At 31.0% G+C, this 216,951-nt stretch overlaps 3 protein-coding genes across 3 annotated transcripts; 1 reads left to right on the forward strand and 2 right to left on the reverse strand.

Moving 5' to 3' along the window:
* Positions 1-8,943: 8,943 nt before the first annotated feature.
* Positions 8,944-174,579, forward strand: LOC148285139 (uncharacterized). The gene is made up of 6 exons (XM_088229722.1): positions 8,944-9,854; positions 24,554-24,674; positions 42,642-43,235; positions 159,944-160,093; positions 171,323-171,531; positions 173,382-174,579. The coding sequence occupies exons 1-6, from the start codon at positions 9,331-9,333 to the stop codon at positions 173,524-173,526; spliced, it is 1,743 nt and encodes a 580-aa protein (XP_088085848.1). The 5' UTR covers positions 8,944-9,330; the 3' UTR covers positions 173,527-174,579.
* Positions 174,580-177,460: 2,881 nt separating this feature from the next.
* Positions 177,461-186,949, reverse strand: Cluap1 (clusterin associated protein 1). The gene is made up of 10 exons (XM_088229701.1): positions 186,853-186,949; positions 186,440-186,636; positions 185,465-185,644; positions 185,283-185,378; positions 184,597-184,814; positions 184,259-184,391; positions 183,586-183,670; positions 182,287-182,385; positions 181,290-181,433; positions 177,461-179,110 (listed from the first exon to the last, which is right to left on the reverse strand). The coding sequence occupies exons 1-10, from the start codon at positions 186,872-186,874 to the stop codon at positions 178,914-178,916; spliced, it is 1,371 nt and encodes a 456-aa protein (XP_088085827.1). The 5' UTR covers positions 186,875-186,949; the 3' UTR covers positions 177,461-178,913.
* Positions 186,950-188,019: 1,070 nt separating this feature from the next.
* Positions 188,020-193,215, reverse strand: LOC148285141 (large ribosomal subunit protein mL62). Its single transcript, XM_088229712.1, has 4 exons — positions 192,851-193,215; positions 192,574-192,762; positions 189,299-189,468; positions 188,020-188,371 (listed from the first exon to the last, which is right to left on the reverse strand). The coding sequence occupies exons 1-4, from the start codon at positions 193,004-193,006 to the stop codon at positions 188,278-188,280; spliced, it is 609 nt and encodes a 202-aa protein (XP_088085838.1). The 5' UTR covers positions 193,007-193,215; the 3' UTR covers positions 188,020-188,277.
* Between the last annotated feature and the right edge of the window lie 23,736 nt (positions 193,216-216,951).

Raw genomic sequence — 216,951 nt, forward strand, 5'->3', positions numbered from 1 at the left:
AATGCAGGTGGACGTGAGATTTATTAAATTATATAAATCTTAATTTAGATGACAACGTCATAAAACATTTCGTTCTACAAGGTTCTGTATTCGAGTTATTGTAAATACAATAGTCAGAGTGTTGCAATTTTAAATCTCCGAAGGTTCGATTTACAATTGCATTACAATGCAGTAATTATTTATAACTTTTAATATAAATAATAATAACATGAAAATGTCGCAATAGGGTATTTTCATAAATTGGGAAGTACGTTGAAAATAGGTGACTTGATACGGGGGAGGCTTGATACGTTAATGTTTTCATTCTTACCAGCTGAAGTAGACGCTCTATATTTCTCAGAGCTCAAAAGCTTAGAGTCATACTAAAAAGGCGCTGCTGTCACTAATAAGTCAATTTCTACATTTGTGTGACACTTTCAACATACTGTGTCGAAATTTCTTTGATCTGGGATAATCAAAAGAATTGTAACTTTTTTGGGTGTCTGCGATTTAATTAAGTTGTCTATTGACCACTTTTTTTATTTTCTTATTTATTTAATACACAATTATTATTTTTATGTCCCTCTTTGTTAGAAGATTCCGTGTTAAGTCGGCACTCTTCTATGCTAAAATCAATACATGTATAAATAATATGACACATCAATATACAAAAAACGTAATGAAAATCTATGCATGTCAAAAAATATAGTACAGATAAGTTATTTAATAATGCATGGTGTAGCACGATTGGGATTATGTATCTCAAATTTCATAATTCAATTCAGTAATAATTTTGATTATTAAAATAAAAATTAAGTAATTTAATAGAATAGTATTAGTAATACATTTGTAAAGTACAATATCTAATTTAGTAAACGGATTAATAAATAATTTTATTTTTTAATTAGCAATACTTAAAATCGATATTTACAAATTATTAAGCATCGATATTAAGTTTATTCAAAATACCAGATTATCTTTAGCAGAATATTTTATTTTTTCTTTCTTATGTTTAACAAAAATATTATAACTTTTACTAAATATATATCTAAAGATACCTACATAAAATAAAAATAACCTACCTAATTAATTAAAACTAACAGCTGTTTTTTAATTGGGAGATAAGGCTTGCACATATTAACTTTTTTTAAAAGTACATTATGCTAAACATATTAAATGATAACGAGTGTGGAATCGGATTATGAGTTTGGAAGGAGAGAAAAAGAGGAACCAAGGAAAGAAAAAGGGATGAAAAAATTATTTTTTTTAAAAACAGGAATAATTCAGGGAGTTAAGGATTCTGGGGATATTATATTATAATGCTTCGGGCGTTTCTTGAAGGTGCCTAGTAAAGGTGCATTTATTATATTAAGAGGTAGCTCATCCCAAAGTCTAGCAGCTTGAACGGAAAAGGAATAGCTGAAAAATGATGTGCCATGTCGAGGAATAGAAAGTGTTCTCTCCTGAGAAGAGCGAAGCGAAAGGCCATGATCAGAAAGGTAAATGAAATTCTCAGCAAGATATTTTGGAGCGCAAGGGCTGTGAAGAATATTATAAAGAGGGGAGGGGGATTGAAAGTTTATGCGCTGATTAAAATGAAGCCACTCGAGTTGGCAGCGAAAGGATGATACATGGTCGTACTTTTTGAGATTGCATGCATCCTTTCTCTCATTCTTGCTAGGACGGGACGGGTAAAAGTAATCATTCCATGTCAGCTCCCTAGTTGGAGCATATGGTGTTTACGAAGATTCTCCAGGTGTATCTGTCGGCTGCCAGCTCCTGTGCATCCTCCTCTGCCAGGTTCGCGTCCCATAGTTCTGACTTGAACCGCCGACGAACAGTCAGCAGTGGACTTCCAGGACGTCAAGAAACTGATGCACCGTAAAGTAGGCAAGCGTTGTTAAGGCTCTCAAGCGGCTTCCGCACGACATGGCCAAGCCAACCGTATCGCCTCTGCTTGGTACAGTTTGTTGTCGCCGAAGTTATCTGAGAGAGCTCTTCCAACCTCTATCACAACACGGACTATCTCTTCGTTCTAGTGACGAGAGAACCCTTTTAATACGCTTTCATAGCTCTAATTTTCTTGCCTCTTCTTTCACAGTAGCAGCTGATCGATTGTGGAATAATCTACCCACTAATGTTAGAGACGCCCCCTTCTTTATTTACATTTAAGATTGAAATATCACTATCTAAATATTTAAGTTGTTTCTAAAGAATAATCCTTCTTCTTTCCTTCCCATCCCTTCTCTTCTTTTTATAGTATAGTGTTATTTTTTATGTATTTTTATTTTCTTAATCTTTGTTTTTAATTTTTGTATAAAATTGTAACATTCAATATATCCATGTACTTGTAATTTTCTCAAACTGAACGGTTTGGGTAGGTATGAAGAAATTACCTTAAGGCAATTTGCCCGCCCTTTTACGTATATAAATTGTATACGTATATAAAGTGACAAAAAATTAAAAGTTTGTCCCGTCCATTCTCTTATTACTTTATTCCTTACAAAGTCAAACCACTGCTAACAAAGGTTAGTTATCTTTTAATAAGTCAATATACCTGCTGGTCTATCCTCTCTCTATACCACCAATCATCTTATCATATCCAGTGCAACTTTCTCCAGTGAGGTGGTGAGAGATGAAACGCATGATTATCACAAATTCGATGATGCTTCGTCATATCAGTAATTATTTTCACTTGGAAACAATGCGATTTCGTGTGAAAATTAACCCACTTACCGGACGTGTGCCAACAGCTTCCTATGTTTTATGTACAGAGTGTTACTTTTTTTTTCATTTTATTTATTTAACTTTTCTGCATATATTCATTAAGTTAAAACACTTTGAGCACCGGCCGAATACACATAGAATTTACCCTGTGCCCGGCCCATTTTTGTCAAATTTCATGCTTGGTGAAGGGTTTCTTAAACGTGTCATAATTATGAAAATACTGGGTTAAACCGATTCTAATTTCTTGTATTTATTTGAAACAATTTAATGATGCATTTTTGCATGATAGCTTTGCCAACACTGGCCTTTATGGAGAGCCACATTGCAATGTTCGCTCATATACTTACAGCGTCTCACTTCTTTTTTTGTGCTTTGTATCCCGGAGCCGTGTAAACACGTAATTATTATAACCACGCGTTGTGTTTCGGTCCCGTGTTTTCACGTAGTTTACCAGCAGCGAAAAAATACTAATAAGAGTCACTAAAAGTCAATAAAATGCACTTTTTTGAACAGCTGGTAAATCACGTGAAAACACGGGACCGGAACGCAACGCGTGGTTATACAATCACGTGTTAACACGGCTCCGGGATACAAAGTGTTAATATACACAGAGAAATAACAGAATATTTAGACAGTTTTAAACTCTATGTATTTATGTATACATTTAATTTATGTATACCTATATTATTTATACTATAAAATGCACAATTAAAGGTAAAAAACATAACATAAACTACACATTTGTGGAGCAGATGATTTGATATTGGTTTGGGCGAATGAGTTTGGACGAATTTTAGTCGGCCTCATGGTGTAATAATCAGCGCTTTTGCATACCATGTAAGATATCTCGGGTTCGATTCCTGACATGGTTGATATGAAATATGAATTTAATATGGTGTTTTCACACTAGAGTATTTCATTGTCCCTGGACTGGTACCTGAAATGTAAGACTACTCGTATAACATTCATGTAACAAAAATGATCAAGTTACGCTGCAATTGGTATACCAATGAAGTGCTCTATGCTCCATTAGGTGCGAAAAGGGAATGATGATGATGAATAAGACAATCCATTTTACTTCTATCTAGCTCCACTATCCTTTTTTTATAGCCTTTTTGAACATTTTCTCTTTACTAATTGTTCTCATGGACAGTGGAAGTAGATTATAGATTTTAATTGGAAAATACTCAAAATCCCTTTGTCCGAAAGTGGTATTAGTTTGAATTTGTTTAAGTTTTCTTTGTGTTGAGAATATAGTGATTATATTATTTGTTTTTGTTGGAATGTTGCTTGTATACACCGGAACCACATTGTAAATGGATTCGAAATAACCCAAAATAAAAATGAAGCAAATAAAAAAAAAACTAAATGATATTCTTTATAGTGAGATAATCTCTGCGTCATTATTTTACTTACAAGGCGTATAATAAATAGGCTAAAGTGATAATGAATCATATTTGTTAGGATTTTTTATGTATTTTGTTAAAGAATTATCATTACGTTATATATGTAAATAAAATTAAGGTACAATACGTCGTAAAGATTTTTTTTAAATTTAAGGTAACCATAATATACACCATTGTCCCTTTTCACTTTACCGTTTTTTACACGATACTGTATGAAACGTATCTCTCGCGTAAAAAATGTTTAGTGCCAAATTTCTTCCGACGACCATTAAAATAAAAGGTGTCATTTATATCATTTATGTTTCAAAATGTATGCGTGAAAAAAAAAACAGGCACTGAAATAAAACTAGCAATATGCGTATACCTATACATGAATTAATATCGATACTAGTCTTCACTGGAAAACGGAAATAAAGAGAGAAAAAGAGGAGAAATCAAGGAAGAGATAAGATATGTTTCTTCAGATGCGGTTAATGCATATATTATTTTTCCATTAGTAAATTTAATGAATTTATAGTTTTTGTTCAAAATAAATATTAAAGATTTTACATTTTTCTTATTTTACCTTTTTTATAGATAAGTTAGTTTTTTATTAACAAAATTATGACGTATTGATGTGTTGAGATATTTATATATAAAATTGGTATTGATGTTTGAGTTAAGTTGATTGAATTATGTCTTTTTTTTGATAAATTGTTTATAATAGGAATGAGGACCACCCAAAAACTTTTAAAAGCACCCAGTTTTATCTTTGGATGTACAGTATAGAAATAAAATAACCATTTTTAAAAAAACGCAAAAGATATAGACACAGAAAATTTCATTCTGAACTTTTTCTTTAAAAAACAACTAAATCGGTTCAGTTTTGGGTGCAGAAAACGGAACAGTGAAAGGTAAATTTTTGCTAGGCATAATCAGTCCAACGTGACGTGCAGTTGTGTTTTTCGCACAGTATCGAGTAGGCATTTTCAAGAGAGTGGCAGAAAAATATTGCTCAAATATCTAATCGTCAAAATTCTCAACCACCGCGTTTCCCCTTAACACAAATATTGAACAACCTGTATTTTTCCTAACATGTTGGTGTAAGTTACCGAGCACCCAGTATTACGTAGGTATTCTCGACTCTTTACATTCGTATTATACGTTAATCTATTCGTTCACTTATACGTTCATTATCACAAATAGTACGCTACTGACGCTTTGTTATTCTTTATTCATTTTACCTACCTTCACACGCTGTCTTCACGGGTAAACCTATTTCTTTGGAATTATCTTTCAATTGATTATTGTTTTCGCTTAGCCATTCACAACCACTTCTACGGTTTGCATCTGATGTGGCACCTATAATTATCATATTAAAATGTAACAAATTTTGAAATATTTCGGAGGTAAAATCATAGCTAAAACATAGATTTAAATAATTAGATTAGACTTTCTGATTATGATTATGAGTTCAACAGGACGAGACATTTTCGTTAACGATAATAAAATCGAAGTGGTTGATGAATACATTTATCTAGGACACAAAGTCAAACTTGGTAAAGATAACCAGATAGCGGAGTTAACAAGAAGAATAGGGCTAAAATGAGCTGCTTTCGGCAAACTTAAATATATTTTTGAAAATAAACAAGTCCCTATATGCTTGAAAAGACAAGTATATGAATTGTGCATATTGCCGGTGACAACATTCGGACTAGAAACCATGTCTATAACACAAAAAAGTAGGCAGAAATTAAAATGCACGCAACGACCCATGGAAAGACAGATGCTCGGTGTATGTCTAAGAGACAGAATAAGAAATGAAAAAATAAGGCACCGAACCGGAGTCGTGGATATCATGGATCGTGCAGTGAAATTAAAATGGAAGTGGGCAGGACACTTGGCAAGACAAAATGATGGCAGGTGGACACCCTAAATAATAAAGTGGAGACCGTGGGCAAACAAAAGAAGTGTTGGAAGGCCACAGAAAAGATGGGTCGACGACATTGCCTCTATTGTCGGTAAAACGTGGATGATGAAAGCGGGTGATAGGAAGGAATAGAGACGTTTGGAAGAGGCCTTTATCCAGCAGTGGAGAGAATAAGGCTGCAAAAGAAGAAGAAGAAGAAGACTTTCTGAAAAAAGTAAGCAATATTTTGTGATCCTTTAAGTTTCGCGGAGCGATAACTTATTCTCAGATAGTCGGACTTTGAGGTGTGTGAAGGGTCTGACGGAATTCAATTATACAAAGAAGATTTTGAATACTATATTTTCACATAATGTGATGCATCATTTTTACATATTATATATTGTTGAAGAGTGGACGAGGTGTGAAGAATACCTCGTCCTAGGAGGAAAATTTAGTAAGTATATTGTTAGGGACAGAAGGTTGCGCAACTCCACCAACCTGCTGATGGACAAGGCGTGACGAGTGCCGGTGAAGCTGGCGGTCGGAAGACGCTGTCACAGCTTGTCTGGATGGATCTGGCGGTCTAAAATGACGCAGGCACAGCTCGCTTGTGGAAATATTAGTAAAGCACTTCACCCGTCAATGTTAGATTTTGTACTGATAGTAAAATGTTCGTTCCGGCACTTACACGTAGAATTATTGTTACATGGAGTGCGCTAGAAAATAGGAAGGACAGATGGGTAGGTATATATAAGGTTGAGCGTTGGTCCGAACACATATATTTATATATGATGTTTATCTTGCTTACCGTGTCCCCTCCAGGCCAACCAGACTCTCTGATATTTTCTATATTCGTAAAATTAAAACTAATCATCGGAAACATTCTACGATCCCTCGTTTATGTGAAGCATTTAACAAAAATTTTAAGTCTTAATATATTTAAGACTCCATGCAATATGTACAGAAGAGAATTAATAGGCTTGATTCATGCTCTTCATTCAAAATTCATTAAATCATTAAATCAAATGCAATTTTCCACTCTTACTTTCTTTTAATCATCCTTTACCACTCCTTATCAATTTTCTTCTTTCCCTTTCCACTATCTCCTAGTTTTGTCCATATTTATCTTATTTTAATATATAGTATATTTATTATTTGTATTGTTTAAACTTTAAACCGTCGTCGCTTTATTACCATATCATTTAGTGAATACATACAATTGGATGGCAGACCCTACTATGTATACATTTTAAATACTTTTTTGAAATATGAATTTAACGTGTACATCTGTGTGTATTCGAAATAAATAAAATAAAAATAAACAAAATAAGTAAGAGTTAAACTAGTTGTTCAAATTTATATTTTTTTGAACAAGTATTTAAAATAAATACATTACATTTCATATACCGTTTGACTAACTTGCAAAGCTCCAATTTTCAAAAAAAAAAATTTTACAGGAGGGTGAAAAAACAGTAAAATTTGATAAAATTTGATGAAATTATACTGTTTTTTCACCCTCCTGTAAAAATTTTATTTTTGGAGATTGGAGTTTTGCAAGTTAGTCAGACGACATGTACAGTGCATACCTTGCGCGCCCATCCATAGATTGGATGGAACCAATGCTTCCCTCAAAAATTGACTTCTAAACAATCAGATATTTTTTTATGATAAAATCACCTACCAGTTAACTTACATTTTTAGTAACTACAACAAATATTTTTTAATTAGATCATTGTCAATCGTATCGATCCGAGATGGGTTTGATGCTCATACATTAATAACTTCTAAAAAATTGCGACAAGGTCACCAACCTTTCGCCTGCGCAGTTATGAACAAATTTAAGTATAATTCACTGTGCTCCGTCTAATTCTGAAAAAAGAAACTGTGTAAGACTATTGATTCCTATGTACTGAATACTGTACTGAGTAGCGCTGTGGAAGCAGTTCTAACAAACCAATCCATGTTATATGTTGTGACTGTTTTAAAACAAATTTAGCACTTAAAGCAGTTGACGCGATGGTATTATAATATTAAACTTTATAATATAACTCTTGTTTGCTGATATTATGGAATTAAATTGCTTTTTAGTTTATTTTAAAGCACTTAATTAGAATTGGTGTTTTAGTAGAAGGCACATATTTCAGCTTTATACCTAATACCAAGTGACTGCTTCCCTAATCTAAAACTTTGGTACATATATTATATGCAAAAAAATGTTTAAAAAAAATCTGTATTATTTAAAAATAAAATATATATGTTATCTCGAATTAAAAATATGTTCTAGTGATTACTTAATACACACGTTGGTTAATAATTGATTTACAAAATAATTTAATGCTGAAACGATAAAAATAATACATATTCGTAAATTGCACGTATATGCTCGTACATCTTTTATTATATATAAATTTAATATTTTAAATTGATATTTTTTCGTTACCAAATCAAATGAATTCGATTTCAATTGAATAGTCGATAATTTGGTGTTGTCAAACACTGTAATTTAGAGAAAGTAAATTAATGCTATTAATATTTTAATATGGATAGTAACTAACAATCAGTTTGATTGATTATTATTGAATGCATAATGTGTGATTGCTTATTCATCCGTCCCGTAACAATAATTTGCTCGAGACAATTATGTGAAAATTCTTGCGCAAAAGACAGTGAACTCGCTTCGTGAAAATTGGTGTGAATGAAACCGGAAATTTACGTATTGGAAATGTTGTCTCAAGCCATAAGTGTAATTGGCGGGAAAAGTTTCATCCGGTCATCTTGGCCATAGATTGTAATTATTGATTGTAGATGTGTGGTCATCGCCAATGTCAAGAATCTAGTATGCCACCGGGAGGAGTAGTTACCGGCGCGGCACCTACCCCGGTACAGCTTTCACCTGTTTATGCGTGAACATCTATCTCCCACCATGAGAGATATGTCAGTCTCAGACAACAATAATACCTGCGCAGTCAGCTAGCAACCGGTGAGAGAGTTTGACGTTTCTACGTTCCGTAAATTTGCCGCGCGTTTTGCGATTCGTGTGTGCGCGCGTTCTATTTTCAAAACATTGTGTTTATCTTTTCACAGCCGTAATAAAAGGATTCTTAAAACTAAACTTGTCTGTGTCGGTTTATTTCTATGTGGAAGTCGCGGAGAAATTGGAACATGTAATTTCCTAACGATTTGCAATCTCCCGCAAATTAGTGTTATAATGTGAGAGTTTGTATTGGTATTAAATAAGTGTTTTTTTTGCTGTGGATTGATCGAGTGTGTAGGCACAGTTTGGGAATATTTTAATTGAGAGTGATGGACATGAAAGCGTGAATTTTTAAAATGGTTATCGAAACGCGTACAATGGCTGAAGATAACGCTGTATCTTCCGGTACCGAGTCGGAGAATGACCGTCCATCTTCGGAAAATACTACGGCGATAGCCGAAACTTTAAGTGACGTGCCATCCACAACTCTTTCGTCTGTCAAGTCCGAGAATTCGACGGAGCAATTAATAGGAAAGCAGAATAATAACAAAAAGGGAAAAGACGAAGAAAGAATAGCGGAGAAATCGAGACGCAGTCCCGATACTTGCTCGAAATCAATATTGACTTCTCTGCACAGTGATATTTCCATCAGGGATCAGTCGGAGAGAAGGCAGTCCAAGCTTATTTTGTTCCTCGGCATCGGGCAGTTGCTGGTGGGAATCGGCATGGTGATTACCGGGGGGCTAGTGATGGTGCACGGCGGGGCTCTCGGTAGATCCGGTGCCGGGTTTTGGTCAGGGTGCCTGGCCATCATCACAGGAGTGATGGGGGTTCTAGGAGGAATCAATGACTGCTACGGGCTCTATGAACGCCAGACGAGGTAAATAATTTTTTTATCAGACATCTCTCCACCGCTGGATATAGGTTTCTTCTAATGATTTCAACTTTTTTTGTTTTGGGATTTATTTGCCCCTTTTATTCCAGCGACAGAGATTATATCATCAGCCCATCTTTTCTAGAGTCGTTCTATTGCTCTTTTTTTTATCCTACGGTCGCTTTAGAACTCGGGGTTCTCATCTCCCTAATCCCTGTATCGCAACATGACCTGCCCATTACCACTTCAATTTATAATATAGGATATATATATAAACGAGAAATTAGATATCAATATTTTTGTTTGTGTATTTTTCGTATTTGGTTATTTTTGGCACAGAAACAGGCCAGGAGGCCCAATTACAGTGGTGAATTACAACACAGTACACCCAGGCGTGAAAAAAATCTAATTTAACTTTTTGTGTTCTCACCGGGAATCGAACCTGAAATCTTTCGTGCATGAGTCAATCGTCTTAACCATTACAACACGGATGCCGCCCTTAGCGGTTAAATGATATAAAACGCCCTTAGGGGTAATATTACGCATGCGTTTTCTTATTAGTTATATATTTGATTTTTAAAAATCCGTACATGTGAATTATTTTGATAATCTATAAATGAACAAACAAATAATCGAAGCAGCACGCTGTTTCCCCGTGGGGGTAGGCAGAGAGGATAGAACGCCATATCACTCTCGTTTTTGCATATAGACGTCGCTTCCTCTACATTCATACATCTTCTTATTTGAAATGTCCATCTTCAAGTGTTTGTTGAATTAGTTCGTGGCACGTCATTCTAGGTCTTCTTCGTTTTCTGCATCCATCAACATTTTAGCCGATCTTTCGCCGTCCATTCATTCCACATGTCCTAACCAACGCAGCACTGTTTTCTTGATTTTGACAATTTGTCTCAGCCTCCCATAGGTAATGCGCGAATCTCGACATCACATTCGTCTGAGAGATCGCATTTCGACAGCAGAAGCCTACTTTCAACCTTGTTTTTCCAATCCCATGCCTCACTCCAGTGCGCATTAGTTTTATTAAACTATATACGGCCTAGCTTTATTTATATGTGTAAATAGCATGAGTAAAAAAAGTTAAACACACAAAAATTTACTCTTTTTTTGGGTTGGTACCTTTATTTACTTTTGCCATTTCCAGATACAAAATACATCAAAATATTTAAATACGTTTGAAGAGTACACGGAGAAAACGGGCCCATATACAAATGACGAATTTTACAGGAGAGCAAAAAGAAGAATAAAAACCCTTTTAAAAATGCATACTTCATTTGTTGTAAAACAAGTACCTACATAATTAGGTTCATTTTATAAAAAATCCCAACGCGATCCAAAAAGACCATGAAATTGGCAATTGCAGTTCATTGGCTTGAAAATTAAAACAATTAACTTAAAAAAAATGTAGGTTTACTATATTTTATCGTGGCCAGCAGCTAATGAACGTATAGGAACATGCACCGCTTTCGTAAACAATTATGTAACCTATTAAGTAACATATTATGATAATTTGGGAAGGTAAATCATTTCACTCGTTAAATTTAAGTTTTTATCGAAAAAACTTCAAATGTACAGTTTTCGTACAAAAAATTACATAATGACTTTTTAAGTTTTCTTGCTATAAATTTTTAACACCTAAGAACTTTGCCGCCTTAAATAAAAGTGAAGCAGAGTTGTATTTTTTATACTCATTAATGGATTGAACGGATAATGAAGTGGATAATTACATGCAGAGTTGACAGTAATATTAACAGCTTGGTAGATAGAATATTGTAAAACATCAGATGAAATGGCTGATGGTAGTTGAATTAGGAAAATCTTAATTACCTTCTTCATCATCTTGTTAAATGCCGAGCGTCGTAGCATGATGAAATGTCAGGCACTGGGTGTAATTGTCTCCATTCCTTCCAACCTCTAATACTATCAGTTTTGGAGACCTTTCTTGCGCTTTCTCGCAATAAGTCAGCAATAGAACAAAATCATTTTTCTGCATTCCGCGAAGAGTCTTTCGGTTATTGATAATTCCTTGTGAATGGATATTTAATATTTCTCATCATTATAGGCGCACAAACTTTGAGATCCGTATATTATGTAAGGTTAAGATAAGAATTATCAACAAAATAAAAAAAGGAGTTCCGCATTGGTTTAGACATTTAGGGCGAATGGACAGCGAAAAGACGATAAAAAATATTAACCATGAAAATATTGATGGATGTAAGAATCGAGGAAGACCGAAAAAAATATGACTAAATACAACATATACTTGAAGGTGGATACGTCAGAAGTCGTAATAATCAGCGCGTGTGCTTGAAAGATGCATGAACGTAGAGGAAGTAAAGTCTGTATCCAAATACAGAGTGATATGGCGTTTTATCTTCTCTGCCTACACCCCTAAGAGAAAACTGTACCTGAACCCCATAAGGCCGGCCTACTTAAGGTTTGTGACGATTATAGAACAAAGATTTTGAGATAAATTACAGTTTCAAAGGAATAGACATTTGTGTAAGTAAAAACATCAATTTTAAAATGTATTTTGATGTAGTTATAGAAACACTGCAAAATTAAAGAAAAGTGTACTTTGGCCACTTTGCGCAATATGGCCTGCAACATTAATTTAAGAACACATTGGGCAAATGAAGATATCTTTGTCGCTCTTTGTCAAACCAACATATTCCTCGACCTTATAGATTGCACGTACATGTTTGATTCTAACTAATGTCTCGTTAGCACAATTATTACACTACCATTGATAAATTTTGTATATTTTATAACTTATATGAATATTTTTTCATGTATTGTAATTGACACTAAACTTTCTTTTACAATTCATATTGAACATGTTATCAATAAATATTTAAAACTCCTTGGATTTATTAACCAAAGCACAACTGACTTCAAAAATATCAATACTCTTAAAACTCTCTTCTGTTCCCTAGTTCGCCCGCACCTAGAGTATTTTTCTGTTATCTGGTCTCCATATTATAATGTTCACATAAAAAATATTGAATCAGTTCAACATAAATTTTAAACTTGGGCTTATCCAGAGACCAATATACGTATAATGAGTTAGAAACTAGCTTAAATATATCTTCTTTCAAGACCGTCGAAATAAATCCGACCTTCTTGTCCTATTTAAAGTTCTCAACTCACTATTTGATGCGCCTGAACTACTGAGCTTAATAAAATTAAATATCCCATCTAGAAACCTTAGACAAAACTTACTCTTTCATACTTATAACCATAGAACTAACTATGGTTTTCATTCCCCTATGCCCAGAATTCTTAGGTCTGCCAAAAAACATACCAGTCTTGATTTCTTTGATAACAAGTTGTCTTCTTTCATACAATCACTGAATCAAATTAAATTATAAACACCTCTCTCCCGCTTCCACTCCCACTGAGTCTACTATATACTATTGTGTCTTTCTAATTTACTTTATAATAATTTTCCATGTAAAAATATGTCCTTAAAAACGCCTATTTGGCGTATATATAAATATAAATAAATAAATAACCTACAGAATTTTCTTGACCGGAGTGGTGGCAAATCAGAAAATGAGAATTGCTTTGAGTGGAATTGCCATCAAAGGATAAAATTTCTTTCTCAGAATCCATTGACGATCAATACTCATATTTGACATTTGTCAGATTTTCATGATCGTTCCCTTCCGCACCTAATGGTGCATAGGGCACTGCATTGGTACACCAATCGTAGCGTTTTTTGATCATTTTTGTTACATGAAAGTAAGGTGATCAGTCTTACGCTTCAGTCCAGGGACTATGAAATATTCTAGTGTGAAAAAACCCTTTTTAAATAAATGTTTCATATCAACCATGTCAGGAATCGAACCCGAAACCTCTTACATGACAGGCTAACGCGCTGACCTTTACACTACAAGGCCGACAAGTTGTCAAATTGTCAGATTTTAGGTAGCTTCTATACTACTATAGTCCTACGAGGAATACGAAAGCGCGCTTTTGCTTTATAATCTGACAATTCTTTCTTCTTACTTGCTTACAAAGCACTTTGAAGATCTTTCAGGGGTAGTATTCTGAATCTTTTCTACCCCAGAAAGTGATTAATTTACGGATTTTTATTTTTTGCATGCGTTTACATTTTTCTTCATATCTGGCCACACTGATTATTAAACGTCAAATAAATATGAACACGTAAAATAAAACATGATGATTTTCTTTAAGAACATTATTGCGACCTTAAGCATTACTCAAAACACTAAAATAGGTTAAATTGATCAAACCGCATTAGTTTTTTTCCGTTTTTTTTAAATAGTTTTATGTATCATTTGACTGAGGCTATCATGTGAAGCAAAATGTCGGCGTCCGTTTTTGCAGGAATTCAAAATTACAAATTTTAAATAATTTTTTATGATGCTAATAAATAGGAAAAAAAACTCTACAGTATTTATAGGCCCATATTTATTTTTAAATGTTTTAAAAAAACATACTATTTTCCTATTATTATTACACAAATTTAGGTATACTGAATGCAAATCCATAAATTAATTAACGAGTTTATACTAATTTTGTATAGATGCTCTGATTTGATTAGCTCCGTTGAAAGCGTCCGTTTAAAAAATCAATTGTAAGCACGTAAAAAAAGGTGAACATGAACCAAATGCGGAACAATTATTTTCACTTTTTGGTGGATAGATAGATAGTGAATTAACGAATATGCAACATGCGGAAACATTTTACAAGCAGAGAAGATTCCTTAGGCAACGTTTTATTAGAAAGATATATGAAGCAATATACTTCACGACTATTGAAGGTAGCTACCAACATTTAGCCATTACTTCGTGTTTACCTTTCCACAGCACCGAGAAAGGGTAATCATGTTTTATAGAGAAACATGGGCAAAAATCTTAGCACGTTCAATTTGTTACTGTTTGCATAATAGTGCAAGTTAAAATGAAATAATATTTAATACTTAGAAATAAATTATGGTGGGTGCTATGGTAATTGGACATTCTAAACCTAATGGTCAAAAAAAAAATCATGTTATGCGTTCATTTGAAGAAAAAACACACAAAAACGGTCTATGGTGGAGATAAATTGAGTTGCACAATAAGTTTTTCTGGGTTATTATGCCGTGTGTCGTTCGTACTCTCTACCGACGTTCCACATCAACCCTGATGATGGACGCTGTAACGCGATCCGAAACGTCGGTAGAGAGTACGAACGACACACGGCATAATAACCCAGAAAAACTTATTGTGCATCTTAACGGCCGTGAAAATCTAAGAAGTTTAATAAATTGAGTTGGTAAATATCAAACGCCAGTATGTGCACCCAAATTATTTTTTGACATATGTTCTACAAAATTTAATGAAAAAAAACATGATTTTTTCGGTACTATTAAAATTAAAACATGTCCTCATTATTACAATGAAAACACTGTCGAAAAACTATGTTTCTATTCAGAAGCTAGTATGTCCACTTGGACATTGTGTAAATTGTTGTGAACATACTGGCGTTTGATATTTATCAACTCAATTATTTCTCATGTTCAGAGCATGAACTTTGTATACAAACATTTTAATTATTGTTAGTAAATATTATTATTTAACCACTTACTGAAATTTTATGTCTACCGGTTTTGAGATGTACCCGTCTCTTCGTCAGGACACTCATTACATCAACATGCAAATTTTAAAATACGTTTTCACATTTACCATCACAGAAGCATTTATTTATTTTTTATAAATACGGCCTAAGCTATTTACAACAGTTACACGAAGAAACATGTATGCTAAAAACTGAACAAAAAGAACATAAAACTATGAAGCAAAGACAAGCGAGGGCTAAAAAATAATGGTGTACATATATTCATAAACACGATAAACATATAATACACCATGCTAATCCATCTTCATCCCACGCTGTTTTAGTGACGAAGAGATCTACAAAAAGCCGGAAGATCCATCCCAAAAGAATTTCAATTTATGTGACGAATTGACTAATGCACACATTCTGAATATTGGGGCATAAATACAACAGTTGCTCTTAAAAGATTTAATAAATAGCAGGTGTTGACTTCTGGTGACATGGTTGGAACGTAAAAAGTAATTAATTGCAACAGAGATGGGACATCACTTATAGCATTAAGTATTTTGAAAATGCACATAAGGCCCATCTCTGTTCTACGTTTCTCCAATGAAGACAGATTAAGAGATTGCTCTATTTCAAAATACTAATAATGACCCCTTTGCAATCCGAGCAACAATGGCACTTTCTTAGAAAACAGTTTTGGACAGACTCGATATGGTCAATATTCTATGGTAGTATACATAGAATTAATGAAAAAATACGTAAATTCGATACATTAAAGGGGATGCAAACACCACCGTGTCTGAACATGCTCGAAGAGACGGGTATGTCTCGAAACAAGTACACAGTAAAAAGTCGGTTATATTTATTAACATTAATAAATTAATACGATTACTTCTTTTTTGAAAGGATTAGCCAGCTTTTGTCAACAGGTGAGAAAGAGGGGATATGCAACGAGGTTATGACAAATACACCACAACACCCAGACCAATTGAGAAAAATAGGGTCAAAGCACCAGTAAATGACCACCCCCCAGTAAATGACCATTGGTTAATAAAACACAATATAGTAAGAATTGCTACATGTGTCCAGTCAAAAAACTTTTTACACCAGAAACTATGACAAAAGCAGTAGGCGGACACATCTTTTGGTAAGAAACAAATCTATCAGTTTTGAACTGTGAGTTGTCAAAAGGTAATAGTGCGTCTTCCCGTTATTGTTCTGAGATCGATAGTGTTTTTATAAGGAAAGGTGTGGTAAGTGTTTTATTTGATGCTATTTATTATCAATTCTTTGAATATATCTTTATTCTAATGTGTTAGGGTGTTTTATAATGTTATGATGTAACTAAATCTGAGTATTACTTTTACTGGGGTAGTAGTGGTCATTAACAGGTGATTCTGATATTTTTTTAGAGTAATATTAATTATAATTGTAATATTCGTATTTCAATAAAAAAAGTAAAAGTACTTAAAAAAATAATGTGTTTTTTATTGTTTTATTTTATTGTGTACGCTTAAATGATGAAATTTATACCTTTAATATGGATTTCACTACAAGCTGAACCTTAAACGGTCATTCATCGGTGCTTTGACCCTATCTTCCTTGAAGTTTTTGTCGATTTTAGATCAAAATGTACAAAATCATCAAACACTTTTTAAAAGAAATGCAATTCAACACGTGATGTAAACGACACGTCAAATGATAGTTAAGGCTAAAAATGACAGATTAAAACTGCAGTGTTGTTAACTTTGGAAACGTGTTTCGAATTAATTGCTATGCGTATTCTTTGGTAGTGCGCACTCTTTGCTTGATTTACTCCATAGTGGAATTAGCGTGTAAGTGTTATGAGTGTACTTACAAAGAGGCGGAACGTCTCAAAACCGGTAGATATAGAAAAATCTAGCATAAAAAAGTAAAAATTATTTGTTAACATTTATTGAAACCTAATTTAGTGTAGATAGCTAATCACCATTAGGATAAATGGTCAGACACGAACACTCCCAATGTTATGCGTACAAAAAAGGACAAGTTCCAAAAATTAAGTTATGCTAAAGAGTTTTTTGTACCCATAAGAAGCAGTTAGAAATCGCCATTTACAGTAAAATGTAGTCTTACGGTTCTATAGAGGTATGTAGCGTAATGGTTATATCATTATTATTCTATTTTAGTGAACCTAAACGTTACGTTGTTATTATTTTTTGTGGTGCTTGATCAAGATTTGATAATCGCTGCGAACGCAATGTACGCGCAGGTAGGTAGAAACCTATTTTCCGAACTGTGAAATAACAATATCATTTGAAGAATCATTTTTTGCATTCCCAGTAGTACCGAGTTTGATTTAGAAAAACGATATGTTAGAAGTACTTTTACATCGGGGTTAAATAATTACGAGTTTACGAGATGGGTTTATCAACAATGTTTTGAGTTTACCCAAATCCTTGTAGACGATGACTGTATTGAACCCCATACGGAGCTGTTAATATAAACATATTAGATAAAATAAGAGATATGACCTATTATACAGGTTATAAGCCTTTTAGATGCCTCGAATTCTATTTTCCCATCTCTAAAACGTTCTTCATTACTGTTATTATATGTTCATATTTTATTTGTTTTTAACAATAATTTGTTAATAATAAGTATATGTAAATGTATATATTTTTTTTGTTTAAATTCTTTACAAGTTATTAACAATTTGCTTTTTAATTCAATTACTTTTCTTATAGCCATACATTTTTATTTTTTTTCTACTATGTAAAGTTTAACTTTTTATTTTGCATAGCAGTATGCTTTTTATTGTTTCTACATGTATACAAAGAAGCGTTGTTTATCTTTTAAATTTTTGCTTACTATGTTTGTACTTACCTGTATATTTTTTTTTGTAAATGCCCCTTGGGCGTATTGTAAAATTAAATAAATAAATAAAAAAATATATAAATTTACAGTTCTTTAGAGAGTTGAATCCAGATGTTGTCTTAAAAGATTTGGAAAAACTCAAAACATTATTGGTTGCATCTACTCTGTTCAAAAGATTGTTTAATAAATAAGTCAATTTGTGGGTACATTCTACAGTTTGTTCCCAATTTTTTCAAAATAAATTTGTTTTTATTTACATTCTGCCGTATATTGCTTGCCTTAATGTTCATATATCTTAATATTATTAATTGAATCGGCATTCACTTCGTAACACTTCATTATAAATTATTATGAAAATTAAACTTTGTTATTACTGTTTCACAGTTTTATTCTTTTACAAGAACACTACTACATTTTCGGGATAGCATTTCTCAGAAGTACTTACTTTTAACATATTACAACAGACATGAAGATCATTTCACAGCAGGGAATATAGAAGTCTGGGCTTATGACCTGTCATTGGCTGGTTTAAGTGGCCACTTTCTGCCTGTATTTGAACATCTACATTCCTTCGGCTCTTCTATCTGTTGACGTTTGTGAAGTCAAAGAGCTAAAACCTTTATTGTTGAGCACGAGGGCCGCGATTACACATTTTCGTACATACTCGTAAATATCGATGTTACTTTATACTGTCTCGATATGTACCGATGCAGATCGCGTTTATAATCGTGGCACTCGTGCTCAATCACAGATGTTTATCACGTCGAATAAAAGTCGTTAACCACCACTTATCCGTAACAATGTTTATCACCTCGGTAATTACCGCTAAGTGCGGCCATTGTGATTGAGCTGTCGGACAAATGTTGACTACTCGATGGCTGCTCTCAGGTAAAAATCCTGAATAAGGAAATCGAGTGAAAATAAGTCCGCCTCGCAAATTAGTATCTGGTGAGTTCGCCTACCATTCTATAGATCCTAGGTTCGATTCCTGGCAGGGTGAATATGAAATATGTATTTTAAGGGAAACTGCAACATTTCATTGTTCTGGGATGGTGCCTGAAGCGTAAGACTGATCACCTTACTTGAATGTAACAAATGTGTAATACACTGCATTTCGTTTATCAATATAGTGGTGCATAGGATATTTATAACTGGGTGTGAAGAGGGTAATGATGATAATGTTCATGTCATGTTTTATTATTATTTTAGATGGGTATTTCAGGCTTTAATTTGATGATTTTTCATGTAAGGCTATTTGGCTTGTTATTTTGTAAGATTTAAAGTATTTTTTTAATACTTTACTAGAATATATTATGTCATTTATTCACAATGTATTCCGTACAAGGAAAACCCGTGCCGAAGATTTTTGTATTTGGAATTCATTTATTAACCCTTATGGATTAAATACATATTTTATTAAGTTTTGTCAGGTAGTTTATTGTATAATTTCAGTCCCTGGTTTATTAGTCTCGACTGTCCTTTTCTCGTCTTAGAAACTTGTAAATGATATTGTTCTGATATTCTCGTATTGTGTCTATGTGTGCAATTTTTTTTTTAGGTTGTAGTTATTCGTCTACAATTACATCAGTGGCTAATTTAAGAACAAATTTTAAGGATTGTGGTTGAAAGAGTTCAGTTACATTGTTTTTATTTTTTAAATAATTTTTATTATTGTATTCATTATTTAGTTTTGTTAGATTGTAAAAAATTTCTAGTGGCAATAAGTCCGCCATTTAACTTTATATACCTTTGTTGTTATTTTTTTATGTATGGCATTGTATATAAGGTTAATAAAGATTTATTATTATTATTGTTTAGTTTGTTAAAAGAGCTTAGGAGAGAGTTAAGGAACTGGCAGAGGAAGGATGAAAGCCGAGTGAACGCGGTTGAAATGCGATCTCTTAGACGAATGTGTGGGAAATCAATGTATGACAGGGTTACGAATGATGAAATCAGGCAAGAGTCTAAATCTGAGACAAGTATAATTGATAAGATTAAGAAAGGGTCTCTGAGATGGTTTGGTCACGTAGAACGAATGGACGACGAGAGAATAGTTATACAAGTATATATGGCAAAAATGAACGGCAACGTTAGACGAAGACGACCAAGGAAGACGTCACATGATCAGATAAACCAAAATCTTAAGTCTGGTCATGTCAAAAGCAGACAGAACCGAAGGGCATGTGTGACAAGATGTATGAATGTGGAAGAGGCAAGGATTGTATGCCAGGAAAGACGTGTGTGGCGGTCCATTCTCTTTGCCTACCCCTACGGGGAAATGGCGTGATGGTAGTAGTAGTTAAAAGAGCTCTTTAGTTGTTGTTATATAAGGGAACTCATATACGAGTACTAGCTTTAATATTTTATTTTGCTGTATCTGTTGTCTGTTTATGTCATTATGATTTCCTGTACCCCATAGCAGTTGCAATAGGCTTCATAAATTCGACCTTTTTCTGTTTTTAGAACAAAGTTTTTGATTTGAAAAAAATATGCATTTTACAATGTTATTAAAGTTTGATTGATAATTTTTTTACACAAAGAATAGTTTTATATTAGACATTTTACATATATAGTAAATAATCTTTCTATAAATATATTGTTACAAATCTTGTCTTAGTGCAGGTACCTTGAAATTGACCATAAGTTTTAAGCCTTAACAAGTGAACACTTATGTTCTGTAACCATTCGGCACATTAAATTTGTTTTAGTGATTTAACACTACCTTAATAAGTAGTTATATTATTAATCTATAACTTTTGATGTTTGAATTTTTTTTCCACTTTTTTTTATTATGTATAAGTATTATGTTTTTTTTAAATGTAATGAAGGCCGGTTGTTATAGTAAAAGAGCATTAATTCCTTAGGCAAAAGAAATAGCAGACTTATTCTGTCACAATTTCGTTTCGTAAGTTCGTTCGTTCGTCATATATCCGTCTCAATCTAACTGGATCGTTTTTCCCTACCGAATTCTTTCATACGATACAAATGAATTTACGAATGGAGTAAGTTGCAGAATAAGGCCACAGTTGACTCCTCCCGCCTTCAACTTGATATTTCTAGACGAATCGAATGTCAAAAACGTCGATTCGTTATTTCGTTAATGTTCTCAGCGTGTTTTCACGTACAAAGCTACCAAACCGCAAGCCGATTGCGCCGGTTCAATGAAATAATATTTCTTTTGGTAAATTTCCTAATTCAGTTAGTCATTGTTTCAAATTATAGTTACGCGCAACTTGTGCGCGCTCCCGCAATTATCTTGCATTGCGCATGCGCGTGTAAGGAATTCAAGCACAACTCTGAAAATGGGAGCATTTTTTGGCGAAGATTTGCGTAAATCAACGACATTTTTCATTGAATTGCCTACTTTTCGATCATAATCGACAATACAAGTTTCATTCGTGAAATCTGTGTTTATAAGTAACCTACCTCTTCGTATGTACATATCTACGCACAGTCACACAGTCAACCTCCATTATAATCGTGAGAATCTTTTAAAAGTATCGCATATAATATTTTTGATTACTCAATTATTCATGTTTTTTTTCTTGTGTTTCTTATCCGTTCTTTAAGGAAGACCGCTCCCTTAACCTTTTAGTGCCACAAGCGAGATTTCTCGCACATGGTACCTACAGTGAAACATAATCATTTAAATGTTATCTCTTTCAGCCGGGGGTCATTCAAATACGTATTCAAATAGCATTTTTTTTTCTTTCTATATTTCGGTTATCAGTATTACACAGAAAAGTTCGCTTTTATCTTTGACAGCTTCGGGTTCGTTTTTTTGTTTTGGAGCGAATTTCTGTCGACCTTGTAAATGATATTTAAGGCAGAGTTTGAAACATATTTCGGTGAAATAAATTAATTTGATTGAATAAACATATATTGTAAGATAAAAGAGATAAAAAAATGAAAGTTAAATAATTTCTACTGTAGTAAAAGATAAATAAACTTTTAAAATACCAAATTTTTCAAAAAATTACACAGTAAAAAAAATGTATTTTCTGTCCACGGGAAGGATTAATATCTAGAATGTGATTTACCGCCAATTTACCTCATTGATTATAGTAAATAGAAAAACCATTCCATTTTTGAAGCCGCATAGTACCTAAAACAAAACCTGTCCTAAGTGACAGAATTTTTTCTTTATCAAAAGCATTCCAAAATCAATTGAATTAGTTTAATTTTGTAATAATCTTTGTAGGTTAACTTTCACCCATAATTTTTGCGTCTTTTCCAGCTCATATAATACGATGCGGCTCGACTGTGGATGTGGAATCATCTCCCATCCGCTTCCAAATATGTTTCTTCTACACTTTGTTTAAATTACTTTAAACTAAAAATACATTCTTTTCTCTTCCTTAAACTCTCTTTTTTAAAACTTTTATTCTCATTTTATGAATCTTCACAGTTTTTTTTTAGTACCTTATTTTAAAATTCGAGGCAGACATTTTTTCGACTTTTTTGGATTTCTTTTTTAGGATTTTTACCTGAAAGCAGTGAGTGAAGAAACGTTGCCCTCGTAGTGTATTTGATTAGAATGTTTGCCTACCATAGTCCTGGGTTCGATTTCTGGGAGGGTTGACTTGAATTATTTGTTTTAAAATGTAGCACCTGAAGCATAAAACTGATCACCTTACCTTCCTGTATCAGATGATCGGTACGCTTCATTTGATTTAAAAATGTAGTGCTCTATGCACCATCCGCATCGGATACCGATTTGATGATGAAGATTCCAAAAACAAATAATATGGCTAGAATTAACGTAGGACAAAGACGACCAAGGAAGATGTGGCAAGCTTTACACCAAAATGTGCAGATTCTATTTCGAGCTATTAATATGTCACAATTTGGAATATTGGTGTGATTATTGTGGAATGATTAATTACTATTACTTTATCAACTATCTATATTTTGTCTAATAATAATAAGAAATCTATTGAAATATTACAGTGAATTATCAACCTATGAATCGTCATACGACATCATTTTACTTTCTTCAAAGTATGACCTAATTATTGAGGAATGCTTTTCTTGGCGTTCAAAGTTCAGCTCGTGAGAACTATTCTGCACAAAGAAATTTACATTTCACAATAGTAATTACTAATAACGCGAAATATGAGTGTCTTCCGCAGAAAAATTAAGCTAAAACCTTATTAAATAAAATGAAAATACTAATTTAATCATTTCCGTTGAAAAACGTTAAATATATAATATAATTTTCTTTCCATTAGGTTTTTTTTTTGCCTGTTTTTTTTCCTAATTTAAAAATGAGCACGAAAAGTAAAATAATATTTCATTCGAATGAAAATTTTCTGCTCTACAAGGTATTGTGTTTGCTTTAACGTTACGTTTATAATTTTATTTGATTACAAGCCTTCAAAATGGAATATAAAGTAGACGAAAAAATTCATTAACATTTTCTTGTATAACCACGAACAGGCCATGCCTTTGTGGGATTTTTTTGTTCACTATTTTTACTATTAATATGTATTTCATTGCTATGTAATTATGCTTTATTTTTTGAAAACTCTGTTTTACATTTTATGCTTATTGTAAATAATAGATTTTTTCTAATGTTATTATTATTCTTTGAATTTATTAAGCATCATTTAATGATATTAAAAATATTAAAAAAACACATGAAAAAAATAAGGTCCTTCCTAAACACAGGAATTTCCTAGCTAGTCGGGACCTGAAACAAATAAACTCTGTACATTTTAAAACTGTGAAATACATAAAATAATAATATAAATAAATAAATAAATTTCAAATTTAGACTAAACTTAGGTATCTGGGATCTCAATAAAGACTAAGTATTGAGCTAAAATTGCTTAGCACAATTTGAAGATAGTAAATTCAACATGAAAGTGGCAGAAGTAAAAATTAAATTTTTTGTTTTTGAAAAAAAATACGAACATTTTAAATCACATACATTTTCCTTTATTTCTACGTAAAATTATGCACTCGGTAATACTAAAAAAAAAGTTATTGAAATATTTTAGTTAAAACCTTTGTTTATAGAATTTTTTTTTTTTTTTAAAGAAGATAATTCAGGTTGTAATATTCAATTTCTAACAATGTGTAATTCACGTTTTTATATCCTTCATGCCTGCTCTTATCGGTACCGGTATAATACGTTATTTTTTATATTTCTTGTATTATTTAGTACTTTATTCGTCCCAACTCAACAAAGGGCTTAGGTTCCATAGAGGTTGTGTAAAAGATCAACATTTTTCTTTAATATGCATATGTCTTTTTTCCAGTCGAATGGGTCATCTGTTTCTTACTCTGTTCCTGGCACTCAGCCTGGTCTCCCTCGCTGCAGGGAACCTGGCGGCCGTGCTATCTGGAACAGGGCTTCTGCGGGACGTCAGAAGAAATAAGGTTATTCTCCTTCACTTTTTATTGATTTATTTACTAGCTTTTTCACGCGGCTTTGCTTGCACGGTATTAGAGAAAAATAAGTTTTAATACATTACAACAGAGATAGAAAACATTTTATAGAAGAAAAAATAGGTAAGGTATTTACAGGGCTTAAAACTTGTCATTGGCTGATCAAAGTAGCCAATTTTCCCACGTATTACAATAAGAAGTAAATATTTTTTGTAAGAAAAATAGATTTTTTCTCTAAACGTGTTCAATATTCAGTGACCGATGAAGATACTTTAAGTTTTCATTTAAAACATATTTTCGTACAAATATATTGATATTATTGTTTTAAAATCTCAATTTTGGCTAAAAAAAATCATAGTATCCGTATTTTGGGACCGAAGGGAAATTTTTATTAATTTTTTGACTCAAGGAATGACGATCATTGCAGCACGATACTGTGAGACCCTAAAAAAGCTCAAAAGAGCAATTCAAAACAAACGGAGGGGAATGTTGACAATGTTAGTGTGTTTGCTGCACGACAACGCCTACCCGCACACGGCTAACGCCACCAAGGCGCGTTTGAACTCGTTTGGTTGGGACATTTCGAACCACCCTCCATACTCCCTGACTAGGCTTCCTTTCAACTGGAGACTCACATGGGTGGAAAAAAAATCTAACCGATGAGGAGATGGAACAAGAGGTCTTGAAGTGAACGAAGAAGATGGCGGAAGAGTTCTATGAGAAGGCATCAAGAAGTTTGTGCTACGACTTACAACCTACGAACCTAGAATGGGAAAGCGACTACGTAAAAAAAAAAGTAAATTACAAGTATATGTAATCAATAATAATAATAATAATAATAATCATAGTTTATTAACAAAATAACAATCACTTTATCCACTACATACACACTTAGGTAATAGATTTCTCTGGATCATGTCTAGTCTGCCCAACTAGGTACAACCTGTTTTAAAGCATTTTTATGCAAAAATAAACAATAACATTACTACCTACTAGTTTATTTACTATACAGTAATACAATATAAATTTATACCATTTATTATTTTAAAATGTATTTCGAGTAGATTTTCCTATTTTTCTCGACCTAAACCCAGTAACCAATTTTTTACAATTTTTTAAAATTGCATCCGGGTCATAGTTTCACAACGTTCGGGTAACAAATTAAATATTTTGGGGTTCAGAAACCTAAAATTTCTTTGCCCGAATGCAGAGTTTGTGATAGACCTCATGACCCATACTCTAGTTTGACTTCTGGTAGTGTGGGAGTGTTCCTTTTGGGATTTGGTAGAATAATTTGCTTTCACAAACATTATTATTCTAAAAATATATAATTGCCTTATATCTAATGCACTGTTATTTTAATTTAATTATATGTATTTTTTTAAATACAAAAATTGATTACTCTTACTTTCTGGATATGCCTCGTATACAATTTCGATATGTACCTATAAAGATAGCGTTCGTAATCACTGCCCTGATATATTCGGCGATTGATTAAATCTAGAAAGACTCACAGTAAAAAATTCATATTCTGTCACGATTTTACAATGCGACACAATCGGAAACTGAATATGAATAAAAAATATAAAGTCAATGTTATTTCTACGTTTTTCCAGACTTGAGATTTTTAACGTCAATTCCGTATCTCCTAGTGTATCTTCATATAATAATCACGTATAACATATAATTTATCGCGTGCAATTAATTCACAACCTACGATTATAGATTTCCGATTTACACGAGAAAAACAGAGGTTTTTGTTTTGTTAGACAATATTAACACTCGTAAATTAGTATCCAGCTTCTTGCGTAATTAAAAATAATATATTGGTCGTAATGACGGCTATCTAATTACGTTTTGTAAGTAGATACCGCCAGAGTGAGTCTCGCATGTCACGACTCACCGTATTATAGTTCTGCACCCTTTAATTAATTTTATTATTAGCGAGCAATTATTTATTACTATTAGACGATAGGATAACAGACAGCGAGATACTGGTGGAGTCAGCAAACTTTTATTCAAAGGGCCGACTCTTGCAAACATAAAGCTAAATGGGCAAAAAAAAAACTTTAGGCATTGACTGGGCAAATGACTTGCATTGGCTCGTTTAAGTGGCCATTTTACATACCGTGAAACATTTTGTATATGTTGTACATCTGCGTTCCGTCAATTCTTTCATCAGTTGGTTTTTGTGAAGTTAAAGAGCTGTGACATTTATTGATGTGAATAAATTTCATATGAATGAATTTTTTCACCTACTTACTACATGAAGCCGGACAATATTTTCCAAATTTTATGCCTCTTAGACTAGGTGATTTTATTTACAATTTTATTCCATTATTATATATGATAGTAAAAAACTTCAGCCCTATGGTAAATTAGATACAATAAATGTAAAAAATGGGGCATGAAATTGTACAACAAACTTTCCTGAAAATGTCCAAAAAAATATTTAAAAAAATATTTTAATAAAAACGAACTACTTTGAATGACGTCAGTGGTTCATATGAATCAACCAATGATAAGAGAGTTATATAAGATTTCTGATTTGCTTACCGTCAACGGACCAATGGGCAGAACTGATCGAGAATGTGGAAGGGAACCACTGACATTATTTTAAAAATAAAAAACTTAAAAAAATCATAGCGTTGATAATACGATACGTTAAATTTGTAAAAAAAAAATGCCTTAGTTTATTAGTGTATTAACGAATAAAAAAACCCCTGAACTTCCTCATTATCATCACTACGTTGGAGACAAATTTGAATTTAACCCGGAAGAGAAAATGATGACTACACTTACCAGACGATTGGCTAGTTAGCCGGATAAAGAGGCAGCGGGCTGGAGTCGACTCTTGGGACATTTTTGTCGACCCCTGGATTGAGGAATGGACACAATTTAATAGACGGTGACCGATGACGCCACAACCTGCGGCCATATTCTTTCGTTCAAAATCTCCAACTGCCCGCGGCTTTGTGAAAGTACTTTGCTAGGATTAAAATAAGCCAAGACGTATTATACTTAACAAACAATCTTTTTAAGGTACCGTACAATGCGTTAACAGCAACTCATGAAGTAGGTAGTCATTGTATTTCAAATTATTACGCTGAATATTAAGGGCGTATTAATTAATTTTCGAGATTAGATTTGAATTCACCATGTTTTAAAAAAATTGAGTCAATTTTTATTTTTGTTTCAATTTGTTGCAACAGAGAGGGAAAACATTTTCAATTGAAGTCGAGGCATTTACAGGGCTTATGACCTGTCATTGGCTGGTTTAAGTGGCACTTCTTATACAAATTGGAAAATTGTTTTCAGGCGTTGCCCAGTAGGCGAATTGGTTCAACCGGATGAATCTCACCCACATGATAAAGGTTTCTGCTCTTTTACTTCACAAAAATCAACAGATGGACATACTAAAACGTTGCTGAATTTTTATTTTGTTTATGTTATTTGTAAAATTTTCGAGTGTTACATAAAATAAATAGAGTACAGAGATAATAATGCATTTATACAATTAAATCATTGAAATAGCAGTACCCCTTCCATATCTTCCATATAGAAAAAAAATCAATAACGTTTATTTTTATTTAAAATACAAAATAAAAATTAATAAACAATAGAGAAAAATAATATTTTCTAAGTTATTTTTTTTCAATTCAATATCTTTAAATCATAAGATTTTTTTTGACATAATGACTTTGTTTTTATAATATGAGAATCAATATATCAAAACTTTAGTCTAATTTTCAAAAGGCGTAATCTGCCTGCCGGAAAGTAATTATAATATAATTATGTATCATAAATTCCTTTCTGCACCTAATGGTGCATAGGACACTGCATCGGTACACCGATCGTAACGTTTCTCGATCATTTCTGTTACATGGAGAGAAGATGATATGTCTTCAGGTGCCAGTCCTGGAACTATGAAATATTTTAGTCCTAAAAACACCTTTATAAATAAATATTTCATGTCAACCATATCGGGAATTGAACCCGAGACCTCTTGCATGGTAGGCAAACGCGCTGATCACTACACCACGAAGCCGACGTAGTTGGGAAATATCACTTACTACGAATACCGATAAAAATATATGAAATGGATTTAGAAAAATTAATTGTATTTACAAAATCAATATGGATATTGTGGAGAAATGTTTTCACACATAAATGTAAAAAAGAAATTTAATAAAAATACGTTGCAAGAAAAACGCGACGCGTTCGGCCTCGGTTGTTGTGACGTCAAGATTCGTGATAATGTTCCAAACAAATTTCAATGGCAAGGAACAAATAAACACGAATCGTGACGTAAGGGCGTGCTCAATTACCGTTTTTGCGGGAATTCAAAATTACAAATTTAAAAATAATTTTTATACAACTAATGGTAAGCAAAATTTTTTTTTTACTAGTCAGTATTTCATAGACCTTTATTACTTTAAAAATGTAAAAAAAGTGATATTTCCCTATTTTTTCCCATATTTCCCTATCACAAATACGTAATAAAATTATTGTTCCTAATGGAATGGAATGTTCCTTAGGGAGGAAATCCAGCCCGTCTACAAACATTTGGACATTCTGAAAATACTTTACTGTTGCGATTTATTAATAAGACATTATAATGTATTCTTTTGATGCTTTTTGTTTGCTTTTCGGTAAATAAGTAAGATAATTTAATATGGCTAAAAATACAACAAATTAAAGTGCAAAAAGTCTTGACCATTGGCACTACTGAAGTGGACTTAACAATTCAACTACTTAGTTAAAACTTTGGCAGAGTAAATATGTCAGTTTTGATTGCATAAGAATTACGTTTGACTGCTGACTGATTGACGTGAAGCGTTTTGGTATTGTCCTAAATCATAATATTTTTTTTTATGGAAAGTCAATACTCATTAAATTAATTATCGAAATTTCGCAACCTCAATTCCTATTGAAAATAATAATACACGGCAAAATAATTATTAGGTTAATGTTTTATCGAAGTGCATTAGGTCCATTATAATTTGTTCATGGTATTTATGTAAATTGATAAGTATTATATTTTGGTTCAACATTTTGCAATGTTTTTTTTATTTTATTAAAGTTGTATACCTAGATGATAAAAATATGTTTATTGAAAATGGATATTTGAAAAAAATTTTGAAATAGAAAAATATCTGTTGTCCCTAGATTATAAACTTTTATCTCAAATAAACATGACTATTTTTAATAATAATAATATATGAGTTTCCTTATATTTATTTATTAGGTTTTTAAATAATGAAAAATAGCAATAAAACAGAAGTGAGGTGTGCAAAGAACTTAGGAAAAAATCCTCGCGGCTCGTAGCATTATTTATTTTCTACTCAGTATCTTCGGGAGTAGTCTTTTCTGGAGGTAATGTTTGCCCGATTTTTCTCGGGTGTGAGAATTTTTGCACATAATAGCTGTCCGAATATAAGCGCTTAATTCAAAAGCTCGTGTTTACATTTTCATTGTGTTTTTTTTTACAAAAACATTTTTCAAACGAACTTTTTTTCAACAATGTTTGAGTATCTCCAAATGCTTGCAGACTGGCTGGATTTCCTCCCTGGCCTAAATGCCTAGACTTCCATATTCCCTTCTCAAAAATGTTTTCCCTGTGTTAAAATAAATTTAAACTTTTTTTAGTTATTTTAATTAATTAATTAATTAATTAATTTATTTATTTATTTATTAACAGACATTGTCCTGAAATTAAACATGTTAAATACTTAGGACTAACAATAGACAGACAATTAACATGGACAATTCATATCAACAATTTAATTAGCAAAGTGGCGACATTATCGAGTCTTTTTTTAAAAATCAAAAATTTTATTCCAAAAATGGAAAAAATTCTAATGTATGAAGCCTATGTAAAAACTAAAATTTGTCATACGCAACTATTATGGGGAGCAGGATATCAAAATGACATAAACAGACTACAAAGACAACAAAATAAAATATTAAAGTTAGTATATGACCTTCCCTATTTAACTGCAACTAGAGAACTTTTTAAACAAACTAAGCAATTAAATATAACTGAACTCTTTCAACTAGAATCATTAAAATTTATCCATAAATTAGCCACTAATGTAATTGTAGACGAAGAACTAAAACTAGTAAAAAATTGTAGTCAACATGGACATAATACGAGAATATCAGACAAATACCATATACAACTATCTAAAACAAGACAAGGACAATCAAAACTAATGAACCAGGGACTGAAATTATACAATAAACTACCAGACAAAACTAAACAAAAGACTAAGACAAACTTTTCAAAAGATGTAAAAAATATTATTTTGAACAACGGAGTATAAATGAAAAATGTAAATATTATTTTATGTAATATGAATGTAATAATCCGTAAGGGTTTATAAATAAAATAATAAAAAAAATTAAAAAAAAAATTATAAGGTTCAAATATTACAATGAAAGAATAGTTTAAAACATTTAAAAAAAAAGAAGCATTGACAAACATAAGGGACATCGAGACAAGATCTGGACTATTTATTTAGTGCTCGTTTAAATGGTTGTAAACTTAAACCAAAAAGTCCAGATCTTGTCTTGAGTTAACAATAAGACAAAGGCGGGTCATTGGAGAATTTAGGCCATAGTTTGTTCTATGCTGATCGATGAACAGTACTTCATTGTTTCTCAATCTACGAGTCGGAATATTGAATTTTACTTGTCAATTTTATTTAATGTTAATAACATACTTATGTACGAGTATGTGAGAGAGGAAATTAGAAAAATAATAATTGAAAAGATTTTTGGTTGTCCGTTCGTTGATGTCTCTCCGTAACAAAAACGATTTCAACTTAGCTTTCGTTGATGTCTCTATAAATGACGTAAAACGCTTTGGCCCATTTCATACGTCCCTATCGTCCGAATCCACACGACACCGTATACGTGCAAACTTACATATTATAATTAAACCTACAATGCCCAATGTAGACGATCTGCTACATACCGATAATCGGTGTATAAAAGTGATTTAAAACATGTTTATCACTCGGCGACTAGTTTATTATATTTTATGCATACTAGCCATTTTAATTTATTTTAAAAATCGCCATCAGGGTAAAAACTTTTCGATAAAATTTGAAACAAAAAGCTGGTCAAAGGTGTAATGTAGCTAAAGTTCAAATGGTGATTTCATAGTTTTTTTTTTTAAGATTAGAAGTTATAATTGTTTCCGCAACTTTCATTATTACCCATATAAAAAGATATGCGTAAGAATCGTTATTTCTTGTTTTCCTTATATTCTTGTATTTTTTAACGGACAAGTCAAGTGTAAAGGACAGTCGAGACTAATATTTATTTAACTTTTTGTACGTAATGTTATTTGTACATTGGCGGGCTTATTGCCAAATGGCAATTTCTTCCAACCAACCTATAAAATAAAAGTTTTATTTTTATAATTCAAGTTACAGAACATATTCAATAGAAAAAAAATATTAAAAAGCTAAAGATATATAAAAATAGAAATAAACGTAATAAATTACCTTAAATCAAAACTATTACTCAATGGAAAAAAGGAAAAAAGAGGAAAGGAGGAGAGATAAACCATGGACTTAAATTATACATTAAACTACCAGACAAAACTAAGCAAAAGACTCAGACAACCTTTACAAAAGATGTTAAAGATATTATCATTAAAAATAGAATGTGAATTTTAAAAGTAAAAATATTTTGTTAAATGTATGTAACCCGTAAGGGTTTATCAATGAAATTTAAAAAAAAAAAAACCATTTAATGCCCGATGTAGCAGATTATCCACATACTAAAATAATAAAATTAAAACTGAAAAAAAAATTCCAAGTATGTGCATCAAAAAACATACATTCAAAAATATTTTCAGTTAGAATTAGAAATATTGAGCATTGAAGAGTTAAGTATCTCCATATTACTTATCAATGTTTACTTTAAAAAAAGTGTTTTTCGCAAGAGTATTTCATTGTCCCCGGACAGGCAACCAAAGCAAAAATCTGATAATCTTACTTCCATGTTGCAAAAATGATCAATATACGCTGCGGTTAATATTTTGTTGCAGTGCCCTGTACACTATTAGGTGCAGAAAGGAAAAACAAATAGAATTTTTAATTAAAAAAATCAAATCCATTAGCGTAAGTTAAGTTAATTTATGGATTCTATTACATTTCAAAACTGTTGAAATTATTTTGAATAACCATAACGGCATAATTTTAATTATGTGCTGGTAAGTTCGACGTTTCGGTAGAACAGAATTGGCTTCTTCAAGCCGTGAACACACGCGACCATTAGCGTCGGATAGATCACTCAATCGCGACCGATCTCCCTGTTTCCGTGAACTTAAGGGCACTAATTAATTACACCAGGAAGTATATTCAGGTGCAATACGGAATGCACGATTAATCGGATGTATCTACGCAGAACGAATAGCGTAGAAAAAATAAGTATGTCTAGAACGGCTACTGCGTTACTATTTTGTTTAATATATCGTCGACGGCAATTCATCGTCGCGATTGTAATATCACCACCATTCGGAGGTAAATATATTCAAACATTACTAGTAAAAAGAAAAAGAAAACATTTTTTGTAGTTGTTATCATCATCACCATTCCCTTTCCACGCCTGATGGTGCATAGGAAACTGCATTGGTACATAAATCGCAGCGTATCTTGATATTTTTTTGTTACAAGAAGGCAAGATTATCAGTTACCAGTCCAGGGACTATGAAATATTCTAGTGTAAAAACACCTTTTTAAATTAATATTTCATGCCAACCATATCGGGAGTCGCACCCGAGACCATTACACCATGAGGCCAACTTTCATAAATGAAAAGTATGATCTAAATGTTAAAAAATAAAAAGCCATAATTTTTTTCAGGACATAAAAAAAAACCTCTCTCCTTTGATGTCAAATTTGATCAACACTGTTTTGAATATGTTCAAATGTTTGGAGACAGGCAAGATTTCCTCCCTAGGAAGTTATTTAGATCTAAATTTGTTGCAACAGAGAGGGAAAACATTTTTGAGGAGCGAATTTGGAAATCTAGGCATTTACAAGGCTTATGACTTGTCATTGGCTAGTTTAATGGTCACTTTACGCACTTTGTAATATTCATCATTCTGCCCATGTTACTACCCTCTATTCATAGTGTAGTGTAGATTTTTAGTTTATTTTAGTTCCTATTAAAAAAAAAGCTAATTTATATATATATGTTATGCTGTATAATTACATTATATGAATCTATATTATAATAGGTCCATATAATTATTATTTTCTAAAACTGAACGTTTTAGGTAGGTAGCAAGAAATTCCTTTAAAGCAATATGCCCGCCCTTATATGTATATAAAATGTATGAAAGTGTTTTATAAATAAATGGATTTATTTATTGGTTTGACTTTAATATTTAAAAATGTCCTAATAATTGCATACAAATACTGGATCTTACCCTTCAGAGAGTTTATCAAGATTAAAATATGTTTTTTTTTTAATAACTTTATTTATTTATAATTTAAATAGTACAGATATTGGGTGTTTTTTTAAGAATAATACAACTTTACTTAAATTGTTTGGTCATAAGGTAACCGCATAGGAAATAATCCAATCGCGTCAAATAAAAGGATAGTGAATAGCTCTATATTTTAAATACGTATTTATTCTACTCTTTTTCTCATTATTATAATTAAGATAAAATTTGCTTATTGAACCGTTATTTCATTTTTAATTTATTTTTTTTAATTAAAAAAAAACTATTCGGTATTAAACTTTAGATAAGTTTTCGAATGAATGCCTTTAAAAACCATAGTAAAATGATCAGTTTAATGTTCGGTAGAAATCTAAACATGTTTAAAATATTTCATTTAATTAAAAAAATTAATATTATTCTATTTTGTTTTTCTCTTTAAAAAATCTTTATAAACCGCATAAATCAGTTTCGATCCAATAATTTTTTTGTACGTACTTAATTGCGTTGACAAAAAAGTGTACCTACACACAGTGTATAGACTTATGGAGAAGCATAAACAAGGAAGTACCTACTTTGTTTATTTCGAAACACAATATCAGAAATTCATTTTAAAGCCCTTCAAAAGAAAATTGTGAAATGGCTTTCACTGCCGTACAATAAGCAAAATAATCATTAATCACGTTCTTATTTTACAAGTAGTACTTACGGAATTCCACAAGGTATTTTACCTATTTAAATTAAGATGAGGAAGTGTTATTTTCTTTAAGCTGTATTACAAATAGATTCCAATTTTGGTAAATGTTTTTATATTGTTGTTATTTTGATGCCAATATGATTTAAAACGATTTACTATTTTTTTAAGATGGTTTTAATAGTGCATATTTTGAATTACCTGAAAACGAGACATTTTGCGTCCCATGGGACAAACGGCACGTATTACTCTACCGCAACTGTATGTGAAGTTTGTTAGAAGCTCACTCGGCGGACATGACATATGACGTGAAAGTGACGTGACCAACTTCAAGCCTTTAGACAATAGACCGTTGGAGACAATAAAAACTTCAAGCTTCGGTGTTTTTGTATGAAGCTTTAGAGGATTTTTTAAAACACTTTTTTGAGCTTCTTTTTACTTGCGTTGTATTTCAAGGAATATAGGCGCATTTTCTTTGAGTTAGGCGTTGTTCGAAAAATCTGTTTTTGTCGTTCAAATGACAGAGATAGATGCTATTTTATCTAGTAAAAAATATTCAGTCATAATCTCAAGTACAGGTAAAAAAGACGTATTGGAGCATTAAACTTCCTTGTTCATTTTTTTCTTATCGGAAGACTCAATTTTCAATTAGAAAGCATGCGAATCACGGTGTTAGTTCCGTTTGTCATGTTTTTTCACTCATATGTTTATGCAAATGAATCATCGAACTCGTATTAATACATTGTTAGCCTTAATCATTGTTGGCGTAATAGATGTGTTTATTTAATACCTATTATTTGTCATCTCAATAAAACATTTTCCGATGCATTTGTAAGTACGAAATTCCTCCATCGTTTTCTAGAACAATCGATTCTCACGACTAGGCGACTGTTAAATAGTTCCGTGATCATGCCTGATTGTTTTATAAAAAGGTCCCTATTAATTGTTTGTCTTTATGTTCAATTGGTTTTGAAAAAAGTATCAGGTTTTCACGTGCAGCCATTGTGTTGCTAATTTGAGCTAGGAATGAGGTACGTATTTGGCTACTGCGCGTACAAAAAATGCAATTAAGAAAAGTAAGCAAAAACATTCATTTGTTTGTGTTTCCCCATTAGACGTTTTCTTATCCTTGTTATGTATAAACCCAATGAAATGAACAAGCCGTGTTGCGGTCACTGACTTAAAATAGGAAATGGAAAATCAATGAATAGTCAGACTTCATAATTATTCATCATGTTTCTTTTACTGTTGGAAATATTAACACTTCGTTTTTTCCACAATTAAAACTTCGTTTAGCAACAATTATTGTTACCGTGTACGCTTCAATTTGTTGATTTTTAAAACCGAAGCTTAATATAAAACATCAACGCTCTTCTTGAAGATTTTAATATTTAAAATGTAAGGGTATTAGAAGCAAACTTTGAAATCTCCACCAAAAATCGGAAAATTAGTCATTGATGCCAAAATAAACTATACATAAAAACCTACCTACCTAAATAATAGCGTAATTCTAAACCATCTCTAAATCATACAAAAACAGATTACAATTAAACTATTTGACACCGAAAACTTAGCATTCTCCATTGAGTTAGTGAAGCATATACACCTCACAATCCTTTTTTCAAAGTGTTCCGCAAATATTTAAGTAACTCCTTCAGTGGAGATTTCTAAGTTTGCTTTTTATACCATATTACTGATTTTCATTTTTTTTTTTTGCAAATAAATAAATTTATTTTTTCCTTACTTACATTTAAGATTGTTTTAAATCAAATTTTACTCCAATAGTTCATAAATACCGTAATTTCATTTCTTTTTCTTTTTTAAGAGAATTAATAATAAATATTTGCCTTCTTATGTATACATGACACAAATATTTAAATTTTGAGACCATTTCCCGTTTGTCGTTAGTAATCGTGTTGAAAATGGAATACAAGTTGTGGTAGAGCGGGCTTCGAAATTCAGACCTTCTGATCCTGAGTCCACGACACTCCCATGGGACAACATCTCGTCTCTTGCTTCAATATGTTCATTCAACAGTGTAATATAGGGTATTTTACTGGTTTTAGCTTAAAAGATTTTGTAAACCACTTTATTGCTGAAAAGGACTACTAATTGTAGCTGTTGACTTGGAGAGAGACTATTGCGTAGAGAGCTTACTTAAAAACAGTAAACCAATACACAAGCATGTATGATTTTTTGAATACCCGCATATACGATTCATTCATTAGGTTAATTTATTACACCTGAAAGGTGAATGAAAACATTAAATAATCTTTTATATTACAATAAATTTTATTACAAAAATAAAATAAAAAAAAACGCTTTATATTTTTCATTTCTTTTATTGCGGTAACTAATTATGTCATATTTTTACAGTTGTATGTTTGTTTTTTGTATTATCCACGTTGCCTTATTCCAAAGAATTTAAAAGGTTTAGATTTCCCCTCCAATAATTGTATTTATTGTTTGATATAATTTGGAAAGGCACGTGTAATCAAAAATAGTTTGCTTAAAAATAATATTTATTTATACATCAACGGTTCAATTACAAAAAATAATAATTTACAGAAATAATCACAGCAGTGCACAATAAATATTTAGTACATAGTATGAAATAATAAAATAAGTAAAAGTAAAAAATTTAGTGAAGATACATTACAAAAAACAAATAGTAAAAAAGAAACAAAACATCTGTAAATAAAATATAACAAAACAATGAGAAAATCTTATGTTCTAAATATATGTGTACAGTAAAGTTGAGAATAACTAGATAATAATAATGAAAAAAATAATGCAACATTAATATTTTTTTAAAATATAAGTTTTTTAAGCAATAAAATAAAAAAAAATATATATTTACTAAATAATACCTTTATTTAGTGAAATCATCATCATCAGTTGGTTAGAAGAAGTTGCCATTTCGCAATAAATCCACTAATGTACAATTTAAATTATGTCTAACATGTTAAATAAAGAAATGAAAAATCACATTTTCCAGGAAGCAAAGTTAAATTAATATTATATTTTAAAATGAATCCATTATTTTTCTAATAAATTACGAGTGAGAATTCGTTTTAATTCATGAACAGAATTTGTATTGAAAATATCAAATATTTTTTCTAATTCATTTCCATACCTATGTCCCCTAGATATAGGTGAGTGCATAAAGGATAAGCATGACATAAAATCGATAAATAGTCTTATAATAAGAATAATATTTTTACTTGATTGGGTGGATTATACAAATATTAAACAAGCCACAACCCATATGCACAATAGCATAGGTTCAGTAAGAAAAAATGAAATCATTGATTTATAATTTTTGTTTTTTTATATTTTTTCCAAACATTATTTTCAATTTACTTTCTATGAAATCTACACAGTTTTAAATTATAACTTGGTTTATTGTATTTAGGTACCTATAAAATTTACGCATTTTTATTCCAAACCGCAGCAAAATATTCACGTGATGATATTAACTAGTGATAATTTTATGATTATTGTACGAAATACGTGACTTTTGGGAGCATTAATTCAATCAATAAAACCGAAAGTTGACTAATGTTCAAGCGTATACATACGTAGTATGTCAATATTTTTTCCATATTTTATATAAAGGCGTATTAATGAGGAAGTTCTGTGTTTTTATAACCTTTTTACTGGACTAAGCCTTTTTTATAAATCATGTATTTCCGTGTCCAGCGGATGAAGCATACTGTTCTGTGTTTGAAATAGAACCAGAACCCTGCACGAGCGTTTTCAACTCGATGGCTACTCTCAGGTAAAAAACCTGAAAAAGGAAATCGAGTGGAGATAAGTAGACCTCGTAGTGGAATGATTGGCGCGTTTGCTAACCACACTTGAGATCTGAGGTTCGATTGCTGTCAGAGTCAGTAAACGTGAAATATTTATTTTAAAGGTGTTTTAGTGCAACATTTCACTATCCCTAGACTGGAACTTAAAGTGTAGGATTTATCATAATATCTTCATGTATGAGATGACCAAAGTACGCCGCATTGCATGTGTACTGATGCAGTATCTTATGCACCACTGGGTTTAGAAAAGGAAACGATGATTTTTACAATTTGTCTTTTTAATTATTACTTAAGATGTCTATCTTTCCTCCTCGCTGTTTTTCTTTTATCAATCGGGCGTTTATGATTATCGAATCAATTAGTGAATTCAATTATATGGCATCGATATGAATTTGAAATGTTTTTAAATTTTTAAAATTTTTGCATTTTTTTTAATATTATAAGAAATTTAGCCTCACGATTGAATGTTTCAAATGTTGTAAAAAACGTCTTTTTAATACTATAATTAGCTAAAAAAGTAGCACTGAACATTTTTATTACTTAAACCATTATTAGTTTCATGACAAGTTTACAAATGCGTTTGGCCAGCAGTATTTTTTTAATGTTTAAAATGTTTATTACTGCTACCGAGATATTTTAATATGAGCATATTATTCATAGCTTGTTCTCTATATTATCCCAGAAGGAAATAACTTTTCCTTTAATAAATTAACCACGCAGGAGCGTAAAACATCCACTTTTATAGCACAAAAATGCAATAAGGATATATAGAAGTTAGTTTACAGTGATTAAGATAAACGGATTCTTAAAACCTCATTAATTTTATTAAAAACCCAAGATCCAATCAACGGAGAAGTGATTTATTTTCGCTTCTTCTTAAACCTCTATTATCTTCTATTATTTATCAGATTAACTTTAGTTTTAATACTGTATGTCTGCTTAAAGGATATAAAATACAATTCACGACTCTCTTTGATTGGCTACCATTCATAAGGTCCCGAGTTTGATTTTTTACAAGGTAACTCGAAGTATTTATTTACAAGCTTCTTATTTACATTTAAGTTCACTTCGTATTTCATATATCACTTTATTTATTAAAACAAAAAAATCCCATATAGGCCTGACCTGTGCGTGGGTATTCTAAATCTAGAATGATCATCATCATCGTTCCATGTCCGCTCCCTAGTTAGAGCAAATGGTGTCCACAAAGAGCCCCCATGCATCTTTATCGGCTGCCTGCGCGTCCTTCTATGTCAGGTTTGCGTCCCGTAGTTCTGACATAAGCTGCCGACTAACAGTCAGCAGCTTGATGCCTTGCAAACTAGGCAAGCGTGGTTAAGGCTCTCAGAAGGCATCCGCAGTATATTGCCCAGCCAACCGTATCGCCTCCGCTTGATGACATTTGTCACTGGAGTTTGCTGCGTCCGTCCTCTTATTACTTCATTCCTCACAAAGTCAAACCACCGCACGACCAAGATTCTTCTAAGACTCAATTCTCAAACTCAAACTCAAAACTCAGTGTTTTGCTGTTTTGGCTGTGCCACGATTCGCATCCGTAGAGAAGATTAGCTGTTATGCAAGCGTCATATAGGCGGCATTTGGTCTTCACTGAGTCAGATCTCCAGACATCCTTTATACTGTTGAATGTGGCTCCTTCTACTCCTAGATGCACTCCCAGCTCTTTTTTAAAGCTGTCATTTTTTCACAAATCTAGAATACACCATGAAATCTCTGGAAAGTCAGCCTCGTGGGGTAATGATCAGCGCATTTGCCTACCATACAAGAGGTCTCGGGTTCGATTCCCGACATGGTTCATATGAAATATTATTTTAAAAAGGGTGTTTTTACACAAGATTATTTCATTATCCTTAGACTGACGCCTGAAGCGTAAGACTAATCACCTTACATTTTTTTTAAGATACGCTGCAATTGGTGTACCAATGCAGTGCACCATTAAGTGTAGAAAGGGAATGATTATGATGATTTTTCTCCTATCTAGAATATATCTTAAAAATCTATAGAATAGATGTATAAATAAATATTAAAAATAGAGACATCAAATAAAAACGGAAAGTCATTGATTTGAAAATGTATTTTTTAAAGTTATAAATGAATTATTTAAATACAAAGGTGAATTTTCTTGCAAATAAACATTTACGTGAGAACCGAAACTATTGTGTAATCTTTAATTTGCATGCATATATTATATGCATTCACATCAATGTAAATAAACAAAACATGGGTATGCTTATACGCACAAATAGCATATTTTAAATATCTGCATAAAATGACATCACGCATTATATGTATATACAAATCAACAAATGGAAGAATTTAAGAAATATGGATGTTCAAACATCGGTAAAACGATGAATGTTACACAGTGTGTAAAGTGGCCACTTAAACCAGCCAATGACAGGTCATAAGCCCTGTAAACGCCTAGACTTCCATATTCCCTTCTTAAAGGTGTTCTCCAGCCCTTTTGTAATTTTTTAATCTTAATGACTCCCGAGGGGGTGAAATCCAGTCTTTTGTCTGCAAACATTTGGAAAAACTCAAATATTTTAATAAAACCAACTGGTCCAAGAAGAAGTTTAAAAATTGGAAAACTGTTTTCAGGCGTTGCCTAGGATATGAAATAATTAAGTCAGATGAATCTCTTCACAACAATAAAGGTTTCAGCTCTCTAACTTTACTAAAATCAACAAATGGAAGAATTAAAAACATATGGATGTTCAAACACAGGCAAAATGGTGAAAGTTACACAGTGTGTAAAGTGGCTACTTAAACCAGCTAATGACAGGTTATAAGCCCTGTAAATGCCTAGAATTCCATATTCCCTTCTTGAAGGTATTCTCCATCCCTGTTGTAATTTTTTAATAAATACAAATACGTTTTTTTGTCTTGCAAGATTTAAATATTTAAAGTTTTCCATGCTCTAAGGCAAATAAATAATTTATTTAGTATATTTTGTACGTATGAATTGATTATATTAAAAAACATTTTACTATGGACTATTTTATAAATTTTTTAATGTTTTTATTAATTATTCTAGTACAATTCTTATTTGCTTTAAATTGCTGATGTTATTGTTTGTTATTATTTTTATGCTATCTCTTTATGTATCATTTGAAGTTAGTTTTGCTAATGATATATATTACGTATGTAACTTTTTTTGTTTTAAACTAGTACTGAAAAAAATGCTTCACCATTTTTGGTCGCAAATATTATTGGTAATTTTATTTATTTTTGATTCCCTTTTCACCATTATAGTCTTATCTTGTATTAAAAAACTATTGGTATTTTAAAATTAATATATAATACTGTTTTCATTTATTATTGTGAAATTTAATGTTTCGTTTATGGTTTATTAATAGTATTCAAATACAATTTTATATATAATTACCTTTTGTTTTTTAGTTTTCCGTTATTGTTGTTATTAATATTTGTTAATATTTATCTTTTGTTGATTGTATTAATTTATTTAAACGATATATTTTGTTTTTCTTTTGTAAATTAATAAGTTTGTTTTGTAGATTAAGCTATACTTTAAACATATATTAATTAATTGTATTGTAAGCCAAATTGTCTGAGCAAATTAAGTATTAGATCATGTTTAAATTTTGTAAAACATTTCAGCTCAACACAGGTTTTTACCTAAAGAGCTGAAAAATATACAACTAAATGTAACTCAATTTCTGTATTTGAAAATAAATAATTCCAGAAAAAAGTAGGGAGTGGAATACTTCGCTTTCCATGAGCATTTTCATACGACTGTTGTATAACAGATATTCTACAGGGGGTCTTAACAAGTGTAACCATTTCAAATTAATTGACGAATTAACTCATGGTTAGACTCCAGAATCCAGAAGTCCATGGATTTTAGGATAGAACCAAAAGAAGCAGCCTTACCTTTTTGAAAAAAAAAAGAAAAGTATCGTTACAATGTATTTATATGTCTAATATAGCTTTTCTAATTCTTTCAGGAAGAAGAAGAGGTTGAAAATTTCTGGCCCCCGATACTATCTAACGCTGGGCTTCTTCTGACGTCAGTCATCCACTGCTTAATAGCTTTATTCAGTGTCTATCACACAGCCAAGAGAGTATGTTCTTGCTTTAAACCCAGAGAGCCTTTTAACCACAATCAATTTGATCCATCGTATTCAAACATGAAAACACATTTCTCGGTCGTCAGCGTATCAGAGAAAAACAAAAATGCGAAGTTCAGACCTGATTCCGGCACAAAGATAGCGGATAATAGAAAAGAGTTGAGTAAAATTCTCGAAGGCAAACTGGCGAATTCTGGGTCAGATACAGACGTCACTGACGGAGTAAACCATGGGCATCGAAATGATGGTAAAACTTCGGGAAATAGAAGGGTTTCTAACGAAGCCATGCACGATGCTCACGTTGGCTCTTATTTTGGAAGTGCAAACAGTAAGGATAAGCTGGTCTGTAGCTGGCTTGGTGGACAGACAGCTATTCCTATGAGGATCCAGAAAATTCCGAAGAGTGGTGTGAGGAAGAATAAAATGAAGGCTGGACCGGTTCTGCTGGTTCCAGCTAATGCGGGGAATACTGTAAGTTAATTTTATTTATTATTATTTTATTCAAGTGACTTAACTTTAACTCTGCGAAAATCTATGTATGTATTTCGTAAACAAAGTTCTCCTTAAATTTTAATTAGTTAAATAAATTTTTAATAATAAATTTATTTTTATTCTACTACATTGTATCCGAACAACGTGTTTTAAATTATTTTATAAACAAAAGCGCGGGTTGTTTAGCTTTAATAATTTTTATTCCAGTTTAACTAGCAACTGGGTTGGATATTTATAAGTACCCGACGCGTTATCTGTTCGGGATATTTTGGAATCCACCCGAAGCTGCTTTGTTAATTGCAGACGTGTCGGATGGAGATACCTAATGCATTACCCACCCTAATAATTTAAACAAACCAAACTTTTTGACAAGACATTTATGGCGAGGCTGAAATATAACGTTAAAAACGAGAATGTTTATATTAGGTGACGTTAGCAGGCGCTAATCAGGGGCGATTCTGTGCAATTTCGAAATTAAACAGTACTAATTAATAACGAGCACCTGAGTGATTCCACCTCATTCTGAACGGGAGACGTATTTTTTAGAGATACCACGTCCACGATCATCCCAAAAGGTAATGCGTTGGGTAGTATCGAATATGCGGATTTCGACGTTACCGATGCTGACGCACAAAGGTTAAAAAAACTATATTTAGATTTTTGCAATACATTTCTCGAAAAATTATACTCTGATGATGTTTTTCTGGGTTATTATGTTTAGTTTTCGTCTATCTTGTTGACGTTTCGAAATGGGTTGCTGCCATCATTATTATAACCCAGAAAATCAAAATTATCCAGAACGCTGTGTAAATCTTAAAATTATTAATTAATTTACTATATAAGGTCGAATTTATTTATCTGCAATTCAAGACAAGACTAATTACTAATGATATGAAAGTTGGCAGGTTTATTTATAGATGTGTCTGAGTCAGTTTTTGGGAAAAAATATTGTAATATTTATCGAGTCCATTTAATTAATTAATTTATTTATATATGATATGAGAATCTCCGTTTTGTATTACGTTAAATAAATAAAATTCCACTGCATGTCAAAAGTTAAACCTTTTAAATTAAAATATTTTATCATGAATTTAGTACAAGCATTTCCATCAAAAGAATGTAGGTAATCTTTGATCACACAATTTTGCATGTTTCGTTACTTCACCGTATTAAAATTTCTCTCATTTATGAATTATCTTGAATTTTTCTAATCACGTATAAAAAATAATTGTCTTAATTAAAATCTTTTGGCACCGATTTGAAAATTTCCGTGAGTCATGTTTATTCTAGGTTATGAAATCAATATTGATAATATAATTGTTCATTATTGTCAAATCATCATGATTATTAACAATTAAGTAAGTCAAATATAATTAATCCAAAATCATCAAATACGTTTAAATTATCCTAATCAATTGAGTGATTTCATAAAAATCATAAATGAAATGATAGAGATGTACTTTTAATTAATTTATTTCAATACGAATTTCCAAAAATAATTAAGGCAAAACCAATATTTTTTTACTCTCGTAAAAAGGGTGAATAGTGCAGAGTATATATATATATATATATGGCTTATTCGATTAACCCTTTCAGACCTTGGTAATTGTTTTTTTAAATCTTTTATAAATAAGAAATTATTTAACTTTATTTTTTTATAAACAGTGTGTCTCAAACTAAAAATCAACCGATAAAATCAATGTAAAATGTGTTATTTATAACCTTGCAATATGTGTTAATTATATCAAATTAATTTTACTTTGCTGATATGTGAATTGAACTTTACATACATATCAATTATAAGGACGTCAGGAATTCGTCCTAAAACAAACACACCGACCAGAAGCCAGATGTCAAAGTTGAATCGAACTTTACTGTGTAACGCCGATTACCGACGAATACAAAAGAAAGACGTACCTAGGGGTTTCAGTAATTAAAAATATGTTCGTTGCTATTGAATTTCGATAGATGCGAGCGTAAAAAATCTTAAATTTTGTGTTTATTCGAATAAACATTTGGGATGAAAGGGTAGAATGGAGTCTTAACTAAATGGTTAGGAATATAGAATACACCGTAAAAGAATAATGTAATATGCTAAAAAAAATACATAATTTTAGTTACAAAATAGAACAGAAATGAAGAAGATTTTAGAAAAGGGAATATAGAAGTCTAGGTATCCACAGGGCTTATGACCTGTCATTGGCAGGTTTAAGTGGCCACTTTACACACTGTGTAACATTCACCATTCTTCCTATATTTGCACATCTTTATTCCTTCGATTCTTCCTTATCTAAAATATTATTCATATCTGTTGTATTATGTTAATATTAACAGCTCTCTAGTCTAGTTGAATCCAGTTCTTGTCTACAAAAATTTGGACAAACTCAAACATTGTACATAATTTTAGCTTCACGATATATCCGCTTGATAGCTGAACAGTACACACAAACATTTATTTTAACACAAACCGTGTCATATTTTAATTGTTTTTAAATGCATTTTTACTTTCTATATTACTTACATTTGTGCTATATACGACACATCGGCATTACTTTACAGGGTGAAAATAAAAACAAAAAACGAAATATAAAATGCAAGGCTTTAAGATAATGATTGTTTGTGTGTATGCTTGTTTAGTTATTAGGCTCTCCCGGAAATTCTGCTAATTTGGGTTATAACTATTTTATCGGATGTGCGATGTGTGTGTGCACCTACGTACCTAAATATTTTGTGGTTTTACTTATAACTGTCTTGCCACTGTAGAGTGTACACTATGTCTGTACGTCTGTTATAGAACCTATTCTCTCACACGGAAGATTTTATCCACGTGGCGAACTATACCAATCCATACTAGAATTAAAAGTATCGAAATAAGTACTAAAAGAGAAAGGGATTTTTGTTACACGCGTCGTTTTTCCTCTTTTGTAAAAGCCTATTTATGTAATATTATTAAAAGATGCACGAATCAGTTTAAGTAGAATGCAACGGTCTATGCAAATCTTAACCTTAAATTAAGCAACCATAAACATTAAAGCGGTTCGTTCAGCCAATTTAGTATATGGGCAAACAGCATGCGATGCCAGAGTTATTAAATTATTTTTATTAACTGCGCGTGAACGTGCGTTCAAACAAAACTTATTACTGAACGAACAACAGAACGAACATGGTTTTGTTTGAAAATAAATATAAGAGTATACTTAGGTACCACAAAACAAAAAAGAAAAAAAAATGTACTAAGATGCGTGTATATTTTGTTTTATCATTCAAACCGCACAAAAATATATTTTTTAACGATTTGAAATCTTGTTTTTTAGAAAAGAAATATTTGTGATCTCATGATTTACCCAAATATTTACATTTTATGGCCATTTTCAACCAGTTGTAAATTACTTCATATTCGAAAATGCAAATCAAGTTGAGGTAGAGTGGGATTCGAACCTTAAACCTTTGATCCGTGAGTCCGCAACACTAGCCACGGGACCACAACCCGATTTAAAATCATTTCATCTATTTAATCTAACGCACAAATTTACATAATGTATATAAATGTGTATTAATTAAAACACTGAATACTAATTTAATACTCCTATCACTTATAATTTGATAAATAATTTTGCCTGCATTGAATTTTCGGGTTCAATCTCTAAAAATTTTTAACGTAAAAAAATAACACGGAAGAAACGCAGTATTCAAAACAAATCATAATAAATTATCAATCTTGAAAAACTCAAAAGATACGATAAATGTCTCAAAAAACAACGGTTTTTACAAATTAGAAAGTACAAAAAAATGTATAATTTAATAAAATAAAAAAATATAATAAATATATTTTTTTTAAATGTAACGATTGTAGTACAATTTACGTAGGACAGACTGGATGTTTATTTTAACACATTAAATCCTGTAAAAAATAAAACGAATTTCAATTTTCCAATCCCATGATCGAAAGCAAACATAAAATTTATATTTCTTACAAACTAAGTTCGTTACATATCGAAAGCAAAGGGCGTGAACTAAACTTACTAAATCAATAAATATAAAAGTCAAGGCATCTACTGGGCTTATGACTTGTCAGGAGCTGGTTTAAGTGGCCACTTTTTTACAATCACCATTCTGCCTATATTTGAACATCTACATTCCTTCGGCTCTTATATCTGTTGACGTTTGTGAGGTTAAAGAGCTGAAACCGTTATTGTTGCGGGAGAGATTCATTTGATTGAATTATTTCACCTAAATACTAGGCAACGCCTGAAAATATTTTTCAATTGTTATACTTCTTCTTGAACCAGGTGGATTCTTCATCAATATTTTGAGTTTGGCCAAATTTTGTAGCGTCACTTTATAACTTCTCAAATGTCAACATGTAAAAGAGCCGAAGGAATGTATATGTTCAAATATATTTATTTATTTATTTATTTTATTTATTTAATTTTACAATACGCCCAAGGGGCATTTACAAAAAATATACAGTTAAGTACAAACATAGTGCGTAAAAATTTAAAAGATAAACAATGCTTTTTTGTATACATTTAGAAACAATAAGAAGCATACTGCTATGCAAAATAAAAAGTGAAACTTTACATAGTAAAAAAGAAAAAAAATATTTTAGATGGATATAATAAAAGTAATTGAAATAAAAATCAAATTGTAAATAACTTCTAAAGAATTCAAACAAAAAATATATACATTTTCATATACTTATAAGTATAAAAAAAAATGGTATCAACAAATTTTTGTTAAAAACAAATAATGAAAATTAGTTAACATAAGTATATATGTGAAAATAATATAATATACGGTACACAAAAATATTTGATAAATTAATATCAGAAAGAGATAAGATAATAATAATACACATATAGGCAGAATAATGAATGTTACACATTGTGTAAAGTGGCAACTTAAACCAGCCAATGACAGATCATAAGCCCCGTGGATGCCTAGACTTCTATATTCCCTCCATCCACTATGAAAAGACATCCACTTGGCTAAGAGGGTGTTAACAGCCACGGGTCCATGTCCACGGAGGTGGCAAGAGGAGAGGGGGGGGGTCCAGTATCACAATACAACGGGAACATTGTCAATAAAGGCGAGGTGTGATTAAATGTGTGATTACAAATTAAATTGTTGTGAGAATTAAAATTTTTGTGAATTTCTATAATTCCGATTCAATTAATAAAGTTAAAAATAAACAGGTACGGAAGTTTTCACGGTCACTTATCAATTTATTTCTTTTTTGGGTGATACCGTGTGTATTGGGTTTGTGTGAAAATATTATCATCTGTGTCTAGTATACGAGATTTGGGTATTATACTCGACACTAAACTTTCTTTTACAATTCATATTGAACATGTTATCAATAAATCTTTAAAACTTCTTGGATTTATTAACAGAAGCACAGCTGATTTCAAAAATATCAATACCCTCAAAATTCTCTTCTGTTCCCTAGTTCGCCCTAGACCTAGAATATTCCGCTGTTATTTGGTCTCCATATTATGATGTTCACATCAAGAATATTGAATCAGTTCAACATTGATTTTTAAGAAAGATAGGCTGGAAGTTGGGCTTATCTAGAGACCTATATACGTATAATGAGTTAGAAACTACCTTGAATATATCTTCTCTTCAAGACCGTCGTAATAAATCCGACCTTATAGTCCTATTTAAAATTCTCAACTCACTCTTTGATGCGTCTGAACTACTGAGCTCAATAAAATTAAATATCCCAACTAGAAACCTCAGACAAAACTAACTCTTTCATACTGATAACCATAGAACTAACTATGGTTTTTATTCCCCTATGCCCAGAATTCTTAGGTCTGCCAAAAAACATACCAGTCTTGATTTCTTTGATAACAAGTTCTCTTCTTTCAAACGATCACTGAATTAAATTCAATTATAAACACCTCTCTCCCGCTTCCACTCCCACAAAATTTACTATAAACCATTGAGTCTTTCTTATTTTGTTATAATAATTTTCTATGTATAAATGTGTCCATAAAAATGCCCATTGGGCGTATATATAAATAAATAAATTTGTTCCGACGACTTTTCGGGTGATACTTCGTGTGTTGGAACAAATCCAGCACACACAAAAAAGAAACAAATTTTGAAAATAAACCTTATCATTTTTAGATTTTTCACATTTCTCAACAATGAAACAAACATAGTTACTAATCAAAAGCGCACTATGCGAACGTTATACATAGGTACAATCCTGAATATGGCGACCTGAAGAAAATGATATCAATTTTGACATTTTATTTTGGCATTGGGCTTCTCCGTATGGTAAAGTGCAATGAAGTTTTTGCTCTCAAGGTTCTTATTGTGCAAACACGAATCATCTCTGACAAAGAGTTTTAGAATTAGGTAGAGCGAAATTAATGGTAATAATAATTAATGATTGTAAATCTTCTACACGCGATCTAAAACAAGTTCCTATAGCGGGAATAATTTAGATGTTCGTAACATACAGGGAAACACCAGACTTGTTAATATAATTTTAATGCAGTATTCTATACTTTTCGGTAATGTATAATACTATAATACAAAAGGTCATGCGAAGCTCTAATAGTAATGTATCACGATGCTGGCATGCAAAATAAATCGATTATTGAACGACAGAAAAAAAAACGTAAAATGAATTGTGCAAGGAGATGTTGTATTTACATTGAATAATATCATACATATGCCGTTCAGTATTTATTTATTTATTCATTTTTCTTTCCACATAATAAACAATGATTAACAATAAAAATAATGTGACCTCACTGGGGTTACCCGTGTCGAGGACACTTAACAATATGTTTTTTTTCTTAAATATTTTTACATGTGAGAATATATAAAGAAAACTTTATATATAGAAATAATTTTTAAAATATTCAGTCAGTTTTATACACTGCTTATTTATGTTTATATTTCATTTCTGTATACTTAAATTATTTATATTAAAAAACGCACAATGAAATAATAAAAATATAACATAAACTATACATTTGTAGAACAGTTAATTCAATATTGGTTTGAGCGAATGAGACAATTTATTTTACTTCCACCCAGATTCACTATTCATTTTTTTTATAACCTTTTTGAATATTTTCTCGTTGTTAATTGTAGGAGGTAGTGTAGTTAATGGACAGTGGAAGTAGGACAAATATTATTTTTTTATTAATATATTTCTTAAATAGTACATGTTCTTTTTATTCTACACAAATCTACTTTTATTCATCTAGTAAATGTTATAACTGTAATTCTCAAAATAAAGAGACTAACTTTGGTGCTTGGAGAGTGACTTACACTGTTGTCGTTGTTTATTTATTAAAATTTATATAATTTTGAATATACGCGTACATGAGAAAAAATAAAAACTTATTGGATATATAAAGAAAAAGAGAAAATAATAATACATTCATACTAATTAATATTGAATGCGGTTTTTTAACTTGTTCAAAAGGTTTTTAATGTTTACTTTGAATTTATTTATCGATTCATTAGTTTTAATAGTTTTTAGTTCATTGGGGAGATTATTGTAATTTTTGACACCTTTAAAGACAAAGCTATTTTGGAATTTAAGAATTTTAATATTATTTTGGTATCTGATTGACATATTCATCTCAAATTCTTTTATTTTTTCTTCTTTATAAATTTGTATAGTGGAATTTATTTTATAAAGAGTGTCTACTGTATGAACTTTAAATATTTTATATAGACTTTCTGTATTGAATGTTAAGGGTTTCTTTAAAATGACTTTAATTGCATAATACTCAAAATCCCTTTGTCCGAAAATGGTATTAGTTTGAGTTGTCTTTGTTTTGAGGATCTAGTGATTATATTATTTGTATGTGTTGTATTGTTTGGGTTACGTCTTTCGTTTGAGTGAGAATGGTTTTTGAATCTGTAAGCGAGTATTGTTTTAGGGTATAATTGCTTTGGTGTCATAAGTTGTGATTTGTGGAATATTTCTTCAGTAGATGTCTGTCTTGGGAGAGTTATTTTGAGGATTGTGTTCTTATTTATTTTAGTACGTAATCCTCCGAAATTTTTGCAAAATATCTAGTTTAAAAAGGTAAACTAGATAATATATTATTTTATCCTTAACAATTAAGTTATTGAATTTACAAAACGTTCTTGATCATGATGAAATTCTTTCATGAGACGGTATAATAACTTTTTTTTGCACCACAACAGGCCAGGAGGCCCAAGTGGTGAATACTTAGACTTGAAAAAAACATTTCATTTTTGTGTTCTCACTGGAAATTGAACCCGGAACCTTCCGTGCTTAAGTCATGTGTCTTAACCATTATACCACGGAAGCCACTTTTTTTTCTTCCCGCCATTATAATCGAGAAAATGTCTAAACTTTAAAAATACATTTTTTAAAAAAGAAAATGCTCCAAAATTAAAATAAAGGTACGGATTCTGCATCTACTAAAGTAAAATGTTAGTGGAGGATTTGGTCTCTCGGGGCGCTGGATACTCGCGTAGAAAAAATAGTGAAATTCCTGCCTTGATACAGGCGCTTCTAGATATACAGAGAACAAAAAAACTTAATTTGTTTTTAATTTCAAGTGTCTATTGAATGAACTCAAAGCTAATCTGCACCATTAATGCAAACAGAAATGATCGTTCAGCTTCGTCGGCTGTTTTAGGATTTCCGCTACGACACGAGTGGATCTCACCTTTGAATTAAATGTTTACAGTCCTAAAAACATGGGAACTAATCGTCCGGCAGAAAGTTACCTAAAGCGGACCGAGCAATCAGCATTATTATTAGCCGATTTGTGGGTGAACGACACTTTATGAACTTGAGAAAAGAAATTAGCGTTTTTGTTGTTCATGCTTATATAACTAACATCTGTTATATATGATACAATATTATTAAATATACTTCGATGATTACTTCCTAATCCTCTATTTTATACTATTTTGTGTGTACCAAATCTTAATGTCTTTTTATCCATTTTATGACGCAATGATAATACATATATTTAACTCCTGCACAATGTTCTAACCTCATATTATTTTTTTCTTTTTCTACAAATCGAACTGAGGTCAATGGTAATCTTGTGTGTTTTGGAACAGAGTTCCGATGTCCGAAGTTTGCTCCCTGCACTGCCACAATATAATTCCAATAACTTCTGCATCCTTTTTTTATAATTTTTTTTTATTGTTTTTTGAGAAACCTGTTAAAGTTCATATTATTAAAAAAATATTGTAAACAGTTTCGTGTGATTTCAGAGAGGTTTTGAAATGTGTCTTACTTCAGTCTTAAATTTGTGCATTCGGTCATTGTACATTAATTTATTTACGAGTAATTGTCAATCAATGTCAATTATCATTTCAATTACGTTTTTTAATGATTTTCTATTGATTTCAATAATTCTATTATTTGCTTATATATGTGACTAATTTTTTATATATTTGTTGTATTTTTTTTTTTTTTTTTTTTATTATTGTGGCTAACACTGGTCAGCCTAAAAAGCCTTAATAAGTTCATGAATCTGTAAACGAGGGTCATTTGGAATAAATAAATAAATAAATTCAATATGGTCACAAAAGTGTTAATATTTAGTAGCACAAATGCATTAATGCTTCATTATTACAAAATAAAAAACACAAGCCTCGATTATGAATAGAAAAAAGATTTATCGATTTGTTCACCTCGAAATTTACACCAGAAAATTTTAATCTTTAAATAACATCATTATTTTTTTATTGTTACGTATTCTTAAGGTTCCGAAATAATTATATTATGGCCATGAGGCCAAATCGCAAAAAAATATCGATTTTTTGCAATATTTTGACCTCACATTTTCCGTTCATTTTGCAAACTAAAATATACATTTTATGTGTTAAAATATGAATCAGAACTGTCTATTTGAGACTCAAAAGATGCGTATTCTACCACTATGCCTATGCGTAACTTTATCGCATGTTTATTAGTAAGACCCGTAGTTTTCAATACCATTTGGCATTAATTTGTAGATAAATAACGATTTACTAAGAAGTAACTGTTTTGTTTTTTTAATACTTCAGTAAAAATAATTTGGTTCCTTTCATATATTTATTATAAATTAGTTATTAACACTTCTTCTTGTTCTTCAGCTTCGTTAACTCCACTACTGGATAAAGTCGTCTTCCAAATATTTCCACTACTTTCTGTTCCCCGTTATTACTAGTAACTGATTTTTATGCTTTTTATTTTTTTTTGTTTTGCTTCTTAATTATAGGGGAAGGGTGTACAAAATGACATAGATTTTTTGTAAAATGAAAAAAAAAATCATTGCTAACATGTTTAGTAAAAAATCTTTTTGGTTCAAAATGTACACTATTTTTTTAACATCTTAGCCCTGTTGTTGTAGGAAAAAATAAAAATCTATTAAATAAAAATACAAAAATAAAAACATACTGCAAAAATCCGTTTTGCCCCACCGGGTGTACAAAATGACATACGATATATACTTAGATGGGATGATTATTCAACACTTTTTAAAAACAGAATTGATAAGTTTTTTTTATGAATATTAAAGAACTAAAATATTAAATGCACACTTCACAAACAAAAATCGTGTTTTTTTTATTTAAACCAGCACATTTTGCATGAACCCAGTTTCCACACTTTATGCATTTTAACCATGTTTTACCTGGCTTTGATCTCGTATATAACTCATTACAATAAATGCATGAGCAGTCATCTTCGTCGTCTGTAAGTAGAAGGTCTTCAGTGTCTGAATCAATAATAATTTTTATAGATATACCTTGTTTACACTTTTCCAATATATGTTTTTTGGAACCATTAGCTTTAGCCTCTGATATATTTGGAGTTGTATTCAAATGTCATGTTTTACGCACATAATTGCAAAGCATTATTATTCTTCTAAAGAAGTAAAAGTATTAGGTGGGGGGAAATGACATGGTTTGTCATTTTACCCTACCGGTACATATGTCGTTTTGCCTCACTACGTGAGTTTTTATAAACATTAAAAAATATCACATTGCACTTAGTAAATTTTAACAAAATTATAGTTTTTCATAAAGATTAACAATGACACAACATATCCTTTCAGTGTGTGTTGTAGAATAATACAAATAAAATAATAATAATACCTTCGGTGTCCGCGCAACAAAAATATTGTTTTATTTCAAAAAGTAACCCGCAACACGTCCTTCTCGGGCGGTCGCCATAAGCGTCCTAAATATTGGTGAGTATTTATGTGTCGTACCAGTGCTCATTCTTGTGCAGGTTCAAATATGACCAAGAGTTTGGTTTCTGAGATATGATTACTATGTCATTTTACCTGTTTTTGTCATTTTGTACACCCTTCCCCTACCTTTTTTTAAAACCAAAGTTTTTTTCTTCTTTGTAACTGTCATTTCATTTAATTTAGATAAGTATTTTATTTTTTCGAAATGTGTTGTTTCTTTTATTGTTACTTTCGACTAGTGAAATTTTTTTTGTTTTAAATTTTTTTTATTTACAATGTTTTTTTTTGTTGAGATATTTTTACTGCTGTTATTATAATTTTGTAAAAATGTCATAAAACCGTAAATATATAAATAAATATAATGCAGCTTATCTAAATTTATCATATTTATTTTGGTAAAACGTGCAGCAGCTAAACAAAAATGCAAGTTGAATATTTTCCCATGGCGTCTGTTAAAATAATTATTATGCTTCGTGAACTGTTCTGTGGAAACACATTCACATGTACTCGTAATAACTGCTTCAATTTATCGTAAATATTACACGTAACAAGATCATTACAAGATGGACAAGATCTCTGGATTATTTTTTCAATATGTTTCATCCGCACGCCATATTGGATGCATCGGGGTTTATCAAGTCACGTTCACAACTCGTATCTTCGTTATTATGGTACCTTGTTTTATGTATAAAACTAAACGAAGCTTAGGTTTTCGAACTATTCAGTACGAGATTATCTACTTCTTGAATGTACTAAAAATAAAAAATCCAGCCCTGTAACTCTAAAAATTCTTTAGTACCTACCTCAGACTGACGAAAATATGTAACGAAGCGATTTGACGAAATTTATTTGTGGATTTTTAAGTAGGAACCCATTAAACGCAATTGCCTACCATACTTGGAGTCTCGGGTTAAATTCCCGAAGATGGACATAAAACATGGATTTATTTTAATTTTAATTATTATTTTATTTATTTATTTATTAAGGAAAAACAACAGTTGTTATATAAGAATACAAAATATTAAAAATAGTACATACATCCAGTTAAAGTTTTTCACAAATTTAATGAGAGGACATGTTATACAGTAAAGAGAAAAATAATATATTATACAAGATATGAGAAAAAAAAGAGCTCGTAAGAAAGTTAAGGGATGAGGAAATAGAATGGAAGAGAGGGATTTTCATAATATAGTTGACCAATTCAAAATTTTGATATTATAATAAAATAAACATAAATAAAGGAACATAAACTTATTACGCACTGACAAATGTTTCATTATACAGTGTTTCAAAAAGTTTTTTTTTGAAGTCACAAAATTTTGTATTAAAAATATCTAAATGGGGACAAAGTTAATTAAATTAGGAGCAGCTGCGATAAATAAACTAGTTTTGAACATATTTTTTTTTGGGCAATGAATTATAAAAAAAACGAACTTGTCGTGTTGACTTTACGGGACAATTGATTGAAATACGCTCCAAAAGATACGGACTATCGATAAAATTGTTTAAAATTTTGAAGAGGAAAGACAGATCAGAAATGCTGTTACATTTAGTAAGGGAAGTTAAACTATGAAAGGAAGAAGAGTCTTCATGCGAGGTATGAAGACTCTTTATTTAAAAGGTATTTTGACACTGCAATATTTCATTGCTCCTAGACTGGAACATGAAACGTAATTTTGATCACCTTACCTTCATGTAAATGATGATAAATATTTATTGCATTTGGTGTACCAATGTAGAACCCTATGCACCACAGGGTATGATTAGGGACATGGTGATGGTGAATATATTTTTTTAAACCTTCGAAATTGGAATTATACCAATATTTTTGGTAGAAATGTTATCGATTTTTTAAAGATCTATAAGTGTAAGCTGCGGTCTTTCCAGGTAACAAATTTTGGGTTCTTATTTAGAATATACTTCCCTAAGAGTACGATCCTGCAAAATTTCGAAACGAATTCATATTTCATCATCATCATCATCGTTCCCTTTCCGCGCCTAATGGTGCATAGGGCACTGCATTGGTACACCAATCGCAGCGTATCTTGATCATTTTTGTTACATGAAGGTAAGATGATCAGGCTTACGCTTCAGGTACAGTCCAGGGACTATGAAATATTTTAGTTTGAAAACACCTATTTAAATCAATATTTCCCATCAACCATGTCGGGAATCGAACCCAAGACGACAAATAATATTTATTTCATTACAAATTATTATTCAGTACAAAAAATACAAAGTTGTTTTTACACACACAATATTTACACTGTACATTAAGCGTTTCTAATTCTTTAATGAAGAAAGATGCTCGTGTTTAGAGTGGGAGTTCGTTTTACAATGTTTATTACAATATATTTTGAGTAATTTACTTAATTAGAAGTTACATTTTTACTACGAAAATCGATGAATACAGCATGGAAGTAAGGATGGAGTAGGTTTCCTGTGTTTCTTAAGTTTCGTTTTGAATAGTTTTATATTTTCAATACTTTGACTTAATCAGGTAATTTATAAAAAAAAAATTCATATGAACAAATAATAATATTGTATGGCACTTGTGTATCTATCTATGCACACTTAAATTAAAACGGACATCTCAATTCACAGATTTTTTTTTTCAAAAAATATATTTTTCTCTTTAAAAACTTGTATTATTTATGTATTTTCTAATTATTCTGCTGTATTCATCTAAAATTCTTTAAATACTTTATTAGATGAGTGCTTTCCAATTGTTTTATTTATAATCTTAATTGTGTTTTTTATGTGAAACTTTTATTATTCTTTGTGAAAAGTATCTAATTACCGGACTATTACTCGAAATAATAAACTAACTTACAAGAATGTGTTATTTTTTTTTAAAAGTACTGAAAATCTGAAAATGTTGAAAAGAGTATGATTTTAGTGAAGACAATTTTTACTTCCTTTAAAAAGTCTTCTTTTAAAATAATATTTATCTTAAACTTTATTAAAAAAGATGACGCAATGCCATTACGTGATAAGAACCCATGATCATCTCTCCATGGCATAGGTGTGTACACACCTTTCCAATCTAATCTTCAAGGTTCCCTCGTTTTATGACGCTATCGAACAAACACAAGATCGTGCAAAGTATAATTTAAAGAACTGAATAATTTCAGCATCCTTCAATTCGTTGATATAATGCTTTTAAAACAATATTTGCATCCTGTTTTCTTTATTATGGGTCTGTTTCCTTTCACTAGGAAGCCAAACAATAAAAAATTCATACTTGTATTTGATTTAGTGTTTGGACCTATATTTTACAACGATATTTCCTACTGATTGTTAAACGAAATTATTTTCATTGGAAAATTTTAATGTCTGTATGAAATTTAATCAGTAACGAATTGGCAGCCGATTATATTAGAAATAATACTTCAACTTTTAAATTTTTACTTGTTTATTCAAATCCATTAAATGAACTTAAAAATATAAAGTCAAAGTTATTTCAACGTTTTTGTGGGCTTGAGATTTTCAACATTGCCTCCATATCTCCGTAAGTGTAGCCTCCCCTCTCGAGGCCAACCATCTATGTTACGTTCTTTAGCAGACGATGTTGTTCCAACGAGGAAGTTCAACCCTACGGGAAATTGGATAAATAAATGTATTCTAACGCGCGGTAAAAATTAAAGCATTAAATTGAACGGCGAAGTTTCTTGAAAATGTAAAAAAATATATATTGATAAAAACGAATTACTTTGCATGACGTCACTAGTTCTTCCGAACTAACCAATGATAAGAGAATTGCGATAGATTTTTGGTTTTCGGTAAGTCAACGGACGAATCAACAGAACTCATCAAGAAGAAGGGAAAGACAGCTTGAGACGTCATACGCGAAATTATTTAAAAAATTAAAAACTTTAAAAATTCATAATCCTGATATTACGATATTTAAACTATTTTTAAAAAAATTGGCTTAGTTTAATATTTCATTAACTAAGAATAAAAAACCACTGAACTTCTTCATTCAATATAATTTATCAAAGCTACATAGAAGGGAGATTAAACTACTAAGGCTTGTTCTAAAAGAGAATGAACTTCGAACAGGTGAGCAGTAGAGTGTTTTAATTATAGATATTAGTAAAATCATTTGATACTCTACTAAAAAAGCCTAGGAGTTTTAAAAACTTAATTGTTTCACAAAAAAACTCATTCATAAGGCTTAAATTATTACGGTATGTTAGTATTTTAAGGAAATAGGTAAATATTCAGTCATTTTGTTAATACATTACATCTTTGGTTAATACATTGCAAAATATATCAATGAACCTACGAATATGCGAAATTTTAGCTTAACATTGTTTCATTTCTATTTTGGTAGTCTGAAACTATTACTTACTTTTATTACTTAGTAGCAATAAACTTGCATGTAAACTTTCATTGCACAAAAAATTGGATTAAAATAAATGCTCATATTACTTTTTTCAGTATATACGCCTTCGGGTCATTCCGGGCTGATATTACGGATTTACGAACTCTCACAGCGAATTACTCAGTTAATTGAATAAAAAGCTATGAATTCGTAACTAATTTGTTTCTGATCTAATCATGTTTATGCTCTAAGCTGCTTTTTGTTTTTAAATTTCAACTGAATGAGTGTTTGGTTTTTTGTTGTTTTGTCTATGTAAAAAGCGATCTAGTTTTCCAGCGGTTTGGTGAAATGTGTCTTTTTAGTTTCTCTGTTCGAGAACGTTCGATACTTACACAGTTCAATCTAGAGGAACTGTTTTTCGTGCATCTGTAAGTATGTCAATTCGACAACTGTCGAGTGAGATTTTGCATTGATTAGCCTTTGGTATGGTTGGCATCTGTGCTCTCCGCTACTTCTGTATATCGCTGGCTGAGATTTCACTTTTTAGGAGAAAATTCACTTCTTTTTGATGTAGAAGCGGAGAATTTCTATTGTCAAATGCTGTCAGTCAATTTTTAATTATAGAAAGTTAGATACGCGCGTTAGATATACAACAGAAAGGGACCACTATCGGAGCCCAAAATAATTATTGATGTTTATAATTATTTAGATTACTACCTTTTCTACAACTTATGCTGTAAAATACATTTATCCGAATCATACAAAGTAAGAATACACAACACATGGTCTCGATGATATATAGATTTATTCATATAGAATTTTCCATAGCAAAATTATAATATTTTGTTGGCATTTAGGTGTTCTTCGTTTTAAATATTAAATCGATCTTACTAAGCCTACTATGACAGATGTTTAATTTAATTGGCTATATAAAATTGGATCGCAGAGGAGTAGAGGGCGTCGTCAGCATGACACAGGAGACGAGGAGTGGACGACGTCATTGATTGTTTGATTTGCGAATTCGAAAAAAATATTATATATTAGATTTAAGTGTACACAAAAATTACAATTTTAATTAAAACACTAGGTTAAAGGTTCTACATGTTCTTAGAAATGTATAAAGCGATTAATTATACCAAAAAAAAGTAATAAAATAAACAATATTTCCAATAGTCCGCTCCTATTGACTTTGCTGAGAACAAGTGCAAATGATAAAAACTCAACCCCCTACCCCTTATTTCACGATTTTATTTATTTATTTATTAGGGATAAATTTTATAGTACCGTTTTTGTGGAAAGTCACCTCAAGGGCGCTGTACAATAAACATCCCAATACGCTTTGTAGCTACAGAGCGTATAGGCGGTGGCATTTTAATTCCCTGTTTTAAATAGATTATTTAAAATTTAATAATATACAGGAGCTAGATAAAAACATGTCTTGCAACTACAGAGCGCACGGATGGTTACAATCTAGCCCCCATTTAAATTTTACAAAAAATACTAAGAAGTGTTTTTAATAAAAAATTTTAAATGTAAAAAAACGTTAACAGACAAAATCTAGATTACAACATATTCTGCAGCTATAGAGCACATGGACAATTAAAAATCCAGACCCTATTTACAGGTGAAGAATAGGTTAGAAATAGTTTTATAATAAATTTAATTTACGCAATATTAAAGCTTATATTATCAAACATCTTGCAGTTACAAAGCGCATAGACAAATGGGATTCTAGTTACATAAAAATGATTTCAAAAATATCATCCACAAACACAAAATACAGCTTGACATAAAGACTTGATTACCTATTAGATTTACATCGACACTGTTTGAATTATGAAAGAGTATTATATTCACTTCTAAATTGAAGACCTTGGCTGAAAAACAACAAATGTCACATACATAAAACTTTACAGGAGAGCAATAAAACTTCTCTTTTTCTAATGACACGGGATTTTCTTTGCTGTTGATATTGTAAAATGTAGGTAATACAATGAAAACATACAAAACGTTTCATCTTTGTCAATATGTCTTTTTGAATTTAAAATACATAAGACAATAATAGTGTGACATTTGATGTTTTTCCGAAAATTAGGCACATTGGTTGTTTTTCCACCAAATTTGGTGGATAAAAAATGCACTATTCTTGTTAAAAAATGAGGAAAATTCTTAATTTACTTTTCAAGAAGAAGAAAGAAAGGAATAAAACATTGATTTATTTTACATGGACTTACGCCTTCACTATCCACTTCAATGTCGTCTTGCACATTATCATCACTTATTAAATTTTCATAAAATATTTTATTTTCAGGATTTTGTTAATATTTTGTCAAATTTTATCAAATCGTTTTTTTTTGGCGGCGTACCAAGCCAGTGTATGCTGGCTTTAATGTTATTTGTCTGTAAATTTTTTTTTTTCGGACTAAAAATGAGTCCCATCGACCCATAAAGTTTTGCTAGGCAAGAATTTCGCCCACTCTATCTTTGTCTATTTTGTATTTTCTGATTTTTCTTAACTCAAAGTTTTTTCCAAACGACGGCTTAAAAAATTGTTTCAAGGAATCTTTCATATTACAAAAATCCGATGATTCTGGCTTGACTAATATGCTATGAGTCAATCCTTTTAATTTGCGAGTCTTAATTTTTCTTTTTTGCACTCATTAACAACTCTCTTTTTAGGTCTCTGAGATACTTGCACACTTCTTCTTCGTTTTTTCATGGCCTTTTCACATCTCAAATTCGGATGTTCTGGCCAGTGTCGAGTATTTACTTGCACACTCGAAACATCCATTTTTAATAAAACAATTCCGCTTTAGTACATAATAGCCTTAACTTGAACGTTCACTTTCAAACTGCACACTAAAAATAACAGTTAAAATGAAAAATACTGTTTTTAAACAAATCGTGAAGGACATTTGTTATTTTTCCACAAACACGACATTTTTATCTAGTGATTTAGTGGGTATTGGTTGTTTTGACCTAATTTATAAACTAGTATCGGAAAGAGGGTGAGCATTAGATAATATTATGGCAATAAAACAGTTGAATAAAATTTTAGACATTTGTTGTTTTTCTGCCAAGGTCCTTAATTATTTGAATGCGTGTAAATCAGATAACCGGTCAGTAATTGAATAAATAGTAAGTGGATTTATTTTTATTTTGAACAAAAAGTGGTTCAATTAAATTAATCTTTCTTAAGTTTTTATAAAGTTCCCTAAAAAATGTGTTATTATGAATAAAGCCGACCTTTAAAGCTTTATTAGACGCCTTGTACAGTATAAAGTAGACAGCGAAAATAGAGACATCGGAATTTACAAGTTAACTACGTGTTCTAAAAGTTTACAGTGCAATAATTTTAGTAACATCCGGCAACTTAAGGTAGTTGTTCCCACTGTTCACATGACTTGCCAAGTAACTAATAACAAATAACCAATCTTTAATCTTTATTATAATATCACGCGATGTTCCTGGACACTTAATAAAGACACGAAATAATTTTGTTTCACTCGCGGTTCTTGTTATAAAGTTTATTTATGCATTAGTTTCCAATAAAAACCAATATTAAATTTTCACATTAGTTTGAAAATGCCCTAACAAAACGAAACAATTTTTACAAAAATTTTGTTTTTATATTTGTAAAAATAAAATAGTGTTCAGTAGACTCAAATCAGTGTTTGATTTCTTACATTAAAAGTTAAAATATGGAGTTCTACAAAATAAACACCAAATCAATTAATTATTTATCAATATATTAATCAGATTTCACTATAATGTTTATTATTTATTTAATCTTAATAAAAATTCTTCTTCTTAATCTATTTAGAATGTGTTCGCAATATATTAATTAACAATTAGTTTACAAATTGGTGGTAATATACTGTGTCAAATATTTGTATCATCGATCTATGTATGCAAATTTAATGTCAATAACCAGTTACTATATTCGTAAACTGTTTTTTTTCTTCTAATGTCATTAACTTGTTGACGTAAAACTCTGTAAGTCTTGTCATTTCACACGTATCAATTATTAAACGGTTTTAAGAGGGAAGTCTACCTAAAAGTTAGCCCACACGCGTACGCTTTCTAATTATTACAAATTTAATTATTAGGGAAATCAACAGTAATACAAGAATAATTTTTTAAATTAGCTTCCAAAAACACGTACATAATTTAGAGACGTATTGTGGTTTCGTAGGTAATGTCACGGATTTTGTTTTTTTAAATTTTTTTGTTATTGTTTTTTTTTTCCCAGCTTGCAATATGATTCTGTTCTAAGCTAGGCAATCACATTTCAATATTAATTTGTTGACATATAAATTTATTTATATAATAATAAATAAAATAAGAAAAATTTAATTTAAAAAAAAATTGAGTCCAAATTGAGTTTTAATAACTCCTGGAAATATAGTGCTTTATATTTAATTATTTACTTAATGGGTTTAATTCAGATAAATGAAATATTCTTCAGTTAAATTATTCATTTAAAAATTCGATTGATTTTTTATCATATATCGTTTGCCGTGATTATACTCGTATATAGTATAAAATTCATACCTTTTTTTTGAAAAAAAGGTTTTCATCTTCGTGATTTATTAAAGATCATTATTATATTGTATTGTCTTTAATTTAATTGAGACGGGGTTTAGTTAAATGATAGTTTCTAGACTGTGAATCAGGGCCACGATTTCAAACGTCATCTTCATTAGTACATATCGCGAATGTAAAACGTAAAAACGATATTTATGTACGAAAATGTGTATATTTGTTTGAAAGTGTCTTTATCGGTAGCCTGTCAATTTAACAAGGTCAGAAACAAAATGTATGCCCATTATTTTTTTCATACACAAAACTTAATTTTACGTTGTTGATAAAATTGATGAAAAATAGTCGTTTCAGTTCGTTTTTTTTTTCTACAGACTAAAACACAAACCTGCAGAAAAGGAGCTTTAAAGTTTAAAAAAATAATGATCATAACATGGTTTATTTTTTTTTATTTTAATTTTACAAATAAAAGTTTTCTCAGAACTTCTGTACACTTAAATCAATTTCGTTGAAAATGGTCTGTTGGACAAAAACGAACTCAAGTGACAAAATTTTAACTTCTCATTGCAGTACAAGCCCGGAATTTCTGAGATTCAAACTCAAACCCCAAGCACTACAGCTTGTTTTTTATTTTCTTACACGGTTATTTACGACTTCTACTAAAAAGGACCCCTAAATCTTTATATGTAAATAAATGAAAAGAACGTAATCTAAAGCATTGTTATATTCCGAAAGAACGAAAGTATTGGGACATTTAGTAAATCCACAGTGGGACAGCCTAAACAAAACCTTCAATTAAAAATATGCTCTAAAATACTTGAATCAGTACACCATATAAATATTTGGGAATAATTATTGATAAATATTTTAAATGGACAGAACAAATACAATATATAACACAAAAAATTAGAAAACTTTCCCATATCTTCAAGTCGATACGTAACATCTTATCACTAACTAAACTCAAACAATTATCCTATATTTTATGTAACTTAATTATAACTTATGGCATAAAAGGATGGGGAGGCACGTATAAATCAATATTAAAACCTCTCGAATCTGCTCAAAAATCTATTATTAAAATAATTTTTAAATAGCCGTTCAGGTACCCCAGCGTCAAGTTGTTCGAAGAATTCGATATATAAGATATAAGGCAATTATAAATATATCTAGAATAATTATGTTTGTGTAGGAAAATTATTCTTCCAAATCCTAAAAGAAACACTCCCACACTAACAGAAGTCAAACTTAAGAATGGGTCATGGGGTCTACCACAAATTCTTTAGAATCTTCAAACGGGCAAAGATTTTTCAGGTTTCTCGTCCCCAAAATATTTATATAAGTTACCCGAACATTACAAAACCATGACCCGAATTCTATTAAACAAATTTGTAATAAAATGGTTACTGGATTTAGGTAGAGAAAAGTCGGAAAACTTACTAAAAAACATTCGAAAATAATAAATGGTATACATATTGTATAACTTTATAATAAATTTACTAGAAGGTAGTCATGTGATTGTTTATTTTTGTATATAAATGTCTGCCTTAAAACATGTTGTACCTAGTTAGGCAGACTTAATCCAGAGAAATCTATTACCTAAGTATGAATGTAGTAGATTAAGAAATTGCAATTTTTGTTAATCAGCCATTGTTATTATTATTATTTAAATTTAAAAAATAGTCCTGTGATTTTTTGTTAGTATTTGGTATTGCTATACTCACCCCTTAACGCTAAAGGAAAACTGAGATAATATGTGTAAATATTTATGTTGTTGGCTTTAGAACAAGTCTAGAAATGTGAAAGCGAATGCTTGTGATAATTTGTGTAGAAAATGTCCGAAGGTAGAGGTTTTATAATTGCGTGGAATAGTTTGACTTCAGTGACCTGCCAGGTATAATGGGAGGAGGTATGAAGTGCTAACATTGGTCCTGTGTTTCTGGTTTACGACACAGACCAACATGTACGTTAAATGTCACATTAAGTGTAGATAAACTCGAAGAAACAAGAATAGGACAAAGTAAAAAAAGATAGAAAAATTCAAACAAATTAGTTGGTACAATTATCATACTCAATGATTTATTTTCAATAATGAACATTCATGGAGTAATGGCTAACATACAGCATACAGCATTTGATTCCCGGAGAGAATACAAAAAATAAATGTCACTTTTCTCGAGCTTCTGCTGTTATTTACCACAGTAACTCCTTCTACGAATACCGATAAAATTATATAAACTGAATTTAGAATAAATAATTGTATTTTCAAAATCAATATTGTGGAGAAATGTTTTCATACATAAATGAAGAAAAAAAATCAATAAAAAAAAGAGAAAAACGCAACGTGTTTGGCCTTGGTTGTTGTGACGTCAAGATTCGTGATATTTTTCTACGCAAAGTTCAATGGCAAGGAACAAATACGCATGGATCGTGACTTTTTAGGGGCGTGTCAATGAAATTACCATTTTTGCGGGAATTCAAAATTAAAAAGTATATTTTATGTTACTAATAATTAATAATTAGCAAACAAAATAATTAGTAAAAATGTTAAAAAAAACCTGACACTCGTATTTCCCTACTGTGCCTCTTAGCCTTAGTCTAGCTTGTAAGTTTTTTTATTTCATTTTAAGTTTCTAGAACTCCACTCGTCCAAGCACTTTGTAGCTGCACGACGATTGGTTTCCATATGTAAATGTTATCAATTATAAAATACCTGAATTTTGTACATGGGGTGTTGAATTCCAACCGTCCTTCCGCTTAGTAGCTGCAAGACGTATTGTAATCTTACTCCTTAATTTTATTATTTTTTATTTTTTTTAAATTCTAATAATACACTGAATTTCATTGTCAATTTAAAAAAATGTAAATATGGGCTAGATTTCTTACCATCCATGCGCTCCGTAGCTCCAAAACGTGATGTAATCAAACTCCTATATGTTATAATTAAAATAGATATAAATTGGAAACGAGGAACTAGAATCCAAACCATCCATGCACTCTGTAGTACAGCTCTTTATGGCTTGGCGCTGTAAAAATTATCCAACAATAATAATAATAAAACAAGCCAATGTTTTTTTATAAAATATAATAACTCGTTTATAGTAGCTACTAATTATGAATATTTGACAAGTACCTACAGTTAGATTTATCGGCATGAATAATTAATTCAGTCTAATTAATCAAAAAAGGCAATTGATTGACATATGACTGAAATGAATACTAGAAACATTGAGCAAAAATAAGATTAGAAAGTGATTTTTATTATTCATTCATTAGAATCGATAAATCAATCGTTTCGACACCCAACGCATAACTTAAACTACAGATAAATAATCTTTCAAACTCCATTCAATGAAACGTGAAGAAAATATAATAAAGCTTCTTTTTATGGATTTTCGTGTGTTTTAATACATGATAAATAATATGTTTTAATATATACAGTGATGTCCCATTTCTGTTGCAATCAATTCCTTTTCATGATCCCGACCATGTCACCAAAAGTCAAAATCTGCGATTTATTTTGCAACTTTTGTTTTTATGCCCCAATATCCAGAATGTGTAGATTAGTCAATTCGTCGCACAACTTGATTTTTTTATGATAGAACTTTCGACTTTTTGTAGATCCCTACGCCACTAAAACATTGAGAAGTGAAGATGGATTGGCATGGTTTATTTCGTAGTCTTATATGTTGGTCGTGTTCATGAATATATTGTATAACATTATTTTATTGCCCTTGATTGTCTTTGCTACACAGTTTTATGTTCTTTTTGTTCAGTTTCTTGTACGTATGTTCCTTAACATTACTATTGTAATCGCCATGGGCCGTATTAAAATAAATAAATAACAATAATAAATTGTGTTTAGTGTTATAATTAAAAAATATTTTTTATTAGTCTATCAAACTAAGCCAAAAATATTTTTTTGTATCGTTTTATCATCGCTGTGATTTTTTTAAAGTTTTGTAATTTTAAAATGACTCTTCCGAGTTGTGCTTACATTTAAAAGTAGAACCCCGTCGCTGTCAAAATACACTAAACGTTGAAAAAAGTTACTACGTAAAAACCGGAAATCTAGCACAACACATAACAACGCTATAATTGATTGATTATTGTTCACAAGAAAAAACCTGTGTCGTCTTAAAGTAGTTAATTTTTATTAAAACCATTTTTATTATTTTTTTCATACGTTTTTGAGAAGTTTCGCCGTACAGTTAAATGTTTTAATTTTTACCACGTGTAACAAAACATTTTTATCTCCTATTTCCTCATTGGTCGTTCTTTGGTAAGGTGGTTTACGATGATCACGTTCGACACTGGTTCAATGCCCGGGTAGGATGAATAACAAGTGAAGGGGATATGTACACGCGAATACCTACATCTTTTTATATTTGACTTGCTTTCCTCTTGATAAAATGTCCGCAGAGGAAACTGTGAGAAATCGGCCGTAACTTAAAGAATATTTAATAATAATTTTTAATTACAGCCATTTTATATAATGAATTTACATCCAAAAAAATTTTTTTTACGCAAACAAAAGGTCTCGGTTAAATTTCCGCAATACGTTTAGTTGATTTTTTTATGACTTATTTACGATACCTCGGACTGGCCTCCTCTTCGTTTACATTCTCAAAGCTTTCTCATAATTCCCATTCATAAAAGTGTATTTTGACAAATCGGAAATAATGTCGAAAACATAGAATATTTAGAGTGAATTTTTGCAATTCTATTTTTAAAAATTATTTACGTATAAAAAACAAGTTTTCATTTATAATTTTTGGGTTTAAAAACGAGCACATATGCAACAGCTCGCAGCTTGCGTCACGTCATTTTAACGTCACACGTCTTGCTCGCCGAGTGCGTACATGTATGGCGCGGTAACGTCATACTTGCCGTTTGTCCCATACGGCGCGAAACGCCTCGTTTTTAGGTAATTAAATAATTTAACATTTTTTTTTCTTTTTCTTTACAACTCGTGTACTTTACTGAATAATCCTATCAACAATCTAATATGTTTCCACGGCAACTTTATTTAAATCATCTCTAAATTTTTTTTTCCTATTTCTTCTTTAAACTCCTACCTTTTTTCCCAGTTTCTCATTGAAGACATGTATCGATATTAATGTAATGATAAATGCATTTATTGAAACTGTTAAATTAATAAAACCTTTTATTTTACTGGCTGGTTAGAAGATATTTTTATTCAGTTATAAGTCCGCTAATATGTAAATAGATACATTGAAAAAATCTTTTTTTAATTAAAAAAAATGGTTCCTGCAATGGAGGCCGATGCGTAGGAACATTGTTTTTTTTTATGTTAAAGATTTTCGTTAAGGAGTCGTAATTAACGCAACGATAATGCATACATAATTTTTATTTTATTTGTTTATAAATCATATGACACAAAGTATTTTACAAGTATAATACGTTAAATTACATTCTTAGGAGTTACAACAACTCAATTTGGGACAAAAATAATATTAACGTTTAAAAAATAACACATTTTGAGAACAACAAAGAAACATAGCAAGTTTAGCACCTTTATAACTAAATGTAGCACAACAATATATACGCCAAAAACCTTTTCTTACACAAGCAGAATAAATATATTTAAAAAAAAAACGCTTTTAATAATAAAAAAAGTAGTAAATCTACTAAGGGAGATAAGGTCATTAACATCACATGCCATGCAGATGATCCAGCCATAGTGATGATGAGAACATATCCATCTCAGTACGAAAACATCTGGATGCCTAAGAAATGTCGTATAGTACAATGAACACATGATTATTGGAAACAAAATTCGGATATACAAAACTTGTGTCAGACCGATCGTGGTGTATACAATAGAGGCGAGGATAGATAGAAAAACTAAATAGAAAACCAAATAACTGCTCAGAACGTCAGAGATGAAAGTAGTAAAGGCAATCGCAGGGAAACCCCAAATATATATTTTAATATTAAAATATGAATTTATTTAAAATACTCGTAAGCTAAAGGATTTTTACTAGCTCAAATGCTCTAATTTGATAATTCAAATATTTCTAACCTCTTTAGCGCACTACCGTTAATAACTTAGAATTGCTAAGCTCTGCGCATTCTATTACCCCAGTTACATAGAAAATGACTTGAAATATTGGCATTTTCTCCGCGAATTAGAATAAACTTATCTTGTAAACTGTGCACATACAAAGAATGACTAACGAAAGTCCCTCGAGTGGGTACTGGGTATGGGTACAAAGCCAACTTAAGGCAATCCATATATCTTGGAGGAAGCTCAATTCTCTGTTCTTTTAGAGTGATCTGCTGAATAATGTATCTCCAACAGTGGCGGATCTTGTTTCAATATTCCTGTATCTTTAAACTTCTCTTCAATTTAATATCTTACAAAAAACATTTCCCGGAATTAATTATTTTAGATTGTTTCAGATATAGTATACATTATTATTACGTGGTTTAAGGCTGTAGTCTGAAAAAAAGTAAGGAAATCGTACGATTTTGCCATTTCAAAAAGGCAATTTTATTTTACTTATTAAAACTTTTCAGTTTATTTTTTATAAGAATCACTTTGGAAAATTGTCTTTTTTTTAAAATAACGCTATTGAAAAAAAACGGCGTTTTAAAATGACTAGATCGTGTGGTTTTATCAGACCGTAATGTGTATGTGTGCTAGCTTATTTATGTAAATTAATAATTAAATTAAAATGGGGTTATTTATTACAAAGTTAATATTTACAAGAATTATTTTTTTTAAAGTACGAAACAAAATATTATTGAGATTGAAACAGGGTGGTATTTCAAGTTTATATGTTTAAATTTAAACAGTCGAAATCGGAATTATTATTTTTTAAACAATGCAATCAGTTACTTTCTTTATTCTTTTAATGCAAGTTAATTATCGGCCTCGTGGTGTAATGGTCAGCCCGTTTGCCTACCATGCAAGAGGTCTCGTGATCGATTCCCGACATGGTTGACATGAATTTAAAAAAATAAAATGTTTTCACACCAGAATATTTCATAGTCCCTGGACTGGTACCTGAAGCGTATGACTGATCATCTTACCTTCATGTCATATGTACTAATGCAGTGTCTAATGCACCATTAGATGCGGAAAGGGAATGATGACGATGATGAAGTTAATTAAGTGACTTAAAACTAATGTTGTTAATTTTGAAATCTTTTTAATAAATATTTCATATCAACCATGCCGGGAATTGAACCCGAAGACCATTACACCACCAGGTCGACAATTTGTTTTTAATTTAGGTTTTATAATAAGTAGACCAAACGAAACAGTTCTCTCACGGGCAATTTAACTGTGTTTATATGTGTAGGTGTTTTTTTTCGTGAAAGAACTTTCGATTGATATTACTGTCCATTGTAAAATTAATGACGATAGTTTTTTTTACATCTGTGCTGTGTTAATATTTAAGATAATAATGGATCCCCCTACATTCGAGCAACACTTGCACATTGTGGTAATTTACTTTAGAAATCAGTGTTCAGTTCGCCAAATGAATAGGCTTCTTCGTGAAACCATTCATTAATTAACTGCGGGACAAGTTTGGCGACAACATTATTTCCAGAAATGGTCCTGTTATTAGGCCCAACTGAGCGAAGTAAAAATGGTTAACTTCAGTCAACTGCTATTGAGAAATGCCTATTCATAAAAATAAAAATATTTGCCTAAATCATAGAATTAAGAATAGTCCAGAAGGAGCGTAGAATCATATTTAAATACATCAATAATTCCCCTACTTAGACACACTTTCGCCGCGCGCATACTTGAAGTCACCGAGTAGTATTGTCAGATCGCAAAGAATTAACCATAACACAAATGTAGGGTAAAAAAAAGCAATTTGTTAATTTTTCTAAAATTTTATTGTGCACTCGAAAACATTGATTGACACAACAGAGTAGATAAGTAAAGGGTCATTTAATAAGAGTAATTGAATTTATGAACTTAAAGAACTTAAAATATAAAACAAATTTTATTTTACATAAAACGGATATTTTTATATCATGTTAAATAATATTTTATGTTTTAAAAATAATGTCGGCCAAATTTCCACCAAGGCGTTGTTTAATCCGAGGTTTAATTTGACTTATTTCTCTTATTATATGAGCAAAGAAGGGTATTTTTTTTTAGTACCCTGGCAACACCAACGAAATTTCCATTTTGTTTCTTCGACAATCTGACAGATGGAAAAATAATTCAATTTTTAAGTAATGCATTTGTGACATATACATTAATTTGATAATTACACATAAAATGTGATTGCATCCTGTTTCTTTAAGATCCTAGCAGTATTTCCACACTTTAAAAGAACACAACACGGCATGGTTAAATTCCAATAAGGAGTTGCGTACTGAGCGACGTCTACAAAGAAACTAATGGGTCAAAACGTAAACCTACTCATTTACGATTAGTTGAGTCGCCTTCTGTTTGATGTGCGTATGCGGTTTCTGGACTATTCTTAATTATATGGCCTAAATAATAAGATCATTTCTGTAGTGAAAATTTGTCTCTGGATTTTTGCTTCCTCGCTTAATTTTTTTATATTATTTTTTTAATGTGAAAACAGAAGCGTTTCTTTCACTTTCACTATCGTCTGATAATCTGCTCGTGGTTTCATTCCATTTATGGGTAAATTCTCTGTTTCAAACCGGATGATGGACATCGAAACTCGTTTCGAATCGTCAGCGAGATAAGCCATCGACACGATAGATATCCGGCCATGTAAGGCTAAAGTCATTCTGACTCTGGAATTGTTTGTTTTATCACCTTTAAATACATCTATAAAGTTTGTAACGTAACAATAAACGCATAATACCTGGTAGGTGCCCTAGAAGTGAGGATTTTTTTTTTAGTAACAATTCACCAACAAACTAAATGCATTGCACGAAATGCACTCACCTATACCCAGGATACGCTATGGAAATGAATTATAACAAATATTCGAAATTTTCAATACAAATTCTGATTATGAATTAAAACGTATTCTCACTCATAATTTTTTAGAAAAGTAATGGATTTATTTTGAAATATATTATTTAATTTAACTTTGTTTCCTGGAATACGTGATTTTTTATTTCTTTGTTTTAACATGTTAGACATAATTTAAATTGTACATAGGTGGATTTATTGCCAAACTTCTTCCAACCAACGGATGATGATGATTTCACTAAATAACGGTATTAATCAGTTAATTTCAGTTTTTTAATTTTTTGTTCAAAAAACTTATATTTTTTTAAGTACTAATGTTGTATTATTTTTTTAAACTATTATTATCTAGTTATTATCAATTTTATTGTGTTATATTTATATTTAGAACATAAGATTTTCTCATGGCTATTTTCATCTTTTATTTAGAGATGTTATGTTTCTATTTTACTTTTTTCTTTTTTATATTATATGTTCACTAATTTTTTTACTTTTAATTATTCTATTATTTCATACTATGGACTACATGATTATTGTGCACTGCTGTGATTATTTCGGGAAATTATTATTTTTTTCTAAAAAGTTCCTTGAACCGTTGATGTATAAAAATAAAAATAAAAAAAATAATAATATAAAATAATAAAAACTGCTATGTAACATTTACCATTCTGCATTTGTTTGAACATCCAGGTTTTTTTGTGAAGGAATTAGAGTTTAAACTTTTATTCATGTTGGCAGTGTGCTAACACATTTTTTTTATGGAAAATGAAATATTTGCGCTCTTATTATTTACCCAAATATTTCGGTTTTTGGGCCATTTTCAATGACTTGTAAATAACTCACTATTAGAAAATGGATATCAAATTGGGGTAGAGTGGGGTTCGAGCCTCGGACCTCTGATCCGTGAGTCCGCAACGCTAGTCACGGGACCGCAACTCAATTTAGTGTAATATTTTTGTGATATTTAATGTCATTGAATTATTTTGAAAATATTAAGTAATATTCTGAATAAAAAATATTTTGATAATATTGATTGAGACAATTTGGTCCTATGGTATATTGTGGACTCTAGATCAAGATGTCCAAAGATCGAATCTCGTTCTACTCTAGTTTATATCCCATTTCCTAACACAAATGATAAAAAATGGTCCAAAAATGTATTTAATAAGATTAGGATAAATTATAATAAAAACCCATTTTTTTATTAATATATTTGTAAAAATAAATCATTGTCGTCACTTAACCCTTATCTTCACGCAATGTTGCTTAGGGTACTGTATTGGTAAAGTTAGTATTTCGGTTTAGAGTACAGTCCATGAACAAATAAGTATTGCTGCATAAAATCATCTTTTAAACAAATATTTATAGTCAATGTACATTTACATATATTGTATAGAACTTGATAGTTAATTCAATATTTCTAAGTAGTTGTTTAAGTAAATATTTAGCATATGGCAATCGAGACACAAGCTAAAGAAAATCGTTAGTTAAGTACCCATGGCTCGTTTAACTTTCTCTTAAATGTTAAAAATACTCTCCCAAAGGAAAACCCATCAATAAATTGATTCAATCACCACTTGAAATTGATTTACAAGTGATTTTAATGCCTGTTATTTGACGAGTAACATGCTAAGCTAGAGAGTTCGTCGGGTTCAGATTGTGTGAGATTATAAATGGTGTATTTTAGCGATTGGTCAAGGCGAGATTCTTTCTAAAGAGGCTTGTAAGAGGGAAAAGGTAACGCAAACGGTTAACTCGTAAGTCTAGCAATAGGCGCTTACCTATGAAATTGTCGTTTTGTATACCTTGTGTGGCTATGATGTCACATGAGTCTAATGTTTGTTATTTTTTATATACCAATTTGTAAAGAAAATTATACGACGAATTCATTCATTAGACGTACCTGTAGAAATTATAATGGACTCAGTATTGGTGTAGACATTTTTAACTGCACGTTGCATTTGTACAGAAAATTTCTTCATGGAGTTGATTATTTGGGATAGTTGCTGAATGTACATCTTGAGTGGTTTGTGCTTTGTATATGTGCCGCATGTAATGTAAATGTTTGTGTATGTTTTATATGTGCGTTCATGTGTGTGTGCGTGGATGACTCGGGGTGTCCATTCGGTATTTTTATTAGTTTCCAATGATAACCTCCGTGGAAAACGCAAATATTAACAATTATTATTTTCTCACTTAAATTTCTTATTTATTTATTTTTTTGTCACATTTATTGTCCTTTGTTTAATATATGAAAACATAATTGTTCTTTTTATGTTAGAAAATCGTTGTTTTTAATACTTTTTATGGATGACTATGTTTTCTGAATAAAATAAAATAAAAAAGTTAAAAATATTTCTAGCAATTTGAAATAAAAAAACCAAACAAACATTTGTGTGATATCAGACAAAGAATGGTATACTTAATAATTAAATATTAAAAAAAAAAATATAATTCAATAAATATCAATCTAACCTATGTTTATTTTACCATGCCGTGTGGATTTTTGGCATGGCGTGAAATAGCCCAATCGCGTTATACCAGACAGTGGGGTCACGGTTCGCACATGATTTACACGAGTACATCGGTCCAGTCTCGGTGAATGTACTATAAAGAATTATACATGACTTGATATAATATCTCTTATTTTTTTATAACGAAGTCTTATTTTGCTCTAGCAGGCTAAAATTATTTTATTATTTTTATAAAAATGGAATATTAAACAGTATATTTATGTTTTTTTTTGTTTTCAGATATCTGTATTTAAAAAAAAACTCGTCTTTTGCTTAATGACGTGTACTGTTCGCTTATGACTTTTAGCAGTCTTTTAAAAGGTACAGAAGTTTGTTTTGTCACTTGCGTTAAAAATCGTTGTTTTAGTTAGACTTCTTTTACTATCGCATTCAATTCCTCATCTTCAACCTTAGTCTCCGGTCTTCCACAGTGTTCATTATTAAGGTTGAAATTTCTCAAACAGGAACGATCAAATCCAACAATACTCAGATAAAGATAGCCGGGAAACAAAACCCGCTTATGAAATATAAATCTTGTGCATCAAAATCAAGGTTTATAATACCGTAAATCCAATATTTTTTTTTAAAAACCCACCAAAAATGTGCAGTGCCTTCGTTTGGTGTGCTTAGTCTGACACATCATTGATGTTGCGTGCCACAGAACTCGTATTAAAAAATAATGCAAATTTTCATTTTATCTATCATTAAATGAATTATAATATCAGAGGTTATGCTTTTCTTCGCAGTTTCAATCCTGGGGATTTGTTTGCAGCAAAGTCCCGCATTTTGTTCTTCATTGGTCTCTTTTTTCTGCAGCCTTCTTCAGCTCGACATATGAGGTGCAATTTAAATCTTCGCACACTTGCTCCAAATATTCGCGTCGGGGGCGCCCTCTATAATTTGTCCCTAAGCCATTCCCTCTATGATGTCGTGCAGGAGACCCTCATGGCTTATGTTATGCTATACAACTTGATAATATCTGACCAACAACAAACGACAAACACCAAGTGACTTACTGATTCATGGCTTTTAAGCAAAAAAAAATTTAATTCGGAATTCTTTCGCAAACGAAAGTTAACCATAGATCAGTTTGTAAAAATGGCAATTTCACAGGTAAGCACCTAATATATACGAACGTCATACATACGGTTGACTTATCTAAATATTTTATTTAGTATTCTATACCCGTACACAATATTCTTCGTCACTCGCCTGAGAAAGAAAAGCTCGTTAAGGTTGTAGTTTGGCAAGAAGGATACATTTTTTTAAATTTTAAAACGCCGTAAGTAAATAAACATCAAATAAAAACTATAATTTCAAGTATACTACAAAGTTTTACATGACTAAAATGTACATAATTACTTTTCGACCGGCAGATTACGTCTCTTGAAACTTAGACTGAACACATATTAATACAAAGTATTTAAGTAAAATTTGTTCCAATAATTTAAAGATAATAAATGAAACAGGAAAGTTATAAAATTAAAAAAAACTGGAATTTCACTTTTTGAAAAGAAATAAAAGCATTTCAAATTATACAAATTTTATGGCATTTTTTTTAAATACTAGGTTAAATTATGCCTTCAATGATCGTTTAAACAAAAAAAATAAAAATAATAATAGTTCAAACACCTTTTTATGGAATTTCGTTTATTCACTATTTAATAATATTTAATTTGTTCAGTAAGTTTTTAGCAAATTTTTAATGCCGTCAAATGGCCGGTATGAATGTTGAAATTTTGCCAAAAACATGGTGTAGAAATTAAATTTTAACAAGCGAAAGATTCTTAAAAAGAAAACTTATTATGTTTAAAATGTTATTAAATACGAGTACATAAATATCATCAAAATTTAGTAATTTTTTCGGATTACAAGTTAAGTCCATATTTCACTCTCAAACTCTGTATTATCATTTCGTGTATTAACTATATGTATGTATACATACAATACATATTATATAAAGTACCTGCATATTAAAATAATGTATCTGCTTATTGATCTTGGCGCCATACAAGTCTCCGAGAAGAGATCTCCGCCGCTTTCAATATTCCCTCGAGTCAAGCAACGGGTATCGTCCAAGAACTAAAGTGAAAGAAAGAATCATTAAATTTCAATGGACTATTAATTTTGTTTTGTTCAGTCCAGAGACATTATTGAAAAAACGTACGCTGTTTCTTAATGAATGGTATTTATCGCGAATTCAAATCTTGTAATGAATCTTTTTAAATTATTGATCATTAATAACACTATAATGAAAACGAGGTTCTAAAAAAGTAGTGCTAACCTAAAAACATAAATGATATTAACCTATTTTTTAAAGTGTATATTATGCCTTTTCGTATTGTGTAAATTAATTTACGTAATTTTCATTATTAGTGATTTGTTTTTATAGTTTCGTTAACCAATCTGCATTGAGAAGATGATATCGATTAAATAATTTTATATTCTAACAAAGGTATTAAAAAATCTTACAATGATCAGCAGAATTGCGAAAGTTGTTTAGGTTCTAGAAAAACTTATTCTAATAAAATGATTATGTAATAAAAAACGTAACAAATGTAAACTAGAAAAATAAGGTATTTTCCATGGTATATAAAAAATAATTATGTTTATATCCACATCGATAGGGACGAGGTTTTCAATTTTATTTAAAGTTCGAGATTAGCATTTAGCAAAAATTTACAAATCTGCTTTCCTTCCATACTTTTAGTTTTATTTGCTTTTTATATATCTTGATATTTTAATGTTTTTTCATTATGTATTTTTGTATAATTTAATTTAGTACGTACTATTATTTGGCATATGATTTATTGCTCCTATTTCTTACTATGGTATTGAGTGAGTTTTTAGAAAACATATCTCAATTATCATTTCAATTATGTTTTTATATAAATATTCTTTTTCTGTTGATTTCGATGAAAGCCTTTTTTAGTTTTTTTTAATACTACTATATTTTACTATTATTTTGTTGATTTTAACTAAACCGTTATTTTGTATATTTGATTATATGTGATTCTTAATTTGTATAATTTAAATTTTAAAAATTATTTCTGATTATCTTTTTTGCATTGTATTCTTTGGAATTTTATTATTTATTACATTTACCTATTTTTTCTACATTGTTATTCTATGTCATTATAATTTGATCTAATTAATTTTACTATGTATTTTCATTGATATTTATTGTGGCTTGAAACGGGCATAGCCTAAAAAGCCTAAATAAGTTCATTGATATTTAAACTAGTGTAATTTTTAATGAATAAATAAATAACTTGATAAAAATGGTAAGGCAGTTTTGTTGACGCACCAGCAAAAAACAAAATGTATTTAACTATGCTTACTACGCATTAAACCTATTGTATATATGTACATATATAAAACAAAATGTAAATTGCTGTAATAAATGTGCGTATAATTAATAAATAATATAATTTAGGTATGTTATTTCAAAATACGACTTCATTATTCAAAAAAATAAGATAAGTATTTTAATGTAATGTATTATTTAAAAATAAGTCTTAAATTATGTTGGTTTACTCAGATTTGACATCATAGCCACACAATAGATAAGCTTTAAAAAATATCGCGAATTTTTACCTACATAGTTAATAATATAATATAAGTTGTTTATTCTATAAATTTATATTTTTATGTGGTTCTGTGTGATACAACAACTCTCATCTATGAAATCAATTAAACCGACGTAACAAAGTGATATATTACATTATGTAGCTATATTATCCATTACTTTAATACATAACTTATGTAAAAGTTTATAATAAATAGCACAGTGAATTCTGTGGGTATTGGGTATTCCCATTGCGATCGAAATGTCAACTGGCCGATTTGTTCTAGAAATGAATAATGCCAAAAAAAAACCGCGTCGAGTGCCACATGTCCTGCGATATGTCCCATAAAAGTAATTATGGTCATATGTCAACTGTATCATCTCAAAGAAAAATAGCCCTTAAGAAATTATGTTCCAAATACTGTTTTCCAAATCGAGAATCTTTAAATTGTTTGTGTAATCTGCAAGCTTTCTTTGGGAGAAAAAAACCGCCACTGTGTTAAAGATGTTCAAAATATAATATTGTATGAAGAAATAAACTGGAATAATCGGCTAGTTTCTTGACTAATTGCTGGCGCTGGGCGCAAGTATTTGAAGAAAAACACTAACGGTGGCAATGATTTATTAAAAATATTTAAAGTTGCCGTAAAACATTTTTATGAATAGTCAAATATAATGATAAACTGAGCATAATCGCCCATATACACGATTCTCTCAGGATAGATATAAGATGTAGAACTGTTGGATTTTTAATAAAATAAAATCATTTTCCCTTCCCGAAATGTTAATTTACTAATTGAAGCAATTTTAGTGTCAAATAATGAAAAATCAAAGTTTGCCAACCGTCGGCAATTGAGTTCTTAAATTGATAAATATCATGTCAAGATACTTTTCAAATTATTTTAATGGTTTACCAAACATTTCAATAATTTATATGAAAAAACAGCAGGTGATTATTATGTCTAAACAGCCTTGATTTCGATCACGAATATTTTGAATACGTCTGTCGTGTTCTCAATATTAATAATGGTATAGTAATATTATGAATAAAAATGTTATCTTATTTTCTTTGGAAAAAATAATTAGATTTTCAAGGATATTCTAGCCGTAAACCAATTCAAATAACATGACTTTTAAAATACATCAATTTGTTTTTGCGAATCAAAAAATAATGTCTTTTAGATAAAGAAAACGTAATTTTTGATAAAGCCGTAATTTTTTTTTTTGCACTTATTTGTTTATAAATTTGTATAAACCACTTTAATTTTTTTATCACACTTCGACCGGTTTCGAGGTTTCTACCTCATCGTCAGGAATTTAACTAACTTATAATTACACGCGTTGATATTTATTTAATAAAATATTGTATAAAAGAGACAGAAGTCTATCTCTTTCATAGTAATAATATTGTATGAAAGAGACAGACTTCTGTCTCTTTCATACAGTATTTTATTACATAAATATCAACGCGTGTAATTATAAGTTAGTTAAATTCCTGACGATGAGGTAGTAACCTCGAAACCGGTCAGAGTGTAATAAATTTTTTTTAAGTGGTTTATACAAATTTATAAACAAATAAGTGTAAAATTTCAAACCACAAAGTGAAAAATGTTTTTGATAACTATAATATATTTTTTTTGTTTCTTTATTTTATATATTTGAGATATCAATGTACAAACGGAAAAAACGTAAAATGAAACCAATAACGGATTTCCACAAAAATACATTATACATAAATGAGTAGGTATAGAATAAGAGTTTGTGCGTGTGTGAGAGAGAGAGAGAGATAGATAGGGTGGGGGTGGGTCTGTGTATGTGTATATGTATGAGGGTATGTTTTATTATACTATAGCATGTACATTAATCATAATTGAGGTAATAAGATTATTTTTATTTTCTACTTAAGTACCTTGAATTATATAAGTATATAAAGACATTTAATCCAAATAATCTACACATTCGTTTGAAAATGCCCTAATAAGGCGAAACAATTGTCACGAAGTTTCATTTTTATATGTTTATATTTGTAAAAATAAAATAAAGTGTTCAGTAGACTCAAATCAGTGTTTGATTTCTAATTATAAGTTTTAATGTAAAAGAGTACAGTCATAATTTTGTACACGTATAAAATGAACATAGGTTATTTTTATCTAACTTTGTTGCAACAGAGAGGGAAAACATTTTTGAGAAAGGAATATGGAAGTCTAGGCATTTACAGGGCTTATGACCTGTCATTGGCTGGTTTAAGGGGCCACTTTACACACCGTGTAATATTCACTATTCTGCCCATGTTTAAACATACACATTTCCCCAACTCTTCTATCTGTTGACTTTTGTGAAGTAAAAGAGCTGAAACCTTTATAATATGTGTGAAATTCATCTGGCTGAACCAATTTATCTACTAGGCAAGGCCTGAAAACAATTTTTAAATTTGTTTTAGATGAACAATGTTTTGAGTTTGTTCAAATTTTTGTAGACAAGGACTGGATTCAACTCCCTGGGGAGCTGTTTACATAAACATATTTCAACAGAGATGAATAACATTTAAGAGAAGGTAATATAGAAGTCCAGGCATCTACAGGGCTTATGACCTGTCAATGGCTGGTTTAAGTGGCCACTTCACACACTGTGTAACATTCACCATTCTGCCTATATTTGAACATCTATATTCCTTCAATTCTTTCATCTGTTGATGTGAAGTTAAAGAGCTGAAACCTTTATTTATGCGGGTGGTAGCCACTTAAACCAGCCATTGACAGGTCATAAGCCCTGTAGTTGTCTGGACTTCTATATTACGTTCTCTTAAATGTTCTTCATCTATGTTGTAATATGTTGTTTCAGATGCTTTAGTATTAAGAAGAAAGTATTAAAAGAGAAGTAGTCTTCATTATTTGAAAAATTGACTTGTTAGTATAAAAACGTTAAAAAGTCCGCAAATAAAATATGGTTATCAAAATTATTTTCCAATAAAAATATGTTTGCCTGAAAGAAAGAGAGAATAGGCTGGATATCCTGCTTTCCGGCTATCCGGCTATCCGGCGTAGGGGCTCGCCGAATATACGGTATCCGGCCAAAACACTACCCGTTTCATCGCTACAACATATGCACGGTGACGATTAGCGCATGCGTGAGATGACAATATAATTGAAATACACAGACACCCAAACAACATAAACAAAGATGACGGGCTTAAATTAAACTCAACATTGTTCCCAGTACTACTTACTACAAAAATGAATAGAAATGTGCCTACTGCCGGACTGCGACAAGGTACAAATTACTAGTACTTAAACACACTTTTTTTTATACAAAACGCTCGGTTCCCCCTGAAGATGGCTCCTGCAATGGTAGCCGAAACGTCGGAACAAATCCAACAGACACGGTATCACCCAAAAAAATAAACACATTGATAAAATATTGATCCATTTGATTGTAAAAAATAACATTTAAAATGCGCGTCTTAAAACATAATTTTTTGTCTTATACTTAGTTTCAATAATAAAGTCTTATTTTATCTTATCTTATTTTATTTTATTATATTTTATCTCTAATTCTTAATATTTTTAATATATTTGTATTTTCGACACTTGACACTTGTGCAATATTTACACACATGTCCACTCTCATTCCAATTTAACACCCACTCACCCACCCTCTCACTCACTTACACTCACACAAACACACTAGTATGTATTGTACGTGTATTTAATGTATTTAATGTATTTCTGTGGATATCTGTCATTGGTTTTATTCTCTGTATATTTTATTTGTTGTATTTTTGTTACATATATTACTGTTGATATCCCCAATAAATAAACGCACCGATTCGCTGTTTCTTTGGATTACATATTTTTACAGCCAATGATTTATTTTACACACATGCACTAAGAGACCTTCTTTGATAAATTATAAGAACGCAAACATTTTTTATAAACATAATAATGTCTAATAAATCATTTGTGTCTATTAGGCATACGATCTACTCGCTCTATAAATCTGGTTCCGGATTCATCGTTCATCCAAATTTATAAATACGTGAATCCACTCATGTTTGGCTTTAATTACTTTAAAGATAAATAGATTTTTGATGTGGTAATTGGCCAAAGGTGAGATGAACAGGTCTCCGTACTCGCCAGATATAAAGTATGTAAAGGAAAGTGATCTGAGGGCCGCATCAGGCAGGTAATAATTACTTTCGATTTTATCGAATGCCCACGGCTGATTGCATCCGATGGGTACTCCGAAGGTACAATGTCTTCGAATGTTTAATAATCCTGATTTGAGTCTACTGAACACTTTATTTTATTTTTAAAATGTAAAAACAAAAATTCTGTAACAATTGTTTCGCCTTTTTAGGGCACTTTCAAACGAATGTCTATGAATATTCAAATGAATGACATTCGTTGAAAATACCCTAACAAGGCGAAACAGTTACAGATTTTTTTAAATATATTTAAACAATAAAATAAAGTTTAATAATTATTTGTAAAACGGATGTCAAAATAAAAATCTAAGGAACTTTTGCTAGCTTTTTCAAAACAGGTTATACATAGAAGCAAGCAACCTTATTTACATTTTTGAGAATGGAATATGTAAGTCTAGGCATTTACGGGGCTTATGACCTGTCATTGGCTAGTATGGCCACTTCACACACTGTGTAACGTTTACCACTCTGCCTATATTGTAACATCCACATTACGCAAACACTGGAAAATTGTATTCAGGCGTTGCCTAGTAGGTGAATTGGTTAAGCCGGATAAATCTCACCCACATGATAACGGTTTCAGGTATTTTACTTTACAAATGTCAACTCAAAAAGTTGAGAAAATTTGGATGTTTAAACTGTGTTTGGATGTTTTAATTTGGATGTTCCGTACACACCCCCTCACCCTCGCACCCTTACGTGCTCTCACCTTTACAAATTATACAAACATGCATTTGCACATTCACCCATTTAAAATGTACAATAATTGGCATGTTATATTACTTTAAAAGTAATGCTTCATGAAATGTAATAGAAACACCTTTTGTACATAATTTTATTATAGTATTTTGTAGTAGTTGCATGAATTTTAAAATGTGTTTTTATGGGAAAATTTAAAAACAAAATTAACCAACACATATTGTTCTTCAAGCACAGCTAGTGCTATTCTCAATGTATTGGAATGCTGTATCTGAACTTCTAACACCAAAATAAGTATCACTGCAGCGTTTAATAGACTAGGAAGATCATTGTATTCGTAGGTAGACATGTAACTTGGTACACTTGCATTTTGTAACTAGCTACATTCTACATACATGTTTTTATATACGTTGTAATGTCTTTAAGAAAGTCACGATTCTGGTAAATGAGAAGGCTTTTGTGCTTCGGACTAGCAATTAGGAGCGTTCATAAATCGAATGAATGAATTACACAAAACATTAAGGTACCTATTTTGTAGTATCGATTCATCAAGAACCTACGTACGATTATATTTGAAATAACAGCATTTCACTATATTATGTTTATTTAATTACTTACCCTTAAGAGTCTACTAAAAAGCCCACTTAGAAACGATGCAGTTACGCAAAAGACGGGATATTTTGAAGTACAGGTACAAAAAAAATAGCAAATATATTTAATGTTTAATAATCTATTTTCCTAGTTTTCTAAAATTAAATATATAATTTAGGGCCGTATAATAACAAAATACGACATCATTATTTGTAAAAATAAGAGAGATATCGCTTGCCCAAAGCCATAGTGAGATAAACCCGAAATTTCCGATGCTGAGATACACATGCAGATATATTAATAACTTAAATAAATTATGCATTAAAATAATAAAATATTAAAGTTAGATAGTTAACCTATGTGAAAATCTACTTAAATCTACTTCTATATCTACTAAATAATTTAATTCAGAGATATCTCACAGTTGCTTTGGGCTAGCGATATATTTTTATACTTTTACCAGGTAGTTAATTCAACAATGTTTGAGTATGTCCAAATGCTTGCAGACTGGCTGGATTTCCTCCCTAGGCAGTTATTCATGTTTAAATTTATTTCAACAAAGAGGGAAAACATTTTTGAGAAGGGAATATGGAAGTCTAGGCATTTACAGAGCTTACGACCTGTCATTGGCTGGTTTAAGTGACTACTTTACATACAAGTTTTCCCTCTCTGTTGAAATAAATTTTAATAAAAATAACTCCCTAGTGAGGAAATCCAGCCAGTCTGCAAGCATTTGGACATACTCAAACATTGCCTCGACTTCCGTTTACTCTTCTTGTTCTGAAATGTTCTTGATTTAAATATAATTTGTTAAAATATGTATATTTGTCTTAGCTCAATGTTCCGAATACCAGCGGTCATGTGACGCTGCACATTAATATTATTAATTGGTGGTCATTCGTCTCCCGTGAAGGGAGTACGCCAATGCGGAGTCAGCATCCGGATTCTGTAGGCCGAGATCGACGGAGAAAGTAGTCCCGGCCGGTTCGGACCGCCTCCGAAAGGAGCCGATCTTACTTTTACGAAGGCGAGAGTGTTCACCATACTGGCCGGGGCGTGTACCGTGCCGCAAACACCGGCCAGTGCAGATTAACCGTGAAAACGACGGATGAGAAACCGGTCACGCGTGACGTCACCGATATAAAAACACGCATTTCATTACTGACGTTTTTAGTGAATGTCTTGAACGAGTAGAAGAATTTGAGTACCCGGGAAGAATGCTTTCAAGAGATGGAAGAGTAGAAAAAGATGTTGAAAAAATAGTGAATGGGCCCAAGAAAATGAATAGCCCACTAAGTACTTTTTTTAATTAAAAAAAAAGTACTAACTTACGTTCTTATTATTTACAGAAACATTAAAATTTTGGTGCCGTTTTCAACGAGTTGTTTATTTTATTTATCTATTCATATTTTTCTCTTACAAACTATAGATAATAATAAAAATAATGTGTCCTCGTGCTGAGGACACTTAACAATATTCATTTTTGAAATGTTTTACATTAGAGAACAAACAAAGAAGACTTACTTAATAAACAGAGATTATTAACAAAATTTTCACAGTTTTAAAAAGAAAGTATATATGTACATCTATATTATTTATATTACAAAACGCACAATGAAAATAACAAAAACCTAACACTTATTATACACTAGCTTACTATACACTTGTGGAGCGGTTGATTCAATATTGGTTTTGGCGAATGAGACAATCCATTTTACTTCTACCTAGCTCCACTATCCATTTTTTATAGCCTTTTTAAACATTTTCTCGTTACTAATTGTTTTAATAGATAGTGGAAGTAGGTTATAGATTTTAATTGAATAATACTAAAAATCCCTTTGTCCGAAAGTGGTATTACTTTGTATTTTTTTGAGTTGTCTTTGTGTTGAGGATCTAAGGATTATATTATTTGTTTGTGATGTATTGAAGGGGTTTTGTCTTTCATTTGAGTAAGAGTAGTTTTTGAATCTGTAAGTGAGTATTGTTTTAGCGTATAATTGTTTTGGTGTCATAAGTTCTGATTTGTGGATAACTTACTTTTCGAAAATGGGAATCAAGTTGTGGTAGAGTGTTCGAACCTCGGGTCTCTGATCCATAAGTCCGCGACACCCCTACCCGCGGGGACCGAAACCCAATTTTTCAACATATTATGAATATATAATTTATTTATTCATTCAAAATTACAAAATTAAATATTTATGAACTTATTAAGGCTTTTTAGGCTACGCCCGTGTCAAGCCATAATAAATAACAATAAAAATACACAGTAAAATTAAATAAATCAAATTATCATGACATAGAATAACAATCTAGAAAAAAAGGTAAATGTAATAAATAATCAAATTCCAAAGAATACAATGCAAAAAAGATAATCAGAAATAATTTTTAAAATATAAATTATACAAATTAAGAATCACGCATAATCAAATATACAAAATAGTAGTATCATTAAAATCAACAAAATAATAGTAAAATATAGTAGTATTAAAAAAAAACAAAATAAGAGTATCATTTAAATCAACAGAAAAAGAATATATATATAAAAGCATAATTGAAATGATAATTGAGATATGTAATTATAAGTAATATAATATATAATAGTAATGTATATTTAGTGTGATGTTTATACACTTAATATTATAATATGTATATGTTGTATGTGTGTGTATATTATGTGCATGTATGTTTATGAATGCATTGCAAGGCAGGTTCACAGGCACGGGACGTTCCTGGTTATGTCACTATAAACTGTGTCTCTGTAGTCTACTAATGTATGTTTTTAATAAATAAATAAAAATTAGTATTTTGCGTATTGTATTCAATTATGTATTTGTGTCCAACAAATTGTATACGTAACACATTTTAAAATGTTCTATTTAAATTATTGACTCAGTTGTACCTTAAAGGAATTACTTATTATGACACAATATTACGACGAACAAACTTAAATTTATCGATTACGCAGTTAAATCTGGTTCAAGTAAAACTTAAGCTGACTGTGACATTCACAGCAACTATCGATTTAAAGTGACCTTTGAATGTCACGGATTTTAATCTCTGTTGCAATTAATTAGTTACAATTCAGTCCATCAGATCTATTTATCGGTTTTTTAATCGATTATTTATTTGGAATTGTATTTTATAAACAATAACACAATTGTTGAAGTAATATTTAAAGTTTTAATTCACATTCTTGGCTAAAATACAGGAAAATTTCCCATCAAAGCAGGTCACGACAACAACTTAAAATATTCAATGTAATAATTTATGTTGGATGAAGGTGTTGCTTGTATGTTTATGGGTTTACTATGTATTTATTTAAATAAAAGGTTAAGATATAATGGTTTTATAGTTTTAAGGGTCAGTTGCATGGAAAAAAGTAAGGTAAATAATTATTGTCGCTAAAAAATAACTTTTTTCATGCAACCGGTTTTGTCTACTTGACGCGACAATGAATTTTTTTAAAACTTTATTCTTTTGGTTGAACTGTACTGTGCACTATGCATAACTTATTCCGGTGTAATTAGTCATATTGGCTGTTTATACTTGCACCGAATAAATATTTATATTCTATAGGAGGCCCCTGTAGTGTCGTAGAGATTGGCCAAAGTTTCGGTTTTTGCCAATTTCGGCCAGTAAAACGAGGTTTCGGTTCCGGACAAAAATTGACCTGCAGTCGGGATGTGTCGAATTTCGTTCGGCTATATTTGGGTGGAATATAAGCACAATTAGAAATTTAAGAATGTTGTCCATTCAAATGATTAGTTACTGTATTGCTATTGTAGTACATAAAAAAATAAACTAGACTTATTTTGCGATTTGTTGACTATAGTTAGTAGTTCTAAGATCATTAACATATATATTTTTGTAATTCTTTTATAGTTAACTAGCGGACCCGACAGACGTTGTCTTGCCCGAACGTTAGCTTACCTGTTATTAGCTTGGAAAAAGACTTTTCATTTATAAGTACCTAGGTATTTGTTTGTCATTAAATTCAAAAACTAAAAATTGTTAATATTGAATTCAGGTACTTGTTTATGGTCGAATTTCAAAAGATATTTTTTTTTTTTTAAATATGGCATTATTTTTGCAAACATCAAACTCTGGTCTTCTCACCAATATAGGGGTGTACTTATACAGGAAAACGATTTATTAAAATGTGTTGAATTTAATATTATTTTATTATTACCAAAAATCAAGTAAAAATAAATAAATGGGTAGAACTTATGAGGAATTTAAGGAAAGGATCTGATTAAGATCAACAAAAAATAAATGCTGTTTGTAAACATTTAAAAACAAACTTTTTCAATACACAAAAAACAACATCTATCCATTTTTTTGTAAATGCATTCGCCTCAAACGCAACCCTGGTAGATCGAGGAATAAAACATTTATGCTCCTTACTTATTTTTTTACATATTCTTTTATTATTACCAAAAATCAAGTAAAAATAAATAAATGGGTAGAAATTATGAGGAATTTAAGGAAAGGATCTGATTAAGATCAACAAAAAATAAATGCTGTTTGTAAACATTTAAAAACAAACTTTTTCAATACACAAAAAACAACATCTATCCATTTTTTTGATTGAAGATTTTAATATCTACGAACACGCGCAGCGCAAAGATCTATATTTCTCTGAAAACCGCACGTAAATCGGAGGAGTTCTGTGAAATCACACGAACAGAGGAATTATATATATAGCGATAAGTTAAAGTTCATATAGCGCACTTTAAATAACTGTTACGTGATTAACGTAATAATGAACCAAAAAGCATTAAAAATAAACTCATTTAGTCATTAAATTGAACCCTTTTATTTTATTATGCATTTTATTTAACAATAAAAAACTGCAATTTTGGGCGTTTTGAAGTGACTTTTAGCTTAGTTAAATAAGTTTCGGTCGGTCACTATAGGTTAGACGCTTGCTTCACGTATGGAGGGTTCCGTGTTCCCTGTAAGATCCCAAAAATTGAATGTGATATTTGTCAAACCTGGGTGTTCTTTGCGGTTATTCGCCACTGTAATTGGAGGCTCTAGCGTGTTGAGCAAAATATTTTTTTTTTGTATCTAAAAATCGCGCTTGAGGATGAGCCTAATCATCTTGCCTTCATGCAAATTACAAGTGCTGGCTGATACTCTGCGGTAGCTCCGATACAACGACATATGCACCATCAGGTGCGGAACTGGGAATGATAATTATGATGGAGTAAATAACTTAAGAAACACTTATATTTCGATTTTCCTTTAAACTGGAAATACCTGCACTTGCTGACTATAACTGATTTTGCTAATCACTCGACAGGTACGGATGTCATTGAGTTTATCTTTAAGTCATCGCATTTCAGAGTCATTAAAAGGTAGTTTGGTGTGAATAGAATCGACTGAAAATGATCGTTCTTTTTGCACTATTTTTCTTCAGAACTAGCGGATGCTCTGAGATTAAGCCGCGTTTTTATTTGAGCATGGGAATACCACCATTTACAATTTCCCCGTTCAAAATAAATCACGGAACGTTTTATTAAAAATCATATATATAACTGTCACTCAATATACCAGACACAATTACACCTGGATTTCTTATAGCAAAAATAGATGTTCAATGAATTTAACGGTACACGAAATGGATTCGCTTAAAAATCTTTCAATAACAATCGGTTTTTTATCTGTCGGATTGAAGTCTCGGAACATTTCAAGTCAAGTGAGTAAAATTACTATGACAAATTATTCATCAGAACTAAAAGATGGGCAATGCGATATGATATATATCGTCTACGTCTGCAGTAAGAAGTGTCAAAAAGCATTGGTAGATATTTCAATAGAGATGGAAAAGCATGTTCGATAGAAAATATGGAAATCTAAATTTTTACAAATCTTAATTTTGGCTAAAAAATAATGGACTGTTTTGAAAACTTTTCCTCCGAAATTCATAAATATGAGGAAAAATATAAAGAAATTTCTTCTTCTTCTTTCTGTGCCTTATCAGGTGTCCCGACGTTAGCAATCACTTCTAAAAAGGTCTCTCTGTCTTGTGCTGCTCGGAACAACTCCATACGCCTCATTTCAGTCGAGTAGGGGTATGTAGCGCAGACAAGATCTTTGCCTTCTGCCAGATCCACGTTGTCCCTCAATCTTAGCCATTAGTATAAGTTGAAGACTTTTAACAGCACATATTTTTCTATTTTGTTTAAACTTACAAAGCATCCTTAAAATCATTCACAGATACATGAACTCTTCTTCGCTCCCAGACTATACTATGTATTTACTAAAAAAGTGAGAGGCATGGAAAGTTTAAACAATCGCACCTTTAAAAAATATACTATAAAATGGGTTATGGAAAGAGATGAAATTGATTTCTTTAGCTAAATTACTAGCAAAATATGTTACTAGTTTGTTTATTGTTACTTATTTGTTCTAAAATATTTATTAGTTTTTTTTAAAAATATGTTTGTGTATGCAAGTATGTGTGCATATTGCGTATGGAAATGTGTGTATGCATGTATGTGTAATTTTGTGATATTACGTTAAATTTATTAAACCAGTATACCCACGCACAGGCTTTGCCTATGTGGGATTTTTTTTCTTATCTTTTTGTTCTATTATTATTCTAATGTACTGTAAACCTGTAGAGATAAAATTCCAATAAATATTTAAAATAGAATCTTATCGCACACATACACATTGGTTCTTTCTGTATTTAAATCACTCAAATGATTGCTAGTGTTGCCGCGTGATTCTCCACGGTAATTAAACCAGAATAGAACCGCGAAATTAATCTTCCTTTTAAAATTTTATAGCAACTAGAGATTTTGCGTTAGGTTATTGTTTGTGTATTTTAAATTTATGCCATGAGTCATGGCTTTGGATCTTAAATTATTTCTGCTTTCCCTGGTCACAGTATGTAGGAAACTTGTATTTGTTCGTACATAATAAATTAGAATAACATTTGGCACAAAAACGAAGCGGTGAAAAGTAAGTCATACTTCGAAGCATATTACTCTTAAAATATAAATATTGTATAATAATAATACATTTATGTTTATATAAATTTCTTCATAATATTTCAATCATGTTTTAAAATTAAAAAGAACAGCAACCTATCATACTATTATTGATATATTTTCTACAACAATTATCTAAAGTTATAAAACTATAAAGATTCATTCATTATCTCACAATACATACATATATGTCAATAAATACTTACTTTGTTACATTTTTCCGAAATTCAAATATAAATACCTAAATTACCTATTAAACACTTAGACTCTCCCGTAACTATTGGTTTTTCCCTCAATTACGATTAATTGCTATAGTTCATAAGATTATTTTTATTTTTTACTTAAGTACATTGAATTATATAACTATTTAAGGACATTCAATCCATCTAATCTTCACATTCGTTTGAAAATGCCTTAACAAGGTGAAACAACTGTCACGAAATTTTTTATTTTTTTTGGAAATTTGTAAAAATAAAATAAAGTGTTCAGTAGACTCAAATCAGTGTTTGATTTCTAATATAAAAAGTTTAAATCTGGAGTTCTACAAAATAAACACCAAATCAATCAATCAATCTCTAAACACGTACCGAGGTGGGAGATGCCTTTTAAAAACTAAATGATTAGTTGAGATAAAAATACTTTTGAGAGTTGAGATCCTTCAGTCTGATAAAAAGTATGGAAATCCTACGATTTTGTCATTTTGGTTCGCCTCTCTCAAAATCGCGTCATTTAAAATATAAAGTAAATAAACATCATAAAAATAAATATAATAATAATATATACGAGTACAATCTAATTATTAGAGCACACATAGGAATATGTTAATGTGTACCCTACTTCAAGATTTGAAGTAAAAAATAAAATAAAATAATAAATCATCGGGTTGTGGTCCTGTGGCTAGTGTCTCGGACTCGCGGACCAAAGGTCTGTGGTTCGAATCCCACTCTACCCCAACTTGATTCCATTTTCTAATAGTGAGTTATTTACAACTCGTTGAAAATGGCCCTCAAAATTAAATATTTGGGTAAATCATAAGAACGCAAATATTTCTTTTTATTAAAAAAAAAAAAAAACAAATTAGGTGTTTCTGATTCAAAATAAACTTAAACGTTTTATGTAATTAAAACATTTTTTTCATTTTTGACCAGCAGACTAAGCATCTTGAAATTCAGACTAAACTTAGGTACATTTTTTATATGAAGAGGTAGCTTGAATATGAGAGTATTAAAATTTATAATTAAAAATTCACTAGACTTGTGCCACTCTTGACGGGGGTATACGATATGTTTTGTGTATATTTATTTGTTCTTCATATTTCTTTTTGTTTATGCTTCCCAGTAAGGCTGCCGAATCCTAAGCAAACATTGGCGGCAGGATCTGCGGAAGGTAGAATAATGATGTTATCATGAGTCAAGAGGCGCCCAGGTCAGGAAATCCGCCAGCAAATATCCTAAAATAGGGTCCTATTTTTATCTCTGACGTAGCCACTCTCATACCAACCAACACGTGGACGAAATCACCTTAAATACTTTTTAGGAGTCGTAAATAAAAAAATCTCTAAATAAAGAAGGATTACGAAAAAAGTTTAGTGCAATAATATAATAATTCTCGTTACTATCCGTGGCCCTGTTATAGGTTTTCTTGGATATATAGATCTGGTGGCTTTCAAAAATAATTTCAAGGCTTTTAAAAAGTTTTTTAATCATTTCGGCGAATTGTTCGTGTCCAATCAATTTAATCCCAGTCAGTGAAGAATTCGCTTCCATCTTTTCTCAATCTAATAGTGTATATTGTGTACTTCTGGATTACCTTCTTACAGCACGAAGATGCTGAGGTTACCAGAATATAGAGAGCTCCTTCGGGCAGATTTTCTCGGTCAACGAACAATTTTTACGTATGTGGGTACCGCCAAGGCGACTTATATCCTCAGATGCCGTGTGGTAATATAATAAAATGCACTGTCATTATACTATCATATTTGACCAAATATTTGTAATTACAATGAGGAACTTCAGCCCTACGGGATATTGGATTGAATAAATGTTTTCTTGCGCGCGGTAAAAACTGGGGCATAAAATTGTAAGGCAAAGTTTCCTGAAAATGTACTAAAAAAATAATCTAGAACATTTTAATTGTGAACTTCTGGAAATCTTTGAATATAGTCAGGACTCAGCAAAATATACAGACGCGATCAGTGGGAAGGATTAATTACATTGGCCCTACCACTCACTCAAAGCTGGCCTAAAGAAACTTTACCGTCCTGGCTCGGAAATGTTTTAATCAACTTCCTGCAGCCACAAAGAATTCCACAAGTGCCAATGTATTTGAGAAAAAAAATTGCAATTGGTTGCTGCACATCGATAGGGACGAGGTTGTCAATTTTTTTAAAGTTCGAGATTAGCAATTAGCAAAAATTGACAAATCTGCTTTCCTTCCATACTTTTACTTTTATATACTTTCCTATATATCTTGATATTTTTATGTTTTTTTCATTTCGTATTTTTGTAATATTTAATTTAGCACTCAATCTTATTTGGCATATTCTTTATCACTCCCACATACTACATATTACAGAATTTCTTGCCAATTAATGTTAAGCAAACATTAGTCCAGAGCTTACTTCTTCCACTCCTTGACTACGTGGATGTATGTTATCCAGATGCTAACTCTGAATTGCTTGATAAGTTAGAACGAATGCAGAAAATTTGTATTCGTTATTTTATTTATTTATTTTATTTTTATTTTATTAGGGAAATCAACAGTTCTACATACATATTTTTAGTAAACAAACAGATATAGTGTATAAACTCAGAACCAATAACAGATTTCCACATAGTATACAAAGTTAGTAAAGAATATATATATTACATATCAAATAAATACATACAATTTATACTTATAAAAATGTTATTTTCAAGTACTCAATAATCAAAGATTTTTTAAATATTAATTTTAAGAACATTAAGTTACTGTAAATTGGGCGGGATAAGGACAAAAATGCTTGAAGAGAGGATAAGGAGGGGGGGGGGGGAGATGTACATATTTATTATTATAATGTCTACTAAGTTACATAATACATTTTTAGTTTAAATTTTAAATCTGACAGAGTGATGTTTGTATAATCTATATTTTTAAATTTTGTATTGTACATTGAAAAAGTCCTACGAAAAAAAGCATTTTTAACATACGATGTTTTACTTGTTGGTACATGAAACAGGTGGTACCGTCTACAAATCCTGGCTGGCACATGTATTGTTATTAAACCAAGTAGCTCTGTACAGTCAACCATTCCTGTCACAATTTTGTAAAGCAGTAGTTGGTCCGCACACACTCTGCGGTATTGTAGAGAAATGATTCCATGGAAGGTGGAGGCAGTGAGAGTAGATACATAAGAAATACCGGTTTTGTATTTAAGGTACTTTATAAATTTGTTTTGAATATTTTCTATTCTACTTATATATATGGCATACTGGGGATTCCATATCTGAGAGGCGTATTCCAAATGGCTTCTGACAAATGTATAATATAATGAAATAAGGGCCTTTGGATTATCAAAGTGTTTACTCATTCGAATTATGAAACCTAACATGTTATATCTTTAATCTTCGCAAATTTGACCACATAACCAAGTATCGCACGCAACTACACTGGTTCAGTATCAGGCATAGAAGAAACATTCACATTCTATCACTTCTTCACAATATTTTAAATAATCCCACATCGATAGAGACACTTCAATCTTGACTTATTTACATTTAAGTCAAGATTGAAGTGTCTCTATCTAAATATTTAAATTGTTCCTTTATCCTTCTTCTTTCCTTCCCATCCCCTCTCCTCTCTTCATAGTCTAGTGTTTTTTTTTTGTCAATCTTTGCTTTTAATTTTTGTATGAAATTGTAAGATTCAATATGTCCATATATTTATAATTTTCTCAAACTGAACGGTTTAGGTAGGTAGGAAGAAATTGCCTTAAGGCAATATGCCCGCTCTTATATGTATATTTATTATATATGTATATAAAGTGTCAAATAAATAAATACTACAGTGTAGAGTGAGCTTATGGAAACCATATCTCAATTATCATTTAAATTATGTTTTTATATTTTCTTTTGACTTCAACGTTACTGTTATTTTGTTTTTTTCAATACTTCTATATTTTACTATTATGCTTTTATTTTGTTGATTGCAATGATGCTGTTATTTTGTATATTTGATGTATGAATCTAAATTAATATCATTTATAATTTACATTTTAATATTTATGTCGGATTATCTTTTTCGAATTGTATTCTTTGGAATTTTATTACTTATAGCTTTTTTTCTGGGCTGTTATTGTATTGCGTCACATGTCAATATATTTGAATCGAATTAATTTTACTATGTATTTTTTATTCTTAATTATTATGGCTTGACACGGGCACAGCCTAAAAAGCCTTAATAAGTTCACTTATATTTAAACGAGTGTAATTTTGAATACTTAAATAAAAACAAACTACTTTGAACAACGTTTATCGTTCATATAATATTTTCGGTTTGCTTGCCGTGAATGGACCAGATGGGCAGAACTGATCGAGAATAAGCAGAAGAGAACCTCGGAAGTCACACGCGAAGTTATTTCAGAAATACAAAACCTTAAAAAATCGTATCGCTGATAATACGACATGTAAAAATTGAAAAAAAAATTCGGCTTAATTTAAATAGTATATTAATAAATAAAAAAATATATATATATAAAAACGGCTGAACTTCCTCATTAATTATTTATGGCATTATTAAGACATAATGTAGATACAAATAATAAATGTTCTTTTTTTGCTTTAAAAATATATTTCGTTTTTTTTGTTTTTAAATACTTTTTGGGCAATTAAATAGACTATGTATGAACAGGTATTTTATGCCGTTTTCCTCTTTATTTTTTAGTAATCTCCTTTAGGTAGCTAAAAACTATATTATAATATATAAAAATATGTATTCTAACTTATAAACAGGTACATTTCCTTTGTTACACTTAGAGTTACATATGTTCTGGTTTTGTTTGTTGTAGATGTTTCCTGTTTCTGTTAATGATATATGCATTATTTCCTATTTAATCTTATTATATTAGAGTAAATGGTATTTTAAATATTCAAAAACCTTTACGGCGTTTCAACAAATAAAATAAACTAACTTTGCTATATAATTGCCTAACTTATATAGAATGTGCCTTTACGAAGGTTTTATATTTATTTATTTCCAAATATCATTTTTTAAGTGTAAGGTCTAAAAGCTTTATATTCATTATTTTTACATAATGGATCTTAACATTAAGTAGTTTATAACAGTCGCTATTTGATAAATTTGCTTTTAATTGTTTTTTTTTTTAAATGATTTATTCATCTTTGTGAAATTTTACTTAAAAATACTACATATCTACTATACTATTACTATTGCTCCAGATAAATTATTTATTAATGAAACATAATGAGGTTTAAATACCGTTCTTTTTTCTGGCACATTTATTTACTTATTTTAAATGGCTCCAAAATTTAACTTCTGGTATGTAATTCATAAGTATGTAATTTATTAATCTTAATGACTCCCAAGGGGGTGAAATCCAGTCTTTTGTCTACAAACATTTGGACAAACTCAAATAATGTAATAAAACCAACTGGTCCAAGAAGAAGTTTGAAAATTGGAAAATAGTTTTCAGGCGTTGCCTAATATGTGAAATAATTCTGTCAAATGAATCTCTTCACAACAATAAAGGTTTCAGCTCTTTAACTTTACTGAAATCAACAAATGGATGAATTTAAGACATAGGCAAAATGGTGAATCTTACACAGTGTGTAAAGTGGCCACTTAAACCAGCCAATGTAATTTGTTAATTCGTAAGACGTTTTTATAAAATCTTGCTTTCAGATTTTTATATTAGAGGCCACGTAAGACTGATCATCTTGCCTTCACGTATCAAATTATCACGACCGATGCAGTGCCTTGTATATAACTGGGTGCAGACGTGAAATGATGATAGTATTAATAGTATTTTGGATTTAAAATGAATAAAATATATTCACAAATATCTCATGATTTTTTCCTCTGATGTCTACTGTTTAAAGTAGTCGCCGATCACTATTTATAGTAAAAAATGTGCAATGATTAAATAAACAACTTGTTTACATTAATTTTTCCGTTGTGTCATAATTGAGTACACCAATTATTAAACGATTGTATGTAAACGATTAGAAACTTGAAATTTTATTGCAAAAAACAGGTGAAAAAGTGGTTGTTACCGCAACCATCAGTGGCTCGGCACAAGAATGCAGGCTTGTTTATGTGCTTGATTGGTTAACTAGCGATGTGAAACTCTTGATTAATAATCAAATCATATCAAAATGATGTTTTAATATTCGCGTACTCAGACCACTTTCGTATGTCGCGGTAGCCACCTGTTTTATCTTCGCGTGCAGACAGGGTTGTCAAAAATGATCAATATGGTGGAACCGAAAAAAACGGAAAGAATTAATAAAAATATTTCGTTTTATAATATTGGAGTATTTTTCATAAAACTATATTTAGTATTTTTGAAGGGAAGTACTTATTTTTGTTTATTTTAAGAACGTTTGATACAAAAATTATTACTCAATATCAAATAGAAAGTAATTTAGTGATATCAAATTACATTTCAGGAGAGAGTTTCTTTTTTGTCACAAAGAATCAAGTTTTTGCATGATTTCATAACTTTAGATAAATTAGTTCAGATTTATTGTATATTTTAACAGTAAAGAAGGGCACCCTTTTACCGTGACTGGTTTATAGGCTTTACGCACTTTGTTACATTCACTATTCTGTCAACTTCATTGTTTTTTTTTTAGGGAGTACGCACTTGCGTACTCCCTTTAAAGTTTTGTGAAATGGAAGGTGAGAAATTCAGTCTTACGGTTCAGGCACCAGTCCAGAAACAATGAAATATTGCGGTGTAGAACCACCAATATTCAGATCCACCCAGCCAGGATTCAAAATCTAGGACTTCGGTATGGCAAGTAAAGACACCAACCACAATGCAACGGGTTGTATTTATCTCCACTTGATTTCCTTTTTTTCACCTGAGTGCAGCCATCGAGTCAAAAATGCTCGAAAAAACGAATTACTACCTGAAGCGTAAGATTGATTATCTTTTCTTAATGAAACAAAAAAAATCAAAATAGCTGCAAATGGTGTACCAATAAAGAACCCTATCTACCATTGGGTCCAGAAAGAGAATATTGTTGATTTATCGAAATATTTCAATTTCAAACCATTTTAAGCGAGTTGTAAATAATTCACTATAAGAATATGGAAATCAAATTGTAGTAAGGCGAGGTTCGAGCCTCGGTCCTTCGATACCTTGAGTCCGTGACACTAACCACGGGACACAACAGAACTGCATTTGTCATCTACCCGAACACGGTGATGCTTTTATGTAGGTACCTACATAAATTTAAATAGTTTATATTTGATTAGCTGTTTTTATAAGCTTAAAAATTAACATGCCTAAAATCCAATATGTACCTGACTACAAACATTTGGAGATATTTAAAATATTGTAAGATGATATCTATCTGACTTATCAGTGATACATTGATAAAATCTAGTATTTGTCTACCACGATTTATTTCTCATTTTTAACCCAGGTTTATACGACAGAAAGAAAATGGCTCTAAAATTGAAGTATTTGGGTAAATCATAAGAACGCCAAAATTATTTTTTACCAAAACAAAAAAATAGCCAACAAACTCAAATTATCTGCCTACATCAGCAAAAATCACGATTTGAAACCAGTAGAACCATTTTCGATGACCCTGCCTGTTTGAACATTCTCGTTGAATGAACTCAAACTCAGCCAGGACAGTTGAAACGGGGACCGCGAGCATGATTGATGGACGTCTACACGTTGCACCATCATTAATGGTATTTGTATGGTGTTGTGAATCCAGAATGCGCGGTTTCCATTCACCACTGAATCAATGGTCCCATATCTCGTTCGACGTTTTGATGAATTACCTACTTTATTTTATAAATGTTTCTGATTTTGCAACAATCATATAAATTTGAAAGATTTTATCAATTTTCTTTGTTAAATGGCAAATTGCAAATAACATTAAAATTGTAATAATTAATTAAGGGATTTTTTTGGATCCAAATTCTTATTTTGATGAATACAACCAGAGATGTAATTAATTTTAATGTAACATTATGTGCCTTACCCGTTTGACAACCTTGTTTGTTGTTATGTGTCAGTTTTCGTGCATTTTTTATTTTTTTAAAGAAATATTAGCGATCTTTAATTTACCCAAATACTTCAATTTTGGTCACCATTTTCAACGAGTTGTAAATAACTTACTATTAGAAAATGGAAATCAAGTTGGGGTAGAGTTGGGTTAGAACCTCGGACCTATGATCCGTGAGTCCGCAACACTAGCCACGGGATCGCAACCCGATTTTAATGTTATCTTTTTTCTTTCTTCCATATACGTAATTTTCTCTCTTTAATATACGTTATTTGAATGAAAGCATATGTTTTTAATTACGTTTAGTAAAAATGATTATTTATTTTAGCAATTTACAGCTATAATGCGAATTGTAATAACTAATGTGAAAAGTGTCTATTTTCATGCATTTTAAAATGATCTTCTTTTTTGCTTATGAAAATATATTCACACTATTTTTTATTTTTAATAAAAACTCTTCCTTAATATAGTAAAAGCATATCCTTTTATTAATATTTAGTAAAAAATCTTATTTATTTAAGCGATCCCAAACGATATACTCACCCAAATATTTCATTTATAGTCCTAAATAAAACAACATAGTTAAGGTATTTTAACTCGAACGCTTAATGAACGTTCTATTTTTACATCTATTAATATCACATGTGACACAGTAGACATTTTGTTGTGGTTTTTTGTTATCCCTGTCTATTTTTTGTACGGAATAGAGTGTAGAGTGTAGAGCCTGTAGGCAGTAAGAAAGTAATCGAGCTGGTTTTGATCCGATTGCCATAATAAGGTCCAAAGCAGGTGGCAAACCTTCGTGTGTCGCAAAATGATAGGAATTTTTTGAAGATTGTGAATACGTGGAAAAACTTTTTATTTTAACTGCGTTTAATAAAAAATCGTAGACAAATTGACGTGGATGAATTTCATAGACGATTGAATGTAAATAATGTCGAAAAAGGAAGTTTAGTAAGCTTATCTTTTTTAAATATATTTCTGTATAATTAAATGAAACGCGTAAAACATTACATAACGACAGTGCGAAAACTATTTGACATCTTTGATGACTCGTTAAACGTTTTTAAGAAGAAAATTTAACAAGTATAGCCCTATATCATCTTTGCAAGTGCTGTAGTTTTTATTTTGTTCTGGTTTTTTAGCTTTTTTATTATTAATATTTGTTTCCCTTCTTAACGATTTTTTTAACTCACGTGCTGCGGACTGAAAATTACAGGCCCGGCAATCTTAAAATTCGATAACGTTTAATGTTTAAAATATGTATGACTGTTATTTCGAGGCCATTTTAACTGTTTTAGATTTCAAATTCTCGCCTTCAGTAGCGTAAAAAAAATGGTTGAAATTTGTAATTTTTAACTCCCCGGAAAACGGTAATTGCATTGGCTACGTCTATAATACGTCACGATTCATGTAAATTTCGAACTTCGTTTGTGAACGTTTAAATTTCAATAGAACATCGTTACGAATCTTGATGTCACAATTACCAAGGCCTAACTCGTCGCGTTTTTGTAAAGACATTTTTTTTAATAATTTTTATATTGTTTGTCAAAAACACAATCCATTTTTCTTAATCCATTTCATTTATATTTATTCGTTTTCAAAGTATGTGACATTTCCTTACTATAACGATACAGGTAGGTGCATTTAAAATTATTGAGAAGTTTCGTAATGAAATTGTATGTGTTGTTTATATGTCAAAGAAAACACAAAAAAAATTCATTTATGAATGTTCTCATTCTCAAGAAGATGAAAATATGGAATAATATGTCATTAAATAATCATTGATTTCCAACTGCAATTATTATTTATGTAGGTTAAGTAGGTTAAGTATGTCGGCCTCATGGTGTAATGGTCAGCGCGTTTTCCTACCACGCACGAGGTCTCGGGTTCGATTCACATGGTTGATATGAAATATTTATTTAAAAGGGTTTTTTACACTAGAATATTTGATAGTCCCTGGACTGGTACCTGCAGCGTAAGACTGATTATCTTACCTTTATGTAACAAAAATGATCAAGATACGCAAAAATTGGTGTACCAATACAGTGCCCTATGCCCTTTAGGTGCAGAAAGGAAATTATGTTATTATTATTAAGTATAAAATACTAAAAAATATAAGAACCTGCTGACAAAATGTATGGTTACAATTCGACAGGACTTGTATTTTAAGATTATTGTGATTGTATTTTGGAAAATATATATTTTTTTAAATACATAAAAAAAATCGAATTGTAAATACCCGTTTTAACACTGTATAAACATTTGCAGATTTTATGGAACATAGGTAAATGTAAAAATATACATAAAAACATTTTACTTTAAAAAAACGTTACAAAAAAATTCAACCAAACATTTTGTAAATAATAGTCTTTAAAAAGTCACGGTGGCGCCGAAATAAAATGATTTGTTAAATATATCTTGAGTTAGTGAAATGCCATATTTTCTGGAGGTTTTTTGATTTTCATGTACATTGCAGTTCATCTTTCAATTTATTACAATTTATAAATGAGTATTTAAAAATACATGTAAAAGAGCATCACGCATAGAAGTTTTAAACGTACATAAAAAAATTAAAAAACACAGACAACTAAATCACCAATATGCATTACGAAATATAAAGAGGAACAGTCAAAAACTGTAACCCCAGCATCGCATGTAACCAAAGATCGACCTCTCATGGCAGGCTGTTCAACATACCAATCATCCTGCCCATGGACACCATGAACGGTAAATTGGTTCCTAGTCTTTGATGTTTTTATCGGTCCATATAATTTTACGCTCTCCAAAATGTTGGGATTACAAAAAAACTCCTTCAGAAGGCCATCATAAGCGAGGCAATGCTCCAGCTGGCCCGCAAACTTGTGATACCAAGCCCTAAAAGGAACAATTATGGGTACTGCAATGTGATTCTCTTCGTGGTCCTTTTTGATTTAAAAGTAAAATGATTATCTTCCCGAAAGAAAAGGTTCAACACCTCTGATACTTACTGGTAATACTCGCGTAGCTACGTGGCCATAAAGTGCCACGCGGCTTCAGGACTGCACAGTCTCCAGCCAATGGGAAACTGTGTGAATGTGAAACGTGTCTTTTAGTGACCTTAAACTTTACTCTCATCTTCTCTGACGTCACTCGCACCTCCGTGACCCGCTCGAAATACTTACGACTGCAATATTTAATTAGCACTTTTTTATTTTGAAATTTACCCTTGAGTAGTATTGTACGTGTTTGATTTTGGTTTTGTAACGATATTTTTAATATTAAATCACTAGAACTTGCCACGTTGGGTCATGAGTGAAGAACTTATTCGTGTCTTATAAAATAGTGCCACGAACGTGTCATTAAAGACAACGTTAATGATATTCGAAACAAAAAAAAATTAATTCAACGGAAAAGGAGAAACATTTTTGAGAAGGGAATATTTACACACCGTGTAACATTCACCATTCAACCTATGTTTAAACATTCAACTCTTCCATCTGTTGACTTTATGTCTGTAAAAGAGCTGAAATCTTTATTCATGTGGGAGGGATTCATCTAGCTGAATTATTTCACCTACTTGGCAACCTTCTCATTTGCATTGAATTTGGATCGTAATAAATCCCTGGGAGTGAATAGCCTATCTAAAAACATTTGGACTCACCAACATAATAAAAATACATATTTTTTATGTAAGTTGGTTGCACTATATGAACGTTTTTTCCCACTTTCTATCCATTTTTTTCCATCCATTTCCTGAAACAATATCCATTTAAAATCTTTATATGAATCTAATATAGAACGGGATTTATTATCATATTCCCTTCGTATAAAAATGAAAAATTCCGGTATTTTTTATGTCCGTGAAAGCGTTCAGAATACCATCCTTGAATTAGGAAGTTCAGAGATATGGGAATTTTGGTTTAAAAATAGTTTTTTTCTTATGTATTTTAAAATTTTTTTAAAAACAAATCGACAGGCTTATGAAAGCCCTAACATATTTGCATTATTGACTATATATTATATAATAACGCTTAATCAAACAATCTTAAAGTCGATTTAAATTTACAAAGGTATAATTATGGCATAATCTAGGCGGACATGGCAAGTGTATCATCGCGAGTCAGAAGTGACAACACCGCTTGCTTCTTGAATGCTTGCCTTTGCTGTTGGAAAACATCGACCGTACCGTTTAATGAGATTTTGTTTATTATTCTGAAGATCCTTGGCAGAGGGGAAAAGAATCCGATGTTGGTTTTATAAGTTCCCTCAGCAAAGACAGAATTGGTACGCAAGTTACGGTGAGGTACGTTAATCTGAGCACAAATATCATGGGCATCCATACAGTTAGATATTAATTTGTGCAAGAATATCAAACTAGCCAAAATCCTTTTGAATTCCAAACTAAAGATATGAAAGTACTCTAGACGATCATAATAATTAATTATGAAAGTATTTGATCCAATTCTAAATATTAACGATTTTTTTAATTTATGTTGCACCGATTTAATCCGCGTTATATGAATATTATAATTAGGAGACCATATTATAGAATTAAACTCAAGCAGGCTACGAACAAATAATGAATACAATGTTTTGGCAATTTTCGAGCTTTTGAATGGCTTAGATATTCGCAAAATAAATCCACAGATTTTAGACGCTTTCCTGGAAATGTGATGGTTGAATTTAAGTTTGTTATCAAAAAGTATCCTAAGATCTCAAATCGTCTAGACGTTTATTAAATTGTGTTGTTGATTGAATAATAAAAAACGATTTTATTTATTTTTCTTGTGAATTTAATAGATATACATTTATTTGTATTAAAACATAAGTCATTTTCATAAGATGATACAGAATTAAGATCATTTTGCAGTTTATGACAATCATCAATTATTTTTAAATTTTGAATATTTTAAGGTCATCTGCAAATAAAATAAATTTGGAAAATTTAATTTTTAAAGCTGTATTTTTACTTGTAAAAATTGGTTAAGTTTCTTGAAAATGTATGAAAAAAATAACAAAAATGATTTTAATAAAAACCAATAAAAAAAAATTGTGATTTGTTTTTAGTTTACGGGACTCACCGAAGAAGACTAGTGAAAATTACGATACTTGATAAAATCATTGCGCTGACAAGACGCTATATGAAAATATATATTTTTTGCTAAGTTTCATAGTCTAATAACAAAGAAATACATCAATAAAAAACCTATGAACTTCCTCATTTAAAATCCAGAAGGGAGAATTTTTTTCATATTATTATGCATATGTATCTACTATCTACATCTGTGGAGTTTCATTTCTTTTTTGTTCAACTTGTATATTCGTATCTCAACTTTGTATTAAAATAACAAAGTAAAACCCTTACATAAGAAAGAAGCAAATTAGGGACTTGATCTCCCTTATACGTACGTGAATAGAGCAATGCTGGGCTAGGATGGGCTGATAACGAGGACGACATCTCCTTTCCGCTTGCATAATCTATTTCCATACAAATTTCTACCTCAGCCAAAGATACCTCATTCTCCGTTCAGGGCTCACAGCCATATGTAAGCAAAATAATTGGTATTTGCAGAAATAAACATACAAGACTTCTTGGAATATTGATGTACCTTTATTTTACTATCTTGTGGATGTGCCTGCCTTGAAATTGTACACAAACAAACAAACAATCACGCCGTTTCTGCGTAGGGGTAGGTAGAGAGGAAATAACGCCATATTACTCTATATTTGCATACAGACCTCGCTTCCTCTACATTCATACATCTTCTCATGCACGCACGCCGATTATTCCTACTTTTTTTCAGTTTCAGTGCTGCAGAGCAGCGTTTATTTAATAATTTAAAATACATATAACAATTTGTTACCCACTAAGTCTAAAGACTTTTCAGTGTGACATGGCTATCTTCAAGTATTTGATGGACTTGATCGTGCCGTGTCTTTCTCGGTCTTTCTCGTTTTCTGCATCCATCAACATTCGCATCGTAGATCCTTTTAGCCGTTCTTTCGTTGTCCATTCGCTCTATGTCCAAAGCAACGCAGCACCACTTTCTTGATTCTGTCGATAATGCATATCTCAGCCTTACACAGTTCACGGCTCTCGACATTGTTTTACCACATATAATAATATATTAACAAGTAATGAATTTAATATTTGATTTGAATATTCAGGCTGTAGACATTTTATAATTTTACCTAAAAATGTAAATTATTAAAATGTTTTCAAAGTTACGTCAAGACGTGGATGTATTATCGCATTATGATATTAGTCGATGAAAGTTTAAAGTTTAAATATTTGTATTGTAGGTACTTGATCAATCATGTGTGTAACTTTTAAAGATTCCTAAGTATCATATTATTATTTGTTTTGCAAAAGTTCGTTCTTATTTATTTTTTATGTGGGTACCATTTATTCATTTTTATTATCATTTTGTTTCAATTTATTTTCTAACTAAATTTTTTTAGGAATATTTATTTTACATTTTATCAGTTTCGAAGATGTCGCGAAAGTGACGAAACCGTTCTATTACTCTGAACTTCCTCCGAAATGTTTCACTAACATGTATTACCTGCGCATGGATTACCTATTTTTTTGCCTTAACACTGTGTATCCCGGAGCCGTGTAAACACGTGATTATATAACCACGCGTTGTGTCCCGGTCCCGTGTTTTCACGTGGTTTACCAGCCGTCTAAAGGTGCATTTTATTGACATCTAGTGACTTTAGTACTTTTTTGCTGCTGGTAAACTACGTAAAAACACGGGACCGGGATACCACGCGTGGTTATTATAATTGCGTGTTTACACGGCCCCGGGATACAATGCTAAAAAAAAAGAGTGAGATCCTGTATATGTGTGAACATTGTAATGTGGCTCTCCATAAAGGCCAATGTTGGCAAAACTATTATACAAAAATGGCTGTTAAATTGTTTCAAATAAATATGAGAAGTTTCAATCGATTTAACTCTGTATTTTTTTATAATTATGACACTTTTAAGAAACCCTCCACAAAGCATGAAATTTCACAAAAATGGGCCGGGTACAGGGTAAATTCTATGTGTATTCGGCTGGTGCTCAAAGTGTTCATTATAATATTTTAAAAAATTATGTAAAGAAAACGAAGAATATTTCAATATTCCCCTACTCATTACCGGGCCCTTGTAATACAAAGGTTTGAGGGTTTAAATAATAGTACCACAATAAATTAACGGTACAAAGAATGAACTTAATGTTGACATTGCTAAAGTTACTAAGTGACCATGATTTAATTTGAACAACAGTATCTACTACCAGTGCACTAATATAAATAATTTACATAGCATTGCTATTCAGTATTCAATTGTTTCCGCATAGTTTATTCATCAATATAATATATCACCTTCAAGGTCCCGTACAATGATACAAAAAACTGTTCTTGAAATTTTAAAGTGTGTTTTTACAGTGATACTCTCAAATTATCCGCCTGTATGTGTGCATATAATTATGGACAGCATTCCTGACTCTGAAACAATTCATTAGAATCACAAAGCTCTCTTTCATTTTATGATGGTTTTACGATCTAATTTTTTTGCACCAGAGAGGCGAAACATTTTTGAGAAGGGAATATGTAAGTCTAGGTATTTACCGGGCTTATGACCTGACATTGGCTCGTTGAGGTGGCCACTTTACACGCTGTGTGACATTCACTATTCTGCCTATGTTTAAACATATTTTTTTCTTCAACTCTTCCATCTGAGGGGAGACCCTTTAGCCCACCATCCACCCGCAGCTGTTATAGAGTCCTGGGGAACTCTCTGTCAGCTGCGTATAGAGGAAAGTTATTATAAATATTCCTTAGGAATACAAACTCTATGCAGATTAAGGAGGGAGGAGGAGGACGTATGGACAGAGGCCAACACGTCATCCCCACCCTTCAGGATCCCCTCAATGCCTCTGTTTTTTTTAATAAAAAAATAAGTACACAAACAATTTACATAAATAAACGTATCCAAATTTACAAAAACAATTTCTTAAAACTATAGTAATTCTTCCATCTGTTGACTTTTGTGAAGTAAAAAAACTGAAACCGTATTCATATGGGTGAGATTCATCCGGCTGAATTAATTCACCTACTAGGCGACTCCAGAAAACAATTTTCTAATTTTTGAACTTCTTCTTTTACCAGTTAGTTTATTCAATAGAGTTGAGGAAATGTTGATGTTTAAACATAGACAGAATGGTGAATGTTACACAGTGTGTAAAGTGGCCCCTTAAACCAGTCAATGACAAGCCATAAGCCCTTTAAATGCCTACACTTCCATATTCCCTTCTTATTTTTTTTTCCTTGTCTGTTGCAGCAAATTTAGACCTAGATAACTCCCTAGAGAGAAATCCAGCCTTTCTGCAAACATTTAGACATACTTAAAACATTGTTGAGGATTTTACGGGTTTGAAATATAGGAAGGCCGTGTCATTAAAGTGTATTAAATTGCAAAAAAATATTGATTAACTTGTAATCAGAACAAAGATCACATGAAATTATAATTATATATTATAGTATTACGGTATCAAACACATTTCTCCTAAGTTTAATACAATATCATTAATTGCCATTTCTATTCAGTATTTTAATGCAGGTAAGATCCATCTCTGTTATACGTTTCTTCAATGAAGGCAGATTAAGCGATAGCTCTATTTCAGCATCGGAATCCCTTTGTATGGGAATCCCGAGAAACAATGCAACTTTTCTTAGAAAAAGGTGTGGACAAACTCGATATGGTAAATATAAGTCTAACAGAATGGAGATCAAATTAGAGAAGCATATTCTAGATAGGGTCGAACTAGTGAGCAGTTAATTCTGTTGATAAAACCAATGTGAGAGACTTGTTCAAAATATTATTAATGTGTTCACCATAGGAGAGTTTACTATCCAAAGTAATACCAAGATCTTTCATTGAAGAAATCATTGAAATGGAAATATGTTTTAGTCTGTAGTTGATATGTATAGGTTTCTTTTGTAGCGAAAAATATATCGTTTTATAGATTTCATTTAATTTTAATTTTTTTGCACCACAACAGGCCAGGAGGCTCAATTATAGTGGTGAATTACATTACAGAACAACCAGGCTTGAGAAAAATCACATTTTAATTTTTGTGTTCTCACCGGGAATCGAACCCGGAACCTTCCGTGCGTGAGTCAAGCGTCTTGGCCACTACACCACGGAGGCCGCTGTCAATATTTTCTTCAATTTTATCTACAAAGTCAAATTAAGTTTTCTGTATAAAAAATGAAATACGTTTACAATTTACGTATATGTGTGGACGTATGATTGTTTCTTAGATAAGAACACTACTCTTTATTACATTTCTTAATCATCTCGTATTTTTTTTTTAAAGTTACGTATTGAAAATGTGTTTTGAAATTCAAATAATTATCTAAGTCAACTCCGGGCTTAGTTCATGGGCCAGGAAGCAGAGTGTAATGCTCTTGCAAAAAGTACCTGGTTAGCACCATGCAAAAGAACTGATAAAAGGGTATTCGCAAAAATTTGCTTGTGACCTAATAATGCTTAGCCGAAATCAAGTGGGTTATCACTAGAGACCTTTCAGGCCACTGCAGATTGAACAAACACCTTGCCATAATGAACGTTTCTGAAACTTCTAGATGTAGGTTCTGCAGTGCAGATGAGGAAACACCTATCCACATTCTATGTAAATGTGATGCTTTACATCATAAAAGGAGCCTCTTCCTCGGGGGACCACTGATTAAACTGAGGATGTCAAAGAGCTCGACCCCTCCTAAAAGCCCGATACTTTACGGATCTGGGATTGGATAGGGAGATTTATAAAAATGTTAACTCTCGCCTTCCACACAGTAGCCAGGCTTTTTATAGAACTGAGCTTGGAGGGCGAGAACTATTCGCGGGGACCCGTCACAATAGATTTTCACAGGTCGCAGTGACGTCAGGAGCTTGCATGACACTGACCCCCTCCAATAAGAATTATAATAAGTCAACTCCGAGATGCATCATTTTATTCTCAGAATTTATTGCAAGATTATCAATATTAATATTGTGATATTGTAAATTGTATCCTAATGTCATCATCAGAAAAAGAGATTTTTTTTTTTTTGAAAACATTTATAATAAGGTTATTATTATTATTATTATACATTATTTACCTTAAGGTGCGGAAAGTGAACGTTGACGATTGGGTAATTAATATTTCGTGAGTATATTTTACTGTTAACATTCTTTGATTGGGCATGGTTTGTTTTATATATTTTTTTCTTCTTAGTTTCTGCCCACTATTCAAACTTTCACTTAATTGATAATAAATCAATCGAATTCAAGTCGGATCTGAAATTGTTCTACCTAGCTATAAGACTAATACGATTTAGCATAAAACTATAAACATTGTTGTTCGATGATGCGTAAATAAATCATTTACTGTCTGTTTCTCCCGTCGAAAAAATGTCATAGACGTGAAATATTTGTATTTTTTACACAGCTTAATCAAAAGTTTATATGTAGCACTACTATGTATTCTGTTTTTATTTTTTCACTGCATTTATTATTTTGTTTTAATAATTTATTTTTTTTGCTACGTTTTTTTTACTACATTTTTTACTCTGTTTTTACTACATTTTTACTATGTTTTTACTACAATTTTACTATGTTTTTACTACAATTTTACTATGTTTTTACTACAATTTTACCATGTTTTTTACTACATTTTTTACCATGTTTTTACTCCATTTTTTACCTTGTTTTTTACTTTGTCCTGTATCTTTATAACTGTTTCTATAAATTGATTACTGTTTTTTATATTTTTTTTACTGTTTTAGAACGGGGTAAATAGCCCTAGTTAGACAGTCAAAGCAACTTTACATAAATTATAATTTTGTGTATGTAATATAATGATAATAAATAAATAAATAAATAAATAAGCAATATCTAAACCTTTAAAAAAACAACCGTAGAATAAAAAGAAATAACCCCAAAATCTAAAACCTTTTTATTTGTTTAGAAAAAAATATGATTCCATAATATTTTAAATATAAGTTTCAGGTACTAACCTAATACCTATGAAAAAAAAATTATACCAAATTAAAATCAATATTCATGAATCACTTTGTAAAGCGCCTTTAAGAGAGAAAATCATGTGGCAGAAAAATTTGACGAATAGGTATTTCAACATAGTTTTTCTGATACTCTCTCGCACACGTCTCCTCGATATTGTGCGAAAAAGACAACTGGAATGATTTTTTTTGTTCCGATACCTTTTCCGTTTTTTAAAATAGTTCAGTATATTTATAAACCGTACGTCTGAAGACGGATAGTTCTAGCAACTAGAAAAAACAATTAATCAAAAATGCAAAACAATGAACCGACAATGATGAAGAAATGAAAAAAATACAAACGATTTAGAAAAGATTCGAGCTACGAGTAGGTTATGCCGTCTTTTTTTTTAATCTCTAAGAAAAAAGAATCTGCATTAAAGAAATTAAAATGCTAAAAAATTGAAAGCCCTGAACATAATTATTGTGTATTTTAGTGATATTTTTTAATGCAGATTTTACGGTCTTTGCATATTATATGCATGAAACTTTATTAGCCTGTAACCGTAGCGTTGAGTTGGTATGCATTTAGGTTGCATGTTCTAATTTCAAAAGGTCGCTTACCATAGATGTCGGTAAACCGCGCTCTTTCGGAAAACGCTATCATTACCTTTAACAAAAAGTTACGCAATTGTAATAGCTACGTAACTTGCCAATACTGACTACGGAATCGATTAATATGTTCGTTTTTCTGATATTTAAGAATTCCCGATTTTGATTTAACAAAATGATTAATATACTGTTACAATAAACCACTTTTTTCCGCTCTTCAGGGCGTTTGCCTACCACGCAATGGTTTAAAGAGGATAGGCGGTAGCTGGGAATTTTGATAAATCATTTTTTGAACATTTTTTCTCTCACTCTCACACTAATGCCTCCCCGAAACTTTGCGTAGAAAACTATGAGGAAGTTTAGCCCTACGGGGAATTGGATATGAAAAATGTTTTTATAAGCGCGGTAGAAATTAGAGCATTAAAAAATGATAAAAATGGTTTTAATAAAACCAAACTACTTTTCATGACGTCACTAGTTCTTCCAAATCAACCAGTAATAAAAGAGTTGTGATAGATTTCCGGTTTACGGTAATTCAACTGACAAATCAGCATAACTCTTCGAGAAGAAGAGGAAGAAAACTTCGAGACGTTATTTAAAAAGTACAAAACTTAAAAAATCATAGTATTGATAATATGATACATGAAATTTCATAAATACATTTTTTGGCGTAGTTTAATAGTATATTAACAAATAAAAAAATATAAAAAACCACTGAATTTTGTCATTGCACGTAATGCTGATTTTAGTTAACTTAAATCGACAAAATCGACGTTTCGTTGTCCCGTTTTCCGCATCCCAAAACTGAACCGATTTGGTTGTTTTTTTTTAAGAAATCAAAATAACCTTTTCTATCTTTCATATTTATTTGTATAACGTACGTCCGAAGACGGCAGTTAAAACTGGACGATTTTTTAGGTTTTTGGATGCTCCTAGCTCCTATAAAAAAGAATATAATAAAACAAAATCAAAATAATAAAGACGCACCAATGGTAAATATCCATAGAGACCTTAAATCACTGCTCTAGTGCCATAATTCAAGGAGAAAAACGGGAATACGTTTGTATGAAGAAAAGTCAGACTGCATTTCCGTAAGATGGGAGTTGCCTTTTTTTTGGCTTGCTTATGTAGGATTTTGTTCATTCTTGCCAGGCGAGCTCCCGTATCAGTTGGATATGACAGAAGAAACTATGTTGAGGTTTCATGTGTATAATACAGGACAGCGTGTACTTAATCGAACTGAATGATGTGACTAGGTGAACACTGAACGAAGTTACCACTACCTGTGGTCCTTTTACAGGTCATGTTTTTTTGTTCTTGACGTCTCTATAGCGAGGTTTGAGTTAATGCACCCCTGAACCTTGCACTGGATTTGTCATCCGGAACGTCCTGTGTGTAATCGGTTGGTCTTACGCACCATGTTAAACAGAAAATGCTAACAAATTACAACAGGGATGGAGAATACCTTAAAGAAGGTAATATGCAAGTCTAGGCATTTACAGGGCTTATGACCTGTCAATGGCTGGTTTCAAAGGCCACTTTACACACTGTGAAACATTCACCATTTTGCCCATGTTTGAACATCCATATTTTTTCAATTCTTCAATTTGTTGATTTTAGTGAAGTTAAAGAGCTGAAACCTTTATTCAAACATAGGCAAAATGGTGAATGTTACACAGTGTGTAAAGTGGCCACTTAAACCAGCCATTGACAGGTCGTAAGCCCTGTAAATGCGTAGACTTCCATATTACCTTCTTTGAGGTATTCTCCATCCCTGTTGTAATTTGTTAATCTTAACGACTCCCGAGGGGGTGAAATCTAGTATTTTGTCTACAAACATTCGGACAAACTCAAATATTGTAAGAAAATGCTAAGTTGCTTTCTTCGGTCGACGCTCTAGATTTCTGCTAAAATAATTTGGCGCGTGTGTATATCATCGATCTATGAACAAGAAGTCTAAAGTTCGATTCCCTAAATAGATGACTTGATATATTTATTCGAAACATGAGATATAATATATAGAGATAACACTCCATACAAATCCGAGCTAAAAAGTCATCCTCAAAGGAAAGGGAATGACTAGCGGAGGGAACAAGTATCGTCACGTCATTTCACGTCGACTTTGACAGGCAAAACAAGTAATACATTGACATTTTTCACGTCTCTGAGGGAGTTTTTCGTTACAAGATTCTCTTACTTTTTTAACATATTATTCTTTGGATATTATGTATGCTAATGTGTTTTTTTTATAAATACCTAATTTTAACTAATTATTTCTATATGTATGAATTAAGATATTTTATTTTGTAATGTACATATATATGAATAAATAAATGGTAAATACAGTAAAAAGCACAGACTGTTTACATCGGTCTACTGTAAGTTATATTCAGTATGTCACTCCCTTCCGCATACGCGTCACTTTGTCATAAAATGTCACATAAAATGTTTTTCAACATTAAAATATATATTTTAAACAAGTATTGTTTATTTTTTGTTATTTATACAAACGCCTTGTAGGCTTTTACATGTTTTACATGTATTTATATATATAGAACAGACATGTATTTTACACAAAAGTAGCAAAAAAATAAAATTATGTAATAAAAATAAGAAAATAAAAATATATAAAAACTAATCTTACATATAGTACATACATACATATATTCCAGTTGAGAGAACTAAAGTTCATTTTTTCCCATCGGTTATACTAAAAGAATAAACATTGCTTATCAGTGAAAGGTTATACCACGCTTTTTCTATTTTTTAAAGATCGATTTGAGCAGTATCTTAACGTACATATAGGCATTTTAGTAATTGCGAGGAGAAAAGTAGCCTGAGAATGCTTGCAATAGACTCCGTTCAACCAAGTCCGTTCTTCAAACATATGCTAACTGGCCGCAGGTTGAGGGAACGTATTTTGAACACTCGTGTTTTCTTAAGTTTATAACTCAAATATTCGAAATGGTGTTTTACACTTCAATATTTATTATTATCTGACAGAGACAAAATAGACTGTCACCAGAAGCGTAAGTCTGATCATTAAAAACAAAAATTATCTAGATATGCTACAATTGGTATACTATTGAATTGTCCTGTGTATTATTTGGTGCGAGAGAAAAAAATATGATGATTTTAATTTATGTGCTTACGTAATATTATGTTTAGCCCGTATATCAGATATTCGACGGATATTAATAAAACTTGCTCTAAGTTTATTTACAATTTGAAGTAATTTGGCAAAAAATACAAATACTCATCTTGTTTAATCGTAATAAATAAATATGAAAATGTGCCAGTAAATTTCTTGTTAATTCTTGTGTATGCATCGCAAATATTTTCATAGAAAATGTCAAAGGTGCGTTAGTCCATGTCCAAAAGGTCAAACGGCGTATCAGATATTTTAACAAAAATAATATTTTACTTAAATTTTAGCTGTATTTTTACACAACCGACATGTTTTATTTTTATTACAGCAATAAAATATTTATCTTGAAGACAGCGTCAATAAATAAAGAGGTATTTTTGTGCTACGTGATATTTAAATATTTTCTTGGACATTTTAATTGTCCAGCGAGATTTCTTTAAAATGTGATAAAAAGTACTGAATGCAGTACGCTTATTTCGTCATCATTTACAAATTGGTTCTACAATTAAAAATCGCCCGATGGAGGAAAAACCACTCAGTAGTTGGCACATGAGTCACTGTTCGTTCGCATGCTGCGGAAACGAAAGCAAAATACGATTTTCATTGCGTTTGAGGAAAATTGATGTATGGAATACGAATTAAGAATAACATGCTAAGTGGTTTGATTTTTTAGCTGAAAATAAAAACCAGCATTAAAAAAATCTTTAAAAAAATCGTACTGACATTTAAAAATATTTTCTCTCATTATAATTATCTCCATTCCCTTCGCGAACCCAATGCTAAATTGGGTACTGTATTGGTACAAAAACCATGGCGTATCTTAGTCATTTTTGTTGCATGAAAATTAAGGATTCTTCTAATAATAATAATACTAAATCTTTATTGACCATAATATATATCAATCATCATCAATCGTCATCAAGCGGAGGCGATACGGCTGGCTAGGCCATATGCTGCAGATACCTTCTGAGAGCCTTAACCACGCTTGCCTACTTTACAAGGCATCAGGTTCTCGACGTCCTGGACGTCCACTGCTGACTGTTTGTCGGCAAAACATAAACATGTCAGAACTTCGGGACGAGAACCTGACTTGGGGGAACGCAAATAATTTGGCAGCCGATGGAGATGCATGAGGGCTCTTTGTGGATACCATATGCTCCAACTAGGGAGCGAACACGGAATGATGATGATGATGATGAACATAATACACAATGTCATACATTCAAAAATAATAACAAAGGTAAACATAGTTAAATGGCGGACTCATTTCCACTAGCAATTTCTCAGTCTAACCAGGACTAATCATAATCAAATCATAATTAAAAATTAAAAAATTTAAAATATATTAAAAAAGGTTTGGAAAAGACTATTCTTACACATAAGGCCTCGTGGTGTAATGGTCTGCGCGTTTGCCTACCATTCAAGAGGTCTCGGGTTCGATTCCTGACATGGTTGATATGAAATATTTATTTAAAATGTCTTCTTGCTCAAACTGATCATCGTGGTTTCGGATGTGACAGGGTTTAAAAAACACGCTGTGTACATAATATTCCCTTTGAAAATAAACGTAAAAATTGTATTTTTCAATTAAAAGTAATAAAAGCGCAATCTATGAATAATTAGTTTCGTATTTTCATACGGAATCACCTTAAAATGAAAATACTTCTGTATCCTAAAAACCTCAATATTGATTTTTTTTAAATAAAAAGAATATTCACGTTAAATTACTTTAAAACCAAAATAAACAAAGAAAGGTTGCTTTCTTAGTAAATTATTTCTCGAAGAATTTACCTCTTTCGAACTGCTGCAGCTGTATGCCGAAGGGAGTTCACGATCTCAAAGCGAAAGTGTTTAATCTATGTACGAGTAGTATATAAAGCACAACATGTAAACATTGACTGAACCATGCCAGATCTGCAAGTCATGTTTTATGGCAGTATTTCATACCCATTCAAGAGAGGTTATAAGGTTATATTTGTCATATTATCATCATTATTTCCCCATCCGCAATTAATAGTACAATATACAATATACGCTAAAACAATACTCACTTACAGATCCAAACTACCCATACTCAAATGAAACACATAACCCCTACAATACATCACATACAAATAATATAATCACTAGATCCTCAACACAAATACAACTTAAACAAATACAAACTAATACCACTTTCGGACAAACAGATTTTGAGTATTATTCAATTAAAATCCATAACCTACTTCCACTATCTATTAAAACAATTAGTAACGAGAAAGTGTTTAAAAAGGCTATAAAAAAATGGATAGTGGAGCTAGGTAGAAGTAAATGGATTGTCTCATTTTCCCAAACCAATATTGAATCAACTGCTCCACAAGTATATAGCTTATGTAAGGTTTTTGATATTTTTATTGAGCGTTTTGTCATATAAATAATATAGATGTACATATATACCTAGTTTTTAAAACTGTGGATATTTTTTTAATTATCTCTGTTTATTAAGTTAGTCTTTTTTGTTTATTCTCAAATGTAAAAACAATTCAAAAAAGTATATTGTAAAGCGTCTTCGGCACGGGTAATCCCAGTGAGGTCGAATTATTTTTATTATTAATAATTTTCGTTTGTAAGAGAAGAATATGAATAAATAAATAAATACACTGTTTATGGGACACTAATCGCTGATCACTCTTGTGCTTCAGATGTCATGGCTGGTATTCCAAGAAAAAAAAATGGTATTAAATTAATAAAATAAAATAAATAAATAAATCAATTATACCATATCAGTATTTGATGGTGCATAGGGCACTGTATCGGTACACTGAACACAGCTTATCTCGATCATCTGTCACGCCGGTCACGCCGGTCACGCGAAGGTAAGGTTAGTGCAACGCGTCAGGTGTCACATATTGAACAAATATTTTATGTCCTTGCTGAGAATCGAACTCGGGACTTTCTCATTTTTAAGGATTCTGAGAGCAGCTATTGCATCGAAACTCGTCTAGAATTCTGGATCGTTTAAACAAAGAAGTGAATTTGTCATCTGCCCAGACACGGGGTTAAAACGAAAAGCGTTTAAATAATAATTAAAGCAATTCTATGAATGATTGGTGAAAAAGCATTTACGGCTAGGAAATGGGTGCGCATAAAATACCTACTAACTTTCTCATATCTTATAAAGATGTTCATATGTTTATAAGTGCAGTGAAATTACTTCCTCAGAACGCATTATAAATCTGACCATAAAACATGATGAAGTGCGCATTGCACTTGCGTACAATTTCTTAATGCATTTAATCTTTCATGAGGAATTAAATTTCTTCACATTTTTGCCTTGAAAATAGGGGAGTTTAATGTAAAACTGGACACCGGGTAACGTCGGACATTGGTGAAACTGTCGCAGTAGCACTGATTTGCGTTCATATTCGTATATGTTTTAAAGCGTGTTTTATTTACTTCTTGGTGACGTTTTAGATAGCATTCCTGCGTCCATAATGTATTTCGTTGCGTTGGCTTTGATTTAATAAATTGATTGTTGTTTCTTTTACTGTATAATACTTATATATAAATCCACGCACAAAAACAAAAGTTTACGTTTATTTGCCAAATACACAATGCAGTTGTTCATTTGATGGGGCGAGTGGACAAAAATAAATTTTCATTTGCACATCGCTTGTTGTTGTGGTCGTAAACATTAAAATCTTTTTTTAGTGCCTTAAATATAAATAGTTTGTATTTTAATAAAGAAATTAATACTCAACACAAAAATATTTTCTGTGTGATTTTTGACAGTTATAATGAAGTGCACAAGTGTAAAAAAGCATGCTTTTTTGGCATTTCCATTAAAATATAATCAATTCAAGATTTGAGTTACAATTTTAAATGAATTACAAAAACCGTACGACCTACTACCTACCATCTTGCCATGTATTTCGCCATAAAACGCCATACCCATCTATCCGGACATACATTCCTAGCTTCTTTCACATTTACACATCGTGTTCTTCGATTATGTCCGCTTTTGACATTCTTGGTCAGCCTCGTCCTTCGTGCGTTATTTCCATATATAAATATTTGTATGCCTATTTTACCATTGATTCGGCATTCATTTTAATTTATTTCATTTAATTTAATTGATTTTGGCACCATCCAATAAAAAAAAACATGTAACCAAAAAGGTCCAGCCTAAACACAGAAAATTACTTCCTAGTCATGACCTGAAACGAAGAACCTTTCTACAATACCAAAATAGTGAAATCAATGTAATTAAATGGCAGGTTGTTCCTTTAGTCAACTTAGTTAAACACAATCATTACCGGTGATATTGTAAACATCGGTGATACATAGATCTACAAAACAAAAAGTAAACTAAAACTTGCGTAACTTCGTTGTTGTATCAATCACCTGGAACATGATGATTCGATCACTGTGAATTGGTATTTAGCATTGGTGTTACTGAATAGCTGTTTGATAAAGCCGCCAATGCTCGACACACACTTGTGTGTGTGTCCATAATGTAGGCATTCATAGGTGGTGACCGAATACGGTCTCCGGAATACAGTACTGGGTACTACGGATCTGTATAGAAAATGCTTTTCTAAGCCTAAATGCACCTCAGCGAACCAAAGCCTCGCCGCCGACAGGTATGTAAGAGTGAGACACAGAATGGCAAGAAAGGAGAGTACGAAACGTGAACCGCACCGTATTCACATGATGCATTTTGCCATTATATTGTCAGCTTTAAGAGACTCGTCTCGAATCTTTGAAATCAAATGTGAAAAAATGTGTCTAAAGTCTTCTTCTTGATTTAGATCAGTTGATCTGTTTTCGGCTAGAGCTAAGCTAAGCTTCTCCTGAAACGTTGAGTTCCAGCTGCCCTTTCACCTTTTTGGTTGTCTTCTGGGCAATACATTACATTTACATTTTCTATACTGGCAACTCATATAAGACTGTAAATATCCCGTTCCTACCCAAATCCTTCCTATTTTAAATTCTTGTTCTTCTACCGTCCTGTAAGCAAGTCACGTGTGAAAAGTTGTCTCTCTGATAAATCTTTATCATATACTGCGTCACCATAATTCGTACAAAGTGAAGTTGGTGTTGTATAAACAGGCTAAATTATACAGTTCATCATCAACAACATGATACCGGTATCCACGCTACAGCAATAATGAAGTGCTTCATATTAAAAACAATCGGAAGAATTTTCAAAGTGAGTAACAATTTCCATACAGTCCACTAAATTACTTACTCCCATTTTTATCAGTGTACAATGCCTGAAAGGCATTGAGTTAACCATACAGTAACTAGCTAGCATTTCATAGACCACGGTGTAGGGGTTTCTGGTGTCCATTCTATTGACGTGATCTCTCCAGAATCTTCTCCTTGTTCTGCTCCACCGTACTTTTTGCTGAGTATCACGAGTCTGTCTAATTTCTTGATTTCGGATTTTGTCTCTGAAGGTTTTCCCTGCGATTACCTTTAGTACTTTCATTTCCGACGTTCTGATCAGATTTTTTGTTCTTATCATATCTGCCCTCGTCCCTACTGCATACGTCACGATTGGTCTGACGTACGCATCTGAAGTCAATGACGTATAATCAAAAAGACACGTGAAGAGTGCAAAGAAAATAGCATTTGCCTAAATTCACCAACGGATTTTTATTATGGTTAGACGTGATGCTATACCAAAATATGCCATTTGGTGTTAGGAAAAAGAGCTTTTATTGTACTGCTGCTGTGAAAAACATAACAGATATATAGTTTTATTAATTAAATAAGTAAACAACTACTTAGATTTTTAAGTACGTTTTAAAAAAATGACAACCTGCCAGCTAGTGTCGTATCTATGGATACAAAATACCATTGCATGTTTCTCGTGATATGCTATCACCTTTTCTTCTTCAAATGGTTTTTATTTTATTTTTCTTTCTGTTGACGCCCATGGGGCTTTTACATTTTACATACTATATAATAAGAAAAAGTTACACATTAAACATAATTAACATTTTTTCAAATATAAAAATTAAAAAAAAATATTATTAAAATTTAAAAATAAAGTTACATAGTTAACATAATACACTATTAAGACATAATACATACATTATATTATGTTTATAATATAAGGCATAACAGGATTCAAATAAAACATAATTATAATTTTTTTTTAAAATTTTTTACACCGGTAAACTAAACTTTAAAGTGAAGTTATTTAAAATGTTGAAAACTGAAAAGGGTTTTACAAACTAAAAATATAAAACATTGGTTGATAGAAACTCAATATTTGCTGTCATAAATGTAACTAATATAGGAGTAACGTTTTTATTTATTACTAGCTGACCCGACAGACGTTGTCCTGCCCGAACGTTGGCTTGCCTTGAAAAAAGACTTTTTATTGATAAGTTGGTACCTAGGTACTTGTTTGTGATTAAATTCCAAAACTAAAAATTTTTAATATTCAAATATTAAATTTAAGTAGGTACTTGTTTATGGTTGAATTTCAAAACGTAAAATTAATATTTTTTCAAATGTGGCATTCTTTCTGCAAACGTCAAACTCCGGTCTTCTCACCAACAGAGGGGTGTACTTATGTGGGTATACGATTTTCAAAAATGTATTGAATTTAATATTATTTTAGTATAACCAAAAATCCAGTAAAAAGATATAAATAGATATAAATTATAAGGAATTTAAGGAAAGAATCTGATAGAGATCCGCAAAAAACAAATGCCGTTTGTAAACATTCAAAAGCAAACTTTTTTATAGACAAAATAAGAACATCTTTCCATTTTTTTTGTAAATGCATTGTCCTCGAATGCAACCCTAGTAGATCGATGAATAAAACATTTATCCTCTTTACTTCTTTTTTACACATTAGACTGAAGATTTTAATATTTACGAACACGCACAGCGCAAAGATCTATACTTATCTGAAAACCGCACGTAAATCGGTTAGGCTGTTTAGAAGGAGTTCAGTGACATCACACGTACAGAGGAATTATATATATAAAGAATACTTCAGTGTCTGAAATATGGAATTTTAAAACAAGGATGAAAGTAGGCTGAAAACTGACCGAAATGTGATATGAAGCGAATGTGTGGTAAAACTATCTACCATCATCAGACCCTTAACCGCTCTAGATGGTTCAAAAGGGCACTCTACTGATAAACCTAATGCAGCGTAACTCGATTATCTGTTATATTAAGGTAATGTGATCAGTCTTACGCTTTAGATACCATCCCAGAAGCAATAAATAACTGCAGTGCAGAACCATCCTTACCTATATTTTGTGGCCACCTTACAGAAATCGTACCAAAGAACTTAACCCCGACTACTAAACTACGGGGCCGACTTATCCCCACTCAAATTCCTTGAAATTGGACAGCAAACGAAATACAGATAACAATTCGTATTTAAGTATATTTTTTATGTTCATAAAGTACTACGCGAATCCACCATCTTTATGTGTAGTCATGTTCTCTAGTTGTAGTTATTACAATATGATCCAAACGTTATGAGAGAAAAAGGAAAAATCTCTAAGACACCCATAATTCCTAAAGTCTATGAAAGGCAAAACAATCACACAAAAGCTTTCAACTATCGAAAATATGTTCGTTCTTTTACCAATAAAATCAATTTACAAAACGAATCTTGTTTTCGCTGACTCATTCCTTAAAGCAATATAATCCAATTGCATCACCATAGAATGCAGCGAGAGTTTCAGTATTATTTGATTACTCTGAGGACTTGCTTTACTGCAACCTGCAACCTGCAACCTGCTACCTGCTACCTGCTATCTACCTGCCACCCGCAACCTGTGACCGGCAACAGGTAGTTGTCTGCTTATATTACGCAATCCAGAATATATTTTGTTACCTACCTTGAGTCAGATTCATTATGTGTACCATATTATAAATGCTTGAAATATAAACTATCATTCACTTATATTCAAACTAACGTAACGGTATATTATTTTTCAAGTACTGTTAGACTAGTTTATCAGATTTTATATATATAAGATTTTATTGTCAATAAATTAATAGGAACTCTGTTATTAAGAAATAGTTACAATAGCAAACTTTTTCATGTTATAATACCTTTAATTTTCATGTTATGGCTGGTCTTTAAAAAAGTAAGGAAATCAAACGATTTTGCCATTTTAAAACGACGTTCTCTTTAAATCGCGCCATTAAAAAAAGTATATAAACGTTACATACAAACAACCATTTTCTAAGGCATTTCTGATAATAATAAAAAACTTTTTATTAGGATGTCCAACTACGGTAATACAAACTTTTTAAAACTCAAATATAATTACGTTTCAACCAACAGACGTCAACTTTCCTGTTAAATTTATTATCTTAAAATTATTTAACGAAATAATTATTTTATATTTTGTGTTAAATGAGCTCCAATGTACCTTAGTTTAATATTGTTAATTGAATGTAACACTTCATAATAAATTATTATGAAAATAAAACTTTGTTATTAGTGTTACACAATTTTATTATTTTACAAAAACACTACTATAGTTTCGGGAGAGCACTCCTCCCATCGACGGGTGATATAAAACTTATATAGTAAACACATAATATTGTTTACAATTTCATAGAATTCAAACAAAAAATAAACAAATTAATCAGTGAAACTTAGAGCAGGGGGGTCAAAGAGGCGGCCTCCGTGGTGTAGTGGTCAAGACGCTTGACTCACACACGGAAGGTTCCGGGTTCGATTCTTGGTGAGAACACAAAAATTGAAATGTGATTTTTCTCAAGCCTGGGTGCTCTGTGATGTAATTCATCGCTGTAATTAGGCCTCCTGGCCTGTTGTGGTGCAAAAAAAATGTAAAATGCAAAAAAAATCCATTGATCATGTTTTTATATCTGTCCTTTAGATAACTATCCATTCATATGCTAACACCTTAGATAAGGGAAAAAACCACAACAGGCCAGAAGGCCCAATTACAGTAGTGAATTTCATCACAGAACACCCAGGCTTGAGAAAAATCACATTTTGATTTTTTGTGTTCTCATCGGGAATCAAACCCGGAACCTTCCGTGTGTGATTCAAGAGTCTTGACCACTATACCACAGAGACCATATAAAAAAACAAACAAAATAATAAATCAATTACAAATATTGTAAATATGAAGAAAAAAAATGCGCCAGAGCGTTATTTTTTCAGCTTTTTATTTAAGAGCCTTAAGTCAGTTTTTGACTTCATATGCTCTATTTTATAGTCCATTTGAGGTGAATTTCGCAAAAACGAAGCTAAATAATAAAATCAATAACTAATATATTATAACAGAGATGGAGAACATTTTTCAGAAGTGCTGTCATTGGGTGTTTTATTCGTAACATTCATTGTTTTTTCTATGATTTAAAAAACATGTTTTTTAATTCTTTCAACTGTTGACTTTAATAGTGTTAAAGAGCTAAAACCTTTATTGATGCGGGATACAAGACAACGTTTAAAAATATTTTTCAATCAAACATAGACAGAATTGTGAATGTTTTATATAATGTAAAAAGTGGCAACTTAAACCATTCCATGACAGGTCATAAGCCCTGTAAATACCTAGACTTCTATACTTTCAAAAATTTTCTCCATCTCTGTTGTAATATGTTGATCTAAATAACTCCCTACCGGGTTAAATCTTGTATTTGTCTACAAAAAAATGCATTGGTAGTATTGTTGATTAAACTAATTATTGATGCTTGTTATTTTGAAGTTACTGTTAGCTTCCGACAAGTTAACCTCAGAAGGCATCGGTGCATAGTTTGAAATGAATAAAGTTAGGAAATACGACGACGAACATAATTTTCATCCACTATATTAGGTTATTAGCTGGTGGCTGGTACAGCGTACCAGGTTTACCACAGGAACCATAAACTAAAGGAGTAGAGTACGAGATGCATTAAGGTATTCCCAAATTGGGGGTCGTGGCCAATGGAATGACCGTTTTTGGGAGAATTCAAAATTACAAATTAAAAAGTATTTTGTATTCTACTAATAATTAGCAAAAAAATTTTTTTTACTGGACAGTATCATAGGCTTTTATTACTTTAAAAATGTTAAAAAAAGTGATTTTTCCCTATTATGTAAAACTAAATTATAAGCAAACATATTATCCAATACATCACATACAAATAATACAATCACTAGATCCTCAACACAAAGACAACTTAAACAAATACAAACTAATACCACTTTTGGACAAAATGATTTTAAGTATTTATTTATTTATTTTATTAACATAAACCACAAATCTGCCTTTTACAAAATTATTTACTACTAATATATTTGGCTTAATATTATTTTTTAAAAAAACATGAATTTCCTTTTACCCAAGATTTATATATTAATATTAGACAAGATTTATAAAAAAAAAATACCTAAAAACAATACAACGTATTCAGTAGAAAGTTTTAAACAATTTAAGAATAAATTAAAAATTAAATTAAAAAATAAAATATTTTAAAGTAATAAAACAAGAAAATCATTTTCATACAGCTGGGCAAAGTGAACAATAAATTGTTAAAAATATATTATGAAATGTATAAATATATAAATATAATTACCATTCACTATCTTTGAAAAAGTTCAAAGGTGTGTTCTATAGGAACAATAACCTACACTAGATATATATGATACGTGGGAACAACTATTGCCAAGTTCATAAAGTCTGTTCAATAAGGCACAACAAGTATACACTGTCCGTGAATTGTTGCTACAAAACGGTGGCACCTGTCTAGTCATTCTTCCAGGCACCCTGACGTTGATGAGAGATAACAGTTCAGGGCAATCCCATATTGCATTTACAATTCTGAATAAATTTAAAAGGTCTAAAATTTTTCTTCTATCATTTTTTAACAAATTTAATGTTTTTAGTAAAAAATCGTAATTCAAAAATTCATGACTGATTCTAAGATTAAAATTTATATACCTTAAGAATTTTTTTTGGACTCTTTCAAGATAATTTTGGTGACAGTTGTAGTTAGGAGTCCATATTGTAGAGTTATACTCTAACTGGCTTCTTACTAATGAAGTTTACATCAGCTTCAAAGTGCCTATGTTTTTAAATTCCTTAGTCACACGTAACATGAAGCCTAACATTTTCAGTGACTTACTAGTTTTGTTGTTTATGTGACTAATGAAGAATTTTTTTTTTTCGAAAACGGCACCTAAACACCATTCTAAAAAAATCTCATTATGTGGCATTTTTTTATATTTAATTGTAGTTTATTAGTGGAGCACCACTGGAACATTTTATCTAAATCACGTATTATGTATAATGGAATTAAAATCTATGAGCTCCTTCCACTATCTATTAAAACCGGATGTGTGCAGACCTATTAAAGTCGAATTTCGGGATTCTTTACAAGCTAAACGACTGCTAAGGCTTAAATCAAAAGTACCTAACGGATTGAACTTGAAATCGGATCTTACAACAAAACAGAGAATATATTTGACAGAACTTAGAAAGGAATTGGAATCAAGAATCAATAAGGGAGAGGCAAATCTAACAATTAAATATATAAATTCCTTACCCAAAATCGTCTCAACTGTACCAAAAAACTAAACCAACAATTAGAACTTCAATGTATATACCAAAATTTAAGAGGAATGTGCACAAAGTTAACAGATTTCTCAAGAATTGCCCCCACTCTATTACAAGATATCCTAATCTTCACAGAAACCTGGCTATATCCGGACATCAACACGGCAGAACTCGGGTTATCTTCATACAATACTTACCGTTTGGACAGGAACAAGTCGACAAGCCCCAAAACAAGAGGAGGTGGTGTTTTAGTGTCAGTTAATAAGAAATATGTTTCTAGAAAACTTAAAACAATCTGCAAAAATGTCGAGCATATTTTCGTGTTAATTAGTTTAAACTGGTCAAAAATTGTATTGGGTTGCGTTTATATTCCACCATTATCTGATTTATCAGTGTATCAAAACCATACCGATGAAGTTGAGCGCTTGAAATTTTTATATCCTGATGCTAAATTCATACTCATGGGAGATTACAATCTTTCTAACATTCAGTGGGAGATATTAGATTCTGAATTTGGACAAATCCCAAACTGCAATGACTTGTCGGATCGAGAAAAAACTATTGTGGAAATGGCTTTTTTCCTTAGCTTAAAACAATTGAATAATATAACAAATTATCATAATCGTATTTTAGACTTAGTTTTTTGTAGTGATGTGTCTGTTTCTGTGCACAAGTCTATCGAAGAAATTGTTCCTCAGGATAAACATCACCCTATTCTTGACATAAATATTGATTTGCATATGCTGAAGAATCAGAACGATCCAACATCGAAATTTTTTCGTAATTTTAACAAGGCAAATTATGACAATATGTGTACTTTTTTTTCGGAAGTGAACTGGACATTTTTAAATGAAAATAATTTAGAAGATACCATTGTTAGCTTTTATAATATTTTAAATACTGCTATAAAATCTCATGTGCCAATCTCAAAAGTAAGAACACTATCATTCCCAATATGGTATGATAAAGATTTAATTAATTTAATATACATGAAGAAATCTGCACACAAAACTTACAAAGAATCCAGATCTTGGTCAGATTTTGATAGATTTAATATTTTAAGAAAAGACTGCAATAAAAAAAATACAATTTGTTACAACAATTACATAAAAACTATCGAGGATTCTTTAAAAAATAATGTTAAAAAAATTTTTGATTATTCAAAATCCCTCAAAAATGACAGTACAAATTTACCTAATTTTATGTATTATTCCGTAAAAACTGGCAGTAACTTAACAGATATAGTTAATCTATTTAGTGACTTCTTCAAGAGTGTCTATGATGATACAACTAATAATAATACCAACAATACTAACTATGTAACCAACTTAAGCAGTAATATAAATATACAATTATCTCATATTCAAATTGAGATGATTGACATAAGAAACAGTATTCAAAAACTAGTTTCTAAGTGTAGTTATGGTCCTGACAAAATACCTACAATACTGTTAAAAAAGTGTGTTGACTTCCTTGCATATCCCTTGTATATAATCTACAATAAGTCGCTATGTGAAGGACATTTCCCCCAGTATTGGAAGTCTGCTTTCTTAACACCCATACATAAAAGTGGGGATAAATGTGATGTCACAAATTATAGACCGATTTGTATACAATCTGCAATACCAAAGCTCTTCGAAAAAATAATTTTGCAAAAAATGTCTTCAATTGTCAATCAAATAATAATTCCAAATCAACACGGTTTTATGCCTTCAAAATCAACACTGACTAATCTTATTATATATGAAAATGTTATTATGAACTCTTTTAATTTACGTAAACAAGTGGATTCAGTGTATACAGATTTCTCTAAAGCGTTTGATAAGGTGAACCATAGAATCATGATCGATAAGTTATCCAAGTTGGGTTTCTGTGGATCGATTTTAAAATGGTTTCAGAGTTACCTAAGTGGTAGATCATTGGCAGTAAAAATTTGTGACACCACATCCAGTACCATTGAGGCGACTAGTGGAGTCCCGCAAGGATCCCATTTGGGTCCGATACTTTTTAACATTTTTATCAACGATATTGTTGACATATTTAATGGTGTCGAAGTTTTGTTGTTTGCTGACGACATGAAAATTTTTAGAGTAATTAACACTATTGATGATTGTATTACTATCCAACATAACTTAAATAAACTATTTTCGTGGTGCTCAACAAATAAACTCCAACTAAATGTAAAGAAATGCCAAATCATGAGATTTCACAGGACTAAGTTTCCAATAATGTTTAATTATTCTATTGGCAATTCTGAACTTGTATCCGTTTCCGAAATACGTGATTTAGGTGTTATTTTCGATACCAAATTATCATTTATTGGTCACATTAATAGCATTAGTAATAGATCTCTAAGAATGTTGGGTTTCATTATCAGAACCACTAAATATTTCAAAGATATTGGTGCACTTAAAATAATGTACACGTCACTTGTAAGAAGCATTTTGGAGTACAACTCTACAATCTGGGCTCCTCATTATTCTAGGCACCAATATTGTATTGAAAAGGTCCAAAATAAGTTTTTACGATTTATAAATTTTAAATTAGGTGTTAGTATTGAATTTTTAAATTATGATTTGTTACTGTTTATTTTGAAATTATTAAGACTAAGTGACAGGAGAATTATAACTGATTTATTAAATTTATATAAAATAATCCATTCCATGTTTGACACCCCTGCACTTTTATCACTAATTAGTTTTAATGTACCAAAAAGGACAACTCGGCAAACCTACCAATACTGTGGCAACAATACTTCGACATCATATGGTAAAAATGCAGTCATCAATAGACTTCACTCTCTAGGCAATAAGTACCAGGACATTGGTGACTCATTTCACATGAAATTTATTACATATAGAACGGCTCTTCTTCTTTATTTTGTTGGTAATAGTTCTAGGTAACTATTTGTTACTTTTGTTAAAAATTTGATTTAAACTTCTTTATTAGTGTTTTTTTTTCTTTTTTCGTTTCTTTTCTTAATTAATTTATAAGTAAAAAATATTTCTCTTTATCATTTTTTTTACATCATTATATACTTTTATACATAAACATATACTATTTACCTAAATATTAGTTTTCAATAATAATACATATAAAAATATTATATATATTTTTAATGTTATTCAAAATTTACTTCTTAGTTATTTTTTTAACTGGTTCAAAGTATCTCTAATACCAAATTATCTTTTTTTATCGATAATTCTATAACTGGTAATATTTTATTCTTTTATATAGTTTATATTTCTTAGACTTTCTAAATTAATAATATTGTTTTAAATGCTATGTATTACTTATAACTATGTTTACATGTATGTATATTTAATTGTATTTGTAACTAATATGTAAAAGGCACTAAGTGCCGTTTATTTCAATAAAATAAAAATAAAATAAAAACAATATTAGTAAAAAGAAAATGTTCAAAAAGGCTATAAAAAATGGATAGTGGAGCTAGGTAGAAGTAAAATGGATTGTCTCATTCGCCCAAACCAATATTGAATCAACTGCTCCACAAATGTATAGCTTATGATATGTTTTTGTTCTTTCATTGTGCGTTTTGTAATATAATTAATTGCTGTTTCGCACTGCTCAGGATAGGGAAGCTTTCTCCCAAGTGATCGTCAACGTCGGGGGGACCCGACATGACACGTGAAGAAGAAGAAGAAGATCTACATAAATTAATTATAAAAATAAATACGTAGTGTTTAAAACTGTCTGAACATTTTGTTAATTATCTCTGTTCATAAAGTCTTCTTTGTTTATTCTTGAGAATAAATATAAAAATATTTATAAAAAAAAGTTTCTTGTTAAGTGTCCTCGGCACGGCCTCTATTATTTTTATTATTAATCTTAGTTTATAATAAATAAAAAAATTAATGAATAAATAAAATATGAGACGCTATTTATCTTCACTTGATAACGTAAGTTCTTCATAAAATAATAAAATTCAGGCACAAATCAACAATATAAATTCTTATTTTCTCGTCACCTCTAAATTTGTTAATTAGGCATGTCTTACGAAATAATTAGACGATCGGTATGTAGCTCGGGGTTGTAAGAATTTTCCAATGAAATTTTCGCTTTTCAGGAGGTCGTGATACTAAAAAGATTTAGAAACGATGCCCTTGGCTATCTATAAATCGAACATTGTGTTAACACTCCGCATTCCCAGAGCCTTAGCGTGGTCTCCATACCTTGTACCTTTATAGCGCCAAGCAGTAAGAGCTTCCATCTATCGGCATGGACATAGTTGAAGAAGCGAGGATCAAAGAGTTACTTGTTGCACGAATAATGATAAGAAGAAACATGATAATGTTATACGAAAGCGCTTCGACATGGGATTTTATTTTCTCAATTTAACAGCAATTAAACGGCGCAATTTTCTCATGGTAATTTCCAGGTAACTTGCGTTTATCAAGATTGACAGTTATTTCAAAGTACGAGTAGATCGAAACTTTTTTGAAGGGAATATGGAAATCATAGTCTCAGGGTTCATGTTATTTTTATAAAAATATCCGATATAAATACAAATAATCGGGTTGTGGTCCCGTGGCTAGTGTCTCGGACTCACGGCCCAAAGGTCCGTGGTTCGAATCCCACTTTACCCCCAACTTGATTCCATTTTCTAATAGTGAGATAACATTGTAAAAAATAAAAATATTTAAGTAAATCATAAGAGCTTAAATATTTATTTGAAAAAAAATCTTTATGGTACCTACCTTACATCAAGATAGAAGATATTCAAAATAAGAAGATTTGGATTTGGAACAAAACAAAACAAAACAACATTGTAGACATTACATTAGATTGCATATAAAAATTCTTGGATTCGTCGTGCGTCGTTGTAAACATCGTTATATTTCATAGTGCATTTCCTCACCCAGTGCTTAAAATTGAAGAACATTCACATCGTATCAAAGGTAGGTCCACATTATTGTTCCTTTCCTTTCTTTAAATATTTTCAACCTTTTACAAAACCAAATGAAATTCGTTTTTTCGCCACAGTCCGCTTTTCGTTGACAAAGGGAAATAGATGAGTAAAATACATGATATTATTAATGAAATCGGAATTCCTTTCGTAATTCTTATCAAAATAAAACTTTTTTATTTGTGTTACACGGTTTTATTATTTTACAAGAACATTATCGTTTCAGGAGAGCACTCCTCCCATTGACGGGTGATACAAAACTGGTTCCTGTAAACGTGTAACACTAATAACTAAATTTGGTAACGTATCCAAATAAATTAAATACTTTTATTGGATTAAGTTCTACTTAAATCTTTTTAAATGTGCATGAGTATATAATGTTACGCGTTTCGCCTTGTTAGGACACTATTAAAAATATTTTTTACAACAATGTTTGATAGTGTCCTTACAAGACGTAACGCGTTAATTTTTTTAAAAATTCAATTTTTAATTTTTAAATTGTATATTTATAAAAATTAAAGCAGAGTTTAATCCAAGAAAAGTATTTGACTTTGGATACCTTACAAATTTAAAAATGAAATTCTACCAATTAATTGCAAACACAATAAAATTTATTGAATAAATAATTGAAAACAAAGTTTTATTTTTATAACAAGTGTAATTATGTAGTAATTATAATATATAAGTCTTCAAACATAAATGTTATATTTATATAAGTCTCCAAACATTTTCACATATTAAAATACCGCACGCAACTACACTGGCCCAGTATCAGGCATAGAAGAAACATTCACATTCTCTCACTTCTTCACAATATTTTGAATAATCCCACTTCGCCTGTTTACTTGAGAGAGCTTTTCCAACCTCTATCACAACATGGACTATCTCTTCGTTCTAGTTACGAAAGATCCCTTTTAATACCTATTCAGTAGCTGCTCGATTGTCGAATAACCTACCCACTAATGTTAATAGACATGTTGTTCTTTATGTACATTTAAATCAAAATTAAAATGTCATTATCTAAATGTTTGAGTCATTCCTTTCTCCTTCTTCTTTTCTTCTCATCCTTTCTCCTCTCTTCATAGTTTAGTGTAAGATTTTAATAGATTTAATTATTAACAATATAAAAATTAATATATAAAATTAAACAGGTATAAACAATATGAAAAAATAAAATATTCAAGAGAAAGCCAAAAATTGTTTAAAGTTATTAAAACTAAAAAAGGAGAAGCAAAAAAATAAAATACACGTTTTTTTTAATTGAGTAGAATACGCAACAAAATAAAAAAAAAATTATTTGGTCTTAAAAGCGAAAATGGCGATGTTATGTTTAATTTAATTTGTTATTCAAATTCAAGTAACAGTAGTAGCACAACGATCATGCCATTGTTATTTTTTCTGAAAACATTTAAGATGGCACAAATGAGTGAACTTTAGTTGTGTCTTTGTTTTTGGGAATTGATGTTTGTTAACTGAGTGTGTATATAACTGCTCTCCTGTAAAAATGAGTTATTTTTATCTATGCGCATCATATTTTTTATTGTATTTAAGTTAAAATTCACATGTCTTAGGCGTAAGCCATCACGATTGCATCTTTGTTATTTTCATTTTTTTCTGTTCTTGTCCTATTTTCTCCGTATCATTTTATCTAAATTGTTTTATTCTGTATAATGTTGTAACAGCCGTTTTTGTTTAAATTAATAAAAATCTATCTGCACCTCCCTACCCCTAATCCCTCGTTGAATGCCGATTACTTTGATTACGTAATGAATATTATTTATACACATTACATTGTCGTGAGATGCCGTTATTGTCAATGCATTCTCCTTTGATATCTTAATCTACCGTGAGACCGTCTACACGCATTAGTTAGTATATTCAATCAGCAAGTTGCGAGACGAGACGAGACGAGACGAGAAGAGAGGCCGTAGGTAGAGATATATGTACAATATGCATATACATACTACATCCATATTCCTTTATAGCCCTGTCAAGCCATAGTCAGTGATTCGTTATGGAACTCTTGAAATAAAGATATAATTCAAGCGCTTCTAAAGAGAAATCCTCCAAGAATTCATACTAAGTCGTAAACTCTGCGAATTTCATTACTTTAAAAGTACTTAATGAATATTTTTTGTGCTGGTTATAAACTAGCACTAACGAAGGAAATACTAGTTTAGAAGCTTCTAGAAGCACAAACATTTTTTTATGTCAGATTACTTTTAAAAAAAAATAATATTTAAACCAATCAACCGGTTATTTGATAAACACTTATGGATTGATTGGTATATAAACAAGTATTTAAAAACTAAATTAAATTAAGATGTAAAAAGTGTGATCAAAACATAAATTACATAACAGCATAATATAAGAAAACATTTTTTTAATTTTTTTTTTATTCAGGAAACATACAGTACGGCTACATAGTTTTATATTTAAAGTGAAGTTTCCATATTATATTATAATTTTATCTTGGCGGCCTCCGTGGTGCAGTGGTCAAGACGCTTGACTTACACACGTGGGGTTCCGGGTACAAAAAACTACTCTTACTCAAATGAAAGACATAACTCCCACAATACATCAGATACAAATAGCATAATCACTAGATCCTCAACATATAGACAACACAAACAAATACAAACTAATACCACTTTCAGACAAACAGATTTTGAATATTATTCAATTAAAATCTTTAACCTACTTTCACTATCTATTAAAACAATTAGTAACGGGAAAATGTTCAAAAAGGCTATAAAAAAATGGATAGTGGAGCTAGGTAGAAGTAAATGGATTGTCTCATTCGCCCAAACCAATATTGAATCAACTGCTCCACAAGTGTATAGCTTATGTTAGGATTTTGTCATTCTCATTGTGTGATTTGTAATGAAATAATATAGATGTACATATATACCTAGTTTTTAAAACAGTCTGAATATTTTGTTAATTATCTCTGTTTATTAAGTTAGTCTTCTTTGTTTATTCTCAAATGTAAAAACATTTCATAAAAGTATATTTTTTAAGTGTCCTCGGCACGGGTAACCCCAGTGAGGGCACAATATTTTCATATTGTGTATTATTTTTATAATTAATAAATAAAAATAAATTTTTAAAAAGGCTAAAAATGTTCCTCTGAAGTTTCGCGGTATAGCCCTGAGACCGTATACAATAATTTTAATTGTAACGAATAACCACAAATTTTATGCTTCAAATATAAATTTAACCAATTATATCATTTTGTGTCCTTTAATAGTCCGTATAAAAGTTCGAATGCTTTGCGAGCAGTTTGCTTTTCACTTTTCCCACGACGCGACAGCGCAATTAACTGCTCCAGAAAACGTCAGTTCGATTTATATGTTCGCTGTCTTTCCTTTTGACATGTCCAATTCTCACCGAAATATCTCGTACACTCCACAACACATGCTCGCTTACTTCTAGTGATGTGAATTAATGCGATTTTTTTCCGTTTCGATAGCATGCTAATGAAAATAGCATGGCACGTTTATTTATTTGTAAACGAGTCACGAATGCCTTTCAAAAACAGAAATATATATACAGGCACAAATCATTTTGACAGTATTTTTTAGTAAAACATTTAATTGAATCGGGTTGTGGTCCTGTGGCTAGTGTCTCGGACTCACTCGGTCCGTGGTTCGAATCTCACTCTACTACAACATTAAAAATTCAATATTTGGGTAAATCATAAGAACGCAAAAATTTATTCTAAAAAAAAAAACTTTAAAAAATCTTCATCATCATCTATCATCAATAGTGCAAAGGGCACTGCCTTAGTAAACCAAATGCAGCATAGTTCGATGATCTGTTACATGAAATGATTTATCTTACGCTTCAGGTACCAGTCCGGTAAATTGATATTTTGCAGTTCAAAAAACCTTTAAATCTACATTTCACGTCCACTCAGCAAGATATTGAACTCGAGACCTCAATAATGGTAGGCGAACACGTTAACCTCTACACAATAAGGCATATTTATTTCCACTCGATTTCCTTGGTGACGATTTTTACCTGACAGCAGCTATCGAGTGGGAAGCACTCGTCCAGCGTTGAAGACTAAATAAGTGGTTCATCATCATTTCCTTTTCCGCACTCAATGGTGCATAGGGCACCGCATTTATACACCAATCGCAACGTATCTTGATCATTTCTGTTACATGTGGCTTCAGGATCTACCAGTCCAGGGACTATAAAATATAATTGTGTAAAAACACCTTTTTAAAATAAATACTTCATATAAACCATGCCGGTAATCGAACCTGAGATCTCTTGCATCGTAGGCTAACGCACTGGTCACTACACTACGAGTCCGATAGTAGGTAGTTAGCCACATCAATAAAGGTTTCAGCTCTTTAACTTAACATAAATCAACAGAGGGAAGAATTAAAGAAAAATATATGTTCAAATGTGATGAATGGTGAACGTTAGTACATAATGTGTAAAGTGGACACTTAAACCAACCAATGATTGGCTATGAGTCCAGTAAATGCTTATACTTCCATATTCCCTTCTCTTAAATGTAATTCATCTCTGTTGTAATATGTTAATTAAAATGTTTTATTTAGAATTCAGAATTCATAACTTTATTTCGGCAATATGCAAGAAAGTTTTTGGCCTTTTTTAGTAGGTTACTTGGGATCTTTTTTTTTAACATTCGAAATTTCAATTTTTTTCGTAAATATTATTGCAAAAGTAACAGTTATTTAACAGTTATTTATCCTATTTGCCAATGCTCTTAAATAACTCACATTTGTTTAAATATTTATGTTTTATAATTATGCTTTGACGTTATATACATATTTGTGATTATATTTTGATATTTGTTATTCAAAGACGAGGAGAAAATGGCAAATCTACTGGCTCAGGTAGAAGAAGAAAGTCACAAATTTGGGTTGAAAATGAATAGAACTAAAACGAATCTCATGATCGTCGACAGAGTGTGTCAGAACCATAAAATAGACTCCAAGATCATTTAAAACTGCAATGTTTATTTGAGCTCATCCATCTCTGCGGGCAGTGCTTGCTTTAAATTTAATCTAAAAAACGCATTCTAATTGCAAAAAACGCCATGGCTAAAGGGACCAAAATTGAGCAAGATCGAGACATCTCGAAGGAAACTAAAATATACATAGTGCATACGCTTATGTTTCCAATATTCTCATATGTCACAGAAACGTGGACAGTTAAAGCACGCGAGCAAGAGAGAATAAATGTTTTCGAGATGTAGTATTATCGTCGAATGGTGAGAATCCCAGGGACAGCCCGAAGAACAAACGTTTCTGAGGAACTCAATGTGAATGTACACCTATCGGTCGTATGCTGCCAATGTATTCTGCAGTTCTTCGGACATTTCCAGACGTGACCCAGAAAATCGGGAGAAAATAATAATCACAGGTTCTGTTCCGGTACGAAGAAGCAGAGGCGAAGCTTCAGCTCGATGGATCGGCAGGTGAAAACAATGTCACGGGCGACTACATGGAGCTGTGGAGAGAACGCAGAGCCGTAAAGGCTGAAGACGCATTGATAAATGGAATGGCTAGGGAAAGTACCAACGATCACGATCATGATCCCCAGAACTGAAGAATGACAAAGAAGAAAAAAAAGTTTTTTTTTTTTTAATCGTAAGTAGAAATAACAGCAGTTTTTAAAATTTCTTTAAATAAGGTATTTTCACATGTCGGGAATAACGTCCAAAATGCAATGTAAATTTAAAAGCAGATTTTAACGATTCTAATTATATAACTATCAATGTATTCAAAACAAGTTTTCATTTATAATTTTCGAGTTTGAAAATGAGCATATGCAAAATGGCTCGCAGTTTACATCACGTCATTTTGACGTCACGCGTTATGACCGCCGACTGCGCTTCTAAAAACATTGCGTGCAAGTTTGGCGCTAAAACGTCATTCGTACCGTTTTTCCCACAGGGCGCGAAACGTCTCGTTTTCGGGTAATTCAAAATATGCATATTTTAAACCCTTGTCGAAAATTTATCCAACGTCGCACGAAAGAAATATTACTACCGTTACCATCGTAATTTATTGTTTATTTAAAAATAAAAATTATTTTTAAAAACTTTAAAAAACCCCATTGAAATTCATTTAACATTTGTTAATGCTATATATGTTCCTTTATGACTTGACGATGCTAACGCTAATTATTCCATTACTGCTAACTACCAACCGAGATAAATAATAAGTTAGTTAGGTCCTTTTTCAGTGACAGAGAGATACTTCCTCTGCCTCCCATACGGACAGGTCCACCATCTTTCTGCCGATATGTTAATCAACCTGACAGAGAAATATTATAAGTTTTTCTCTGCGATTCTACAGTTTGATAAAAGAGTTACGAGGACCTCCCACTCATCGGTCTTATAAATTGTACTAAGAGATAAAATACCTAATGATTTTTACATACAGGTTGGTTATGTTTGTTTAAACACTTTATATAGCTGGTAGTTACCTTAAGAGGATACACGGGGCAAGACAATTTTGATAAATATTTGATAGGGCTATTGATGATTGAAGGGCTATCTCTATGTTCAACAATATAACTTTATTACGACATTGACATTTTTCACGTCTCTGAGGGAGTTTTTCGTTACAAGATTCTCTTACTTTTTTAACGTATTATTCTTTGGATATTGTGTATACTAATGTGTTTTTTTTACATATACCTAATTTTACCTAATTATTTCCATATGTATGAATTAAGATATTTTATTTTGTAATGTACATATATATGAATAAATAAATGATAAAAAATGATAAATGATATTTGTAATGATGTAATAACTTATATTTACATATAAGTTATTAATTTAAAAAATACTTGGTACACTTCCACTTATTTATTTTGACCAATTAGCGCTTTCACCTTCTAATGTGCATCTTCAGACTGTGTTGCTTTTTCCGAATAACCATACATTTAGTCTTGGAAATATTCATCTCTAGCCCTTTATTTTACTTTGTCCAATAATAGTTGCAGGCTTTCCATACTATCTGCTAGAAGGACAGTATCATCCGCGTATCGGATATTGTTTATAATTTGTCCATTTATGCTAATGCCGTAGCGCATTTCTAAAAATGGTACATAGAGTACATATTAAAAAGGAGAGGAGACAGAATGCATCCTTGAGGGACTCCTGTCTATATCCGATGTCAATTCATCATCCACTTTCACTGCAGCTTTTTGATGCCAGTATAGGTTACCAATTATCCTTATAACTCTAGAATCTAGGTTCTTTATTTTTAAAATTTCTAGAAGTTCTTGGTGACGTACTTTGTCAAAAGCTTTGGCATAGTCTATGAAACATGCATATACATCTACGTTCATGTCGCGGCATCTTTCAACAAGCAATTGAATACAACAGAGAACATCTCTTGTACCATATCCATTCCTAAAACCAAATTGTGTTTCGCCAAAATTTTCCTCACTCTCTTATATATTCTTCTTAAATCCACAAATTTAAAATAACCATCTTCAGTAATAAAACCGGTCTTCGTTTATATGATCAATGACTATCTACAGTCTATCTCGTAAAACAGTTTCGAAGATGTTATGAAAGCAATGAAATCGGTGATTGGTTATTTTAAAATTTCGGATTTAATTTTAAGTGTCACTGTGTAATTTTTCTTTTGTATACCTTTGTTATTACCATGTTCTATTGCAAACAAGGAAATTCACAATTTGTTGGCCTTAGAACAGAATATTGTTTAGTTTGGCGACAAATTATGAATTTCAAATGTAAATAACAAAAAACCATATACAGGGTGTTCTTTAAACCCTGTCACATCCGAAACCACGATGATCAGTATGGGCAAGAAGACATATAAGCATATCAAAAAAAATATTTAGAACAAAGAATTTTTTTTTAAATAAAATATTTAAAGAAACAAATGATTGCTTACTTCTGCAGGGGAGAAGTGAGGGGAGCGCGGTGCAGTATCAGACTCCTCCCCTCCCTCCTCCCGTTGATCCCATACAGAAGTAAGCAACCATTTGCTTTTTGTGATATTTAATTTTTTTAAACTTTATTCGTTCTAAAAAAATATTTTAATGAGCCAATATGTTTTCTTGCTCATACTGATCATCGTGGTTTTGGATGTGACATTGTTTAATGAACACCCTGTATATGTAAATTGTTAACTGTTTTTTCTCGTTTTTCTTCTCTTCAACACATGAGTAAATCTTGATAATAAATAAATCGAAACTTAGACCTCTCGCGTGGTAGGCAAACGCACTGACCATATGACCACGAGGCGGACTTATAGCTTCCTATTATATTTTTTACTTTGTAATAATTCTAATAATGAGGAACTTCAGCCCTACGGGAGAATGGATACAAAAAATGTTTTCTTGCGCGTGGTAAAAAATAGAGCATAAAATTGTACCACAAGGTTTATTGAAAATGTACGAAAAAAAATAATACACAATATTTAATAAAAACGAACTACTTTGAACGACGTCACTGGTTCATATGAATCAACCAATGGCACGAGAGCTGTGGAAGATGTCCGGTTTATTTTCCGTAAACGGACCAATCGGCAGAACTGACAGAGAATAAGCGGAAGAGAAACTCTGACATCACATACGGAGTAATTTCAGAAAAGCAAAACTTAAAAAATTCTTAGCGCTGATAAAACGTCACATCAATTTTTTTTAGTTTTTTTTGTAGTTATTCTGTAAATGCCTAGTCTACTATATTACCTTTTCAAAAATGTTTTCCCTCTCTGTTGAAATAAATTATACTCAAACATTGTTGGATTACTACCTAGTAAAAAAAGAAGTATAAAAATTGGAAAATTGTTTTCAGGCGTTGCCTAGTAAATGATTCGGTTCAGCCGGATAAATCTCACCCACGTGATAAAGGTTTCAGCTCTTTTACTTCCCAAAAGTCAACAGATGGAAGAGTTGAGGTAATGTGGATGTTCAAACATGGGCAGAATGGGGAATGTTACACAGTGTGTAAAGTGGCCACTTAAACCAGCCAATGACAGGTCATAAGCCCTGTAAATGCCTAGACTTCCATATTCCCTTCTCAAAAACGTTTTCTCTCTCAGTTGAAAAAAAATTTTAAGTTATTTTAATAGTCTGTTAAAAAATAAAATATATAAAAAACCACTGAACTTATTCTATAAATACGTCCCAGTTAGCTAAACCATTCAGTTTTCAATAAAAGATGGCATGCTGAAAATAAAGAATTTTTAGTATTTTATACTATATCCACGATTTTACACGGATTTTATTTTTGTTATTGTTAAAAAAGCAGTTGGAAGAACCGTTTTTTAGATCTTCATCTAATGATCATACAATAAACTTAATGTGCATTTAGAGATGCGAAAAATCGATTGTGGTAATCGAATATGCTGGTAGTGGGATGGCGAAAGGATAGGTAATTTTCTAAACTGTACAGGAGCTTCGATGCATTGAGGCTTTAAGCAACTAAGCAGATTGGAAGCTTTTGAAGCCGAGGTGCAAACCGGTTTATTATTAAATAAATCATTGCATTTCAGATTCATGAATTTTTATTCTTATTCTAGAAATAGTGCACTCATACATATTACACATAATATATCTACCTTATTTGATAAAATAAAACACGGGAGTCTACTATTTGCCGTTATGAAGTTAAAAATGCAGAAATTATCGCAGTAAGGTATTTTACGAGTGAATAAAACACCATCTCAAGTCTACATTCATTGTTAAAACGCTTTTTTAAGTTGAAATTAAAATCTGAAGTTCACTTTGTTATAAGGCAAAAAACATCAGTAGTCCCAGATATACTATTTTAATAAAGTACAATTATAATATTTAAAAAAAATTACATTGAAAGTTCTTTATAGGTTCAAATCATCTCATTTGGTTCAAAGGTTATGACGTTTTGGAAATCGGACAGTCACAAAATCACGTTTTCTGAACATTTCGTTCAATGTCACTCCCGTGGTTAATCATTAAGGGTACATTTATTATGTGTGCCCTAATAATAACATTTCATACATATATCTATTTTATACTATTCAATACATATGTCTCAACGTTAAATTTTAATTCTAATATTTTCCTGTCATCATTAACGGCTTTTCTCCCACTTCATAATACTTTTCACCGCCTTACATAAAATGAGATCTGTGACTTCGTCTTCTTTCTTTCTTTTAAAAAAATAAATAAAATATTTGCGTTCTTATTATTTACCCAAATATTAAATTTTGAGGGCCATTTTCAACAAGTTTTAAATAATTCACTATTAGAAAATGGTTATCAAGTTAGGGTACATTGGGATTTGAACTAGGGACCTTCGGTCCGTGAGTCCGAGACACTAGCCACAGGACCACAAGCCGATTTACTTAATGGGTGTCTTCTCTTGACTTTTTCTTTGGTATTGTGTGAACGTTTCAGTTATTTGTTTTAAAAAATGTTTGCTTTTTTTTATCAACAATTTCATACTCAAATATCACGGCATTATAAAATATTATTTGCCTATATGCAAGTATTTGTTTTATGTCAAAATAGTACCAAATTATTTTTAAACGTTTTTCTGAAATTGAAATGATGAGATTTATAATAAAAAAAATTGTTACATCGGCAGTGGAATCGCAAGGGTTGTATCTGTCATTTTCCAAATTGCGGATTCAGTTTAGAAAATGACAGGTACACAAAAATTAAAGAAAGCTGTGAATTTTATAGACAATAACTTAATGAGCTTAAACAAAATAAAAGTTAGTAGCATTTCGTTTCATAATATTTTTTTTATTACCAGTAGCGTCTTTTAAATAAAAATAAATAGCAACTCTTGCAACTAAGTTTTAATTTCAAAATAGTTATGATTTTCGTATTTTTTTTAGAATTTGTCCAGGATACGTTTCTAAAAACACTGATTATTCAGAAAAATATCATATTTTAAAATCATTATGATCGGTAAAAAAACAAAATAATTCATAATAACAGATTTGGAGATACTCAGGAACATAAATATTATTATAACTAGGGATAAAAATAAATCAATGTTTACAATCCTTCCTTAAACGCAACATTTGGTCAAAGGTGCAAGAATTATTTTTCTGTCAAATTGTTTATCATGCTTCCCCATAAAATTCAGCTAACTGATAACAAACAATATTACAAAACAGAAATCTGGTTAATGTTTCTGGTGAATCTGACTAGAGGAAATTAGGAGAGACGAAAGAAAAAAAATTGAGTGACAAAAGAAATATGTAAATAAAAATTTTGAACACTGTACAATCCTCCTTAAAACATGTTTCCTTAGGAGAACTCTTAAATTAATTATGTAAAAAAATATTTCACATAAGTAGTTTGAGAATAAAAAAAAATCACTAATATTTAAAGGACAACCGATCGTGAACGATTCAATAATTTTAATAATCTGATATTCACATCACTATTCTTCAATGTTATTGCTCTATTTCATTTCATTTTTATCTCGCACAGAAGGCAATGTCATTTAAACTGCTACCTTTAAATTGTTAATAGTTTATTTCACACGTGCAAGAATTCGTAGCTGCTTTGTGGGTCAGCAATTATTACAAATTCAATTCAAAGTGTAACAAGAGATGGAAACAATTTGCCGTGTTTCAATGTCAAAATGCTTTGGGTATTTGAAATAAATGCTCGAATAACGGAAACGGAACAGTTACATTCATTTTCTGATTCGTTATTACGATTGTAGGTAATAGTTATAATTGTATTTTTCCATCATCATCATCAGCCCTCTCGTGTCGTAAAATGAACATAGGCCTCCTCTTTAGAGTGAGTGAAACTGATTTTTTATCATTTTACTCTACTGCTTTTATCGCCTCGTTCACTGTGAGTTTGTCAAATTATATGGAGGGCTTCTGTCGGATATTGTCATTCTTCCATATGACCATATTGCAATTACACGAGCGGTAATAAAATCTTTGTTATTTAGATAATTAGCGATAGTAAAATCTTTGTTATTAAGAAATCACTCAACTCCTTCATGCAAGTCACCATATAAATCATTTGTCTATGGTTTGTCAAACTAGGAACAGTGGATTTGGCCTGTCAAGATTTATTTAAAGTTAAGTTAAGTTATTTAAAAATAGTGTATTGAAATCTTTTAAATTAAACTCCCGTTGATCCCTTTTTCTCTTATATCACATCACATTACATTACATACATTGATATTGTTAATTTTAATCAATTTTTTCTACTGAAATTTGTATTACTGTGAAAATTGCTTAACTGAAATTTTATCAACTACCTTTGGTTTAAAATCTTCTCCTTATATTGCTTTTTTAAATATTACCTATACCTGTTCTTTTTTCTTTTTTCTCTGCTGCATTCACATGTTTTTATACTTTTAAACTACTTTTAATTATTTATAATGTATTTGTATACAAAATCAATATATTGCTGCTCTTACTATGTGTCATTAATTTTGAAGATGTTTTTAATTGGCTTAAATTTATTTTCTTATTTAACGATTCTTTAAAGATTCGTCTCATCGTTTCTTTGAATCCTTTAAAATATGTATGTGTATATTTATGTTTTTCCTTTTTAAATAATGTTATTATTATTTTATTTTATTTTTACATCTGAGCATGTTTTTCATTCTTTATTTTAATTCTTAACTTTTAATTACTTTTACAAATTTTCTTCATTTTTTTTACTTTAATTTTAATTTTTAAACAACTTCTATTTATGTTTTTTTTCCATTTCTTTTTTGTACTTTAATTAATAACCTTACATATAATTACTTTATAATATGGAAACTTCACTAGTCCATTAGACATTAGACTTCACTAGTCCATCACGTGCTAAGTCTAAATGTGCAAAATATAAAAATTTGTAACTGTACTGTATGTTTCCTAAATAAAAGAAAATTAAAAATTAAGATTTGAAAACATACATTGTTATGCCACTTTTAATCAGTTACATCGCCGTGTCGTTCACACAATGTGTAGTTAAGTAAAACACGCAACTCTTCGTCTGTAAACTGATCGGAAATCTATACTTGATTCATAGAAAAACAAGTATGTCGGAATAACAAAAAAAATATTACGATATTACGAATATTTCCATTGTGTAAAGAAAGTAGTTTGGACATAAAATATATTTATTTGTCCGCGTCACCGCGTTTGGCTATCATGCATAACTATGGCGGTATGGTCGAAGATAATTTCCCAGAGCAATTACGGAAATACGCTATTGGCCCTGCATCTTTGAGTATTGAGAACATCGATAACTATCCGGAAGACCTTTACCCTCGCGGTAAACATTTAACTGCGATTTATGTTGTATAGCAACTTTTAAAATGAACAAAGCTTCCTAAAATTTTCCAGCTGGGTCACACCCTGCACGCCTCACAAACGTATACTTATGAGCAAAGTTGAGGGACAACGTGGACCTGGCTGAAGGCAAACGACTTGGATGTACAATATAATTGACCGGACCGGAACGAGGTGTGTGGATACGTTACCTTATTAGAAGTGATTGACAACGTCGAGAACACCTGATAGTGCATAAGATGAAAAAGATAATTATAAAGAACTTTTAAAAATCATTTTGAAGTGGCTACTTTTTATCACAAAAGCCTGTAAAGAAGTACATATTAATTTGACATTAAGCGCCGTGTAAACTTTAACAGTAATGACAACACCATCTAGCGGTTGAGATTTGAGGTAGTTACAGCGCGTGGGTAAGATCGTTTGACGTTTGGGATGACATAACGCGCATGCGCCGTAAGGTCCAATGACAACACTTTGGTAAAAAACTGTGAAAAATAAATATTACCGTTTCAAGTCTGAGCTTTAAGCCCCACTCTTATACAAATAGATTTTTATCTCAATCACGGTTATGTACTTATTGAGAATTGCCAAAAATGATTGAATTTTGTATTGGGAAATCAAAATAATGTGCTTAAAACATTTATCAACTGCAAGTATTTGTCGTGTCTATATATATATTTTTATTTCTTTATTCTCACAATATATTTCTTTAAATATTTATTGAGATACAAGTCCCAACTCCATGGAACCAAAGTCCTGTGTTGAGTTCGGACGAATATATATATATATGTAGAATTTTTATAGTAAATATCACCATATTTACTGCATATAACACCAACATCATAAAAAATACATGGCTAATCAAATGTAAAAACAAATAGGAAAAAATATATGAAAGACAAAACAAAAAAAATAAATTATATTGACAGTAATAGCTTTTTTACGGAATTAAAAAAATATATTTGACGAGGTGAATCAAGTATAAAGCAGCGATTTCCAGACCAATAATAAGTATTTGTATTGGGATCGGAGTTAGTAGATTAATGGTTTCTATTCAGTACATTGCGCTTATAGAACCTGATAACTATGAAGTATGGGAATTTATTGGTTGAATAGAAGCAGATGATCACCGAAACGTGTGACTACTAATAGATACCGATTACTCGATGACTTAATAAAATACACGACCAGATTTAAGATTTTGGTTTATCTAATCATGTTATGTCTTCTTTGACCGTCGTCGTCCCGCGTTACGATAAAAAGTAATTAAATTTTTCGATTTTATATTAAAATAACGACCTATTTCGGTCTATAAAATCAAATGAATGGCCGTGAATTTCACGTGAAAAATAAACAGTCGTAATAACAGAACTAACTAATAAAATAAATTAGTTTACTGAAATTAATTGGCTTACTTACATAAAGAATGTTTACTGACACATTGCTCCGATTAATTATTATAATTTTATATTGTGAGGCTTGTATTAGCGTGTTGTAATTAATTATCTTAATTATGAAGCGAATACCCAGGGCTGGCATAAAACATTAAGTTAATCATATTTTATATACTAATCTTATTCTTTTTTCATTTAAAGAGCTTGTTCACTCGTATAACCATCATTATTTATTTTAATTATGATTAATACACTTTATATACAAATGCATGTATTATAATTTGGGAGTTACGAAAACTCATTCCAGGACATAAATAAGTATTAAAAAATACAATAACAAAAACATAACATAATACAAAGAACAATCAAAAAATATATTTATTTATTTTTATTAATTTTTTACCATAATAAAAATAGTATGACCTCACTGGGGTGGAGTTACCCGTGTCGAATATTTTCATGTTATGTAATATAATCATTCGTACTATAAAAAAATGATACATGAAAAAATATCCTGGGGATTTTGATGTAATTTTTGATTTTATTTCACGAAACAGTTTACTATAGAAGGACCGGTCAATATTATTAAGCGACTTTTTACTAAATTTTGCTGATCGAAACTTTTTTAAACGTAGTTCTATGTTTTTTTTATTCAAAGAATCATTAAGTATTACGTAATAAATGTCAATGTAATCAATAATTTATATGATTTAATAAAATGGCCATATGCTATTTATTTATTTACTCATTCAAAATAACACTATTTTAAATATAAGTGAACTTATTAAGACTTTTTAGGCTATGTTCGTGTCAAGCCATAATAATTATCAATAAAAATACATGGTAAAATTAATTTGATTCAAGCATGTGATGCAATATAATAAAAATCCAGAAAAAAAGGTATAAGTAATAAATAATAAAACTCCAAAGAATGCAATTTAAAAAAGATAATCAGACATAAATATTCAAATGTAAATTATACATTACACAAATTTAGATTCATACATAATCAAATATACAAAATAACAGTATCATTGAAATCAATAAAATAAAAGTATAATAGTCAAATACAGTAGTATTGAAAACAAAAATAGAATAATAGTAAAATAATAAACTTATAAAAACGTAATTGAAATGATAATTGAGATATGGTTTCTATAAACTCACTATACACCGTAGTAAGAAATAAGAGTAATAAATAATTTGCCAAATAAGATTGAGTGCTAAAATAAATAATACAAAAATACATAATGAAAAAAACATAAAAATACATAAAAATATTAAAATATATAAAAAGCAAATAAAAGTAAAAGTATGGAACGAAAGCAGATTTGTTAATTTAATTGCTTATCTTGAACTTTAAAAAAAATTGACAACCTCGTCCCTATCGATGTGCAGCAACCAATTGCAAACATTTTTCTCAAATACATTGGCACTTGTGGAGTTTTTTATGGCTGCAGGAAGTAGATTAAAAAATTTTGGAGCCAGAAAGTTAAAGTTTCTTTGGGCCAGCTTTGAGTATAGAAGAGCTATGTGTAGAGTAATTTGAGAAAAAGAAAAAAGAAAACGAGTGCCCGGAAGCCCGGTCTAGAAGTTTTTGAATCGTGGTCCTACTGAAGTACACTGGAAATTACATGGAGAGATTACATTCCAATACATAATTTATTGTTGTCAAAAAGACGTGCCGTTGGATCGGCCACATTTTGCTCCACTGAAATCTCCCGCATATTACTTTGGGACGAAAGAGGACACGAACCATAGAGAACTGGACCATTATTTCGATAAAACCTTCATCAAATTAAAAAAAGCAGTAGAAAAAAGCCGCTACTAACCAAAATGAACGGATAATTAAATACGGGTGTTTGCAGCAAACTATTCCAGGGAAATAAAAAAAACAAGAATAATTTAATAATCAATTTAAGGATTGAATGATCCATTGCAGCATTTGAAAGAAGAATCCTCAGAGCAGTCTATGGCCCCGTGAGAGTTCATAGCGGCTGGCATCGTCGATACAATATGGAGTTATATTATATCTATTGAGAGCCCGGTGTGATCTGCTGGTCACGTAATCAGGGCGACGACAGCTCCATAAAACGGCTCACACTCACTGCGTCGTAGAAGGACGTAGAAGGCAAAGGAAGGCTCAAAATGCGATGGATTATGTCAACGCTGTAACATCCATACTAAACATAAGGAACTGGAAGAATAATGCAGCAGACAAACGAGAATGGAGAAGACTATTGGATTCAGCCAAGGCCCACCCAGAACTGTCGAGCTTATGATGATGATGAAATAAAAAAATATAATAATCTGACATTTTATCGGTTTTTTAAGTAAAGTCTTCGGATTTTTTTTACCTCTACCAAGGATCCTCAGAACAGTTAACAAAATCTCCCTCGATGCGTTCCTAAAGCAAGGGCAAGCTTTCAAGAAACAAGCGGTGTTATCTCTCCTGGCATAAAGATGTCAAACTTGTCATGTCTGCCAAGATTATGCCATTAACATACATAATGTAATTTTAAATAGTTTCTACAATTGAATACATTAGGTTTAATCAATGTTACTTTGATCTATTTAATGCCAATCTATAAGGGCTTTCGTAAGCTGGTCGAATTACTTTTAAAAAAGCTGTCTCATGTTACATTTGGTTGTGAATGAATTTTTCTCGTTCTGTTACTTATTCGTTATGACAAGATAGTATTATTTAATACTTTCATCTACACACAATGCCACCATCGTCTTGTTTACCGTTGTTGATGGGATCTGCACACGATTATACTTATATTAACCCACTTATATAAATAATGTTCCCAATTGTTGGGCGACTGAATGAGAACAATGTAATGCTCTCTGCTAATTGTTTTAAACAATTCAAAAAACAGCGGTATTAACTACTTCTGTACGCCTTCTTACAAACATGCCGAGACTAATTATTTCTATTGTATTTCATTACGATTACTTAAGTAAAAATTATATCGCACTGTACCAGGCGCGTTCCGTCTATACATACTGTGGATGCGGCGCATCCCTTGACTATTAAAAAATAATAACACGTAAGTAGTTTATTATTAAAAACATGAAAAGAAAATCTTCAGATATTCCTAAAATTATCGCATTCCGTATTTCTTATATTCGCGTACTGAATATAGAGGTACCTTGGCCTTGACAGTATTCGTTAGATACTCTGGAATCTGGATACTACTCTTCATTGTGAGTCCAGTCCTATTACAAGTGATCGAATTTCCGCGCACGCGCATTAAAGTTCATAACGTTGTCATATTGCTCTACAAGACTCGTGGAGATAGGAGCATTCAACTCGTGTAATGCACATAAAAAGTTACTCTTATAAGATATAGCCTAAATATTTCAAAAGCGTATTATTGAAATTTGGCCAAAATTAAAGAACATCTCGAGTTTTAGGTTATAAAAAACTTATAAAGCATCATTTTCGTAATTTTATACCTCAAGTGCGCTTAATGAATGTGATTCTATGCTGTATTGATTTTAAATTTTAATTCGATATTTTTACCTATACCTTTACATTTGCCCACATAAAGTAAATATATGATTATTTTTTGTCAGAATCCCCACTGATAATATTCACCGCACGCGCCTGCATCATACGTGTATTCTTCCCGTGTCTGAGCGGAATATACAGAAATACGTTTATTCGGGGCAAAACTCAATCAGTTTTGAAATATGGGATAATTGGATGGGGATGTGCAAATGACACACTGACCAAGCAAATAACAATTGCACAAAAAGCTCAAATAAAAGTTATCTAAAGAGTCCCAATCAGAACTAGCTCCCTCGGTATATTTGAAAATCCTAATGTAAAATCTATAAAACAACTTTATGTAAAAGCTTTGTTACTATTCGCACGTAAACATTATTCTCTATCTTCCGTTACAAATACAAGAGTTACTAGATACTCCACCCTGATGCTGCAAAAAAAAAACACAACCTTCGGTCAAAGAGGATTGGCCTACTACTTGGTTAAAGTGTACAATCTACTTCCATTATCCATAAGGACAGTTTGTAAGTTCTCACAATATAAAATTGCTATTAAGAAATGGATAGTGGAGGTGGGTTGCACACGGATCAAATAGTGGATCAAGCCAAATAGGTAAAATGTGTACTGTTTATGAAATTTGTTCTATTGGTCTATGTAAATTGGTTATGTTTTTTTATGATTATTTTAGTTTTTTATTGTTTTTTTATGTTAATGATAATTAAGTTGATTGGATTAATTACTTTTTTTATTGTTATTATTATGTTAACTTTGTTAAATAGCTAATCTTAGGCATGTTTTAATTTTTTTTTAATGTTTCCCTCGGCACGGGACATAGTGAGGGAACATTATCCTGTATAAAAAAAAGAATACAAACAATGTAAAAGTATAAATAAATAAATAAAATAAATACCGCTAAATTTCAGAGGAACATTTTTTAATGATGTTAGTACTTTTAAAAACATCCTGTTGAATTTATTGAAACATGGCATTTTTTTTTAATCGGTTATAAAAAACCTTGTAATGCAGCGGTATTTTTAACCGAATATTTTAGTTTTATGATCAAATTAAGTTAGTACCGTGTTTTTGGTGGAGAATTCTGTACTAAATAATATAAAATAATGCAAAAACTTTTAAATTTTCGCAATATGAGTAGGTAAACAATATAAACTATTATCCAGAAAAGATAAAGAACTTAGATTGTGAAGCAGATCTTGGAACTGTTTGAAGTTGTTGCCAGAAGAATAGAGTCATCAGAGCGTTAACAAAAATTTTAACTTATTATTTATAGTGAACAGAGTTAACCCTTTTGTAAGCAGAATAAATAAATACATCTATGGAAAATCATTAATTACGTTTATCTAGTTCTGGATAATCTTTTTGTTTACTTTTTTTATTTTTTTATTTTATAAATTTATTGCACAAATGAGTATACATATTTAATACCTGAGAATCTATATAAGACTAGTGAATTACGAAATCAATACGAAGCGTCCTCTGGTTAGGATAGTCTCCATCTAACATGGCTCGGCCTGTTCTAAGAGCACGAATTATGTCATACCCAAAACACGTACGACTTTTGCTCAAAGACATCTCTCATGTATCGCACCGAGAGTATTCAATATTTTGGAAGAGCGTATTAAGCTCTCAAGGACAAACACTATTAAGAGGAGTTAAGGACTGGATTTTCCTAAGTGCGGGGGATTTGAGTGGGAAACTCCTTGATGATTATCTGAATGTTTGAGTTTACTGTTTACCATATTGGTGTGCCATATATATGTTTTTTTTTTAAATATTTGTGTTTCTGATCCTATATTTGTGGTGATATACTCATGTGTCTATGTTAACTAATAGCTCGTCGCATCTCAACACAGGACTTTTAGTCCCATGGAGTTTTGGGACTTATGTCTCAAATAATGTACAATAAACTAATAAATACTTTTATACTAATATAACAACAACAAAAAAAAACTTCTTAATTATAAATGCACAGCTAACTAAATATAGGATTTTAATAATCATTATTATATAAATATAAAGTATAAACTGTTTGTGTGCTTAGTATTCATAATGTTACTTCAACATAAATACTATAGTAAAATGTATAATTAAAAACAAATATAAAGCAATGTAATACATAAGAATATTCATAATAAGTTTACTTATTATATATTTATAAAATAATTATAAATAAAAGTGGAATAAAACTATAAAGTATTTTTATTATTATAATTAAAATGCTGTCCCACCAAGAAATGTCAGTAAAAAAACTCAATATATTAATAAATTACCTAATACGTTTATTAGACTAAATATATTTTTCGAAATAATCCCTCGCTCCACTATTTATATTTGCAATTATTTATGTTTAAAAAATTGTTTTATATTTTGAGTCCTTTGTATTTGGCAATAAATATTTTTAAATACTTAAATAATTCATTAATTACTTTGTTTTCGAGGTTTACAAGATTTGAATCCCACTCTACTATAAATAAGAGAAAATCGAATGGAGTAATAAATTATAATTCGATTCCTATTTTTCCAGCACAAGTTATTTGCAGTGTTTTAGGAAATGGTCTGAAAACCAGAATATAAATCATAACAACACTTATACTCGCTATACTAAGTATATAAAAGTAGATTGTAATTTAAACATGAACATGTATCATTTATGTAACTTTATTAATTATTTTTTTTAAAAAGGGGTTTTTTTTAAACGTATTAAATTAATATACTTTTAAAGAAAAGATACGCCAACAGTAATACTTTTTCTAAAATACGTAGAAGAAAATAAAAAAAAAAGAAATTTTTCTACTAATACTAATAAATATTTTACTGTCCCAGGACTGGCACCTGAAGCGTAAGACTAATCATCTTACCTTTATGTAACATTTTATTAAATTATGCTGCTGTTTGTAAACCAATGCAGTGCTCTATGCGCCATTCGGTGCGGAAGAGCAATAGTGATACCATGCTAGCGTACAAACGAATGTTTTTTCACACTATCTGCAGCGCGTTCGAATATTATTAAATGTTAATATGTTAGTGCCTGTAGGAAACCAAGTAAACAAACAAATATCGTTTGTGTTAGTGGGCACACTAGAATATTTTATTTGAAATCGTTCGGCCACGCACACGTAAGCAAATGTTTCATAAAGATTTTAATAGATTGTACATAGCTGTATATACGAGTACATAAGTTAAACTTTTAAATTACTTCAGTAAACATGGCACTTCTGAAATTCGTTCGTATCATTTTCATTATTCTTTCATATACATTAGAGTGGGTAGAATTTTTTTAGACATCAAAGTGAAAGGGGTCTAAAAAGTTGCATTTTGGATCACATTGAGCATAAAAATTACTAACAATAATATTCCATGCTACTTTTGGCCCTCAACCGAGGTTTAAAGTTTATAACTGTCTGAATATTTTGTTAAATATCAATATTGATAAAATTATTTTTTTGTCAGTAAAGATGTAACTTAAACACGATACAAATTCGAACACGTTTTAAAACTACCAAAATGCAAAAAGTTTACACTCCGCGGAACTGATTCCGTTGAGCGCTTGGCCAATGTTGACGAAAACAATGGCTCATTAAAACAATGCTACTCATTTAATACAAAACGAAGTGCAACTCACGCCCTTAGATACTTATTTAATTAAGTTTAATGCACATTATAAAATTTTATTAGACTTTTATTTTCTTACTTAAATACGAAATGACAGCCGGTTAGTAAAAGTAGTATAAAATATTTTTTTTGTTTTTTTTTTGCATTCCGAGTAATCCAAAAGGCAACCTTTTAGATCCTTTTTATTTTAAAATTCGAAGAAAAAAAATATTGGCCCACCCTAATATACATTCATCATACATTTTCTTTTCTTTTTACCTACATTAAACAATTTTAAAATGCAGTATTTTTTATATAAATCTCCTTTTATTTTAAATATCAATACCTTTCTCTGGTGCAACACTTGTTTAAATTTTTATAAAAAACTCATTCTAAAAATAAATTGTAATAATTACGATAACTCTTACTTGCGTATCCAATTTCTGTATGTTTTAACAACGCTACAGGCGGTGAAAGGGTTTTGTAATAAAACGTTGATTTTGTTCAGATATAACTTTTATCTGAAGATCTCCGCTGCTTCTGGTTTTAATCGGAACTTATCGGATGCCATAAACTCTACACGCTGTTATTATTTATCATTTAGAGGCGTACGGTTAACATTTTTATCTAAATATATAAAAGAATATCTAAGTCAGTCGTAGAAAGTAATTAATCAAATTTAAGATTATTTCGTTAAATATTTTATTCGTTTGATTTTTATCTTAAAGGAATAAAACAATCAAATAGCTATGTGTCTTAAGAATCCATATATAATAATAACATTCAGTCATACACACATATACCTACATATTTACATATAACATTAAGAATAATTGTAAGACAAATATCATGTGACATGATAAAAAGAGAGTTTTGGAATCAATCAATTTTGTTTTCATTTCTATTAAAATATTTTACATAATAATATTTCGGAATGTAGGCGTTTCTAAAGTGGTTGGAAAACACGCAAAATAATACATTCTGCTTTACTGACTTTACTACGTCGTAAAGACTTGTAATCTTGAAATGAACAAGTAGTTGGAGTTGAAATCAAATAGATGTATAAAACTTTAGATTGACTGTTTGATAAAATCATTCCTTATACCCTGATACGTTTACCAAGAAGTGAAATACTATATTCGTACATAGTAGATATGTTCAGAGTCTGACTCGCTAGCAACGCGTAGAAAGGGTGATTTTATGTATAAAATTGTGTATTCAGTTTGTAGAAACGCGAAAATATTTAGCTCATAATATTATAGAAGATAGGTAAATTAATTGAAAAATTATTTCGATAATTTATATACAGCGAATACTTGTTGGGATTTATACTCATTTTGCGTCCGTCAACTATTTTTCTAGTATTTTGTAAATAAGACTTTTTTGCTGTTTATTAGTTCTAATTTATTTATTAACCTTTCACTTACTGTCCCAAAAACATCCGCGCGTTACGGTGCTGTGTAGTCATTACACATGCAAAAAATTAGAGATTTGAAATCGGAAAAATGTCATATTCATATGCAATTGATTACATTATTCATAGTTTAAGTCAAAAGTGATCATATTTTTAATCTAATTGTTAAAAACCTTTAAAAAAAAATCATAGCTGATGCTTCCAGTGCGGGCGAAATAGCCGCCCTCGACGAAAGTCGCATAGCTACTAACTGGCGTCCGGGAGAAGTACTAGAAACTTTGCTGTTCGCGCGTGTGACACGTGAAATTGTCTATCTCACTCCCGAGTATACCTGTATAATCGAGAATGAGACGTAAAGAGTGTGTGAGACAATTTTATATTAAGATTACTATTTTACTACGTACTCGGCAACATTCAACACATTCGACACATTGGTAAACATTCCATTGTATTGGTGATTTATCTCCGATTTTTGATAAAATGCTTTATTTGTTCCCAGTGAGCATTAATTGTTTAATAACAAAACATTTTAACCGATTCGTAAATTTATAACGAAGGAATACCGAAAATCTTCACCTAGGTGCAATGTGTACTAGATACACATCACCGGAAAGGGAGAGTTAAATAAGATGTATTAATTGAATGATTATGGAAATTATCTTTTAGTGATTTGTATGAAGGTTGTCAGAGTGATTCTTTTTTTCTAAAAAAAATGTTTAAATATTTTTGATTGAAGTTTATTTTTATTTTTAAATGAAACGAATTTATCAACCCTCACGGATCATTACATTAATTTTGCAAAAACAATATATCATTTTTCATTTATACTCTATTGTTGGTAATTATATTTTTTACGCCCATTGAAAAGTTTGCCTGGGTCTTTTGTTTAGTTTTGTCTAGTAATTTTTTGTATTATTTCAGTATCTGATGTATTTGCCTCGATTGAATTAATATAAAATACCATAACGTAAACAGATTTGTGGAAATGAATTTAATACACGCAAACACTGTTTTTGCTACCATTTGTGTAATTGCAATATAGCCGTGAGGAAACATGACAATATCCGACATAAGCCTTTCAATACAAAAATATATGATATTGAGCAATAAAAAAAAATAATTATGTGATAAACTAACGATTTACGGGGAAAAAATATTCATTTACATTAATACACGGCACGACACGGTGTAGATATAAATACTTCAAATAATATACAGTAGATTAACGAAGAAAAAAAGCGTAAAATGTTTACATGTATAATACATATTATACACCGTGGTTTTACACAATGATCACGCTAACATGTTGTGTAAAAAATAAAACCGAAAAAAAAAAATAAGGAACAGGTGGGTATATCTTAAAATATAGATGAAGTTAAATAAATAAAATATTGACGGGTAAAAATAGATAATAATAACATATTCGTAATACAATTGAACCAATTTTATGCTTTCGGTTTCGCTTAATTTGCACAGCATCTTTCGCTACTATTTTCGACACAACGGACGCAACGACACCTTACAACGCTTCGTCAGCGACTGACCAACTACTGATTTTAGTATTTAGACGATGTCATTACGCTGGCGCGGGTTGCAAGGGGAGCGGACTGACTTCAAAAATAAACACCGGGAATGTTGAAGCCAGCACTGACGCGACAGCGCTGTACTGAGGCGAAATCAATTTATTCGATAGCTGTACTGAGTCAGCACTGACTTGCCTTCTGTTTGAAGTCAGTAACTTAATAAGTTAATGTAAAGTTAATGTAAAGTTAATGTAAAGTTAATGTAAAGTTAATGTAAAGTTAATGTAAAGTTAATGTAAAGTTAATGTAAAGTTAATGTAAAGTTAATGTAAAGTTAATGTAAAGTTAATGTAAAGTTAATGTAAAGTTAATGTAAAGTTAATGTAAAGTTAATGTAAAGTTAATGTAAAGTTAATGTAAAGTTAATGTAAAGTTAATGTAAAGTTAATGTAAAGTTAATGTAAAGTTAATGTAAAGTTAATGTAAAGTTAATGTAAAGTTAATGTAAAGTTAATGTAAAGTTAATGTAAAGTTAATGTAAAGTTAATGTAAAGTTAATGTACAACACGGCTCCTCTTCCTCTGCGTTCCGGACGAGCTGGCAGATTGGAGCCTTACTCTCCGCTCGGCCTCCTGTTCTGCTGTAGGGAAGGTGATACAACCTCATTCACGCAACCAGAATTCTAAATTTGACGATAGGGCTTTTGCAATAGCCGGACCTTTGGCGTGGAATGCTCTGCCTTCAGAAGTTCAAAATTGTGCAACTGAATCCCTTTTCAGAAAAAAATTTAAAACTTGTCTATTTGTGAAATCGTTTCCTGACACTAAAAGTGCTACTTTTTAGATGTAATTGTTTGAAGTACCATATTATGTGTATTACATGATTTGTAAAATTTGTCTGTTAGTAAATAGTAATTAAGAGTTGGCCTGTAGATAGACCTTATTTTTTTATTTAAGTATAATGTACGGCACCCTTGAAGTGATTACTCACGAAAACGGCGCTATAAAAATTGTGGAAATTTATTATTAATATTAATTACTGACTTAATGTAAATCTGCCTTAACGTCGAATTACTAAATTGTAATTATTATACATACATTAATGATTATTTTTTTAACTATAATATCCAATTGGCATTTGCGCACCGTGAACTATAATATCAAGAAACACACCCGGCATTTCGCTTCTAACTGTATAATTACAAGTTCATAGCATCAGCTTCGATCTTGGGAGGAAAATTTATAATAGGGTTGGGCCAGTTCACCGATCACTATATCACTACGCAGAAATGCGCTGTGCGGTGTTGAGCTTTATACAGGAACGAGTAACTACAGGCTACAGGGTTTCTGAACACCATATGTAGTTATTAAATGCTGTGGCTATTAAATTTTCAGCAAACGTCTATCGGTGAATAAGTAGACACACCTGCATAGCACCAAGATCCGATGGTATCGGCCTGGCTCTATTATTCTTTGCTATCTCGGAGTTAATCAAAGATTTCTGTTAAACGCGAGACTTACAATTATGTATTAATAATCGTGATTTATTACAAAGGAAGCTGATTGCAGTTTCTGTTGCTGTATTGTGGAGAAGCTATTCTTGCGTACTACGCCTGCTTTTAAATATCATTTTTTTAGATTAATAATTAATAAGCTTTTGTGATACATATCCTTCGAATCAGGATTCGAAGGATATTATGTATCACCGACATATATCACGATATATATCATGTTATTTATTGCTGATATTTATAATTTATTTTAAAATGTAGACAGCATTACTTTACGAGTTATTTCACCCATTACGAAATGTACAGTGAATATAATGTATAATAACATAATGAATTAAATGTTAATAAATAGAAAGCAGAAAGCTGCTAAATCGCCGGTATATTCAGAAACGTTTCGATGCACGACGGTCCCTACGTATACTATCGAAACTGCATTTTGCGAGATTTACAGGAGAGCAAAAACGAAATTTGATATTTATACTGAATAATCGCCAAATCAAGAAAATTTCACCATATAACAGAACAAAGCTCTAAGAATTATTTTGAAAAAAAACCGATTAAAAACTATAAGGTTTATGTAAATGAATCAAAAGTACATTTAAGCAAATAATATTTGACAAGAGGATGATATATATTTTTTTATTTAGTCTTAAAATAGTACAAACATAATACATGCATGTTCTCTTATTAACGTATGTCTATTTGTGTGTAATATTATTCTTTTTTTTAACACAGAAATTATGAAAAAAAATATCAAAGCCAACATGAACGTGAACACTATACTAAAGAAAAGGTAAATATATGTAAGGCAGAGAAAAAATACTATGATATGGGAAATAAACTTTATTGAGAATTTTTTTTTCATTCAAACAGAAGGTCAAGAAATATGTGTTAAATGAAATATATTTACATTGTTATTATTATAAGAATTATTATAAGAATATGATTATGTGTGTCCTATTTGAAATAGCTTGAAGATTCAAAATAAAGTGAATAATTTAATTTAAAACAACGAGTTATTAATAAAAAATAAGTAGGATATTTTATAAGTTTACCATTAGGAATGTTCCTCTAAAAAATTGACGGTGTGACCCTGAAACTCTGCGTATATCGGATATTTTTATATAAATCTGTACCTCAGAGGCAGACAAATGCATATCCAAACGTCAAATGTTCAGCAAGACTCTAATAATTTGTATTTTCAGTATCTTAATACATTACAAAATCATGACCCGAATTCAATTAAACAAATCTGTAATAAAATGGTTGCTGGATATAGGTAGAGAAAAATCGGAAAACTTACTAAAAAACATTCTGTAATAATAAATGGTATATATATTGTATAACTTTATAATAAAATAACTAGTAGGTAGTCATGTGATTGTTTATTTTTGGATAAAAATGTTTGCCGTAAAACAGGTTGTACCTAGTTAGACAGACTAGACATAATCCAGAGAAATCTATTACCTAAGTACGTATGTAGTAGATAAAGAAGTTATAATTTTTGTTAAAAAACCATTATTATTATTGGTTCTTTCATTATGAGACTTCTTTTTTTTAATTTTTAATGAAAATAAATATTTGCGTTCTTATGATTTACCCAAATATTTAATTTCGACGGCCATTTTCAACGAGTTGTAAATAACTCTTAACTATTAGAAAATGGTTATCAAATTGGGGTAGAGTGGGATTCGAACCACGTGAGTCCGAGATACTAGCCACTGGACCAGAACCCGTATTTCTCAATATAATTTGCAGCAGGTTCGCTGTGTTTTAATATTTTTTAAGTCCGGGGATATAACTTAGCTTAGAAAAATAACGCGACTGAAAAAAAAATAACTCTCGCAATTAGAAAAATAGCTAGAAAACTTTCAAATTAATGTTTATGATACGCGTCCCTTTCTTGCTGAGGCAAATGGCGGCATCCTAGAATTTATTTGGTGGTAATAATCGAGTGTACGTGGCAAGATTAATAGGTTTTTATTTCTGCCAATGCAAAAGCATCTGCGTAATGATATGAGATAACGAGCAGTGTTTATTACAGAACATTCATTATAAACTTTATTGGTATGACTTCGAACGGGAAGAGGAAAATTATCTCCAAGATAAATCTAATAAATAAAGCGAATTTTGATCTACCGTTTTTTGTATTTTCTGCTATAAGCAACAGTAGCAAAAGCTTCCAAGCTAGATGCATAATCATTCCCTTTCCGCACCTAATAGTGCATAGGGCACTGCATTGGTACACTAATTGCAGTGTATCTTGATCATTTTTTTTACACAAAGGTAAGATGATCAGCCTTACGCTTCAGGTACCAGTCCAGGGCCTTGATTACGATTAGAAGTTAACGTTTATCTTCAATTTTATCTACAAAGTAAAATTAAGTTTTCTGTGTGAAAAGCATACATTTTTTTCTTCTAAACATGTTCAATTATTTATAGATTAACGACGAAGATACTTTAAATGTTTATGCAAATATACTCATTTTCGTACACAAATATCGGTTTTTCTTTATAGACAGTCGAAGATAACTCTGTTAAATTCCCATTGTAATCTGGGCCCTGGTGCCATGAAATATTCCACCTTAAAAACACATTTTTAAATAAATATTTTATGTCAACCATATCAGACATCGAATCCGAGACCTCTTGCATGGTAGGCAAACGCGCTGACCACTACACCATGAGGCCGACATTAAATTTTGGTAGCATTAAAAAATCATAAATATTTAACAAATATTCGTTAAAATTCATTATTCCCTAATCTTAAGCTGATTTGTATCTTAATCATTTTACACGGCTTTGTTTATTTATTTCGTTTTTTATAGTAGTTTATTTATTAAAATGGGATTTTTTTCACCAAATTTTTGGACAATTTATTTTACGATTGTTTAGCTTAAAAAAATATTATTGTATAATCCTTCTTTCGTTTTTTTCATTCTGTATTATTTTTTAAATATGTTAATACTGACTTTGTCCATGTGGATGAAGAATACAGTTCTGTGTGGAAAATAATACCACAACCCTGGACGAGTGTTTTCCCACTTGATGGCTACTCTCAGGCAAAAGTCCTGAATATCATTACCTTCATCTAACCGATGATTGCCCTATGCATGCCCTATGCACCACTGGGTGAGGAAAGGAGCATGAAGAAGATGATGATGTTCTTGATACTTTTTTTCTGTTTTATTTTCTTATTTTTTTTATACAATGTGTAATGTCTAACTATATAAACCTATGTTGTTTGTGCAGCTGTATTTTATCACTGTAAAATGTATATAAAGCGTTTTAAACGTTAAAAAATATCAAAATAAAAATACCTTTCCTTTTTTATTGATTGACCATGTTTGTTTTTTTCTTTTAGCTAAGCCGACCATTACAAATGACGATGGTTCCCGTGCCCCCCGCCCGTATGGGGTACGCCACCCTTCCCATGATGCCAGCGGGCCCCCAGCCACCCCTACTCTACTCCCACCACGGGCCCATGTACCCAGCATACCCTATAAACGATATGGTAACACACTTTTTTAAAATAAATATTCGGATCTATAATAATTATTTTTCTCCAGGCGATTTGTAGATGTTATGTCTGTACCAAAATCAATTTGATATTAACTGACGGAAGTTAACAGAGTTATCTTCGACGATCTATAAAGAATAACCGATATTTATGTATGAAAATAAGTATATTTGCATGAAAATTGCAAGTATCTTCGTAAGTAACCCATAATTGAACATGTTTAGAAGAAACAAATGTGTGCATATTCTGCTTTTCATACAGAAAACTTAATTTTACGTTGTAGATAAAATTGAATATAAATGTTAACTTCCCATTGAAATCGGGACCCAGTTTTTAATATCGTCGATTTGACGAGCGGGCAAGCGACGAATTTATTTTGCAACAAATAAATGTTTTTATTTCAATAAATGTGATGAGTTGGAGATGTGGTATCGCTGATTTAAATATGGATAGTATAATTATCTATTTAATCACGGTTTTTAATATGGGGGTCTTTGATCGTTTTAAAGTAGCGTTCTCAACAAAGGGATTAATGCTACCACAAAATGATATTACATCGAAATTTACATATTAAAAATTGACAGTTTATTACAATTCAGATTTAGCCTAAGATGATTTTTTTAAATAGAATTTACAGCGTCCTTGATGTGGTCACTCGCGAAAACGGCACTGTAGAAATGGTTATATTTTCTTTACTTATTATTATGTTGTCAATGCAAGGGTAACCAAAAAGACGAAGAAAGATCTCAAAGACGTGAAAAAAAGTACGGTCTCTCAGATGAGGCTTGAAGAGCTGATCAACTGAGGCCCGGAGGGTCGATTGACGGATAAATTCATGTTTTTATGATTTATCTAAATGTTTCAATTTCAAAATAAATTATGTATCCTTAGAACCCTGACCTCCCTTTACTTTCGTTATTTTTTTTTCTTTCCCTTTCCTGGATCCTCTTCCTGTCTTCTTCAAAACTCATTTCCTGTTCCCACATTCCTCATCATTTAATGTGGATATCTTCATCATAAGTCATTTTAATATGTTTTTACATTTTTTAATTGTGAGTTATCTACAACTCGTTGAAAATTGCCCCCAAAATGGAAATATTTTGGTTTATCCTAAATATACATATGTTTATTAAATCAAAAAAAAAGTACACCTGCTAACTTTATTTGCCCACTAAAAAACAACTATTATTACAATTAGTTGTGTATTTATATATTTAAAAAAAAAATTTTTGATCAATTTTTATTTTGACCAGTATGTTTTTTTGGTTGACCGGATGATATTGCTTTTATTAGTTAGTTAACCAAATTACATATATTTTTGTACTTAAAGATTTAAAACAAACAGCTATTTGTAGCTTTTTTATTTTATCTGGTTATTTAAGCATAAAGTTGCTTTGGTTGTCTAACTAGGGTAAGTAACTCTGTTCTACGACAGTCAAATATACATTATTTTACTAGCCAAAAACACATTATTACCAATTATCTCTAAACTTCCTCATTCATTTTTTGCAACTAACCGAAACAAGATTTTCAGCCAAAACTGAACCCGAATTTCGGTTTCTGTTCTAGTTTCAGCCAAAACTAAAACCGAAACATATTTAAATAAGTTAAAAGTCAATTCGAAACGCCCAAAGTTAGACGTTTTTATTGATAAACCTTACGATGCGAGTTTATTAAAATAAGTATTTGATAAAATACACATTTAAATAAAAGCATAAATGCTTTTATTTCATTGTGTATATAATTAGTAATTTTGTTTATTTTTAATGCTTTTTGGTTCGTTGTTATGCTATCTAATACATATAACTTATATGCACCAGTTTTTCGATGGACGCTATAGGAGCTTTAACTTTAACTTGATAAAGTGAGGTCATATAATTTTTATTTCTAATTATTGTTTAAAATGTAAAAAAAACTAAAGAATAAAAAATAAATAAATAAAGGAATTACCAAAATAAAAATACGAAGGTTCTTAGAACTACTAAATGTAGTCAACAAATGACCAAATCAGTCATTTTTTATATATTTTCATCTCGAAAAATAGTAATACAATAACTAATTATTTAAATGGACAACAATCCAATTGAGCATATTTTTTTATTTTTTTAAATTTAATTTATTCAGAAAACATACAGTCATACATAATAAGTATTAAAAACAACCATTTTTAACATAAAAAACAATTAAGTTTTCTTAAATTATGCAAAAGATGTAAACATTAAATGTGACAAAAAAATAAATAAATAAGAAATTCAAGTGAGAGAAGAACAATTGTTAACATTTGCGTTTTCCATGGAGGTTATCGTTGGTAATAAATTTAAATAAATAAAAACACCGAATGCACACTCCGAACCATCCACGCACACACACATGAACGCACATATAAAACATACACAAACATATACATTACATGCGGCACATACACATAGCATAAACCACTCAAGATGTACATTCAGCAACTATCCCAAATAATCAACCCCATGAAGAAATTTTCTGTATAAATGCAACGTGCAGTTAAAAATACATCAATACTGCGTCCATTATAATTTCTAAAGGTACGTCTAATGAATTAATTCGAGGTATAATTGTTTTTACAAGTTGGTATATAAAAGAGTGAATTTAATCTGGTATAGCAAAGAGGACAACGGAAACCAATATTTTGTAAAAGATACGGCGAATCAACCATATTATTTAGAATTTTGAAAAGAAAAATTAAATCACATGTAAGGCGCTTTTTTTGTAGTGATTCTATATTAAAATTTATCAAATATATCATATACATGAATATCATATATATGAATCTGGATATAAAAACCCGAGTACAGCCGAACGTAATCCGACACATGCCGACTGCAGGTTTCGGCTAATTTTTGGCCGAAATCCAAATCGAAACTTCGTCGATAGCTACATATTTATTAATGTGTAGACTGTGCTATGCATGTTGCGTAATACGATATTCCAGGCGTATTCAAATTAGCCCCAGTATGTTTGTACCGAGCACAAACTGCTAGGCGTGGGCCGACTCCTTGGGTCTCCTGTCAATTATAATAATATTCCGCACAGCCGACTGCGATAACAATTATTATTGCTTGTCAGGGGAATGGTTCCGACGATTACCTGGGAACTGCAACACTTATCTAATACCTGTACAATAGATTGTATCAAGACGCCCGATCGTTTTATTTCGTGCCTGGGTGCCATCATGGAAGATGATTGCAAACTAATTTGTTTATTTCTTCGAATAATTGATTGCATAAACTGTTACGCTTAGTCCTAATTTAGTAAAGACATTTATTTAACCATTTGCCTAATTAAGTAATGATTGTTTTCTAACTGCCGATCATTCGGTTACTTAAATGTTACTAAAATGATAAACAGATAAGACTTAACATTATATAATTTGTGAAGGCATGTCATTAGTTTTGAGTTAAAGCAGTAATTTTTACTGTTAAATAAATAAAATAAGAACTCTTGTTTCCTAAATTAAAAATTGGTAATTATTATGATAGTTTTTAAAATAAACTATTTAAATCACCAATGTTTTGAGTATGTCCAAATGCTTGCAGACTGGCTAAATTTTCTCCCAGGGGAGTTGTTCATATTTAAATTTGTTTAAAATCTGACCAACATGATAAAGGTTTCAGCTCTTTTAGTTCACAAAAGTCAACAGATGGAAGAGTTGAGGAAATGCGGATGTTCAAACATGGTGAATGTTACGTTACACAGTGAACCAGTTAAACCAGCCAATGACAGGTCATAAGCCCTGTAAATTCTAAAAATGTTTTCTCTCTGTTGCGACAAATTTAAATATTTAAATCACGCCCGTAAAAACATATCCTTTCACTTCCTTAAGCATACTCTTCTCCGCACTATTTTTTTTTTGTTTTTTTTTTAAATAACAAAGTTGGATAAAGGCTGTCTAAATAAAGAGTTTCTTGTCATAGATAAAATGTTTAATTTTTTTTTTTTTTTTTTTTTTTTAGTGGAAAGAAATATTTGCGTTCTTATGATTTACCCAAATATTTAATTTTGAGGGCCATTTTCAACGAGTTGTAAATAACTCATTATTAGAAAATGGAATCGAGTTGGGGTAGAGTGGGATTCGAACCGCGGACCTTCGGTCCGTGAGTCCGAGACACTAGCCACAGGACCACAACCCGATTTTTTGATATACAAATTCAGCTATCAAATTTAAATTCAACAGGCTTACTCTTGGATAATAATATGTGCTTTTATTAGACCCAGTGCGTCCGTGTTTGTATTATGTTTACATAATTTTAATGAAGAAGTTTTGAATTTCATATTAGAGGTTGCGTATGAAGAATCAACAAAATCCCGACGATTGCAAAAGGAAACATCATTACGAGCTTAATTTATTGTCCCCTTTCAAATGTTATTGGAAATGAAAATACGATTAGTTAATAATTAATTTCTAATATATCGCCTCGCGATTACACATTTCTATCGTCCACTTGTTTTTTCCGCTTAATTTCTAAATATAGATTTTCAATTACTCGTCTGCAATAGCAGAACAAACACCAGTATTTACAGATTACGCAATGTTCCGAATTATCTTTTGCAATCGAGACATGTTAAAAACACATAATCTGCAAATATCGTCGACATTTCCATAATGTTCGCGTTATTTGCGTGTCTAATAATGGCATAAGCCATCATAATATTATTACCACAAGATGTCGGAATAAATGCCATTACTGTCTCCCAGTGGTGTACCATACTTGCAAGCGATTTAAATTTAATCAAATAATTAGTATTACTGTAGTTTTTATTATAATACTAATTGTTTATCATGAAATTGTTACTTTTTTAAGTAAATAAGAAGATGACGGGTTAGTTTACAAGCATGCTACTTACAGACTGGGCTATTTTTTAAATAACATGGCTAACATTTTATTTCACTATCACATACTACGAATACCGATAAAAATATATTAAATGGATTTAGAATATTTAATTTTTAAAATCAATATGGATACCGTGGAGAAATGTTTTCATACGTAAATTTAATAAAGAACTTCAATAAAAATACGTCGCTAGAATAACGCAGCATGTTTGGCCTTGACAATTGGAACGTCAAGATTCGTGACAATGTTCTAAACAAATTTGAATGCCAGGAACAAATAAACATGAATCGTGACGTATTAAGGGCGTGGCCAATGGAATGACCGTTTTTGCGGAAATTAAAAATTACAAATTAAAAATATTTTTTAGGCTAGTAATAATTAGCGAAAAAAAAATTACTGGACAGTATTTAATAGACCTTTATTACTTTTAAAATGTTAAAAAAACTTTATATTTCCTTATTCCTTGTTTTGCGGTACAAACAGTCAAAAATATTGTTACATATTATTTAGTTTCTCTGTTTTAGCTTTTTATATTTTTTACCGTGTAATCTGGATTTGATTTAATATCTTGTGGAAATTTCAGTATTTGGTTTATTAGTCTTGGCTGCTTTGTCTTGTTTCAGAATTATTATGCATATTTTAATTTGGTAATATTCTCGTTGGTATCATCATCATCAGCATTCCCTTTCCGCATCTAATGGTGCATAGAGCACTGCATTGGTACACAAATCGCAGCGTATTTTGATCATTTTTGTTACATGAAGGTAAGATGATCAGTCTTACGCTTAAGGTAGCAGTCCAGGGACTATGAAATATTCAAATGTAAAAACTCCCCTTTTAATAAATATAAACTTGTTGGTATAAGTTTTTTTAATCTCCTGTATGATTTATTTTCTTACAAAACATGTCAAGAACCTCAAAAATTTTAGTAGAAAATTACAGCAAATAACAAACACTCAAACCTGAGAAAAATCACGTTTTGAGCTGTGAAAATCGATCCAAAAACTCTAGAAAAATAGTCTCAATATCTTCATACGAGAGCCGGTAATATATTGCATGATAATTCACAACAATGAACATGCCATTTTACTTGTTTTTATGTTTGAACACTGTTTTTTGTATTTTTTAAGAATATTTTTACATCTCGTCGCTTTAGTTCGTTTTTCGTCCAACAGGCACGAGTTCTGAGAAAGTCTTTATTTATAAAATTAAAGTTAAAAAAAAAAATTGTTTAAGGGGCTTTTTCGAATTTTGTCTCAAGTTGTGGTGGTTGTTATTTATGCCTATTTCGTAAAAAAAACTTTATAGCTCTATTTCTGCAGATTAGTGTTTTGGACTGTTGGGCAAAAGCGAATTGAAGCGACGATCTGTCTCCGCACGCCCCTGCTTCACGAGTTAGTTGATTAGTTCGCATTAGCAGGCGGCCGGCATGAGATGATTACAGAAATGTGGATATTGTTACTCTTCCCCATTACTCTGCTGCGGTGAAATGCCGAATCACTGTTGGTCACTGTGATAATCCCATAATACTTTGCGGGAACTTCCTATGAAACGTCATCTCATCAAACTGCAGGGATTGGCTAATGGAAATCCTCACGTTTGCAATATTGCACACTATACATTACTTTGCAACGGACAAAATACTCGTACATGACCGTCAGCCTTTCGAAATAACGCCAAAAAATACAATAGGATTACACGTTTCATATGTTAATTTTTAATCCCCAATAGTTTAATACCATAATCTTAAATGTGTTTATAAAAGCATTATTTTTCATTTCTTTTTTATTTATTATAGTTTTATATATGTACTTACATAAAATTATACATTTATGCAAAGTTGCTTTGACTATATAACTAAGGTTATTAACTCCGTTCTCAGCTAGTAAAAAAAAATACAAAAAACAGGAATCAATACATTGAAACAATAAAAACAAAAGTATCAGACATAGTGAAAATATTCTGAAAAACGTAGTAAAATACATAATTTAAAAAACGTAGTAAAATGTGTAGTAAATCAATTTTGTAAAAAATATAGTAAAAACGTATTAAAAACCTAGTAAAATACATAGTAAAAACAAAATACATAATAATAATAATAACCATCATGTACAATAATATACAATATCATACATACAAAAATAATAACAAAGGTATACACAGCTAAATGGCGGACTTATTGCCACTTGCATTTTCTTACAGTCTAACCAAAACTAAAAAAAAAATAGAATAAAAAATAATTTCAAAAATAAAAAACAAATAAACTTTTCATTTGAAAAAGTTTGAAAGACACAAACAGTAAAAACATTACACAAGGTTATGGTGTCTGTTGCTTATATTTGTTTTATTTAATAGATTTTAATTTATTATATTACATCTTCCAAATATTCATTTATAGTATAGAAACATGTATTGATTAGAAACACTTTTAACACACCTGCAAACTTTTTAACACAATTTATTTCCTTAATTTTATTGGGAAGCTTATTATTTAATTTTATTGCCTTGCATACGGACCCTCTTTGTATAAATGATTGTTTCGTTAATGGAATTTTTTACTAACTTTTATTTTCGGTGTTGTGAAAGTGTATTTTTTCCTGTGTACTAAAATATTCAGGTCTTGATTTAACAAGAAGAAAAAGTTCCATTATATAAATACCCGTCACTGTTAATAAATTTAATCTAATAAAAATTGGCACACATGTAGCCAGGTAATCGGTATAATTATAAGTAACATAGTAAGAAAAATAGTAAAAAACATAGTAAAATACGTATTTAAAAAAATCATTTTTACATGTATTACTGTTGATTACTGTTGATATCCCTAATAAATAAAATAAAAATGTAAGTTTACACTCCCATGCCACGAGTTACAGAACTCATTCTAAGACAAGTTCTTCTAAATTAAATTATTTTCAATCCAGTCATACAGTGTTACGACATTCCCGCCATACGATGTTTTGCTAACGAATATCAGTATTTTGTTCGGGCCCTGCAGCCCTTCGATTGCACGCAGTGGTTGCTCTTTGAATACGAATTACCAACCTACATAATACAATGAAATCCATAGAAGACCATCAGAGTCGATGACGAGGCAACTCTTTACTAAATAACGAGGCAAAACTTGCATCTTGCATCATCGTTCGCGTTTTGAATACTCGAGCCTCGAGACTAAAGTCACATTGCAACGCGCCGGAATTCGTCAAGAATCCGTTGGTAATAAAGTATAAAATGTGCATAGAAAAGGTACAAAAAGCGTGAAAATTATACAAAACGACCGTCGCTTCGTGCAATGTCGCTTTGTGCGCAGAATTCTTCATAGCCATTTCATAACTGGGTTAACAGTCTGCTTATTCCGCTCATGTTCGTGGTTTAGGATCAACTCTTAACGTTCGTCTTTTTGTCGCTAATTTGGTGAGCACGAGTTCATTCATTCGCTAGTTAAATGACAAAGTTTTTGCTTATGATTTTTTTTAGGCCCAAGAAATAAACTTGCTTACCGCCGACGCTAGGTATCTTATGTACTTACATAGTTCCACATTCCATTTTATTATTTTTTTAATTACAATTTAACTGACGCGACGTGCGTCTAGCTCAAAGTTAGGAGGGTATCTTTAGAATTTATTTTAAAACGCCACGGCGCGCCGTGAGTCAAAACATGCAAAAAAAAATCATGGAGACAGGCAGCTCCAGTTTTTCGAAATATTCCCTAATTTTGATTAAATTCCAGTAAAAGTTCAATTACTTTGAAAAGGTTTTAATGCATTTAGAGTATTATTGTTAATATTTTATCTAGGATTATGAAAGGGATATATTTAAATAAAATGTCTAACAGGTGAATGAAGCATGACAAAAAAGGCAGTTTTGGCAGTATTTATATAAGTTCCAGGAATTATTTCTCATGGGATTTTAAAATTTTTAATTAAAGATTCCAACCATTTTGTACACCTTAGATACCTAATTAACAGTTCAATCATCACTATAATGTTTTTGTTGGAATGGTGCGAAGTGACGTTTCTAATATCTGTCCTTTAAGAATAATTAATACAGTAGTTAGTATTCCTGTATTGGAAAGTAATAATTTAATCCCTTTAAACGAAAGCCATTATGGCTGGCTGAGTTTCATGTGTTTTACAGGACGTTCAGTCTGAAAACATTCAGTCATCATTTTAGTCGTGTCTTGTATTTACGTATTTATTTTATTCATTTTTACTGATATAAATCATTAAAAATAGTGTGTACTCACTGGGGTAACTCGTGCCGAAGACAACATTATATCTGTGGCTTGTATCTTAAAGAGCCAATGTCGTAAATCATAATTTAACAGGAGACTTATAATTGAGGGTCATAGAATAAAGAATTTGAGGGTACTACAAGGAAACTTCGAAATCTCCACTAAAGGAATTACCGAGATATTTGCGAAAAACTTTGAAAAAAGAATTTTGAGATTGAACGCAAAAGCGCGCGTAGAAAACGCATTTTTAACGCGTATTTACCTACTAAATACACGCTAGCAGAGCGATCTCTTTGGGCGCAATTTTGTTCATAATACCAGCCCAGAAGGCTAAGTTCGACCGGAAAACCCTAAGTTGTTGCTGCCTCTACACCCCTAAACCAGCATGGGGATACGGAACAATTCTCCCTCGGAATTTTCAATTTGGTACATTATTATTATTTTTTTATTTTTATTTAAACGCCTTTTAGGCTTTTACATGTTTTTACATACATATATACAAATAAAGACAGACATGTATTTTTCACAGAAGTAGCAAAAAATATATAAATGATTTTTAGAAGAAAAAGAAAAATATCAAAAATATCATCTTTACATATTAGTATAAAAGTGGAAAGAACAGAAGTGCATTTTTAAATATGATGACAGAAATGCGTTTTACATAAAAAAGGAGCAAAAAATAAAAATGAATTAAGAGAAAGAAAAAAAAAATTATAAAATAAAAATCATTACATATTAGTAGAAAATATATGGGGATACATAATAATACATACATATATTGCAGTGGAGAACGGGAGTAGGTACATATAGGTTACATATAGGTATTTCGTATAGGTTATATCAAAATAATCCTAAAATTAGAAGAAGTTAGAAAAATACTAATTTAGAATACAGACCTAAGTCAATAAACGGTAAATAATTTAAATCAATATAGTATTATTTAGGTATTACAATTTGAAGGTAGTAAATTGATACCACTACCTTTTAAAATTCAAAAGTGTCATATTAAATATATCTACGTCATTTGCGTATTCATTTGCAAATGTATGAATTCTCCTTATTGGCGAGTGTGCACTGTAGTTTGTTGAAGATACATTTACATAGAATAGTTTATTAAATCGGGTAACCCGGCCCGGAACTTGCAAGTTAATTAGTTGTAACAGTTCGGAACAATCAAATATTGAATTTGATATTTTAAATAAAAATAACAAATCCTTCAGTTTTCTTCTATTTTCTAATGTTTGTACATTTAAATATTTATTTAAGTATGAGTAATTAATATCTTCAAGTGAAATACCTAATTTAAAATCAACGAAATGTAAAAATTTATGTTGAACTCTTTCAATATTATTTATATGTACTTTGTAATCTGGTGACCATATAATCGAGTTGTATTCATGTTGGCTACGTACTAAAGCAATATATAAAATTTTCATTACATAAACTCTGATCGTTCGCAACAGAAATCCCAGTGTTTTCATGCTTTTATTTGTTATGCTCTGTATATGTTTAATGAAATGTAATTTTTCATCAAAAAGTTTGACCAAGTTTGTTTATACCAAGATCGGTCATTTCAGTCATTCGCTCCAAATTTATAGAATTTATGGTGTAGTTGAAAGCTATTGGATTCTTATTTCGGCAAAAAGTCAAAACTTTACATTTGTCAGCATTGAGGAATAAATTGTTCCTTTCACACCATACATTCAAACAATTTAAGTTAGATTGAAGAGTTGCACAATGACCTATGTTTGTTACCTCCCTATATATTTTTATATCATCAGCAAATGTGTCTAAATAGTAACATATCACAAACCTATGTAGTCCAATAGAAAATTATAGATCAGAAAATAGCTAGCATTAATCTATTCAAAAGAACCACAAAAAACCTATCAAATATTCATACCAGAAAACATACAATTTGAAAGCATTTGTCGATACAATTTTACATGCATATATAGCTTTAATTATAGAATTACACAAAATAGATTTATTTATTAAGATGTGATACATATTTTTGACTATCAACCAATCATAGGTTTGTCTGTTTTTTGGCCAATGAGATCGACACCGCTGAGCTCTGATAAAATTCTGAAATGCCTCATATATTATATCCGTCCTTTGCAGGTCCGCATCAAGCGAAAGCGGTACTCCGGGTCCTCGTCTCCCCCGCAGGGAGCCAGGGGACGCAGCACCCAACTCACGCGCTCGCTGGAGAGGATCCACCGCCAGCGGAGGGCGGATGATGCCCCCCGCCAGCTGCACCAACACAAGCAGAGGAAGGGCAAAGCCCTGACGGAGGCTGACGTCATCAGGACCTACACTGGCCTCGACAGGTGACCAAACTAAAATTTACGTTCACCTGATAATCCACTAAAGCTTTCTGTCTCCGGAATACAGTTCTGAATGAGAAATTAAATTTTAAAAGCACCCTCATAATAATATACTATCCATAATTTCTCCTTCATTTCGAGCTCATGTACCCGTCCATGCGGCTCGACTGTGTAATCATCTTCCATCCACACTATTAACATTTTTTCTACTGCAAATCAAGTCTGAAGAAACATTTCCTATCTCTTCCTTAAACTCTCATCCCTTCCTCTCCTTTTATTTCCTTTTTTCTATTGAAGACTAGTATCAATATTCATACATATACTGGACTTATAATGGACTCAGTATTGATGTAGACATTTTTAACGGCACGTTGCATTTATACAGAAAATTTCTTCTTGGGGTCGATTATTTAGGATAGTTGCTGAATGTGCATCATGAGTGGTTTATGCTATGTATATGTGCCGCATGTAATGTATATGTTTGTGTATGTTTTATATGTGCGTTCATGTGTGCGTGCGTGGATGGCTCGGAGTGTGCATTCGGTGTTTTTATTTATTTTAATTTATTACCAACGATAACCTCGATGAAAAACGCAAATATTAACAATTACTCCTTTCTCACTTGAATTTCTTATGTATTTATTTTTTTGTCACATTTAATGTTTACATCTTTTGCATAATTTATGAAAACTTAATTGGTCTTTTTGTGATAAAAAAAATGTTTTGTTTTTAATACGTATTATGTATGACTATGTTTTCTGAATAAAATAAAATACTGCTAGTCCATTATATAATTATTTATTTTACATATGTACGTATCTCAGCAAAATGTTCGTACGAGGTTTTCCCAGAGCACGAATTATGTCATACCCAAAACCCGTACGACTTTTTCTCGGAGACATCTCTCCTTTATCGCATCGAGAGTGTTCAACATTTCGGAAGAGTATTTTCAGTGCAATTCAATTAATTTATTTGAAATAACAAGTACAATAAAATAAAAATATTAAAACAAATATGTAAACATTACAAACTAAAATTCAAGACGTACATATTATAAAAAGATTTGTTTTAACGGTGGTTTCTACACTCAATATTTTATTGTCCTGGACTGAAACCTTAAGCGTAAGACTGATAACCTTTATTTCCATGTAACAAAAAATATCCACGAATTTCGATCGATGTTTAGAAATGAAGTAAAGTACTATAAACTACTTCTAAACTTCTTTACTATAAACTGTGTCTCTGTCCCTAATTTACAATGATATTAAAAAATCAATAAGTAGGCCAGGAGGTATCCACTGTATACAGCCCAGCTAACCAATAGCTTATCAATTTAAAGAAAAATTTAGTTTTTTTGTAGAGCGGTCAAAAATTAAGAATAGATTTGAGAGATTTAATTTACATATTTTATTGACTTATGTTGTACCTACACTTTATTATGTTTAAAATTTTTGTTTGAGACTTTGCCCAGCTTACAAGGATATATTATGTATTTATTCATTTTTATGTAAATTTTATTATTATAAAACTTGCTATAATACAAATTAACTGTATTCAGTTCTATTGAACATGTAGATGAATTTGCTGTTACTTGTTTATTCTATTATCACCAGACTCTTAGACTCCCACGAATGATGTTATGTGAAAGAGTCAAAACTTTCTTCTACTTGATAACATTACCAATTTTCCACGATTCTGACAAAAGTTATAAATCCTTTTACCAAAGTAATAGTGCTGCCTTTGTGCTAAATTAGTGTTGACCCTTTTTCTCGGTATCAAATCACTTTTGGTGTATCTATGCGATTTACTTGTATCACACGATACTTAAATAATAATTGTTTTACTATTTTTAGGACAATCGCAGAGCAGTTCATAGCAGCCTGTGACGAGAGTAGGCATAGTCAGGGTACTCCGGATCACGCTTCTGGGAACCCCATCAAGGCTGAGTCATCAGGCTTCGATTCCGCTAGCAGCAGCAGGCGCAGCAACAAATATTAGATAACCCATGCCAAGATATGGACTAGTGTAATTATGAAAATGTCAGTACATATTAAAATCTTTTTTTTTATGATAGAATCGCGTGCCCACTTCAATGAAAAGAAATGAAGATATTGGCTGTTTTTTTAAAACATGAGAAATGTGAAAGTAGGTACTAAAAAATACTTCTTTTCTGTTTTCAGAATCACAGATTAAAATTATTTAGTCAGTGCAGCCCTGTGAAACATTGTTAAACACAGTTTTACATGCCAAATTCATGTTTCATAGTATTTTATTTTTTTAGTATTTCTGAAGCATGATTGTAACAGTGATGTTAATTTTTCAAACATGAAACAAATGTCAAAGGGATTTTTCTTAAATATTTATTTACAGTAAAATTTCATAATATGTCGACTATCTTCAAATTTATCTAATGAAAAAACAATTCTAAGTTCAACATTATTATGATTATTATAATACTGATTTGAACATCTAAAACTAAATTCTAAACACTTTTAAAACAATGGAAATACAATTTATAATTAAAAAAATGAAATCTAATATACCTATGATTTTTTCAATGTTAATATTGTAACTAACAGAGATGAGTAAATACTAAATACATAATATTTTATAAATACTTATAAAACCTGCGCTTTGTAACGTACAATATAATGCCTACATTCTATTCATAAAAACAATAATTATTTTGATGTAATTTTCATGTTGTTCATAAAATAGCTACAACAGAATCAAATTGGTTTTGTAATTTATGACTTTGGCATATTAAGTAATAAAAAGATTTATATTACGGACACTAAAACGTGTTTTAAAATCTCATAAAGTGTAAATTACACATCTTCACCTAAAATATTATTATTACTAGTTCAGGTAAAATATGAAATGTTTTACGTGAAGTATGAAAATTAAATAGTAAAGGTACCGTGTTGTTGATACCCTCACTAAAGAACACAAGAAAAATATCCACCTACTATTAAACTCTTATATCAACAATTAGATACATTTTTTATTTTGATGTAAAAAATATTTGAAAGTCGCTTAAGTCACCAAAAAGGAATGTTTGGTCAGCTCAATACATTTCGGGCATCATACACTGATAAACAACACAAATGGTGGACTGAACAGAAATTGTTTACTCGCTTTTAAGTTCTTTCGTTTGTTTCTTCTATGGAAGCACTTCACTTTTACTATTGCACGGATACCAGTATCGTGTGGATGTTGATGAGATGTATATTTTAGGCTGTTTTTATGCTGTAGTTTATGTTACGCTAATTTAACTTTGTCAGAAGTATTCAGATGCAGGTATATGATAAGGATTTATCAGAGTAACACTTTTCACAATGTGACTTGCTCACAGGACGATAGGACAGCAACGCAATAAATTATTTTATAAAAATTGTTTCTTTAGAAAAAACTACCTACAATATTTATGTTCTTCAACTGGACAAGAATTCTGTATTATTTGTTGTATTTACTGATCTGAAAATCTGACAATAACCCTTTTTATACAGCATAGTATAAATTCCCCAGTTCATTGTACAATATGAGTGAATTAATTTGACATTTAAATATTGCGAAGGAACAATAAATTCAAACTTAAGACGTTTTTTATGATTTATAAACAATCAAATTTATGCAGTCTCGCTTAGAATTTTCTTTTTAAAACATATATTAACTATGTTGATAATAATAAAAACTATTGTTTCCTGATAAAAAAGTTGTTGGCATGAAGCTGCATATCAAAAAACAAAAACTTGGTTAAAAAATACATATTTCCAAGTTGTATCTCAAAGTTAAATATGCTTTGATATTTTTTTTATATATTGTCGGTATATAAAATACTTATTTGTTAATGTAGTTATATATCAACCAAGCATATAAGAATCATATTAAATGAAATTATTTTGAGACTAAGCGGTTATATACATATGATAAGGTTTCCAGTATACAGGTGTACAAATTTTCAAAAGCTTATATTAGAATAGGACAAGAGATATTTTACATAACTATACAGCTTACCAATTCATAGTAAACGTTGAGATCAAATAATTATCTTTTTGACCAAAGCCGGATCTATCATAGGTTCAGTTGGCACAAAGAACCAAACACTTACTCACAAGGGAGGGGAGAATAATACTCTTATATTAATTTACAAATGTGTATACTCCTGTCCCTTTTCAGTAAGTGATAGGGTGCTAGATCCCATGGGATGTGCTGTTTTTGACTGCTCATGTAATATTTGTTTTCCCCAAAATCTATATAAACACGAAATGTATTATACATACTATTGTTATGTATCTTTAGGAATACATTAATGGTTGAATTTTGCATATTGGTTCATAACAACAGCAGATAATTTAAATAGGAAATATTTTGAGTGATAGATTCATACACTTTAAATCATTATTTAACTAAAATATTTTTATATTTAAATATCTTTGACCCTAAACTGAAACATACATAATTAATTAAAGAACACATATTGTAAGACATATTCAACGAATTAGAAATTCTTACAGATTAACTTTTCTTCACATTTTATCATTTAGATATTATGTTCTATTTTAAAGCCGAGAAATCTGTTACATTTCAATGGATTGTTATTATATTATTTTGTAAATAATTAGAAAAGTAATCATAAACCTTATAACTTTTCACAAACATTTTTTTAAATGATGACATTTTAGTTAATTGAAAACACATACATTGGAACCTCGTTTTACAGTTTTTTTTTACAGGGTTTTGAAATAACACGGTCCTAAAATTAAATAATTTAACAATGCGTAATATTTATTCTGTATTGGAATGTCCAACATCATTTTTCACTTGCTCAGGGCATAATATATAATAATAGTGATAGTGGATAAGCTTCCGTAAAAGGAGGTTCCAGTGTATATTATATAATGTAAGAATATTAAAGCCATTGTTTTTAGAATAAACTATTTATAAGTAATTGAAGTGACATTATTAATCATTAATAACCATTAAAGCAATGTACATACTATATCGCTTTTAGTAAAATATTACTATGGTTACAAATAGTCATAAATATATGTAAATATTATTTTGTTATTATACTAAAACATGAAAAAAAAAGGTTTTTTTAATGTTTATATTTTTTATGCTCAACTTTATAAAATAAATATTTTGATAGTCCTACATGTGTAAATATACTACATATTAATTATAATAAATATTATAAAGAAATATAAATTGACAAATTGAATAAATTATACTATTCATATTTTAAATATGCAATGAGACAAAAAATTGGCAAATTTATCAATATTTTTTTTGTTTCTTTATCCTATAAAATAAACTTAATATATATTTTTAATATATTGTAAGTGTATATTGAAGAAACCTTTAATAAAATACATACATAAACAACATAATTTTTTATTTGTTTATTTTTTATATGTCACCAGAAAAGCCAAATAAAAAAAAACAAAAACACAAAAAAAGGTAATTTCAAAACCATAAAGCCATCACAAAAACATTCAATTTCAAGAGGAAAGAGGTGAAATGTCAATTGATGACCAACCCTGCTCTGGATGTCTCTCAACGACCCAACTAATAAAGATATCTTTAAATTCGCCAAATCATCCTGGTAAACTCACAACAGAACATCAACAAAGTTCTAGAACTTTTTGGAGTGACTTGGAGTTCAGCGTGGCAAATTTTAAGTGAAGATTTGGGGATGAGTTGGGCGGCTGCCAAATTTGCTCTCACGCAGCCCCCTCCCTGTGTGCCCATTTTGACCAAAAAAACTATGAACCCTGTGCCCCACCCCCCCTATTCACTCAAGGGACTACGCCCATGACTTTTTTATTCCCTCGAATGAAAAAAATACATGTTTTGACGACTTTGCTGTGGTGAAGAAAAAAACAGTGGAGGCGCTGTCAAGCATCATGGAATATTTTAATTTTTAAAAAATTCCAAATATGGAAAAGAAGATTGGAGAAGTTCTAGAGAGTACTTCAAAGGCTGTAAAAGGTTTTTTGAAAAAGAATTAACCAAACATATATTTTTTTATATCAGTTCGGTTTCTTTTGGGTACCCCCTTGAATTCTTCCACTTTTCATTAATTTGTTTTCAAACTCAACACAGGGCTTTTTGTCTCATAGAGTTTGTGGGATAAATTACTATTTTATGTAATACATCGTCATGATCGTAGAAAAATGATGTATGTGATTTTCTTCAACTTTACATGAGAGCAGTTTAATTTTTTTTTACACTTTATGTCACAACTCTTATTTTTATTCTTAGAGGTGGGGGTCAGTGCTATTTAAGCTCCTGACGTCACTGCGACCTATGAAGATCTATTGTGATGGGTCCCTGTAAATAGTTCTCGCCCTCCAAGCCCCAGTCTATAAAGAGCCTGGCTACTATGTGGAAGGCGAGAGTTTACATTTTGATAAAACTCCCCCTCCAAACCCAGGTCTATAAAGAGCCTGTCTAGAAGGCGAGAGTTTACATCTTGCTAAAACTCCCCCTTCAAACCCAGGTCTATAAAGAGCCTGGCTACTGTCTGGAAGGTGAGAGTTTACATTTTGCTAAATCTCCCCCTCCAAGCCCCGATCCGTAAAGTATCGGGATATTAGGTAGGCGGCAAGCTCTTTAACATCCTCAGGTTTAACCAGTGGTCCCCCGGGGATAAGGCTACTTTTATGATGTGAAGCATCACATTCACATAGAATGTGTATATGTAGGTGTTTCCTTATCTGCACAACTCAATACATACACCCTTTAATACTTGGGTTAGTTATGTATATTTTTTTCTTTCAACCCTGGAATATAAAGCCTTTATAAAATATTTTCAAGATCTCAACTCAAACTCAATGTTGCATTTTTGTCACGTCTGCTGTTGTTCTACAGTCATAAAGATATGTACTGTTGTAATAAATCAATAAATTGATGTGTACAAAGTGAGATGAATTCATAATGTTCATTTTTGATTTTCATTTGTTGGGGGATATGTCGATTCATAGTAATAAACCTGTCCGCTGGCTTTAAAAAAATGTTTAAAAATTCTTAGAAGAGCAATTTATTTTTTCAATTGAATAAAATACAACAATATAGCTATGAATGAAAAAATAATATGTGGTCTCGTGACAGTGTCACGTACTCAAGACATTTAGAAGATTGAGTTTTAAAACCCTTGCTCTACCACAACTTAATTTCTGTTTTCCGATACAGTAATTTACTACTAATAGCCTCAAAATTGATAGATTTAGGTAAATTGTAAAATTATTATTTTTTTGAATAGACAAATACCAAAAACACTTAATAAAATCTTTATTCATTATAATAGTAGTGTTTTATTAGCTACATAAAACTTTTAAGAATGATACTTAACAAATATTACCATCGCAATGTTGATTTCTTTAAAAGTCATCGTCACTTAGGATATCCTGCATGGGTTTAGTAGAAGGGGCCCTCCTGTTGAGGGATTGGTTGGAGCCGAGGGAGCCCTGCCTACCTGGCGCCCCCCGAGTCAGCCTGCTGGGTGCTCCGCCACTGGTCCGAGGGTGCGGCTCGCTCTCGTCTGAACTTCCCAGGGAACCGAGATCGTCGGATCCACCTGAGATGTATGGAGAAATATAAAAGGATGAAGAACTGAAGAAAACAGAATGAGGTGTTTTAGCTTACAAGAATATAATGTTAAATTAAGTGGTTTTATATATACTGTTGACAATAACAGAGTAACAGTAACCAACCATACTTATTGATTTTTATGATAAAATATATTATATTTTTCTTCTTATCAGCCCGTTTCTTCCACTGCTGGCCTCTTCCTAATTTTTACATGTGTCTCTGTCCTGGGCACTCTGGCAGTCTACTTATCAACTTCTTGTCTCACCATATAATCGGCATTTTATCTTCCCACTATTTCCATAGTATTATTTCCTCACTCCTTATTCGGTCTCTTAAGGAGACGCCCAACATTTTTCTTTCCATAGACTGCTGAGTGCACTTAAATTTGTGGACACTCCTAGCAGTGAGTGACATGGTATCAAGACTACGTTTTCACCGACAGAACACAAGAATTGTATTTATTTATTCATTTTTGGCGGCCTCCGTGGTGTTGTGGTCAAGACGCTTGACTCACACACGAAAGGTTCCGGGTTCAATTCCCGGTGAGAACACAAAAAAATTTATGTGATTTTTCTCAAACCTGGGTGTTCTGTGATGTAATTCACCACGGTGATTGGGCCTCCTGGCTTATTGTGGTGCAAAAATAAATAAATAAAATAACACTAGTTTAAATATTAATGAACTTATTAAGGCTTTTTAGACTATGCCCGTGTCAAGCCACAATAAATAACAATAAAAATACAAAGTAAAATTAATTAGATTAAATTATAATGACATGTGATGCAATAGAATAACAATCTAGAAAAAAAGGTATAAATAATAAATAATAAAATTCCAAAAAATACAATGCAAAAAAGATAATCAGATATACTTGTATTCTTTGGCCTTCAGATTATTTGGGATTTATTTATTCCCAAATACATGCTTCAGCTTTCCAAAAGCAGCCCAACTTATCCCAATTCGCCTAGGCAGTTCGGCGGATTGATTTTATTTTCCCAATTTGATTTTGTGCCCGAGGTAAATGTACTCGTCAACAGCACCGATAGTTTTATTTCCAGTACAAATGTTGCTCGGTATTTGACCCAAAATCTTGGTTATATCTATGTTCATTTTTAGGCCAATCTTTCTAAAAGCTTTGTACAATTCTTTTACCATTGGTTCATTTACATTTTCACTTATTATCATATTGGAACATGAAATGCGGAGTATATGTATCATCTTTTACATGAAGGTAAGATGATCTAAGGGATCCGATCAGCGACGATGTAATATCACCTATAAAACAAATATTTCACATTGAGCGTGCCAGAAATCGAACTCAGGGCCTCGAGAATCTCAACCCAATCAACCACTACACGCTGAAGCGGTATTATTAAGCTCAATTTCCTTTTTTAGGATTTTTACCTGAGCCATCGAGTAGAAAACACCTGTCCAGAGTTCTAATTCTACTTAACATATAAAATTGTTTAATCGATTATTTTTTTTGTAAAATAAATGTATAACATTGTTCTCATAACCGAAAAATGTGGGTGATGATATTCTGATAACTATGAGAACACATTTCATATAAAATATACATTCAATAAACTAATAATGTTGATACACGGCAGTGTTTGAATATCAAACAGTGTATTAAAACATACAGATTAATAATAAAAATACAAAAAAATATATTCATACAACTCATAACAATGTTTAAATAACAAGGCAATAACAATTGCGTACTATTGCAATGTGGTGAGGTGGAGGACACGAGTTAATATAGTGATGTTCAAAAAATCAAACAAAATAATGGTCCACAAAAAAAATTGTTCTGAAAGTAGAAATTAAAAAAAACTATCAGAAGAAGGTCTTAACCACCATCCACCAGATACTGATGCAAAAAAGTTATTAAATTATTTTTTTGACAAATTGCAACGATTCATTTGTGGAGGATCGATAAATAAAAATTTAGTTGGAAGTTTAGAAAGGGTTTATCCAAAATTGCATTTCCAAACCGCGATTCTCCATTTACAAAATCAATCGTCGACTTCGACTAGGCTTTAAGTTTACTACGTGAATCGCAGAAATAAATTATTAGAAAATGTATTTTAGACCACATTGAAGTAAACTAGCACTTTCATTTGTGAATAATTCAATTATGGATGAGTTTTTTTTTATTTTACCCATATCTAATGCTTTGATATCATCGTCATCAAGATTGTCTCCAATCATATCATCATCGTCCCCAATAGAATCATCTATGGAAAAATCATCTTTAGCTGCCATACTTCCAAAAACTTTTGGTTGTTCTCCTCTTCCTGCACCGGCTGTGAACAAGATTTATTTTTCAAATACGTTTTTAATAATATAGAAGATATGGATGAATGATTTATTGGAAACCAAAAACACAATCACTGTTTTGAGACTTAGTTAAAAACGGTAGGAATTTTAGATTATTAACCAAGTTTGTTAGCTCTTGAGTAGAAATGAGAGACTCAGCGATGCCCCATATATGGTGAATTCTTGTTTTTTAGAGAATGTGCAGAATGCTTGATAATTTTATATTTTGTTAAAGTCCAATGTCTCTGGGTATGAACTGAACAAATTCAAACAAATAGTTGTAATTCACCGCTGTAATTAGGCCAGGCCTCCTTGCCTGGCCTATTGAGCAAAAAAAATGTTCTGTCTTTTCCCATCAAAGTGAAGTAGTGTTGAAATAATAAAAATAATATGTTGTTTTTAATCTCCGAATAATAACACTGACCGCCAATGTCGTAGCTATGGTAACAAGCTACAAAGAAATGTGAACTACTTAATATAGATGTATGTGTATTATGAATTGGTATCTCTTTATTTCTAATCATTATTTCATCTGAGATGCAGTTTGTAAGGGAGTGACATATGTATTTATTATGTCAGTAGTATCAAGTATGTTAGTAAAAACAAATTATTGATAGGTGGAATGTAAATTGAATAAAAAATGGAAAGATTTAAAAAATACACAACATGAAACAGGCATCTTCAACAACATATGTTTTTACATATGTACTATTGCGTACTATTATAAATGTAATGGTGTATTTGATAATACAGTGGTATTATAGACTCCACGGGTAAAACATTTGTTGTGGCTCGTATAAGTACAGTAAAATAAAGTCGATACAAAAAATCATATGTTACCTGCAGTTCTTACTCTAAGTCGTGTTCTAGGTCTTGTTTCCGGTCGTTTTTCTATTTCTTTAAGTTCTTTTCTCGGACTATCTTCGTAATCAAATTCATCTGCAATAAATCAATCTTGTTACTATATTTGTTTTGTAAATCAAATGCACCGCCAGTCTGAGGAATTCTGTGGTCCTGTATCATTTTGAAATCAAGAAAAAAAAGCAACGAATCCAAAATCATATTAGAATATTCTTTTGATTTGTGTGAATTTGATTGTGATTCACACAAAATAAAAGTTTAGTGATTCCGAAGATATGCAACAAATATGAAACAAGAATACTAAAGTATGGTGTTCCTGTTATGTTCAATTTATTACCAACTGGATGCAATTATGAATCTTCTCTATCCCCTAGAGAGTGGCTAATTTGGGAATATTTATTTTTTCCATGCGACTAATTTTTTGCTTCATATATGGCCACTGATGATTAAACGTCCAAAAACATGAACACGTGAAATCAAACATGATGATTTTCATTTAGGACATTATTGCGACCTTGTTGGTTATTGAGCATTACCCAAAACACTAAATTGGGTTGAATTGATCAAACCGTATTAGTTTTATTTCCATTTTTTAAGCAGTTTTATACACCATTTGACATTTCATCATCAGTGTGGCCATTATATGAAGCAAAGTGTCGTCGCATTCAAAAAAAAATCTTTAAATTAACCACTCTCTAGGGAGTAGAGAAGATTCAGAATACCACCACAAGTCTTAGAAATGGCACTACCGAGAGAGACAAGGCCAAAATAAGAGAATGGCTATTTGATCAAGAGTGTTTTATGAATAAAAAAAAATATTTCTTATTGTAATTTTGATATTTATACTTAAATTTTGTTTTTCTCGCTCCTTGTAGTTAAGCTAGCAGTACTTAGTAATAGATAAATAGTGTAATATTTTGTAACTGCAATATTTTTCATGTATTTTTTGGGTACCTTTATTGTATTACAATATCTGTACTTCAGAAGCAGACATGCAAATCCAGAATTTGATGAAATGACATTTCGGTTTTCATATCCAGTTTATGATCATGTCCATTGATTTGGAAGAAATGTAAGTCTTATAATGAATGAACCAATGTATTAAGATACTGAATATACAAGTTAATGTTATAAATCACTTGGAGAAAGTAGATTCTTTAGGTTTGTGTTGAACATTTGACGTATGGATTTGCATCCGTCTGCCTCTGGGGTACAGATACGTTTGTTTTAAATAAGTCAATAAAGTAAGCTAAAATTTAAAGAAATACTATTATATACCTGTATCACTTATATTAACAAGAACATCCTCCGCTTCATATTTCTGAATAAGTTTCAGTGCAGCAGTGCGCCTTTCCTCGGCAATCTTTAATAAAACAATAATTTACTACGTAAGTACTTCATATAATCTGAGAAATGTTAAAGACACGTCATGGTTATTAAAAATTTACATTTCAGGTCCCAAGTAAAATACATACAAAAATTTATTTAAATGTCTGATTTTTTTATTTATTTATTTATTTGGATAAACAACAGCTATAATTATTTTATATATATATAACAAAACAAATAAGCCAATTACAGGTTTTCACAAGAAGCATTACAGTAAGTTAAAAAAGATTCTCGAACATAAAATGAATAGTAATTTAATGTAAATCCGAAAGAAAGGAAAAAATACTACGAATTATTTTGAAAGCAAACGCCGTACGTCATTAAAATTATTTGAAAATAAATCTATGTTTAATAATTTATTACTTACATTAAAATTATTAAAATTTTTCCATAAATATGAATTTTGCCTATAATTAGATGCATAAGAAACGAAAATTCACATTTAAACATATGATTTTAATTGTTAAAACTCAAAATATGGAAGAGGTGGAAAGTAATTACTATTATGACATCATTTTAAACAGAACAATTTCAATATATTTTTCAATAAACTGGTTTGTACCTCGGCTTCAACGGCTTCTAAACTACTGAGTTGTTGTTTCAAAGCCTCAATGCATCGAAGCTTTAAAACATAGTCATCATATAACTTCTCGAGCTCCAATTCCAGGTTCTTGAATTCCGCTTGATAGGCAGGCCTGAAAAATGAGACCGCATCCGTGTTTTCATTTGTAGATTCTTTATAAACTTTTTTTCTTTCAATTGCAACAGATCAATCTCAAAAAGGCAGCGAGGATCTTACAAGTAAAAATTACTGACTTATATTTAAAATATTAAACATACTGTTTATTTCGTAACTGAATTGAACAATTGAGATAAATCAAAGGTATCAACATAACACACTTGATCTTCTGCATGGCTTGTAGTCTCTTCTCAGATCTCTCCAATTCTGCTCTTTTTTTATCTATTTTAGAATCCAGAGATGCTTCACTTGCCGCCACATTCTCTATTTGCTCCCGGTAAGTTGACAATTCCTTCTCATAAGCATTACAAGCTTTTTCTACGGTTGTCTCTACTGATGTCATATCTAATGGGCGACTGATAGCCTGCTCTCGAATTTCCTAGAATTGAAAAAATGTTCAATACGAAGAACAAGTATACGATAACCTAACAAACTCAATAAATCACATTCTAATTCCCTAAAGCTCCGCAAAACATTGTTGGGGATGCAAATGCAAATGTCTGACATCATGCGGATGCTGCGTGATTGCAAATACAGACTTCTGCAACTAAGTAGACAGAGGATAGACCCTTTATACCCTGCTCTATTTTCATAAACAGACTTTTGCTTTTAAAAAAAAAATTAGCACTAATTTAACAATTGTCAATATTTATCATTTGACTAATACCGACTATGGTTTCAGAACACAACCTGTTACATTGTCAAAGCTCTGTCAACTAAATATATTAATATGCTGAAAACCAACATAAATGATTCATCAAAGCTTAAATATAAATCATTCTCTAGTTAAAAAAATCTGCAAAACAAAGCATTAACAGCACAAATTTAAAAAAAATATATATTTTACTTTGTAGTCCACTTCTTTTCCGAGTAAATCATAAAGAACAGCACCATTGGCGGTAATCTCTGTGGCAAGCTGGCGTGCCTTTTTCAAATCTTCGATCTGTAATCATAAATATCCTTTTATTATTAAGTTAAATTTACAGACTAGACTCAAATACATATCCATCAAATATTAATTTCAATTACTTTTGATGATATGTCAAATTGAAATGTCGGATCCTCAGCATCCACAGATTCTTCATTATCAACTTTGGCTACATTTAGAGCATCATAAAGAACAGATGTGATTTTCAACAACTCCCTAACTGCGTAACCATCTGCCCCATATAACCGTTTGGTGTTAAGTTTAATGTTGGCTTTAGTCATCTGAAAATGAAAAAAATACATGTTATCTAAAACCTTAGTTTCTTACATAAGCGAATTATTTTTATTATTTCTTGAATGGAAATCATGATCGCTGCACTACAACGCAATACTGTTCTCGACCAACACTCGAAAGCAAAATAAAGAAGACAGAGGGACAAATCTACGGATTGTTGCTTCGGAAATATCAAGTGCGTGCTGGAAGGAAAATCGCTATTTAATTACTTTACCTCGTATACCACAAAAGTTCATTAAACATAGTATACATGACCCTAGCAGTGGGTATGAAATTGTGTCCAGATATTTGTAGGATTTTGCTTGCTGATGCAGGTAGGCTCCTACACCAGTTGGAGTATTGACTTAAGAAACAAAACTGGTGTTCAATGCGTATTTCTTACTTGTTGAATTAAATACATAACTTGGTTATGGCGTGGGAGAATAAAGGCTGATGAATGGACTGGGCTGACTGAAAGAGCTGACTGATGTTACCATGCCCTGTGGTCCTTTTACAGGTCTTGTTCTTTTATTCTTGACGTCTCTATAGAGGGGATGAAGTTGATGTACTCAAAAACGTTGTGCCGTCATCCAATTTTGTTGAGTTAACGTCATATGCATAATAAAATTACTCTTGCACAGTAAAATGTATAGATTTAAATAAAAAAGACTAAGTTGCTTCTTCAGTCAACGGTCTAGATTTCTGGTAAAATCAAGCGGCGCGTGTGTGTATCCGGACTATGTTGTGAAGCCATTTAAATCCTCAACAGGTGTAAAAAAAATCAAAAACTAAAATGAACTCACCATGAACTGAGCAGCAGACCTGATGATCGTTATCCTTTCATCCATTGTATTGATTCCACCATCAAGATGTGTTTCGGGATCAAAGCGTTGCACTAGCCATTTCAACAAGTTGGCAACCAAAGGAAAATTGGGCTGCCTAAAGCTTTCCATCGAGACATTTTGAGGGTACCCAAAAGCTCTTAAATGCTCTGTGAAATCTAAGTCGAGACAAAAACAACTTGAAAGGTGCACAGCAAAATCGGACTCATTGACAAATATTAAAAAATTATTTCAATGCTATTCTGCTACCAAAACTGACATACTGTCATATTCCTTGAAGCAGTCAAAGTGTAATTTTTATGGCTTGGATTCCTCTTATGATTTTAGATTTTGGATTTAATCACATATAGAAATTAAAAATAGGTTTTACTTACTTCTTGAGTCCCTAAAAGACATTATCTAGCCTTCGAGATATTTAAAACTATTATGTTAATAAATTTAATGCCTAGATTAACAAACTGTCACACTCCCTAATACTGTTTGATATGCGTTTCCATGGCAACTGGGGTATAGATAAACAAACTGATCTACATAACAGAGAAATATCACATTATTTCATTTTTTTACAATTTTTAATTAATAGGGGTCTATGAAATACTGTCTAGTGAATTTTTTTTTTGTATTTATTAGTAGCATAAAAATATTTTTCATCTTATTTTTAATTCCTGCAAACACGGCTCATCGCATTGGCCACACCCTGTCACAATTCGGTTAAAGTTTGAACTTTGTGATGCAATACAATTACAAATATAATTAATTTCACATATTTTTATCGGTAATTGTAATATGTGACATTTCCCTATTAAGGAGGCTTTAGGGAAATAAACAAAGCCATAAAACAGAGATAGCACCACATCTTGCCCGTGCCTGAAAACTATCAACAATACAGAATCTGATAGTTAAAAGATGTATTATAAATAAATGCCTTTGTTGTTTGATCATTAGTAATAGTTAAAAATCAAAAGTAATAGTAACAATTTAGATAATAATAACAATAGTAGAATCTTTTTTATATAAAAAAAGAAATGCTTTTATAAAACTTTAATATTTATTACTTTTGATTTTTAACTATTACCAATGATCAAACAACTCGGTCTTAGGGTTACTATATTGCTTGCAACAATATTATTGTAAATAAATTCATCTATAAAAGATAAAGTAAGACATGTTTTTGAATATCAATTGAGAAAAACACTTAGGGCCTTAAGTATAGTGGTATAATTCGGACGGGAATACCATCCTTATTATAGTGATAGAATAAGGATGGTGGTAGTTTATGCCGAGTTTATAAGTAAGGCCCTTACGTTTGCCATTTTTTTTAGAATTCAATCAATAAAAATAACAAAATGAAAACAATTACATTTTGCACATTAAAAAGCCTATTTTTTCAACAAGCAAATACTCTTTGAAAAACCAGCTGCATTGGTAAAAAATACAATAAACATTAATTTAAATACATTCTTACACTTACATATTAACTTGTATGTTTACTTCTCTGGTGAGAATTTAACTACAATAATAAAATTAAGTAAAAGACAAGATTCATGAAAAAGAATTAGATTTATTGAATGGCTAACATTATATAATACACTTTTGAGTGTTACAATTAATAATTTTAACAGTTGAAATATTTTTTTATATACTATTCCAAGAGATACCACAATGGATTGATTTTCTGAAGGACATTAAATATTTCTCTATCCGAGTAGATACTATGAATGAAAGTTTAGCGTTTTTGGTTTCTACGGATAACCATTGGGTTATAGATTGGTAACTACTCGACCAATCTACTGAAAGTATCATAAATCGTGTATTGTTGGGGCCATTTTAAGGTTACGTTTCTCCGATGCAGCTCTCTTTATCATCAAACGTTCTCTAGCAGACTTTTCCTTCCTGAAAAAAGAAGATAATGATATACATATATTAGAAATGAAAGAGAGGTGATACTTTTATCCACATATTTTTAATAGCCAGTTGGCTGGTTGTTAAAAAAATAATGGATTTAACTATCATACATACATTCCATTGTCACTTCCTAGTTAGATTACGTTGAATATCATCATCATCATCGTACCCCTGTCCGCACCCAATGGCGGGTAGACCACTGCATTGGTACCTACACTAAATGCAGTGTATATAAATCATCAGTGTCTTGAAGATAAGGTGATCAGTATTACACTGCAGGTGCTAGTTGAGGAACATGAAACATTGCAGTGTAGAATCAGCTATTTAATCAATATTTCATGTTGGCCTACCTAGGAATTGAACCTGGGACCTCGAGCTCCCTGTGTCTGGACGGATGAATAGAATTTTGTGCATAAAAAAAAAACAAATTCTGAACCTTGGTTTTTGACTCCATGACAACTTTCAGGTAAAAATCCTGAATAAGGAATCGAGTGAAAATAAGTATGCCCGATACTTAGGACCTGGGTTTGGAGGAGGTGATTTAGCAATAGATATGAGAATGCTCGCCTTCCACTCAGTAGCCAAGCTCTTTAAAGACATGGACTCGGAGAGCGAACTAATTGACGGGGACTCGTCACAATAGATAAACACAAGTCACAGTGACATCAGGAGCTTATATAGCACTGACATCCATTTTTTAGAATAAGAATATAAGTCTTGGCGGGTTTGCTTACTGCGAGTGACGTCCCGAGTTTGATTTCTGGTAGGGTAAACACCATAGATGATCGAGAAATACCGCAATTGCACCATCGGGTGCAGATAGGGGGTTTGATGATTGATACTCTATCAAAAAGTAACTTTCAACAGATTTATGACTGGCATTGGACTGAAAGTATTTAGTACAAAAAATATTACCTTCTTCGGATCATCTCAATAGTTTCAGGATCGATTCGAGGTTCCGTATCTGTTGCCTTCCTGATGAGGTCTCTGAGCTTCCGCATACAATCTGCTACATTAAGCTGCTGGGACCTGGTCAGCTCTGATTTTAATACTAAATAGCCTTCATTGGTGATCTTGTTGGGATACTGTGTAAAAGAAAAAATTTTACACATGAAATTTTTTAATATTTCTTATAAAGCAAGGATTGGACTATCTGTACTATTTATTGATTCAATGTTAACTTGGTGAAATGGAAATTGTAAATATTAATTTTTTAAACTACATTGCTGTTATATTTTCATATTGCATTTAGATACATTTTCATGCTACATTTTATATCGACGGTAAAAGGTTAAATGACCAATAATGAACCATGAAGTAAATTTTTGTAGGAATTGAATACATTTGTGGTCAATTTTTTCTTATAGGATTCACTTAGTGGACACTTTTTTCTCATAGGATCTACAGATATGGACACACATCACAACTTTCTTCTTTTAAAAATTTTTTTTTTTACTTCTGATAGGATCGTAGTTGATGCTTTGAAGTCAATCTTATTTAATTAACATACTGGAACACTTTTGTTGCTAGCTGTTTTTTAAAGAGACACAATAATAGTGGGTGGCCACCATATAATTACTTCAGTTTCGCATAAGCTTAAGCCCTCTTTTCACTACCGATGTGTTCTGGATTGACAGCTATAGTTGTCATTTCCTTAATAAAAGACACGATTTTGGCTGCTATAGCCAGTATAACTGCAAAAGTGTTCAAATGAAAAATAAGCATAACTTGTTTCTAATTTGAATCAATTTTTTCCAAAACAATGCAGGTAAAACAGGTATTATGTTAAACTATTAAGGATGTAGGATAAATATCAAAACAGATTTTGATGTACACCTAAATGATTTTTTTTTTTTATATAAATCAGTTTTTGATATAAATGCCAAAATTTAAGTCCAATATTCATGGGTGTCGGCTCACACAACGCAGCTTAAAATTCTGAAAGCGGTAAAACTCAATTTTGGCTATAGTAATGCATCAGTCACATAGCTTTTTAACCGTCGATATAGTTTATATACTTTTATCTCATTATTCGTCATGATTTATTTTTATCAACATATACGGCAAAAATGCATTTTACCAAAATTATAATCTAAACATATTTGGTTTAATTAACGCATACAATACTTTTTACCCAAGATTTAGAAACAAAAATCAGACCTTCAAATTATATAACACATTCAAAAGAAGTTTAAAACAATTTTGAAATAAATGTAAAAATCAAATTAAATAATAAAATATTTTAAAGGATTAAACAAGAAAATCATAAAGCACTGTTTCATAAAAAACGTAAACAATACTTTTTACCCAAGATTTAGAAACAAAAATCAAACCTAAAACTTATATAACACATTCAGTAGAAGTTTAAAACAATTAAAAAATAAATGTAAAAATCAAATTCACTAATAAAATATTTTAAAGAATTAATATAACAAGAAAATCATAAAGCACAGTTTCATACAATAATTATACTAGAGGTTTAATTACCATTCACCGCCTTTGAAAACGTTCAATAGGTTTGTTCTATAAGAACAATATCCTACACTAAATATATCCGATACATGGTAATAGCCAACTAGATTATAATTCTCCAATGTGGTCACCTTATCAAATCACTTTCTCAGATTCTATTGAGAGAATTCAGAATAAGTTTCTTAGATGTATTAATTTTAAGATGGGTTTTTCTAGTAATCAATTAAATTATAACAAAATTTTAGACTCTCTTAAATTAACTAAATTGCAAGAACGAAGAACATCGACCGATCTTACGACTTTATATAAAATAATAAAACCAATGTTTGATACCCCTGATCTACTGAAATTGATTTCATTCTATGTACCACTTAGGTTAAGCAGAACATCTACAATATTTTATTGTCAAAATTCTCAAACGGTAGCTCAATATAACTCACCTATTGTTAGATTACAGAATATCGGGAATGAATTTGCATCATATTTTGATATATTTAGTTTATCTCTGCCTAACTTAAAAAATAAAGTGACGAACATATTTTTATCAAAAAGAGCAAATCAACTTCGGAAGATTGGGTTGGAATAGTTATAATTTGATTGATTAATGTATTTTGTTATTGTATAATTTCTTTAAAATATATATATGTATTTCAAGTAATTTATAATGTGTACAGTACGAGTATATTACTATTTCATACTCGATTTTTTTATTTTTAAGCACTCTTTATACTACATATATGTAAATGGCAGAAATGCCGTACATAAATAAATAAATAACTATTGCCGAGTTCCTGGAGTCTATTTAATACGGTATTACAAGTGTACACTATCCGTGAATTGTTGCTATAAAATAGTGGCAGCTGTCTAGCAATTCACCTAGGCACCCTGAAGTTGATACGGATAATTTATTTTATTTGAAAAACTAACAGTTCTATGTATTTATAGTTAACCTCAGTACCAATAACAGGTTTCCACAAATTGTGCAAAGTAAGTAAAGAAATACAGGGTGTTAGGCAGACAGTTGTCCAAAAGGAATAGGCGACCAAGGAAGGCCATTGCCGACTCGATCAGCCCTGATAAACTAGATTTGGCCTCACTGTCAAAAGGGGGGTATTTTTTTGTTGTAATTTTTAGAAAACAGAGCCAATATTAATATTTTGAACTGAAATAAATAAAAAAGGAGTGGACACAATCACCAAAACGACGTTTTGTTTTTATGTTAAGTGTTGTTATGTTCTAGTAATTATTTGGTGATTTCTATAAGAAAGTTTTTTAGCTCTTTTGGAAATTTTGATAGCTCATAATTATTTATTAACTTGATACCTGCACCAAATAATAATTTTACAAGGACATAACAACACTTAATATAAAAACAAAATATCATTTTAGTTTAAGACATTAATATCAGACTTTTTTCTAAAAATGGAAAAAGAAACCCTGGATAGTGGGCAAAATCCAGGTTATTCAGGCTGATCGAGTCGGCAATGGCCTCCTCTGGCAGCCTATTCCGTTTGGACAACCGTCGAAATCTTTGATAATTCTCAAAACCAAGCATTCCTATACTTTTGTTGGTTAGATTAATATAATGATATTAGAGCTTTTAGATTATTCAAGAGTTTACTAGTTCGAATTATGTAACAAATACATATTTTTTTACTACATCAAAAACCAATAAAGTATTATTTTTCTTGGTCATGTCATAACACAAGTAGGCTTACCATACGGGTTAAGTTTTCTCGGATGGAAGGATGTAACCATTCAGCTGTTTCAATTTTGAATCTGAGATCCACTTTAGTGTGAACTTTATTTACATTTTGACCCCCCGGACCAGAGCTACAGGAATAAGTGATACTCAATTTTTCGATTGGAATATAACCGGAAAACTTCTCGTTGGGATCAGTTGGAACCTACAAAAATAATAATTAGACAATATATTTACTAAAACGATTATAAAACCACACATAGGTAATTTTTTAAGGCGATTGTTTTACTTACAAAATTCGGTGTATAAATTTTCAAAGAACTCGATGGATACAAGTTTTCAAGAGAAATTGCACTCTTGTAAGAATAGGGCCGTCCTAAAACACAAGCCTGACCATGTGTACAGTAATTTAGTAGAATTCTCCCAAGTTTTATGAACGACCGACTCATTTTGATCGCGTTAAATGAGTGCACAGTTATAATACATAAAATCAGGAAAAATTAACCGTGCTTAGATAACCTATAACACAAATATACAGAAATAATCTGAAATTCTGAAATCGACCGACAGATAGCTGTCAAACTGACTATAATATCAAAGACAATGAAAAATAAAATATAATTCCATAACATTTCTGAGATTACCATAGATTCATACTAACCACGTCAGATTATCGTATTGTCTATTATCAAACTTTTTTGTATTATTTTTATTTTTGCATCTAAAAATTAACACTGACAAGGTGAACAAAAATACTACTTTATTTTTCCATCGCAATACAGGTACTTATTTTATATAAAAATCAAATTAACATATAAATATACATATCTAAAAAAAAAACAATTTTAATAATTTTTACAATATTTATTATATTTCAAAAATAATATAACTGTATATATTTTAATTTCACACCTTGTCTAATGGTCAGCGCATGTACCTACCATGCAAGATATTTCGGATTCGATTCTTGACATGGTTGACACGAAATATTCATTTAAAAATGTGTTTGTACACTAGAATATTTCATAGTCCCTGGACTGGTACCTAAAGCGTAAGACTGATAATCTTATGTAAAAAATCAATCAAAAATAATCCATTATGTAAAAAAAAAAGATCAAGATACACTGCGATTGGTGTTCCAATGTAGTGCCCAATGCACCATGCACCAATGGCGGCCTCCGTGGTGTAGTGGTCAAGACGCTTGACTCACGCATGGAAGGTTCCGGGTTCGATTCTCGGTGAGAACACAAAAATTAAAAATGTGATTTTTCTCAAGCCTGGTTGTTCTGTAATGTAATTCACAACTGTAATTGGGCCTCCTGGCCTGTTGTGGTGCAAAAAAAATGAAAATGAAAAATGAAATGAAAAAATTAGGTGCCGAAAGGGAATGATGATGACTAAATTAAATAATACAAAAATACATAATGAGAAAACATAAAAAGAATAAAAATAAAATTAAATAAAACATAAAAATAATGTAACACATAATATGAGATATATTATTTTAAAGAATAATTACAACAAAACAGTTTAATGAAAATAACATAAAAAACAACAAAAAATATTATTATATTCTAATTGCAAATAAGGAACTAGAATCCTAACCGTTCACGCGCTATGTAGCTGCAAGACGTGTTGGGATACTTATTCTGCAGCGACCTACAGCTGATTTTTATAAAAATAGCCATATTTACGATTAATTACCCATAGTAATAATAATTGGTTTTTAAAAATCTCTTTTACGAGTCATTCCATATAACGTAAGTTCCTAATTACTCTTTTAACTATCGTTTTATAATTAGCGAAATTTGTGTAAACTATAAAAAGAATTCCTCGTGGTGCAGTGGTCAGCGCGTTTGCCTGCCATGCAAGAGGTCTCGGGTTCGATTCCCGACATGGTTGACCTGAAACATTTATTTAAAAAGGTGTTTTTACACTAGAATATGTCATAGTCCCTGGACTGGTACCTCAAGCGTAAGACTGATCATCTTACCTTCATATAACAATAAAATGATTAAGATACACTGCGATTGGTATATCAATGCAGTGCCCAATGCACCATTAGGTGCGGAAAGGGAATGATGATGACTAAATTAAATAATACAAAAATACTTAATCATAAAACATAAAAATCATAAAAATTAAATTAAATAAAACATAAAAATAATGTAACACATTATATGAAATATATTATTTTAAAATAACATAAAAAACAACAAAAAATATAATTATATCCCAATTGCAAACAAGGAACTAGAATCCCAACCGTTCCTGCGCTATGTAGCTGCAAGACGTGTTGGGATACTTATTTAGCAGCGACCAACATGTGATTTTTATAAAAATAGCCATATATACGATTTAATTACCCATAGTAATAATAATTCGTTTTTGTAAATCTCTTTTACGAGTTATTCCATATATGCGGAAAGGGAATGATGATGATGATGATAAAAATAATAAATTCGAGTAAACTATAAAAAAGGCAGATATTTTTTAAATTATAAAAATGCATTAATAATGTAAAGTTATCACGGAAATCGCTCCCAGAATCTCATGCATGCTAACATGTAGATATAGCGTGCTACCTATAACCGTACGAAAGTTAACTAATTAAAAAATCTTCAAACATATGATTTCAATTTCCATATCTTTAAGAATAAAAATAAATAATTCAAATAGATGCAAATCAATAAATAAATCATTATAAAATTTGCAATATCATGGTGTGAATAAATCAGTAAGAAATCAATCAGAAACTCTCGTCTAAAATGCTAATAAATAATTAGAAATATGTAGGTACTTTAGTAATAACAAAGAACACACACGAAGTGTGAAAGTCATTGCTTTGTCTACCCATGGCTAATATTACATGTTAATTAAAAAGTTCAAACTTAATAGATTTAAAGACTTATGGTAAACTTCTACGAGATTGGATTATGTTTCGTTTGCTAAATCACGAATACTACAAAACAATTAACCATTAGCATTGTTTTGTTTGGCATACCCTTAATGGATTAAAATTTTGACAGAAATTAAATTACGACCCAGGGGCGGAACGTAATAATGCGTTCTTATTATTTGCCAAAATATTTATTTTATCGGATCATTTTCAACTAGTAATACTAACCATTTTAGAAAATAAGAATCAAGATTTTGTAGTGTGAAGAGTGAGGTTCGAACCCCGGACCGTGATAGTACTTCAGAATCATAATCCGGTTAATTCTAATGAAATATGTTTGATGAGAAGGGGTTTGATTACAATATCATTGTTTGAAATGAATCCGTCGAAATAATAACAAAACAGTTTATTTTATACAAGCCATATCTGTAAAAGAGCCTCAAAAACCCCCACAAGGAAGCTTATAAGAAAAACAAAAATTAGACAAAACAGTCTTCTGAAAGTCTGAAGATGCCCATTAGTGGGTGAAAGCGCTAATTGGTCAAATACATAAGTGGAAGTGTACCAAGTATTTTTAAATTAATAACTTGTATATAAATATAAGTTATTACATCAGAACCCAAATATTGTTTAATTGAATAAATATACATAATATAGCTATACTGTATGAAAATAGTTATTTCGGTATAAAGATTTGCAAATGAGCACCGCTTAGAACGCTTTAGCTTCTGCGATGCAGTATGCGGTTTGTGGTAGAAAAGTCATTATTTTATCGATGTTTTCTCCACTTTATTCAATACCTACAAGTGTACGCCGCTAGGCACTGGCAGTTTTGATTACATACTTATTTGCAAATCTGCAGATCAGAGAACCTCTCGACTGGTTTTCACCTACCGCTATCAGTTTGATTGCAACACTAGGTATTCCTGCATTATGCAGTTTCGTGTATTCCTTCTTAATCTGAAAAGCCACCGCACGTCCCTGTTTTGTCCATACAGCGTGAATAGTGAACAGTACTGGGATCATAGACCCCGTGGTAGAAGTAGGCTAAGATGACACGGTCCGCAGCAACTCACTGCCGTGTGTTGGTTGGTGAAGTAATTAGCATTAGCATCACGAATTCACTATGAATTCATTGCAATGTAAGATGCTAAAATTACTCACTTAAACTAGTTAATTTTGATGAGCCTGCCTGTGTTCACTATGCATGAGGTCTCAATTTCGATTCCCAGCAAATGACGTCGAATATTTATTTACACGGGTGGTTTTTGATTTTCATATTTTATAGTCTCTGAACTGGCACAAGCGCTAAATTGATAATCTTTCCTTAATTACTAATCACAGAACCACAACCGTTTGAGATAGTTTGCCGTCGCGCGGTAATGTCGTGGACTTAAGATCAAGGACTGACGTTTGAGCCCCGCTCTACCACAACTCACTTTATAACATGGTTGATGATTATCAGATGGACAGACTTGGTGAGAAAAGCGACGGGCGTTTATCTTCAGGGGGCCTCCAGAAGCTCTGAAGACAGAAATGGATGGAGGCGGATCCTAACGACGTACTTTCCCCCTGTTGACGCGACCACGACTGCTCTTAGAGCAAGCGACTAAAAGGAATCGCCCTTTTAGTTAAAGTATTTTGATATATCATAAAAACGCAATTACTTTAAAAAACGTAAAAAATTATCGAAATCTATCTATCTATATATATAAAAATGAATCGCCGTGTTGTGTCTCACAAAAACTCGAAAATGGTCCGACAGATTTACGTGCGGTTTTTCGCAAAATTTTCTAATTCATGTTCGCAAGATTTACAAACAATAACATCTTCAATATGTTGAGTAGAAAAAAGTTACAAGCATATATGTGTTTTCATTGATTTTCCAGGATTGCATTCTACTGAAATGCATATTTTGAAAAATTTGGATCATGTTGTTTTTTCGTATGATAAAAAGTTTAAGCTTTTACGTTTACAAACAACAATTATTTTTAACGGATACTGAATTGATTAATTTCCTTACAATTTCTTAAATTCTACATATCAACTTATTTTTAATTGATTTTTAGAAATGCTTTAATAATTTAAACTGACATTTGAGACATTTTTGAAAAACAAACTCTTACACAGAATGCACCACTGTCGGTAAGTAGCGTAGAGTTTGACATTTTCAAAAAGAATTATTTATTTGAAAAAATATTATTTCACGTTTTACCACAAAGAAGTATCAAGGTACCTATGTAATTAAATCCAATATTTGAATATTCAAAATGTTTAGTTTTGGAAATTCAATCATAAACAAGTACTTAGGTACACATATCAATGAAAAGTATTTTTCCTTATATCCGGAAAGTTTTTGCACGCTTTCACGATACAGTCATTATTCTTTTATTATTATTTATTTATTAACGAACTTATACAGTCATTCCGACAATAGTAAATACATTTTCTTATACTAAATACAGGTTCAAATGAAGTAAAATACAACGAAATAAAATTAAAGCTACGACAAAAAAAAAATTACTACCTCAAGACAAGATCTGGTCTATCTTAGTTCTTTCTATTCTTTTGGTTTAGAATTAAATGTCAAGGTCACGTCGAAACACAGTTGCGGATTAAAGAATGACTAAATTTTGCGTTGGGCATGGGTTGAGTGCCATAATTTATTTAATTATTTATTTATTTCACTTTTTGTACATAATGTTATTTGTACATTGGCGGGCTTATTGCCAAATGGCAATTTCTTCCAACCAACCAATAAAATAAAAGTTTAATTTTTATAATTCAAGTTACAGAACATATTCAATAGATAAAAAAAAGATTAAAAAGTTAAAAAAATAAAAAAATAGAAATAAACGTATTTGTTTATAAATTACCTTAAATCAAAACTATTACTCAATGGGAAAAAGGAAAAAAGCGGAAAGAGGAAAAGGAAAGGAGGAGAGATTAAGGAAGAGAAAGGAGATGTTTCTTCAGACGTGATTTAAACAGAGATAATGTAGTAACATCTTAGTAGTAACAATTTAGAGGGCTCAGGGTAAATCGCGCTCTGAATTTTCTTAATTAACACATATTCCTGTATTTTCTCCATGGATTATGGTACTAGAGTAGTGATTTTTGCACGATTTTGATTTGAGCACGATGAAGCCTCTTAGTCAATCACACGTGGAGATAAAACAAAAAAAACCCTTATTACGAATATATAAATAGCTTTAAAAAGTCCAAAATAAATAACGTGTGTAATTAATTCCGTAAAAAATGTTTGTTCAACCAGCTTATAGCAGGCAAGCTAATTTTTGGGCAGGATAACGTCTGTTGGGTCCGCTTGTACACTATATTTTGTATACCGATGCGATGCGGTGCTCTGATCACCGTCTTTACAAAATACGTCGCTAGAAAAACGCAACTCGTTTGGTCTTGACAGTTGTGACGTCAAGATTCGTGACAACGCTCTAAACAAATTTGAATGGGCAGGAACAAATAAACATGAATCGTGACTTATTAGGTGCGTGGCCAATGGAATGACCGTTTTTGCGAGAATTCAAAATTACAACTTTAAAAATATTTTTTGTGCTACTAATAATTAGAGGAAAATTTCTTTTTACTGGAAAGTATTTCATAGACCTTTATTACTTTAAAAATGCAAAAAAAAACTGATATTTCCGTTTTAGAGTAAAGAATGATCACGAATGGCCCACTTACTCGAGGAGAAATATTAAAAACAAGGTATCGTTATCAATTATCAATTTTGCTAAGCAGAAACATTTCACATGCGAAGTTAATTTATTTATGTTAATGAAATTACGTGTAAAATAGCAATAATTGCAATCATCACTGTAGTCGCCGCTCCGTGTGGCAGTTGGCAGGGTTGGCGCTGAAGTTCGCGGTTTCTTTACAATATAATGTATCTTCATGCCTCTGTGATATCGCCCATCCCACACATGCTCTGTCTCGACTGTAGCGTGCAGAGTGTACCTGTACATACCTAATACGTATTGTAAATCAAGGCGAGAAAAAGTCGACAGATTAACGATATGGTATTATCCAACATATCGCACGCCCGATAAAATGGAGTCATAACTCAAAAAAATATAACCTTTAACAACAAAAAAAACATACTTAACTAAGTATACAGAATAAATTATAAAAAATACCGCCATATGCTAAAAAAATTACAAAATCCTAGCTTTACGATTTACTTGCTTAATAGCTGTATGACACAAATTTAACACTTATCTGAACGCCGCCGTTCTTCAAACAGTGGCCTTATTCTATACCAAATTCGTTTCGTAAATTCATTCGCATCGTATGAGAGGGAACGAGAGCGAAATACGATTTGTATTGGGTTAGAGTGAGGCGGATATATGACGAACGAAATAACTTACTAAACGAAATCAAGACAGAATAAACCTCCTGTGTCATATTTTAACTTTCTCTTTATGACAATCTAGATTTCAACAAATCTAAATATGCGCTTATATGACATATCGGCATTCCTTCAAAGGGTAAAACGTAGAGATGGGCGTTTCGGTTATTTAAAAGGAGGTAGCAGTAACAGTTACTGTTCCATAAATTAAACTGTTTTTAGATAATAATTTAATTTATGGAGCAGTTTAATATCCTGACTAGTTTTTCTTCACAGTAACAGCTAAAAATCTGTTTCGACTGTTTCCAAAGATAACTTTTTTTACATTCAAGTTTTTTTTAAACTGTTTAGCTGTTTCGGAAGAATAATTATTTCATTTTTCACCACCTCTAGTGAAAAGAAAAACTAAACGAAAAATACGTGATTTAAGATAACGTATGTGTTTAGTTTTTAAGCGCTCCTGGAAATTCAGCTTTTTGAGTTATGACTCTATTTTATAGGATGTGCGATATATATGTACAGGGCTCAAAATGCTCACACGAGATAACCCTTTACTGCATGCAAATCGCAAAACACGAAAAAGGTACTAGTCAAAATTGGCAATCAACGGAACTCGCATAATAATTTGGAATATCATATTCAGCATTCCACGTCCACTACCTAACTGAAGCATTTTTAAGTAATTTAGGCAATGCATTTAATTGATTTTTAAAGTTATTTTCTCAAATAATAATGTAATTTAATATAAGATTTTTTTTTTTTTTTTAATATACATATTTATAAATCATATGACAAAAAGTATTTTACAAGTATAATATGTTGAATTACATTCCTAGGAGTTGAACTCGAATTGAATTCGGGACATAAATGATATTAGCATTTAAAAAAAACTCGTGTAAAACAACATTAAATTTTAACTAGTATGAATGTATTATTGTTTTATGTTTTTTTATATATCCTAAGTTTTTCTTTTTCTTTTCATGTACTCGTATTTAAAATTATATAAACTCTGATAATAAACAATAAAAACTACAACAGTGTAAGTCGCTCTCCAAGCACAAGAGTTTTTTTTTTGGAGAGTTACAGTGATAACATTTACTAGATGTGTAATAGTAAATATGTTTAGAATTATTTAACAAAAACATCTACTTTTTATGAAATTTATGATTTAAAAAAATAAAAATTAAAAAAATAACACAAAAGAACAAAAAAGAAACAAAGGAAGATTAGCACCTTTATAACTAAATATAGCACAACAATATATACGCCAAAAACCTTTTCTTACACAAGCAGAATAAATATTTAAAAAAACGCTTTTAAGAATTAAAAAAAGCGGTGAATATACTAACTAAGGGATATAAGGTCATTAACATCACATGCCATGCAGATGATGCAGCCATAGTGATGATGAGAACATATCCATCTCAGTAAGTAAACATCTGGATGCCTAAGAAATGTCGTACAGTACAATGAACACATGATTATTGGAAACATAATTCGAATATACAAAACGTGTGTCAGACCGATCATGGTGTATACATTAGAGGCGAGGATAGATAGAGAGAAAATAAAAAATACGAAAAACCAAGTAGAAAAACCAAATAGAAATAAATAAAAAACCAAGTAACTGCTCAGAACGTCAGAGATGAAAGTACTAAAGGCAATCGCGGGGAAACCCCAAAGAGGCAGAATCCAGAGTCAAGAAGTTAGGCGGAATTGCGATACCCAGTGCATGGTAAATATATTATTTTAATATGTTAAACCCCGACATAAGGACGTCTGCCCATTTCAATGCATAATATAAACAAATGGTGTGGAGGTAGATTTCATGTAGACCTTTTAATATCCCGTCAATTATTTCTTTGATGTAATATTAAGTCTGTTTTTATTTTAATTATACCTTGTAAATTTTAATTATTTTTTGATTTATGATTCAATTTTTATTATTATCACTACCTATTTAAATTGTTTTAGCATAATCCAATGAAAAAACACATCCAACAAAAAAGATCCCGCCTAAACACAGGAAATTCTTGGCTAGTCGGGACCTGAAATAAAGAACCGCTGTACAATATAAAAACAGTGAAATAAATAAACAATTTTATCTGAAAAGTTTTCAAATACATTTTTTTCTTTCTTTTTGAATTTAAATAATTTAATTCTGGTGTGATGTGTGGTGTGATGGTTGTTGTTGTTTTTTTTTTATACATGTATTTTAGTATTAATGTTATTTCCAGGTGTAATAAAATGTAAATATTGTTAAAAAATAACACAAACATATTTGCAAATGCCTTTCATGGGTATATTTCGAGTGCGTCCAAATATTTGTAGGTACGCAAAAGTACAGTCAAACTAACTGTTGATTTTTTATCATTCATTCTCAAAAATATCTTAGTTTTTGTTGAGATATGAGATCTATTATATCTAAGGGGTTCAAACTGTCAGTAGGATCACAGTGAGTCACATCTTGCTGGAGGGTGTGATTTTATAAAATGCTGCAAACGCCCAGTTGCATTCCACCGGCAACACTACTGACTAGTCCTACTCGTTAGCGACCACATCGCGAACCCCGGGCAATGGGATCACACTCATAACGGTGTGATCACAGCAGGTAACGAGAGGATGAAAGGCGAGTTTCTGGTGCCGCCAAACCAGAACCAACCAGCTAAGGGAAGTTAACCCCGACAGAAAAATCCACCAGAGAAGGCAACGGGAAACCACTCTGGTCATCTTTTCACAGGAATCACTATGGCGAATACATCCAATAAGCAGTTGTCCTGGCTGCAGAGTAGCGCAGGACCGAGATGCTTTCGCAGTAGTGATCGCCAACGTCGGAGGGATCTGATAAGGCACCTCAAGAAGAAGAAATGAGATCTATCTTAATTATATTTACTAATATTGATCCGTGAAATTGACATATTACCTGGCACTTTCGCTAAAGCCACCCTGGAGCATCTTTGCATTCAGCATCTGGGGATTTCAATAATTCATTTATTCGTTTCGATACAGCACACAGTAATTAATTCGCCGCACATTGAATTATGGATTTATTGAGTTGTTAGTTGTGCCTGCCGCGGTCGTAATAAAACTCAATATGCATTGTAAAGTAACGGAACGATAAAGATAAAACCATATTTATTTCATGAATTAAAATTTGTTAAATATTTTCTTCCATCTAAAAAATATTTTCACAACTCGTATCAAAGGTTAAGTTATAAGGTTAAGGCATCAAAAGACTTTTTTATTCACTTTTTCATAAAGGTTATCCATCTCTGTTGGAACGACTGCAATCGATAAAAAGTTAACCAAATAAAAAATGTATATACAGGGTGTTCATTAAACCCTGTCACATCCGAAACCACGATGATCAGTATGAGCAAGAAGACATTTTGGCACATTAAAATATTTAAAAAAAATTAAACTAAGCCACGCCACGCCGCGCCATGCTATGATTTTTGAGAATTTACATTTTTAAATACCCGCTTTAATTTTTTACTTTTGTCGTTACTGCTAGTGACTGACCGAAGTTTCGGTTCTTATTTCAGCCAGTTTAATCCAGTTTAGGAAAATAAAGCTAGTTTCCACCACAGTTTCGGTTTTGGCCAAAAATTTGACAAAACTTCGGCTCCGTGGAAACCTGCGGTCAAGATGGTCGGATTAGCAGACTTTTAAAACGTTTTTTTTTTTACGGAAGTATCCCGAATATACCTAACTATTTATACGTAAAAAAAGCACATTTAGCAATATCGGATTGTTGTCTATTCAAATGATTAGTTATTGTATTGTCCATAGAATTAAGAATAGTTCAGAAACCTCATACGCACATCAAACAGAAGGCGACTAAACTACTCATAAATGAGTAGGTTTACGTTTTGGCCCATTAGTTTCTTTGTAGACGTCGCTCAGTACGCAACTCCTGATATGAATTCAACTATGCCATGTTGTGTCCTTTTAAAGTGTAAAAATACTGCTAGGATCTTAAAGAAACAGGATGCAATCACATTTCATGTGTAATTATCAAATTAATGTGATGTTAACAAATGCATTACTTAAAAATTGAATTATTTTTTCATCAGTTAGATTGTCAAAAAAAAAAAACCAACATTTCGTTAGTGTTGCCAGGGTAGTAATTTTTTTTACCCTACTTTTCTCATCAAATGAGAGAACTATTGAAAATCGGATCTCGGATTAAACAACTCTATCATGGACATTCGACTGACATTATCTTTAAAATATAAAATATTATTTGACAAGATATAAAAATATCCGTTTTATGTCAAATAAAATTTGTTCATTAATTCAATTACTCTTATTAAAATATCCTTTTACTTATCTACTCTGTTGTGTCAATCAATATTTCCGGGTGCACAATATAATTTGAGAGAAATTAACAGATTGCTTTTTTTACCTTACATTTGTGTTATAATTATATTTTTCCCATAGTGCTACATTACGCGGTGGCATCACGAATGCGCGCGGCGAAAGTAAGGCATAGTGGGGGAATTATTGGACACAGTCCGATGTATTCAAATATGGTTCTACGCTCCTTCTGGACTATTCTTAATTCTATAGTATTGTCATTATTTAAAAACTAGACTGATTTTGTGATTTGTTAACTATAGTTAGTAGTTCCAAAATCTTTCATACATATATTATTGTAATTTCTTATAGTCAATAAGATAAAGATTCTATAGCGCACATTGAAGAACAGCTACATATAAGTTATACGTACAGCATAACAAAAAAACAGTAATAAATCAATTTACTCATTAAATTTATCTCTTTTATTTCATTGTGCATTTTAATTAACACTTATGTTAATTAACCTGTATGGTTTAACAATAAAAACGCTTAACTTTGGGGATTTTGAGGTGACTTTAAACTCATTTCAATAATATTGATGTTTTTTGTTGATATTTCTTGATAAAACTCCATAGTAAATGATTATAATAAAATTATAAATAAACTTATGAATGAAACTTCTTGATTTATTTTTACTTTTCATTATTTTGACTAACGAGCACTTTCTTTTCCCACCTTTCAAATAATAAACGCTTAATCCCAATTTCGGTCCAAAAACTCCCAAAAATGAACTGTTTAGCAAACTAGTTGTAAATATTTATGTTTCTGTCCCCTGTTGAAATACTTATTTGATCTTATCTCCAAAATATGTTAAGAATAGTATAAAAACTGTAAATGTTGTAAACAATTCACTAGTCTTGAAGATGCCCACGTGGGCGAAAGCGCTCGTTGGTCAAAATAATAAAAAGTAAAACTAAATCAAGAAGTTTCATTGATAAGTTTATTTATAATTTTATCATAATCATTTCAATAAGTTTCGGTTTCAGCTGAAACTAGAACAGAAGCCGAAATTCGGTTTTGGTTTCGGCTGAAAATCTTTTTTCGGCCGGTCACTAGTTATTTCCTTCTAGTTGTTACGAAATCTAATGATTTTTGTCTACTGTGGTCAAACAGGTTTTTACAATTGGCGACAAAATATGTTCAATTTTAAACCATTTTCATGAATTTTTGAGTTACATATAAATTTCGCCGTACTTAATAAACGTATAATATACAAAATAAATCAAAAAACAATTCCGGTTAGCACTTATCTATCTCATTTGTTTTATACAGCATTTTAGAAAATAACAATATCATCCAATGAGTTATATTTTTATTTTATTTTATTTATTTGGATAACCAACAGCTATAATTATATCATATTTATATAACAAAACAAATAACAAATAAGCCAATTACAGGTTTTCACAAGTAGCATCACAGTAAGTTAAAAAAGATTCTCGAACATAAAATGAATAGTAATTAAATGTAAATTTAAAAGAAAAGAAAAAAAATACTACGAGTTATTTTGAAAGCAAACGCCGCACGTTATTAAGATTATTTTCAAATAAATCTATATTAAATGATTTATTTAGTACATTAAAATTATTAAAAGTTCGCCATAAATATGAATTTTGCCTATAATTAGATGAAACAAGAAGTATGTGAAGAAGAGGGTTATTTCTTAAAACTTTGGAAGGAACATTGATAGAAAGTTTGCAAAGTAGTTCAGGACAGTCAATTGAACCAGAGGCAATTTTAAGTAAATAAATTATATCCGCTATTTCACGACGTTTTTGCAGAGGCAGTAGGTGATGTTTTTTACATATATGAATATACTGGTCAGATTTAAAAATATATATTTAGCAAATTGCTAAAAAAAAATAAATAACGAGAGTTTGAATGAACAAGGAAGTACGGGATTTTTTTTGTTCATAGACTATCAAATTCAGCCGTAAAAAATGTGAATCCTCTTATCATCGCTGTATTTTTAAGTTTTTTTAATTTTGAAATTATTTGTATCCGCTAAAAGTCAAACAGAAAGAAAACATGGAAACCCCGGAAACCGGAAATCTGTTGCGGTTGCCACAACAACATAACAACGCATAATTTATTTGTTATTTTACACACGTGGTCACTTAAACCTGTGACGTTGCAAAATACCTCATTTTTATTGAAACCGCTTTAATTCCTTTTTTATACATTTTCGAGAAACTTCGCCGTACAATTAAATGATCTAATTTTTACCACGTGTAAGAAAACTTGTTTATATCCAATTCCTCATATTCCCCCCCTCTCTGCTAGCAAATCTTTTTCTCCTTCCCTATCTTCAAACTCCTATAAAAACACTTTTATCGAATTCACTGAAAACCGGGAAACGATTCATCTTTCCATTTATTTACGGTTTTTTCTACAAACAATGCAAGTTTATAATTACCTTGGTTTAATTTCATGTATCGTTAAACTCAAGAGCACCGGCGGCGGCGGTTTGCCATATCATAACGTATCAGGTCGTGTATAATGAGAGCTTCCAATTAATTTCGGTACAATTTGCACAATAATTGTAAGAGCTCCTACACCTACAAACTAGTAATTAAAAAACAGAGTTGTTTTCAATGGTGGTAGTATTAAGTAGCATTACTCTCGAACAATCGAGGCATAGAAACTATGTTGTTCATAATTACGTACTTCGTCGTACATTATCATTATACAAAGTCTACTGTATCTATAAAATAGTCAAACAAGCAAAACCGAATGTATCAATTTTGGAGTACCACAGGGGTCAGCACTAGGTCTATATTTAAATAATATTTTTCAGGACTCTATTGTAGTTTGTTATTCTTTTTTCTGTATCTAAGTGGATGAAGAATACAATTCGAGATTCGAGATTATTTAAATTATTAAAGGTACTTGATATCCGTCAAATTTATATCAAGAAAGTATTGTCAATTTTCTGGTTAGGCGACTACGGAAGGAGGTCCCATCAGAATGCCCGTACGAAGTTTTCGCGTAACCTAAACTACTTAATACCGAGAACACGTACGATGTTTGCTCGGAGACACTTTTTATATATGGCTCCAAGAGTGTTCAACATCTTGGATGAACATATTAAGTTCTCCAAAACAACGTCATAGACGTATAGACTTAAGATGAAGATCCATAATTGGATTTTATCGAGGGGTAGAGACCACTGTATAAGATTGTTTCGGGAATAAATATATAATATCGATGCTATCTTCATTATTATCTATATACGTATATCATCTTTGAATAAACTTAAAAATGATGCATACTTATTTGTAAATATATATTTTAACTTTATTATTATGTTTATTAACTTACAAATTCTACCATATATGTAGATGTGTTACTATTATTACTTTATTGTATTATTTTGTATTAATATTTACTATCAATTAATTACGGAATTGAATTATAAAATAATTATAAATTACTAATAACATACTGCCATGTATTATTATATTACTTTTCTGCATTCCATTTTTCGACGTAAATAATTTTTTATTATTTATATTTTTCTATTATTATTTTGTATATCGTTTTGATTATTTTGTATATTGTTTAATATGTTAATAAATGTTCTTGATTTATATATAGAAGAGTCCCGACTTAACATGGAATTTTCTAATAAGTCGGGACATAAAATATAATAATTGTGCTCTATGATAAAATTGTGTATTTTGTGCATCAAATAAATAAATAAATAAAAAAAATAAAAAATCTATTAAATGTGTAATGATAGATTTTTGGTAATGATATTTTGACAAGTACGGGGTTACATTTTTAAATGACAGCACAACTCACCGATGACAACTCGTGACGTCACAAGCGGAGTAATTTCAGAATTAAAAAACTTAAAAAAATCATGGCGATGAATTGTCATATATAAAACATTTTTTTTGGCTTAGTCTAATATAAAAAAAAACACCACATTCTTCATTGATTCTTGAAATTAGAATGCTTTTAGTACAGGTTTAGCGAGAAAAAAAAACCGATGCTAAAATATTTTGGTGGATTTTGGCTTTAAGAGTAATGGACAGCTCAAGTACGGATAAAATCATAATGTACCAATTTTAATATAGCTGGATGTCGAAACTGTAAGACCGTGAAAAGCGTGGCATGGTTTAAAAATCGGGTTGTGGTCCCGTGGCTAGTGTTGCGGACTCACGGATCAGAAGTCCGAGGTTCGAACCCCACTTTACCCCAACTTGATTCCCATTTTCTAACAGTGAGTTATTTAAAACTCATTGAATATGGCACCAAAATCGAAATATTTGGCTAAATAAAAAGAACAGAAGTATTTCCTTTTTCCTTTATTTTTTTTTATTTATTAGTGGATATGTCAAATGGCGGAATCGTCAGCGTGGATGCATAGAATTAAAAATGACAAGCGTAGCTTAGACTTATAATAATATTGCTAATTTATTTTATAATAATTTAATATCTTTAACAGTCTTTATATTTTTCTATGCCAACTATATTTCTAAACACGGTTTTATTTTTTATTTTTTTTTACCGATTTTTTTTTAATTCGTTGTTTATCGTGTTTTATATAACTCTTATGTTGGCCTTATGGACGTGACAAATTAATAAAATATTATGGCACCTTGTAAGGTTTTCATAAAACTCATTATGATTACGGTCCATAGATTTTAAAATCAAGTAAAATAATTACATATTATTATGAAAATTCATTCCTCCGTATAAATGTAAACCTTTTTCTTTTTTGTTTTTTTGATGAGTGTATAATTAACAGCTATTTTGAAACATAAATTGATAAAGACGCGTCGGTTATCCTAAATTAATTAGAATATTTTTGGCATTTAGATTTCTCATAAATTCACGGTAAAGTAACAGAATAATGATGGAAAACTGATACTCACAAAATAGGTTAACGACGTGGAATGGTTAGCGGGAATTTTCCTTAATCCGAATTCAATTCGGATGAAATCTAATGCTTTAGCCAAATCTCGAATAATCTCGCATAAAATCGCAATAATAATGGAGCAGAAATGATTGAGAACACATATTTTAATAAATATTTATAAGTGTAACATACAATTGGTTGCGCATGGCAAATTTGTGAACTTTTTCCGTTGGTTGTGTTTCTAAAAATGAACGTTTAATTAAATCAGTAATCAATTATCGTAAAGATATAATATAAAATGGCTGAATATTCGGTAGATTGCGCATACGGTACTTGTTTAAATTCGGTGCATATTTAGTTAGTAATAATATGAATGTATTTGCTAAGATAGTCCAAGTTTATGTACTAATCTTTGTATGACTAATCTAACTGATTCGTCCGTGCAAAAAAGTTAAATATCTTAATAGGTGGTTGCAAAAAAAGTACGGTTAAGAAACCGCTAGTAACGAAAGGATGCGATTTTGATTGTTGATTAAATACTCAAAAGAAAACTGTAAATTTGATGACTAAATATTGCCTCATAAAATCACCATAGTACAATTAAGAAGTACAGTGCTATGGGAAATTGGACAACAAAAATATTTTCCCATATGGTAAACATTAGAGCATTTTATTAAAGTTTCTCGAAAATGTATGAAAACTTTAATAAAAATGCGTTTTCATAAAAATGAGCTACTTTTAAACGTCATAGGTTCTGCTTAGCAGCTGTTTAGAATACAAATTAATTATGTGTAGTGATAAATTTCCGGTTTCTGGGAAGTCATGTTTTTTTTTCATACGTATGAAGTTCTCTTTTAAAATGGCTGCTCTACTCTCCGACGACTCGTGACGCCACGGGTGGAGTAATTTCAAAGTAACAAAACTTTGAAAAAATCATAGCGATGATAGACGGTACACAAAAATATAGAAAAAAATTGGCATAGTTATTAAATAATAAGAAAAAAGGTAAAAAAACGACTGAACTTTTAAATAAGAATAATCGCATAATAATAAGGAAGTTCAGTGGTTTTTTTTATTTTTTATTTGTTAATAGACTGTTAAACTAAGTAAAAAAATATTTTTTTAAATTTTTATATATCGTATTATCGGCGCTACGATTTTTCAAAGTTTTGTATTTCTGAAATAACTCCGCGTGTAACGTCAGAGGTTCATTTCCGCTTATTCTCATTCAGTTCTTCTCATTGGTCCAGAAGCGACAAGCAGACCGGAAATCTTCCATAGCTCTCAGATCATAGGTTGATTCACATGAACCAGTGACGTCATTTAAAGTAGTGCGTTTTTATCAAAATATTTTTTATTATTTTTTCTGTACATTTTCAAGAAACTTTGCATCACAATTTAATGCTCTAATTTTTACCCCGCGTAAGAAAAAAAAAATTGTATCCAATTTCCCGTAGGGCTGAAGTTCCTCATTACTATACTTAGGGATGTTCTGACTTCCAAACACAATCCACCTAATGCCGATTTCGGTTCCGTTATTCGACTTTTTATGGGAAAATATTGGACTTGTATGAGAATAACACGTATTAAAATACGAGGAATAACTTATGTGACGTATTGAAAATGTAAAACCACAACAAGTTCAAAGTAAAATAAAAAAGTAAAAAATAAAATTTGTCCCGAAACGGCTACCCTGAAAAACTGGAAAAAACTATAGCACACTAAAAATTTGGGTTAAGAAAAGACAGACAAAATATAAGTTATAACCGATTTAGAAAAGTTATTTCTCGAACTGATTGTGACTGGATTATTTATATTACAGTTTATGGGAACTGCTAGAGTAGTACATTGATTTTTTAAACTTGTGTATAGGCAGGTTATTAATCTAATGATAGAAACTACATATGTTACATTACTTACATTATGCATCAGTTCATAATTGAAAAAAAAACTCATCAACGAAAGTAAAAAAATATGATAATTTTAATTATTCAGATTTTTTTTAAGACACGATGTTTTTCAAAAGCTTATTGGCTCTCGTATCTAATTAATTCTTTACATTTAATTTTTTTGCTGGTAACTACGTTTAATTCAATTTGTGCTGACCAAATTTCAGTGCAAAAACAAAACCGAAATGATTTCATTAAAATGTTGAATCGGAATTACTGTAAGAGTAAATTTAATCATTTTAATATTCATTGAAGATCATCGGAATAGTTTGGAATTAAATTAGAATTTTTACATCTATAGATTTAATTATAATAATGAATACGGCGCGGCGCGGAGGCATTAATAAAGAAATAAGAAACTGTTTGTTAGATTTTGATCAAAATGTGAATGAAACAAGTATCTGTTTTCAAGACAAATGGAATTAATTCACATTAACAAGTTGCGATCAACAAATCTGGGTTTATAGGTAGAGAAAATCTTGTAGGAAATTGCATTTAGAGATAAAACTGATTGGTTGGGAGGTGTCTGAATGCATTTATCTAATTAAACTATTTTGCGGTCAGTTCAATTTATAAACGAACAATTAAACCATCTAGGTTTAAATTTACAATCACGATACCATGAAAAATATTAATTTCGCTCCCGTTTCAGGCCGAGTTTACAACGAGAATTAAAACATTCCAAGTCTGGTAAAATTAATTCATAATTTATGAGATATCTTTTCAAATTAACATAATTATGAAAGTTATTAGTGGTATATATTCTTGGAGACTTTTTCATTTGTGCTATTGATAGTAAAAATCATAGCATAAATCTTTATAATTTAATTCCTGGCCGAGTCAGGCGTTTCAAATATAAAGTAAAATAATTATTTAAAAAAACAAGAACACTTTTGTGTTTGTTCGTTTACTTTAATACCTTGTTTTGATTTTTTATTTGATTTACAAATATGTATGTTCTTGCTGCACTTGCTGTTTAAACATGTGTTTGATAAATATTATGTTTACTATTTCTGACCCGAACTGTGTTTTGATAACTCCTGAAACCGCTGATAATAAAGAAATTGTCAAAAAAATAAAATCGAATTTTCCATATAAAAAAAATCATATGCATATAAAATATGTTTTGAAACATGTTCAATTGGTTACTGATACCTACTTAAAATTTTCATACGAATGTAATTTTCGTACGTAAAATTTTAATTTGCCTTATAAGTTAACAAAGTTATTTTGAAAGTTAAAGTAAAATGAAATTTTATTCTGTGTGAAAAATAGAATTAGCGTCCTTTTAAACACATTCAATAGAGAAATATCACATACTACAAATACCGATAAAAATACATGAAATGGATTTAGAATAATTAATCGTATTTTCAAAATCAATATGGATGTTGGGAAGAAATGTTTTCATGCATAAATGTAAAAAAGAAATTCAATTTAAATACGTTTGTATAAAAACGCGACGTGTTTGGCCTAGGTTGTTGTGACGTCAAGATTTGTGATATTGTTCTACACTAATTTCAATGACAAGAACAAATAAATATGAATCGTGACGTATTAGGGGCGTGGCCAATAGAATTACCGTTTTGGCGGAAATTAAAAATTATTTTTTTGATTTTTATGCTACTAATAATTAGCAAAAAATTTTTTTTTACTAGACAGTATTTCATAGACCTTTATTACTATAAGAATGTAAAAAAGGTGATTATTACAGGTTACCGACGAAGATACTTCAAATTTTCGAAAACGAATTCGCTCATTCTAGACAATCGAAGATAACTCTGTTAATTTTTTATTGTAATCAGGGCTCTGGGAACGCAAAGAGTAATATTTAACCCTTGTGTGGCTACGATATCACATGAGTCTACATAGAATACAAGAGGTAATATATCTTTCTTATTCAAAAAAATAATGACGTCGTATTTTGCTATATCGGGCCTAAATTATGTGATTATTTTTACTAATTATTAATAATGGGTTATTAAACGTGAAAAATGTATGTTTTTTTTATTGTCTTTATTATACAACGTGTAGTAGGAATTTTGCTTTATGTGACGTGACGTTACACCACCGTCTTCAGAGAGAGAGTTCATAAAACAATGTATTGTATGATTTACAAATAAATAAATAATAACGTTGACATCTGAAAAAAATAAATCTTTAGACATAAATAAGTCACCTGATCCTGATAAAATTCCACCAATATTTTTATCAAAATGTGTTGATATTTTAACCATTCCCCCTAGAACTTTATTTCATTTATTAATTAAAAATGGCATTTTTCCTGATCAATGGAAAATTAGCTATTTAACGCCTATTCATAAAAGGTGATATAACTGACGTGCTGAATTATAGACCTATATGTATTCAGTCAAATATTCCTAAATTGTTTGAATCTTTATTTTTATCCAAATTTGTTGCTGAAGTAAAAAAGGTGATATCTCCTGATCAACATGGATTTATTTAGGGAAGATCAACTTTGACAAATCTTACACTTTACGAACAGAAAATTGTAGGAGCTATTAATAAAAGACTACAAATTGATACTGTTTATACGGACTTTAGCAAGGCTTTTGACAAAGTTTCTCATCGTGTATTAATGTTTAAATTGAGGAACTTAGGATTGGCGATGATATCCTTAAATGGTTTAATAGTTACCTAACGTCTCGAAAACTAAGCTAACTAAGCGGAGTACCTCAAGGCTCTCATTCGGGACCAATTTTATTTTCCTTGTTTATCAATGATATAGCAAGCATATTTCACGATGTCGAATTCCTCATGTTTGCTGATGACATTAAGATATTTAAAACTATTTCAACCATTGATGATTGTTATATTCTTCAAGAAAACCTAAATGATTTATTCAGATGGTGCTGTTACAATGAATTAAATCTAAGTATTGGTAAATGTCAAACCGCAACTTTTTGCAAAAAAAAAAAACAACCTTTGTCATATGAGTTTAAAATAAATCAACATGTCTTACTAAAGGTATCTGAAATCAAGGATCTGGGTATTGTATTTTATCAAAAGCTGACATTTTTATCTCATATTAATGCGATTGCTAATAAATCAATGAAATCGTTAGGTTATACTTTGGAACGGTTAAAGATTTCAAATCAATTGTATCTTTCACGAGTATGTATAAATATATTGTTATTATATTATTTCACAATTTTGTAATAGAACACTATCTAGTTAAATGTATTTATGTTTATGTTTATAAAAGGCATTTTTGCCGTGTACTAATGAATAAATCTGTATAATGTATTACATAATTCTTAAAAAAGTGCTTGCATTTTAAAATTTACGTTATAAAAGTGGTGAGTAAACTCAGCCTTGTGCCTAAGAGTCGTAAATACTCCTATTGCGGAGATAGCATGCTGAAGCTGTTGGTAATATTTACAGTGCTTTGTTGAAATAAGAAAAGCGTGAACATTGTAGGGAATATTTCATACTTACTTTTAATGAAGCTTTTACCTAGTGTCTACCATTTTAATGATGTTTCGGAATACGCTCAGCTGACGAATCTTAATCAATGTCAAATTAAATAAACGCAACGTAAATAAAGCACTTTATGCATGCTTACTTTTATGTTTCTGTTGCCCTCGTTTACTTGGGTAAAAGCTGAAATAGAAATAAAGAGACTAATTTTATTACCTTCGCTTCGTTTCGATGTAAGAAATAATTCATTTATTAATTTCCGGCTTAAAAATACTCTTTATTTATTTATTCTTTTAAATTTTTTGTGGTTATTTTTTTACATTATAAATAATTTTCCCACGCTAAAGTGTCCCCGCGCCGAGGGAAACATTTTTCTTCATTTTAAAACATGCAATAAATACACATTAAACACATTAAACACATTAAAATCATATATACACGGTGCAGAAAAAATAACTTGTATAGTTAATTTTGGTGCGTCTACGGATAAACGATTTTATGTAGGTAAAATGTGTATGATAATTTACGCCGGTTGGATAAACTCATTAAATAGAAATGTTGTATTTAAATTTGTTTCAAAAGAGAGGGAAAACATTTTTGAGAGGGGAATATGGAATTATTCCAAAAACGGAAAAAATTCTAATGTACGAAGCCTATGTAAAAACTAAAATATGTTATACGCAACTACTATGGGGAACAGGATATCAAAATGACATAAACAGACAACAAAGACAACAAAATAAAATATTAAAGTTAGTAAATGACCTTCCCTATTTAACTGCAACTAGAGAACTTTTTAAACAAACTAAGCAATTAAATATAACTGAACTCTTTCAACTAGAATCATTAAAATTTATCCATAAATTAGCCACGAATGTAATTGTAGACAAAGAACTAAAACTTGTAAAAAATTGTAGTCAACATGGACATAATACGAGAATATCAGACAAATACCACATACAACTTTCTAAAACAAGACAAGGACAATCAAGACTAATGAACCAGGGACTGAAATTATACAATAAACTACTAGACAAAACTAAACAAAAGACTCAGACAAACTTTTCAAAAGATGTAAAAAATATTATTTTGAACAACCGAGTATAAATGAAAAATGTATAAATTATTTTATGTAAAATGAATGTAATAATTCGTAAGGGTTTATAAATAAATTTTCAAATAAAATAAAAAAAATAATTTTAAAAAAAAGTCCAGGCATTTACAGGGCATCTCTCTGTTGAAATAAATTCAAATATGAATAACTCCCTAGGGATGATATCCAGCCAGTCTGCAAGCATTTGAACATACTCAAACATTGTGGAATTAACTATCTGTTAAAAGAAGAAGTATAAAAATTGGATAATTGTTTTCAAGCGTTGCCTAGAAGGTAATTTGGTTCAGACGGATGAATCTCACCCACATGATAAAGGTTTCAGCTCTTTTACTTCACAAAAGTCAATAGATGGAAGAGTTGAGGAAATGTGGATGTTCAAACATGGACAGAATGGTGAATGTTACACAGTGTGCAAAGTGGCCACTTAAACCAGCCAATGACAGGTCGTAAGCCCTGTTAATGCCTAGACTTCGATATTCCCTTCTCAAAAATGTTTTCCCTTTCTGTTGAAATAAATTTAAATATGAATAACTCCCTAGGGAGGAAATCCAGCCAGTCTGCAAGCATTTGGACATACTCAAACATTGTTGGAAATGTTTTAACTTCTCATCGTTTACTGCTAAATTGATTTTTTTTTCTTTTTTTTTTACGGCTCCGGGATACAAAGTGTTAATGACGTAAGGTACGCGGACCAATTGTTTGCGGTCATTCATAGGCTTGTTTCGATCACATGATGTCGATATGACAAGTATGTAGAACATACCGAGGTAAGATACAGATAGTACAGAAAATAAGCATACTGTCTCGATATATACAGATGAAGATAGCGTTCATAATCAAGCCACTGTACTCGAAGGAGAAGACCTAGCAATAAATAGATAGAGGACTCGGCTTCCCCTCAGTAGCCCAGTGTTGGAGTACTTACGAGAACCCGTAAAATCAGATCTACACAGGTCGCAGTGACGTCGGAGGCTTATTTAGCACTGACCCTCACTACTAAGAATAAGATACATGTTTGTCGATACGTTTCATTATATCTGGGGTTCAGGGTTTTAGGATTTCGCGTTCTGCTTATCCATAATCTCCGAGAGAAGAATGCCATCGCGTGGGCGGAGTAACGTCCGTTGCTCCCGCGGATTGAATTATTGGTTTTTTACTCTCCCTCCAGCCATACTTGCCCGCTCAAGCGAGCGCCATCTGCACGACTTCGGCTTTTGCCGACATCTTGAAACTGCACTCCCCAGCACCGGATCGAGGACTTTCGAGTTTGGAAGTATTCAAACAAAGGTGGAGAACGTATTTGGGAAGGGAATATTAAAATCTAGGTTTCAACCGCTTCGAAACCGGACGATAAATTAGCCGATCCTCCCTAGGGAGTTAATAAGATCTAACATTT

This window comes from Micrasema longulum, unplaced genomic scaffold, assembly GCF_059751315.1.
Source record: "Micrasema longulum isolate JH-2025_06_02 unplaced genomic scaffold, ASM5975131v1 h1tg000055l, whole genome shotgun sequence".
In the NCBI taxonomy this organism is placed as follows: Eukaryota; Metazoa; Arthropoda; class Insecta; order Trichoptera; family Brachycentridae; genus Micrasema; species Micrasema longulum.

Bases quoted from the DNA above. Each gene is read 5' to 3' on its own strand.
- LOC148285139 (XM_088229722.1), top strand. From the start codon at position 9,331: ATGGTTATCGAAACGCGTACAATGGCTGAAGATAACGCTGTATCTTCC. The intron at 43,236-159,943 runs GTAAGTTAATTT...TTTTTCTTTTAG, and splicing joins CAGCTAATGCGGGGAATACT to CTAAGCCGACCATTACAAAT. The intron at 160,094-171,322 runs GTAACACACTTT...CGTCCTTTGCAG, and splicing joins CATACCCTATAAACGATATG to GTCCGCATCAAGCGAAAGCG.
- Cluap1 (XM_088229701.1), bottom strand. From the start codon at position 186,874: ATGTCTTTTAGGGACTCAAGAA. The intron at 185,645-186,439 runs GTGAGTTCATTT...TTTCATTTTCAG, and splicing joins GGTCTGCTGCTCAGTTCATG to ATGACTAAAGCCAACATTAA. The intron at 184,392-184,596 runs GTGTGTTATGTT...CTCATTTTTCAG, and splicing joins CAAGCCATGCAGAAGATCAA to GCCTGCCTATCAAGCGGAAT.
- LOC148285141 (XM_088229712.1), bottom strand. From the start codon at position 193,006: ATGAGTCGGTCGTTCATAAAACTTGGGAGAATTCTACTAAATTACTGT. The intron at 192,763-192,850 runs GTAAGTAAAACA...TTATTTTTGTAG, and splicing joins AAATTTATACACCGAATTTT to GTTCCAACTGATCCCAACGA. The intron at 189,469-192,573 runs GTAAGCCTACTT...TCTTTTACACAG, and splicing joins GAGAAAACTTAACCCGTATG to TATCCCAACAAGATCACCAA.